General features: G+C 38.9%; 4 protein-coding genes across 12 annotated transcripts in view; all 4 read left to right on the forward strand.

Moving 5' to 3' along the window:
• GRK4 (G protein-coupled receptor kinase 4) overlaps window positions 1-20,978 on the forward strand; it is a 39,191-nt gene extending 18,213 nt beyond the window's left edge. Inside the window, exons 6-16 of one of the 2 annotated variants that reach the window (XR_004060679.1) lie at window positions 492-584; window positions 1,928-1,991; window positions 2,720-2,860; window positions 5,146-5,336; window positions 7,790-7,827; window positions 10,395-10,484; window positions 11,032-11,240; window positions 12,039-12,184; window positions 12,774-12,911; window positions 15,073-15,195; window positions 16,622-20,978. Coding sequence is in view for 1 of the 2 variants with exons in the window: in XM_030947272.1 (XP_030803132.1) it covers window positions 492-584; window positions 1,928-1,991; window positions 2,720-2,860; window positions 5,146-5,336; window positions 7,790-7,827; window positions 10,395-10,484; window positions 11,032-11,240; window positions 12,039-12,176; window positions 12,774-12,911; window positions 15,073-15,195; window positions 16,622-16,675 (1,279 nt within the window). In the remaining variant the exon portion in view is untranslated. The remainder of the gene's footprint in view (window positions 1-491; window positions 585-1,927; window positions 1,992-2,719; window positions 2,861-5,145; window positions 5,337-7,789; window positions 7,828-10,394; window positions 10,485-11,031; window positions 11,241-12,038; window positions 12,185-12,773; window positions 12,912-15,072; window positions 15,196-16,621) is intronic. The other variant, XM_030947272.1, reaches the window with a different exon arrangement.
• Window positions 20,979-23,451: 2,473 nt separating this feature from the next.
• On the forward strand, window positions 23,452-102,009 carry HTT (huntingtin). Of its 4 annotated transcripts, none has more exons than XM_030946836.1 (67): window positions 23,452-23,782; window positions 29,527-29,610; window positions 30,013-30,133; window positions 33,673-33,732; window positions 35,672-35,751; window positions 36,147-36,285; window positions 36,507-36,648; window positions 38,050-38,228; window positions 38,602-38,806; window positions 39,702-39,749; window positions 43,037-43,117; window positions 43,475-43,839; window positions 45,622-45,745; window positions 46,021-46,139; window positions 47,045-47,156; window positions 47,695-47,835; window positions 48,490-48,648; window positions 48,733-48,830; window positions 50,280-50,419; window positions 51,249-51,312; window positions 51,709-51,809; window positions 53,348-53,494; window positions 54,529-54,649; window positions 54,890-54,966; window positions 57,171-57,322; window positions 57,714-57,916; window positions 58,772-58,898; window positions 59,570-59,697; window positions 60,371-60,481; window positions 61,040-61,117; window positions 62,201-62,424; window positions 62,932-63,010; window positions 63,144-63,305; window positions 64,207-64,262; window positions 65,070-65,218; window positions 65,843-65,979; window positions 67,950-68,066; window positions 69,456-69,578; window positions 70,131-70,369; window positions 71,676-71,818; window positions 74,663-74,870; window positions 76,366-76,507; window positions 77,752-77,931; window positions 79,340-79,516; window positions 80,374-80,450; window positions 81,674-81,812; window positions 83,356-83,478; window positions 84,314-84,527; window positions 84,726-84,871; window positions 85,320-85,497; window positions 85,774-85,866; window positions 86,286-86,473; window positions 87,115-87,241; window positions 88,076-88,176; window positions 89,984-90,138; window positions 90,508-90,647; window positions 90,816-90,898; window positions 91,160-91,290; window positions 91,489-91,618; window positions 92,377-92,532; window positions 95,112-95,302; window positions 95,744-95,858; window positions 96,086-96,299; window positions 96,444-96,549; window positions 97,902-98,064; window positions 98,700-98,860; window positions 99,837-102,009. In XM_030946836.1, exons 1-67 carry the CDS (start codon window positions 23,682-23,684, stop codon window positions 100,048-100,050), a joined length of 9,288 nt encoding a protein of 3,095 aa, XP_030802696.1. In that variant the 5' UTR covers window positions 23,452-23,681; the 3' UTR covers window positions 100,051-102,009. The 4 variants fall into 4 exon arrangements, with proteins under 4 accessions (XP_030802696.1, XP_030802697.1, XP_030802698.1 ...); XM_030946837.1 differs by having other exon boundaries at window positions 43,520-43,839; window positions 99,837-100,050; XM_030946838.1 differs by lacking the exon at window positions 39,702-39,749 and having other exon boundaries at window positions 99,837-100,050.
• Window positions 102,010-105,437: 3,428 nt separating this feature from the next.
• MSANTD1 (Myb/SANT DNA binding domain containing 1) lies at window positions 105,438-162,469 on the forward strand. 3 transcript variants are annotated; one of them, XM_030947652.1, is made up of 6 exons: window positions 119,571-119,666; window position 119,840; window positions 128,476-128,568; window positions 142,452-142,716; window positions 152,478-152,762; window positions 161,429-162,469. In XM_030947652.1, the coding sequence occupies exons 1-6, from the start codon at window positions 119,571-119,573 to the stop codon at window positions 161,667-161,669; spliced, it is 981 nt and encodes a 326-aa protein (XP_030803512.1). In that variant the 3' UTR covers window positions 161,670-162,469. The 3 variants fall into 3 exon arrangements, with proteins under 3 accessions (XP_030803510.1, XP_030803511.1, XP_030803512.1); XM_030947650.1 differs by lacking the exons at window positions 119,571-119,666; window position 119,840; window positions 128,476-128,568 and adding an exon at window positions 105,438-105,517; XM_030947651.1 differs by lacking the exons at window positions 119,571-119,666; window position 119,840; window positions 128,476-128,568 and adding an exon at window positions 117,156-117,170.
• Window positions 162,470-174,928: 12,459 nt separating this feature from the next.
• RGS12 (regulator of G protein signaling 12) lies at window positions 174,929-260,704 on the forward strand. Of its 3 annotated transcripts, XM_030946821.1 has the most exons (18): window positions 174,929-175,091; window positions 180,824-182,770; window positions 197,134-197,253; window positions 217,442-217,463; window positions 225,818-225,987; window positions 229,058-229,150; window positions 230,290-230,433; window positions 233,938-234,117; window positions 235,363-235,516; window positions 236,725-236,801; window positions 238,484-238,684; window positions 239,501-239,574; window positions 241,784-241,910; window positions 242,851-242,947; window positions 244,439-244,503; window positions 245,026-245,179; window positions 247,770-248,387; window positions 260,060-260,704. In XM_030946821.1, the coding sequence occupies exons 2-18, from the start codon at window positions 180,914-180,916 to the stop codon at window positions 260,419-260,421; spliced, it is 4,515 nt and encodes a 1,504-aa protein (XP_030802681.1). In that variant the 5' UTR covers window positions 174,929-175,091; window positions 180,824-180,913; the 3' UTR covers window positions 260,422-260,704. The 3 variants fall into 3 exon arrangements, with proteins under 3 accessions (XP_030802681.1, XP_030802682.1, XP_030802683.1); XM_030946822.1 differs by lacking the exon at window positions 260,060-260,704 and having other exon boundaries at window positions 246,259-248,524; XM_030946823.1 differs by lacking the exons at window positions 174,929-175,091; window positions 180,824-182,770; window positions 197,134-197,253 and adding an exon at window positions 206,757-206,906.
• Window positions 260,705-275,529: the final 14,825 nt, after the last annotated feature.

Below are 275,529 nucleotides of genomic sequence, written 5' to 3' on the forward strand. Positions count from 1 at the left end.
GACTTGTTTCCCTCCCCACCTCTATCTTGGTGTGGTTCTTTTAAGGTACTTGGTGTTCAAGGTTTGGATATGGCATTTAGTACTTCACTAGAAAAAAAAATTATTTACCAGTCTTCAAAGAATGCATGAAACCTTGCAGATACTTTCAGAGTTCATATTTGCAGGCTCATACATGCAAAAAAAGCTGCTGAGAAGCTGATGTTTAGGTGGGTTTGAAGACAATGAAAATGCAGAGGTCAAAGTGTCTAGTTCCTGTAAGTAGCAGTAGTTTGGCCTTCACAAGTGTTTTGACAGGAACAGTTTTCTGTAACAAGTACTCACTTTGTGAGACATTTAGGTCAAAACCATTGTAGAGCACACTGGTGATGTTTTTCTGCCTACAGCTTCATTGATATGTTTAAAGATATGTCTGTAGATTGATAGCACCTCTTGCTTCAATAACCTTTTTCAGAGTAAGATGGATTTTATTCTTTTGTTTATTTTCCTGCTAGAATTGTCCATGAATACCTAAGCAAAACACCTTTTGAAGCTTACCAGGAGAGTGTGTATTTTTCCCGTTTCTTACAGTGGAAATGGCTGGAAAAGTAAGTTTATTTATAATGTTTGCATTATAATTTAGCTTTGCTTTGTAGCAAATTTTGATTTTATGCTGGAAATACTGTACAGCTGTATGCTAAATGAGACGGCCTGTTTAAGAAATTATGATCTGAAAAACAAGATGTAAAGGATGATGTTGATGGACAGTAGGAGAACCAATACTCCAATGGAACTGTCTGTAGCCTTTAAGTGATAAATTAAGTCTTTAAGTGGTATTAGGTAAACACAAATTCAGAAGTATTTGGCTGTCAAATGTGCAGTGGAATACCAGTCTTTCTTGGGAATACTATCATCCTTTCGTTTCAAACTTGGTCTAATTAGTGGTTAATAAACGGATGAATCTAGTCTTACCCACTGGTAATTGGATTAGTACTAGGTTTTTTAGGGTGGTACAGATACAGATCTAGTAATTACAAGATAGCAATATTTACATATTATATATGTATCAGAATGTAGTACATTCAAATCAATACTGAGTGTCCAGACTCTTTCAGAAGGTTGAAATTCTTAAAAATTGATTCAAATTCAGCCCCCTGGGTATTGCGATCACAAATTCAAACTTTAAGGTGCTCGAGCACTGATTTTATTGTAAATTCCAATTTTCCAATGTCTTTATTTTACTGAATTGTTTGCAAAACCCAGTAAGAGAATTAGGGAAGTCACTCAGATTTTCTACTAAATGAACCTCCTCTATGGTCCTGAGAACAAAGCTGCAGTAACAGTGAGTGCTCATTTAAAGCAAACACAGGAAAACCCAGTACCTTGTAATAGCCCTGCTCTGACACATTTAGGAGAGTTTTAGCATAGAGGGATCAACAGCTCTACTGCCTCCAGTTATCTGTTCCTCCTCCTCTGCATCAATACCCTAACAAATTGGCTCTTGAACTGCTCTTGCATACCACAACTTTTCTTTAGTAAAAACAAAGTGAAATCAGCAATGGTTTACCTTTTAAATGCCACATTGTAAGCTTGATGCCACTGAAATGCAGTCTGCGTGTCAGCGAGTCAATAAAGGGAGGCGGCAGGAGGTGAAAATGGCCTGTGCTGGGAGCACTTCGGGCTCTGAGGCAGCAAAGGGCCGACCTGGGCAGCTTTCCTTCCTGCTATTGGCAGTGCCTGGTGACCAGATGAGGGAGCCCACGTTTCTTAGCAGAGCACCCCTTTCGTTTGAAATTCAGCTCATTATAGTACTTCTACATGAGGTTAAGGCAACATCTGTTCAGAAATATGTCAGAACAGAAAGGAGAAAATGAAGACAGACCTTGGGGTGGGGAGGGATTGCTAACATTTGTAATTCCTGTTGCAGTAATTGTTTCTTTCTGTTAATCAGGCAACCAGTAACCAAACACACATTTAGGCATTACCGAGTCCTAGGCAAAGGTGGATTTGGAGAGGTGAGTACAGAAGTATCTTTCTGCAAGGCAGTTCTTAAGGAGTCAAAGAAAAAGGGGAGTGTGTTTAACTCTTGTCTCTATCAATCTACATTTGACACATCACCTGGCAAGCTGTTGTCAATACAAACTGTTTTAACGTGTTAAAGCATTGTAGGTCATGCACAAAGCTGCAGAAAACTTGTAGTGACTGACAACAGTCACTTCTACTTAGAAATTTCATTTGGAAATAAGAATTTAGTTGCAATTTGCTAATTATGTAGAATATTAATGAACCTAATTTAAAATCTATAGATTTTAATAATTCTCTTTATAATTTATTGAACTGCCTCCGTACATATTTTAACCAGAGCCCTATATGGAAGGAGAGTGCAACTAAATTACCATTATCCTGTTTGACTGTGATGTGAATATTTGTCCTTAACACATCCTAGGACACTTAGCACTGTTACTGTAGTCACTTGTTTCACTAACACAGGCTCCACAGTTTTGCTAAACTATTCAACCCCCAAAGAAATGTACTTGCCTCTGTATAATCACTTTTTCTACTTCTGTTACAGTTTTTGTGAACCTTTAAAGTTTCATGAGCAAAGGTTCTGTATTGATACTTACAGACCATAATTTTCTGACAGCATTAAAGAGTTTGAAAAGAAAATGAAATTTAATTTTCTTTAAAATAAAAATTCTAAAAAGCCTCCAGCATCTCTGACACATTATCCTTCTTTTTGTAGGTGTGTGCCTGTCAAGTACGGGCAACAGGAAAAATGTATGCTTGCAAAAAGCTAGAAAAAAAGAGAATAAAGAAGAGGAAAGGAGAATCAATGGCTCTAAATGAAAAAAGGATTCTAGAAAAAGTGAATAGTAGGTTTGTAGTAAGTATCTACTTACTTTCTATTTTCAGAAATTTATCTCGTTTTGTTTGCTTCTTCTTTGTCTCTTCCAGGAGCTTGTGGGCACAAAACTCTTTTTAAAATTGATTTAAGGAGTGCATGAGAGGAATGACCAATACAATAAGAAATATGTTTTGTGTGTGATTGGGAATAGTTCTGTGCACAAGGATTATTTTTGGTCCACCTGTTTTATTTCTGACAGCCAGAACATTAGGCAGTGTTTCAGCATGCTGATGCCACTGAATCTTTGTTCTCTGCTTAGTAGTTGAGTTTTTATATCGTGAGGTATTGTCATAGCATTTGTTACTCCATTGCTGATATATTTTAAGATAAACATGACATTTTAATTGTGTATTGATTCAGGTTATATTGCTTTGTTGTGTACCAAGGCTTAAAGCAGTATCTTGGATGTGAAACAAGTAACTTTTTAATGGAACTTCCATGTAATGGAAGTCTTAGTTTCAGTACCTAAATATCATTTGTAAATGATGTAAATTATGCTCTGTTAGTAGCTCTAATTACTAAGCAGTGTAAGAAGTTAAAATGTTCAAAGATACACCAAGTAAAACTTTCCCCAGGTAATGTTTACTTTTTAATTGAAATGTCATTTAAATGTTAATTTCAAATACATTTTGCTTTGGTTTGAAATCCTTTTACTTATAAATTTTGTATTGCTGTTCAGAGGATTTTATAGTACCTGTTTTAGAGGATAGTGAAAGTTATTTATAAATATATGTGTATAAAATATGTTTTTATTTTCTGATAAGTTTCATGTATTAAAAAAGCCACTGTAGAATACTGCCAGCTACAAGAAAAATGAAGAAGTTGCTGGCCAGACACATTAATATTTTAAACTATTGTAAATTATGGTTTTGTATAAATATGCTAATGTTATTTTTGCATAAGGCTCCTGGGCTTAAATTGATTGAAACTGAATTCAGAGAGTATCTGAATTTACCCATAAATTATTAAAACAGTGAAAGTTCTATTTTGGAGTAACATTTTTTTCTGTATATGTAAACACTGTAAATCAATAATTGATCCAAGTTGAATTTGAAATTGCTTTATAAAATTGAGCATGAGTTATTTTCCTCTTGCTATCCAATGGTGGTTTTTATGCAACAGAGAAGATCTAGGTCTAACATTTGCAGTAATACTGGTTTTAAAGTGGACAGGTAAGTTGTCATGTCTCTGTCACAAGTACAGTCATAAATAGCTGGACATATAGTTAAAACCACCAAATGGAAAGCTATGCCTTGAGTAGCTGATTTGAGTAGCTGATTTCTGTATTTATTTAGTTTTATTATTTAGTATTGTATTTACACTTCTGAAGGAACAGTTTGGATCTATTACTGCATTAAAACAATTATTTACTTCTACTGCATTTAAATACATTTTTTGAGTTAAAAAAACCCCACCCTACTGATTTTTTTTACCTAGCTAGTTTACCTACTGTAAGCTAAGTATTTGTTTGAATTCCATTGCTCTTAGTACAAGTTAGGTAGTTTTGAAGATCCTACCAGATGATCATCTGCATAACATAACTTTTTCTATTGAAAATGAATTTGTAACTTAAGCAGTTAAATTTTGTGGTATATTACATTGTGTTAAGTGGGGAGGGTTTTTTTAATTCACAAGTCTACTTTAAAACTTTAAATGCACTTAAAAACCTTTTACCTAAAACCTGAAAAAAAAAAGTGGTGCTTTATCCTTGCCTATCAACATTTCAAGTACAGTGAGAAGAAAGATTGTAAGGAGTTATACTGAGTCATTACTGTTGGCAAGTTCTAAATGAGGGAAATATGCAGTTACCTGGGGGGGAGGCAGGGGTAGGAATAGAAACTACACATTTGATTTAAAATAATTTGAGTTCCTCTAGGGCAGTTTTGAGTCTTGTAGTTCAGGAAGATGGTTTGGCAGTGCATAATTCATGGATATTAATAAAATAAGGAATATGCTATCTGGACAAAGAGTAATACAGGTACCATGCAGCTGAGGGGCATCATCAATAACTTTATTTTCTGGGCATCTAAACAGATTTGCCACTAAGCTTTTGTGTTGTGTGTATGGTTTGTGTACACAGACAAATTAGTCTGAATTCCTTTGTGTCTTCCAGTACTCTGCAAGAGTGATTTTCCACTTGTGTGTTTCGTTCTTTTTGCTTTGAAAAAGGATTCATAAGTTGATTGTATTGGAAAAAAGATCTGTGAATTGTTCTGGGGTTTATGAATGATTAATGGTTGTGTTCTCACTCTGCCCATTTTTAGGTTAGTTTATCCTATACATATGAGACAAAAGATGCCCTGTGTTTAGTGTTAACCATAATGAATGGAGGGGATCTGAAGTTTCACATATATAACATGGGAAATCCTGGCTTTGATGAAGAAAGGGCTATTTTCTATGCTGCAGAACTGTGCTGTGGTCTGGAGGATTTGCAAAGGGAGAGAATTGTTTACAGGTGAGTGTCATCTACACTTACTTGTACTTTTCCATGTCTCTTCAGCATTGAACACATTAATTGTTTCCTACTAAAACACGTTTCTATTTTAATTTTGTAGGAAAAGAATAAAAAAAAAATTAGTTATCCTTTTCATGGCATATCCCTAGGAATATATCTCTTATGTCCTCTTGCTGTTGATTTAGGTCTTGATGCTTGATATATTTTAAAACAGTATAAAGTTTATTCAAGGTTTGTTTGTAAAATAAAATGAAACTATGATTTACAAAGCAAATTAATTTATAATTTTAATACATAAGATTTAGGACTATGGCATTGTATTCCTGCCCACACTAAAACAGTTCACAGAGGGCTCTAGAAGTCCCTGGCTGCATTGCATGTTACACTCACAAGGGTAACAGGATAGTCATAGCCCATGTGAAAAGCTCCTTCTTCTGTTTTAGTTTCAGATTCCTACAATAAAATTATTATTGCCTTTGAATTAATGAAACTATCAGAAGCTTTATGCATTTCAATTGAGATTGTATTAATGTAATGCTCTGTTTTGTATTTGTACATCCATCATTTAACCCCTGGTATGCATTAATGTTACAGAAGAAGCAAAGCAAACTTAGTGGTGGACCAAGAATGCTTTTTTTATACTTCTGCTGTATAACACTAAGTGTCACACACACAGACACACAGAGTGGGAAGTGGCAGAACCAGAGTGATTCAGCCTTATGCTGGTGGTTGGATGTGGTTCCCTAGGGAATTTGGCCAATCTTGCAATATTACACACTGTGTTTTGGCATACACATAGGAGGGAAGCAGGGGTGAGACATTTCATCAGCTACAAGTAGGTCATTTTACATTGTTCAAATGAAAACAAAATGAATTGTTTAAAATACAAAATAACAACAACAAAAAAAACCCCAAACAAAACAAAAGACCCCAAACCACAACCCTGTGTTTAGGCCTAACTTGTTAGCTGTTTGCCCACAAGACAACCTTCAAACACTTATGTCAAATCCTAGTGTTCTTCAGTTTTTTTACCTCTGATCTCTCCTGGTTTCTCTGCTGTTGTAATCTTATATTTAATGTCCATTTATTAACGTTATGGGGATTGTCGAGACTTAAAACCATGAGAAGCAGAGCATCTTTATGACTTTTGTATACAGTTAATCTCATAAGATAATGAAACATATTATAGAACATTAATGAATCAATATTTGGGGGGGAAAACCCTACTTAGATTTCCTGGTGAACAGTTTTCTCTCATTTAGAATGTCAACTCTAGAGTCATTCTTCCTAAAATTTTTTCTTTTATGTTATTCAGACTCTTCTTCTTGTCACAACTGTATGTATGTATGTATAGATACATATTGTTTTTAAGAATCTATTCCAATAACTGATTCTTTAGCCAACTACTGGGTTTTATGTGTCTATTTTTGGCTTATTTTTATGGTGGAATAAATCTAAGATACTATCTCAGTCCACATGCTTACTCATACCACAAATACACACATATAAAAAACCATAAAAAATTAACAATATCTATTGTAACAATCTATAGTGCACTATTATAAATAATAATGTACATTATACAGTTTATACAATTTTCGTGCATATATATATGTATGTATATCCTCAGGAGAATCTCCTAGGGGATAAATCCTAGAAAAACTTCTGATTCAGCTTGAATGACTCCCCAAATTTTCCTTGAGCAGAGAAAAATTCAAACATTCCATTCAATATTTTCTTTTGTTCTCAAAGTAAAAATGCACAAGATGCAAAATTGCAATGCTGAATTTATTGCCCTTGTAGTATTTCCTGAGTCTTGCTATCATTTAATTGTTAAAAAATGTTGTTTGTGAAACTTTGATGTTTACAGAAAAGTAATAGGAAACTTCTAGAAAGTTATTGCAAAGAATCTTAACTAGATGAAGTGTCTAGGAAGCTTTAGAAGTTGCATGACCAAGTTAAAGAAATTGAGTTTGGATGAATGATATTAAGCCTGTGCTTAGTCTTGGGATTATTACTCTTTGTTGATATTCTGATGCTCTGGGGTGAAATATAGCAAGGGGTCAACATCAAACTGCAGCAAACACTTGTATTTTACCACTGGGGAGTTGTAAAGCTGATACTCCTCAGGAGAAATGTTTTTCACTTATGAGCACAAATTTGGGTGTAAATACTGGTTCTTTATATCAGGATTTTAATGCTGTGTTGCCTTTGTTAATGCACATTAAATAGTTATGTTAATATCAATTAAAGAGGATTAAGGAGTTCAGGGACAGTGGATCTAGTTCTCTGGTTAAGCTATTTGTATTATAGGCCATCAACTTCACAGCTTTTTTTGTTTATAGGTAGAACTGGAAAAATTGCTTCAGTCAAAACCAAGAAGTCTTCTGTTGCACTTGAGGGCTAATAGTTTTGTCTGTGTTTAATTCACATTTCTGTTGTTTAATTTGTAGAGACTTGAAGCCTGAGAATATACTTCTTGATGACTGTGGTAAGTAAAAATTAAAATTCATTTTGAAATCAGGAATTATACCTATAATACCAAGCCAGAAATGTAAGGGATTTCTTCATAATAAAAGAGACCTCATTGATGAATCTTAATTTAGCAAAGAAAATATTGCCTTACTTTTTACAAAACAGGGGAAAACTCTGGGAGTGACCATGATTATGTATGAAGGGTCAATTTTCTACCTTCAAATGGTTACTTTTTCTCTTTTGCTCCTCATTTTCCCCTCCTCTTGATTTAATATCACTAAAATTTTTATATGGATTTGTTTTGTTTGTCTTTTCTTCAATTATGGAAACATGATTTGTTAGATGGGGGGGGGGGGGCAGAATTTCACTTAGTAAATCAGAATGTTTAGTCAGTGGAAGAAATCTGAAGCATTTCTGTGTTAACTTTTTGACTAAAAGAGGTCTGATGGTCCCTGATGGTGGCTGGAAGGAATCAAGGAAGTACAAACAATATGAAGAAATGTTTGTAGTCTTTTGTTTGTCAAAAGACAAATTAATTCTCTTTAATGACTTTGTATGCAAGTCATTACCAGAATCTTTTGAATTGACTGTGGAACATGTGCAGGAATTCTCTTCTAAGCTGTGGATTAATATTACAAGTTTGTTCTTGTAACTGCTGAGCATTTTAGTTGAGGAAAAACGGTTTTTGAAGTCATTAGCACACTATTTTTTTTTTAAAGTCAGCATGTTCTGACTGATAAATTTCAAAACGATGATGCTTGAGAGAAGTCATTTTCCAAGAGCTAAAGCTTTGCTAGACATCAAATGCATTCTTTAATTTTTCTCTCCAGCAATGTCTTAGAAAAGCTGAAGGCTTCTTTGAGGAAAAATGTAGCCTTGCAGGACTGCACTAGAATGCTTCCTCTCTGCCAGGGATATTTTGATCTAGTTCCAGAGAGCACAGGAGACTAATTAGAAAATCGCTTCAGGAGCTCAGATCTTGCTTGAAAGAGGAGTTCATCAGATGTCAGGGAATATAAGAGCACCTGAATGTATTTAAAATAGCATTTGCTGCTCCAGAGCATTACCTTATTTCCAACCAGCATATAAAATGGAACTTGACTTCCTCCTCTCCGTCTCTCTCTCCTGATTATCTAACACATGTACATAAGAAATGAATATGCTGTTAATATTGATGCTGTAGAGCTTTTTGAATGCCACAGCATATGTGCACAAAGGTTAATTGGGCATTGGAGTGGGCTACCCAGAGAGGTGATGCAGTGTCCACTCTTGGAGGCTTTCTAAATAAGTATTTTAAAAGCCTGGGACACCTTGGGCTGCCTGCTTGCTCAGAAGGTTTTGCTAGAGGCCTTCTGAAATCCTTCCAGCCTGAATCATTGTGTGAGTCTCTGGTGTTCCTGTAAACAACAGTATCCCTGTCCTTATAACCAGTATTAGCAATAAGTGTGAGTTTTGATCTTTTTTTTTTCCTTTTTGCAACGAATCTTTCTACAAAATTGTTTTAGAATTGAATTGAAAATGTAATTGTCGTTTCTTCTGTCTAGACTTTTACATTTTTATTGAGAAAGTACCTTATGTGTTTTTACATTAAAATGTCAATACAATTCTTGCCTTGAAACGTCTTGAATGTGCTTGAAACAGTTCATGAATCTATCCAACAAAGAATGGGAATGTCCATGGGAATGTAAGGGAGAGTGGGGTGGATTTATTCCCATTGCCCTGCTTGGACTGGTTCCCCTCTGAGCAGTGCATGACAAACCAGTCTATTGCCAGATGATTTCTGTTAGAGGTACAGCTCTAAAGGCCATGTGTGATAGGGGAAGGTCATCAGCTTGAGACATTTGTCTGATAAAGTGCAATAGAAGCTGTTTTCCACTTAGGAGTGATTCACGAGAAGAGGAAATCCCAGAACTGAACTGACATGTTACAATATAAATAATTCTGAGTGGGTTATTGACTGGGCTGCTCTTGGTTTGGGGTGGGAGTGGGGATAGCAATTCCAAGTACTCGTGTTTGGCATTATTGGGGTACTTCATTACAGGAGAACAAGCTCTCTCAGTACAGGCTACAGTTTTCTCACATTTGGAAGAAATTAAGTTAATTTTGAAGTTTTACTAAGGAGTCAGAAAGCTAAGGGCTTGTGGTGGGTATGCAGAATGGAAAACCTCAAGTGTCTGATGCATAGATGCAGAATCTGAAATGAGCATTTCTGTTTGTCCAAGAACAGTAGCCTGTGCCAAAGCTAGATTCTGCATAGATGCAGAATCTGAAATGAGCATTTCTATTTGTCCAAGAACAGTAGCCTGTGCCAAAGCTAGGAATTAGAGTGCTTAAGAGCAAATTATTTTTGTATGACCTTCAGAAAATCAGTTATATCTGTGCCTCTCTTTCTGCACAGTTTTAAGGAGGAGCTGGATAAAACACTCTTTTCAAGTTAAGTTAAATAAACTTAGGGCTATATGAATAGTTTGGTACTTTGCAGTGAGGTTTTTTTATGAGGTGTGCAATAGAATTTTTTTGTTTTAAAAGTGATAGTACTTCATTAATTAGCTGACTATGTATAATTTATTTTAACATAAATAGGACACATCAGGATTTCAGATCTTGGATTAGCTGTGCAGATTCCAGAAGGTGAAACTGTCCGAGGACGTGTTGGGACTGTTGGTTACATGGGTATGTAAAGCATCCTTTGCTAGTTACATTTTACCAGAAAATTTGCTTCTGTGAATTTGAGAACTGTATTGGACCTGGATTAGTTACTAGACATGTTATGGGAAGAAGAAAGGTTATAATATGCATTTGTAGATGTTACTTAATTATAAGCCTACTGATAAACTTGAAAGCTTAACTGAAAATTCCAGCTTTAGGCAGAACTTTAAGAAAGCACCTAATTTTTTTCTGAGACTGAAAGAGATTTATGGTCACAGGTAAACAGAGAAATTCCTGTGACAATACATTTCTTTCCATGCTTTGGAAAACTTCATTCTCAGGGTTTTTTTCATTCTCTGAAGAATACTGGTTTTAAGTATTAAAGAAATTAAGTTTTTCTCTTGAATATAGAGTTTTCACTGTAGAAATTAAAGTTTCTTCAAAGTACAGAGGAGTCAAATAAACATGTCTGCACAGGGCCCAAAGAGAGTACCTGAGAGTTTTTCCAATATACACAATTAGTCAATTTAAAGTGAAATGATGTGGGTGTATGTTTGTTTTTGTTTTGTAGCTCCAGAAGTGCTCAAAAATGAGAAGTATACATTCAGCCCAGATTGGTGGGGCCTTGGCTGTTTGATTTATGAGATGATTGAAGGACAGTCTCCGTTCAGGAAGCATAAGGAAAGAGTTAAACGCGATGAGATTGACCGCAGAGTAAAGGAAGACCAGGAAACATACTCAGACAAGTTTTCAGAGGAGGCAAAATCCATCTGCAGGATGGTGGGTGAAGAGACATAGAGGTTTGAAAATTAAATTTCTAATCCTTTTAAAGAGACCAACTACTTTATTTTAAAATCTTGAAAAATTTTCAGAACTGGATTTCCTAAACCTTTCTTTAGTTCACATGAAAGTTTGTGATTGTTCATGAGCTGTTCAGTTATCAAACTTCAAGAATTCAGAACTTTTCTCAAGATGAAGGAAAGCTGCATAAATTGATTATTCATCACATGAATGAAATGGTCTAGTACTGCTTGGACCACTTGTTAATATAGATGGAGTGCAATAGCATGCTCAGCTTGGATACTGCATGGGAACAAGTGGCTGAGTAGTACACCAGTTCCTTCACCTAAAACATTATCTGCAAGACAATTTCTTTTTCTATCTTGCCTCTTCTTAAATTTATACAGAAAGCTTCACAAGTTTTCTGTACTAGTTAATGCAAGATATATGCATTACTTAAGCCCATAGGAAAAAATATAAGTCTGTATTTCCTGAAAGGAAAGCCTACTGCAAAGTCTGTACTGTAAAGTCTTCCCAATATGGCATAAATTAAAATATTTTCATACAAGTTTGGGCATAATCTTCAAATCATGTGCTTTCAGGGGTTCTTTTCTCTGTTAAAAATATTTTGTTCCCAGAATGTTGTTGTTTGGGTTTCCAGTTAATTTTGATACACGATAAATTTAGTTAATAAGAGGCCAAGTAGCAAAATAAACTGATTGAAAAACATTGTATGTAGGTATTTTTTCAGTTGTGGGATTGTATCATGGATCAGCTTTTTTTTCCATGTATCTGCAGTTACTTGCTAAAAATCCCGGAGAACGACTTGGTTGCACTGAAGGAGGAGCTGCTGTTGTAAAGCAGCATCCTATTTTCAAGAACATCAACTTCAAGAGGCTGGAAGCTAACATGTTAGAACCTCCATTCTTGCCAGATGTAAGTAGGTGAGACAGATTTGATTAGTATCTAAAAAGGGAAGAACTGTCATAATTCTGTTAGCAGTCATATGAACTCCAGAGAAGCCTTTAAAGTTAGTTACACTGGTAGGAGAATGCCATTGTGGCTATTGATGATAACTAATTGTTTTGTGGTGTTTCATCTGAGATCACAAAACCATTTACAATAGTGGTGTTTCCCTAGGGAGCTTTGCAGCTGATTTCTTACCCCATAAAAGTCCCCTTCCATTGTTCAGATGCAGAAGAAATGAGGAATAGCTTTGAAGAAAATATTCCAGAGTTGAAAGGAAGGTGACAGAAGATGAGTGAATTATGATAATCATTGAGATCCAGACAAGCTGCCTCTGGCTGTGGTATTTCTTTTCTGTTACTTGCAGGATGCATAGAATTGCTCAGGTGACTTATGAAGAGCATTTTTGTATTTCTGTTCCATAGATTAATGCAATGTGGTGATCAGCAGTGTGAAATGTAAAATTGCAGACATATTGCTCCCTTTTGCTCATCTAGAGAAAATAAAACCAAACTAAAAGTCCCCAGATCCAAAACTTTAATGAAGTAATCTTGTCTTGTACTGCAGCCACGTGCTGTTTATTGTAAAGATGTCCTGGACATTGAGCAGTTCTCCACAGTGAAAGGAGTGAACCTGGATACCACAGATGATGACTTCTATTCCAAATTTGTGACGGGTTGTGTCTCAATCCCTTGGCAAAATGAGGTAATGCACATTTCATAGAAGATTATTTTCTGTAGTACAGCAGTATAGAATACATAATAAAATATATCATTATAATTATTTTCTCTAGGAGATGTAAAGAGATTTCTGCTTTAGACTTCTTTGCTGAGAGGCTTCAAACAATTTTTTTTCTGAAAACATAAGGAACTTGCTAAAAACTGAGATTTATGGTAAATTTGCATAAACAAAGTCTGGCATCTTGACATCATAGGCACAGCTTTCAGAACAGTGTTAGTATCAGCAAGACCACCCTTTCCTTGTTCTTCAGTCCCATGTTTTTCATGGGATAACATGGGACTGAAGAACAAATTGCTGTTCACAGGAGAGGGATGGAATGTTATTCCAAGTGCTCAAAAGCAAATAGGTGCAGTGCAAGCTGTTTGTGCATAGCCTGTGTATCAATAGAGTATCCAAGTGACAGCAATACAGAATTGCAGACTCACCTTTTTCAAGGTTTCAAAACAAACAGTTCAATATCAGTTGAGTCAGACTTTCCCTTAAGAGTTTGTTTTGTGTGCCTAGTGAATGAATAATCTAGTAGTCTGCATAGAGTACTAGAATTTTTCTGCCTCTGCATGCAATTCAAATCCTCTTTACTGTTTCAGCAAGAGCACTCAGTAACAATTACTTAAAATTGTAGTTCTTGTTATGAATGCCTAGTCCCCATTATAATTTATTCGTGACTTTCTGAAATTACTATTGTCTTGAATTCTACTAGTGTCATTTCTCTCCCAGTATGATTGCATTTTATTTAAAGCTTGAACACAAAAGATGACCAATTTCTGAACAATTTGGAGGAAAAAGTACATTCCCCTCTGTTTTCCTTTTGTTTTTTGCATTACATTAAGGATATTTGAAAAGGTGTCATTTGACATAGAGAGTTTTCACTGAGAAACAGTGAGCCTTGAAGAAAGAAGTATTTCCTATACTATGTTGTAATTCTAAACTTCAGAATATGATCTAGTCATTAAAAAATGCACTGCAGCTTAATACCTAACCCTGCAGAGAGGGATCAAGTTGGAAGTAGTTGTGGAATTCTTGTGATGGCAATTCCTTTTCTTCAAGAAAGAACTGCAGATTTCATTTGTGCTTATTTTTCCTTTTAATTCATGTTACTGAGCTTTCCTTCAGATTTTTGCCTCTCAAGACTTTCTCTCACCATTCCATATTTTACCCAATGTCCTGGTTTACAATAAAACAGGCTGCATTTCTTCTTATTCCTCTTTATGCCCTCTCTCCAAGGGATATTCACAGCCTTAAGCTGCGCCAAGGGAAATATAGGTTGGATATTAGGAAAAAATATTTTTACACAAAGAGTGATAAATTACTGGAATAGTCTGCCTGAGGAGGTGGTGGAGTCATCATCCCTGGATGTGCTTAAAAAAAGCCTGGATGTGGCACTGGGTGCCATGGTTTAATTGAGGTGTCAGGGCTGGGTTGGACTCAATGATCTTGACGGTCTCTTCCATCCTGGTGATTCTGTGATTCCTTTGGCTGCTAGCTGCTGTGACAGATGTGTACTGGTGGCACTTAACTGGTAAATGCCAGATGGATTTGGGCATTAGCCCCTCCCCCCCTTCTGACCCTGCCTATTGGTTACATTTTAGCACTCTTCCTGCTGTCCTTTCTGTACCCAGTAATTGTGGTTTTATTTCTTTTGTTTCTGTGTACACAGACAAAGATTATTTCAAAATCCTTTGCTTCTCTCCAGAGACCCATCTTCATTATATCTTTTTTTCCTCCCATGTTGTGTTTATTAATTAAGTTCAGTTCAGGGCATAGAGGTATTTCATTTTTTTTTTGGCTGGCCTGCTCTAAAATGAGCAGAATACCTGAAAGGAAAATGTTTCTGGTTCTAAAACCTTCTCTTAATTGCATCATAAGCATAAGAAAGGCAAGAATGCAAAAAAAGCAAGGGAATACCTGACACCTGTGTGAGAGTGCTCTCATTGCTATTCTTTAGTTGGTTGTGTGCACAAGGAGAGTCAATGTCAGCTTTGTGCTTCCTTTTGGAGACAGTGGTGTAGTTTGGCTGATGAATTTTTAAGTGTTAGGAGTACCCAGCCAGAGTAAATAGGTAATACCTGGAACTTGTTTGAGAGGCTTTTATGGATATTTCATTTATATTTCATATGTTTCAAAGATGATTGAAACAGGATGCTTTGAAGATATCAATGCATATGAAACTGATGGTACTGTGTCACCAGACAGAGAGAAGTCTCCTAAGCCAAAGAGAGGCTTCTTTCACAGACTTTTTAGTGGAGAGGTAAGGGCATTTATTTTCTTTCATTAAATTAACTTCCATTCTTTTTTTTTATTATTATTAATTTGTGATAGGAAAACTAAGTTGCTCACTGCATAGTGAAACTAATGAAATCTGTTTTGTTATGGCTTTGTCCTTCCACCACATTTCAGAAATTATGGCAATCCCTATAACTACAGGAAGCTTTCCTGCCCCAGCATTCTGTCCTCCTCTAGTTACCTGGGTTCTGTTAAAAGCTGTGCTATAGATCTTCCTTTGATAAAGAGGTTAATTTGGGTCTTGCTTCTTATATATTTTACCATTTATTAATGAAACCTGTTTACATGTCTTCAAAGATAATTGAGGCCCTGTGTAGAAACTAGTAATAAGTAAATTTATAAGCAAAAATAAGTATCTATCCAATAAATAAGTAAATAAATAGAAATGTCCCCAAAATAAATGAGAAGCACCACGAAACAAATGTTAAAATATCTTAGGCAGTTCAATGCCTTCACCAAAACAATGACATAGTGGATCTTTACTTAGCTGATAATGCACAGCCTTTTCTTACATGCAGACTTCTACTCTTTAGTAGAAGAATTTCCTGTTCAGAGAATTGAGTATTTACCACCTAAAAGACACATCATGTATTGTAATTGTCTACAGGATGTAAAAAATAGACTATTTGTAAAGGTTTGTAGTTGAAAATGTTATATACAATTCTGCTTGCTCAGTGTGCCTGCACTTAGAGAGGAAATATCTTGAGAAGCTTGAGTATATTCCAATAGTGAACACTTGGGTAGAAATTACTTTTGCTTTCAAGCAGAAATGAAATTTTAAAATTGCTAGATGCATATTGTTAAGTAGCCACAGCAAGGCCATGTATTAAAATTGCATGAAGAAATTTTTTGTCTTTAGCTGGCAATTCACCTTTCTAAAATGGTACAATGCTAATGGAATGTGTAATAGTACTGTCATTTTTAGTTCATCTTTTCAAATACACTTTTCCCCGACTTTGAGTAATGGAATAGAAGGGATGGTTGAGTGTACTAATATTCTCACATAGCTAAAGATAAAGCTTGTGTCTTACTTTTCCAACCAAAAATCAGCAGGATTTGCACTGTCCCAAGATATGGTTCTACGTATTGAGAAGAAGTCCTAAAAAATGAATATGGTTTGACAGTTTTCAGTTGGTTTTGAACTAATAGGATTGCAGTTAATTGTCTTATGAAGTTAAAAGAAGGAAAGAACTTTAATTAAATTTTAACAACTTGAGATTTGGGCTTGAGATTGTGGATTCCTTTGAGTTTCCCAAAGCATTTACTCAGGATGAAATAAAATGTGCTTGAAAAATACCCACCCCTCCCAGCCTTTCTGGGCCCCATAAAACACACAAATGAAAAATAGTATTTATTCTGCAGCTGAGTTGTCTGTTTGTCTTCTCTTGCAGGTCTGCTTTAAGTCTGATTGCAGTGATGATGAGCAGGAGTCCTCCAGACTTTAAATCATTTTATGCTCATCAGAAAGGATGAGCAAGCATTAAATGTTTTATATCTCTGTAGCAAATTGTATTATATATATTTTTTATCTGAGTTCAAGGATTTTTGTACATTTGTACTTCATTTGTTTTAAGATGTATATTTTCACTAAAGCTTAATTGTACAAAAAGCAATGAGTGCCATTTGAGTGAGTGTGTTTCTGTATGTATTTGATTTATCTTGATTATTTTTTTCCCAGTGGAATGAATCTAGAAATACTAAAAGGATTTTAAAGCACAGAGATAGTATCTATGGCATCACTGTAACTTGACTTTGTATGCTCCTGGTAAAATTCTTCTTGATAGCAGTTTTCTTAACGGTAAAATTGATGTACTGATAAATTTAATAATTCTGGTATTATCCAGCAGCATGGCAGTGCTATTACCTAATGTATCTCTCAAGCAACTGCTAAGAGAAAAAAAGGAATTCAATGCACTGTGGCCAGCTATTAGGAATTGCTCTTTATTATCAGGCTCTGTAGAATCTCTTTCTGTATTTCTGTATAAAGAGAACTTTGAACATTTAGCTTAATCCTCAAGCTGAAGTATCCCATTCTTCTCTTTCCTACCCATCTTACACATCCTCTCCACAGAGTTTCTTGGCATGAACCATGCAAGTCGACCTATGCCAAAATTTTATAACTATATTTTGAAAACTTTGTTGTCTTTACTGACAGGATTTCTTTTTACCTGTGGAGACACAGTTTTATTTTATTTTCTGTAAATGAAATTGTATTTAACTCCATGTAGGATGTTGTGGTTTTATAATGGGTTAAAAAACAAAGCATGGGCTCTTCTTACTAATGTCCTCTCTGCTTATGTTGTAATATGCAATGTTCTAGGGTTGACAGTGATCACTGCCACTGGGGGAAGGGCAAGGTAGCATTAAGTCTTGAATTTAATTATGTAAGTATTTTTTATAGCCTTTTAAAACAGAAACATTAAAATATGTTTTTAATGATTGCTTAATACTATGTACAACTGGTATTGAAGTTCGTTATGATTACCTGATGTCCATTAGTAAAACTGACAAAAGCTGCTTGAAAGCTAGGCAAACTTCCATTCTTCTGGACTCACTGTAGGTCAGACCCTATATTTTGTAAACTTCTAGTAAAACTTCATCTGGGTATGAGAGTCAATTTGAAGAACACATTTCATTAAGAGACTCTTCTGTTTTCAAAATTGAGTTAGATACTTGAAATATAATGGAGTTGGAGACATGATTTTAGTTTCATATTTTGTTCTGTATTCTGAAGATTTGTCTCACTCTGTACATGCATTCAGATCTCTGGGGCACCAACTGGACCACACATGTATTGTACACACAGAGCAACTGAACAGCACCCCCACCTCAAAAAGGTCTCTCTTGTGATCTGCAGACCCACTGGAAGAAACTTCAGCTGCTTCTGAGAAACTCACAAGATATATTTGATATTCGAGCCCATCATCAGGTTTCAATTCATGGTATTTGGTCTCTAAAGACAAAGCTTTAGTGGATTAGAATTTGAAAAAATTGGAAAACCAGTGTGTTGCAGAGCCCTACTGGGGCTCATCTGGTGTGTCTCTGAAATTGTTCCTCTTGGCTACTGTGCCACAGAAATGAGGAATGAGCCTATTTTCCTGTGTTTTCAGTGCATTTTTCCTCCAGTCTAAAACAGCACACAAGACAGCAAAATTACTCTTTTAGAGAGTACAAAGGGAGAAATTGGCAGAGAGAGAGAGAGTTTGAATGAATTACTGGAAAATGGTCTGATGTAATAGTGAAGGGATGGGAGGCTTGACAGAAATATCTGAAGTAAGGGTGTTGGCTAGAGCCATTATGTGTGAGACAATGAGCTGGCAGTCAGACCTGACCCTCTTTATTTTGTACCACAGCAATAGAAGAACTCTAAAAAGAGGGGAATGGAATAGGGGAAGCAACAGAAGGGTTTTATAAATACCTACATGGTTGGAGAAGCCATTGTTTCCCTGATTAAGGGGTTTGAATTTTTAAGATCTTAGGCTTGCTGTTCTGAGACAAAGGTGACTGTTTTTAATTTAATGTCTCTGTAGAGTAACTTGAAATTTGGGCAAGAATACCACAGACACAGGGTGAATAATTTTTATGAAGAAAATTAGTTTTAACAGATAAAAAAAAATCTGAAAGTCTATTTATCATGCATTTCAAGTTTTCTTTCTGTACAGGATGGAGAGGAATCTTAACTTAAAAAAATAAAAATCACTTCTCTGTTTTGGAGTGTTGAGGCTTAACATATATTTTCCAGGAATCTGTGAAGAAAGAGGGCTAAATGAAGAGAAAAGAGAAATTGTTCCTAAGAAGTGGTTATTTTCATATCTGCTTCTTTGGAAAAAGGAACTCCTTGTAAAAAAGTGAGAATTTGTTTGTTTTTATGAAGTTTTACTTAGTTTAATTCCAAAAGTTTTTTCTTAAGTTCAGAATAGTACTATTGAATTGTTTTGAGTGAGTACATGTTTGCAGGATTATGACCTAATTCCATTGGATTTGGGGTTTGTTTTTATTTTTTGGCTAGTTGATTGGTTCTTCCCCAATAGGCTCAAGATGGCATTATTGTTCTATAAATTTGTCCCTTTTGGCTAGAAATACAAGCATGTAGTAATGACTGGATCTTATCTGATGTGAATCCCCATGAAAATTAATAAAACCAAGGAACTGGAAGGATCACCAATCAGCATAAGTGTCCTTACACAGTACATGGAGGGGAAATGTTATGCTGTTTAATCTAAGGTGACTACATTGGTGAAAGGCCTTTACTGGAGATAAGCTTGGAGGTGCATCTTGAGAGCAGGGAAGGGGTAAGGAGAGGGGAGAACACCTGAAAACAAATTATCACAATGTGAGAAATTTAATATGAACTTAGCTCTTGATTTTTTTTAGGACATAAGTGGGACAAAGAAGGGGGGAAACAGCAGGTTGTGTTTACTGATTATGTAGCCTTTTACTTCCATGAAACTGTTGGGGTGGGATGGGGGAAGCCAAAATAACTTCTTGTAATTCAGTGTGACTTCACTCTCTAGACCCATGTGTTAGAAGGCTTAATTAGCAGTGAGACCATCCAATGTTCTACTAGTGCAAGATTTGGAAAGACCTATGGAATTCCACGGAGTTATTTGCATGAGATTAACCCTCCTTTCCTGTGGTGTGTGTTTCCAAGCATTTGTGTATGTAAACCTTCGTGTTTGCTTGTGAGTATCTCAAACCTCTCTATTTAGCTCAAAATTCAGAAACTGTGAAACAATGTACCAGTGTCTTATTGGTTTACTTAATGCTTTTCAATGTTGTGACCAGAAGAAAAGAATCTTCATGCCTCAGGGTTGTTTTTTCTATTAAGAAAGCTGTCAGCTTCTCCCTGCCCCCTGAGGTGTGTTCATAACAGAGATGGTGTTGTTTCTGGGTTATAAAAACAACAGAACAGTCTCAGCTGAATAAAGGAGCACTTAATACTAATAGTAAGTAGAAAAAAACCCCTGTGGTATGTCTGTAACAAGAGTGTTATTGACAAACCTTAGCCTTTAACATCTCTTGTCTCTTTTTTTTTTTCCCAAATCATTCTTAAAACAGTAGTCCTAAATGCTTTTGAGTATGAAAGAGAATTATCTCCAAATCAGAATAAAATTGTCTGGTTTATAAATCAGTGATAAAAGCAATTAAAACCAACTAACAATCCATTCTTAGAATGCACTTCAATTTTTTTTCAAACTACACTGATGTAAGAATTTCTTCATTGTCATTTGTATGAACGGAGAATACTTGTTTACAAGTTACTAAAATATGACAACAAAAGTAATACTTTTCTAGGGTTTACACTTTAGCCTTATATAAATTTAACATTGGAGTTATCATCTTCATTTTAGTATAGGTTTTCAGAAAACACTTCTCTTTAGGAAGTGAAATTCGAATTATTGGAAAGCACCTTTAAGCTGAAGTCATATTTACTTTGATTTTAATTACTCACTTGGCTTATTTGGTGATGATGATGTGTTTTCTGTTGAATGAAACATTCTTTTTTATTTCATAATTGCAGTGTAACTTAAATTTTGCACATGACATGTAGGTAACTTTTTTCCATGATTCAGATGTGTCCAAAACACCAGAATTCTTTCCAGGCATAGGAAGCTGACTGTTAAATGTGATGTGTTATTTCCAGCATCTCCAAACCACTGACTGTTCTTCTGTGAGCTGTTTTCCTGGACATTCTAGCATTGTAATTCCTGAAATAAAAGCAAAACACTGCCACATATCTCAACCACATGTATTACTGTCTAATGTGATTTATTTACCATGTCTATCATAGTAGCTGGGATAGAAAAAGAAAAAAAAAAAGAAAATTGTAATTAAAATAAATTTCCAATTTCTTGAAGCAGAAAATGTCTCCTGCATAGTGTAAGCTTTTTACCAATGTAAGATAGTTGAATCCAGGAAAAAATGAAATGCCCTAGTTCTGCTGCACTGGCTCAATTGATACCTTATCTCATGGTCTGGATCTAGATTTCTGCATAAATTTCCATGTGAAAAGACAGAATTATCAGCATGGGCTGTTTTTCATTAGCACATTTATTGTAATTTTATAACATGAGTTGAAGGACAAAGCTCCCAAATGCTCTCCAAAAGGGCTTCATATTAAATGACCTTAAAACGACACAGCCAGGCTGTGACATATTGCAGATTATCTGTGCATATGCCAAACCAGTGGGCCAGCAGTCTCATGGAGTAGAATCAGCTACCTGCTGAATTGTTCATGGAAATGCAGAAATGCTGGCCAAAGTGGGACTTCAGGATAAGGTGAAAAATACTCCTGACATGCTCATCTTAAAAACATTAAATCAAGAGGAAACCTAAGAGACAAGCTAAGAGCATGTTTCTTTTCTTTTTCTCCTGGAGGCTGAGATTAATTAGTTGTCATCTCCTAAATTTCAGATGATAATCTTTTAGGTATGCACTGTTAATTGAAACTTAATTTTTCCTAGAGGTAACATCGACTTTACAAAAACACTTGTTCTCTAATCCTGCCTTGCTTTTTCTTGCCCCTTGCCTGGTTTACACCGCTTTGTTTTACCAGTGACATGATACACGCAAAACCACGGATCAGTTTGGGCCAGGAGAACCTATTGATAAGGTATTCACCAAGGAAAAACCTGATACCATGAGTTACCTTCTAGTTAGCTCTCAGCTAATGAGCCTCTCGGCCGACAGAGCTCAGGCAGGGAGAACAAAGAGCAGCGAGCTTGTGGGCAGGCACTGCCTCGGTGAGTCAGCAGCCCAGGGGGACTGGCACACTGATGGAAAACTTCACAACAGCCTTGCAAGGCCGGGCTTGGTTGGTGTCTTATTTAATCTTTGATAAGAGCTTGTGCTCTTTTTGCTGTGCTTAAATGTATTCAAAGTGTGGAGTGGCACATGGACAGTGTGCAGCATTCCAACTCTGCTGTCATCTTTTATCATGTCTCATTTGCTAAATAAAAAATTAATGATTATCCACATGTTCTACAGAAATGTTTCTGCAACCTTTATTATAAAATAATTGGGAGAAATACTGGTTTTACCTTAAAAGTTCACATTTTGTAGCACTTCTATGGTGAAATAATGTTTTGCTTTAAGTTGAATTGCTTTCAGGACTAAGGATAGGTTTCCTTTCAGAGGACTGTTTCAAATAGTTTGTCTTCTACTAACATGCTAATAAAGTTAACTGGCAGAGAGAGCACTGTTCAAGTGAATATTTGGCAAGAATGTTACCTATGACTTCTGTCGGCCTGAATATTCAGAGACATAAGCTTTGCTTCATTCCTTCATGTCTGCTAACAATAACCAAGTTGAATTACTGGGAATTTGTTTTCTTAGAAGTTTCAAGAGCTGTTATCCATTTTTGTTGCTGGAACCAGTTTAATATGTGTGAGATAAGTTGAATTGCCAGTTCTTATCAGCTGTCATTTAATGTCTGTATTAACAAGTAGATATATTAAAATCAGTAGTTGCGATTGAAAACTTCGCAGTACTGTTGATTTTTTCTAAGTGTTTAGTAATGGAATCAGTGATTTAAATATTCTGTACTGTCTCTTGTATCCTGTATGTTTAATATGTGTGCAAGAAATATCCTCTGATAAAGCAGGTCCTCACTCAGGAGAGGAGCGCTGGAAGGGCAGCACGTACTGCCAAGGGCTGCCAAGTTTTAAGTGTCCTGTTCCTGTAAGAGTCTCCGCAGCCTAAAATAAAACCGGAGCGCCGGCAGCGCCTTTGGCCGCCGCTTGTGCTGCGGGGGCTGGCGCGTTACTCGCTGTGCCCCGTGACGTGCGGCCAGAGAGCGGCTGCTCCCGCCTTGCTGGGGGGGTCCGTGCGGTGCCGCTGAGGACGCGGCTCCCCGCGGGGCAGTGCCAGGGGCTCCCAGGGCCGGCTCTCCGCCCGCGGCATCCCCGACACTGCGCTGCCCGGCCCGGTCCTGTCCGGAGTCGAGCGCTGCCGACAGGGGGCGCCGCACAGCAGCGCACGGCCTCTCCGGCACGCGGCGAGGGGCGGTGCCTCCTTCTGATTGGTCAGAGAGCCTGTCACTCTCGTCGCTGCCCCGCCCCTTTCGCGGCCCGCGTTCCCCTGTGTGTTCCTACGTACAGGCGCGCGTGACGCCAGGCCGGGGGTGCCGTGTGCGCATGCGCGGTCGAGCCCCGAGCCGCGGCACGGCTTCAGGAGGGGCAGTGCAGCCCGGGGGGCGGGGCCCGCACGCGCGGGCCGACGGGACGGATCAAGATGGCGGCGGGGCGGACGGAAGGCGCCCGCGGCCCCGACCGGCGCCCGCCCCATTCATCGCGGCTGTGACGGGCCGGGCCCGTCAGAGCGCCGTCAGAGCGCCGGGAGCGAGCCCGGGGGCAGCCCCAGCGGTAGCGGGACAGCACTCAGACCCGCCAGGCGCCCGTGACAGGGCGGGTCGGAGCGCGGGCCGGTGCCGCCGGCGCGGGCGGAGCGGACATGGCCACCATGGAGAAGCTGACGAAGGCCTTCGAGTCGCTGCGCTCCTTCCAGCAGCAGCAGGGCCCCGCTGCCCTCCCCGAGGAGCCGCTCCAGAGACCGTGAGTGACTCGCGCCCGGGACTCGCGGGCTCCCCACACGCGTGTCCGGCACCCGCCGGGCCCGGTTCTGCTCCGGGTCTGCTCCGGTTCTGGTCCCGCGGACCGCCCCGAGCCGGGCCCGGCGCTGCCCGGTCCCTGGCAGCTGGCGGCTCCCGCAGACACACACACACACACCGCAGTGTCGCGGTGCTCTGTCCGCTCTCTGCCGAAGTTCAGATCTGGAGTAGCTTTTGGGGCGAGTGCGTTTGAAAAGTCACCAGTGCTGGAGATGAACGGCAGGCACAGCAATGCTGAGTGTGTTTCACAGGCTGGTTCTGGGAGGAAAAAACTTTTTTTCACCTAGTACACTGCTGCAAAAAAGACAAAAACTTAAACATAGCTTGAATAAAGCACTACTTTCAGCATTTTCTCTTTTGTAGTGCTTTTTGTGAGACCTTGTTTTTCTGTGCTTGACGCTTTCTGCATGAGTGTCTTTTCTTTGAACTCCCCAGCTGGTTGTGCAGCTTTCTTGAAATGAGGATTCAAGGCTGAGCAAGAGAAATTTCTTCTGCTCTGTTACTCACTTTTCATATCTTTAAGTGCTGATTGTTTTTCAGTCGGATTTCTTCTTTCTTATAAGAGCAGTGCCCTGGAAGTTCACGTTGAAGTTGAAAACAAGTTTTGATATTTGTGAATTGAAAGTTTAAATAGAGTTGAAGTCTGAGCTCTGATGCTTTCAGAAGGAGTTTTTGTGGATGTCTGTTTGTGACAAAGTTCATTTAAAGACTTGTGCTGAGATGTGCTGCACAGAGACCTAAGAGAAGTTCGTTTAAATATTCCTAATATCTTTTTTCTTTCTTAAATGTGAAGGATAAGCGTGTTGGATCCATGAGATATGCGCGTTTCCCATTGGGGGGCTTTACTGGGTGGAGCAGGGCAAGGAGCTGTTCAGTGCCGCGGTGCTGCCCCTTGCGTTTGCACCCTCCACCACCGCCTTTTACCGAGCGCGTGTGAGGGCAGGGAGCCTTTTAGGGGTAAACACATGAGTCACACTAATACTTTTTCTCCCGCTGTTGGAGAGAAGGGAGAAGCAGCAGGGTTGAGGAGCAGGTAACTTCTGACTTGGCAGTTTGCTGTGCTGCTGGCAGAGGAGCAGAGCAGTGGCTCTGGGCTCTTGGCCACCTGCTCCCTCTGCACTTTCTGACACGGTTGCCAACTAAATTATCACGGTTGGTGCTGTTTGTCTCTGGAGAGTGTTGTCTCAAACAATCACAATGCATTTCCACACTTCTGATGCTTAATAGGTGAGAAAACTCATCTTCTTCATCAGCTAGTTGTTCTTAGGCGCCTTACTGGTCTGCAGGGACTAATTGCTCTGTTTTGTGCTTCTTTTTTTTTTTGCTAGTACTTTGTGTGACATGGATGAACATCTATTTCCAGTCTTTCCTAGGTGCTGTTCAAATTTCTGTCTTGAAAGTTACTGGTAAGAGAGGCCATGATATTGCAAGAGAAAATCCTTAGAATCATTTGTCATGCTTGTGATAGTATGCTTGGTTTGGTGGTCTACATTTAGGCATATTCTGCTGTAAACATTAAAAAATCATTGTTGGACTTGTCCTCGTTGACTTTGCTTTGTGTTTAAAAATAGGTTGTTTTCAGAAAGCTGATGGGACTGTATGCCCCCAGGAACTGGACAAATTCAGTGACAGCACTGAGCCTCATAAAAGCCAGTGAAAAGCTATGGTGGCAGCCTCTGCTGAGGCCTCTCAGACTTTTAGTGAAATAGCAGGTGACACATTGAATGTAATTCACAATACTATCTGCGTTTATTTTTTCTTGTTTGTAGTAAACTGGAAAGGAAAATGGTCTCTGTGTTTGGGGTGTTCATCTTTGTTGTGGTTCTCTGTAAATAACACATTAATCTCTTGTAGTTCTGTGTAGTAAGTTCCTACCATCCTACTGAGGACTGTCTCCTCCTATGAAATGTTTTAAGATCAGAGAGATTGGGGTAGAGAAGAATTAATTGTTTACCCAGCAGGTATCTATATCTTTCTTCACTTTATTGTAAGACAATGACTCCAGAACTTTTGATAATACTGATATCCTCTCTTTTTTTTTAATAAAAATCTTAATTAAATCCAAGCTTTTACCAAGAAGATATGACTTTTTTCTGTTTCAAGAGATTTTAATCAGCAATAATCATGTGTTGTGCTCACATGCCTTCCAGTCAGATGTCAGTCTCTGGTCCCCTCTTTCTTATCTCTTGTTGGGTTTTTTTTTTCCTTGTATGTAAACTTAGCTTGAGTTCTCTGTCATATTGCTTCTATACACTTCTGCTTAGACAGCTAATTTTCTTCCTTATATTTTTTCAGCTTTTTCAGCCTCTGACATTTTGTTAGAATTGGATATTTTGTTTTGGATCACAAAGCCCCCACTAACTTAAAAGTTTACTAGTATGGTGTAAAAATTTAGAGTTTGATTTGTGAATCCAAAAGTGGATTCTCTGAATTTTTTGTTGTCAATTTATTCTAATAGTCGCTTACTGTAATTATTTTCAATTTTTTTTACATTTGATTCTAACCATTACCTTTACAGCAAAAGGTACTGTAAAAGCCCAAGGAATATCCTTTTTTCTATACTCTTCAGTTTTTCTGTGTCTTTTATGTTTGACTGAAGCTGTGGTTGTGGATTGGTTTGATCAGTGCTATATGGAGGCTTAGCATTAATTTCTTGTTTTACTGAAGATCACACAAAGTTCATGGGTATTACCTATTGCCCTGCTTGTCAGAAGTGGTTCCTTGATGGTTTTTTTGCATTACCATGTCTAGGGTGTGTAGTAGAGCAGTTCTGCTTAATTTGACAATCCATCACTACAATCCTGCATTCCAACACCTTGTTTCCAGTGTCCTCTATATTTGGACTCAGTTGTTTCTTGATCCACTCATATTTCTATTTGTTATTAAAAGAACAGTTTTAGTTTCTGTTATTTTTGTCAAGATTAATGTCAAGCCATTTGGTTTGGCCCTTTTTTCTTATCACTGGCTCAGCTTTAGAACTTCTGTACTCTTCACATATTCTTAATTTCAAGGTCTAATAAAAATGAGCATCGGAACTGCAACTCCTTGTAGTCAGCTCATCTGGACTCAGGGCAAAATTATCTGGGCTTGCTGGCTTGCTTACATTGCTTGTTAATCTTCCTGGTGTGTAGAAGTACACAGGAGATTAAACTCCTCTGTAAGTGAGATGGAGCTTTGCTGTTGATAACTGCTGCTTCCATATCTCCTGTCTTCTGTTACTCATCAGATGTGTGTGATTAATTCATCAAATGTGTGATGCTGTTGTTGACCCCCTGGATATGCTCATCAGCAGTTTGCCTGTGGACTTCATGATACTTCTGAATAGAGCTTTGTTTGGTTTTTTGAACTAAAAAAAATCATGTGTTTTCTCTCTAGATACTGTTCAGTTACCCTTCTCCCTCTCTAGGCACAGAAAATATGTGCACATACATAATATACATTACGCATTTTCCTTCCATCTTTCATTTCTTTAAATTATCTTTTTGGAAGTTATATTTTCTCTAGCCAGGCCTTTTTAAATTTTGAAGTTACTTATTTCAGCAAGGTGTAGATTATGTGTTAGTGGATCTCTGTGTTAACAGAAATTTGCCCAAGAAATTGATCTCTGCTAGTCTGAGCAGTATTGAACTCAGACACTGCCTGCCTTGCTCAGGGCTGTGTTTTGTGTAGATAATTGAGAACTTTATTCTGGAAGTAGCCTTTGTCAGTAGTATTTTCAATATGTCTTGTATCTGAAGGAGTGAGCTTATGGGCAAGTTCAGATGTGCCTGTTGTATTTTTGGGTTGAATATGTACTGAAAATGGTGCTCATAAGAGATTGGAACTGCTGGGTAAAATTAGCATGAAAGTTGAAATGATTTAATCATTTTCTGAGGTGCCTGCTCACGTCAGTGGTGCTGATGTTGCAAAATCAGTTGGACATCTTGGACAGTATTTGTTTTTTTGTTAGAGATTATCTGAAATGCTGCTGAAGACTGACACTTTTTCAAGATGGAGAGAAAGACATTGTGTATCTTGAGCAAATTCAGGTTGTCTGCTCATATTCTGCCAGTGTCTTAAGTCCAAGAAGAGATCCTCTTGGCTGTTTAGCTTGCCTAAATAAAATGCTGCCAAACTAAGACAGAAAAAATGGCTTTGTTCAGAGCTATTCCTTAAACTTATAAAAGTAGAAAGTATTTCTGGGATGAGATGAGATTTTCTTTGTGAGAAAAATTGAAATCTTGGGAACACAGACTTTTGAACCCCTCACTTCCAGCCTGAGGGAAGAAAAGGGACAGGGATACTGGGATGACTGGGATACTAATAACTTTTTCTTTTGAAGCCTCTACTATTATTTGAGCTGAAGTTCCCAAATAATGCAGTGTAGTTCTTTAAAAACACTTGTCTAACACTGTATTTTGAGTTAGCTGAATTTAATGTGCTTCTTGGCTACTTGCTGTTGGCTCTTGCTCTTGTGTTGCTGCTGTTAATGTAACTGAAGGCTCACTCAAGGTTCACATTGTTTTCCAACTTCTAGTTCAGAAACACTGAACTATTGCTATTTCATGATTTTTGCTATTTTTTACTGAGAGAATGGAATACTAAAAATTGTCAATTTTCATTTGGAAAACAAAAGGGAAGATTCTCTGTGAATGTGAGTGAAAATCTGGTAGTTCTTTATTGTGAAACAGGCTCAGAAGGGGTGCCTTTGGGTGGGTGGTTTTGCTCCAGTATTGCTACTGGTTAATTATTTAAAAGTAACATCTGCTTTCCTAGAAGTGATTCTGTGTCAGTAAAGTTAGGAGCAGGAGAGACTGCAGACTTGAATAAAATTTCCCAGTCAGAGTTGGGAGTCTGTCTCACTCTCTTTTTTCAGTTCCTTCATTGGGGGTGGAGCAGGAAAGAGCTGCTATTCCAAGAGCTTGTATCATGTTGAAGTGAATGTTAAACACATTTTGCAAAGGAGAAGCTTTTCATATTGTGCTCTCTATTGTTTGTAGATACACATTCTTTGTTTCTATGCATTTTGTTCTCATTATTGTGCACTCAGCTTGGCCTTTCCTGGCCTATACCAAGTGTTATTAGGGATGTTATTTTCAGTGGGCAGACTGTGCCTTGGGCTTTGCTGGTTTTGTGATTACCCTTGGAGAAATGTAGTGTGTGGTGGCATTGCTTTGTCATCCTTTGCACTTCAGATGCAAAATTGTCCATTTAATAAAACTCGAAGTTTCAAGACATTGACAGACAAAAAAAGTCTTACGATGATCTAATGTAGGAGGAGGGTCTTTTTAAAAGAGCTATTTTTTGTTCTCATGGCTTATTTTCTCCAACCTTTTTCTTTCTATCACTTTTATTTTTGCTTTGTTCTAGGACTGCCTCATTTTTTCCATCCTTTCCCTTTACTCTTCTTCATTCTTCAGTTTTCATTCAAGCATTTTCTCAGTGAAAGTTTTGGAATTAATGTGATATTCCCTGTTAAATGATTAATTATTTTCTAAGTTTATATTTCTCCTTTGCTTGCGTGCCCATGTGCTCTTAGCAGAAGCTGCAGATGAAGTCCTGGGTCTGCAGGTAGTTGGTGTACAGCTGTTTATGGAGTGCAAATGTATCTTTTTCTTGAGTAATGATTAGACACTACTTTAGCAAGTGTTTGAATGGTCACTTTTGAACTCTTGTCTCACATACATTATCATTGTGTTCTTCCTGTAGAAAGAAAGAACTTGCAGCTACCAAGAAAGATCGAGTGAATCACTGTCTAACAATATGTGAAAACATAGTTGCTCAGTCATTAAGGTAAGGCAATGTCTTTCATTTATTGATTATTTATTAATGTCTTTAATTCATTAGGATGAATAACAACTTTAGAGTGTTAGTTGTTGGGAGGATTCCTTATAATTGCTTCTATTTAGAACTGAAATGGTATGGGGTTTTTTTTAACCAACTCAAAATTTAAGAAGGACTTTTGTTTACCTGTTGGTGGAGTGGGCACTTTCCTTCTACTGCAGACAGAAAAACTTAGGCACAGAGGTCAAATACCTTACCAGGTTATGTAGGAAAGAGTTGGGAAATTATATCTCCTCCTCTTGCATATGTGGGTATAATATATATATAGTTGGATTATAAAATGCTTTCAAAACATCATTGGTGTTCATTTTCATGGTACATCTTGTAATTTTCTAATGTTTGTTTATTTAGGAATTCCCCAGAATTTCAGAAGCTGCTGGGCATTGCTATGGAGCTCTTTCTCCTCTGCAGTGAGGATGCAGAATCTGATGTCCGGATGGTTGCAGATGAATGCCTTAATAAAGTTATTAAAGTAAGAGCTTTTACTGTCACATTTTGTCTCTTCTTGATGCAGTGTCCTGTCTGAATTCCCAGTGATGTTCTTTTAGTTACTTTTCTTACTGTTGATAATATCTCATAATGTAAGAGGCTAAGTAAGCTTCTGTACTAAATTCTGTATGTGCTCTTTCTCTCTTAGGAGAGGTTTCTATGCCCAGATCAACATATTTAACTTGTCTTATGTAATTCATTGCTCTGATCTATTCTTGTCTTCAATTGTTCATTCACTTTGTTCTCTTCAAGTTAACCAAAACAGGAATGTGGGCTTTTCTGAAATCATCCTGTGTGGGAGGAATTCTCCTATTATTGTTCTGTAAACATAGACACTTAGCATGAGGAAAGGTAAAAATATTGTTTAGAAGCTGATTGAAAGGTAGTGTGGTTTGCTGAGACTTGGAGGAGGAGATTTCAGGCAGAAATTAGAATAAATATAGTATTCTGGAGATTGTTTGTTCCCCTGCTGTGATCCAGAATGAAGAGCTTGTTAGAGAGCGGCAGATGGGCATGCACAGGAGGTCATGCAAGGTCTAAATCTTGATTCAAAGTATCTTAGAATTAACCTTATGAGTAATTTGTAGAAGCTGCTGCTTCAAGAAGGGCCTTGTGTTCACTTCCCTTTTTTTGGGTTTGTTTTTTTTCTGAAATACTTGATCTTTAAGACACTGTTATGTACCTGCATAAATAATCTAGTTGATGCAAAATTTAAGTGCTTTAAAAATATGCAAATAATAATTTTCTTTCATATGAAGGGGTGTGTAGAAGCAAGAAAACTAAACATTGATATCTGAATGAATTAAGTTTTGGGGATTGAGCTTGTGGCTGGAAGTTGTATGGAGAAGCTTACAGATTGTGTAGTGTGTTCCATAATGATAGGGAATGAGGAAGTGTGAGTTCCTTGCTTTTTTGTTTGGCCCAATAGCCCTTTGCTCTTTTCACTCTGATTTGAATGTTTTTCTGTTGGAGGGAGTGCACTCTGTGAAATGCGTACATTATTATTTAACTCAATTTGCTTTAAAAGCTGCTCTGAAACAGTCCTAAAGAATATAAGCTTATTTCCTACTTTCCATGAAACACTTATGTAGGCTTGGTATAAAATTTACCTCATAAATTCTCTAATCTATTTAATATTGTTGCTTTCTGGCATGTTTCAGGGTAACTTGAAAAACCTATTTTTTCCAAATGTTTGTAAGGTAGTTTGTTTTGTTTTCAAGATTAAAGTGGTTTAAAATGCTGGCATCTTCTGTCAGTCATGAAGCTTGGCGGTTGGTCTCAGCTCTGAAGTGGTAACAGTTGTGATATTCCACACACATGGATGTATCAGGCTGTTTTGGAAGCTTGGTGTTCCTTGTATTCTGTTTCTGTGCTTTATGTTGTGTGGAAGCAATTTAGCAACTTGGGCAGACACTTGTGTATAAATGCAGAAACAAAAAGATGTCCAGTTCTATTTTTGGTTGTGCAAGTGCCAGTGATGCTTGTGGTAAGTAGAACAGAGCTGTTGAGCCCCTAAGCTTGCATTTTAGTCCAAGTTCGGCCATTTCTTAGTATCTCAGACATTTTTAGAGGCTAATTCTTTTGCTAGTTAGCAAAAGATACTTTGTAGCTTCTCTTGAAATAAAAGACTATAGATATAAGCATTACTTGTGTAACTATGTGTCTGTCTGGAGTTTGTGCTCATTACTGTAACTAGAAAATGAACTCTTCTGTGCAGACAAGGCTGAGCACATACTTTAAGATAAACACTCTGTAAGTCATCTTCAGTTTTCACTTCACCTACCTGTCAGAACCTCAAAGACAGCGTAAATGGCTCAAAATTTAAATAACTGTGGTGATACATGTAAGAGAAAAAACACCAGGTTGGGACTTTGCAGGTTTCTGTGGGTAAGGTCAAGCTGTCTTGTCTGTAAAGCTGATGCATGATGTTGTAGTACTCTCTGTGCTAATGATACTGGTGGGACTGTTCACACAGATTGCAGTACAATTGGCCTCAGTAATTGGAATTTATTCTTGTAGCAGTTTAGAGCTTACTATGCTTTTTTCCCAGTGATGACATTATAGATTCTAGTTTGCTAAAAATATAGCTGTACACTAACAAAAAGAGTTCCTATAGTTGGATCTGTTGTAAGGATAACTTAGCCTCAAAGCAAAATAATAGCTGGGGCTTTTTTGTATTGCTTGTTATCCTCATATATATATATATATATATAGGGGCAGTGAATTTCTCATAAAAATGAAGTTTTGTGAAGTAAATCCCACCTGCTGTCATCCTGGCACCTTCAGTCTATAGTTGGGGTGCTTATGTTAATATAAAGATGCAACCCAGGTAAGATTTTTCTGGGGAAGGCAATGCCATTGTATTGTAACAGGTGTGATTGGGGTGAATGGAGTTTTGGAGCATACAGTTTTAGCTGGGGAGATGAGGCTCTGGAGGAGCCACAGGCACTCCACTCACTGTGCTGAAGCAGTTGTGGCTTCTAGCTCAGTGGGTGCCATCAGATTTTGTAGTCATGATGAGTAATCCTGTGAAGATAGGAGTTTAATGGTTGGTGGCCAGGAAGGCAGTTAGAAAATTAGAAATGGAGGAATTATTGGGCAAGGAATAAAAAATTAAATACTCCACAACATAGCGCTGCATGAATTCACAATGTAGGCACTTTCAGATTGTATGAGGGTCTCATCTCATCAGAGGAAGAGCTGATGGAAATATTCCTAAATTGTAGTATACACTAGGGAAAAACGTGGAGGAGGAAGGGTAACCATATATATATATACAAATTGTTCTCTATGAAAATATTATATTTTCATATCTTCTTATTCTCTTCACTTTGAAGGTAGAGAATGATCAAGTTGGGGTGAACAGAAAATTACTACTTCTCTGTGCTTGCTTTCATTTCATGTACACTGGATTTTAGCCAGGCTGCAGGTTTGAACTCTGTTGCTGTATGCTTGATTGGATCCTGGGATGTGACACTTCTGGTATGCAGAGCTCCTTGTGGTGTGTGTACTAACTGGATGCAGGAAATTGGCTGATTCGTGAAACAAAGGGTTTTCAGGGGCTGCTGAAGGTAATGGTACAAATACAGGTTCAGTTTGAGAAATAGTAGGAGCCTGCTTGACAGTGGGGGAGTGTAGCAGGGAGTGCTTTTTTGCTGCTTGTGAATGCTATTCTTGTGGTTTAATGTTCTGTTCATGAGTAGCTGTTTCTGGTGATTGCCAGAAAGCACAAGAGGTAAGCTCTGCTTGTAGGCTGATCCCATATGGCCTTTTGCAGGTAGAGTCAGTAAAACAGTCAATATTTACTGCAAATAACTGTTAGAGTTTGTGGAGTTTGTCCACATTTGTGTGAAGGATAAATGTCTCTCTTCTCAATATTTATCACTTCCTTAGTTATACATCAAATATAGGGACCATTAGATAGTTCTGTGCCTGTTTGAAGCTGTTTTACTGCAAATGTAACATTTTTCCTCTAAAACGCCTCCCTCTGATACACTATGTTCTCAATGCATTTTATTGCAGGCTTTGATGGATTCCAATCTTCCCAGGTTACAGTTAGAGCTCTATAAAGAGATTAAAAAGGTGAGTGATCTTTCGTTCATGTTCTTTCTTCTAAAAATGTATTTAGTCTATGTTCTAGTATATTGGAATGTACCATTAGTGTAAATTAGTAGTTTGTCGTTTAAGATCAAGGTCAAATCATCATTTTTAGAAGGATTTGTGACTGTTTTAAAGTATTATTCTACTAAATTCCTCACTGCTGTCCCCATTGTTTGGATTTAACCACTCCTGAAAGTTTATCTGGCAGAAAATGTATGAGCATTCGGTTTGAATGGCACTTTGAGTTAGCCTTAGTGACTCCCCACCCAAAGGAATAATTCATGATGTTTGCTCCACTGACTAAGCTGGAAAGAATAACTCAAACCAAAAGGGTGATGGAAAGTAGATGGAGGACAGTGGCATTCTTAATTGACACAACCTCATGGAGAATTAAGGTTTGAAGTAACCTGCTACAACTACTTTATGAATGTATGATATGTGCTTACAGTTTCTTACAGAGGCATAGGGAAAAATACTGAAGCATCTCTAGGTATCAAAAGCTACAAATCAATTATGTCCACAGGAAGAAATTTAGTAATAGCCTTTTTGAAGTTTGTGACTGCAGAAGAGAAATGCCATGTTTAGAACAGTATCACTGAAATTGTGTCTCTTGCATCTGTAAGCATGTGGTCAGGCTTGTATAGACAGAAAATAGAGGTGTTACTTGTCAGACTGTAATAATACTGTTTTTTTTTTTTTGTTTTGGTGGGAATAATAGAGCTCTAGAAGATAAATCACAAAACCAGTGTGCATAGCTTTTCTTGTGTTAGATGTAGGGCCATGTGTGGATATCTTACTGTATTGCTGTACCTTAATGTCATGCAATATTTTTGAGGGTGTGGAAATGGACATTACCTAATTAACAGAAAACAACCAACATACAAATTGCTCCAAAGTTTCTGCACATTTATAACTGGGTGTAGGAGGAAGTATTTTGTTGTTCAGTTGGCATGTACTTCTTGTAAGGTGCTCTTGGATTCATGACAGGTGAGAGAGAGGTAGCATATGCAACAGGAGCACCCAGCAGACTGAATTTTGTTTGTGCATCAGGATCACTTCAGAAACCATGCCAGAATCTGTTGTTTGGCTGTGAACCTGAGAAATGCATGTTTTGTAATTCAGATGCAAGTATTTTTTACTTGTCATGCTAACAAGGCTGCAAGCCTTTGATATACCAGCTGAAGAAAGCAATAAAGAAATGACAGTTTTTAAACTTCTCAGCTTTGTCTTCAGGGGACTCAATTTAAGAAGCATTTTGGTTGGGTGTGAACTACATTAGGTAGACACCCTACTAGGCACCTTGACTTCCACAGTTTTCTATATTTCCAACAACACTAAGGAATTGTGCTGCATCCCTAGACACTAATGTAAGGGCATTCTGGTTCAAGTCAGGTGCACAATGGAAGGTGTCAGTCCAGGCAAATAGATACTAAACTTCAGCAGTCAATCCATTATGAAGTGCTACAGATCAATATATTGATTTTTCCTTTGGTGCACTCGGAAGCTGAATGTTGTTTATTTGCATATCTACTCTGCTGTCAATTTTGTGCTGTATTTATATCTCCGCAAGTGTTACAGTGATTTTCAGACTCTCATCAGTGTTTCTTTGTTGGCTGATGCCTTTCTCTGTGGTATTTTAAGCAGATTTCAGCAGAGCAGAGAACTCAGACACTTCCTTTTCTTTTGTGGTGTTCCTTATTATTCATTTTAGATTACTCAGAAAACTCCTAATGCCAGCTAGAAAAATGAAGGCAGTCATAGAACTGACTTGACTTCCTTTTGGCTAAAGGAAATTTATGATTTCCAGACACCTTATATTTTTATCTGTTTAAGTAAAATATACACTATTGTATGTTATAGGCAGTTTTTTGTAGGAAATGGTTTTGCATGATGAAATGTGATAGTTATATACTCTGTCTAGAATGGTGCTTCAAGAAGTCTGCGTGCTGCACTCTGGAGATTTGCTGAGCTTGCCCATCTAGTTCGGCCTCAGAAGTGCAGGTAAACACATTCTAATAATGAACTTTCCAAAGAACCTTTAAAGAAATACAGATGCTAACAACATATTACTGTTTGGAAGTTTAAAGTATGTAATTAGGAGGTTGGAGGAATTGCTATCACCTTTTTCTCTCTGAATTTATTTCATCAGTGTGTTTTTTTAATGGAGTTTTAGTTCTATGCTCTACATTACTGTAGGGGGGGGGAACTTGTAAAGATAATGACTTATATTTTTTAAGTGTATTCTTCTCTTGCATTCAGAAGATTCTTCTTTTTTCCTATGTTCTGTATTTTTGTATGGTTTAGTAATACCACAGAACTGGAGTATGAATTAAAAATATTTAGAAGGGTTCAATAGTTCTGCTCTCAAATCAGTTTTTCTCCTGTGCCATACTTAGGCCATACCTGGTGAACCTTTTGCCCTGTCTGACACGGATCAGTAAGAGACCCGAGGAATCGGTGCAGGAGACGCTGGCTGCAGCAATACCCAAAATCATGGCAGCCTTTGGCAATTTTGCAAATGACAATGAGATTAAGGTACCTTTCTTTACCCTATTAGTGCTCCCTGTTAAATCCCAAAGCAGGGTGAGTTATCAGCATTACCATCCCATGGTACAGAAAGCTGTGTTACAGCTGCATGCCTGATGTTGCCTTTGCTTGATGTGCATGAGGTAGTGCTTTGAATAAATGAAAAATACATTTGCTGGCTTCTTAGTTCACTTCTGATAAAAAATTAAGTAAGATGTCCTTGTTTTTAGGTTTTGTTGAAGGCTTTCATAGCTAATCTTAAATCCAGTTCCCCCACTATCCGTCGAACAGCAGCAGGATCAGCAGTGAGCATCTGCCAACATTCACGAAGAACACAGTATTTTTATGCCTGGTTATTGAATGTGCTTTTAGGTAAGATTCAGGGCAAAAAAATTAATTTGTTTTATGTGTAAGTAACATTACATGTAAGAATATGTATCACTTTGCATACGTGAAAGGTTTTCAGGTAAAGCAAGGATACTTTGAAAATTGCCGATACTTTCTCTATCTGGTGCTAAATTAGAGGAAGATACTTCTAAAGCTATTTGTCTCTCTCTGTGCTGCAGTGCTAGTAAGTAATATTAAAAAGAAGTAGCTGAGGCTTGGGAAACAAGTAGCTTGCTGGAAAATGAGGTCTAAGAGTTCTGGGTGAACTTCAGGAGTCTGAAGACTTGCATGGTCCATCAGCTTGGTTTCTAATGCAGCAGGTCTGAGGTGGAGCGTACCCTGCTGTGCTCTGGACCATGATCACATACCCTGTGGCCTTTCTTAGAGGACCACCACATTGATTCTGTTACAACTTAGAGCAGAAATTGAAGATTTTTTTAATTTAAAGTGCACAATTTTGTATCAGGTATTGCTTCCTTATTTCTTCAGCTGGGAAGTTTGCATGGTCTTCTGGTTGTTTTGCAAGTCATGGCAAGAGGCATCTCTGGCTTTCAGTGGAAACTTGCCTCAGTTTTGTCTTTGACAAGGGGTTCTTTACTATGTAGACTGCCTTGCAAAAGGAGAGTTGAGGAAGACCAGCAGATACATAAGGTGTTATCATGTTAGCCTTGCTGCTTTCAAGAAGTGTGAAAAATTCAACAGCTACATTGTGACTTTCCTCCCTCTAAAGTGATGTGTGATAATGTCCTTGGCAATGATGTAGAATGCAAACAGAAACATGAATGGGAGCTCCAAGAATTGATTCTGAATTTTTTATCTTCCCTGGATAGAAGGTTGTGTTTTCTTCCATAACTTACATTAATTTGTAGTATGCTTTGGGGTTGGTTGTGATTAGCAGGTAGGTATACAGAAGAAAGTTCCCAAAACAGGGCAAAATGCAAGTATCTTCCATTAGGATAGTAGTGCATCTGTGAGTAAGGGAATTACACTTGGGTGCAAGCTGTCAAGTGGAGAGAGGAAGCAGGTGAGAGGAGCAAGAGAGTCTAGATCATTTCATGACAGCATCAGCTATTACAAAAAAAACCAAAACAACTTATGTTTTTATGGAGTAAAAAGAGGTGGGAAGCAGGGAAGGTGAGACAGGGTCCTCTGATCATTCTCCCATGCTGTGTAATTGATTGTCAGTAGTAAAAAATACATATTTTCAAATGTTTCTACATTTGGAAAACACTCTTAAATTGCTGCTAGGTTTTGGTTGCTCTGTTTTGTTGTTCTGATTTTTTTGGTTTTTTTTTAAAGAAACTTATATGGACTACATGAAATAACTTACTGACAGTGGCTAGTTTCAACACAAATATTATTTGGCCACTTTGTTTCAACCCTCAGGCTTGTTGGTTCCTGTAGAAGATGATCGTCCTACTCTTTTAATTTTGGGTGTTTTACTGACACTGAGGTATCTCATACCTTTATTGCAACAACAAGTAAAGGATACCAGCCTGAAAGGCAGTTTTGGTGTAACAAGGAAAGAAACAGAGATTTCACCTTCACCAGAACAACTTATACAGGTAAAATATGAATAATAACCCTTATTAGTACCTGAAGTGTACTAATTGGGAGGGAGATAAATAAGTAGTGATCGAAATAAATAGATCAGTCTGATACTGAACACTCTGACTTCTCAAATTCCTGTTTATCTTGATAAATGATAGTTGGTCCAGGAGTGGAATTATTGATAAGTAATGACCAGACTTCTACCAAAAAGGCATTTAAGTGGCTACAATTGGTTGACATTTCCCCTTTGGAAGATTGTGTGAAGATCATCTATACCAAACATCAGTTATTCTTAATTCATTGCTGAAATTTGATGTTGCATGGGATAAGACCCATAATATGTTCTGTCTTCATAGAGACTTACTGCAGTACTCTGCTGGCTTTCAGGTTTATGAACTGACTCTGCACTATACCCAGCATCAGGACCATAATGTTGTGACTGGAGCTTTAGAATTGCTGCAGCAGCTCTTCAGAACTCCCCCCCCTGAACTGCTCCATGCCCTGACTGCCTGTGGGGGCATTGCTCAGGTCAGTGTATCCAAAGATGAACCTGCCAGCAGGAGCCGCAGCGGGAGCATTGTGGAACTTATAGGTGAGCTCTGCTTTTGGGAGTTGGAGTAAAAGGAAATGAACATACATCATCAGCTCTAGTTCTCAGTGTTAGCAAAAGCATGAGGGTTAAATGAAATGTATGAAGCTATGCATGGCATTCTTTTTTCCCCAGGCACAACTGAAGTTCTTTCCCTCCTTATTTTTAGTGGGTATACATTCATTGATTAATGCAAAACTTCAGAGGGTTTTTTTTTTTTACAGTTTGTGTTGATAATTTTTTTTGCTACACAAAGCAAGTTGAATATGCTGACTTTTTTTTACCTTACAACATGAATGTTCTTACCAATCATCTGACAACTGTGATTCATAAAGCAGATCTAATCAGAGTTCATATTAACTGAGAGCTCCTTTCTGAATACCAAAACCAGCATGAAATTAAAGCATGACTTAAGCTTATCCTTAACTATTAAAATCAGCTATCAGCTTTCTTATCTGTGGAGTGCATGTTCTTGAAATTCTCTTTAACTGCTACATACCTGTTTCAAAAGAATCAGTCTCTGATTGGGTTTTTGTAAGTCTGTGTTGAACTATTGGGTCAGCCAATATTGCTGCTTCTGGAAGGTAAATTATTAGCTGGAAGCAGTCATAGCAGGGAAATTTAGAACACATTTTTGAAAGCAAACTACACACAAGTGGCACAGAATATTAAAATTAATTCGGTGTCAAATGGTCAAAAAACCTTGGACTTCAAAAGCAACAAGTTTGCTATTTCTTCTTGGCTTTGGTTTTTGTTTTGGTTTTGTGGGTTTTTTGTTTTGCTTTGTTGGTTTTTTTTGTTTTGTTTTGTTTTGTTTTCCACTTGTGGCTATTAGAATTCCTTCATGATTTCATTAGCTCTGTCTTTGCCCTGATGTGTTACTTTCTGTGATTTGCAGCTGGAGGGGGGTCTTCATGCAGCCCTGTTCTTGCAAGAAAGCATAAAGGTGATTATTTTTGAAAACCAATCTTTAATTACATTCCTTCCTGATTTTTTTGGGGTTGTTCTTTTCCCCCTCCCCACTTCATTGTCTTGCTGAACTTGGGTCTTCATTCACAATTGCCTGTGTTATCAGCTGAGCTTAATCATTGTAAGTAGTGAAAAGACTGATGCAATTTCTGATATTGCAATCAAGATATTCTAAAATAATTTAAAGCAGTATAATTTTATTTTACTGTAGTTCACTCTCAAAGTTATGTTGATGATTATGATGCAGTTTTAACTTCTTAAGAGCACGGAAAAATAATCTCTCTGAACAGGGCATTCTTCTTTTTCATGGTAATACTTAACCAATAATGTAACTTGCTAAACAGTGAGCTTTCCTGGTTTTGTTAGGCCTGGTTTTTTCTCTGCAATTCACTAATGCATGTGTATGTTTGCATGCTTTAATATGATGGTTTATTATTTCTTTTTCTGCTCTTGATGATTATACATTTTTGTCTTGCCTGTGTAGATTTTCTCTCTTCAATAGATTGTTCATTTAACAGGATTTTAAAGAATACAGTTTGCCCTGAAGTATTCTTTTCCCAGTTTGTGCATGAAAGTACTTAATATTTAGTTGTATGTTTACACTTTGATTTAAACCAGTCATATAACTATGACAGACTCGGTCTAGGTACAACTGTGTAACACTTTCATCACCTGAATTAGGTGAGCAAAATGTTGCTACTGCAGTGAAACTGTGTGAGTGTAGTGTAGTCACTGCAAGCATTAGTAAGCAAGAGGTATGCAATGCTGAAGAGAAAAACTTCAAGGAAAAGTAGTTTGAAACTAAGTGAGATTATATAAAGTTGAAGCACCATTACAGCTTATACTTTTTCCAAATATGTCCTTCAATCTTCATGTGCAAGTAATCTCATTAACCACTCTTTAACCACTACTTTACAGTTTGGTATACTCTTATAGCATACAGATAGGTTATTTAAGCTTTCTTAAATAACCTTATCTGTATGCTTTAAAAGTATGCCAAACTGTGAAGTAGTGGTTAAAACTGAATGAAATAGTGCTTACAGATGCAGTTATCATTTCTAGTTTAGAAAGGTCATATTGAAAGAATGGATGTCTGAAAGTAGCTATTGCTGCAGCATCCAAAGGTGAGACAGAATGCAACAAATCAGAATAACTACACATATCACCTGTAAATAAAAAATATTACATTGTCCTTTAGGATCTTTGTCTTGTTGGTAGTATTCAGTGTAACTTTGAAGTATTCATAATAAATTCAATTAAAGAACTTATTAAAATACTAATCTTTCACTTGGTGAGAAAACGTGTACGAGTCATCAGTTTTCATCCCTTTTCAGGATTATGGTATGAAGATTTTGTGGCCTGAGCAATGGCATAAACAATTTGAAAAAATCCCTTCACAGTTTTGTGCTTTGTACAGGTTTATTTTCAAATTGTGAATTGTTCATTTCCTGTTGCTCTCCATTGTAGAAAGGAGGGAAAATCCAAGCCTATTCCCACTTCCTCCTTGAAGTCATTTTGCAGTCATACAGAGTAGTGGGCAATGGATGGGACTTCTCAAGCTGTAATGCTCCTTTGTGTGTAGGGGTGTGAAGTGAGGCTGATCTACAGAATTCTCTGTTTCACATCTTTACAATCTTGCTGCATCAGATCAACTTCAGTTCTGAGCAGCTGGGCTGCGCTGGTTCGTTTGTGTTTCAACTTTAGAAGATGATTTGCTAAAAAGGCTGAAGATTCCTTTTGAAATCAAAGCCTATGTTTTGAAAGCAACTTAACTGGATTTTTTTCTTATCAATAGAGGAAAAGTATCCTGCTGTGTGTGTTATATTCCATTTAATACATTTAAGCATACAAAACCTAATGTGTCTAATGACTGTTTTTCAGTGTTCTTATTCTTTCACTTACTTTTAGAGGTGGGCAGCCATGGAAAGCAGAAGAACATCCTGGTTTGTTTCAGTGAAATGGATGTAATGTGCAAAATAATAGAGAAGAATATATTATATTTTGTGCTTTTTGTTGGGAACTCCTAGCAGGATTTTACTCATTTGTCCATATGAGTGTGTAGTTCTCAATTACTGTCATTTTACGTAGAAGGTATATGGAAATGCCATGTTTACTTTTCTGCCTTACTTATAGTTTTGAGTATCATAAATCATGCTTTTCAGAGGAAGGTAATTCTACAGTGGTACTGCTATGTATGAAAGCAGTGGAGAAAAAGAAAGTAATACAAAAACCCAAAAATACAAAAGTGTATTAATGCTTTTTTTAACCCCCATTAACTTGAATAAGGTACAGAGGTATTCACCCAGAGTTTTCCAAACATTAGTTTCTTGCATTATGAATCTACAGTGCAGCTTGGTAGTCTGAGCAAAATGGTCCTTCTCCCAGCACTTGCTGTGAATCTCTGTCTCAGCAAGGGACCTGCAACATGTGGAAGGATGGGCTTAGCAGCTCCCTCTGCACTCCATGTGCTGTCCCAGGGACAGATTTGCAGTGCAGTTGTGTCCTTGGTTGCTTTCCAGGCAGCGTGCATCTGCGGGTATCTTTCTCTTTCCACTGCCTGTAATTTAAGTAGATAATGCTCTGTGAGTAAGAGAACTCAGTGGTGGTTGGGTTATGTTAGAAGTGGTTCTCAAGTTTCTTATGGCAAAAGCATCTCTGAAGATTTTTTGCCTTAGTAATCCTTGGCTCTCTGTGGTTGTCCATGATTCATTACCCTGTCCCACCTGTGTTGTCTTGTGCTTCTGGTCTGCACTGCTCTTCCCCCTGGGCTTTTTCTGTACTGTTATCTTTGAAGTTCCAAGCAGCCTTTGATAATTTTTGTAGCCTTAAGGAGGAAGAGATTATTTATTCTATTACTTGTGGTGCATTAATGCCTTTTAGAGTTGAGGGCAGACATCCCGATGCTAGATATCCAGTCCTCAGGAATAGCACATACTTGATGAAATTAGTGGGATCCTAAATGTAGTCCACAAAAGTAAACTAGAAGTAATAAGGTTGTAGGTCATTTCCTGAATGGTTGCACTGGTAAATAAAATTGCTTTACTCTGTTTTCTTGTCGCGGCTGCCTGTTTCTTTCTTGATGAATCAGTGAGGGACTGGATGTGGACTTTATTCATTCCTTTCATCTGTTACCCATCATAGCTATGAAAAATAATTTGGATGAACTTTTTAAAAAATAGATTTCACATCTGACTTCAGCTGCTCAACATTTCAAACTGACTATAATTTATGAAAACTAAAGGTTTTTCTTATATCACTTCTCAGGTAAAGTACTTCTTGGTGAAGAAGAAGGCTTGGATGATGATTCTGAAACCCGATCTGATGTCAGCTCTGCATCATTTGCAGGTACCTGCCTTTCTCTTTAGCAGTGCAGTCAGCAAATACATTCTGTTATTGTTCTATGCAAAATGTGTAAGTGATATGTTAGGGTGGTGAGGAAATGTATGGGTATTCAAAAGACATGGTAAACAAAAACCATAAATACTGTGGAGTGTAAAACTTAAAGAAATTGAGTGCATTCTTTTTTTTAAAGAGATGGGGTGGAATCTTTATAAGATGCCTGTTTTCCTACCTATAGTTTAACTGTTTCATTACACACTTTCCTTAGCCTAGTTTAAGATGTGGTTTAGCCTGTGTTTTCATGTCAAGAGTGAAACACAAATTCAAGCACTGGACTGACTGATAAATGCCTGTGTTTTGCAGCTTCTGTGAAGGGTGAGATAACCAGTGAGCTGGCTTCTTCATCAGGAGTGTCAACAGCTGGGTCAGTGGGGAGCTCAGCTGCGGATGCCACGGGCCATGACATCATCACGGAGCAGCCGCGCTCGCAGCACACGCTGCAGTCAGAGCCCGTGGAGCTGCCCAGCTGTGACCTGACAAGCGCAGCTGCTGAAGGGGAGGAGGAGGAAATGCTCAGTCGGAGCTCCAGCCAGATCAGTGCTGTCCAGTCAGATGCCACTATGGATTTGAATGATGGCACACAGGCTTCCTCACCAATTAGTGATAGCTCTCAGACCACTACAGAAGGTCCAGATTCTGCTGTAACCCCTTCAGACAGCTCTGAAATTGTAAGTGTGCAGCGGGCAGAGGGGGGATCTCCTTCTACTGAGGGGCCCGACATATCTCAGAGCTCTTCCATGGAGGGCCCAGACTTGGATTCGTCTCCTTACTCGTCTTCTACTTTTCAATCCTCAGCTAGTAACAGTGGAAAGGTCAGCAGCTCACACCTCTATTGGAGAGCTTGACCTCCTTTTAACACTTTCACTTCAGCAGTAATGAAAAGCTACAAAGCTGTAATCAGTGTGTTCTCTGGGTAGGTCATGTGAAGGCATTACAGATGTCTCTCACTGAAAGAATGGCAATATCAAAGTCTTGACATAAATATAACCTCTTAGAAGTATATCCTTAATTTTGTATAGATATATTAACAATTGTTTTGGTGCAGGAGGGTTAATGGAAGTGTTAAAGGGTGAACAGTTTATTTGGAATGTTAAAGGAATATTTTTGGAGCATGGTGCTTCACACTGCCTTCTGCCTGTGCTTTTACACTTGGCAGCACAACTCATCTTTTTTTTTTTTTTTCATTTTTATTCCATCTTAAGGATTCCTCCTATAATGGGCAAACGCTGCATGATTTATAAATGTAGCAGTTACATATCTAATAAACACCTGAAATGTGCATACAGGATATCTATTTTAAGACATTTGTCTCTCTTGGGCAAGTGTATTGTGAGGTTGTAATAAAAACAGCAAAAATACAATTACTGGGAGCCAGAGGAGAAAATTCAAAAGGGGGAAAATTTAGAACAAGTTAAGATTTTTTCAAACATCATCAGACGTTTGGCTCTCATTTTTTTATAGTAATGTGGAAGACTAATAGTCTCTTAGCACTACAAAAAGTAGTAAATTTATAATCATGCAAAGAAAATACTTCTGCAAGTGTGAGGATTCAAGAACCAAAGGAGTGATGATAATTACTCTCTGGATTAAATGAAGGCAGTGCAGAGGCCAAAGTGAGCAGGCATTTATTGACAAGATGTGTTTATTGGCACAGTGTGTTTATGCAAATTCTTGTCAGTTGGCATACTCTTTACAAGCAGTAATTATGTGTAAAATTATCCTTTCATAATTGAGACTAAGTGGTTGTCCAAGTTACTGACACACAAGCTTTTTAATGAACAACTTCCAGGTGCTTTTAAAGACAGGAAGTAACTGAAGAAGTGTCCTGTTTTCTGATAAAATTAGTGAAATTGGTTTTTTTACTTTTCTGTCATTGATTGTTGTGATTAATTTTTATGGTTATTTTTTCATATACCTACTGCCTATTTATTGCCTTGGTTCCAAGGGTCAAACTCTCTTCCAGATGAGACCATCTTAGTAGTCTCTGGTTTTGAATGAAGAAATTGAAATACTTCAAAAATTCTTTGTCCTTTCTTGTCCTACACAGTGTGTTCTCGGTTTGACTTCACATATCCAGGACAAGTGAGGTTATGGGGGAGTTTAACTGTGAGGTGTTGGTTGTGATTTGTAACTGCTGAGAGAGAGACCTTTGTGATGAGGGAGCAAGGGGAGCTGCAGGGGAGCAATGAACTGAGTGTTTTACTTGGTTCCTGTTGGTAGCCAAGTTCATAGCTCAGCTGAGAGACTCTCAGATGGAACTATGGCCTCCAATAGCCCCAGAGCTGCAGGAGGAGGGGAAGTGCTTTGGGGCTTACATGCAGCTGGACACTAATATTTATCAAGCTCATATTTGCTTTCAGACTATTTGTAGATTATTAACACTGCATGATTCAAATGTAATGCTCTGTGTAAAGATAAATTATTTTAAGTCCTGTCCTTGCACTGTGTAGGTTTTGGAGGGTGCTGAAGGACAGTATTCTGGAATGCAGATTGGGCAGCTGCAGGATGAGGAAGATGAAGCTGCAAATATTCTCCAAGATGATTCGTCAGAGTCCTTCAGAAATTCTTCTCTTGGTATGTTGATAAATACAGGGGTGGGCCACACTGGTGACACCATTAGCCAGGTGTTCAGGTGCATCTGCACTTGAGGGGAGTGAAGACTTATTTAATGGATATGAAAAACAAACAACTAGATGGATATGTGAAATAAGGAATATATTTCAACATTTGTGATCAATCACTTGTTTTGATCACTGCTAATTTGTTTTTCATGTTTGTGTAATTAGTTTAATTAAAGTGCTTTTAGTTTGCATCTGAAATGATATTTCATGAATTGCCTTTTTCTAAAGCTCTTCAACAGTCTCACCTGCTGAAGACCATGAGCCATAGCAGGCAGCCCTCTGATAGCAGCGTGGATCGATTTACATCCAAAGAGGATGCAACAGATGCTGGTGATCACGAGAACAAGGTGAGAAGTAATCACAGTGGTCAGTTTTAAAGTTCAAAACAATGACATTTAAAAACAAAATTAAATGACAGTTATGATGAAGTAAATTCTAGTGGTAAATGTGGGAAGCATGTATATGTGATGTACCTTGTTATAGGTCAAAGTAACTCAGGTTGCATAGGGAATCTGAGTTACAGCCTGAATTTCATTTAACAAAAAGTGAATACATAAGTGTTGATATCTTAAATGCAATCACCAGCAAAGCCATACCAGAACACCCTGCTGAGAGCACAAACCCTTTTTGTCTGTGCATTAGTAGGCTACACTGATACTTTCTTACTTGAAATATCTTTGTGCTCATTGCTACCTGTGTAGGTAACTTCATGATCTCCTCGGAGGTTAGTCTTTGAGCCTGGTGCCATTCTAACTGCAAATTACTGACTTCCTCTTTACATTTTTGACTTTATCTTTGGACCTTGTTCTGAGCTGGGATGAAAGTTTCATTTGTGGCAGGCAGAATTAGATCAGCTTGGACTATTGGGGAATTATAAATGTGAAACTACAGAAAACAACTTAGAAATAATATGCTTTTCTTACAAAGTTTCCGAAGTTTGATGGCAACAAGTGGTTTAGCGTGCTCTTCACATGCAGACAGTGAGTCTAGATAGTTTAGAAAAATCTACAATAAAATATTTTTGTAATAAAATTGAACCAGTTCTGATACAAGGTAGAAGCTTCTCCAAAGCAGTGCACTTTGAGGCCTTTTTTTGAATATATATTAAACTGCATATGAATATTTTATATTCGTTTTGTATTAAACCTTTAGACATTTGAGGATGTGCAGTATTTCTAAATCTTGTGCTATTATTTTTTTCAATTGAAGATTAATTATTCTCTGTATAAATGTTGTGATTTGTCTTCAATAGCCCTCCAGGGTAAAGGGGGACATTGGGCACTACACTGACAGAGACTGTGCTCCTTTGGTGCACTGCGTCAGGCTGCTGTCGGCCTCCTTCCTGCTCACTGGGGACAAAGGAGGTATGCTTGTCTTGAGCTTCATTGGTTCTTTGAGTCTCTTAATGTACAAAGTTGGAAATGTGGTCACTTTGCTCTGTCTTGGTTTTGATGCCACCTGACTGGAAATATTGGATATTTTTGTATGGCAGTCCCTAAGCACCACATCTGCGTTTTTTTAAAATACATCCAGGGATGGAGACTTAACCACATTCCTGTCGTGGTATATGACTGACTTAAGGTGTTTGTTTGTTTTTCCCTTTTCTAAACTCTTACTTGCCCACATGCCTATGTAATGTATTGTTTTTTGAAGGAGGTGAGCTGTAAGTATGTTATGGCTGTATTTGAATATTTCAAATATATTTCAAATGCTGTTCATTTGAGAAAAGCCAACAGCCTGTATATCACTGCTGCCTCTGACAAACTGCAACTGCTTGCTTTGCCTTCATATTTTTGTACAGGCTAAACTATTTTATTTTATATAGTGTTACTAATTAAATTTTAGACAATTCAGCAACCTTTAAATACCTTCCTTTTAATAATTTTTGTTTCTTCCCTGCAGCTTTAGTTCCTGATAGAGATGTGAGAGTCAGTGTAAAAGCCTTGGCAGTAAGTTGTGTTGGAGCAGCTGTTGCACTTCACCCTGAGTCTTTCTTCAGCAAACTGTATAAAACACCTCTGGAGGCAATGGGAGAAGAGTATGGTATGTTGCAGTTCACATGTCCCATTTTAATAGTGTGTTTGGGTTTTCAAATAAGTGAGGCAGCATCTACGCTGAAAACTCCAATCTTGGCTTGGTATTTGTGGACAAATATTGCACAAATGGGAATGAATGTGCTGTGCATGTGATGAGGTATATTTTTTGTAGCAAGATTTAAGTTTCAGTGGATGAGCTTGTAGAGCTTCTGACAAGTTGAAGCTGTTTTAAAACAATGAGTATGTAGAGGGGTTTTGTTTATTTTACAAATTTTTTTTCCAATTTAATTTAGTCCCTCTTAGAGATGGTTTCTAAGCCATTAGGTTAATTTTTTACAAATGAATCACAGAGACCTGGGCTGTGCAGCTGATTTGATACATGGACCAAAATGCTGCTTCTGTTTCCCTGGAGCATTTTGTATACAGTTGAAATAAATCACTAGTGTTTTTATATAGGTGATGATTGGTCTGAATGGTGTGATTGATCTGTAGATTGCATGCACAGAAGGAAAACTCAGAAGGGGAGAACTATGGTGGGCATGTTTTGGATGCGCTGATGTTGATTTTCAATAGTTGAGACCTCCACTGTAACATTTTTATGAATCAATAAAGTCTAATACTAGTATTTTTAAAATAAAGTAGTTGTAACTTATTTTCTTAGAGGAGCAATATGTGTCAGATGTTCTGAACTACATTGACCATGGGGATCCCCAGATTAGAGGAGCTACTGCCATTCTCTGTGGAACAATTGTCAACTCCATTCTAATTAAATCTCGCTTTGATGTGGAAAAATGGCTAATAAATGTCAGAAGCTCAACAGGTAACTATTTTATGGATATCTTTTTGTCTTTAATGTAACATGGCAATGTTTCATTGCTCAAAATTGTTTTTTTTCCTTTTTTAGGAAATCTCTTTTCCTTGATAGACTGCATACCTCTGTTACAGAAAACATTGAAAGATGAGTCCTCTGTTACATGCAAACTGGCATGTACAGCTGTGAGGGTAAGCAGTAGGAATTTATTTGCACCACACAGATCACAGGGTTGTGATTCATTACTGAGATGCTGCTATGTGCAGATGTCTAAACATCCAGCATAAAATGATTTCTTCTTGAAGAACTTTATTGGCACTGAAAATAATTATGTGGTTAGATCATTGTAATCTAATAATTTGTTTCTCAGGAGAAATGTATTGGTATGAGCTTTAATGTTGCATTGACCAACAGAAGGGTGAGTGCATTGGATAGAAAGGCTTTCTAGGCTAAACAGGGGAGTGTGAACATGTAACACCTGGTTCTAGCCTGTATTTGGAGAATAAAAATTAAATGTGAGAAATGACAAGTAAAATAGTGATTATTTTATGAAATAATAATTTTGTAAAAGTGGGAAAGTGTCAGGAAAGCAAGCGGTTCAAATTGGGTGAAAGATCCCTTGGGCAATTGTTAAAACAGAGATGACAGCTGAATTGGTGCGTGGAATTTAGAAGATATGAATTTTATTTCTCGAATAAAATGTGTGGAAGGTGTTTGGTGAAAAAGCAGAGGGATGAAGGAGTGAGCTTTCTTTGAGAGTTTTTCCAATAAAGTAGAATACAGACAAATCAGAGTCTTAAGGACCTGTGAGGCAAAGCATCAATCTTAGTAAAATGTGGATAGTTTGTGTATGGGAATTATGGTTTTATATGCAAAGAGGGGGGGCTTGTGATACAGCTGAGGGAAGGAAATCCATGGGTAAATGAGGCTGTCTTCTTAACCTTCTGTTCAGCAATCTTCATGTTTGTGTGTAGTGATTTCATGTGTGACTACACTTGTCATAATGGCTTTTTAGAAGACTACCAAAATTGTTCCGTTCAGGCAACTTAATACTAGTCAACTTTGGCTCTTGCTTTTTCTCAGTATATAAGGTGATCAGACTTTACACATTTTGGCAGAAATGTTCTAAGCCTTTTTGCTTTTTATTCCTCAAACAAGAAAGTACATTTTGTGTAGTTAAATAAGACATGGAAGTGTGGAGTTCTATAACTTTTTCTAAAGGTCACACATTGTGCCTATAGTTGAACATTCAAATATGGACGTATGACTTTTTCCAAGACTTTGGAAACCAGAACCAGGTGTCCAAAAGTACCCTGTGGAAATTAGGAGACTATTTTTGAACAGATGAGAATATAATGCTTGTGGTGTTTAGCTCTGTGAGTCCTCCTTTAGAGGATTGCCCTCTGATCTGTGTGGCCTGCATTCCTCTCCAGAGGTTTATTTCAGCAGCAGGTTTTAGCAGTTCACATGGAGATGGTTTTCTGGCCTTGCAGGGTACCTAGCTCTGGTGCTTATCCTACCTCTTATGAAATAATTTTTTCTAGTATTCTAAAGAAAACAGGTGTTTTTTCGATGACTTTCATTCTGCTTTTCAGAGAACCTCTTCTGTAATATAACTGAAAATTGTTTTTTCTTCTCAGCATTGCATCATGAGCTTATGCAGTAGCAGTTACAGTGAGCTAGGTTTGCAATTGATTGTTGACCTCCTTGCTCTGAAGAACAGCTCATATTGGCTTGTAAGGACAGAACTTCTGGAAACACTTGCAGAGGTAGATTTTCGGTGAGTGTTCCTATTTTTCCATGGGTGTAGTAACTGAAGTGCAGGGAAATAGAGAAAACTGTAACTGTAATGGCACAATTTCTTCTGAAGCATTAATGAGTTTCATAAAACTAATTCAGATCAGTCAATCCTATATGAATTCCTTTGTCAAGTTACCACTGACTGCACAACCAAGCCCAGTCCTAGTAACACTGTATTGAGGTTTATTGTTCATTAGTCTGTTGTATCAAGTCTTCCGTAAATGTGTGATCAGAGAGGGACCACATCATTTGGAGTCTAACTTAGTTTTTCCATCCAGTTTTGTGTGTTTTTAAAGAGAAATTCCCTGACAGGTACTCTGTTGTCAGCTCTCTGTAGTCACTCAGCTTCTTTTAATACGGAAATAAATGTGACTTTTTCTTTTTCTTGCATTCTCTCATCCTGTATTGATTCTTCCAAGCTGAAAGACAGAAGATGTTTATATGAAAATTCTTCAAGTTATCCTTAGTCATACAAAAGTGGACTCTTTGTGAATAGTGATGTTTGGAATGTGTTACTATCTTTTCAAAATAGTCTGATGATTCTGTGCATGGGGAAAAATACAATTAAAATCATGGTCTTTAAATAATGTTTTTTTTTTAATGGAAGGACTGTATTTCTTCAGTTATACTAGCCAGATAGTAGGTTAGCAAATAACTTACCTTTTCTAAAGCTTGCAAAAAGTGTTTACTACTTATATTTTCCTTATAGTGTTTTTTTAAAAAAATAAACAAAAAGAACCCTCAGAGCAGTGAAGGGAGAAGTAACATACAATGTTAACTAATGTACTCTAAATTCTATTTTGTCATAGGCTAGTCAACTTCTTGGAAGGAAAGACTGAGAGCTTGCACAGAGGTATTCATCATTATACTGGTGTAAGTAAATTATTTAATCAGTGTATTGTGTTTCTGGATTAAGGTACCAGTGCAGTGTCATCACTTTGTTTTTAAATTTTGTCAACACTGATGGCTGTTGTATTTTTTGTGCAAATAGATTCATGTTCTAAAACTTCCTACAATTGGAATATACTTACTATGGAGATTCAAATATCTTCATTTTCTCTGGTGTGGTTTTGTGTTTTGTGGCTTGTTCTTTTTTAACTTAAAAAATTGACATTTGTGTAGTTAGAGAATGTGGTTGACGATGTTAAGGTAAAGATGGTCTTGCAGGCTTGTATGACAGAAGAAATCTCACCTGTTAACTCTCCTTTAACAATACGGTCAAATAATGAAAATAGTGAACTTTATTTACTGTGCTGATTAATTTTCTAGCTATTAAAGCTTCAGGAGAGAGTACTTGAAAATGTTGTAATAAGTCTGCTTGGAGATGAAGATCCAAGAGTGAGACATGTGGCTGCAGCTTCATTAATGAGGTACATGTGACATTTTCATTTATAGGAGAAGAAAAAGTAGTTTAGGAAGATATTTGCATATTGATGTGTACCTATAACTAAAATAATCACTTGGTGTTTTTAATGTACTTACATATATATATATATAAATGTGCACGTATATATATTTATTCAAAAGAGAGATGGGAAACGCATCTTTATGGTACCTGGAACATGCATCATTCTGACTGATGAGGAAATTGTACTTTGCTTTCTATTACCAATCCAATTACATTAAATTACATTCTGAGGGTATTACATTGTGTTACATTCTGAGGGTCACTATCAGTTTCAACTTCTTCAGAATATTTTTCTTCATGCTGAAGTGGTTTGTTCAGTATCCTGGCAGTGGCTGATTGACTTAAAATGTTACAGTTCTACAGATTTATCCCAACACCCAGCTGCTGTAGTTTTCACATGGTCATACACAGTGGATCTTAAAACTTTTGTGCTCACTGATCACAGTGCAGCAGCTAATTTTGTTTGCAAAGCAGATATTTGCTGTAGCCTACTACAGTTATAGTTGCTGTACAGATAAATGCAACAAAGGGTAAGGATTAGTTGGTACTTTATTTACTGGAATTCAAAGACTTAAATTTTATGTTTAAAGAAGGTGGGAGCATGTAATACTGAATTCCAGGTGTATTTTATTATCAGACGAGTTTCTTTCCTAGTTTTTTTCATACTGTTAATTGCTGTCCATTCCTAATAACAAATAGGGGACAACGAAACTTTAAAAGTTCTGACATTTAAAAGTGTTTATATTGCCAAAGGAGCTCAGCAGAGGAGTCATGAACTGTTGCACCATAGAGCTTTTGGCTTTTATTAAGGGACTTGATTCTGAAATGGAGTTATTTTATTAACTGAGTGGTAACAAGTTGAAGTTTTTTCTATCTTCGTGCTGACTTAGTGATAGGAGTTAAGATTGGAAAAGACTTAACCTGCCCAAGGAAGTTACTACAAGCTTGTAGAAACCCCTTGAAACATCCAATAAGGACATTCATTGGGAGTACCCTCACTGAGATTATAAAAACGTGTAAAATAACTTTTCATTTTACATAAGTTGAAAATACTGTTCAAGAAGACTGGATCTGATTTTGTTTCGGTGTTGCTGCATAGAAATCAGATGGTAAAAAATTATTTTTTTCAGTAAAAATGAGTTCTCAGTTGATACAGATACTCATGGGGAAAATATCTGGGGAGATCAGGGAACAGCAAGAGAGAAGTAATCTTTGTGTTTGTTGTGATATGTATGGGGAGGTATCTCCAGAAAAGACTTTTTTTTAATTACTGTATGTCTGGAGCAGTTGCTTTGTCCTGGCTTGAGCTCCTTGATTATAATGAAGAGCAGTTATATAAAGACAAATTCAGCTTAATGAATTTAGGTAATAGCTATTTACAATTTGATATGTGTAATTAACATATATAGCTTGCTGAACTGTATATTAAATGTATTTAAACTGGGTGTTAAATCATATCTGAATAATAATTTTTCTTTTTGATGCTTAATTTTCTTTCAGGCTTGTTCCAAAGCTGTTTTATAACTGTGATCAAGGACAGGCTGACCCAGTGGTGGCAGTGGCACGAGACCAAAGCAGTGTCTACCTGAAACTCCTCATGCATGAGACACAGCCCCCATCTCACTTTGCAGTGAGCACTATCACCAGGTGTGTTTCCTGCCCGGCCTTGCTTCCAAAGGAATGGAGACCCAAATTTCACTTTGCAAGGTCTAGGACTGTAGCTAAATCCTGCAAATCCATGTGCTTATTGATTCTTTTTCTAGTCTGTAGGAGCACCTGTAGTAGGTTTAAGCTCTACAGAAACTGACCCATGTTCAAAGAATATGCTGTGAGTTACTGGTGAGTGCTCACACACTGAGAGTCCTTGTTTTGAGATAGTTTCTTCTCTCCATCCTGAAGTCACCCTACTTGCCAATTAAATTATAAAACCAGCTCCAGCTTTTCAAGCTAATTGTATGTATGTTACTGTTCTTCAGGTGTATTGATCCAGGTTTATAAATCCACATCCTGTTTAATGATTGTAGTTGCAGAACGCTGTACTGCCTTTATAATTTAAAAATAAATTCTAGTTTTGATAGTGTGATCTTCTTGTATTTTTGCTGCCAGCTGTACTTTTTCTGTCTTATAGACAGCATGAGTTGTATATATTTGGAGGGGTTGTTGGATTCTAGCAGTTTGTCATAAAAATTTTTAATACTATACTTTTTGGTATATGGTCTTGATCTTGTCACTTAAGAGATATGCTATAGCATGGGAGCAATAGGACTTTGTGGATCCAGTGTTATTCTGGATAGAAAATAGAGTTTCTACAGCAATAATCCAAACTTTGTGAGCATGCAAAAATGTTGATTCCGTTTGAGCAACAGCAAAGACAACGGCCAAGTTAAATTGGTGGTAATTTCTCAAGTGTCTAGTTAGATATTGATAGTTGATCTACTATTTCTATTTGCTAACAAAGAGGTTTATTTGTAAATTAAATAGCATTTACTAATACAACCCCAAAAATACAACAATATAAGATGATATTTAGACTGTTCTCTGGTTTTGTGTGTTACAAGCAGTCTGTGAAATACATAATAGTAATTTAAGCTTAAATATTTAAGTAATAAAATTAATAATTTTTGATTGGGATGGAGGTTTTTAAGTACACGTTTTAGTGAGTATGAATGTTTTTATTTCAGAGCATACAGAGGTTACAACATGCTGCAAAGTCCAACAGATGTCACTATGGAAAACAACCTTTCAAGGGTTATAGCAGCAATTTCCCATGCCCTGACAATATCCACTACAAGAGCACTTACGGTGAGTTTTTGTACATATGAGTTGTACATATGAGTTTCTTTGAGTTTTCTTGCTATGGTGGCTGACTTTCTCCTATTTGACATGCTTGCCTTTTTTATGATCTCCCGACTGTATTTGTATTTGAGGCTTTTGTACTGTGAAAATGGCAGTAGCAATAGATTTAATTCTTACTCTTAAGATACTGTGTTGCTAACTCTTCCTGTGGTGAGACTAATTTGATTCTTGGTGTCTGCATTTCAGTTTGGCTGCTGTGAAGCTTTGTGTCTTCTCTCCACAACATTTCCAGTCTGCACCTGGAGTGTGGGATGGCACTGTGGGTATGTTCCCTCTTTTGTTAATCGAGCTTCTGGAAGTCACATTCATGAAAAAGAAGTGGATTTACTTAGGCATTGAAGTCCTGGTTTATCTTAGCAGTTCTTTAAGAACTTTGTACAGAATACAGAAGATTATAACTTCATGTTGTCAGGGTATTGAGTGCCAGCATTTGTCATCCCTGGAACTACAGTGTCTGTCACAGGGATTGGCTGCAGCAACTCTTATAGAAAGATAGATATAGTCAGCATCTATGAAATGTGATATAGGAGAAAATATTTCATGCTTAAGAACTTTTGAAAGGATGTTTATCTTTGGGATATTATATTTTGTAGAAGCTCTTTAAAATTTGAACATTGAAATTTTCATCTTGGGTTCTTGTCTATGGTGGGTCAAGGAAGTTGGTTCATCTTGGCTTCTGTAATAATGTCAGATGTATTTAAATTGTTCTTATTTGACACACTGAGTGGGAACAGCAAATTGGGTATCTATAATACTTAAGTGTTAATATAGGTAATGCATGATAGGCCCAAATTACTTACATTTTGAAGAGTTTCTTCAGGATGAAAATGTACAGCTGGCAGCCTAAAAGCTTTGATTTTTGCCTCTCATTATTAGTGCTGTGCCATGGGAGCAGTAAAAGTAGCTACTGGAGATGTGCACCTGGAGACCTGTTGGGTTTTTAAATAGATCTAATATAATTTGTGTTGATTTTCTTTGCTGCTGTCATTGTGTCTCTTACTCTGGTTGGGAAATTTTATCTTATTTTAAAACCAAAACCCAAACACAAAAAACCCATCTGATCGTCCCTCAGATGCTTTCCTTGTCAGCAGGCCCTTGCTTCCCTTGCTGGCCCTTAATGTGGCATGCTCTGTATATGTAGTATAAAAAGTGTGGTCCAGTGGTAACAAATGAAGTAATTCAGGATGTGAGCAGTACTTAGCTGGAAAATAAAATCAATATATCTTCTACCTAGCTTAAAAATGTTGTTTTAAAGATGCATGTAATATTTATAAATGATCCAATGGCATAGCCTTTGCCCTTTCCTCTCATTCCTTCTTCACAAATTTTTGGCCAGTGTTTATATGAATTTGGACTTTGATTTTATTTTTGTGGAGTGATACGGATATTCCTTGTTCTGGATAATAAGAATATAATAACATGGATAGTAACATGAGAATTTTGCCAAAAATTCCTTCCTATCTTAAGTGTTGCTGTTCTTATGATTAAGAAGTTACTGGAACTGCTACATTCTAACTCTGTACAGCTCAACATGGATTAAGTAATGGATTTCTGACTGGATGTAAAATAAATAACAGTTGCCTGTGAAAATACTTTACAAAAACCAAAGGAAGGCCTGTGAAAATACTTCACAAAAAACAAACCAAAGGAATTACCTCTGGAGCTTTATCAAAATAATAGCATTCTTAGTGTCAGTTTAATTTTCTGAAATTCCTGTTGTTGTGTTAGACCAGAGTAACTATATTAGAAGATTTTAATTATTTTGAATTAAAAAATATTTTGAAAGATTCCCAGATTCCCTTTATTTAGAGCTTATATAAGGTCTTTTCCTGAAAGAGACTGAAGTATTTAGGTCTTACAGCTTTGAAGTGATGTGTGTAATTCAGAGTATTCTGCCAAACATCTTCTGGTGATCTCTGCCTGCCCTTTCTTAAACTTGACTTCCATGGGAAAATCTGATTTTATAATTATTGTCAAGAAAAATACAGAATGCAGCAGAAAATGGCCATAGTGAATAGTGTTCACTCAAAAAATATTGAGGATTTGATGGAATGCAATTGTTTAATTAATTTCTTGTCACTTAAAAGCACTATCTTGTTACATTGCAATACTACAGCTAATGTCTCCTGTCCTTACCTTGCATATGCACAAGACTTAACTGAAGATAGTGTAGGACTGTAGTGGGTAGCAAAAAAATACAGAATTCTTCAGTTTATCAGTAGATGTCACTATAGCCTTGATATTTGCTATTAAAAGGAAGGTAATGGCTCTTAAAGAAACCAGAGTATTGTCAAGTCTCTGCTGCAAATTGCTTTCTGAAGTTGTCCTTGATTGTTAAACGTGTATTTCTGTAGCACGGATTTAATTTCATTAGATTAGCCATCTGCTTGACTGTTGGATTTCTCAGGACTTTTAATTTGCCGAAAGGGGGATAAAAAGTCATGACATTCCAAAATTAAACTTGCAGTGTTTCTCAACCAAGTTCTTCAGATGAAGCTCAGAAGGGCTGCACCATTGGTATGGCTGGCTTGGTCCTGTCTCTCCTTTCATCAGCTTGGTTCCCACTGGACCTCTCAGCACATCAGGATGCTTTGATTTTGACTGGGAACTTGCTTGCAGGTAAGGCAGGACAAGAAAAGTAGAATTGTCCTAATATTTTTACCATTAGGATTAGAAGGGCTATATCTCACTCTATTCTGATTGTATGCCATGAAAAACTTGCAAGATTAAGCAGAAGAGATAAAGAAGGAACTTGCACCCAGGAAGTTTGACAAGAAACTGCCTCTTTGTAGCTAAGTTGCAAATTTCCTCCAGTTGCCAAAGGGCATGCTTAGTACCAGCTGGGTACAAAGAACTCAGATTTTGTTGGTTTTGTTTTAAACTGTGCAGCTACTCCTGGCTTTGAAATTCTGATTGAACCTCTGTTCATGTAGAGACAATAACTGTAGCTGCCTTCAAAATTCTCTGGTGCTTAATTCCAAGTTTTGTCTGCTCTTTCCTGAAATTGCAGCAAGTGCTCCCAAGTGCTTAAAGAATCCCTGGAGTGCTGAAGAAGATGCAAACCAAGGTGCTGCAAAGCAGGAGGAGCCCTGGCCAGCTCTGTCAGATCGAGCTTTGGTCACTTTAGTAGAACAGCTCTTCTCTCATCTGCTGAAGGTCATTAATATTTGTGCACATGTGATGGATGATGTTGCTCCTGGTCCAGCAGTAAAGGTATATATTAAAAATAAAAAAATAAAATTATGTGGCTTAAATACTGTTGTGCTACAGACCTCTTCACATTTTAGACTTGATACAGGTAAGTATCTAATTCCTTGATAATGACTCCACTCTGTGTAGTAAAACAAGTACCACGAAAAAAATACATATTTTTCTTCACATAACAAGTTATTCTTTAGTTCTGCAGTCCTTAAAATGTTACCCGAAATTTTGAGTCTTTTATTCCTGCTGACTTCACTTGAAACATTAATTCAGTGAGGAGTAGTGAAGTATTGGATTGCATACTCTGGGAAATGTGTTGACTTTTAGGTTGGTTGGCTGGTTGTAATGCACTGAGCTCCTCTTGGGGCTAAAAATAAGTTTTATCTTCTGAATATCCTGTGAAATATTTTGACTTTTAAACAGCTTACATGAGGTACTTCCAGGTTTGGGAATTTTTGAGATTTTTTTGAGGCATATGCATTTAGAGACTGTTTTGGAAATTGTAAGACAGTATTGTTAAGATCAGTAATTTCTTCATATTTTAAAAATGTTTGAATACAATTTTGACACTCCTTTATCTGGAATCAAAAGGAAATGTAGTCATTGAGGTCTAATTTCATCTCGTTGGCTTGTGCTGAAGCTGAAAATTTAATCTCACTGGCCTAGGCTGAAGTTGAAAATAAAGTGGAGAATATATTAAACTATTTCCTTTTCACACAGGAAATTCATGTCCTGAACCTGAGACATTTCAATTTAACTGACAGTCAAATGAAGGGGAGTTTAAACAAAAGAAGAATATGCTTGTATTTTTGTAGAAGAAAACCCGATTTGTGCTTACAAAACTAATAAAAGTTCTTTTAATTCTAGGCAGCATTACCTTCTCTCACAAACCCACCTTCTCTTAGTCCGATTCGGAGAAAGGGGAAGGAGAGGGAGTCTGTGGAACAGGCATCTGTGCCCATGAGCCCTAAGAAGAGTGGTGAAGCAAGTCCAGGTAAGCACATCACTTCAGTTAACCCTTCCATCTGCCTGCCCCACACTATGTGGTTGTGGCAGAGAGAAGAGATAAAACTGAGTAACTTTTCTGGAGTTTCAGTTCAAAAGGCTGACAGGGACTGCATTGGTGGGAAGGCAGCTGTGGGTGGGGGCTTCTTTACTGTTTTAATTTTTATTAACTGTAAGTTGAAAATTAACTGTACTTTTCAGAACCAAAGCACTGCTGAATCATTTTCCTCAGTTTTTGTGAATCTACTCAGCTATTGACTAAAATAATTTTTGCACATACGTTACTTAAAAGAAATTTGAAAATTGCTTTCCAGCTTTTGGCAGGAGTTACATTGCTTTTGGGAATGAGATTATGAATCTTGAAACCTTTTCTTTCCTTAGTAATGAATGAAAGAAACACTTGTTAATTCTGTTTTGTAAATTGTACATGCACTTCAGTATTAAGCCCTCTGGGTTAATTTCTCTCTCCACAGCAGGCTGGATTGTTGGAATGCTGTTCATTTTGCAGTTGTGCACAGATTGTTTCTGCAGTTTGCAATATACATGTGGATTGAAAAAAACATGCTGTTTAATAATGCAGATGTAGTAAATTATATTGTGTGCATGTCATGAGCAGTCTAGAAAAGGCATATTGTGCTAAACTATGATATTCTTTTTAAGCTTCTAGGCAAACTGATGCTACAGGACCTGTTCCAACAAGTAAATCATCTTCAGTAGGAAGCTTTTATCATCTTCCATCATACCTGAAGTTATATGATGTCTTGAAAGCAACCCATGCTAATTATAAGGTACTGCATGATATTGTTTGACTGGACTGCAATGGGGTTGGATAATCACTTTATTTCTTTCAAATAGGCTCTGCCTCTCTCAGCTCACTTGTTTACAGGTGTAAACAGTTTATATACACAAAAAAATAATTTAAAGAAAATCACAACTACCACAAATAAAAACAAAAACTGGCCAAACAGCAGCCCATGATAGGCACTGTCACCCTGTTGTTTCTCTGCTGTCATTATTGCTGGTACCAAATGATTCTTTGCTGGTTTGGCAATCCCAAATAAATCCCCATGTCTGTTCTCTCTGCACTTTATCCCAGGATGGGGAAGCTTTTTCCTCATTAGTTCAGGTGACAGAAGATGCATTCCCTAGAGAGTTGGTCTTCTGATATGTACTTCAAGGACTGTGTTCTTATTACACCTGCTGTGTTTATCAGAAATGCATCATCCAGCTCCATGGCTTGTCAGTGCCCTAGGCCTTCCTCAAGCAAGAAGATCCCTTTTTCTTTCATAGTCAGAATGGAGTCCTGCCTTTCCAGCAATGCATAAAGCAGTCTAAGCTGTCAGTTATGTTGATTGATATACACTGAAATTTTATACAAAAGATCATTTTGTGTTAATACCCACTTCTTCCAGTAATTTGTGTCTCCTTGTCAAGTAACGTGGTTTTATTTTCTGGGAACAGGTTACTTTGGATCTCCAGAACACAAATGAGAAGTTTGGATGTTTCTTGCGGTCTGCCTTAGATGTTCTCTCTCAAATCTTGGAACTTGCTACTCTTCAGGACATTGGAAAGGTACAAGATTGGTTTCTTTTATATTTTATAGTTAACTTGTCCAGTATCTATGGTCCTTACTGGGAGAAAGCACATATCACTGGTTTCAAAATTGCTAATATTCCAAAGGGCTGTAGTCCTAGAAGTGTTGTGCTTCCACAAAGTTGAATAAAGGGTTAAAGCAGATTCTCCAGGTTAAATTGCTGCTGTTGAAAACTGCAATAAGTTTTTGCTTTTTAAATTTCACTTGGGGATTTTTCTTTCCAGCCAAATGGTTTGCCTTCAGTCATTCCCTATATTCGTATCTAAATATACAAAATGTCAGAAGATCTATTGCCCTCCTTCCTCTCCTGTGTTTTGCTATTTTTTTCTCCTTAACTGTGGTGTTAGAAATTATAGTATTTTAAGATTAGGAAGAAAATGTTGAATTCTTATTTCTTTCTTTAATTCCTTGATTTCTCTTAAATTAATGTAGTTTTACTTAGTACAAAAATCTGTGTTACTGACTAGTTTTCACTGTAATGTTTTATATAATGAAAAAACCATCAATTTAATGCATTTGTTTTTCTGATTTTCTAGTGTGTAGAAGAAATTTTGGGATATCTAAAATCATGTTTCAACAGAGAGCCAACAATGGCAACAGTGTGTGTACAGCAGGTAAGAAGTTATTTTTTTAGGTGTTGTGTGAGTGTTAATCCTGATGTCCTTTGGCTGTCAATTGGATGCTAAGAATGGCCATGCTTGTAAGGGAAGTGGTATGTAGAAACATTGGCCCAGGTGGAGCAAAGAGAGCTAATTTTCTTTCATTTTCACTGCTTGCTCTGTAATTTGATATTAGTTCCCTCTTGAACTGCTTCCAGTTCACAGAACTATTTTAGCTGATGTTCAGAAAACAAGCTTGTTTTCTACCTTACCAAAAGTGTTCTTTAGCCAGTTAACTGTATTAAAAAACCCTAGAAAGCAAAGAACTGACTACCTTGTGATGGATTTCTTACAGGCTTCCAATTAAATATTTAGGTTTAAGTCCTCAAAGGTTAATAACAGTGAGAGACAAGTCAAGGGTTTTTTTTCCTGAAATGTTAACTGTTGGAATTCAGGACATCCCTCTGACTATCCTGGATTGCCATGACCCCTGCCAGGGGGCTCAGAGATCCTGGCACAGAGCCCAAGACACCTGTGATTTTGATTATGACCCATGGAGCAAGTTACCAACCTTATATGAGGATCTGCAAGCCACAGAAGTATAAGTAGAATAATAATCAGTTTGTCACAGGGTGAAAAATAGATTGTTTTGGGGTTTTTAGAATGGGGGCTCAGGGGGCAAGATGGAGGAATCTGGGTGTCCAGCCTTTCTCCTTCTTCTTGGCCTCCATCTTCTGCTGTGGTGTTGGCACTTTTGGATTGGTTTAGAGTAGAAGCTCACTGTCTTAACATAGGTGACAGGTATTGGAAAGTAATTGTAAATACTGTACACATAGTTTTTAGTATAAGAAGATAACACCGCCTGGGGGCAGGCAGAGTGCCTCTGACTGTCCTGCTGAGGGGACCTTGGCAAGTCAGGAGAAAGAATTTTATAGATCACAGACAATAAACAACCTTGAGACTGAGAAATGAAGAGCTCTGACTCCTTCGACTGCTGGGCTGGGAAAAGAGACTTTCTAACACATCTCAGGGTCACTCTGACCAGCTAAAGCACCAAGAGTTAACTTTTCTTCTTTTCCTTCCAATTTTCTTCTCTAGTTATTGAAAACATTGTTTGGGACAAATCTGGCTTCTCAGTACGATGGCTCGTCTTCCAATCCCAGCAAAGCTCAAGGCAAAGCTCAGCGCTTGGGTTCCTCCAACCTGAGGCCTGGCCTCTACCACTATTGCTTCATGGCACCCTACACACACTTCACACAGGCCCTTGCTGATGCCAGTCTGAGGAACATGGTGCAGGCTGAGCAGGAGCATGATGCTTCAGGGTAATTCCTTCCCTTACATCATAATGTTCACTTGAACTAGAGTCTGTTCTTAGTGGTTTCCATAAATGTGAGTATCATCACTGTGCTGTGTAACTTGAAAATAAAGAATTAAGCAGAGGAACTTGCCTTGGTGAGCACATTCTGAATGCAGTTATCACTAACGTGTTTTCCAAAGCAAAGTTAGGTCATTAAAATGGATATCATTGAAGTTTTTTAAAAGTATAATAATTTTAAATGCTTATATTCAAAAGTATATTATTAATTTTTAAATACAACAAATAGTGCGTTAAAGGAAAGGCAGAAGGATAACTAAACAAAGACTAGAAAATCTTTCTCTGAAGTGTATTGTAGGTTGTCTCTGCCCTTTGTTTTTACTAAATTTCTTGAAGCAGTCAAGTAGATTAAGAGAAGTTGGTATTGGCACAGTAAAATGCATCTAAGGACAGTATGTTTTTTGTATTTTTTTTAATGTGTGTGGGGTTTTTTGTTTGTTTTTTTTTGTAACAGATGGTTTGATGTGCTGCAGAAAGTTTCTACACAGCTGAAAACTAGCATTTCCAGTGCAGCAAAACATCGTGCTGATAAGGTACTTGTATCTGTGTTCTCCTGAAAGAGCTGTACCTTAGATTTAAAACAATTTTCCTCCTTTCAAAACTAATTTGGCTTTGTATCAGAGATGTGTTCAGATGTTAGATTACTTTAAAATCTCTCTATTACAGAATGCTATTCACAATCACATTCGTTTATTTGAACCCCTTGTCATAAAAGCATTGAAACAATACACAACAACAACGTCGGTACAGCTGCAGAGACAGGTTCTAGACTTGCTTGCTCAACTGGTTCAGCTGCGAGTTAACTACTGTCTTCTGGATTCAGATCAGGTTGGTACCTCACCACATTTGCAAATTGTCATACATATCTCACCAACAGGCTCAATTAACATCTGCAGCAAAAATATTTCCAGCAGTCTGTTCATTGTACTAAAAGTGAAGACTTACAGGAGCATGAGACTCAATTTCCCAGCCCTCAGCCACAAAATAGCTTCAGACTTCTGGGGTTTTTTTGCATGTAAATGACTTTTTGGGTTCTGCAACAGCTATTTAAGGACTGCTTGTGAGATGGACTTTCGGAATAAAATGATGAGGACAATACAGTCAGTTTTATTAAATAAAACTTCATTTACAAATGGAAATACCTTCTTCCATACTGAGTATGGACTTCCTTATCGCTGTAATGAGTATCGTGGCTGTCAACTGTTGTTTGATGTTAATGGCAGTGAGGGGAGCTAGTGGCAAATACAGTAGTCTGTGTAGTTGTCCATAGAAGCAGGGAATTTGTTAACATAAAATTTAAGTGGTTTACTTAGAAGTGTTTTTTTACTACAGCGATTTTCAGTTTTATAAATGAATGTGACTTGCAATGCTTAAGTTTTCTGTAAGTTCCTAAAGAGATAATTCTTTTAAATGCATAAGTACTTTCGATTTTATCTCGGTTTAGATTTTTGGCTGATTCTTAACTTCTTGACTGTAATACCTCAAATACTGTATTTCATGAGTGAAAGATGAAGTTATACTTAAAAATATACAGACTACAGGTTAAACGTGGCATAAGTTCATGCAAGATGTAATTAAGTTTCAGCAGGTTTCTCCATCTTCTGTAACTGCAGAGGAAACATTTCATAACGTGGTGCAAATGATTTTCAGTGCCTGTCTATAACTGTCAAAATGGTTTCAAATGCAAATTAATGTCTCTGTTCTGATGCACGCTTTATTCTCTCTTTAGGTGTTTATTGGATTTGTGCTAAAGCAGTTTGAATACATTGAAGTAGGACAGTTCAGGTATGGAATTGGCAAACAGCCTTTGAACAATGAGGGTTTGCAACTGTCTTGTTCTGAAAGCCAGATTAGTGATGTATTACAAGTAGGGATTAGATTTGCTGGTTATTTCTGCCTTATGAGAAAGGGAGCGTTCTCTTCTGGGCAATGTGCTGGTTTGTTTTCTGGCTCCAGTGCTAACTCTTCCAGATATTTTAGGTTCCATGTGACTGAAAAAGTCAGGAAGCAAAATGGAAAATAATAATAATAATAGTAATAATCTACAACTGTGTTGTTTTGTTTCTCCATTTTGGTATTGTAAACTCAGTCCTTTGGGCCCCCCTGCCAAAGCTGTGCTTCCAGAAATCAGCATTTCATTGCTAGATGCAATTGCTTACAGGAGAGCTACTTTTTCCTACTGTGGATTCAGAGTGAATCCATATGTACTCTGGTCACCTGGTACACACTGTATAGGACCTAATAGGTCATAAGGAAGCCAGTGAAATTTTTACTGTCAGTTATTTCTGTTTTTTCTCACACTTGAGTTTTAATGAAGAGAGAAGTTGTTCTTTTTCTCTATGGGTCTTCTACAGAAATAATCTAATGTGCATTAGGCAATATGTTATAATATTAGTAACAGTAATGGTCAAAGATTCAAAGAAATCCCTGGGGAAAAATCCCATTGTACAGAACAGGGCACAAAAATTACAGAAGTACTGTATGAAAGCAGCATAACATATTCTGCAAAAAAACCTTGACTGTAAAAAGGTTTTATTGAACAAAGCTGTGCAATTCAAGCTTGACACTTGCATTTTTTTGTTTTGTTTTCAGGGAGTCTGAAGCAATTATTCCTAATATCTTCTTTTTCCTGGTGTTGCTGTCTTATGAGCGATATCATTCCAAACAAATAATTGGAATTCCCAAGATCATTCAGTTGTGTGATGGTATCATGGCCAGTGGGAGGAAAGCTGTTACACATGGTAATTTAAAAAAAAATTTAAAAAATGAAAGAAAGAAAAAAGGCATCAACACTTTTATTGATAATAGTTCAGCAATAAATCCAGTGTTGTCTAGTAAACTATAGAAAACTGTTATCATACTGAATGTTCCAGAAGACACTAACTTTTAAGACATGAAATACTTCTCACTTAATTTCTTCAGGAAATGTATTATATCACACTAACACTGCTGCCCCACATTTTGCATTGTTCATAATAACAACAGAGCTTTTATTTGAAACTTTATTCAGTAATAAGTTCACAACTTAGCAGTGTGTGCAAGGCTTTCGATTTCCATTTTCTGTCCACTTCCCTTTCCTTCTACTTTCAGCCTTTAATAGAAGCTTCTTTCTCATACTTTCCAGTGATTCTGCAGAGAAATACTTTATAAAAATCTTTTTTTTTAGCTTTGTAAGAATGGGAAAATGTGTCTATAATTTAAATTTTCTAAAAGATGTAAAAAAATTTCCATCATTATGCATGATAAATAAGGAGTTTTACCCATACCTGAAAACACACAAACTTTTAGTAACTGAACTGTTAGTTCAAGAAATCACTGTTCAGGAGTGATTTGTGTCATACTAAAATAAATACTTCTCATTTCAGCAATACCAGCTCTGCAACCCATTGTTCATGATCTCTTTGTGTTAAGAGGAACAAATAAAGCTGATGCTGGAAAAGAGCTGGAAACTCAGAAGGAGGTTGTAGTGTCAATGCTGCTGAGACTTATCCAGTACCATCAGGTAGGAGAGGAGGATGAGGATCCCTCTTTATGGTCTGTGAAAGGGTAACATTGCTGTGACTGCTAAAAGTGCTTCAGGCAATATTAATGATTTTCTGTACAAAACTGGAATAGCTGGACTCTGTGTGGCATCTTTCCTTATAGAGAGAGTATGCAAAGATTTTTTTAAGGATATGGGAAAGGTTCTGCACTACAAATTAGTATTTCAGGTCAAGTAACATATCTGTAGAATTTCCCAGTCAAGCCTAGAAAACAAAAAACTAAAAAGCTCCAGTTAGGATCATGATCTTGGCTGTGTTGCAGGCAGAATAAACAGAAGGTTGGGGGAAGAGAAGAAACTTAAAAGAATGGGAGTAAAATGGAGAAGGAGACAAGTTTAAAATTAGGAAAGCTGCTGCATGGAGATGATTTAGGTACTGCTGTGCTATAACAATATCTTAAATAACACTTGAGCAAGGTAATGACACTGGTAATTAGGTATTTATTATAACTTACTACTTTGACCCAGACTTGGAAAACATGTTTCTGCTTTGTAGGAGTGTAACAATGACTTTTGTCAATACACTTTGTTTTAAAGAAAAACATAAAAGTAATTTTGAGAGAAGTGTCATGATCAACATGGGTTCTTACTGCTTATTCAGGTGCTTAACAAACCTAATGTGCCTTTCTTTCATAATGTGAAAATGCAGTTCTAGTGTATGCTAATGTAAGCACTGTATTTTCTGAAAAAAGTCAGTACATCTTGTCAAAATAATTTGTTAGAACTGAGTGTTCAGATTGAGGTAATTTTGTGTATCCACATTTTCTTTTGAATTTGTAGTTTTATAATCATAAAATGACTAATATAACTGTATGAAATGACACTCTGTAGACACATGATGTGAAATAGTGAATAACTTTGTTATATAAGGTACTGCAATTGCTGGCAGATCCCCTTCTGACACACTTAACCTATTAAAGACCACCCATGCACTGCTCTTCCCACACCATCCCATTTGCAGTTCTTATTCTACTCTGTTCTGCTGGTGCAATATGTATAAACCAACCCTGGCCTGTTCTGTTGTTCCCTGGCTGTGGCTGCGATGGTCTGCACTGGTTTCCCTGGACATTTGAGAGGTTCCCAGAGCTGCAGCCTTCAACTTTTTTCTGTTGCAACTGGAGCTGCTATCCATGGAGCTCCAGAGTTAAGTTTTTCAGCCTGGAATTGCTCCTATCTCCTCTCCTGAGAAAATCTTTTGAGAAGAAGGTCACCTGGGAATCTCCCTCTCCCTAATCTGAACTACCTGAATTTGCTTTAAGTGCTCTAACTTGTTTCCTGAAACAGATTCTTTTGTCCCCCTTCCCAGTCTATATATTAACATTTTTGCTTGCTGTGTCTCTTGTCTGCCTGTTCTTCAAAGTGTGATCTTTATAACCCCCAAATCTATAACACATCCAGTTACCAGAAGTGCTCCTTGCTTGGTGTGCTCCATTATGTTGTCTCTTAAAATTTTTTATATGAAAATGACATATCTCAGGTGGATGAGCCACATAAACTGTCTGTTTTGTTTCCTTGACCAAATTTAAATTTTATTGAAGCTAGAGTCAAGACAGAGTATACATGTGGAAAATTGCTCTCTTTCTTCCTCCCCTTTTTGTTGAATAAGTGGTGTGGTATTTAGATTTATGATTCTTTTTCCAGTTGTTTGAGTAGTCTTTTGACAAATACCATTTTAAAAAGTACAAAGCCATTTTTTTCCCTACTTTATAAAAATAACTGGAAAATTCTTTAAAAACCACCACTAAAAAACTCGTTACTAAAACAGGCCTTTAACCTGAAAATGGGGTTTTAAAAATGTGCAGTTCTCTCATGTGGGGTTTTTCTCTTTTGTCTTTTTGGTAGGTGGTTGAAATGAATATTCTTTCCTACTATGATATTATTGGAATGTTTTCTGTTAGTGTTTACTTACTTTTTTTTCCATTTTTCCTTAGGTGCTAGAAATGTTCATCTTGGTATTGCAACAGTGTCATAAAGAAAATGAAGACAAATGGAAGAGATTGTCTCGGCAAATAGCTGACATCATTCTCCCAATGCTTGCAAAACAACAGGTGATTTTGTCATTGTTTTAATTCTACAAACACCTTAAATAATTGCTCTAATGTATGTATCAATAGTGGCTTTGAGTATTTGATTTTTTCCTTTTGTTATATGAAGACAAGTTTTGTTGAAATTGTGGTTGCCTTATGTGGGAAAAATAACTGCTGCAAGGTTAACTGAAGTCTTTGAAGTGATGAAGTTCATATTTAAATGCATGAAGTATATGCAGTATGGTCATGACTGTCTCCAGAGGAAGGTCATTCTGTTTCTCTTAGGTACATGATTATATCAGAACACTTACTAAAGGGTGTGAAGATGGCCCCATGTTCATACAATGTCAGAATTACTTTTGTCGTGGCTACAGTGGGTCTAATTGCAGACCAGATTACTCAAAGCCCCATCCAACCTGGCCTTGAGCACTTCCAGGAATGGGACAGCCATCCCTTCAAGGGCAACCTATTCCAGTGCCCCACCACCTTCACAGTAAAGAATTTCTTCCTAATATAAATCCACCCACCCTCTTTCAGTATAAAACCATTCCCCCTTGTCCTGTCACTACCTGCCTGTGCACAAAGTCCCTTTCCAGTTCTCTTGTAGCCCCTTTAGGTACTGGAGGGGCCTTCTCCAGACTGAACAACCCTAGCTCTCCCAGCTTGTCTGCATAGCAGAGGTGCTCTAGCCCCAGATACTCTTTGCCCCATGATGGCAGTTCCCCAGTCCAGGGAGGAGATCTCATGTCTGGGGAGAGTGGGCAGGATCAGGCAACAGTTTTAGAGAGAGCTGAAATGCTGACAAAGTGAAATTGCTGTTGTTTTGTGTGACTGCACATGAACATCTTCAAAATTATTTAAGCAGGATAGGGTCATCTAGATGCTTAAATATAAGCAGTCCTTTGCTTTTTGCAGTTCATTGCTTTATAATTTATCTAGAAAACTGTTCAAGTAAGCTGTCCTGCCACTGTAGCTGTTCACTTTTCTGATGATTAGGTTTCTTTTCTCCTAGTTACCTGCCTAAGTTTAATCATGACCAGCATTGCAGTCTATAAATAAAACTGGTAGGATGTGCAGTGAGGAGAAAAGTCTCTAAATTTTATGACAAGTCAGTCCTTTGGTCTCATTCTCTGGATAAGGCCTATTTCTCCGAATGAAATATATGTGGTATACACATTGGATTTCATATGACAGATTTTTGTCCATGTTTATAAAACTCGTGTCTAGGAAGGCCTGCAATGAAACTTAAAATTTATCTTTTATAGCTTTTGGTTGCTCTGAATTTTGTACTGTAAAGAACAGCTTTATTACAGGTTGTTACAAAAATGTTTAAAACAAAGAGTGTAAATTTTGTGTTGAAATTACCTTTAGTGGACAGTTAGAAATTAGTTTTATGTTTTTCTTTCACAGATGCATATAGACTCTCATGATGCTTTGGGAGTATTGAACACTTTGTTTGAAATTTTGGCCCCTTCATCCCTTCGCCCTGTGGACATGCTTTTAAGGAGTATGTTTGTTACTCCTAAAACAATGGTAAGTTACTGTTTTCAGAAAAGAGAAATCTTTTCAGAAAAGAGAAATCTTTTCTGGTATCTTTCATGCAAAACAAAAGAGAATGTGTTTCTCTTTAATAATTTGCTAAATGATGTTAAAGTACCAGCAGCAGAATTTGGGAACAAATTGTCTAGAACTAATGTGATTTACCAGCTGAGAGCACTTTGATACAGGAATGTTCTGCTTCTGAATGTCCTTCATTTTGTATGTTGAGGATCAGGAATGTAAAGGAAGGTACTGTTACAATGAAATAGAATACAATTTAATAGGTAAATTACATTTTTCTTATACAAGTATTAGTAATACTTCTATAGCTGAGAGATTGTTTACCAGTGAATATGAGCTTGACAGTTACCACAGAAATAGCATTTTGTAAGATCTGAACTTAAAATTTATTTCTGGTTTGCTCCATTCTTAAAAGGGTCTGATTTTTTACAAGTTAATGAAAATGCTAGTTTTTTAATGCCTTTCTGTGTTGTGTCATTTAACTTCAAAAGTATTCAATCTTCTGTATTTCTGTGTTTGTGTTAGGCATCAGTGAGCACTGTCCAGCTGTGGATTTCTGGAATTTTAGCTATCCTTAGAGTTCTGATTTCACAGTCAACAGAAGACATCGTTCTATCCCGTATACAAGAGCTTTCCTTCTCACCATATTTGATTTCATGTCAAGCAATCAACAGACTGAGATGTGGAGAAAATAACACATCCACACCAGAGGATCGCACTGAGGTCAAACAGGTGAAATACCCACCTGAAGAGACATTTTCCAGGTACATTGTCTTTTGAGAAACCTGGGGTAAGGTAAAGAGGTCTGAGAAATCACAAGTACATTGGACAGTATTAACACGTACAGAACTTCTGTCTAAGTGGAATCAAGTCTGTTAATAAGTTGACATGGGACAAGTGTGTGTGGAGGAAGGAATATTGAGATGGACAGAGATGGAGAAGTTGAGCAGATTTTAGAACTTGGAATTGTTTTGGTGCCTCTTCTCAGGCCAAGTGAAGGACCTGATAAAATGAGTGAATCCTGGATTTAGGAAAATCAGGTCCAGAAAGCTCACTGCTTTCCTTCCTTTCTGTGTGGGTGCTGAATGATATAACGTCCCTTTAAGTGGAAGCCCAGGTTCGGTATTAGAAACTTGGCAGCAGTGGGATTCAAGTCTACTGAGTTAGTTCTGCTCTTTCTTGCTTTTTTTTTAAGACCCAGCTTTGTTTAGTTGGCTTCCCATGTTGATGTCCTTGGATGGTAACAAACTTCAGGCAGAAGAAGCATGGAGAGATGGCAGCAGTATTATGTTGACATAATGTTTGTCATTAAGCCATTATGTTTTAATGTGCTGGAAAGTATTAGAAATAGCTGTTTGTTTAAGAAAATAATAACATTTTACTCAAGTAGGGAGCTTCAGATAGGAATAGAATGCTGTTTCATGTCATTCAGCTCACTCTGAGGGTTGTGGATAGAGGGAAGAGGGTCTTCTGGACACCCATACTGTGACCCTATGTCCAACAGCAGTGATCTGAGTAGTGGAGTCATGGTTATGGCCAGGAGCAAGGATGGCTTTCCTCAAATGCCTTCTTTTGGTGCTTCTTTTGACACCACACATTGTTCCAGCTGGAGGTTTGATAAAGAACCTGTGTAGTAGAATGTGGATAGATGAGGTGAGGTAAACAGGTGAATTACTGTGACTTGCTGAATTACCCCTACTCAGCTGAGCTGTGGTCACTGTCACAGATTGGTTTTAGTTTGATTTAGCTCAATTGCTTTTAGCAAATCACTATAAAGACACCACAGCATTCTGAATGTTTGCTTTGTAAGTGAATTGGGCCAATGCTACTGTGACTGTAGCTGATGAGAGACAATCTGGATTTAATATGTAATTATTGACATGCTTGTGATCATATAGCATCCTATTTTAGGTTAACCTGTTCTGTAGCATTTCATTTAATATGTTATTTAGGATGGATGGACAAGAGCTTTGTATTTTATTTTTCAAACCAAAGTCTCATAGGCTAACCTCATCTTTTTCTGAAAGATTGATAATTTTTTCTATTGATTGTATATGTGTTTCTTTCAAGATTCTTGCTACAACTGGTTGGCATTCTACTGGAAGATATTGTCACCAAGCAATTAAAAGTGGACATGAATGAGCAACAACATACTTTCTACTGCCAGGAGCTGGGCACACTGCTTATGTGCTTAATACATATCTTCAAATCAGGTAATACTTGAAATGTTGCCCAGGTCATAGCATGCAGTGCTAGGGTGGTTTTTAAGTTCCAAGACGACTCATAAATGCATTGAACTACTGAGAAGGAATATGTAAGTGCTGAAGATGTTATATCTTACTCCACACAGAGAACTTACTAAACATGGTGCTTATACATGCAGGGCACATTTTGCACATTCCTTCTGTCTTTGTGGAACAAAATGTAAGTAGTGACTCTTCGTATCTCTCCTTTGAACTGTCTAAAATTTTTCAGTCCAGAAAACACAAAGCAGTCCAAATTTGTGGCTGTATTTCTCGTGTTTTGTCTCAGTTGGGAGGTTGGTTGGTATGTCTGGCTTAAAATACTGAGTCACTGACCACTAGCTCAGACTCATGACAAGGAAGGTTACTGGCTTTTGCCATAATTAATAAAAATATATAAAACAAACAAGCAAAAAAAAATCCAACAAACCAAACAAAAAATTAACCAACCAAAACCAAAAAACCACCCCAGAAAACCAGGAAAGGTGGCACTTTTCCAGCTAGCCAGTCTTGAGTTCCTTTCTTCAGGTTTGGAAATTTTCCCTTGGGTTTCTTTTGCTGGATACCCAATGCCTACCCCTTTGGTACTTCCTTAGTCCCTAGCTTGATTCCTTAGTCCTATTTTCTGAATAGCAGTACTATTGTGACTTTCTTTTTTCTTTATTCTTTCTTTGCTCTGACTGCCCTTTTTGCCTTATGATTTTTGGTTTGCAGCTGAAATGCAACCTTGTTTTACTCTTACTTGTCTGCAATTTAAAAGGTCTTGACACAAGTCCCTGGTTCTTCATAGGCTTCCTTGGGGACATGGGACAAGGAACTCTGTGTTCTGTTGCCTTGGTCTGTAAAATGGGAGTTCTCCAAACTGAGGTTCTTGGTACAAAGACTCCAGGAGCGTGTGTGAAGAAACACAAAATTAATCTTTGCTTTAGGTGTGCTTTAGGGCCCAGAACTCTGGACATACAGAGTGACAGTTCTCTTCCCATGTGTCTGTTACAGTAATAATTTTAATATGTTTTTATACTATTCTATTATATAAATTACGTAATTATAATAGTATATATTTTAATTCTATATTAATTTATGTTTAGGAGAAATATTTGAATCAAATATTTTACAAATAACTTACACCAGGGTGTTTTGGCATAAAGTGATTAAATGGTGTCAAGCTGGGAGCAATGAAGTCAGAAAGTGAAGCTGGTGATTGAAACTGGGGCAGTGGGTTCTTCCACAGTGGGAGCTGGGGATAGTTGAAAGGAAGGCTCAGCTAGTTCTGCTGCTGTGACTGGCTTCCAGGCTGCTCTGGGAATCTTGCCAGGAATTATGTAGAAATTTTCATGCAAAATTAAATATTAAAATACTCATGCAGAACACTGGGATATGTGGATTAGATGATCTCTAGAAATTAATTTAATGTAAAACTACAAATAGCTTCAAGTATGTTACTACCACTAGTAGCAGTATGGTGTAACAGGGTAAAAGAAAAGTTGTTCAGACATCTGAGCTGTATTTTCATGTCATAACACATTTATTTAGATTGAGGATTAACTAACTGCCTGAATTTGTAATGCTTTTCTTTTGTTCAGTTAGAACCTCCATAATTATTTTCTCTTTAAGTTATATTCTCCTAGCTATGGGTGTAGCTTACAGCAATTTGTGTGTGGAAACACAGGCTGTATTCTGTAATGTCTAACCACTGTTCTACTTGGATGTTTTGTCTTCTCACCCATTGCAGTTTTTTCAAAATGTGAGCATTGCTGACTCCTGTGTTTCCAGCTGTAGGAAGCTACTAGGTTATAAGTGAACATTCTCAATCTGTTCCTTTGAAGTTAGAAATAAAAAGCATGAACAAAGTAAAAGATGAGCATGCAATGGCTTTTATGACTGTGGGAAGTCACTAGATGGTGTAGTTTCTGCAAATGCAGGGAGCTGGAATGGGGCTAGCACTGCTATGCTAATAAGTGGAACCAGAGATTTGAGACTCAGCTATTTTTCCCATTCTTTGCTATTTACATTGTGTGTTTGTCACTCCTGGGGGCAGCTTAAATTGGTCCACATGACTGTGGAATTTACAGCTTCATTCTTCTGTATGTCTGGCAAGGAAAGCGAGTAACACTGCAGATTTCCTTCATTATTCTGATTAGCTCTTGGTTCCTAACTGACTCTGAAGAAACTTTTTTTTTTTCCCCTGATCTTCTCATAGAAACTCAGTCTTGTACCTTTAGACAACTTTCCTTGTTTTCCCACGATTTTCTAATTTCTTTTTTCCCAAACTTTGTTTTGGCATACAAACACAGAATCAGCCATTCAGAAAGCAAAATTTTGCTGAGTGTTCCATTTTTCAGGGTAATGGGAGAAATACCTACTTTAGAAGTTGGATAATTGAATGAAAGAGAATAAATTTAGTTTCAACTAAATGTGTTTGGAAAGCCATCCTCTGAAGTAGGATACTCATAGGTGTTCTTCCTTAACACGCAGAGTAGTAGTTACCTCATGGTTCTTAAGTAGAACATCTGTATTTTAATTTACAAACAAACTAACCCTGCTCCACAGGTGACAGTTTTAAGTTTAATGAAGGTTTTAATGTATCAGATTAATGAGAATTGCCATGAGACCTATCTAAACATTATTTATTGAATATGAGAGCTGGCAGTTTCTGGTTTACACACTGCCCTTTGGCAAACTTTATCACTTACCTTAAATTTGTAAAACTGCTTAGAATTTACCTTTCTTGCAGGAATTCTACCCTGAATAATTTTAAAACTTCAGAATTCAGACTAGAGCTTTGTTACTCTAACATGGTTTTATTGTTTTCAGGGATGTTTAGAAGAATCACAGCTGCAGCCACCAGACTTTTTACAGGAGATGGATCTGATGGTAGTTTCTACACACTTGAAAGTCTGAGTGACCTTGTTCAGTCCATGATTCCCACTCATCCTTCTTTAGTTCTCCTCTGGTGTCACATTTTGCTTCTTGTCAATTATACCAACTACAACTGGTGGTCAGAAGTGCATCAAACCCCAAAGTAAGTTTTGGTTTTGTTCCCTAGTAGTGTGTTTCATATAATTATATTTTCTGAAATGATATTAAAACAATCCAGCTGCTTTCTGCCAAGCCTGTCATTGAATGGTGCTGCTTGGATTATGAAATACAGTTCTGCATTTACTTCATGTGTGTACATATTGTCTGTTCTGATATTGGTGTGACTTCCAAACTAAAGAAATGTGTCCTGCACTCACTTGCTCCTCAGAAGAACTTCCAGGTAATCTCTCCACTTCTAAGGCAAGAAAACTTCATCTTTGTACTACTTTTTATTGAAGCTATGGAAATCACTATAGCAAAATATTCAATGTTTCCTGTTTGTATGGAGAACTCATATTTCACTTTCTAGACAATAACCAGCCGGTGGAGATGATGGACGCTGTTGTGTTTGTGATAATACAATATGAACATATAACTGTAGCTACAGGATTATCTGTTCTCAGTGGGTCTGTTGCTAAATGCTGTCAAAACATGGTATTAGCACCCTGCTGATTCATTAGCATTGAGCACTGTAATAACCTCACTTAACACTGGTTGTCTGAAATTTGGAGATTGGTTCTAAAATGGGTATTCTCTTGGTCTGAAGTTAGTTTATCCCACCTGTCAGGCATTGGAATGATTTGTCCTTGGTGGATAAGGAAGGAACCTCCTGTGAGGGTGGATATTCCTCTGTGTTAACTGTAGAGGGAGGTGAACAAGTGACTTGAGGGACATTTCTGGTGCTTGTGCAGTGAGTGTTGGGCAGTCTCATCTTGCTCTACAACTGAAGTGCATCAATACTTTCACAAATGTGAGATTCTTGCTTCAGTTCAACCTTATGTATTGAAAATATATTATTCTAATTTGTGGAAACATGGAATTACCAGGATTATGAGCAAAGCAGGCAACTACTCAGGCATTGGGAAAGGCTGTTTAGGGAAGGGTGGAATCACCATCCCTGGAAGTGCTGAAAAGGTGTGTGCATGTGGCACTTCAGCATATGGCTTAGTGGTGAGCCATGATGTGGTGCTAAGCTAAAGGTTGGATTTGATGATCATACAAGCAACTTAATGATTCTATGAGCTAAAATAGCAGTAAGTTTTTTTTTTCTTTACCAGTATCATCTTTTTTCTGGATTGGTCATCACCTTTAATCTGACACTAGACTAAGTGCTCAAGAACACTGGTTTGATTTGAGAAGAAAATACAGTGTTAGGTTCTATTATCCTACCAGAGATGCAACAGCCCATGTTTTTCTTTTAAATAGTTTATTTGGTTCTTTAGATTGCCTGAAAAAGTAATAAGCAATGCTGCAGTTGTTAAAAAATAAAGAACTGATGGAAAGCAAAGTGTCTGCTTCAAGGAAGTGTAATGTTTGAATGACATTTACAGGGAAAGATGTGTCATGTAACAGCATTGGTAGGATACTCCAAGCACTTTGTTCATGTTTCAGTAGCCATACTAAGAAAATAATAACAACATAGGATGTACTTTTTGCAGGAGACACAGCCTTTCTACTACAAAATTGCTGAGCCCTCATATATCTGGAGACAGTGATGAATCCGACCTGGAATCCAAGCGTGGCATGTGCAATCGTGAGATAGTGAGAAGAGGAGCACTCATTCTCTTCTGTGACTATGTTGTAAGTTTTGAATTATGACTTTTATAACTACAGTTTTGAGTTATTTAAGGATGCTGACAGTCATTTATTACTGATATGTGTTAACTGAAAAGTGAAGTGTGTTAAGTGAAAAATGAAGATCTGTGAAACTAGTAATTTTATTTTCAGATGGTGCTTCTGTAAGCCTAATATGACCTCATTTGGCATTGTTTTCTGTTCTGAACTGAGAGTTCTCTTGACTTGTAAAGTTTATCTGGTGGGCAATAGAATTACCTTCTGAGTATCACACCCCTTACTTGGGAGGTGCTTGGAGCACACTAAGTAGTTCCAGACTTGCCAACATCAGTAGCAGTGCAGTGTCCAGGAGATAACAAATTTGCATCTCTGCACCATAAGAAAAGAGGTTTTACATTAACATTTTAACTTCCATTTTGGTTCTCCAGTAAAGCCAATTTCTGTGGCTTTGGCCTTTTGCTGCCTCACTATTAGAGTTTTAGTTCACTGGGAACTTCTGAAGTGAATTTTCAGTAGTAGGAGGTATTGCGCTTGGCTTTGCACCTCAGATCAGTTTTGAGGTAAGGAAACTGCGTTCCTTTCAGGTTCAACTGAACAGAAAACTTTGTTTAGGAAGCCCTTCAAGTACTAATGGACAGTCACTAGAGTCAGATTAGAGGTCATCCAAGGTAAAACCCTCCAAAACCTCTTTACTGAGGTACTGTACAGGCTCTCAGCATTGCCTGGGTAACGCTACAGATAGTTTCATGTTGCATTCCACTGCTTGTTGATATACACAAGCCTTTAGAGATTTGACATCAATTATTGATAGATCTCTTTGGATTTGCTTTCCAATAATTCTTTATTTTGTGTTAAAGGCCAGCAGTAGTAAGAAATATTTAAGAAGCCTAAATGAAAATCACATTTTGAAAAACAATTCTGTGTGTATGTTTATTTCAAATCCATTTCATTAAAAGCAGCATCTTTGAATCAACCTTCTCAATTTACTTGTTTCTAACCTGTTTTTTAGGGTTTTTAGAAAAATAAGCTGTATGTTCATGGTAAATACCTTAATTTGCAACAAGAGCAAAACATTTGGAAAATATATCATGTAAAAATAATGATGGTGGTAATATGATATAGACACTCTATGCCATTATTTCAAAATAGCTACCAGAATTATATATGAGAAACTTCATGTTGTGTCATGTTTAGTAATTAAAATCTGAATTTTAATTTCTGCAATAAAATTTTAATTTTTTCCCCTTCAGTGTCAAAACCTACATGATTCAGAGCACCTGACTTGGCTTATTGTGAATCATGTTCAAGACTTGATTAATCTGTCCCATGAGCCTCCAGTACAAGATTTTATCAGTGCTGTTCACAGGAATTCAGCAGCCAGTGGTCTCTTCATCCAGGCCATTCAGTCACGCTGTGAGAATCTTGCAGCCGTAAGTTTAACTTTTTGACTTCTTGTAAAGAATAAAGTCACTTCATGTCAGCATAAGTTTAACTGATAAGTATGCGAAGTTTGACATTTCTGGGTCATTTATCAACTTGTAATTTTATTTTTAAAGTCACTTACTTAAAAATGCAAGCAGCAAACCTTATATTAGCAACTTCAGCATTAGATGTGTTCCAGTCCATCAAATCTATGAATTCAGATGGAGATGGTTAATCTGCTTTTCTTCCTTAATGGATATTTTCCCACATAATCAATATCTGATGGGTAAATTAAAGCTGTAACTTTCAACTTTGACTTCAGTGCTTTAGTAGTATAAATAGCAAACTATAGAGGCAGGAGTAGGAACCAGTCCCTGTTTATAGGCCCTGGCAATATGAAAATGATTTGTGAGCCCATGCCTTCCCCATTGATCTGTTCTGAAAATTGTAGCCACTTGGTGAGGGAAAATCACCAAGAAATTCAGGGTATTATTTCTGTTGATTATTTTAGTTTTCAAATTAAAAGGAGTGGATGATGTTTTGTAGGGATATAAGGTTGTATGCATCTCTCTTAATCATTTGCTGGACTTTCTCTAGAGATAATTGTGATTAATGGGATAATAATCTAGAGATAATTGTGCCACCTGCACCCTGAGTAGCTTAGTGCTGTTTCCTATCTCTTTCCATTGTCTCTGTGCAAATCTAGGGCAGCTTTAACGTTATGTGATATTCGCCTGGGCTTCACTAGCTGAGAATTAGCAGGATGAACTAAACTGAATATGTTTTAATGGAAGATGTAGTCACTGTGTGAAATGCTTGTTGTTATCAGGAAAGACAGTAAAATGAAAATAGCTGGTATTAACAGACTGCTCTAAACCAAGACTGGTTTCATGAGTCAACCTAGTTTGTCTCTGTGTTTCTCCCTTTAGAATATTAATGCTGAATTGGTACTCATATTTAAAAAAAACAAAAGAAATTTAAAAAATTATTTGCACACCCTTTTGATCCTGAGTTGCTACTGCTGTTTCTTAACATATGCTCAGAAAACTCCCCAAGGATTGTCTGGATTTCTGTACTGTCACGTGTCTTGACTATGCACATGTTCCTGCCTTCTTCCAGAAAGAGATTAATCTTCTCACTCTGTTTGAAGCTTTTTGCAATTTCACTTAAATCTGTAGCTTTTTTTCCCCTAAAAGTTTTGCTCCCTATGCTTTACTTACTCATGTAAGAGTGAGCTTTTACAGTTGCACATCAAACAACTTATTGTTCATATTAATTAAATGACCCAGTAACTCACACAGAGACGATTATATTGATCAGGTATATTTTTCCAAGTGTCTTTCCCTTTAAGATCTTTGTATTCCAAATTGATCGTAATTTCTTCGTCTGTTTTTCTGTTCCATGCTGAACATGAAGCCCACAACCCTGAAGAAGACTTTGCAGTGCTTGGAGGGAATCCACCTGAGCCAGTCGGGGGCAGTGCTGACGCTGTACGTGGACAAGCTGCTGTGCACTCCCTTCCGCGTGCTGGCGCGCATGGTGGACACCCTGGCCTGCCGCCGCGTGGAGATGCTGCTGGCAGCAACTCTGCAGGTACACAGCAATCCCTGCCTGGGAGGCACTTTGGGTGCTACCAGGCTTGTCAAGAGCAATGGTGTAAAGCACATCAAAATATGATTAAGTGATTTCATTTGACAAAGTTTTTTATTTTGTATACAGATAGATGAATTGTTGGAACCCAGGGCATTCCTCTGACTGTCCTGGATGGCTTGAGACCCTGGCAGGGGGCTCAGGCACCTTGGCACAGAATCAAAAACACCTGTGCCTTTGATTTTAACCCATGGAAAAAATTACCAACTTTGTGTGAAGATTTACAAGCCACATGAGTTCGAGTAGAATAACAGTTAATTTATCACAGGGTGAAAAAGTAGAATTTTGGAGATTTAGAATGGGGGTTCAAGAGGCAAGATGGAGGAATCTGGGTGTGTCCTGTCCTTCTTCTTCTTGTCCTCCCATCTTCTGCTGTGATACTTTTGGATTGGTTTAGAGTAGAGACAGACTGTCTAACATAGGTGATAGGTATTGAGAAATTATTGTAAATAAAGTACATGTAATTTTTAGTATTGATAGCTAACACCACCCAAGGGCAGGCAGTGTGCCACAAACTGATCTGCCAGACAGATCTCAGCAGGTCAGAGAAGGAATGTTAAAGATTAGAGAAAATAAACAACCTTGGAAAGCAGAGCCGAGGAATCTCGACTTCTTTGGTCACGAGGCTGGGAAAGAAGAGACTTTCTAATGCTTTGGGAGCCATTTCGATAGCAGAAACCTGAGAATGAATGTTTACTTTATCTTTTTGTCTGCATGTAACTTTGTTGATCTGGTAAAAGTATTTTTGGGGATTTTACATATATCTGTCCTGTAAAAATCTTGTGATTTTTTTCATATAGAACAGCATTGCTCAGTTACCAGTTGAAGAACTGGATAGAATTCAGGAGTACCTTCAAAACAGCGGATTAGCAGCAAGGTAAAAAATACCAACAATATCATTAAAATGTCAAACTAAGTTATGTTCTAATACAAATTGTGTTAACTCTGTTTTCCCACATTTTGGCTTTTTTCCTAGAGGTCAGATAGTGGATTGTTTTTGGGAGTAAATGGGATTAAAGCCTCTCAAAAGATGCTGGCATGTTCTGGCCCAAGGTGCAGTTGTGCTGGCTGAGTTGAATTTGCAGTAAGAACTACTTAAGAACTGAAACAAGCTCTAGAGGCTTCAAATTCTCTTTCCTGCATCCCACTCAGCATTTAACTTTTGAGAGATAGCAGCTGCAAGTTAATTTCTTGACAAAATCTGTTTTACTAAAGCCAACTTTATTTTCCTCAAACTTGCAAAATATTGTCAGTTCAAGCTAAGTGGGCTTGGGGGTTTTTTTAGTTAGGTTTTTTTTTTTCTCCCAGACAACTGTGTTAAAATTTTTAACTGTTTAGTCTTCTGGCTGTTTAAACTGCTGGTATAAAAAGGAGCAAATTACTAATTTTTTAAGACATTTCTATTTGATGTTGGAAAGATCCTTATTTACTCCTCTTGTCATTGCTGTTTGAGGTTAGTATCTGTTGACTGAAATAAGTAGGAGAAAGAACCTAAAATGTGAGACTGCAGTAGATCAATAGTAAAGTGCCTACCTACATAGGTAATGTTCAATTTAATTAAAAAAAAATTTAAAAAATTACTTTGTAGAAGTTCTTGATGGCAGTGGTGAAATTAAAAATAAAAAAAAACACAAAAAAAAACTGTACAAAAAAAATTTCTGACACTAATATAAATCCAGAAACTGGAGTTTTTAGTACAGTGAGGGATCATTTTTTTTTAATAGAAGTGTAGTTTTAGTGGATTATTTGTTAGCATCTGTTAAAATGTATTTTCTTGTAGTCAAATAATCGGTACACTGACTCTTCTTACTCATTAAAAGATGTGTTGGATAAAGAAAGCTGTATTTTAAGCTTAGGTATATCACTAATTTTAATGCTAAATTAAATTTAAATCTTTATTTGTTGGTGGTGCTGAGTTAATTTTGGCCTCTGATACCTGAAGAAAGTTCGTATCATATGACTGCATGTATCTAACAAAAAACTGAGGACCCTAGTGCTTTTCTGTCCTGGCATTGGAATTGAGTCACTGGATGTCTTTCTATTTTTAAATTATTTACAAAGCTGTGATAGCCCTCTGCTGATGTGTTCTTCTGTTTTCAGACACCAAAGACTCTACTCACTCCTGGATAGGTTTCGTCTCATGGTAGCTCCAGACACAACCAGTCCTTCACCTCTGGTCACCTCACACCCATTGGATGGAGAAGATCAACCACCTTTAGAGAATGTAGTTCTAGACAAAGTAAGATTATGATTAGAAAGAGTCACTAGAAGTGCCTTGGCTATAAACAAGCTTTATTCTTTACAAAATATTTAAATGCAGCTTATTTTTACTGTGCAGTTAATGCTCTCAGGATTGTCATATGGTATCTCAAATATAGATCAGTGATTAATTTCATGTGTGTTGGCTGATTGTTGAATTTAGGATGGATGATTAGCACAAACATAGATGTTTGTTATATTGACAGTGCTGTGAAAAATTTACCAAGTTTGGTTTCTTTGCTTAGCTTTAATGGGAAGATTTATATACAGTTCAATAGAGACAGATAAATAATCTTGTTTTCTTGATGTGTTTTACTACAGTTATTAGTTTTATTCATTTGCTGAAAGTTGTTGGCTGTCTCTGGGAAGTTAAACATTCCTTGTTCGGATTTTCCTTCTCAGCTTTAAATTACTTTCAGAGAACAATCAAGAATACTGAACTGTTTCTGTCTTTCATGAACTTAGACGTGTTTATTTCCAAGTGAAGTGGAAGGCTAAGAGCAAGTCTTGGGGCCTTCTGTGTCTTCCTTTTGTCTAGGTTGTCCCATGGTACAAATAATTTCTCCTTTTCATCCCTCCATGTTCTATAGTGATACACAGTAATAGGAAACTTATGTAACTGAGATGGCAAAAGTTGAGATGAGTCTGAGCAGTTGGGATGAGTCTGAGCAGTCATTGGCTTAGGGGAGATGTTGAGACCTACTTGGACAGCAGGAGAAAATGCTGTGCCCAGAAACCATTTACCCATTGCTTTGTCTTCAAATTACCCCAAAAATCTCCTTTGTCTGTCACTGTAAATTCTAAACAAAAGTAGTTTTTGTGTGCTTCCCCTACAACTTCTGCATGGTTCACAGAATCATAGAATATCTTACATTGGAAGGGACTCCAATGTAAGGATCAAGGAGTCCAACTGCCCCTACTTCTCACAGGGCTACATAAAAATAAATCCTATCACTAATAGCATTGTCCTGATGCTCCTTGAACTCTGACAGGTTTAGTTGTGTTCTAATTAATTAATGTCGGCAAATTTATTTGAATATCTTTTAAAAAGTATTATTTTATTTATTTATTATATTTAGATTTATTATTTTTATTTACTATACTTATATTATTTGAAGAGTTTTCTTCCTTGGTTATAGTATTGATTTTTCTCTAATTACTGCTATATTTGTGTAACTACTGAGTATTCCATGCTTTTTTTTTAGATAGTCTGCTCAGGTTTAGCATCCTAATACAACTACCTGCACTATATATTAATTTTTCCTCATTTCCTGTCCAGACTTTATGGAAGTAGACAACTTGTCACTGAACATCCATTGGTCCAGTTTAAGATGTTCCATTTCCATTCACTAGTTGTTTGTTTTGCCTTGCTTTTTAATTTAAGTGGTTTTTTTTTGTAATTAATGTAGCTTATGAATGTCTTAGACATTCAATGCTAATGAGCAGTTCTCCCTCTGCTCCCATATACTGTGGTGTTTTCTGAAACCAAGTATGTAATAAATTTCCATTTTTGATCATTGAAGGACTGGTACGTGTCCCTAGTGCGGTCACAGTGTTACATCAGGTCTGACTCAGCACTTCTGGAAGGAGCAGAGCTGGTAAATAGGATTCCTCAGCCTGACCTGAACTCCTTCATGACCAGCAAGGTAACTTGGTCAGAGGAAGAGGATGAGATTAGTTCAAGTGTTCCTATTGGTAGTATTAATAGATTACATTCTGAAGTGTTTAGATTCTTAAATGTAAACATTTCAAATTTGTACAATACTGACAATATATACTGATAATACTAATTCACTTAATTTTAGAAACTAAAATAGTAGATATTTGTGTAAAACAGTGGATATCTGTCTAGCAATGTTGCTAATAGTAACTTACTAGTAGTACAGGTTGAGTAGATAGAGTGAAAGCACAGGTTTAGTTATGTATTGCAATCAGAAAAATCCAATTTTACAGTTTTACATAATCTTGATTTAGCATACAGTCTTTTCTAAGACCAGCTGTTTCTGTAACCTCTTCAATATCTGCGCTGGATGACTTGGAGTAAGCCAGTAACAGGCCACAGTAAACCTGGCGTAAAGGACAACTTGTATCTAAGAATGTCTTTTGTTCAAATTATCACCATGATATTTGCTGTTGGTATGCAGAAATAATAGAAAGAAGGCTGTTTCTAAAAAGATACTTGATTTATTTGTTTGAAAACTTATTACTTGAAGATTCTTTGTATATTTGTCATCCTTAAGCTTTATTTACACATTGTCCTGAAAATTTGGAATAAGCATATTGATTTTTCTTTCCAATATGGTACTGGTTGGAATTGAAATTTTGAGCCAATGTGGGCTAAACCATATTGTTACACCACAGTAGAGCAGAGGTGCTAATAATAAGTTAGTTAATCAATAAACTGTAAATTTGCCACTCATTAGTATGTAAGAAGATACTCAGTTTCACTTCAAATTCTTTTTATTTCCTCTTTGATTTCAGGAATTCAACCTAAGCTTGTTAGCACCTTGTTTAAGCCTTGGCATGAATGAGATCTCAAGGGAGCAGAAGAGCAGCCTCTTTGAAACAGCTCGGAGGGTAACTCTGGACCACGTGTCTTCTGCTGTACAAAACCTTCCAGCCAACCACCAGGTTTTTCAGCCACTATTGCCAACTGAGCCATCAGCCTACTGGAAAAAACTAAGCGACATCTTTGGTAATAGAAATAATGATCTTTTAAAGTTTATTCTCTCCTCTGCAAAGATGCTTTACAGATGTCTTATGAATACATGAACTTACTATTAAAAAAAAATCAAGATACCTGGCATAAAAGTGCTTATGAAATAGTTCTGAAAAACATTTATTGAATGGAAAAAATTCAAACTGCTAGATTTCATCCAGTCTTATTTTATAGGAGATGAGGTGATGTATCAGTCTATGATGACACTTTGTCGTGCACTGGCTCAGTATTTGTTGTTACTCTCAAAACTACCAGCTGGTCTCCGTGTTCCTCCTGAAAAAGAGGGTGATATCCTGAAATTCGTAGTGATGTCAGTAGAGGTAAGAAACTACACCATAATTAAAGATGTGATGAAATGTTGGGAGAAGGAACAACTCTATCTTAAACTGATCACCACAGAGTAATTTTTGATTGGGCCAATTCTTTTGTCTTAACTGTAGAAATTTCTCTTAGTGTTTTTTTTTCGTGTTTGACCTTTGCTAGTAAATCAGATCTGGGTTGTGGGACAAGGACAGCTTTATACAAGGAGAGGTTGACTGACTGATGGACTGATGCTGGCATTTGGGAGAATGGGTCCTGCACTAATTTTTGGGACGCTTAGTAAACAGTATATAAATGTCGTAATTTTCTTGTACTTAAAATAAATAGTGTTTTCTTGGAGAAAAAACCAATATTATTTGCTACTAATACTTTACATTTTGCTGAGTTAAAAAAAAGTCACCCTTGGTTAGAAATTGCTGTTAATGGATAACTTCTCTTTTTGTACAGGCACTATCATGGCATTTAGTGCATGACCAGATTCCATTAAGTGTAGATCTTCAAGCTGGTCTGGATTGTTGCTGTCTGACACTACAGCAGCCTAGTCTCTGGAATTTGCTGTCTTCTGCAGCTCATGTGACATATGCTTGCTCCTTGATTAATTGCATTAGATTCATCATAGAAGCAGGTGAGTGCAGTTTAATCAGCTAGGAGAAAAGTTTTGTTAATAGATTCTAGTCATCATTGATCAGATGCTGTGTGTCTGGAATATTTCCTTTGAGTCCTTATTAATAATTGACACATCTAGTTTTTACTACTTTTCCATTTAAAATTTTAGTGTTTACTTTTGAACTTGGCAAATGCCTTGGATATGTCAAACATTTGACTACTACGTGGTATTGATTAAAAAATGGAATATGAAATAGGTAGTAGCTCTATCATTCAAATACTTTCTCCAATTCAGTTGCTGTGGAACCTGGTAATCAACTTCTGAGTCCTGAAAGAAAGAATACTTCAAAACCTTTAAGTGAGGGGGAAAGTGATTCAAATGTACAGAGTAAGTAAACATTGAATTTTGCTTCTACCCTGAACTTTCACTGAAGAAATATTTTTGGTACACTTTCCATTACTACTATTTTTAACAATGAAAATTCATCTGAGACCTTATTTGTATTTGGTAACTGTCTATTAAAAATGGGTTGCCATGTTTTACAGGTGTAGTTGTTTTTTCTTGAAAGTTATACATTAATGCAGATTTTTCTTTTGGGGGTTTCTGTTAGCTGCGCAGTATGCTACAGACTGAGCTTTTTAAAGTGTGGGATTTAAATTTTAAAAATTTCTTTGTGTTCTTATTGTGGTTTTGTCCTTTTTAATTAACATACTCTTTTGTTAAGAATTTTTTGTGTTTCTGTCTTTTTAAATTATTTGTCTTTTGAGTGGATTTGTAAAGCTGAATTTCTTTCTCTCCCAACAAAGAAACAAAACACATTATTGCAGCATGTGAAATGATAGCTGAGATGGTGGAATGCTTGCAGACTGTCTTGTCACTGGGGCACAAAAGAAACAGCAGCATCCCTGCATTTCTCACTCCTGTCCTCAAGAACATCATCATCAGTTTAGCAAGGCTGCCTCTAGTGAACAGCTACACCAGAGTACCTCCCTTGGTATGTTTATTATGCTTTGCTTTCGGGACTTTAAAAGTTGTTGAAAAACTTTGAAAACCAAACATGGTGCTGCATCTGAAGTTCTACACCAGTAGGACTTCAACCTTCAGCTGGTTTGATCAATCAGTTTTTCTTTTTGAACACTGAGTAACAAACAACACGTGCAAGGCCACTTCTCTGTTTTTCAGCGCTCTGTTTTTGAGGGGATGTAAAAACATAAGTTTTTTCATTGAAAATTTTTTGCTCTCTCTCTCATGTATCAGTGTACTTTTTCAGGTATCGATAGTATGTGAACTGTCTTCCACTGTCTTCCTTAAATTCTGTTTCAGCATCATTTCTGCACAATTTCTAAACTGAAATACTTACAGGAATTTACTTGCTTCTGTATGTAAACTTGGACCATAAAACCGGATAATTTACAGTGGGAACTATGATAGAAAAAGCCCTAAAATAAGAAACGTGGTATACATTGTAGATAAGTTTTGTTAGATTTTCCATCTTCCTTTGAGTATTTTTCTGTTTGGAGAACTACTTTAATTTACTAATGTCTTGTTGTCTTTCAGTAGAGCCTGTATATTTAGAGCTGTAATATAAATACTATCTCTGGTTTGAATAATCAAACTTTCATTATACTTCTTTAGGTCTGGAAATTAGGCTGGTCGCCAAAGCCTTCAGGTGACTTTGGTACAGTTTTTCCTGAAATCCCAGTAGAATTTCTTCAAGAAAAGGAAATCTTTAAGGAGTTCATCTATCGCATTAATACACTTGGTATGTACAAAATTAAATGAATACACTTGGCTCTTATTGGGCATTTACCTGTGTTTTGAAATTACTGAATTACTGTATCTGAAACCATTTGCTTATGTGGAAGACAGATAATATTTCAGAGCAGGTTAGTAATTGTGTACATTTTGTTCAATGAATAGAATAAATTGTAGAATTAAAGCTGAAAGTTATTCCACCTCAGGTAGATTTCAGTGTGCTCTTGCAGAATGACCATTTGTTTTCTGGAGCATATGCTTGATGGTATGTTTGAGAATATTTTGCTCCTCCCCCACTTTTTTCTATTAATGCACAGTATAAAGTCCTGTAGTGAGTTATCTCTGTAACCTGCCTTCAGCTCAGACATCAGAAGTTGAGTTGGACTAGAAGATCTTGAAAAAGTCCTTCCTACCAAACCATTCTATGAGTGTCTTAGCACAGTGTTTCCAGTCCTCTCCATCTTCTTGGAGCTGAAGGAGAGAAACTGCAATGTTGTTCTCTGGCATTCCCATCCACACCTAGTAGATCACAGAATCGCAGAATAAGCTGAATTTTAAGGGACCCACAAGGATCATTGAGTCCCAGCTCCTGGCCCTGCACAGCACCATCCCCAAGAGTCACACCATAGGCCTGAGAGTATTGTCCAAACACTTATTAAAATCTGTCAGGCTTGGTGCTGTGACCACTTCCCTGGGAAGTCTGTTCCATTACAAAAACCACCAAAATTAATATGAAGTGGTATGAAACTAAACCAGTGGAAACAATGTACCTTTTTTTAGTGCTGTTCCTTGTTTAGCTTTGTATTGAGACATCAGTGGCTATCTCTGAGTGTTTCCATAGGGTGGATCAGCCGTACTCAGTTTGAAGAGACTTGGGCAACTTTGCTTGGTGTGCTTGTAACTCAGCCCATTGTAATAGACCAGGAGGAGAACCAGCAAGAGGTAATGTATTCGTTGTATTTTTAAAGGAAATTTTACTTAAACCAAGAAAAGTGTTTCTATTAATAAAACTGTAAAGCAGAAAAGAAGTGACTAACACTAAAGAATTTTTTCTATTTTGTATTTCCTTTTTCTCATACCCTGGTGAGATCAGACAAATCCATCTTCTGGCTTAGAGCCTCTGCAAGCATGCAAATAGCGAGGAAAAAAATTAATGAAGCTGTTTCAACTCTTTATTAGTACATTACTCAACACAGTTTTTGGGGGGTTTTTGTAAGATTCTTGACTTGAAGTTAATTGACCTGAAGATGCATGTTCATATGTCTTGCTCCCACTTGTAGACTGTACATTGGATATCTGGGCTTCTAGCTTAGGTAAATATTCAAGATTCAGTGGGGATCACAGCTGAAGAAATTTAGAGCAGAATTTGTGTCTAATTTATATACCAAAATTATGCATTTATATACCAATTCCTATACTAAGTATTTCTGTCTAAAGAGCAGCAACAAAACTGGGGCTGGGGCTGAGGGAGCTGAGGGTGTTTAGTCTCAGGAAGAGGAGGCTCAGGGGGATCCTTATCACTCTCCACAACTACCTGAAAGGAGGATGTAGCCAGGTGGGGATTGGTCTTGTCTGCCATCTCTCAGCTGAACTCCTTAAGATGCAGCAGGGAGGTTCAGATTGGATATTAGGAAAAGAATTTGCACTGAAAGAGGGATTAGGCATTGGAATAAGTTTCCCAGGGAGGTGATGGAGTCACTGTCTTTGTAAGTGTTCAGTAGGGATGTGGCACTTAGGGACATGGTCTAAGGGTGATTATGGTGGTACTGGATTAATTATTGTACTGGGTGGTCTCTGAAGGTCTCTTTCAACTTTCATGATTCTGTGAAAAGTCAATATAAGAGTGAACTTGGCTATCATGAAAGAGATTTTCCCTCTTCAACTGTCTTAACCTGCTAGCAACTAGCAGGTTCTAGTTCTTTGACCTGAAAGGATATTTTCCTAGGCTTGTTCATGGTCCTGATGGTAGGTGCAGAGCCTAAAGCAGTTTGAAGAATTTAGAGGACAAACTGTGGATCCTGAGTAGCAGACAAAGGGTTTTGCTTCCCTTGCATCCTAAGTGTCTGACTGGAAAAAGGAATAGGGAATCATCATCCCTCTTCCCTGGGTTAGCATTTTCTGTTAGTTACGCAGGCTTGGACACCTTGACTTAGCTGCTTTCTGCATAATGGCCATGGTGGGTCAGACTTAGGGCAATCTAGCTATTGGTTGTTCCTTATTTGTCATGTAGAGAGCATTTGTGGAACAAGAATAATATTGCTCCCTTGCTTTCCAAGACAGACCAGTACATTCAAAATTGCAAATATTTTAAGCGCTGTTGTAAATTCCAGTATGCTAATATTTTCTGAAATAAAAATAAAATTTTTTGAAAGTTGAACATTGGTTACCATCTTCCAAAGAGGATCAGATGCATTTGTGGTCTGATATTTTGTTTCAACAAGTAACTAATGGGTAGCTGCAAAGAAAGAGGCTAAAAACATTTTAAAAAGTTCTGAAATGGACACCTTGAGGTTTTAATGCTGTTAGGACAAGAGAAGGGTGCATGCAGAGTGATGAGAAGGAAGGATGTGCTGCTGCTGCCTTCAGTGCTTTTTGTGCATTGTTTATGTCACATAAATTTCTGGATGGGAAAAAGAGCAGGTGTCAGGCTTATTAATGATAATTTAGTGAAACCTGACAAACTGATACTCAGAGCTTTTGGGATTTATTTTTTTTTAATAATTCAAATTACAATGAGTTCATTTTACAGGAAGATACAGAGAGGACCCAGATCAATGTTCTGGCAGTGCAAGCCATAACCTCCCTGGTGCTGAGTGCAATGACCATTCCTGTTGCAGGCAATCCAGCAGTCAGCTGCTTGGAGCAGCAGCCCCGCAACAAAGCTTTAAAAGCTCTGGACACAAGGTATTTGTTTTCACTTGTTTTCAAATGCATAAAACTTGTGGTTAATACATAATGATGACAGTTGCTTAGTCTAGTTGTAGGAAAAATATGTGTAGATTGTATTTTCTAAGTAAGAGTATATATGGATGGATCTATTTACATACAAGTTGCATGGATTTAGCATTGTGAACCTGCTGACTTAAAAGATTATCTGAAAAAGATAACATCTTAATAAAATCTAGTAAACAGTGGGCAGAACATATTTTTCAGCATTTTCATTTCCCTGATACTGAAAATAAGCATAGACACACAACATTACAGTGTGAGCCAGACTTGCACAAAACTGTTAAAGGAAAAATCTGCTAAAATTGATTTCTCTTGGGCTTTTAGGTTTGGGAGGAAGCTAAGTGTTATCAGGGGAATTGTTGAACAGGAAATCCAGGCAATGGTGTCTAAGAGAGATAATATTGCTACTCATCACTTATACCAAGCTTGGGACCCTGTTCCATCACTTTCTCCTGCTACTACAGGTAAATGCTTGTTTGTGGGGGAGAAGGGGGGAGTGAATTTCTTTCACATTTAAAATGTGGAAAAGGTATTCTCAGAAAAATTTGAAATCCAGTTTGTGGGAAATGAAGCCATTTTCACATGTACTTTATTATGTACTTTTAAAAAATTCATCCTGTGTTTCATTGCAGGTGCTCTTATCAGCCATGAAAAACTCTTACTGCAGATCAATACTGAACGAGAAATAGGAGATATGGATTATAAATTGGGACAGGTTTGTTTAAAGCTCAACTTTAAACTTGAATTTTATTACATTTCTTCCAGTTCTGAAAAATTATTTAAGAAGCATTACTTGACATCAAATAGAAACTAACTAAACTAAGTGTCGTAACTGGGTGTCTCATCAGCTAGAAGGCTTTGTGTTGCCTGTCATTTAAATAAAAGTATGTTTGGCTTCTAAGATTCTTCTAGGCTGACTATTGGGGTGTTAAATGCACTTCTTTGCTATTTGTTTTTCTCTTGTGTGTGTTGTAAGGTCTCTATACACTCCATATGGTTAGGAAATAATATCACTCCACTAAGAGAAGAAGAGTGGGGTGAGGATGAAGAAGATGAGAACGATGTACCTGCTCCTTCCTCACCACCTACCTCTCCTATCAACACCAGGTATCTTTTTTTTTTCCAACTTTTCACTTTTGAGTCATAGATAAGGTTTTATTTCTTCATTGAGTTCAATAAGCTGGGTTTATAAATTGGGTGCTGTTAAATAACTGTATTATTTCAAATTGGGTGCTGTTAAATAACTGCATTATTTAGCAAGGTTTAAGAATAGCTATTTTAAGAGTTGTTTACTGTTCCTTGCAGGAAACACCGGGCTGGTGTGGATATCCATTCTTGTTCTCAGTTCTTGCTTGAGCTGTACAGTCAGTGGATATTGCCATCCAACCCCAGCAAGAGAACACCAGTGATTCTGATCAGTGAAGTGGTGCGATCAGTAAGTCTCAGTTGTTATTCAGAGTCATAACTGAGCATGTGTTACAAGTAGCATTTATAAAGCATCTTTTAATATATGGAACACACAGAATTTTCTTGGCAGTGCTATTCTGTGGGCAGCACAGAAATACAGCTTGGGCAAGTACAGCATTAGACTGATTTAAGCTATATAAGCATCAGAATTTTGTATTCTGCTGCTACATTACAAATACTTTATTGCTACTTAATGGCAGTTTATATTTTACTTGACTACTTGCTAAAGCAAGATTTTCTTATCCTATCCCTTTGTGAGAAAATGGAGATGGAACAAAAATGTATTTGAGAATTAAGTTGATTATTAAGCGTAGAAGCAAAACTAAAGAACACAGGTGTGGAATGTGTCTTGACAGCCATTTTTCACTATCATTCTTATGACTTAAAATGAAACTAGCCTTGCAAGAGAAGTATGTGTTGTATGTTTTGGGATGGTTTAGTACATTGTAAATAGCAATGTTCATGTCTCAGAGTTACTTACTGTAGTGGCTTTGATTTTGTAAACTTTTTGGTAAAAAGGACTTCTTGGAGGTCATTATTATCTGAGATGAATGGTGGAATTAATTCTGGACAACAATAGTAATAGTTATTTCAGACCATTGAGTAAATGTTTACACATTTAATAGATCAATTGAAGAATCTTTTGCCCACAATTTTAAGGGGGACTCAATTTTTAGCTGTCTGCTAGTAGGAATTTTTTAATATTCCATGTTAATTTCCTTACAGCTTCTGGCAGTGTCAGACTTATTTACAGAAAGGAATCAGTTTGAGATGATGTACACAACACTGACAGAGTTGAGAAAGGTGCATCCATCAGAAGATGAGATTCTTGTGCAGTATTTGATACCAGCTACTTGTAAAGCTGCTGCTGTTCTTGGAATGGTAAGAAATTCTCAGAAAGTTTATTGCAAATTCATGAGTGTTTAGGTTAACTCAGCTTCTGCTGCAAAACCTGGTATACTTTTTAAGGGGGGTTTGTCTCTAAGAATATCCTTTAGCTGATCTGCATGGCTGTAAGAGTAATAGGATATGTATTCTGGGCTTTCAGAGTTTGCAAACATTATCTCCAATTGCCCTGTATTCCAACAGAAAGGTTGCTTGATTTGATATTTTTCTGAGGTTTGAGCATAATTTAATGTGCTTTTTGGTTTGTTGTATTGAGTTCAGTGTTGCCTCTGCCCTGGACTCTTAATTTGTTACATTTCAGGCCAGAAATAAGGACTTGCAGAACAGCTTTTGCTAGATGTGTGTTGCTGGGGAATGGCTGTAATCTCATGGGAAGCTGGGACAGTGCATGTGATGAAACTATAGTCCCAGATAGTCAGGCATCCCTTTTCTCTCCCTCACTCTTCCCTCCACTGCATCACTCTGTCTTGAAATGTATAGACCAGAAGTACCTTTCAGTGAACATTTCAGAGGAAAAAAAATTACAAATCATTTTGGAAGGAGTTAGCACTTCTAGAAACTCTGAGACTAATATAAAGCTATATGGGTAATAGTGGTAACAGAAATTCTGAAAGGCTTTTAGGGTGGGGCTTTCAGTAGCTATTGCAGCAGCCACTCTGCAAGGGAAGGCTGGGAACATGATGGCAAACATACAGAAACAGTTTTAGAGATCAGCTTATTTTGACTAGGCTGTCATTTCCCACTCAGTGAGCTAATAACACCTTCTCACAAGCAAACAGCTGAATATAACAGCTTGGTGGGACTTAAAAAACAAGAAGCTGATTCCATCAGGAGTTGCTTGTTTTTCTGTGCTCAGCTATGTAGAAAATCTGCTTAAAAAGAGCAGCTAGAGAGCAGACATTGTCTCAAACTGGCCTCTATCTTAGATAATTCATGAGTAAAGGGACAAGGTAAAGCAAGTAATTTCTACTAATTACTTAGATAGTAAGAAGAAGACTTTCCAAAACTGAAATTCAAAATCAATTCTGTACATTCCAGTAAGTTCTGGTATTTGGTAACAGGGAGTGAAGTATCTGCTTGACCTGTGAATACTGAACATAAAGTTGTGGAATCATTTAGGTTGGAAAAGACCCTTGAGATCATTGAGTTGAACCATTCACCAAACTAAACCATTTCCCTAAGAATGGAGCCTAAGGAGGCTCAGGGGGGACCTTAGGAGTCTTCAAGTTCTTGAAAGATTATAGCAAAGTATGGGTCAGTCTCTTCTCTCAGGTGACAGGACAAGAGGAGATGGCTTCAGGTTGTGCCAGAGGAGGTTTGGGTTGGCTGTTAGGAAGAATTTCTTCACTGGAAGGGTGGTTAAGCATTGGAGCAGGCTGCCCAGAGAAGTGGCAGAGTCTCCACCCCTGCAGATGTTCCAGAAATGACTGGACATGGCACTCAGTGCTGTGGTTTACTTGATGGTGGTGCTCAGTCAAAGGTTGGACTCCATGATCTTGGAGGTTTTTTCCAACCTTAATGATTCTGTGAAATACAGGGTGACAGTCACTGCCCTGGTCCTGCTGGCCACAGCACTGTTGATCCAGGTCAGCTGCCATTGGCCTTCTTGGCCACCTGGGCACACGTGGCTCATGTTCAGCCACTCTCCTCACCCAGCACCCCCAGGTCCTTTTCCACGGGGCCCTTCCCAGCCACTCTGCCCCAGCTGTGGCACTGCAGGGGTTGTTGTGACCCAGGGGCAGGACCCAGCACTTGGCCTTTTTGAACCTCAGACCCTTGGCCTTGTCCCAGTGATCCAGCCTGTCCAGATCCCTTTGCAGAGTCTCCCTCACTTCCAGCAGATCAGCATCCTGCCCAGCTGAAAGTACACTTAATTCCCTCATCCAGATTACAGAATTGGTGGAGGGAAAGATGTGTAGCTCTGAGTACCAGTGGTCTCAGAGAATAATAAATGAATGGTCTTCCCAGGGAGGTGGTAGAATCACCATCTCTGGATGTCTTTAAAAAAGACTGGACATGGCACTTGGTGCTATAGTCTAGTTGAGGTGTTAGGGCTTATGTTGGACTCGATCTTAGAGGTCTCTTTCAACCTCATTATTCTGTGATTCTGTGAATGGAATGATGTGCTATGAGTTTAGTAGACAGATAATAGATGGCAGAGGATAGTTGTCTGGTGCCAGTCTGTTTCAGATGGAAGCATCCTTTGTGCTTACTTGGAAGGCCACAAAATTTCAATTGTTCAAGTCCTATATTCTTAATAGGAAGTACTATTTACTGAACTAATCCTTATCTTATTTGGGGTTTTTTGATTTTAAATCGTGACATAACTTTGTACAAATAAAACAAAGTAGCATCAATTTCCTAATTAATCTGCAACTCATCTCTTATCTGATTGTATTAGTCTTGTGACATTTATTCAAAGTACTTTAAGCCAGGCTCTGGTTTGTTCCCTATTTTCTGCTCTTTAATTTGTTCCAAGTATTTCTGAATGACAGGACTTGCCAGTATTTAAACCAGTGTTGATTTCTAATGAGTGCTCTTGTTGGGTGTATCAGGATAAAGCTGTGGCTGAACCAGTGAGTCGACTGCTGGAATCAACCCTGAGGAGCACCCACATGCCAAGTCGCATTGGAGCTCTGCATGGAATTCTTTACATCCTTGAGTGTGACTTGCTGGATGAGACAGCAAAGCAGCTCATTCCAATTATCAGCGAGTATCTGCTCTCCAATTTGAGAGGAGTAGCACAGTAAGACTCTTCTCCCTTTCCTCCTGGCTCCAAACTGTTGCATGTTTATGTCTGAACAAAAAGGCTCTCTGTTGTTGGCAGCTGCCAGTAGATTTTAGAGCAGGCTGTTGTATCAAGCAGGTTTTAGCATTTTCATTGAAAATATCATCCAATTTTAGGTTTAATTTACAGAGTGAAATGGTATTTGAGGATGAGAAAACTGTTTGATAGTACAGGCTTTCATGTCTTTGGTAAACTTGTGTTACTTAAACCTCATTTTTCTGTCCTTTTCATGATAAGCAATGTTCTCTTACGGCACCTCAGCAATACTTCCTGTGATTTTAAAAAGGGTTTAGTTTTCATGTTCAAAAATACTTTGAATTTCTAGAAATTGTTTATAGTGTCTCTGTTTGTGACCTAAACAACTTTGGTGTGACCACTAGTGTTTTTGCTCATTTGCAGTTGTGTGAATATCCATAACCAAGAGCACATTTTGGTCATGTGTGCAGCTGCTTTCTATTTGATTGAGAATTACCCACTTGATGTAGGGCCTGAATTCTCTGCAGGAATTATACAGGTATGTTGTGATGCCTCCAGTGAGGGGTGGTTCTTGTAACCTGAGACCACCACATGAGCTGTCTTTAACACTAAACTTGGACACTGAGGTGTAGGTATGCTTTTGGGTTTAATCAGTTTTTGTTATTACCTGATGCCATTCATGCTGTTGTGGTGTGGTGCTTGAAGATGACCTAAATACACCTCAAAACCAAGTAGTTGGTTTTTTTTTTTTTTGCTTTATTTCAGATGTGTGGAGTCATGGTGTCTGGAAGTGATGAATCAACACCATCCATTATTTATCACTGTGTCCTGAGAGGATTGGAACGACTCCTCCTTTCAGAGCAGCTTTCCAGGCTGGACAGTGAGTCCCTGGTTAAGCTGAGTGTTGACAGGGTGAATGTGCAGAGCCCCCACAGAGCAATGGCAGCCCTGGGATTGATGCTGACTTGTATGTACACAGGTATTCACTTTTTTTATACTTCTCATGTGCTGGGAGACTGGCTTGCTAACAGTGCTAATTTTCTTAATTTATTTTTGTTACCAAGAGTAAAAGAAGTGTATTTTAACATCCACAATGAACTTATAACAAATTATTTTGGTTTAGGAAAGGAAAAAATCAGCCCCAGCCGTATCCCAGATGCAAATCCTGGTGCTCCTGACAGTGAATCTGTGATTGTTGCTATGGAACGAGTATCTGTCCTTTTTGATAGGTAAGAGAACAAAATGTGTAAATCAGGCTCTGGGAGGGAAAGGATTGTGTTTGCCACTGCTTGGTCACTTCTCTATTTGACAGTTCTTAAAATTAATTAATGATGTTTCTCTACTTACTGTTGCTTAAAAGTTACACTCCTGGTATACACAGTAACACTGATGGAATTGCTGAAGGCAGCACAAATGTGCAGGAATGTAAATGAAAACCAGACATGTCCAAACTGATACTGTGTGTTCCACAAACCATAATACTTCATAAATGTATTTCCAGCTCCCTTCAGGTCAAACTCTTAAGTACTTTTCAGGATGTCTTCTACATAATCAAGGATATAAATCCAGTTTACAGGAAATAATCTTTCTAACCACCCTAAAGAGTTTAAAACTTTTCCCCCCCTTTCCCTCCTCACAAGAGTTGCTCTTTCTGAGGCTGTTAAGTAATTGCAATGGAAGGATACAGTAAAACTTCTGTATTCACATGGAACTCATTAATGGGAACATTTCAAAACCCCTGTTTTGATCTGACAATCTCAAGCTGTCTTAAGTGAGTATAGCATGTTAGATTTTGTGTAGTAGTTTGTGGGTAATGGTTTACATTTTTTAAAGTGTTCAGTGGTTTTTCCATAAAACTGGAGGAGGGTTTCACTTCTGTACTTGGTGAGAACAGAACTAGAGCAGTGCTTGAGTGTTTTTGAATATATCACTCTGAAGAGCTAGCAAAACAAATGTGACTACTACAAGCAAAAAATAACTTTTGCAGGGAAGAATCACATGATGGTAACTTGATACATCAACAGATGCTGCCTTTATTAGAAAGACTTTCCAATTAGTGTTATTTAAACAAAGTTGTCTGTAGGTTGGAGTATCTTTTCCCCACTTTACACAACAATAGAGCTTGCTTTTCTCATTGGATATGTTGGTCATTCTGAGCTTGAATAAAAAATGCCAAGATGTTATGAATGAAAACTAGTGTTCTGCTTATAAGTGGTCTTTTCTCTGGTAACTAGGAGTGATCTCCCTGTCCTTTTTTGTTCTTGTTTAGTTTTTTCAGCATTCCTGTTGGTAAGTCTCATCTCTGATATAATTCCAGACCTTCAAAAAACATGATTATTCAAAACAGAAAAGGGGAGAGTGTGGGGTAAGGACACACCTGTAACAGCTTTTGACAGCTTTGATAGACCTCTGTGGGTAGTCTGTTATTAAGATTACATAAAGATTTGGATTCATCAGTGCTGAGAACTTGCCTACTCAGAGATGAAAGTAAAATGTTCTTTCCATTGCCAATTAAATTGGAAAAGAACAAGATATGTGTTGACATTCAATCATAATGTATTTAATTTTTTATTATTTTCAGGATCAGGAAGGGATTTCCCTTTGAAGCTCGAGTAGTGGCTCGGATTCTTCCACAGTTCCTTGATGATTTTTTCCCCCCACAAGATGTAATGAACAAAGTCATTGGGGAATTTCTGTCCAATCAGCAGCCATACCCACAATTCATGGCAACAGTAGTTTATAAGGTAGTATTGATACATTTATTTTTCTTAAATGTTTCAGAAAATTTCTGAATAATTGACAGCTCAGCTGAAGGGCCATATACCACTTGTTAATTAGATCTAAAAAACCTGCCATGATTGAGCTGTCCTGCTGTGAGCTTTGCCTTCCAGGCATCATTGAGGGCTAGAATTGCCATGTCACCTAGAGGCCAAAGCTCACAGCAGGACAGTCCAGTCACTGATAATGAGAAATAAAAGAAAGTTAGTGGTTGTGATCCTGGTGCTCAGATTCTAGATCTGAGAGAGCCATCACCTTGTGAGCCTAACAGGCAAGCCCCTGTGGCTTCAGCTGGGCCTCTGGGCTTTTGGCTCTTCAGCACCTGCTGGACTTGTGCATCCCTGGAGAGTGCATGTGCACAGCACACGTGATCTATAAAAACAGAGGCACCACACAAGTTGCATATTTCTATGTGATTGCTTCAGTTTGGCACATTTGCCACAAGTCCAGTTCACTAATTCATTAGACTCAGAGCTGTCTCCAGAAATCCAGTTTGTGACCCTCTGAGCTTTATAGCCAGAGAGAACCTTTACAAGAGAAACTGAACTTTCTCCCATATCCACCCACCCTGTCTTTTATTCCTGTGTACAATATTTTGCAGGTGTTCCAGACACTGCATAGCACTGGACAATCCTCCATGGTCCGTGACTGGGTGATGCTCTCCCTCTCTAATTTCACACAAAGAACACCTGTGGCAATGGCAATGTGGAGTCTTTCCTGTTTTTTTGTCAGTGCTTCCACCAGTCAATGGATTTCAGCAATGTATCCTAAAAAGATGGAATGTGTGCCATTTCTGGGTAATTACAGTGTAAAGCCTTGAAGGATAAGAGTACAAGTGTAAGACACAAAAAAGGCAGTTTTAATGCAGATAGTAATGGTGCATATTGCTTTGTACTGTTGGTACCTCAGGTTTGTAGGGAAAAAAGAGAACACCTAAACAGATTATGAGAACAAAGTTATCTAAAACTACTGCTTTAAGATCAGTTCCTTTTGGCTATGCAAGATGATTGGGAAAGTCCTCACTTTGAAGGACTTTTTAAAAGCTTCATCAAGATAGTATTGCTGTGACCTTTAAAAGCTTTGCTCTGTGTTCCTTCTGCAAGATAAAATATACTGAAGAAAATGTAAGAAACCAACAAACTCAAAATCAAGAGAATTATCCTCTACATCCAAACTGTATTTTGCAGTTATCACCCTGGCTGTGCACTGCAGTAATAGTGGGCTTTGGCAATGGAATTGCATTGGTCAAATAAATTGGAACAGACTTATTCCAATTTATCTATATATCTATCTTTATATATATATGTGTGTGTGTGTGGTATTAGTGCTGGATTTATTTAAAAACAAATAAACAAACCCTTGAAACAAACAGAAAAATAACTAGTGCATCTTGTGTGCAGACAAAAAAATGGCCATTTGTCATGTTTGGGACATCCTAATGAGTCCCAACCTCAGCAGTGCTCTTTGGCTCTCAGCAGTTGCTGATTGCATCGTTTGCTCCAATGGATAAAGAAGACTACTGCCAGCTTGAAGTTAATTTCTGAGGATAAGAAATTGTGTGATGTTAAGGAAGAAATAGGATTTATGTAGTAGCAGTTAATTGTCAGATGACAGCATTTTGCACTTGAACGTTGTTGGTGAACTTAAGAATAAGCTGTTTTAATGGAGAACAGTGTTTAAACTGCTAAACCAAAAGAGAGTCAATGTCTGTCATAAATGACCTTAACTTGTATTTCAGTCTTCCACATATTATTAGCAGAATGGGGAAATCAGAGCAGGTGGATGTTAACATCTTCTGTTTGGTGGCCATAGACTTCTACCGACACCAGATCGATGAGGAGCTGGATCGGAGAGCCTTCCAGTCGGTGTTTGAGGTGGTGGCATCTCCAGGAACCCCATACCACCGCCTCCTGACCTGTTTGCAAAATGTCCACAAGGTCACAGCATGCTGAACAACCTGATGTGTAGTGGAAATGCATGACTAGTGTTGGAATATGAGTTATGAGGAATGCAAGATGAAGAAAATACCTGGGGGTTGCATTTGTGATAAATTCGGACCTGTCAGTTTTCCTTCCAGCATGCATGGACAAGTGCTCTGCAGCACTGGAAATCACCTGAGAAGTCAAGTGTAGTTGTTGTTGACACCAAACACCTCTAAGTGGAATGAAGTATGTCAGTGTTTTTCAAGTGATGGTGGGGACTAAGGAAGCCACACATCCAAGCTGTAAAATATGAGCTAGTACCACATGCAAGGTATTTGATATTCCTCTTCTTCCCAATATGCAGCTGAAGCCACTGTGGTGCAGCAGTAAAGCACTGACAGACTGTTATTGCAACGTGCAGTCATTAGCCAACTTCATAGTTTTATGTACCTGTATATACTGTTGTGTAGTACAGAATAGAATTTGTTTCCTAATGTCTCTCCCAAACAAGGAAAAGAGAAAATGGCTTTTATGATTTACACTTCCAGCATGTAATTTCTCTCTCTGGATTTTCTGATATCCAGTGGTGTATGTGTTGGTGATACCAGAGATATAGTGCACATACGTAACCACACGTTTTTCTTTTTTCTTCTCAGGATTTCAAATTTGAGTACAGTATATCAGTGAAAGAAATTTTAACTTAAATATTTCTATATTATGTACAGTATGTAAAATTGTAAGATGTGTAGTGCATGAGCTGTGCTGTAATTGGAGATGAACAAAAGCCATGCTACTGAATGTCTTGACATCTGTATTGTCCTCGTTTTTTTCCTCATTCTTGAATTCATGTTCCTTTTGGAAATCCATCTTAATGTACAGATTACATCTTGTTTTGCATCTCACTTTTTCTTAAAGTGCTTTAAAACTGGAATATGTTGATTAATTTGTCTTGAGAAACTGTACTAAGGAGGCATTCTTGTGATCCACTTTACTGTAGCTTCTTTGTAATTCCTTAATTTTGCGGCATAATGGTAAAAAAGAGGACTAGTTACTCTGGATCAAACTTTAGATACTTAAGAAACTGCTCTTATTTGCTGCACAGCATTTTAAGAGACAAAATGGTGCAAGCTCCCCAGTAGTCAACAACCATTTGACCTCTCCTAACTGAGACCATGGAGTCATCTGGACCACTCTCATGTGAACAAATATGTGGTAGCAGTAAAGAATCAGAAGGCTGCTGTGGTCTACTTTGGGACTGGCTAAAGTGTTAGATTACACAACCTCTTTTATTACCTGTTGTATCCATAATGCTTTAGACACAAACACAAATATCCATGAATTTCAGGACACTGCACAGGGCCAGATTTAGCTTTTACTCACCATCCAGGGAATGCCATTGATTCCTAAGCTTTACATGAGGAAATCTAGCACAGCATTTGTCTTTAGTTGTATTTAAGTCTTTCATTATAGAGAAATAATACCTTGGTTCTCAGTCAGATCCTACATTCAACCTCTCTTCATTTTCTTATCACACCTTTTGGTGACACTTGGAAAAATGAGATAGTGTTGTCAGGAGGAGCATGTACTGTATGTATTTCTGTATATAATGTATATGTTGAAATTATACACATGTGACAACATTTAATGTATACAGATGTGTATATTTGTATTTATTAAACCCATGTATTTAAACTAATTCCAATCTAGACCAAAAATTGTTGCTTCTGCCCTTAAATTGATTACAAAGGAATTGTCCACTGGTGTCGCTTCCTTTTAGAAACTGATAGAGGAAATTGATAGTATGGGCAGTAGAAACAACTGTAGATGTTGCTGTATTTAGCTCTCTACAGGTCTTATTATCTAGAGCAATTATTTCTGTCCTAAGTTGGGTTACTCTTCTTCCTTGGGCCACAGCACTGTGGTGATTTTTAAAAGAAAAACTGAACAGGGTTTCAGAAAAAGGTTTAATAAAATAGATACTGTTTGAAAGTTTTTGAGTTATATTGGAAATTATCTTAATTCTGATAAAAGTCTTAATTCCAGGCAGTGAGATATAATGCCCTGTGTTTGCATTAAGGGGTAGTATAGATCACTCTTCCCTTTTGTAATCACCAATAATCGTTTTGTACTGTAAACCCACACACCAGTCAGTTTTTGTATGATATATAGTTTAAGTGAAGATATTTTTGTAAGCTATTTTCCAGAATTTAAAATAGATTTTAATATATTTTTTAAGCATCAGGTTAGTCAAATTCTCACCATATAACAGTATATGTTGTGTTATGAAACTGTTAAATTCTTCATAATTTTAAGCTCCTCATGATTAACACAGACCAGCTGATTACTTTACCTTGGGATCACAGGAGCTAGACCCTTTCTGAAACTTTCCAAACCAGCTTGGGACTTGCTATAGAATCTTTCAAGCCAGTGAAGAAATACATTGAATTAAGCAGTCAGCACAGCTGGGTGAAAAACATGAGATGTGACAGACTCCCATTCCTCAAATGCCTCTTGCCAGCCTTAGAGCAAGTATATGCATTACCTGTTCCAAGACAAGCTCTAGAGCTGATGCAGTCACTTCTAACCTCACACAGATTCACTGGTAATAACTTCATCTGTTTTAACCTCTCTTGGAGATTGTTGTAGTGTCTGTACCTCCTGTGATGTGTCCCAAGTGTCTAAAGAAGGGCACCTCCTCTTAGGAAGTTCTCTGTGACCTGAAGGAGTTGGAGCTTAAGGGTTTTCCTAGTGTGGGAGCACACTGCAGTAGAGCTTCAGTTCAGACATTTCACTGCAGCACACTTTCCTCTCTTCTTCCTGGACATTCTTTCCACACCCTCATTTATTTGGGAATGAAATCATACTCAAAATCACTTCTGTCTGCTTTTAGTGACACGAGCCATGAGGTGTGCCATAGAGATAGTAACAGCAGAACAGTGGCCATTAAGGGATTCTGATGTTGCATTTCAAGGAAATAAAAATACTGCTTGTCCTTTGAGACTGACTCTATGCAAGATTTTATTTCACAGAGTGTTTTTAACTTGCTGTAAACAGAAAGCTAATTCTGAAAATCAGGCTGTTCATATTTTCATTGAGATCAGGGTAGAAATATGTTTGGTCTTTAGACATACATTTGTTGTCCTGGCTAAACAAAGCAGACAGCATCTTTAATGTGCTTTGCAGTAAAAGTAGCTTCTTAGCAGCCTTTCAAGATGAGAGGTGTGGCATGACTGGGAGCATACTTGAGACAGATTATTATTTAAAACTTCAGTTACCAATCAGTTGTCAAAGAAACTGCATTACTAAATCTATAATGTGGCCCTCCCCTAAGAACACTGTATGCCAGCCAACTTGTTACAAATAGCTTTTGGACCGGCTACCCACTGACCCATTAAATAAAGTTTGCTTTGTGTTTCATTTCAGCCTGCCCCCTCCCTTGTGCTGAGTGCAAGAGTGAGGAGTTCTTATTCATGGGATTCAAAGTATTTTCTTTACTTTTTATGTTGTTTTCCAGTTGCAATTGAATGTGAGTTTATTTAAATCTTCTCTAAAGTGTCTACTCAGATGTCATTTCTTGCCTGAAGCACCTAGCAAATGACTGTGTGTTACTTTTGCTTTGGTAGGAATGCCTTCTTAGCACCAAGACATTGCTTGTTTTTTTTAACACCAGCAGCATTCTGAAAGCACTGAGTAATGACTGGACAGATTCTGGTCAAATGAAGGGAGGAACAAGTGGAATCTTTTGGGTTAAAAGTAATTTGTTGAAATCTAGTAGCTTTGCCTTAAGAGCATTCTGTCTTGCCATTCTCCTTTTTCAGTGGCTGTTAACTGTATAGCACATAGGGAGGTTGTGTCAAAAGCACTGCAAAGACAGTTCTCCAACAGCAGCAGACCTGGTTTGTCTTAGGATTTTGTGGAGCTGTCAGGGCTGGGCATTTATGCTTCCATAATATAAGAAATTTTAGGGTGTAATGAGCAATAAGTAATAGCAATAAGCAGTTTAATTAATTAAATTCAGTCATTCAGGATCTTACCCGGTGGTTGAAAGGAACGGGGAGAAGATGGGGAACTAATTGAGTACATTCATTGTGTAAATCAGACTTTTTCCATGTACAATCCCAACTAATCTTTCTGCTAAAGGTAGAAATCAGCTGAGGGACAATGGTAGGTGCTTTGCTCTTAAAACAGTTTTGGTTATAAGGACACAATTGCTGAAAGTTGCAAGAGGGCAAAATAGTTGGCTAGTTTTTAAGTAGTTTAAGTGTTTTAAAGTGAAAACAAGCTGCTGTAAAAACTAGAGTAAGCAATGTAGCAAAATTTGGGGGAAATTAATGATGTTAATCTAACCTAATACAGAGATTTTGGGTGAACTCATTGTGCATGCTACCTAAGTATCCATTTAAAAATCTTGAGAATCCCACAGTCATACCCAGGAGAGCTTCTATGGTGTATCTTGATAAAGTTTTTAGCTGCATTCAGGTAACTGGATATAAATGCTGCAGAGCATTTGTGAAGCATGTGCTGCTTTAGTCATGTGCATTTTGTGTGGGCTTATCATTCTCATCAGTCCGTGTGTACACACCACTGAGTTGGATAAACTTGACAAGGATAACGCACCCTGTGGTGGGATAGAGTTTGAGGGCAATGATGAGCAAAAGCTTGGAGCCCCAACCTGAAAAGCAATTGTACTCAAAGGAAAAGAAAAGCTTATAATTTTAGATGTATGTTTAAGTTTAAAAAAAAATGCTGAAAATACTGCACATTGAAACTAAAAGAGAAAATAAAATGCAACTATTACTGTAAGTGATTTTTCTCTGGTTATTTAAAAAGAAGGGCTTGATGCATTTTACTAGAGTTTTTCCCTAGTATCTCTTCTTTCCAGCAACTATCAAATACTGAGTATTATTAAGATATGCAAGAATACTTGAACTTTCTGCAAATGTAGCTATGCTGCACAATCACAGTGCTGTTTGCAATTAACCAAGAGCTATCACGGCTGAGCTTTTAATTGTATCTAACAGTCATGCTTGCCAAAACTTCTCTGGGATTCTAGATGAGATCAGAAAAGGCAAAATTCAAGTGTACAGCTGTATTTGTGAATGAGAGTGTATTTATCCACAGCAGTCGTGGGGAGGGATAATGTTACACAGGAGAAGAAATGGTTTAACTTGCTGAAGCTTGGTTTCCCAGCTGTTGGGCTTGCATCTTAAAAGAAATTTCTGGGTGGTCCTGCTGCTGAACACTGGAGGATCTCTTGCAGTACTCAACGGCTCACAGACATCTTGTTTTGATTAACTTTGCAGCACTTGGCTGTTCCCTGGAAACTGGCATAAAGTTTGAAGTAGTAGCTTAATGTAGAAAGCACGTGCTGGTTTTGTCCTGAGTCAAAGTAACTTCTTTTACATCTTGTTGTTCCCTGTCGGCGTTGGTGGCGGCTGATCGGCCGCTGTGTCACCTTTGGTGCAGCTGTGGAGCTGAGGGACAGAGCTGTGCTGTGGTAAGTGCCTTTGTCTGCAGAGCTGGACACTTGTTGGAGTCATATAGTCTTCATCTTTTTGTCACTCAGAGAAGAAAAAACATTTAATTTCTGGAGATATTACCCCTAAAGATGAATTGCCAGGCACAGGCAGATGAAGCATTGCACTTAGCGGACTAACACTTTTTAATTTCCTAGAACTTTTTTGCTTTCCCCGCTACCTTTCCTGCCCTGTACAGGTATTGTGCTTTCTCCCCTGCTTTTTAGGCAGTGCAGCTGTAAAGAGTATTGCAGGCATCATTTGGGAATTGGCAGGGCTCCACCCCAGTTACAAGACAAAAGGCTTTGATTGCCTGTAGAATTGAACATAATTATACCATAAGTTTTGCATAACTGTTTGAAGAGATGAAAAGATGTGTAACTTGTAGGTTTGTTAAAAACTTGGAAGTAGGAGCATGAAAAGGTTCATACAGTTTATATAGAATGTTATCTTCGGAGTGAGCCAAGCCTTCTGCTCTTCTATTGCAGCCATAATTGCACATTAATTTTGTTTCTGATCTTTCCCATGGTGTACACATCCAAATATGGCAGAGCAGTCCCTTACCCCAGGTGCTATTTTCTTATCCTTCAAGTTGCAAACGTCATGGGTAGATTTTGATCAAGTGCAACGTTATTGTTTTACCTCATTATTTACATTTTGGAGTTCTTTCAGCCAGGCTGCAGTGTTTGGGCTCCAAGCTAAATGCATCCCTGAGGGCTGAGTTTGACCATGCACCAGATGCCCACAGAGCTGTGAGCCAGATTAAGTCAGGCCATTTAAATACAAGGTTTTTGCTAATCTAGCTCATGTTGAATTCTATGCACTCTAAAACTTCAAGTCAGTGTTGAAATAACATCTCCAAATTAGAATCTTAGTCTTTTCCACCCCTTTCTTCCCCTGAGGAAGAGGCACTAAATGTTTTTTCATCCCTGTCTTGCTGTTAAATGGCTCTAGGATTGAAGCATCTGTCTTGTCCAATGGAAAGGCAAGTGTAAAGCTTGCTCACTTAACTTTTCTTGGTGTGTCTTGTTAATGTTGACATTTCAAATATCATCTTTGGCATTTGGTTTAACATCTATGAAAATAACACAATTCATTGTTTAACTGTTATTTCAGGCAAGTTTGGGCAGATACTCTTAATTACACTTTGTTCATAGTAATTTTTCTTTGCCTTCTTAACTGCCTCTAACTACCACTGTTTTAAATGAACACTGGATGCTGCAGATCTGGGAGGTATTTTTAAGTGCTTTCCAGGCTTCTGATCCTTCCATCTCTTGGTAATGTGGCTTAAGCTCATTCCTCCTCCTCCTGTCTTCTTTCTTCTCTCTGCCTTGGCTGCCGGAGTAAATATTTCACCTGTTGAATGCTTTAAAATAAAAGCTGTATGTCATCAATAGATTGGTATGTGACTAACAGGATAAGGCTGAGTGATCCAAAGTACCTGGAGTTTATTAATTAATTGGGAGTCCCTAAGAAGTGAATCTTTGGAAGGGGACCAAATAAACCTGCAACTTTTTTGCTACCTAATGTAGCAATCTAAGAATATTTAGATGTTTACCTTCATCAGTACCAAAATCAAATGCTTTCACAAATGTTTCAATCTGTACTTTTGCTGCTTTACTGCTTTTGTGGTTGTCTTGGGGATGGTTCTCTCTGTGCTTACTGAAGCAACATATTTATATACTGCAGTTATTTAAATGTGAGCTTGTGGATAACACCTGTTCCCATTGCAGTGTGATCTGATGATATTACCCAAAAAAAGTGAGAAATGTGATCTGGCAGCTGGGACACTTGCAGGCAGCACTAACAGTAACAGTGAAAGGACCTGCTGCTTCAGAAAACATTATCTGGGACCAAGGCACATTCTCAGTGGTAAACAGAGGCTTGTGTTATGCTGACAGGTTAATTTTCCAACTCTCCCGCTGGCCTGCTGTGGGGTTTGAGAGTATTCCTGTGTGGGAAAGATACAGCAAACCTGGTCTGATTCGAGTTGAGTTGTCTCAAATGACAGGATTAAGCAAATCTATTTCTCTTAGACCCATAAAAATCCAAACTGCACATTGTACCTTTGAAAATCATGATGAGTCCAGGGCTGATGATGGAGCATTGTAAGAAGTCACGTTGAGTTATCGTGTTACACTTGAAAAGATTGCTGCCCCGTGGGTACTGGGGAAAGTGTGAGGTGCTCAGTTTGTTGCAGTGAGACTTAGAGTGCCCAAAGTTCTTTTGTGCTTTTGCTGATGGGTTAAATATCGTCAGAGTGGTTATTAATTATTAACTTAGTGAGGTCTGCCTCTCCTTTGTCTGTGCTGCTTTTGTTCTCAGTTTGACTGCATTAACTCTGGATGAAATATAAATGCTGGTCCCAAACGAACAATGATTAAACTGTATTATTCTCTGTAGCTTAATTACATGAAAAAAAAAATCAGGACAGGAGATCAAATTTATTATTTCATGTGTACTCAGTCATGTTTTATTGGCTATAAAATCTCATGTAGACAGGATAACTTTAGAAGTTGACTAGCATAAACAAGAATTTAGCCCTAAATTACATATTTTGAAGAGATTTTCAAAGCCTGTCATGAGATGGGCATTCATTCAGAAGAAAATAATTAGAAGTTAACTTTTTAGCAGGGCCCAAAAAGGGATAGTGATGAGGGTTGTCTGACATATGTTTATTCCCTTGTGCTTTTCTGCTCTAAAGCTCCAGGATGTGATGCAAGAAGAAGGGATAGGATTTGTGCAGCAGCCTGGTGTGTGCTTTTTGTGAGTAAAGGACCTTTTGTCTGCTGAGGGCCAGTTATGGACAGGGAAAAGTATCCATGTTTGTTTAAAAAAAAATTCCCAACCACCCACAGTTGCATGGTTCATTGCTGCCTGTTGCAGGTTGTTACTTTTTCTCTGTGAAAATATATGATATATCATCACTGGCTAGATCATATACTATATATCAAAGTCCAGGCAGTTTGTGGACCTTGAAGAGATCTCCTTGGAGACCAAACAACTGTGATGCACCCAAGGACAGAGAAACATTTATGACACTTTTAAGGACATTGCAGGACAGAGCCAGGATGGATCCTCCTGGGAAAGAGAGGCTTCATGTAATGTGATTGCAAAATTCAGTCCAGGGACCAAAGGATGGCAGGAAACAGCATCTTCTCATTCCTCACCTTCAATGGGTTTCTTCACTTCACCATATTATGCCTGAAAATGTAGAAGGTTCCTGTTATTGAAGGTGTGAGAGCACTTCTTATGTTGCTCCCAGCTTTTGTGTTGCGCTTTCTCTTGCACTCTGGGTGTTTATAGAGCAGCAAGGGAAAGAAACTCGTTTTCAGTAAGCTGTGATAGTAAGTTTATTGAGTTAGGAGTGGGTCTTGGGTCTGCAAAGAGACAGGAGCATTTGTTGTAAAGTTGTTTATTGCATGAATTCATCAGCCTTGAAGGCAAAGAGTTCAGCGTATTAAAGTCTGTGCTAAAAGCTTTTGGCATAGAGTCCTGATGTTCCCAGCAGCAGAAGCTACTGCCACCGTTTTTGCACCCCAGTATTGGGGGATTTTATTCATAAATCATCCAATCAGCTAAAACTACAATTCTAAAACCTTTTCCTACACCCCTCTGAGCTTAATTCTAATGTGTGAAAGTAGTGTCAGTTCTTACACAAAGTTTACCCAGGTAGTTCTATCTGTTCTCACAAATAGTTCTATCCATCTAGAAATGCAAGCAATGTTCTGCTGTGTTTTCATTATGTCTGGAGCTAAGTTATTTCTGTGAAAGATATCACTACTGAACTTTAAACTAGGCTTTAGGGCTTTTTATTAGCTAACACAGTGTCTTAAGGCACTTAAGATATATTTCTATTTACTTAAAACTAAAACTTACACTCTTACTTTAATATATTATATTATTGTTTTATATTAATATATTATATTATTAGTATGTGCTTTAATATATTGCAGTTTCTCTAAAGGTTCCAGTTCAATCCCTGCATTCCTTTCTCTCTCTGAGGGACTCAGAGAGGCTTTTATTCATGCATTCCAACATAAGTTGAAAGAAGGTTGCAGAACTTGAAACTGCTTCTTAGTAGTGTTCTTTTTCTTTCGACTTAGACCTTGAGTATTCCTTTATATTTGATTATGAAAAGAATAAATACTTAATTTTTTCTTTGAACTACAATTTTCCCTGTAAATTACTATTCCAGAGTCAGCCAGAACTGTCTTTCTTCTTTTTATACAGGTGCCTTTCATCCACTTGAGGAAAGCAAATATGCTGGGGTTTTTTTCTCCTGAAAATCAAAAATACTAAAAGTTTTTCTCCTTTTTCTAGTTACAGTTGCATCTCCTTGTATTGCTGCATTTTTCTCTAGTGAGAATCTGATGATTTGAATTTTCACAGGTAATATTCTTGCCGTATTTGGTTTCTTGATCACATTCCAGAGTGTTTCTTCTTTGAAAAGGTGTTTCTTTTAAGTTACACAATTTTGATGTGCCACTGCTCATTGGAACATTAAGGTTTATCAGGCACATGTAGTGGTGTTCGTGGGGTCCCAGGACAAGGGAAGAGATGAGAATCTTGACTCCATGTTTCAGAAGGCTGATTTATTATTTTATTATATATATTATAAGAAAATGATATATTAAAACTATACTAAAAGAGTAGAGAAAGGATTTCATCAGAAGGCTTGAAAGGAAAGGAATGGAATGATAATAAAATCTTGTGACTGACCAGAGAGTCTGAGACAGCTGGACTGTGATTGGCCATTAATTAAAAACAACCAACATGGACCAATCAAAGATGCACCTGTTGCATTCCACAGCAGCAGACAGTCATTGTTTACATTTTGTTCTGAGGCCTCTCAGCTTCTCAGGAGAAAAATCCTGGCAAAGGGATTTTTCAGAAAATATCATGGTGACATGCACTGTTTTCCCAGATCCTCCTGCTGGGGGACAGAAGTGATGCTTGTTTCCAGTCCTAGGAACCTCCTCTGATGGCCACAGCCTGTGTGACATCAGCCAGGTTCCTCAGCCCCATGGGTGCATCCCACACCATCCTGTGCTTGCCTCTCTTGTCTAAATGTTCCCCAATTTCATTCTCCCCGCTGAGGGTGAGCCTTTGTGGCTCCAGACCTTCCCATGGGTGGAACTGGGATTCCTGAATCCTCCACCAAATTTGGTGCTCCTGGACATGAGCTTTGGTTTTCCTTTTCCTTTCAAAAACATGCTTTTATTGTGCTTTTAGTACTGAAGAAGAATGCTGAAGCCAGGCTTTTCTCCCCAGCCCAGCAGAGTGCAGGCACAGCCCCCAGCCCACGGGCCCCCATCCCTGCAGGTCTGCTCCACGCTGGGGCTCCTGCCAGCTGCCTGTGAGGGACAGCCTGCCGGGGACTGTTGGTGACAGATTAAAACCTGAATTCACAGCCAGGTGCTGAAGTGGCCTCTTCCTGAGGTAAAGGCTTTTGTAGCTTTTCCAGTTCACTTTGAGCACTCCTGCCTTTCCCGCTCGCACGGTTTAGCTTTGACTTTCTTCTCCTTGTCTGTCACTAGAGAGTAATTGCCCCTTTCATAGGGACCTTGCTTTAACCTTGAACAGCAGTTCCCGTGGCACCTGATGTGCATTATGAACTATATATACTGATGAAAGAGTGAGGTGCAGTCCTAATGTCTTCCTTGATGTTTTTTTTTAAATCTGTTTCAAGGAGCCCTTTCAGATGGGACATAAAAGCTCCCCCATTATTATAAAATTCCTTATGAAATATTTTTGTTTTGAAAAAAGACATTTAGAATAGTAGGGTAAAAGCATAGTCTTATCAGGCTGAAGCTGCAACATCCAAGCTGTTTCCAGTTGCTCTTATCTGTGCTTTCATCTGGTTCTAAACATGAAATGGGCATTTCATTATTAAATGCATACAGAGCCTTTCATTCTGGGGAATACTCCTGTACACACTTCAGTGGGGATTTTTGCAGTATGTGGTAACTTACAAGCAAAAGGTAAATGTTTTTATGACAATACTCTGACAGGGAGTGCTGCAACAGGGTTCTGTGCTGAAGAGGGAGAACTTTCCTTTCTGGACATGGTTGAGGAGACTCACCAAATCACAGGAAGGGACCACAGTGGGGTATCTGGTCCCACCTGCCTGCTGAAGCAGGGTCATCCCAGAGCACATGGCATGGTTTTGTGTGCAGATGGTTCTTGAATATCTCCACAGACCCCACACCCCCTCTGTGCAGTCTGTTCCAGTGCTCAGAACAGTGAAGAAGTTTTTCCTCATATTCAGGTGGAGCTTCCTGTGCATCAGTTTCTGCCCATTGCCTCCTGTCCTGCTGCTGGCACCCCTGAGCAGAGCCTGATCCACCCTCTTGACACCTCCCTGCAGACCCTGGCAGACACTGATGGGGTCCCCTCAGTCTGAGGCTGATCAGGCTCAGCTCCCTCAGCCTCTCCTTACAAGACAGACTCTCCAGAGCCTTCATCATCTTTGTCACCGGACCCACTCCAGGGTCTCCATGTCTCTCTCGTCCTTAGGAGCCCAGAACTGGACCCAGCACTCCAGATGTGTCCCACCAGGGCTGTGCAGAGGGGCAGGATCCCCTCCCCTTACCTGCTGGCACTGCTCCTCCTGACTCACTCCAGGACTCCATTGGCCTCCTCAGCCACAAGGACACACTGCTGGCCCACGGACACCTTGTGTCCACCAGGCCCCCCAGGCCCTTCTCTGCAGAGCTGCCCTCCAGCAGGTCAGCCCCCAGCCTGGGCTGTTCCATGGGCTTGTTCCTCCCCAGGAGCAGCACCCTGCATTTGCCCTTGCTGAACTTCTGAAGGTTCCTCTCTGCCCATCTCTCCAGCCCATTGAGGTCCTTCTGAAGGACTGCACAGCTCCCTGGGGAACTGGCCACTCCTCCCAGCTTTGTGTTGGCAGGAAACTTGCAGAGGAGGCATCTGTTCCTTCATCCAGGTCATTGATAAACAAGTTAAACAACACAGGGGCCAGTATAGCACCCTGGGGGACACCACTGGTGACAGGTCTCCAGCTGGACCCTGTGCCACTGATCCTGACCCTCTGGGGTCTGCCACTCAGCCAGTTCTCAATGCACCTCACTGCCCACAGCTCCTGAGTTTGCCTGTGAGGATGTTGTGAAGTCAATGCAGACAAAATCCATTGCTCTCCCCTCAGCCATCCAGGCAGTTGTTCCTTTGTAGGAGGCAGTCAGGTGGTCAAGGCTGATTTTCCTTTAGTGAATCCATGCTGGCTGCTGATCACCACCTTGTCTCCCATGTGGATACACGGCCTGGGCTCAGAGGAGTAAAACAGAGTTGTTGTTCTGGAGCAGGTACCTTTTTGTGCTTGCACCCAGTGACAAATGTGAGCTGTTGTATCTATCTGTGCAGACAAGCAGAAATTCAGAATTGCTTTGTGAGTGGAGGGCACAGTGAAGGCTCCTAGGCTTTCTGCCTCAGCTGGACTTGTAGGAAAAGAAATGGGTGCAGAAACTGAGCTTTATTCAGCTTACAAGAGTAAAGCTGCAGAACTGCCAGACATGCAGAAAAAGGAAAAGCAAGAAAAAGAGTAGATGTGTTGTTAAGGGTAATGAGCAATGCACATTCTCTAGCAGGATTAGGATGGGAACAGGAATAGACTTGCCAAGCTAAGGGAAAATCCTATTTTTGAAAAATGAAGGGAAAAAATCCTTTAATGAGTTTTGATAGGAAAATTGACAAGTATTAACAAGAATCAGGAAAAGCAGCAGTTAAATGGCCAAGCTATGCAGGATGTTCACAAATCTTCAAGATGAACTCAGCAGTGATTAAGGGGAATAAAAATTTGAGCAAAAATGCTGGAGAGTACTTGAACTTGATGTTAGCTCACTAATGTCTGTGATTCTACTTTGTAGAAGTATAAACTGGGCAGATGTGAGCCCAGAGATCCCTGCAGTTCTGCCCTTCTTACAGAATCAGGGCCAGATGAGAAGTCCCAGTGAGGAGCAGGGTGTGTTGGTTCTGCCCCAGCACTGCACTGATGCAGTTGTTTGATAGATCATGGGTACAATAAACTTTCTTCTGCCCAGAATATCACACATGGATTCTCCTGCACATCTCCCACAGCCTGCAGGACCTATGGGGAACCTCTGGGAAGGAAGGGATGCAAGCAGAGGAAATCTGTGAGGTAGCTCAGAGACATAATGGAAAGTGCTTTGAGTAGTGCTCCTGTGTTTGTGCAAAGGCAAGATACAAAGACATCAAGGAGGTAAAATGCAATAACATGAATAAAGTTAGAGAAGAGACACAAGTGGTGGCTTGGAGAATCAGACTGTACAGGTAGGAGAAGTGCAAAGCAGCAGAAGTGATCAGTGGAGAGCACAGCAGTGCCAGGGAAAGGGAAAAGGAAATACTCAGGGAAAGCAGCACTGCTGCCATCAGCACAGAGGGCAGGGATGCAGAGATGGACAGGTGGGGTCCAGGGACTGCCTCTGCCTGTGTGACAGAAGAGAAACTTGCAGGAAGCTGAGTGAAAATCAAGTGAGAGTGTGACTGTTGTGTGGTAAGGACAGAATAAATGGCATACAGGGAGTTTTGGAATTGCAGCATGCTGGGATTACAGGTCATGCCAAAAATACAGCACTGCTTAACACATGTGAAAGTAGAAACCTACCTATGTTAAACCTTGGCCAAATTGTTTTAGCAACACATAGCCAGACAAAACAGATACTAGATTCATAGAATAGTGAAAGCAGCATAATTAATTCAGTAGTTTCTCTAGGCTGAAAGTTCCTTTAGTCACCTCCTGCGTGATGCAATAGCTGCACCTGATTAGCAAAAAATAAATGTGGAGGGAAGGAAGCAGCACAGGAAAACAGACACAGCCCCTGCCTTTGGAGGGCACAGGGGTGAAGGCAGCAGCAGAGAATGGGGTTTTATGCAAGTTCTCCAGGGAAGGCAGGGCTTTCCCATGAAAAGCCTTCTTGACCTGAGGCCAAAGACTTCAACAAAGAAGAGACTTCTGCTCCTGATACTACCTTTTTTTCTCTCTCTTTTCTTCCCTGAAGAAAAAGAGGACTGGTGAGTGATCTAAGATTAAAGGTGCAGTGTTGCAATTTTGGGGCATTATGTCAGTTGTGAGAGATCAGACTGTGAATTAGGGGGAAAAAAAAAAGTCAATTCAGAGGCATTACTAGAAACCCCTTTATTAGAAAACCCAGACATAATCTTTGATAAACCCATGAATATTTGCCAAGCAACAGAAATTCCCCAGTGCATATGAAAGCTTAAGAGACAGCAGGCAGTGCTCTGAGCATGATGAAAAATTAAAACCATTACAAGAGAGAGACCTGGGGTAGTATGTCCTGCAGAGCTAAAACACTGATCCCCAGGGAGCTGCAATGCAAGCCAAGCAGCAGCCCAGTTCTGGGGGAGAAAAAGAGGTAAAATCTGCCACAGATTGTGTAGTTTTGCTGCAGGTGTACAGCGTGGGCCAGCAGAGGAGGGCTGGCAGGGAGGGCTTCTTGGCAGGGGGAGCTGATGCTGCTGCAGCAGGAGATCATCAGCCTGAAAGGAAAATTGGGCTCTTGTGGAGTTGGATGCTGTGTGCAAGCCAGTGTGAAGTTAGCAATACTGAAAGGGATTCACAGTCAGGAGAAAGGAAATAGATGAAATTCAGGGTTAAAGCTGCACATTTATCCCTGCAGAGGGAAGATTGCAACAAGCACACCTAACAAATGGGGAAAGTTACAGTTTGCTTGCTAGGATGTTAAACGACTGTGCCACCCTCCTGAATCCATGGGGGAGAATTATTGCTGTGTTTGGGGAGTCTGAGGAGCAAGGAAATTGCTTAGCAAGGTAGCATAAAGTTACCAGAGAACTCAGTTTTTAGCCCTGATTCTGAGAAAAGGATCAGTCTTAGCTAAACTCACCTTTTAGTGGTCAGTTTATGGGTAACTACTTTTTACTGTCAGCTCAGGCACTGGAATTACTGTCCAGCACTCCTTGGAGACACACACCCTGCGGATGAAGCTGTGTCTGAGAGCAGTGTCCCAGCCTCCCACTGCAGGCACTGGGATGGGCACAAAGGGCAGACAGATGCCAACAAGGCTATGGCCAAACCCAAGCTCTGCCCACCTGTCCCTGCAGCTGTACCTGCTTGCTGTCAGCAGTACAAACCCTAGGAACACCCAGAGCCTCACCCTGGTTTGCTTCCAAGCTGGGCTGCAGCCCTGGGAAGGCTCCTTTCACATTCTTTCACACAGGGGAAATCCACCAGAAGCCCTGGGTGATGAGGGGTGGAGAGGACAGCAGCTGCCTTTCATCGTGTGCTGTGCTGGCTGGATTGTGGCCAGGCAGTTTGTTAGCACTGCCTGCAGGTACCACCATCCCTACCCTCAGTTACCCACCAGTAAATCTTCTCTGAAGCATTAATATGAGTTACTTAAATCTTTTCTGCTGCTTTTATTTAGCCTGGTTTGGGTTGCCAAGCAGCTTATTACACTTTGCACCAAACCCAGAGCAGCTGTGCAAGGTGACCCCAGGCTGTGCATCCAGCTCTGGGATGGCAGGCACCAGCCATTGGTGAGTTTGGAAAGGGTTTTGAAATGGGTTTTGTGAAACCCTCCACCATGTCCTGGTCACTGTGGGCTGCTCCTGCTGAGCCCACCCTCTGGCTGGGGCTGGGATGGTCTCCAGCCAGCTGCAGCGTGGTCAAGCCCAGAGCTGCATCCCTCTGGTGTGGGGGGAATTCTGCCTCTAGCTTCAGCCAGCATTTCCAAATCCTGTTAAACCTGAATAACCACAATCCAGGACTCTTGCTTCAAATACACTGAGTGAAAATGAGGGCTCCCAAAGCTCTAGTGAAGCAAATTTGTCTCTTCAGGATACTGCTCATGCACCAGGATTTTTTTTCCTTTATGAAAGAAATGGATGTATGGATTATAGTTGACAGTGTTAGTGTCTACTCTTAATTTTTATTGTTTCACACTGACTACTGCAGATACTTAAAGGTTTGTGTGAAGGGTGCATTTACAGCTATTCACTCCCAGGACTCTCACAGGGAGATTTCAGTATGCAAAGTTCCCTACCCTCCCATATTCCAACAGCCAGTGACTGCCAGGTCCCATCTGCATTAAAAGTCACATTTGTTTTAAGTTAAGCTTTGAAATTGTTAGTTAAACTAAAGTTAAACTTTAAAATCTACTTAATTACACTGGTGTAAAACCGTTTGTGGATGCTCCTCTGTGCTTTAATTGAAATCTGACTCGCAGTGTTCTTTTGGAAAAGCTGAATCTGTTTAAGAGTACCCACATGAGTTTGCAATTGGTTTCAATAAATAGAATTAAACCCAGGTTTTGCTTAAATTGCTGCAAGTTTTAGTGCAAACAGGGCCTCTGCAAAACTGAAAATCCCCCAGTTATTCTGGAGCATTTCTCTCCTCTGTGAGACTGAATGTTTTCATGAGCGCACTGTGGAGGTTCTCCAGTATCCAACCTTTTCCTGAAACAAGCAGCCTACTTTGAGTTTAGCAGCCTCTCCCTTGCCCCTGACTGGCTCTTGTGCTTCCAATCAGGCTCAGAGGAAACATTTAAACACTCAGCCCCTTTGCTCAGCCTCCCTGGCTGTGCTCAGAGCAGGAATCAGCCATGCAACTCAGCCCAGGTAAGGCCACACTTCACCATCCCCATTGCAGCCACGTTACATTTAACAGGTTTTTCCCCTCTAAGTGCCCTGATTTACTCTTTGTCCCCTCACTGCACAAAGAGAGGGGGATACTAAACCCCTCCTGTGCCCCAGGAAGGCAAAGGCATGGCGAGAGCAACTTGCACACAGCTGCAGCTTCACCTGGTGCACTCCCAGCTGTCCTGGAGGAGAGCTGAGGCTGGGGTGGGACAGGCTGGGGATGGGATAGGAAAGCTGCCAGGTGCTCTTGAGCCAGCCCAGGTCCTTATCCCACTCTGCACAAGGCTGGTGAGGATACTTTGGGCATGTGGCAGCTCCCCTGCTCACCCTCTGTGCAGCTGGGTGCTGTTTCCACCAGCTCTGTGTGATGCAGGGGCAGGGCTGCCACCCACGGATGAGGATGAGCAGAACCTTTGAAAATCCAGGGGAGCACCTCCTAAAAACCTCCTCTCCTCCATTTCCACATGCTGTTAAATTACCCTGATGCCTCAGTGTAATCTTCTGGCTGCCCATGAATTACTCAACGCGGCATGCTGGATCCTTAGCTGCAGGACAGTTTTTCCAGTTGTTTGTTTTGAAAGCTCTTAAGAGCAATATACTATCAGCTGAGGTTTCTAATTAACTCTGAATAGCTAGTCTGCTGCCACTCAAGTATAATTCTCATTAGCATCTCAGCTAACAAGCTTCAGTGTTTGCCCTCCTAATTAGCTTCTAGTTAGAAGTCTTTCCCTGTGCTAAGATGCACTGTTGTTAATTGCAGTTCCAATTGCTTTTACAGCAAACTCCTGAGAGGCTGCTCAGGCTCTGGTTTGTGCAGCCTGATAGGGATCAGTGTCTGGGATACTCACAGGCACAGGTTCTGTGCTCTCCTCTAGGTGTGTGCAGGGAGAAGGGGGGACAGAGCCACAGCTTTTTGAAGGAATGAGGAAGTATTTTGCCTTTTAAACAGGTGGTAGAACTCGAAATTAGTCTGCTTAAAGCAGAGTGCATCTTTCACAGCTAATACTGTATAAATGGCTTTCCAGGGCTTTTTTCCCCCCTGCAGCTGTCCATACAATGGCAAAATTTCTGTGCCCTGGCTTTCTAAGGTTCCTGAGTGCCCCACAAAATGCCCTATTGCTGCTGCCCTCAAAAGCTAGTGGATTTGTGTGCTGCCCAGACACAGAGTTTGTCAGGTTGGCTATTCCTTCTGGGATGGTATTTCTGTGGAATGCTCTCAGCACGGTTTAATGTATGCCTGCGAGGCGGGTTAACCCCTTAGTCCCCACTCACAGTTGTGTCAGTGGGCTGGGGCTGTGCACCACTTAGAGCTGTGCCCTGCAGAGCAGGAACTGGGCTCAGGGGAGCAGGACAGGGCAGGGGATCCCACTGGGGCATGCAGAGGAGAAAGGTGAGTCTTGAGTTGCACAGAGCACCTGAAGCTCTCAAGTGCTTGTTCTGTGGAAGAAAATCCGTTCTGTGCCTTTTCTAATCACACATTTACTTCTCAAAGAGGGGAAAATATTGCTCAGCTTGGGGAGATTTACTGGTGGGCTGTTCACTGCAGACATGCCCAGAGCCCACCTGTTACCACCCCCTACACTGAAACCCACTTTTTGCTGAGCCTTCTGAAATGGGTTTAACACATCCCATGCATCCTGCTGCACTGAAACCAAATACTGAATTTTACCATGGGGTGCCTGGACCCTTCTGCCTTGGTAACTTTTTCCTTCTCTTTTTCAGAACTGAGGGGTAAGGTTTCAGTGTTACCAAGACAAAGTCAGAAGGTTAGGGTGAGTCCTTGTCTTGGCAGAATGACTGCAATCCTGTGATACTTTATCATGCTGACACTGGAGGGTCTAGAGAACCCTTGCATGCAAGCAGAGTCCCCCTGAAGCAACATGCAGGTGTAAGGATGTGCCTCATCAGTCCAAATATGGTATCCAATTATCTTCTAGAAGGAGAGAAACTCTGGTAATTAATGTGCTTATGGTTCATAACTTCTTAAAAAATTTAATTTAAGTATGGACTACTCACACTAATAGCAATAGATTTAATTAGCCATAGGTCTTTCAAATCTGCTTTAGAAAAACATGTGAGAGCTTTAGATGGACCTGAGGTAAGTGGGCAAGTTGAAAGGGTGGGAGTGTGTGTACACAATGTTGCACATCTGGTGCTGTTCATATCAGGGGTAATATTCTGGTGCCAAATGATTCATTATATTTTTTTCAGCTGTAAAAAAAAAAATTCAGAATTTAAAACACAGTCCTTGATGAGAAGATGAATTTCTTGATTTGACTTCCTATATCCAATTAATGTGTTGGAAAATGGGAGTAATGATGGTGAGCAAATCTCAGTGTTTGAATCTATTTCAGTTATGTATCAAAGAGGCATATTTAAATGAGCTGCTTAACCTCTGTTATCCGTAAAACTGGATTCCAAATCACAAATATGTCATTTACTGTGCTGTACTTTAGTTACAGATGGCACCATAAAGTGAAGCACATGATATGATAGAAGTTTTTTTAGAAGCTTTAAAGTAAAACTTGAGATTGGATTTAGGGAAAAAAAAGAAATATTTCCAATGAGGGATCTGTAGAGTAAGTAATAAATACAGATGAAGACAAGGGATTGATCAAAGGTAGCAGAAAGAAGATTTCAGAACAAAGGGTTATTTTGGTAAGGCAGAGAAAGGCATAAAGCATTAAAGTGAAAGTTTCTAGATGTACCATCTATGTCCAGCTACTGAGGGGCTTTACTTTCAGGGGAAAAACCCCCAAACCAATCACAAGTGCTCTTTCAGATCAAAATTGTGCAGATGCTACCACCATGTTAGGGTGAGCTGTCAGACATGGATTTGTATGTCCTGCGTATTTTATCCATTTGTGATAATAATGTAATTCCTTCTTGTAGTAATGTCCACTTTGTGAGGACTTTAATGCTCTTAATTTCTGTGAGAAAAACCACCAGAGACCATGACAGCCTGGGCTGTATCAGATACTGCCCTTGCAAATTACTGAACAGATAAAGCCAAGTGTGGAAGGCATCTCATGATCTCTATCCTCTTTTACATGGCCTGCCCTAAGTATTTTTGTCAGCAAACCAGTTTGTAGTGCTGGCTTATTGCCAGATTTGTCACATAAACTGTTTTTCTTGATGTGATTATAAGCTAAATTGGTGTCATGATCTTTTTTCTTAAGGCAAGCCATAAATTAAATTGCGGGCTAGAAAAATGGTGACAAAGTACCATTTATGCTGACAGCATAGAAAGAATAATGTTGAAACAACTCATAAACACACTGATTGAGTAGGTCCCTCTACCTTGACTCCATTTGGTTCAGAAAATGTTCGTGAGGTTGTTTGAGTCTGGAAATGGAAAGGATCTCATAATCCTAATAGTTCTTTCTTCTAGCAAGGCTGATCCAGACTATTCCTTACAGCAGAACAGCCTTTCTGCATAGATCGTTAGAGAGGGCATCCCCTTCATTATTTATACTACACATACCAGGTGTGCTGATTATGAAACTTCCCTTGAGGCTCCAGAAGGAAATGAAATCCTAATAAATGCATGAGATAGTGGAACAATGCTAGAATCTCCTGGATGAAGATCAGTCATCCATGTCAGTGATCCTCCTTACAGTGGTTTTTAGGAAGCATTACAAAAGCTAATCTTCTTAGGCTTGTCATCCAAACTATCCTGGAGGTGTGAAGAAACTGCCCTTCCAGGGAACTTCAGTTCTCTGGTAGGAAACAAAGGAAAAAATGGCTGGAGGAATAAATTTCTTGTCTTGGGGAGGTGTGGAGGTGGCAGTGTTGATGCTGGTGTTGACTGTGTTTGAAATTGGTATCATTGCGCAGTGATGACTGAAACGTGGCCATGAAACTGTCTGGAAAATTCTCCATCAAAATGCTGCTGAGGAAATGTGAGGCCTCTGTTTTGGAAATATGGGCTGCCCTTGCCTTGGCAAGTGGGGCAATTTAATTTGGAGAAAAGACTGGTGTTTGTTTGAGATGCTTCTTATCCAGAGAGGTCAGTGGAGTGCAAAGGAAGAAAGGGCCTTGCTCTGCAGAGGTGAATGGAGAAATACCAAAGACACTGAACTGAGGATCAGAAAAGGAGAGAGACCTTGATGTTAGAGACACCAGGGAAAGCAATGCAGGGGTGTGAAACAACATAAAATTGTTCTATGATTCTGTGATTTAATGTAATGGGGAAAGGACAATGCTGATTTTAACCCAGAGCAATGGGCACAACAAACTCAGTCCTCTTGTCCCTGTGCCAACAATACAATCTTTAAGAGGTGGAATAGGTAAATATATGAATGATTATATGAATTTTGCTGTTCAAAGGAGCAGCTAGAAGGGTAAGATACTTGCAGAGAACAGGCAGCTGGTGAGAAAACTTTATAATATGAGCTCAAAGAAGTGAGTATCCTCTTCCATCAAAAGGATTGAGGAGGGCTCTGAAAAGCTGGTGGTGTTCAGTTGAAGAGCAGAATGATGCTAGGAGTGCAAAGACATCTTTCAGAAAGTGGAGGTTGTGTTTGAACAGAGAAAATAGAAAAGAGCATACAGGCAAGTTAAATAAGGCAAGTTAAACAAGGCAGGTGAAATCAGTTTTGAGGAGCAACTTGCAAAACTCATAGAAACAATGAGAAAACCCCTTCAAACACATGAAGGGCAGGGAGCCTGTCCATCAGCAGGCTTGATAGGCAATTGCAGGGTAATAAGAACACTCGAAGTACACAGGGCTGTTACAGCAAGGCTAAATAAACCTTTGCTTTGCTGTTCATTATAAAACATCTCAGGGAACTCTCTTTTCTGGAAAACTTTGGTATTTGGAAGCATTTAAAAGTGTGTTTTAAACTGAAGTGTCAGCAGAACAGGTTTAGAACAATTGGATAAATGCGTAATACTTTTGATAAAAATAGGTGGTAGCCATGGTAGCCACCCAAGAGTCCCAAATGTGGAGTTTTTAAATTAATGGTTTCCTTTGAAATGAACTAAATAACTGATGTGGCAAGTGAAGGTGGCAAATGCAACTGATGTTTAAAGGGCTGGCTACACTGGTAAATTGAGCCTGCCCTGGTTGATTTCCATTTTATTTATGGAAAATAAAATGAAGACCTGTAAATATGACATATTGAGTCAATGTAAAAATGAATTTTGTAGAAGGAAGCTGTCGTATTTCTGTGTATTTTGCAGCCCAGCAGCCCTTGTGCAGAGATGATTCAGCTCATAAGGCACAGCTGAACTTCAAGGTCCCTTAGCAATTGTCATCAAACCCCCTAAACCGTCAAGCTATAAAAGGAAATGTGTTCCTGGAGTTTTGAACTGGTCATGGTTCTAATTAGGTAAAGGCAAAACAGAGGGTGGGGATTGAGTCATCGTTTTTCAAATTGCAGGACATCACCAGGTGGTGATGAATCTCTGCTGGTTTCTCTATTGTTAAATTACCTACTAAAGCTCTAGGGAAAAAAGGAGAATGGACAAACTCACCAGTAAGAAATTTTCAAGGTAGGTTAAAATTAAAACTGGCTGTGAATATTCTCCATTTTCTCACCTAACCCAGACATCTGCATAGTAATGCAGAAAGGGAAAAGAAGCGTACACAGGCATCCACAGAGATGTCACCACTCAGGAAAATATCTTGTTGTCATTGTGAGTAGTTCTTGGAATGTATCAGCTCAATCCTTAGGAGTGATCAGGATGGTAAATGGGATGTAAAAGACTTTAAATAGACCTAAAATAAAACCAAAAAAGGTTTGTGTGCAAATCCACAATGTATCCAAGTGTTGCACAGTGTGATAACTGTGTCTGGAATAGAGGAGAAGTAGAAATAAGACATATGAAAGCTGCAAGAATGGTCATAGGCACACAGGGTTTCTCTGCCAAGAGATTTAAACACAGGTTGGAAAGGACCCCTGTGATCACTTGTGTCCAGACTCTCCTCCTGCTGGCACCATGGCACTCAGATTTTTCATGTGTTTCATGTGTTTCTCAAATGCTGCCAGAGAACTGTCTGGTCCCTGAATGCAAAAAGCTTGTTCAGCTCTGCCTACATGTCAGGAGACAGCTGTCCTACTCTTGTTACACCACCTATTGTGCCTTCCCCCCTTGTTCAGCGGTGTCACTCATCCTGAAAACTGAGCTAGATTCTAAAACAATTTTTTTTGGGTTACATCTGAATTATCTATCATATCCACTGAAAACCTGCCCAATTTTCCCTTCCCTCTCTCTTTTATGTTTGTGAAAATCCTTTTTCATATTTATTTTGACATCAGGGAAAGGAAATGTTTAAATTTTGGCATCTGTGGGACATATGGGGAGAGGTAAGCATGTAAAGTGTCTGATGTCTCTGCTGTTTCCCATAGCCCTCATTAAAGGAAGGAAGGTACAGAGGAATTTTTTGCTCATAATCTTCAGAGAGATGGCTGAGACAATCATTGAGAGAGAAGAGTTCATGGTTGTTTCTGTCGCAGAATAGTCAGGTTGACAAAATCCCCCATATAGCCATAGTTAAAGGAATTCTTCCCTTTTGTTATATCAGTTTTCCTTACTTTATCTGAGAAACAATTCCATACCAGTGACTCCCCTTTTTTTCTCATACTAAAAATCAAGTCTGTGCAATAATGAATCAGTCACAAGAAGAGCACTATCTCATTGTAGCCAGATACAATTTTAATTGAGGATGTCTGTTTAAGTGGGCCAAAATTTTTTATATAATCCACATAGGAAAAAAAAATTCCTTCATTTTCATTGCTTGATGCATGTTGTTTTCTTGGTTGTAAAGTTCTTGAACACATCACAAATCAGTGGAAGATGCATTCAGTGACCCACATAACCATTTTAGATCTATACTATTATAATACATCCTAGAGACTGTTCTGAGAGTCAGGGGATCTACTGGGAGGGCTCTGGGCACTCTGGCTGTATCAGAAGAGAAAAGGTGAGCTGCTGCCCTGGTCTATGGAAAAGACATTTGCAATTCTGGTGCTGCTTCTTGTTTGAAGCACGCAGGTTTATCTTGGTTAGTGCCAGGCCCAGAAAAGGCATCCATTTGAATCAAATCAAGTAATATTTAAAATTTGATACATTTGTTTCAGAGGCCAGACCAGTCTCCTGATGAACCACCCTTTCTGTCTAGGGACATAGCTTGAATCCGAGTAGAAGCTGTCCTTTTAGCATTCATTGGGAGTTTCTGCTTCTTAGGGCTACTGAGTGCTGTACCAACACCCAATCTCTAACTTACGTGGAGCATCTTTTGTGTCTGACCTAGACAGAAGTGTGAACTAGAGGGGATATTTTTTCAGATTTTGGCTGTATTTTGCAACCACAGAAGCAACTGTGTCATTGATGAAGCTCTGCAGTGAATGTCCTTCTCACTGGAACATCTGCCCAGGAGCTGGGCTGAAGGGCTGGGAGGTGTTGTAGGCTGGCAGGAAGGACAGGCTGCTGAGGAAGGACAGGCTGCTGAGGGCTCTAGAAGAGCTCCACAGTGCTGTGTGGGAGCTTTGGATTTTCCTCACGTGATTTTTGCTTCTTTCCACATTTTGGGAGAATGATGGTGGTCAGTCTGAGAAAACAAACGCTGCCAAATTGTGGGGAGTTAAATCAACACTGAGCTCCAGTGCCAGGCAGGAAAATTCTCAACTGAGATGTGAAAGAGGAGGGATGCAGGGCAATGGGAGCTTGCTTGCCTCTGAAAAAAGGGTGGTGGTGGTGCCAGCCTTGGGTTTGGGCGGCAGCTCATGCTGGCAAGAGTGGCTCAGTGGGCACAGAGGCTTTTCTCACAGCAGGATTCAGAGGAAGGTGATGGTGTGTGCAGCAGGGTTTTCTGCAGCCTGGATTCTCTTTCTTTGTGGTGCAGAACACACACTGACAGATAATACAGCAACTGCTGTGGATATCAGGCAAGCTCTCATCTGCACCTTGGTGTTCTGTGGGGAAAAAAAAAGCCTGAGCTCAAATATCCCCTGTGAGGTGGGGATCCATCCTGTGAAATGCACGTGGGAAATCCCTCCCAACAGGCAGAGGGTACAGCTCATTCAAGTTGAGCATATCTAGAGACAGTACTAGTTACAAAAGCACAACCCAACCCTGATTTAGGGCCAGTAAAACTGCACTCTGTATTGGCATGTGGTGTAATTAATTTTTGGATGCTTGATTAAATAATGTGATGGTGCAAGGAGGACTGGCTGGCATTGCTCTCTAAAAGAAAAAAGCAATATTAAACTTTGTGAAGCTCCCACACCACTGCAAATGCTGAAAAAAATAACTGTAGCAAGCCACTGGCGACACAGCAGGGAGGAATTTCTTCTGTAGCCACCAGGTGCTTGGCTGGATGGATCATAAGCTGTGTCTGTGTCCTTATGTTCAGACTTAGCAAAATGCAGGATTCCCTCTTCTTTTTCCTTAGAACGAAAATTCAAAAAAAAAAAGGACTCCCAAAGAATTTAATCTCTGTGCAACTGTGTACTTTGTGCTAACACAAGTGTCCCCAGCACTTTGTGATGCTCTAGATACAGGATATGAAATTCCAGCAGCAGGAGTGCTCAGAGCTGCGGGGGGCCAGTGAGGAGGTTGTGTTCCTTGGCACAGATTTTTTAATTATCACCTTGCTAAGGTGAGTGGGAAATTCTGTCTAAAAATCATCAGCGTGGAATGACAGAGAGTTTTACCTCTCACTTTCTTAGTCTGTGGGAGGAAGTTTAGGGCACTTGCTGTTCACTTTTTATGCTGCTGGATAAACTAATGACTGTGTCACCAAGATGAGTCTGAAATCTAAATCAAAGTCTTGTGTCAGATTTTATTTCTGAATGGGCCTGAAACAAATTCTGGAGGTCTTGTACACATCTACCTACAAAATTATCTTGCTAAATATCTAAAATGAATTGTAAATATTTCCATTATCTCAGCCTATTAATCTATCCCTATTTAGAGGGATACCTCCTCTGTTTTGTCAAAAAGTATAACTTTTTGACCTCATTCCTCCTATTTTTAGGGTTAGTCTGTTTCTGTGAGATTAAAATGTGTTTATTTTCTCAAAATACTTATTTGTAACTTCCAAATAGTGCTGCCTGCCCTTCTCTTCTTTCAAATGTGTATCTAAAGAATTTGAAGAAAATCAGGCTCACACTATTTAAAAACACACATGTAGACTTGCTCTTTAATTAAAGCCTTTTTCCTAACAATAAAATGTAGAGCTAGCTGATACTTTATTGTGTTGAGTTGTGATAAAAACACATTGGCTAACAATGTGTTTTTAACAACTACTCTCAAAATTCCTTTAAGAAATGCCTTTAGTCAAACTTCTGCTGCTAAGCTCTTTTAGTTTGAGGATGAAGAAGGTGCAAGAAGGTAACTAGGCACTCAGTCATTGGGAAAACTTAGAAAACTTTCTATAGCCTATTGTACTCCAGAGGGTTTTATGATCTGCTTAGCAGTCAAGGAGCCCAGACTCTCTTTAACCTCAGCTTAAACAAATGCTTAAAAATTCAAGGTAAAAGCACTTTGGTGGTGATAAGAGAGATATCAGTCTGACATTTTAGCCTAAAGTGAGGTGAGGACTTCAAATGGTGGGAGCAGATGTTGTTTGCGGATCTAGTTCCCTCCACAGTCCTTTCCTTGGTGTTTGGAGGCTCCTGGAGACCCTTTTCCCACCTGTATCCCCATGAATCCCCTTTTCCCACCTGTATCCCCATGAATCCCCTTTTCCCACCTGTATCCCCATGCCAGCTCTCACGCTGTGTCCCATGAGCAGCTCCCACACTCTGCAAGTTCCAAACCCGGCCAGGTGAGTCAAACCTGCCCCTGCTGCTCAGGTCTGAGCTCACAGCCCTGCACTTGCTGCTTAAGATACAAATGATTGGTGTGGTGGTTTTCATATAATAACTTAATGGTTTTAATATTCATCTCAGAAGTGGTCGAACTTGGGTTTGGGTCCTCCTTCTCCCAAGGGATATTCAAATCCACCTGTCCCTTCCCAGGCTGTAGGCAACCTCTCAGCCCTTCCTATTGAAGTTGTGCCATGGTGCAGAGAAGGATTCACAGACCCAGAGAGGAGAAGCAAGTGGGGGCCTGACTGTTTCCTACCTGAGGGAGGTGGGGAGCAGGTATCTGGCAGCATTCCCAAGGCTGCTTACTATATAATTTGCATTAAAACATCTCTGGATAAAAATCAAAACCAGCCCTGGAGGCAGAGTCCAAACCCAGTGCCTCTATCCACAGGGAGAGGTTGCAACCACCTTGCCCTGGCAGCGAGTGCTGTTTTGGTGCCACCCCAGCCACACCCTCTTGCCCCAGCCACATCTTTAAATGGAACTCGAGTGGCTGCTCCCTCACACGGACCCCAGAGCCAGCTGAGGAGAGCTGGCTGTGCCCAGGACTCCCCAGACCCAAGGGGGCTTCACAGGCATCAGTGCTGAGAGGTTCAGGTTGGCCACAATGTCTGGATCTCAGCACGGAGGAAAGGAAACTTGAGGTACCCAAAAACCTTCTTTTGGTGAAAAAGTTGGTTCCTGTGGACTGTTGGGTTGGAGGAGGGGAGAAGTCATGGCTCATTTAGCTCTGCATTTTAGATTTGGAATGTCCTGTTGTGATATTCTTCAGGTCCCTGTGTGGCTTTGAGGACCTTGCCTGAAGTGAATTGAGGGTGTTTCATTGTGAGATGTGACTGAAGGACGTGCAAGGTTAACTTCAGCTCTGGACTGTCCAGTTCTCTTTTGAAAATTACTTCAGTTTCACAGTTATTTAGAAGCTTTAGAATTTTCCGCCTTTGCTTGTCTCTTTGTGTAAAATAGCAACTACAGTACCTTCAGGACCCACCATATGTTAAAGAAAGATTTGTGATCCTCTGAAGGACAGCAGGCTGAGCATTGAGTGTTAACTTGCTAATGGAGAAGTTGGGCAGATGAGAAAAGTCGGGGAAAATTAAATCTGCTGGTGCCCTGGGTGAGACTGGAACGACTTTTAAAGAGATCTTTGGTTGGCAGTGGTGAGATGGGCAGGTGAGAGTGTCTGTCATATTCTTTAGGCTTCAAATGAGCAGCTTTCAGGACACAGGTATGAGTTTGTTGAAGGCTTATGGGCTGATTCAGGTTACTTAGGTTGGACTGGGGAATGGGGACGGCCTCTGTTGGTGCAGTTTGAAAGGCTAGATTTTGAAAACTAAACCAAACCCGCTTCTCTAGACCTTTTCAAGACAGCCCTGGCAGAGTGCGGGTGACCCTCTGGGTTGGTAGGAAATGTCCCCTCAGTCCCCTCCCCACATGGAGCCTTGTCCTGCCAAACTCTCTCTCCCCAGATGTGAAGCTCTGCTCTGGGTCTGTGATCTGCTGTGAGGAGTCCTGCAGTGACTTTAAGGCTCATGGAGGATCTTCTGTTCCTAGGACAGCAGGTACTGAAGCTTTTCTCCCACACCATAAAATTCTTACAGTTACAAAAGGGCAGGTTTGTGGGTTGAGCCTGTGCTTTCCTTCTGCTCCTCTGAAAAGCTGGGGAAGGGAATGGAGCCAAGTGGGTCAGGGCTGGAACTTGTGAGTGCTTGAAGGTGTTGTGCTGTCTTCTCTTCAGCCAGAGGAGGTCGAGTTGGTCACTGTTTCAGTCCCTTGTGGGGAGCCACTTTACAGGTTGGTACCTCCTGGGCAGAGGAGCCCCTGATGTGACGCCTGCTCTCTGTGATCACTGACCTGAGTTTTCCCAGGGTTTACCTGGCAAGGCTTTGTCCTTGAACCATTTGATTCCTTCTGATGGAAGGAAGGCTCTGGGGGTGCTCTGGGGATGGACCATTTCAGAGATTTTAGCCAGTAGGCTGAAGGGGCGTATTTTAAAATGTGTTGACCTTTTTCTTCATGGTTTTATGAGTCCAGCAACTTTTTGTGCCTCATGGGGGACAGGCCTTCTTGCAGGTCCATACTGGACTTATTATTTCCCCAAGCTTTTACCTGCAGAATTCCCTGATGAGAATATTGCTTTAAAGACAGGCAAAGTAATTTCTTTTTTTGGTGATGCTTATGTAACACTACAGGACACAGAAAAACAACTTGTGGCATCCAAGCATGGTTTTGATTTTTAGTAGTCTTGGTTTTGTCCTGAGATGGTGCAGTCTCTAAGAATATGCAATGCATTTCTGAGTTTTTGGAGGGAAAATACAATGCTTTTCCACTTTGTGAGGTTTAATGTGCCTGTAGAGACCTTTCCCTGGGCTCTGTGGTGAGGCCACGGCCTGGTCTTGCTTCAGCTGCTCTTTCTTCTCCTTTTCCAAGACTTGCATAGGAATAGTTACTGTTAGAAAGCAACCAGGTAAAATAATGAGCATGTGTATTATATATAAGTATGAAAACTGCATGTATTTATATGTGTGTGTGTAAATAAATAGCAACACAGATGTTTGCTCTCTGTCAAGTTCAAATGAAAACCTTATTCACAAGATTCGCTTACATTTTTACTGTGGTTTCAAACTGAATTGAGCAATTGGGAATGAAAGAGAGTTGATTTTTTTACCATTTCTGAGTGCACTGCAATCATATTATGTTAATAATCTAAACCAAAGCTGATCTTGCTTTCTCTCATTGTAGCACTTTGAAAGTATTGAGAGGCATCTAAATTGTCTTTAAAATGAGAATGATTCCAGAAACTTTGGCTGATTCCAGAAACTCACACTGCCTGTAGTATTTTAAAGGCTTAGATGGGAACTTGTAAACAACATAGGGAGGCAGAGTAGAATATAGCACAAAAATGTTTCTAAAACATTTACAGTAATGAGATGAATACAATACTCTCAAAATAATCCTGATAGTTCTGGTGACCAGTATTCAAGGCTTTCTTCTGCTTTCACAGTAGAAGAGGCTTCAAAATGTATATTTTTTCAAACCAAACACTAGGTAGTGTAAGTCTGATCCTGCTTTTGGGCCTATAAATTTTATTACTGAGTGAAGTGTCTGGTTCTGCCATTCCAAGGGGTGTTTTCTTTTGCTTCAAAACAAAAAAAAAAAAAGCTTTTTGGACCTTTCTTTCAGCTTTCATGTCTGGATAAATGACTCCTTTAACTCTGCAAGGCACTGCAGAAAAAGCACATTAATTTTTTCATCTGGGGGTCTGCCATGCCCCAGTGGTTATGGCTTTTACCCCGAGGCTGGAGGAAGGCTGGATGTCAATTGTTGTTATCTGATAGCTGTGTACAATACCCAGAGAGGCGCTGGCTGGATCAGAGGTCAGGGATGAAGCTACAGATCTGTTGATGGAAGAATTTGGCTATTGTGGAAGCAGGTTAAAGCAGGGATCAACAGAAGCTACAGTGGCTGGTAATTGGTGGCTGCTTGTGGTATTCTCCAGATTTCAGGCAGAGAAGATCAGAGAATTCCACAGGAATATTTTGTGTAACATCAAGCAGCTCTTGTCAGACTTGCTCTTTTGTTTTCAGGAAGGCAGGATGTTATTTTAGAAAACACCTTTTGTCGTTTTGCTAGGCTGGTTTTTACAGCCAAAGAAATGGATAAAGGTTGGTCTTGTCTCATTTATAGAGAATATCTGAAGCCCTCATTTCTCACATGTGTGTTGGGCTGTCCACTCACTCCAGCTTGTGTGCTCAGTGGCCCTGCCAGATCAGCACTTCACTTAAGTTCTCCTTAATGGATTCGCAAAAAGTGATAAAACACTCCAGAAGAGGCCTCAAGGAATGATTAGGTTAATCTTCAATTAGTTCCTGCTGAGACTTGATGAGAAATCATTTGACAGAGTAGGCATGAGCTTTAATATAATCTGCCTGTCCAGTTATCATGAAGTGCAGTGTGCAGAAAGGAAAGAAGCTGCAAATGGAGAAAACCATGAGATGAGCTCTGAATGTTTTAGACTGCTGCCTGTGATGCATTTTTTGTCTGCTTGAATGGCTTCAGGCCCTGGGATGTTGCTACTGGGCAGTAAAGTCAGAGCGGGGAATATTTTCATCTGTACAGCTGGTGAGATGCTGACAAGAGGCAGTTGTACTTTTTCTGCCCTTGCTTGGCAAGGTTTGTGGATCAGGCTGTTGAGCTCTTTTAAAACCACAGCAAAAGAGGAGCTAAAGCCAGTCCAAGTAGTTTTTACCATAAGGGGAGTGAGGTGGGTGGAGAAGAGGGCTGACTTTTAAAGTCTTTTGGAGTTGGCCAATTGCTTCTAATAGCGGTTGCACAAAAATGCCTCTCCTGGGAAACACTGTGTCCTCCTGTTTGCACAGAGAATGGAAAACATTGGCCCCTAAAAGAGAATGAGACACTGTGCTGTGAACTGGTTTGATTTTCTGTAAATTGTTTAGTCTTATTTCTCTGCAATCAGATGGTGGTTCCTTGTTTCTTTGTTTAGGTCCCTTGTCCTACACTCATTAAAGCTGCATTTTATAACAAAAGCATCTCAGCCTTCTGAGCCATTGAAGACTTGCTAAGAAGATGGGGATCCTTCTGGCTGCGCAGAAATCTGTCAAGTGAATGTTCAGGGATGAAACAAAATTAGAATTCCCTGGTGCCATTCACATCTGCCACAGACTCCCTTCAGACAGCTTGTCTGTACTTGCATCTTCACGCTGTGTGTCTCCTGCATCTGGGTGGTTTTAGGTTCCATACACTTCAGGTCTGCACTTCCCCCTCAAACATCCCAGCTAGGTTTCTTATTTAAGCTGTATATTTAAGCTGGTCCCCTATGAAGCTCAGCTGGAAATGGGTTCAGCTCTCCAGTGCTGAAAATCTGGTCTGTAGCTCTTCAGTTTTGTTACTCTTCAGAAAAATCTTTGCTGACTTACTGAAGGCAGTTTTTCTGCCAAAACGAAGTAATTTGAGTGCTTGCTAATTTGCCACAGGTGAACTGAGGCCAGTTAATCCATAATTTAAATTAATCCTTTTGATTGCATAATTGACTCAGCTGAGAAATGGATGATGGCAGGTACACTGTCACTCCTTTTGGTGTAGTCTTAGCTTTGATTGCATCCAAATCTGTAGCAGGGGAAGTTCAGATTGGACATTAGAAAGGCATTTTTCACTGGGAGGGTGGTCAGTCACTGAACAGGCTGTGGGAAGGTGGCCATGGCACTAAGCCTGGCTGAGTTCAAGGAGTGTCTAAATGATGCTCTTGGTTATATGGTTCATTTTTTCGTAGTTCTGTGAATTGCAGGGAGTTGAAGATCCTAATGGATCCTTTCCCAGTTGAGATAGTCAATGATTATGTGAATAACCACACTGCATGGGGTATTTATAGCCAAGCAAATGATGCTGTTTTCCCTGCACAGACCTGTACTTGGGGCACATCCTCTGGGCCACAACACTGAATGCCACCTTGAATGAAAAGCACCAGGCAGGATTTTAAAACCACTGGTGGTACTGGACAGCTGGTCTAGAATCTGGAGAAGTTTGCATCCAAATGTGGTTTGTGGGTGTGCATTAGTTCAGGAGAACTTATGAAAGGAGGCAGCTGGGCTTCCTCAGGCTGGCCAGAATGCTCCTGTGCCAGCTGGGAAATGTGTCCTTGGGCTGATGAGTTTGCTGGCAGCACTGCACTGCAGCCACAAGAGGAAGCAAGGACACACTCCTTGGTTTAGTTTTAGCCAGAACAATGGATCAGAGTGGCATGCTAAGGCTGGAGTATAAACTGAACCCTGGTGGATGGAGGGTGACTGGAGCAGAGTAGTGTGTGATAAACAGCAGGGAGCCAATGTGAGGGGAAAACAGCTGGGAGAAGGTGGGAGTCAATGAAGAACATAACAGCAATTGCAGTGCAGGCTTACGGTGAAGGCAGCGAAGGGAGATGTTGGGTCCTGGCTGGAGGGGCACACTTGGAGGTGAGAGGGGTGGATGATTCCTCCTGGCTGTCCCTGGGATGACCAGGGAACAAGACTGGACCAAGAGGGATTGATGCCTTAAGATTAGCTTTCATATTTTCCAGAATCTGTACTGCATTAGTATATAACTCTGAACTTCATATAAAGTGTAAGCAAGTTCTCCTCACAGTTTAGTCAGACAAAACAATCCTTTTCTAGCCCAAGAACCAAGGACACCATTGCAGCTTCAGGCCCAAAAGTACAAACAGTGAAGTGAGGAGAGCAATCTGGGAGGATGGCGCTTCACAACCTGGATCCGTAATTGGACAATTAACCCCAACATGTAAACGGACCAAAACTTATAAAAGTGTGAAAACTCATGAGCCAGGGTCCATCTTGGGTGTAGCCTCAGCTAGGCTCTTGTACTGCCCAAGGTGTATCCTTTGAAGGCCTTTTAATAAATACCTGTTTTATTCCTTTAACACTGTGTAGCCTCTGTTCTAGATAGCCTCTGAAGGCATCACAGGACCCTGAATACTGCAAACCCGTATGTTAAAAGAGGCCATGTTGCAATGCATGTTGCACATGCATATTGCAATAAACCTTTCTACATTGAGATGGGTTCTCCTCCTGCCTAGCATGAGACCTGAGAGTTGATGCTTAAGTTCCCAATCCTATCTTTGTCTTGGAGATGCTGCCCAGTGTTGTGGTAGCTGAAGAATTTGTTTGGATCATGTGCACAAAGGCAAAAGTCATCCTTTTGGGGCAAGGATTTGCAAACACAGACCACAGAGGGCTTCATGGGTCCCATCAGTAGCTCTCAGGGAAAATTAACTGCTCTGAAAGAGTTTGAGCATGGCATTGGGAATAAAGTGTAGTTCACTCAGAAGATGTATATGCTTCCAGTGTCAGGACATGGATGCTGTGGGATGGGTGATGTTGCTCTCAGCCCATCCCAGAAATGGCACCTACCTCTTTTATGGTCTCAGCTTCCATCAGAAACCACTGAAGTAGATATGCTTGTTTTCTATCACAGCATGAGGGTGCTGGCGAATTTGATTTTATTTATGGTTTTGGCAGCTCTCAGGTGGAACAGGCTTTAAGAATACTTTTAAGAGTACTGCCTGAACTTTGTAGGTTGCAACACTTTTCTTGAATTTCCATTCCTGAGGCTGCTTTGCAGTAATACCCAAACCACCATTTACATTTTAGTATTTAAATCTTTTATGAACTGATATGAAAATCTCCAGTGCCCTAAATATTTTATCTGAAATATTTTTTTTTTAAAATCTTTAAATTTTCCTCTGAGGGGCTCAAGAGCTGAGTGAACCTTTTTAGGAGAAAGGGCTGCAGCTTGGGGGTAGGCTGGGGTCCCCAAGCAGAAATGCAAGATAGGCAGGAGCTTTTCTGACTTTTTCCATTTGGCAGATGTCTTTGGATTTTAATGCTTTTTGTTTTGAAAACCTGTGGGTAATTAAACTGCAGAGCAGCAGGAGCTGATCCCATGGTGCGAGGTGTTCCCGGGAGCTCACCTGGAGCGTGGCTGTGGCCTGAGGGCAGCGGTGACAAGGGGCTGCTCCGGCCTTCCCACGTCCATTGCCAGCCCTGGCAGGGAGTCAGGGCCAGACAGTGAGGGGATGCACACAGCTGGAGGTGGATGCAGCCGGCTGCCAAGCCAGTAGCAGGCTGTGAGCAGCGAGGCCGGGCTTCTGGCAGCGAATTGCCAGCAACTTGCACTGAGGCTCCTCTGAGCTTGCTTGGAGAAGGGCCCACACGCTATTCTTCGGGAAGAGCAGCGAGCTGGAAGCCGCTTGTGGAAGGCAGCAGTGCCGCTCGCTCCAAACCCACCGGGCCGGAGCCCCTAAGCTGGAGCCCCGCGCTCCCGAACCCGCCGGGCCGGAGCTCCCGAACCCCCTGGGCTGGAGCCCCGCGCTCCCGAACCCGCCGGGCCGGAGCCCCGCGCTCCCGGCACTCGGCTCCCTCTGCCCGGACCGGGGCTGCCCCCTCGCTGGAGGATCGATCATCGATCACCTCCTCCCAGCCTGTATGTGAATATCACTGCCCCCCGCGCTGCAGCGAGCACGGGGTGACCCCGGCCGCGCTCGTTCGGTCCCGCCGGGGCACGGCGGTGCAGTCTGTGTGCAGCAGCCGCCGAGGGAACAGCTGCCTCATCGCCGTGTTCGTGACACGGCTTTTTCCTCCTGCCCTGCTGAGTCATGGGAAACGCACTCGGCACAAGGCACGCTTGTGCACAACAGGGATTATTTTTCTTCTTTTGTGATATATCTCAAATCCAAACTGGATTAACTCACAGTTTATGTCTAAAGCGAAGTGTTTAGGGCAGGTTCTCAGAGGAATTTGCTTCTCGAAGAGCAATATTTGCATAGCACTGTAGCAGCAGTTTTTAATGAATTAGACATTTTTCAGCATGTAATTTGCTCAAATGTGCTAAAAACCAAACCAGGCAGGAGGACTTATTGACTAACCCCAGTAAGTAAGCAGGGCCAAAATAATTTTTTTCAAGTGGGATTTGGGAAACCATTCATTGGGAACTGAGCGATTTTCTTTGTAATATGATTTGTTGCTTGCTTGCCAGAAAAGGAGTATGTCTGATACTACATTCTGCAGAGTTGTTCCATATGCTAAGGACCTGCAAATTATTTTGTAAGAGTAAGGAAATCTAGGAAATTCTCTGTTTGTTATAAATTGGGAGTATGACACATGTAGAACTGATGTACTTTATTTTCAATATTATATTACTAAATTTTTAATAATTTGGCCTGTCTTTTCCTGTATGCTTGAAAATTTAGGAACATGTGTTACTCAAAGTCCATCTAGTTTGGCATCCTGCCTGCATAATTTTGTAAGTGCCAGACGTTTGGGCAGTGATTACTTGTACCTTCTGGACATAAGAGATTTTTTTCTCCCTCTTCAATGTGCTTAACTAGGGTCTGTAACACAAGTGTCTGTGTTTCTGCTAAACTTTAAAAAAAAGTAATTAAAAAAATCTCAGTATTGTAATTTTTAATCTAGTTACTATGAACATACCAGTCTGTACCTGGTTTCTCCAAACAGTGAATTCTCTAGGTTTCCTGCAGTCCCTTCTTCTAAAGCCCCATGTAATTCCAGTTCTCCCCTTTGCCTGCTAATGCTTCCTGATCTGACCACAAAAACTGCTGAAGCCTCATTTCCCAGCTTGTCTGCATTCACCCCGCTGTCTCTCGCCATCCTCTCTCCAACTGAATGTCGGTGCAAAGCTGGCTTCCATGGTTACTACTAAAATAGGCAAAGGAGATATTTTTGGTCAGAATCTGCCAGTTCAGCAAGATCAAAATGCTTTTGGGAAATGTTCTGAATGCAGTGCAATTTAAGCAGGACGTTTCTTGCAAAATGAAATAAAAAAACCACTCCAGATTCCTGCAGCTCACCTGCACCTTCCCAGAGCACAGTCCTGGTGGGCTGCCCAGTGCCCTGCTCCACCATCAGGGAGACCTGTCACTCAGACAGCCCTGTGGCAGGGCTTTTGGGTGGAAACCTGTGTTTTTCTTGGTTTTGTTCTAAGTGTTGTCAAAATCTTCTCTGCCCCGCGTCAGCCACGTCAGCCTTCCCTTCAGCCAGCCTCCTGCACAGCACCCATTTCTGTTGTCAGAATTCTGTGCAGGTGTTATTTATTTTAGATGTACATAAAAGCTATCCAGCCATGCAATGGCCTTTGCTCAGTGATGTGTTGCTGTGACTTGTCCCTTCTGGTCTCTCCTGTTTGTTTCCCTTGTGGCATGTCCTAATTAAGTTGCACAGGCCCTCTGAGGAAAGGGATTGCCCTTTTTTATGTATCTCGAGACAGCTACTGTTTTTCCTCAGCCTGAATAATTCTTTTTATTCTGTATTTGTAATAGATCCTCCTGCAGTTTGGATACCTCTGGGCTTCCTTTGCAAATGCTACTGTATTGTTAAAATTCCCTCACAGACAGTAGGATTCACGAGCTGTGTCTGTGCTCCACAACATTGATCTGATGGCTCTGTGTTCACAGCCCTGTGGCTTTCTGTCACTTCTGAGCCTTTACAAACCCAAATGACCCCATCACCCAAGGAGACTGCAGACTGCACAGTGCAGGGACCTTGCTGCAGTTCCTAAACCAGGCACCACTGCCTGCAGGGTGCTTCCCTACCTCTGGGTGAGCTCCTTGTTCCCAGCTCCTCCTGAGCACAGCAGCTTCATTGTTGGTTTCATAGAAGAGAAAAAAAGGCAACTTCTCCTCCTGATCATCTGTCCCAGCCTATCTTCTCTGGCCAAGCTTTTCACAAGCACTGGAAGAATATTTCCTCTCCCACAGAGTATTTCTTCTCTCACAGAGGATCACAGTGTCACAGAGGATCCTGAGTTGGAAGGGATCCACAAGGATGCACCCCAGGACATGGATGTCCCTCCTGTCTGCCAGGGCACTGCTGACTCATACTCAGCTTTTGCCATTGACCAGGACTCCCAGGTCCTCTTTCACAGCTGCTGCTCTCCACTGCCTCATTCCCCAGTCTGTCTGTACTGGCATTGCATTTAATCATCTTTGCAAATTGCAGTAGGCAGCAGTCAGAGATACTAAACCCATAATTCTCTGTAAGACTTTAGAGAGTGGGCCTTTTAGCCCCGTGGATAGCAAAATGTGGGGCAGGAGGCAGCCTCCCAACACATGCAGCCTTTTTGCACTTACAAAATAGTATCCCCCTGCAACACAAATTCCAAATGCTTTTAGACAAACATGTACACAGTGCTGCACCCTTTTAAGCAGTTATCAGGGTGTGTGTGCACTGAAATTCCCAGAGAATGCTCTACAGTTGCTACCCAGTTCCAAGATGTGTTATTACCCACATGTGTTAAGCTCCTGGTAGGTCAGACCACAGGATTGCAGAGACCAGTAACCAGCCTGTGCTTTGGACAACCTTGCTTTTAACAGCTTGTCCCAAACACAAAGGGTGAAAGCAGCTTTGGTTGATTAGTGGGTTTTGTTTGTTTGTTTTTTTTAGTTTTATTTTTTAAAATAAAAAAAATTTAATGTCTTTTTTTAAATAGTCTACTGAGGTACCCATGTGTTGTAGAGTTGGACCTGTGTCTTTGAGGGGTGGTGCTCCTTCAGCAGGAAACTCCTTCTCCTGGTTGTCACTGGTGTTTGCTGCCAATTGGCATCAAGACTCTCCTGAACCAAAGTTAATGTTCTTCCATTTCTAAAAATCCCTATAGGCAGTAACCTGTGTGTCAGCATCCCTGTAGACAGCTCCCGTGGGGATTTCAGACACAGAAGCACATTTAGGAGAAGTTGGAGAAATCCCTTGTGTCCTTAGTGGAATAAATTCTGATTTGCACAGAAGTTTCTGCCCCGACTTCTACCACAGTCCCCATCAGCAGGACTGGACATGCTCTGCTGTAATCAGGGGGTAATGGCTCAGTTTGTGGGCTGGGCTCTGGTGCTTGAGTGACTGGAGCCGTTATTCCCCTGCAGGCACAGGGGAAAACACCATTCCCTAAAAGTTGGCTGAAGGAAGTTTTATTTGGCATGCATTAGCCCACCCTTGCAAAGCTGAAGGCTGTGTACACAGTCAGTTAGCAGAGATCACCTGAGGTTTAGTCAACAGATATGTAAGGATTAATGGAGTTGTCTAAACTCTGTGAGAGCAGCATTTATAGGGGAACTTCATTAGATCCACAGCTGCAAATTATAAACCCTTCTACCCTGTTAGAGGTTTATCTTTAGAGATCACCATGAAAGGTGGAGCAGCTGTGAGAGCTATTATTCAAGCTGATGTATAATGACTGCAAAAAAGGTAGGGTGTTTAGACAGATGATAGGAAGAACAGATTTGCAAGAAGATCTTTAAATTCATGTTCTGAGCCGGTGTGCATTGAAAGGAAAAGCACAAGTGAGATACTCCAGCACAGTGAGGTGTTCACAAGAATGTCTTCTGAACTTGTCACTGCCCATCAGAGGAGGGACCAGGGTGAGCAGGAGAGTAGAGAACAATTTTCCTCTACAGAGGGAAGTCATGTACAAAGGTGTACTCAGTAGCTCAGTTTTGTATATCAGTGGTTTCCAAGACTTTAATATCCTTATTTTATTCATGAGAACAGTTGCTTGCATGGTGCTTGGTGCCAGCTTGGTCCTTGATTTGGAGGAAGCTGGTGCTGGAGGACTCTGGCCCATCAGGTGTTAGAGGGGAGAGCAGGAGGGATGTCAGTGCCTTCAGTCTGGCAGAGCTGCAGCTTGCCATGTCAGCAGCTATTCTGGGTTTGGTGACCAGCCAGTCTTTGAGGTAGATGACAATTCTCGATTGGCCTCTAACTGGAGAGGGGCAAGAAGCAGCCAAATGCTAATAGAGCTTCTCCTGCCAGTGCCCTCCTCCTGGGCAGGGACTGCTCTTGCTGACACAGAGCTGCTCTTGCCCTGAAAGGTTTGCTGGTCCTGTCTTAGGGCTCAGGGACCAGGACAGGGGCTTAATGATGCCTAGGGACTGCACAGATCTGCAGAACAGCAGCAGAGGCACAGCCTGGAGAGGTGTATTTTCCCTCCCCTGGCTCTGGCAAGACTGCAGGAATTATTTGGGGATTTAAAAACTCCTCTTGCTTTCAGACCCATGTAGGAAAACAGTCACTTTGTCAACCACTTGGCACATGGGCTTTGGCAAGGCAGAGGAGGCAATGTGGGGTGTCCATAATTATTATCAACGATTTTTTAAAGGAGGAGGGGGTAGAACCTGGATCCTTGAAACTCAGATCCCCTTCAGGTGCTGAGAGGAGGGGAATAAGGGAGGTATTATTGGAAAGCATTTCTTTTATTTAACAGATGTTAAACAGCACTATACCACTATATCAATCTGTCAAGTACACTAATAGGAAACAGCATCTAGAAAAGTTGAGATGTGAATTTCACAGGGGAACAATTGCCCCCCTTCTGCAGGATCCTGGGGTCTGGGGGCCAGCACAGAGCACAAGGAGCAGCCACACATATGCCAGGCACATGTGGAGGGAGAGGGGAAGGAAAACTTGTGGACTATGACGGAAAAAACTTGGTACAGCTGGAAAGGTTTTCACCCACCCTGTCCTCGTTGTTGTACTTGAAACTGGATTAAAAATATCCTTAAAGCAGAGACCACACAAATCTTTGGGTTTTGACAAGTTGTGTGTGTGTCATGCTATGGGTTTCCATGGTGTTAATCGGCATTTTCACAACATAGGTGGTTTAAAGTCTGAGGGAGAAAAACAAACCTCTAATGGATGATTAAAGGTTGAACAGCAAGCCTGGCTTTACATTAATGTGTGTTAGCTCCAATCAGACCCAAAGCCGTGGTGTTTTCCTCTTGGACTCTGCACTGCTTCCTTAAACTTGTCCTGGTGATGCCCAGCAGTGGCTGTGACCACAGGCAGCCGAGGTTGGTTCGGTTTTATTAAAAGAGCTGCCTGAAGCTCAAGGTTAAGTGACAGGAATTTCAAAACAAAACAATAAATTAATAAAATGAATGTGTCATCAGCTGATCCTCTTCTGACCACCATCTGTCCCCTGATCATGTGACGTCTCCCAGCTGGCCACCCAAGAGACAAACCATGCAAGATCATCATCACAACATATGCTGCTATTTACACATTTTTAAAGGTAATAGTTGCTAGGCTGTCATATTAGTAGTTAAAAGCAGTTATTTGGAAGCTAGGGGGATTTTTTCTATATTTCTCTCCTTTTCATTTTTTCCCTTAGGAAGGCAGTGACTCAGCAGGTATATTTCTGACAGAGACATGTTCAGGGTTGGATCAGTGGAAGTTCCTGTGTAAAGTACATGTAATTCTACCCCCTCACAGCCCCACCTTGTTCTGTGGTATGCTGTTGTGCCTTTTGTAATATGCAGTAGAATAAATAAAATAGAAAGAAGGCAATGGTCCCGCAAATGTCACTAGTGTACCTTTTAGGAACATTATGTACTCTCTTTGCCATCTCCAGGATGCAAACCAAGCTCTGCATTTTTTAACTATTGTTAAGATCAAGGATGTGGTTATGAGAAGACTTACAATTTATAGGATACTTAAGCATTAAGGATTGAGGCACGGAACATTTCCTGGGGATTAACGACTGACTGGGTGAGCCTCGGGCCATTAACCCCTGCCTGCCATTAATCTTCAGGAAATGCCCTGCAGTGAGGTCGTTATTGCTGTTATATGCTGAAACACAAAAATAATAATAAGAAAGGTCCGTGCATTATTTATTTATATTTTACATAACACAATTCTATTGGGGGTGTAGGAAATGAACGTCTTTCTATTTAGCTGGTGGTAAGCTGGAATTAATGCAGTTCCTGCATCTCACTCTCTTGTGGAAGGTTATTGTCAGACTGCAGGAGTGTAAGTGGGGCAGGATTTGGCCCACTGCTTGTATTGCAGTGTTTAATACAATGAATATGCCCTGCTTCTCTGATATTACTGCTGGCACAATTTAGCCCTATATAAAAACCAGCTCAAAATGCTTGTTTTACAGCAAAGCAATTTATTCACAGTTCTAAGCATCTCACAGCCTTTTTTTAACTCGTTGAATAATCCTTTTAGGTTGCCCATAAAGCAGGTGAAATGCTTCTGCTGCAGTCCTAAGGCAGAACACAGGCTGCATAAATAGCATCTAAATTACTAGGAATACAAAATACACATACAGTAATACATACCTACAAAGGCAAATTCATACTGACAGGACTGCAGTGTGTGCTTATCAGCAGCAAAACATCTCGGGGAAAAAAAAGTGGCTTTATATTGAAATTTTGTATATATTTCTCTCTATATAAACACTTAAATACTATTTTTTGCATGTTCTAAAGCCCAGATGCAGGCTCCTTTTTAATGAGTCTGCCTGCTTAAACATTTATTAGCTTAGAGATGTATAGTTTTCATAAAGCTGGCTGATTCTTTTTGCAGAATATCTGTGCAAAAAAAAAAGCTTTTTTTTGTGTACATGGCCTCAGTCCTTGCAACCTCCTAGAGAGTCTGTCAAGGCACAACTTAAAAGCTCGTTCAGGCGACCATGACCCCCTGCTAGCAGATTGTCTGCCTAAAAGGTAAGGGAAAGCTAAAAAAGAAGTAGAAACTTAAAAGTAGCTTCTCAAAGGCTGCATAGATCTTTTTTTTTTTTGTTAAACCTAAAGTGTTTAAAAGCTTTAATATTGATGGCCTGTCAACTTTGTCCTGATTCTTTGGCTTTCAGTTAAAAGGTTTTTGTTGTTGTAGCTTATGCAGTTGCTCTGTTGCTATGGAAACGTGACATCAAAATGACGTTTCTCTGTTTAAAAGCTTTTAACTAAATTCCTGCCTGTCAGATGTAGGCCCCATTTTGTGCACTCAAGCTTCAAGCTGTTGCAAAAAGGTTTCATATGTTCTGTTGTCATTCAAATTCTTTATCCACATATGCATGTCTTGCACTACAAAAAACCTAAACTAAAAACTCAATCTATATTAAGTGTCCTCTTTTAAAACCCTTTTAGGTCAGTCAGCAATGGCTGCAGCAGAAATTCCCAGTTACATTGTCTCCTCTCAGACTGAGAAACACAGGAGGGCCAGGAACTGGACTGATGCAGAAATGAGAGGTTTAATGCTGGTTTGGGAAGAATTTTTTGATGAGCTGAAACAAACTAAAAGGAATGCCAAAGTTTATGAGAAAATGGCTAACAAACTCTTTGAAATGACTGGAGAAATTCGCCACGGAGAGGAAATAAAGATAAAAATTACAAATATGACATTCCAGTACAGGTAAGCTTCAGTTCATTCTTATTATTTTAAGAGATTTTAGCAGGGACGGCGCAGTGATTTTTGCCTTTCAGAAAGAAGTCTCCTGGAGGAAATCTGTCGATAAAAGATTAAAGATTGTTCATATTGCTTTTAAAATTCTCTCTTGCCAATGCTGTTACGTCATTGTTAATTTGTCCCCCCCATTTCATGTCAAACTCTGGGACAACTTTGTTGCTTTAAAATTAGCTGGCACTGTTATGATGCAGAGGGATGGAAATGTATTTAATGGGGAAAAGAGATTTTTTTTTTTTTTTTGGTCTTTACTGAGGGGACTGATTGTGTTAGCTTAGCTTGGCAGCCAATTCCTTGCAGTGAAACTCCTGCAGTTTCAAGTGGCCACTGAGGATCGGAATTGCAAGGCAAAGTTAAAAAAAAAAGAAGAAAACTAGAACAGAATAATGTTTGGGGGGGCTGATGCTCCTCGATTTTGGTCTTGTGAGTTGAAGGGTTACACTTCACGGGGCCAAGAATAATTGAATGTCTTATTACTGAGTGACACACATTGCTATAATTATAAGCAGCAGCAGTGAAAGAACTATTATATCTGCAGAGAGAATCAATGTGCACCGTCAATACTGCTCCAAAGGAGTTGGGGGGAGGGCGGAGGTGTCTATGAGGGGATGATAAAGAACAGGCAAGCAGTCAGTAGGGGAAGTTGGCTTCAGAAAACGTGAGGCATTTGTGGATTTGTTGTTTGCAGGAAGAAAAATAATTAGAACTTAACAGAAATAATTCCTTTTTTTTCTCTTCTTCTTTTTTTTTTAAAATTCTTATCTCTGTGAAGCACAAACTGCCTCGTACTGGAAATCCTCAGTGGTGATTTGAGCTAGGTGCTTGTAATGCAAGAAAATCAAATATGTGACGCTTTTATTTAATCTCTCCTCAAAGCTCATATTAATAATAAAAAAGGTTATTACAGCAGGCAACCATGTTAAAACTGCTTGCTTTTCTGTAAGGCACCCTTACTGTATTTAATGCAGAGACTGCTCATCAAATAGAAAACTAGGGAAAATCCTGTAAACCCCTTAACTTTGAATGTCCTTCTACATTTCTATGATCCACAAGCATAATGTTTAACATCATTTGCCATAATATTAAACCTGATGTTTTGTGGCAAATCCTAACGTCTCCAAAATGTTTTACCAACCCTGCTGTAATCCCTCCAGTTTCCTTCACCCAGACTGTCGATGAGAAAGCTGGAAGTAAGATAAATTTTTGTCCAGCATCACCCAGCAATTCCCACTCAGATGCAGATTTGGGAGTTGCAGGCTAGCAGGCTTTTGCTTAGTCTGCTGAATCTGCAGTCCTCCCTGCTGGGAATTGCATCTCGGCACTGAGATTTCACAGGTGTCTGTAGCAGCAACACTGCACGATAGTTAAGTGCTGTAATTGCCAAGTGGAATAGGTTATTTCTGTCAGCCTTTGTTCTAAATTTACAGTGTTGTCATCCATCAGAGAGTCTCATTTTTTTCCTAATTAATGTTTTTACTTTAAAGTTGCACTGGGGGAAGGGAAGAAATAAAATCACTCGCATGCATGCAGTGTGTGTGTGAGAGAAACCACACTTCTAAGAAATATCCTTCTATTTCTGTGAACTTCTAAGATTGCGTCTGTTGCATGTTGTCAATCTGCTTTTCTATTTTACAGTGCATGGCAGCTCCCTGCTTATTGATTGAGATGCTAATTTAGGAGAGTTAAAAACTGCCTTGTGCTGTCACAGAGCTGTTTCATTTTGTGCTCTGGAATATAAAACGCATCTTCTTATTTTTTGTTCACATGCCTGTGTGCTTTGCTGTCAAGGTGAAGTGGTATGGAGAACAGGGGCAAGCAGAAGCTGTTACTCGCAATTTCTAGTTTTCTGGGTACTTTTTGGTGGTGTGTGAGGATGGGGAAGGTTTTGGTGAAACTGTAAATGATGTGAGTGGCCACCGACTGCTGGCTTTGCTGTGAGGCAGCCGAGTTTTAGGACACTTGAGGAAGATGCTTTTCATCACTGCATTTCTGAGCATCATTGCTGCCCTGTGGCACAAACTGGAGAGGAAGATCCTGAGAGTGGGATAATGCTGTATTTTGAGATAATACTTTGTAAAGATTACATTGGGTTGGTGAGTGTGACATGGGAGAACGTAGCACCAGTAGCAGGAGTGAGGAGGGGTGTTCTGCACCTCGGAGCTTATTTCTGCACCCACTTCAGGATCCTGTACTTCTTTAGGCGACTCTCAACGGTGCTGCAGAGGTGGAGTGGCCTCTACTCTTCCTTTAACAGAAATAAACTGCATTAATTATTTAATCAGATCATTACCTAAGTGACACTTATTTACCTAAGTGTCACAATTTCATAAAGGAACATAAAACCCCTGTCCTACAAATTACTACCCATACGTATACGGATGAATACATATGTGTGTACTTTTTCCATAAAAGGAAAAAGCAGTACCCGAATATTTCTACTAGTCTTTTTAACCAAGTTCAGTTTTAAAAGTGCTGTCACTGGTGTGGCTTATCCTGGGACATCTGTTGAAACAGATATTGATGATCTGAATCATACAGGGTTCTGAAAGAGAAAGCAGTGAACATGTTTATAATGGTGCTCTCCAGTTTGAGAATCCCATGGCATTCTAAGAGGCTGTTCAGTAAATACTGTTTTCTTTATTCTGCTTAGCACAAGCCATTCATTGAGTAGAAGTTGTCCAAGTCAGGCAAACATATGCATAAGTAGGGCATTTGTAGGAGTGTTTCTTGGCCAATAATTATTGCAGTTTCTGCAGCAAGTGCAGCCTGCATGGGTGTGTACAGTGGCGAGGGCTCAGAAGGGCTCCCACCCCAGGGATTCACCCTGGGTCTGGGTGTGTTTGGATCCCATGTGGGATCTTGTGCTGCCAGGTAAAGTTACCTCAGGTGTAGCTCAGTGTGCATGAGTGTCTCTCACATAAGCAATTTTAGGGCATTCATATCCCATTCCTCCATATCTGAGGTGAAAACATTTTCGGGTGTTAAAATGCCAAACAGAAATCTATTTTATCTCATTATTTCCTCCTTGAATTCTTGTGTTTATTTCTGCCTGCCCTATATTTCAGCAAGGTGACAAGAGAATGAGAAGATGTTTGGAGAACAGTTAGTCTGAGCTGTGGAAAGCTTTCTTTATTAAGAGAAGAGTAAAAAAAAAGTTTGTGAACGCTAAAGGAATTTCAGACATGCATACAACTATGCACTATTTTTCAGAATGTAAAGCAGATTTTTTTTGCCATAATACAAGAAGTTATTTATAAGAACTGCAAGGCAAGAAATGCAAAACTAGTTGAAGTCATATAAATCTGTATTGCACTGCATAATTAGCACGTGGAACTATTGCCACTGAAAATCATTGACACCAAGAGAGCAGCAGGTTGTTTTAATATTATTATTATTTTTACTAAAGATTAGATTTATTAAATAAAAAACCAGATGTTGTTTGTCTTCCAATTAGGTAGAGTTATGAAAGACAGTTGGTTTCAGGATATTACTGGCTGTTGATGGAAAAATAATCATGTGTTTTTATGGGTGAATGTGCCCTCAAAAGCTGTCTGTCAAAATCATTCTTGAAGTATTCAGCACTGACCTCTGTCAGAAGAGAGTGAGACAATGGACTGAGCTGGCAGTGATTCCTGTATTCCTCTGCATTACTGTAGTCCAAGTGCATTTGGAGGAAACTAATCAGGGAAAAATATACCGTGACCTGAAGTAATTCTTACTGGAGTCTCAGTGCATTAAGGGACCATTTCATCCACCGTGGAAATTGACTGGGTGGAAAATTCTGCACAACACCATAGGTGGAAGGAAAATTCTTTCTGCAGGTGTATTTGAGTAAAGTTCTGCTTTTAGGGATTGCTGTAAAATCTGAAATATCTGCTGTGGATAGACAGCCACCAGGTTTTTAATGTTCTGCTTCAAAGATACCTGTGTGGTGAGCTGCATGAACCTCCCCATTTATCCATCCTAGAAGGAAGGGCTGAGTCAAGCTTCCTGGAATTCAAAGTTAATCTTTCACATGTGCTGGTCATCAAAAGTTTTCCTGAGATTTGTGTGCCAGCTCTTGAGGTTTAGCATCCCTTCGAGTCTGTGCCCAGTTCTTTGTGTTGTGCAGCCTTCTAGGGGCTATCAGCTCATGTGAACCTGTAATTATTCCTTCTAAAAGAAAGCACTGTCCTGTCACTGCTAATGTGCTGATCTCACTGTGCCACAGTGCCCTGTGACTGCTGTTCTCATATTGCCACTGACACAATACTTATAAAAAGGAAGCACAGCTTGCACAGTGGTGCACAGTTTTGACTGATTCCTTCTGATGTTTAAAAATAAGAACTGTGTGAATGCAAATTTATTATTTTCAAAAACATCACCCTCCCCAAAGCCTAGAAACAGGATGCAGCTGTTGCTCTTTGATTTGAATTGCAGTCAATTAATGTTAATGATTGGTAAATTTGAATCAGTCTCATGATTTGAATGAAAGAGTAGTCTAATTTTTTATTTTCATGTGTACATGATAGCAATTAAACATTTTTGCTTGTGTAATCCATTGCTATACTCTATGACATTATGCAACTGGAAAATTTGACCTCTGTTACAGCAAATGATAAAATATGAGTGCAGCCAAATTACTGCAAAAAGTTGAATACTTTACTATCTTTGTCTTTAATTTCAATAATTTATGGCAGATGCACAACTTAGCATTGTACTTTCATCATCCTTCTTTTCCTCACCATTGATTGGTTCACAAACAGTTGCTATTTATTATTTATTTTGAAAGCTTTTCCTAGAAACCCCAGGAGATGGATCTTGTATCCATTCCTTAAGGCAAGTAGTAATATCAAATGCTGCAATAATAATAAAAAAGCAATCCTGCTTTGAGCAAAGTCTAAAAAAATGAAGCAAGTTATAGATTGCTTGCTTTTTGCTGACTAAATAATGATGATTTTCAAAAAAACCAAAACCTCCTTAGAATATAATATTGTGATAGTTTTTTTTAGAAGGTGGATTAGTAGGCACAGAGAATAAAGTCTGAAAAAAGGTCAATGGCAGCACAAATGACTCAACAGTTGTCTCAGTCTATTCAGTGGAGCATTTTGGCAGTGGGATCTCAAAGTCCATTAATTTATTCACTTCTCTGGAATAAGACAAGCAATCACCTTTCAAATTAACTCAGTTGGCATGCTTTGGGTATTTGTCCACTGGAAATCTGACTTTGATCCCTGAGTTTTTGGAGAGAGTTCTCAGTTGCCTCTGCTCCCAGCTGGATTTTAATAGAGCCTCATGAAACAGCAACAGGTCCAGATAAACTCAGTGTGAATTTATTTTGCAAGCTCTGCTGACTTTCTCGCTTACCTCTGTTTCTTACCTCATTTTTCCTGCATGGCTGCTCCCTCAGGCAGTGATGTGCCCAATTGCAAAGTGTTAATGTTTGGCTCATCTTGCTCTCTCATTTCTGGATTATTGCATTCCAGCCTTCCTATTGTCCTGTTTCTTTTAACATCCCCATGTTTCATTAAAACAAACAAAACCCCAATTCTGTCTCTGGGAAGCAGCTAAGGTTGCTGTGATGAGTTATGCTAATGACTGAGGGTAGTAAATTAATCTCTTCTTTAGACTCCAGTTTTTCAAGGGTTACATTTATCTCAATGCAGGCAGAAAGCTCTCAGCTGACTAACTAGGTTTTCTGGACTTTTGGCAGTTGTAGAAAAAAAATTTAAAAGTCAGTAAATCCTGGAATTCTAATATTAGTATTATGAAGGTAGCTATTTGGTTTGTTTTTACCAGAAAGCTAAACCATCAACACTATTGCAGTCAATATTCTCCCTATTTACCTCCACCTGCAGCATTTCTACTTCTCTTCCAGGGGATTGACACTCCCTTTTGCCTTATCTTCTCATCTCTTTCCCTGTTTCATCCTTTTCTTCTGTGTGTTTGAGCCAGACTCCATACAGGTAGATGATTGCTGTTGGTGCTGCTTTTAAGCTAACACAGTTCTCTTGTCTACCTCCTGGTAGAGATCCCTTTTATTTAGCTCAGAGCTATGGTAAGCAGTCAGAAGTAGAATTAGTACCCATTCAATGCATTGAGAGCCAGAGAAATACCTGCATTTATATAGCTGCAACTCTACAGCTCTGTGAGCAGACAATAAACAACAGCTTTTCCTTCCGAATTGTCATAGTTCTGTAAGAAAAGGGGGTTTGGGTACACAGCTGAGCTCAAACAACAACAGAAAGGTACCAACCTACTCAGGCAAAATGTCTACTCCTGGAAACTTTCCATGGAATCATAGAATGGTTCAGGTTGGAAGGGACCTTTAAAGACCATCTCTTTCCAACCCCTCCCATGGACACCTTCCCTAAACCAGATTGCTCAAAGCCCCATCCAAACTGGCCTTGAACACTGCCAGGATGCAGCATCCACAGCTTCCTGGGGCATCCTGTTTCAGTGGCTCACCACTCTGATTAAAATTTCTTCTTATATCTAGTCTGAATCTACAATAAGGTCTTCCCAGAGCCTTCTCTTCCCCAGGCTCAACAATCCTGACTCCCTCAGCCTGTCTCTGTGGCAGAGCTGCTCTGAGTATTTTTGTAGCCCTCCAGGTGGGGTCTCAGGAGAGCAGGGGGGCAGAATCCTTTCCCTCAGCCTGCTGGCCATGCTGCTTTTGCTGCAGCCCAGGATCATGCTTGGCTTTGTGGGCTTCCAGCACATTGCTCATGTCCAGCCTCTCATTGACCTGCGCCCCCAACTCCTTCCCTGTGGGACTGCCCTCAATCTCTTCATCCCCTAGGCTGTAGTTGTACCTGGGTTGCCCCCAAAATCCCCACAGGGTGATTTAATGGAAGCAGATGCCATTAATGAGGCTGTTGGTGTCTGTATTTCAGCCTTCACTGCCCACGTCCCAGTTGGGTGTGCCTGCAGCAGAGTTATCTGAAATACAGCAGTAGGAAAGGACTGAGTCAGGAATCATCTCTGAGACTTTGTGAAGGTTGAGGGAGGTCTCTAGGGACCAGAAAAAGGCTGTTGAATCTTCAGAAAGGCAGGAACAGGTATTAAGAGTTCTTCCCTTCAACTCCTTAGGAGATCATTGAGCAAGAAGTTTTGGAAGCGATTTCCAGTCATGGAAAGGAGAAAGTGGTGACTGGTGGTGACTGGGAATTACCAGCACTGAATCACATCTGATTGATCTGCTTGCTTTCTTTTTTAAAGGACTGTATCTATGGATGAGGGGAGAGCAAAGCACTGTCTAGCTCACAGTACAAGCCCTTTTGACACAGTCTCCAAGAGCATCCTCGTATCCAAGCTGGGATGTTACACTGCAGGGGAAGGACTACCAGCTGGCTGGAAAACTCCGGATCTCTGGGCACAGAGTAGCTGTTAATGGTTTATATTCTGCCTAGAGACTCATTCCCAATGAAGGACTGCAGGTGTTTTGTACTGGGACAGTGCCCTGTTTAAAATCAGCAATCCAAAGGTGAAGGTGGAGTTCACTGATTTGCAGACGATGCCAAACTGGGGCTGCAGTCTGCACCTGTGAGGGCAGGACTGGCGCTCAGAGGGACCTGGGCAGGTCGAGGAATGGGCTGACAGGGACCCTATCAAACTCAACAAGGACAAATGCAAAGTCCTCCTGGGATGGCCAAATGCTGAAACAGGAGGGGATGACCTGGTGGGGCAGCAGCTCTGCTGATGGGGACCTGGGTGACACTGGGCTCAGTACAAGCCTGTTCCCAGAGTATCAGCTCTAAGCTTGTCCTGCCCTTTCTGACACAATGCTTTGCAGTCCTAAAAGCTCAAACCATGTCCCACAAAGTGTTAATGCAGCTGCTGGACTTGGCAGTGGCCTGGCTGAGATGTGGTCACCCCTGGCTGTTGCCACGTCTCCCCTGGGGATGACCACAGTGAATGCACTCCGTCATTGCAATTCAGTTTTAAACCTCATAGCTTGAACACATTGAGAGTTTCAACACAGGCAAACAAATATGGCATGTAGGCTTGGCTACTAGCTTGAAGTGGCATAATTGATCTGTTTTTCATGCAAATAGCCTCAACAATTGAACTAAAAATAATCAATATTAATTGATGGTTGTTGTCAGGCCTGTGTTTAGCTGTTTTCTCTCTGTGCTGGATGGGTGTGCATGTATTTGTAGGCTGTGCTCGATATTCTCTGACTATGAAATCGCAGCAGTAGGTTGTGAAATATGTATGAAATTAAAATTTTGGATGCATAGAGGGCATAAAAGTATGGATGGCTGTGAGGCTCTGCTTTGCAGGACTATGATGTGCATTTCTAAATAGCTGGAAAAGCTCATCAGACATTGCAAGGACAAGGAGAAAAGAATCCTTAAATGGCTTTAAAATCTAAGCAAATCTTACTGCCTTCTTTTCTCACTAGTGGATTTCCCCTTACTCTAGGCTGACAGCATTTTAAAAGGAAGAACTTTTAAGTTCTCACTTTTAAGTTTGGCACCATTGTTTTCATGTTTACATTATTTAATTCTACCCCTTGCAAGACTGGTGTGGGCAGGATGTATTCTGAGAAGGAAAAACCTGAAAGGCTTTAAGAAAAAAAGGGTGAGCCAGGTGTGGTGTCCAGGAATAGTGGTTTTTTTGTTGTTTTTTGTTTTTTTTCCCTGCAAATGCAAACCTCTAGCTGTGAGAATAAAATTTGGTTCAGGTTTTTGTTAATTTGAATGAAATCTGGTTTATGAAAATGGGGCGTTTTTCATTGGTCTTGCCTTTCCTGTTGTGTTCCCTTCCTGCATTTTGATGTAGAGTAACAAGATCCGAACTGGGAGAGGCAAATGAAAAGAAAGTTTGGGACTCTAGTTGGGCTGTGGAATTTCTTTGAGATCTATACTACATCTATAATCCTCAGTTTTATATTTCTCAGTAAAAGAAAATAAAATAACACTGGGTAACTACTGGGATAGCAGTGAACTTGTCTGAAGACTGAATAATAAATCTCATAAGATACACATGAAAGGGTCATGGTTGATAGTCCACTGCAATGTAATGTTTTTGTGCATACTGTTTCTAATGCATTATTAACTGTTTTAGGTTTTTTTTGATTGAGGTTTTTTTTTTGTTTTGTTTTGGTTTTTTTGCTTTTTTTGGTAAATTAATGAAACTCTGTACTTTTCCCTACCATGATCTTTATTCTGTAACAAATGAACAGATGTCTGTATCTCATGGTTGTTACAAGGATATTTACCAAGGCCTTTCAGGGCTTTTAAGCCATATTAGAAAAAGGATATGCATTATATTTATAGCCACTTGTATTCATTATAGAAAATAAATATTCATTCTTCAAAGCATGAAAGCACACGGCTGCCCTCAGTTCTGTAAAGGCTGTGGTGTGTTGCTTAGTCCAGTTGTCAGGGATTGCTGTCAGATTGGTTAGTTGGATATTCTATAAGGGAAAGAAAATTATTCAACCACCAACACAGTCCTGTTTCCACTAGAAGTTGTAATGTTCTTTATCTGTATTGAATTTCATTTGGGGGTTACATGCAACTTTTTATAACAGGTCAAACCTAGGAAAAGAACCTGAAAGGCTTCACTGGAAGTTAAAGAAGAAAAGTGTCTAATTTTATTCTCATTAAAAGCATTCAGTTTGACTCCTAAATGTGACCAGAACAAATGTTTTGAGATAGATCTGTAAGAAAAGTACTTTTTGTAGGAAAACAAGCTTTAATGTTGTGTGCCTTTTCTTACAGGAAATTAAAATGCATGACTGACAGTGAAACTGTGGCACCTGACTGGCCTTACTACAAAACCATTGATAGGATCTTATCCAAAGTGACAGACCACAGCGATGTGAAAATGCATGAAAATCAGCAGCCAGGTCCTTCTACATCGCAGACAGAGGCCTCGCAGTCTCCATCAGCCAAGTCTACACCCCTGTACTTGCCATATAACCAGTTTACATATGAAGGAAGGGAAGAATGCTTTGAAGATGAACATTCAGAGAGCTCATCAAGCTTGCTTTCTTACAAGCTGAGGTAGCATCTATTTTCCCCTCTTTTTAGGATTTTGCAGAATGAACCGAATTTGCTGTGTAAAGGGAACACCCTCACACATTTTTCTCTAACAGCTCTCGTATTTTTTCTGTAAATCACAAATAATCACAAATGAGATCTGTTCCCCAATCTCAGTCACTTTGCTGAATTAGGGCATTTTCTTTATTCCTTTATGAAAGACTGGGAGGGAGTAGGAGAACTGGGCAAAAAGTTGTATATTATTGCCAAAACTCAGCATGCATGTCACGGCTCACATCAGGGAGAGCGTTCATAAAAGGAGTACAGGCATGTTCAAGAGAGTCCTGCGGTGCAATCAGAGATATAACATACTGCTTTGATGATTTTTGGCTTGCTCTAGTTCTGCTTTTGATATGACTATGAAATTTCTCTGGCTTCAGTTGTTATTAAAATGGTGAAAAGATGCAAAATAAATATTTCTGTGGACACTGAAAAGCTGCTCATGCAGTTTGAAAGCACATAGCATCATTTTAAATACAATTGAGAATGCAATTTTTTTCAAAGTAAATGCTAGTTTGAGATGCAAACATGTGATTCCTTTTTTTTTTTTTTTTTGGATATGATTGGAGTTCCCTGGAAGGCAGCATTTTAACAAAAGGCAGAGTTGTACTCTTGATATGAATTTCAGACTTTACTGGTCTCATTTTTCATCCAGAGTGGTGTGAAATAAGAGCTGATTACAGTTTTCTGGCAGGAAAAAAGTTGATCCTAGAGATCCTTATCATGAGTGTGTGAGGCTTTAACTGTAACAGTAAAATTACCTGTCAGTCATGCATCTGTAAAGATGTTGAACTGGAAGAAGAACCAACTGAGCAAGTTCGAATTATTGTTTCCAGACCCACTCTTGGGTGAATAAAACTAAGTTAGATTCACTCAATCATTCAAGCAGATAGTCCTTGAATAACTGATTATTTTAAAAACTTTTTTTTGGCAATGAATATTTACTAGGGTGTATAACTTTTGAGCTATAGCAACCTTTTTGTTCACAAGCAATTTTTTTTCATCCTAGTCTATTGTAAGTAGTTGATATTCCTGATACTTGACTTGCTTGACTTTAGGATTTGCAAACTCCACAGTCACATTTCAGATGCAATAACTTTATTCCCAATTGGATTTACAATAACATTGTTTAATATTTAATTAGAAGGTCACATTTCCACAAATGTTGTGTCGTTTATTCACTCGACTACTTGATAACATCAGGCTTTTTAAAAATATTGGATGTTAAGTTTTTTCAGCCTAGGGAGAACTCCAGGACAACACAGATTTTGTACCATAAGAGAGGACAGAGGTCACCACACCAGGCTTCACTACAGAACATAGACATTCCTCACAGAGATCACGTTAATCAACCCCAAACCCAATTCTGTTGTGCCCACAGTTTGCAGGTGGACTCTCATGTAGGTGCTTTCATTTTCAGCTAAAATGGAAGTCACCAAAATCAGTCACTAAATTATAAGCTCTGGAAAAATTAGGCTATGATGCATTTTAGCCAGCTTCAGGTTCACTGGTTTGTTTATTTATTTGTAACTTTATCCAAGGAAATACCCTAACCTGCTCTAGTAAAAAATATTTTAACTTTTCTTGGCTAAATTTAGAAATTGCATCTCATTTAAATCTAGCCCCTGGTGGCACGGGCTGGTTTTCAGCTGGCTGCAAGTCTGGGGCAGGCAATGCCACTCAGACCCTGAAATACTGCTGTTGCCTGCTAGGAGTGGCTGTACTGGATGGCTCAGGGTGGTCTGGGAGCTGCAGGGAAGGGCAGGGCAGCTCTCAGGGTGGCAGGACCTCCAAAACTTTTAGAAATACAGCCATGGTCTCACAGTCTCCACTGTGAAAATGGACCAAAATGAAAGAATTTTGTGCAATAGAATATTGTGCACATCTCTTAACAGCAAGATAGTTACACAGTGACAAGTTAAAATAGTTCCCCTGTTTTAAAAGAAAAGGAGAAGTTGAGCAGTAGATGCCACATGAGAGATCAGCGTAATATTCCAGGTGAGCATCGTGATTGGATTAAACATTAGAAACCACTTGTGATAATGGGGCTCATGTCTGGAAGGAAAAAAAGTGTTATTCCAGTAGTCCTAGGGGGTTTGAAAAGCTTGTCCAGCTTTGACCTGTTTAATTTAGGCAGATGAATGAGAGCTGAGTAGGGAACCCTTTCTTGGCCAGAAGAAAATACAATGCTTGCTAGTGATACCACATGGGCTAAAATCACTTAGAGCTGCCATGTTAGACAAGGAAGTTAATTATTTTACTAATGGAAAATTATGAACTGAGGAAGCAATTTATAGCTTAAGCAATTAGTGTCTCATCCTGTATTTGAAAAACACTTTGAAATAGCCAACAAGAGAGAAAAGAAGTAGCATAAAAAATTTGGGTCTATCTTGGCTATTTTATCAACGCCTTTGCCTCTGAACAGCAGACAATTGATCCAACAGATTCAAAAAAAGAACAAAAGACAATTCTGGGAATTGAAATAAAAAAAATGTTTTAGGTCCTCAATTTCCCTATTTTGAAAAAACACAGACTCATGTCTATATGAAAATACAGATGTGTTTTGCAGCTGTATATTTTACAACTTACATTACAGGATTTTTTCTTCAGTAATAAAAATCCTTCTGTTATGGCAACAATTGATAGAGAAAAAAGTTTCAAACAGTAGTTCTTTCTAAATAACTTTTAAACGTCTGAAAACTTTTCTGTTATTCCTTTAAATTCTCCAACACAGCTTTAGAGTGTCAGCTTTGTGTTTTTCACAGTATCTTTGAACATAGCAGGAGTCTACTTGGCTATATAAATTATAGCTTAAAAAAAACTCAATTGAATGTTTAGCTTTCATGATAGCAAAAAATGTCAAGTTTTATACTTCAATCAGTACATACATATTGTCAAGGTAAAAATAGTTGAAACTGGTTTTCTTTGCATTCTGTTTGAAAAACTTTGAGTTCAAGACCTTCTTACAAAACCCAAATTTTGCTGGTTAGTGATAATACAATTAATGTGAGGTAAAATTAACTTGAATTTTTGTTTCAAGTGTGTAGATGAGGAAAACATTTGGAATCCCTTTAAAGGGGTGCCTGTAATTGCTTAGTATTGTTCTAACACTGCTCTGACATTGTTATACCGTACAAAACATCTGACAATAATAGAATTATTCTATTATGGTCATAAAATATAATGCAATATGGTGGAGTCTTGTATTGCAGCTTAAACTTTTAAAATCCAAATTCCTGACACCACTATAAATGACTTTTTATCTAATTGAAAACAGTGTTTTTTCACCCTGAGGATTAATTTATGGTCTTTGTTTTCATAGTAAAATAATGACAGAACGTATTTATACAGGCTGTGAATGTAGTTGACTTCATGTGTTCTGCCATTTCTATTGTATTGAAAATGGGAGTGAAAGAGTTGCTTTCATAGATTAAAAGACCATAATAAAACCACTGTGCTATTTAGTCTGACTTCTTGTTAGATACCACTTGAATTTGGTAATTTTTTATGTGAAGCCCAGAAATGTTAAGGAGAGGGTTCTTCCCTCAGCAGGGCACTTCTGCATTCAGGAGCCCCCTGTCTCTGGTGTCCTCCACTTCTTTGTTTCTATGATTTGTTTCACTCTGGGAAATACTAAATGTCTGGTCTAGACCTGATAAACTCAGAAGATGGAGAATTCACTCTTCCCTTCTTTCTAGGGATAAGCAAACCCTTGTTTAAACCAGTGCCCTGTTTCTAATGTGAATTTAGTGACTGAAACTTTCAGATGTTACTTCTGCTTACCTTTCTTTTCAGTATATTGGAGAACCTTTCAGTATTTTTTTCTTTTTGACAAGGTGGTTGTGTGCCATGATTGTACTGTCTGGTATTTTTTAATTTTTAAATGTAGATGAATTAATTTGCTACAGGAAGTTTACACAGGAAGAAAAAGTAAGAATTGGTAACAATAACTAGCCAAGATATGAATTAAAAGAAGTGCATTAAAACTTGGTGATGATGCTAATTTGGGAAACAACATATTTGGCAAAGACTTTACTATTTCTAAAATTATGCTATGGCTATTTAAATCTGAATGGGTATCATCCTACAAAGAAGTTTGAGCTTTAGGCTATGTGCATTAGGTAGTGCATCTTAACTCATTATGCAGACTTGTTATCCTAGCAAGGTGCTTTGCCCAGGCTCCAAGCCATTTGTGGTTCTTTTCTGTGCTTTACTTCAAGGATGAGTCTCATTAATCCCTGGATGCATTTGAATGATTGAATGAGCCTAGTTTACCAGAAGATCCAGGCTGCCTCATCCTCAGTCCTTATGCTCTGAATATCTTATATAATCTCTATATTAATATTGATTATATCCAGACCATTGTTAATTCTTTTACTAAAGACATGGATTATGGAGGTCTGCTCAGATCTATATGGAGTTGAAAACCCCAAACCAGTGAGAAACAGGTTTTAGGTGTTAAAAGCCATAAGTTCCAAGAACTGATGGTACTGCAGACCTGTTTGCCATGAAGTAGTCAGAAATGAGGAATTATTAGGGTTTTGTGAAGATAATACATTTTGATAAATAGAGAACTCTTAGTATTCAACTCCTGCTTCATTAATTATTCACACATGTCCCTGAAACAAGCTGTATTGGATAAATGTAAGCAATCAATCAAGGAAATTTTAATTGAACAATGAATTAAATTGGTATTAGGTAGGCAGACAGCAAATGCATTTAAGATTTGCCTAATATCTGATTGTATCTAGAGGTTTTGCATTGTTCCCCCTCATAGCCATTACACACAGTCATTTCTGCTCAGTCTCCTAGGTGAGATGGAACAATTTCTTTCCCTTGGTTTGCTTCCTTGGAACCCTGCCTGTCTGTTTTAGAGCATAGCAGGGAAATAGCTTTGTGAGGCTCTGTTTGGAATATGGTCCCAGTGCCAGAGCCCTTCCACACTTGGTTCATGTGGTCAGAGGAATTACCAATGCCAGTCTCTTGTATACTCTACCATAGGCACTGGAAGCCCAGCAGAAGAGTACCAGCAGATTGTATTTGAAGTCCTTACTTCTCTAGACCCCTCTTTCCCCAGATTTCCCTCAAAATCTACCTTCAGAGACTAGGCTTGGCAAAGAGGGAGGTGCTCCTTCAGCAGCTTGTGGATGCTGTCAGGATCTGCTGCACCCTTGTTGTCACAGAGGTGTTGGCTGCACAGGCACACACCATGGAGAACAGGCATCAGGAACTGATTGATGCCACAGCCATCATCAGTAGATCCTTATTCTTGTGCCCGTGCACTGGCAAAGGAGACATGTTCCTAGCTAGAACTCTTTGAGGATACTAGTGCTGCTTGGGTTACTTGGTGCTGAACCCATATTCCTGCTTCTCTCTTGAATTTGTTATAAAAAATTACTGACAGAGAGGGATCTCTGACATGCTGCCCAGGACACCTAGAACTTCTCAAGAAAGATGGCTCAGAATCTGAGGAAACACTTCAGTATTCAAATAACTCATCACTGCATGGGCATCACTGGACATTTGACATTGTTTCATGTTCCAGGTGCTCTTTGCTTGCAAATTAGATTCTTTAGAGCCTTCTTTTGTAGAGCCCTTCTCAAGAGCTCCCTTTCAGCAGCAATTCTGCAAGAGGAGGGGATTTTATGTGCCAGTTCCTTACTGTGAACTTGTGAGTGACAACAGAACCCTTTCAGTATCAGTCAGGGGAGAGAAAAGGAGATTGGGACCATCATCAAAGCTTGGGCTTTCTGAAATTTTCTGAAATAAGTATTTTTTTCAATGAAGGCTAATTATAAAGTTGTGTTTGTTACTGTAAACAAATGTAGGGAGTGCTTGGGAGACCTTGAAGAATCCTTGGGTCATTGCTTTTGGGAGCACTTCTCTGTGCTAAAACACAGTTCTGAACTAGCACTCTTCAGTGAGTATTTTTTGGTTATTAGCAGACTGCAGATACTGCTGACACAGTAAAAATTTGCTGCTCCTTTCTCTCTGGAGCTGTGCAAGGCACTTACTGTCTTGGATGTATGGTTTCATGTCTTACAGTTCTTTGATGGATTTAACTGAAAAACAGAAAAAATCCTTTACAGACTCTAGGAAAACACTTCAAAGATTCTTTTCTCCTAAAAATAAGGCTTATTTTAGATCTTTCAATCTAAATCACTCCATCATGGTTTTTCATGGTTTGGGTTTTTTATCTTTTTCTTGTCTCAGTTGAAATTAAAGCCCAAATGGTGGCTACTGTTACCAAGAAAGTCGCACAATGCTCAGTGCATCTCAGTACCATTGACAAGCTCAGATTTTCTCTCTCATTCCTTGTTAAGGACCATTCTCACCAGTGCTTATGTTGACAACACACAAGCCCTCTTGTGGAGTGAGTTCGTATTGGTTTCAAGACAAGAAGTTTTACCACAGCTACTTTCTAACACTGTATGGGGAAGAGAACAGAGATTCATCAAGTTTCCAACATTTAAATCCTCTGTGAAGACAAGTTTAAATTCAAAAGATGACTTTGACTAAAATAATATCACCATTTCAGAAAGTTTCTTGCTCTGCCTATCAGAAAGCAAGCATTCTTTGTGAATGTGACTGCAGTGATGGGAACCTTGGAATAACAGATTCAGTGCTGTCCTTAGACAACAGATCTGCTGTGCATATTTTCCACTTGCTTGACCTCTTTGAGAACCACATTTGAAGTAATTCTGGCCCTTAGAGTTAAGGGAGACAAACAGAATTTAGTGTTATCCAAGACCCATTCTCAGAGGATGGTGAGACTGATAATTTCAGTGGCCTGCAGCAAGCTTGACCCACGGTTTGAGCAGACCCACAGTTTGAGCAGAGCAGCATGTATTTATTTTATTCACATTTATTTGATGCCCTAAATCAAATATGCTATATAGAACCTGCAAAGCTGAGATTTTTTGTATACCTTCCAAAGTAGATAGTATCTCACCCTTTTTGGGTCACTGCACTCTTAAATGTCAAGGGGCTTGTGTCTTTTTCTTATATTTGCATTAAGCCTTTCAGGTGCTAAGGATTGTTTATCTCTCCTGTTGACAGATCTGAATGTCACAGTGGCTGCTGCACAAAGCCTGTCAAGTAGGATAAGAACGTGAATCAAATTATGATACAAATCTGCCACAGCTGAGTGACCTCACCCCCACTACCCTTCTTCACATTAACAAAAACACATTTTTCAAGAGTTCAAGTTATCCTTATTCAAGGATGTCTTAAAATCTGCAGCATGTTGACATGGCATTCTAGTCACAACTGTATTATCTCATTATTGCATTTCACCTAGAAAGGATACTGCATTTGGCAGAACATGACTGAGATTGCTGTTTGTGTCAAGGGATTTCAAGACACATCATTAGATATCTTTGATGTTGGGGACTCCAGTCTGGGGTTATAAAAAGTGTAAATGAAGACATGGTCTGTCACTTAAAGTTAGGAAAGGAGTTATCCAGCTTTAACTGGAGGTTTCTCAGATGTGTACACTTACACATATACCTTTCTTCCTCTTTCACAGTTTAGCATGGCTCCTTCTTAGGCTGCAGGTTAAGAGACACAGATCTATGTGTGTGTGCTCTCACTTGTATGCCACATGGGCTGGTTTTCACTGTGTGGCTCTGTCACCCCAAGTTAGAGCAGCCATGTGACCTTTACACCTTGAGAGCACGGTCTTTACTGCCATGTTTGTCTCTTTTCCAAAACAGAAACCCAGCATGATAAAGCATAGAGGAAATTCTTAAAATGTCCCCCAAATTCCACAGGGCAGCTCTGCATATTTCACATGAGGATGTCCATTGCCCTTCTCTGGACACACTCCAGCCCCTCAATGTTTTTCTTGTCATGAGGGGCCCAAAAAGGGACACAGGACTGGAGGTGTGGCCTCACCAGTGCTGAGTACAGGGTGGCAGTCACTGCCCTGGCCATGCTGGCCACACCACTGCTGATCCAGGCCAGGTGCCATTGGCCTTCTTGGCCACCTGGGCACACCTGGCTCGTGGTCAGCCACTGTCAACCAGAACCCCCAGGTATTTTGCTGGCTTTTCAGGCTTTTATGTTGTTTGTAATGTTTTGTGGTGGAATATAAAAAAAAAGAGGGTCAGTGCCACTGCTGTGTCTTGGCACAAGAGCAAATTCTGAGACTCATATTCTGGAGCAGGACCAGCCGTACTGATGCAATGCTGCAAGATACTACCACATGTAACCATGCAGCACTTTTGCTGGATTGGAATGGTTATTGCAGCTTTAAAATTGGAGTCTCAATGGCCACATAAGCCAAATGTCTCTGCCAGTGCAATGTATAAATTCAATGTGTAAGACATGTCAAGATTAAAAAAAAAAAACAACCTGGTATTCTCCAGGGAAATTTCTTATTAAAAAACAACGAGATGTAAAATATCTTTTTTTTTTCTTTTTCTTTTTTTTTTTTACAATCTGTAACACTATGCAATAACACATTAAATACTTATGATTTGGCACAAACTTGAGAGGGAATTTATTGGAGAGCACAGGGGTTTAAAAATATGACTAGATTGTAGCTTGGCCAAGAATATGCTATCAAATTTTGGGTTCTTTCTTTTTATAAATATGAATCTAATTTCTAACAAATATTCACATTTCAGAGCTGAAGAAAGACCAGTTAAGAAAAGAAAAATGCAAAACTGCAGTTTCCAAAAGAAGAAGCTAAAATTAATGGAAGCCATGTTGGAAGAACAAAAGAAGTTGAGTAGAGCTATGGAAGAAACCTGTAGAGAAGTGCGCAGGATCCTGGATCAGCAGAACATCATTCAAGTTCAAAGCTTACAGTTACAGGAGAGAATGATGAATCTACTGGAGAAAATGATCTCCAAGTCTAATGTGTAGTTTCCTTTGTGAATGCCTCTGAGATTACTATTGCTATGATAGATAACCATTTATTGCACACCATACGTGTGTCTGTTGCCCTATTCCCAGGTTTTCCATGGAAATTAAAACCCTAGTGTAATCCTAGTTCAGCAAAGAAAACATAATGCAGGGTGAGAGCTATCCAGTATGATAAAATTAGTGCAATATATGCCTAAGTTGAATTATTTTTATACAGAAAGGTTAAGGGATAAATAGCTTGGGGAACTGAAGTACTATTTATGCCTAAGTCAGGTATTGTTTTGCAAACAGTGGTGCTGTATATTGCTTCACATCAAGGACTGCAGCTTAATCTGTTTTAGGAGAATGAAATAGTGCATTTCTAAACATGATTATTGCACCTTGACTTTGCTAATGATTAAACCCTGTTTTGAAACATATGCCTGATTGTATAAGTGACCTATCGTTCTTGTGAAGAGCTAGTTGGGATCATGAGATACATAATTTTAAACTCCATGCCTGATATGAACAGTATTCTAAAGTATGAGGGTAAAAATAGTCTATTCAAATACAATTTTTGATATAAAAACAAGCACCCCAAACCACCTTCCTATATACTGAAAACTAAAATGTAGAGAAGATACTTGAAGTTGCTTTTGATATTAAACATTTAAATTTTTTTCATTATTAACTGGAATCTGTTGACTTAACAAACAACCAGCAATGAAAACTTTCATTTATTCTCTATCACAAAAGTATTGTACTGTGTGTATATACATATATATAATATCTATCAAATGAAATAAAGAAAAAGAAGAAACTTACTGCTTATTGCTGGGCAGATAGTGTGCTTTGGGACAGCAAAGGGTACTGGGAATGATAAGCACAGTGAGAGGTTCACAGTCACTGATGGCAGGGTGAAAATCCGCGGGGATGCACCACACGAGGGAGCCGCAGGCACGGAGGATGGTACCCCGGGAGCTGAGATGCAGCACCAGATCGGGATGGCTCCTCCATGAAACGTGACATTTAAATAATCTTTCACTTAAATTCCAAAATTGGCCGGCAGAATTTCCTATATGCCTTTTCCTTTGGTGTTTTCCTTAAAAAACCCCGTATTTCTGTTTGTTTTACTTTATAGGAGAGAGCAAAGGTTACATTCCAATATAAAAACTAAGGAATTGGTACAAGGAACTCAGGCCATTTTCCATTCTCACTATTGGATAATGTCCTCTCTTAAAACTTTGTCTTTGAAGGTGTTTGCATTCTCTTATATAATTTAATGTGGTGTTGCCTAAAGGTGAGCTAAAATATTTTAAATCCCTGACACAACAAATTAATCCCTAATTATGCTTGCTGAACAGGATGAAGGTTATACTCACCAAGCAAATTAATATTATGTGGAAATATTTCTTAGAAAGACCTCCAGGTATGAAGATTAAAAGTTATTAAACATCTAAATGTGGCCCATTCCTACTGATTTTAATTAATGATAACAGGATAAGGCAAATGTAGTAGAAGACTGAACTTGGAGAAAATGGTGGCTGCTGAAATTTAAACAAAGTAACTGTTTCTCACCCCACCTTTACTACAGTGATTGCATGATTGGAAAAATGCCAACTTTCTTTTCTGATTCTGCAAAGATAGTTTTACACCTTTCAAATGTAGATCTGTCACCCATTCAGGTAGGTTACATGTTCAGTGCCTCCTGACACTTTAACTTGTTTACAGCAAGATATAAAGAAATTCTCCCCTGACTCCACAGGAATTAATAGTATTTACTCTTAGTATCTACTTAAATCATAAAGCAATTAAATCCAATTAATGAGCAGTAACAATGGCAGCACAGCTGAACCTTGTACTGTAGAGTACCCCCCTCCTTCCCTGTTATTACAGCTCCAGATCTGTAGGAACACAAGAATGGAGAAAATCTGATTCCTTGCCTGCTACCACAAGGAACCATATCATATAATCCTTTTTGTAAATGTGTGAACCTGTTTCTTAAAATGAATTAGGTGTTTTGTCCCCAGAATTATATGAAGACCTGCATTACAGACAGGTAAATGCAGTTTATAAAATTGCTTCTAGGATTATTCCTGATTAATTTATACAATTTTTTTCTTGTATCAATGCTGATTTTGTTGCTTTATATAGCATTTACTCTTGAGAGCTAGAGGTCATGCCCCATGCAATTCTTCTTCTGATGGATAATACTCTTTTATAAGGTAGGATTTTAATGACTGTTTTGCTAATTTTGCTCTTTTGAGTTCATCCATTTTAAAGGTGAGTGCTCAGAATGACACACAGCATTCCAGATGAGACTCCAAACATTGTCTTACATAACTGCTTTAAAGGAAATGGTGTTTTCTGGTGGTTCTGAGGGATTTTTTTTCTATATAAAACATCACTTTTAGTAGTTATGTTTAGAAGTTCAAGTTTTAAATCATCATCTCTTTAACAAAAGACTTTTTTTCCATCCATGCAGATCACCTGTGTTCTAGCCCTGCTTTTGCCTAGAGAGTGAACACAGCAAAGCTTTAGACAAATATTACAAGTTTCATGTATGACAGAACTTTTCTAATGCTTTTTTGACAAGTTGAAAATTCCCCACCTAGCCATAGTTTCCTTTTGCTGCTGTTCCTTTTGTTTCTGTAGAGACTGGAGGTTTACTTGAAAAAATAGGTTGAATGTCTTTTGAGGGGATTTCTTTTTTTGTTTAAGGTAGTCACAGCCTCTTCATCTGTATGGGACAGTTAGCTGCAGGTACAGATATTTGAATGTTTGTGATATTCAGACAAATTATAACTTGAAAGACCTGCCTAGAATTAAAATTCTTGGTAGAATTCCTGGTTTTGCAAAACAGAGACAGACACTGCTGCTGTGTCTGTATGAGTAGGGAGCTGAGTATAATAAGTATTCATGGGGAGCACATGAGGAGTTACCCAATTTTATAATTTTAACTATGACATTAAAGGAACTCCCTCATGGGTTCCAGGAGTGTGATCAACAAAGAAAATGTAGCATAGGAAAACAAATTTCTTATTTTCAGGGCAGAAATGGGGTCAACTCAGTTTGATATCACTTTCACCAAATGAAATGCTTGTATTACATGTACACACACAGATGGTGCAAATGGAAAAAATTAAATAGGGGAGGAAATACACTGCCTGGAGGCAGGTGACTTTGTAAGTGATGTGACAATAAAGAAAAGGAACCTGAGGAGGCAGATGAGAAAATGAGACACTGAGAAACATGCAAGCAATTGAGAAGCAGATTTTGATGAAAGATTGGAAAAAATATGTTGGAAAAAAGGGCAATGTAAATGCCTCCAAAAAAGTCCAGTAATGACAGGGATGAGGGAACATAACACTTTAGAAAGTGAAAATGAAAGAAAAAACATAAAGCTGAAGGAGAAAACTTTGAGTATGAGTATGAAAAGCTAATGCTAGTGAAATTCTGTATATTTTGAATAGAGAGCCCCTAGAGGTAACTTAAACAAGTTACAAACAGTGTAGAGCCAGGAGTGACAGTTTTTCCCACCAGAGAAAAATAAAGCTCTGAACAAACATGTGGAGTAAAAGATATTTTTCACAGAGGAGAGAGATTAAGTAATTTGTAGGAGGATCCTGTAATAATTAAGCAACATTTTCTCATGCTGGTATTAACAATTTGCTGGGTAAAAATGTTTATAAATTTTTAAAATTTATTTTTACTTTTTGACTTCAAACTGGAGAAGCATTTTAAGACTTCAGTTTACTTCAGGCCCTGCCAAGTTTAACAGTTATCCACCAGATCAGACCAGGAGATAAATTTATGGATGGGGAATGGCTTTTATCATATTCTCGATAAACTGCTCTCTCTTGCAAAGAAAAAAAACAGAACAAAATGATGTATACAGGATTTTTTTTCCCACAGACTTAGCCTGCCCAAATCAGTGTAGGCAAATAGTTTACAACTCTCTAGACTTACCCCAAGTTGACAGCCTGGTTCTGTGAACACTGAATGGGACTAAAATGGTTCTAAAGTCAATGGGACTACCCAAATGAATAAATATAATGAAATCTTTATGTATATGTTTGCAAGATCAGTTTCTATGCTGATAATGTAATGTGAAAGACAAATTTAAAAAAGAAATTTAGGAACATTTGGTGGTGTTATGTCAGCAAGTAAATACTAACCATCTGGTCTCTAGATTGCTAATCTATTTCCCCTGATTTTATGGTAGCATGCTTCCTGTGTCTGCAAGCTTGAGACTACATCATTAAACTTTTGTGTTGATCTTTTTTAGTGTTTTAACAGAAACATTTGAAATACTTTGCCATTTTGGGTGCGAAATTTTCTTCCTATGCATATTTTTTCTGCCTGGAAATTTTTCATTCGGTTACAGCTTATTTTAAGGTATTTATTGAACAACATTTCTAATAAGGATGAATAATTTCAGGTATGTTTTTTAAAAAGCAGACCAGTCATCCACAGTGAATGACATCCAGTTATGTAGGGATGACTAATTACTGCTGGTAATTAGGCTGTAAGATCTCAGTTTGATCCTAGTATCACATAGTACCAGGTTGAAGGGACCCTGTCCAGCCTTACCTGGCTTTCTTTGCTGCAGCAGCAGCACCCTGGTCACTCACACTGAGCTTGCTGTCTACCAGGACCCTCAGGTCCCTCACCACAGAGCTGGTACCCATCAGCCAGATCCCCACCTGTGCTGCACTCCTGGATTGTATTTTCCCAGGTGCAAATTCTTGTCCTTGTGCAACTTGTGCACCAAGGAAAATACAGGTTGGATATTAGGAAAAAACTTTTTCACTGAAAGAGTCATAAAGTTCTGGAATGATCTGCCTGGGGAGGTGGTGGAGTCGCCATCCCTAAATGTGCTTAAAAAGACTGGATGTGGCACTCGGTGCCATGGTTTAGTTGAGGTATTAGGGCATGGGTTGGACTTGATGATCTTTAAGGTCTCTTCCAACCTTGTGATTCTGTGAATTCTGTGAACTTCATAAAGTTCTTGGCAGCCCACTCTTCCAGCCTATCCAGGTCTTTCTGCAGGGTGGCTCTCCCTCCCAAAGTGTCCACTTTCCCCCTCAGCTTGGTATTATCAGCAAAGTTCATCAGGATACACTTGATTCCATCGAGATCACTTATGAAGATATTAAACAGACAATATTGATCCCTGGAGGACCCCACTTGTCACAGGCTGCCAGTTTGAAAAGGAGTTATTTATTTACCACCATCCTCTGGCTGTGTCTGGCTAGCCAGTTCCCCATCCACTTCATGGACCAGTCCAGTTCCTAATGCATCTGGTACTTTAGGAGGAGTCTCTGGGAAAACATTGAAAGCCTTGGAGACAATGTCCATTGCTCACCCCACATCAGCTGAGCAGAGCATTGTGTTGTCAGAAGGTGATCGGGTTTGTCAAGCATGACTTGCCTTTGGTGAATCCCTGCTGGCTTTTCCCAATCATGTGCTTCATTTGACTTGTGAGAGCCCCCAGGAAAATTTCTTCCCTAACTTTCCCAGGGAATGGAGTAAAACTGACAGGCCTGCAATTTCCTGGATCCTCCCTTAAGTCCTTGTAGAAGGGGTGACATTAGATTTCTTCCAGTCTTCTAGGATGCCCCCTGATATCCACACCTTCTCCAAGATTATGGAAAGCGTCCTTGGAATGACATCAAACAGCTCTGTTAAAACCCTTAGATATGTAACACCAGGACCCATCAATTTTTAGGGGTCAGGCTCCTGTGCTAGTTCACAGACAAGCTTTTCTTTCACTGACAGTGTCTGTTGATGTTCCTATAGACCTGGATTTTTGATCCTGGGACCTGTGTCCTAAGGTGAAGACAGAGGTGAAAAATGTGTTGGGAATCTCTGCCTTTTCAGCACTATGGGTGACCAGTTCACCTCTGCTGCTGAACAGTGGGCCAGTATTTCCTTTTCTTTGTTGTTCATGTACCTGAAGAACCCTTTCTTGTGTTTTTGACCTCTGGCCAATTTCAACTGAGCTGAGCTTTTGCTTTTCTAACTGCATCTGCCCACCCTGGCAATGCCCTTGTAGTTCTCCATGGGTTTTCCATTTCTGGTACGCTTCTCTTCTGGTTTTGAGCAGACCCAAAAGCTCACATTTAAGCCAAGGGAGTCTCTTCCACCTACTTTCCTTACCCTTAGAGAGCATGAACTGGTTTTGTGCTTCCAGGAGTGTCCTTGAAAAATTGACAGCACTCACAAGTTCCTTCATCTTCCATGTAAGCTTCCCAGGGAATCTGTCCCAGCTGAGCTCAGAGCTAAATTTCTTTACTGCATGTTGTTACCTTAGGGGTAAGCTCTGGGTTGCTATGCATTGCAAGAAAAAAAATGAATTGGTGCATACCATTTAAAGGTATAAAATTTCCAACAGACTAAAATGTTGAGAAGCACTTATCACAGCTTGAGGAAAGCTTGTTTCACTGAGGGAAGCTATAGGAATATCAATTTTCTACAAACTGCAAAGTAAACATATTTTAAAAATTAATTAAAATTACTTTAAAAACTCTCCAGGATCCTCATTCTTCTCCCTAGAGGTTTAACTATAATTTATCTTTAATTCAATATGAACAGATCAAATGCAATCTCTTTTATGAATGCATAAAACCTTGCCCACGTGAACTTATGTTAACTATAATGCTATGCTTTCTTTAAACTTATATGAATAAGATTTTCTCTTTCCTTTTCATTTAACTTAACTTACAACTTCACTAAATGAAATATACCAGTGTTAAATCTTTAACAAAACTAACTGTCCACATAGGGTTCAAGTCTACAGCTCATCTATTCAATGATTTAAGCATATTTAGAGCTCATTCACATTGGTTAACATTCAGCAAAAAATGAGATTGAATTTCACCACAGTTGAAATGGCCTAATACAGATTATACCAGAAATTATGTACTTGTTTTGTGTCTCCTTGCTGCCAAGAAGTTCTTGTGATTTGGTTTGTGCATTCTCATGAGAACAATCCATGGCCTTATTTTAGGAAGCTGGTTAAAAAAGGCATACTGTATGTTGGAGAACTTTATTCTTAAGCAGACTTTCCTTCTGTAAGATTGTCTGTATGTGTTCATTCATGCAATGAACTCCATGCAACATCCCACAGGCACTGTGGTTTACTTGCAGAAGGGCACCAGCACCTTCAGCAGACAGCCTTGTGCTGAGACGCCAGGAACCAGCTGCAGCTGTGCCTCTGAATCTCTTAGCTGGAGAGACAGCAAATTCATCTTGTCTCACCCACTCCAAATGAAAAGGAAATACTTTTGATATGTAAGGTATGTGGTTTAAGTCCACTATTAAGAAAAATGTATCTTATGAAAAAAAGCATAGACTAATTTTCTGTTTCAGATGAAATTAGGATGTTATGATAGGCAATAACTTGGGGGATGCCAGTTATCAAGGAAAGAATGTGAAAGTGCTTATGAAAGACCAGCCATAATCACCAGGACTTCACCAGGGACTGCCTAGGTTGCCTGCTTCATGCAAGTCACCACGGATGTTGTATACTTAAGAAGGTGAAAAAGGAAGTAGGCTGCCACAGGTTGAAATAAATAATCCATCAACATTCAACTCTTACCATGGAACTGAAATTTTAATAGGAGGCAAGACCTTAACCTAGTTCTGAGAGGAACTTAAGAAGTGATGGTGAAGGTACTCAGAAGAATTCCACACATGCTGTCAGGGCCAAATGACCCTTAACAAATGAACTTTCATTTCAGAAGGTCATTTAGAATAATGCAAGTCTCTTCTTAGATGAAACCAAAGTTTTGGTGGAGCACAAAAATTATCTTCTTTTAGGTAAGTATATATCAGTGCATTTTTATGAGTTTTAATTGCTGAAGTTATACTAATAATCATGATGGTTTTTACCTGGAATGAGCAAGTATCTTCTAATTTCATTTAAAAGCCATTCTGAATCTAGTTATGAGGTGGGGGAAGATGAAGTCAGTCTGAGCTAAAGCAGATTTGAGAGCCAGGGCAGAATCCTGTCATTCTGTGTTATTAGGAATGGCTGCTGTTTGTACCAAAACCACCTTGGTGTCACTGCAGCCATGCCATGCTTTGTCAGCTGAACTTCAGGAGAAGAGATAACCACAAGCAGAGCTGTGTCTCCGGCAGGTATCATACAGACAGACTGAACCTGGTCCAAAAGGGCTTTCTGTCCTTTCCAAACTTTGGAGGTAAAAAGCTTAGATGAGGAAATGGAAAAATGCTTGGACTTGACTTTGCCACATACTGACTAGAGCAAGGTAAAATGATTCTTGGGTTAACTGCTGAGAGTAGAGGATCCCTCCTCCTCACTTTAATGCTACATAGTTTGTTCTATAGCCAGGGTCTTTTATCAGAGGAATTGTATTGAATAGGAAAGTTGATTTCTCTATTACTCATGTCACCTCTGCAGTGCCTCAGGCTCTTATTTTCCCTCAGTTTCTTTTCCTGTACATATGTCAATATGGAGAACTCTCAGCATGCTTTTCCTGAGGTTTAAGGATATGAGGGGCATTTTTAGACTGGCAGCTGTACCTCATCACTTGGGACATGTGTTTAGTGATACCTCAGCCAGCAGAGTCCTGATGTGCCACCCTTGCATGGCGCATGAACCTGCGAGTCACACTGGAAATGGCTCCAAAGAGGAAAAAAGAGGGAAACAGGAGCAGAACACTGCAGGATATCATGCATGATCCCAATTCAACTTGCTGTTGAATTTTTTTTAGATGCAAGGATAGAGCTTGCTTCCTCTGTGAGTATTGCAGAATAAGACAATAATGACTTTTTTTCCATGGTACTTGGAGCCATGAGGAATAACTCCCTGAGATATCCCTTTCCCTTACAGAACTAAAAATACACACTAGTTCTTCAGAACATGTGAATCCAGCTGGATCATAGACATTTTTAAGCCCAATGGAACTGAAGACAGCTTACATGAGCTCAATAGGACAAGAGACACAGCTTTAATGGAGCCACAAAGCCCAGGTTAATTAGTCAGGCAATTTTGAATTAGAAAATTAAAGCTTCAAGGCTTAAAGAACAAATAAACAAACAAAACCAACAATCCCCTGAGAGAAAAAAAAAGGAAAGAAATACCCCAGATTTTTGTTGCATGTGTTTTAACAATATTAGAAAGTGTCCATGACACAATATGAAATAAAAAATTACTCATTTAGACTCATCAAGGCATTTATCAGGAACTGAGGGATTTTGGGTATAAATTCTTTGCCCACAAGAAATAGTGGTGTAGAAGTTTCTGTGCTTTCACTGATAACAAGGCCAAATTCAATTCTTGGGTTTCCATTTCTTGACAGAAGTGCATTAAGTATGCTTGTGTCCTTGAATTAGATATTTTAGCAGATGTTTTGGTTCTATATATTAGAGTTGTTCATCAGCACTGATGATTTAACATGACATCACCTTTATCAACATGTAGCTATACTTAAGGAAAAAAAATTGACATCAGTGAGCACTACTCTGTGCTTTCAGTTTTTGACTACAGCAAAATGTTTCATTTGAACTCTCTTAGTGAATTTGGGAAAATAAATACAGCACATTCTATTGGAGGGGAATTAATTTTCTTAGGATATTAAAAAATTATCTTGTGGTGCTTTCCAAAGGTACAGTCTGGACCATGGCTTGGCTGTGCCTGTTTTCACACACAAAAAATTGTTCCAGACAGTTTACCATTTGAACCTTCAATTTGGCAAATGGCACCATTCACATATTTAAATGCACAAAAGAACCTTTCCACACAAAATCTATTTAACAATATTTTAATGTTTAATTAAGTATTATAGTAGATAAGGACAAAATTACAAGGACCAATCCTTTTAACTTAAGCAGGATTTGGGAGGACATGTCCTCTATTGGTCAGTCAAGATTCAACAGGATCAGTATCCATCCCCCTTTATTTCTACTATTTCACAGCTCCTTGTAAGGGTTTTTGTACATCAGCATGCATAGGTGGGAAACACCATCATCCAAACCAAAATGCCATGAGGAATAACTGAATTTATACAAAATGCATTTATACAAAAATATTTTCTTCCATTTCCCACTGCCAGGAGTGTCTCATACCTGGTAGAAAACTATGTTCAAAATAAAGGGAAAAGTATTTCTAGATATTAGATAATATAGAATTATTTATATAAATTATTTCTATAATTTCTAATTATTAGATAAACCAAGGTAGATCCTGATGGCTGTGTGTTCATAGAGTCCTCAATGTACAAAACATGATCTTTGCTTTTGGAATTATAAATAAGTTCTTTAACAATGATTTTGCTCCCAGCTATGTATTAACTGGCCAAGCTAACTACACTGTATATGACACATAGCCTTTCCTGCTGTTCAGAACAAAATCAAGCTAGGAAAGTTGGAATCATGTTTGTAAACTGAACAAGCATTTGACACTGATAATCATGTAAGATTTTATTATTTTAAACAGGTTGAAAACATTAAATGATAGAAGTGATATTTATGTGAGGCTTTTCCTGTATGTCTAAAAACCTTTTTGGAACGACCAACGCTTCCATTCCTTTAACTAAGGTAATTAAACAATGGTAATTAAAACCAGAGACTTTGTGTCAGATGCTGGACTATGTTTATTTTCTGACTTCTCATTGCTGTTTGTGACAGCAATGATCACAGTCCATTACTGGATACATTGTGAACCTCTCCACATGAAGCCTGACAGGCTGTTTGGTGACAGCCACCCCCGGTGTGATTGAGATGTCTGTATGCCCAACATTAAGCTACTTAGCTTCATAAGCCAAAGCTTTTCCAGCCCCAAAGCCACAAATCCTTATCACTTTGTTTCACACTCTTTCTTCCTTTATTGTCTCCAACAGTGGTGAAAACAGTAAGTTACAGCTGAGACCTTGTGTGGATTTTTGAGGGGCCATTAATAGCCTTGTTCCAGATTATAACACAAAGTCTTAATCACCATTTCCAAAAGCACTAAATTCATTCTGGATGAGTTGGATTTTTCTGACTGCAAGGAGGGTGTGTGAGCACACCTGTGGGCATGTCAGCCCTCAGCTCTCACTCCTTCCTTCCTGAGTATGACTGAAATAGGAAATTTCTGCTGTAGTACAAAATAGCCTTCTGTGAAGCTAGACTAATGACATGCTCCTGTGCTATTATAAAGTGCAAGCAATTCTGTTGATTGTCACAAATACAACAGGTTCAGGTATTTGGAAGGGGTAATCTGACACTGCCATGAGGTAATTAGTTTAGAGTCAGCAGATGCTGATGGTCCTTTTTAGCATCTCTCCTCTTCAAAGCAAAATAAAACATAATTCCTGTGTATCAACTCCATGAAGATGCAGTGGGAGACCTGCAGTTACCTCTGTGGGATACTTACAATCCCACTTGTCACTTTCAAAGAGATTTTCTTCAGTTTCTTCAGCTGTTTACAAGGTCAGACTGAAATACATTGATCAATTTTCCATTCTATAGGCAAGGAGGTTGTGCAAGCGAGTCCTACATCTGTTGGGGTAACACAGCAACAGAAGCAGTGGCTAAAGAAATAAAGTCTTGACAACCTCCTGTGGCAGCTGGAAATAACTGGGCTGTTAAGGGATGGCAACCCAAACCAATACCTTTGATTTGTGGAATGCAATTCTCTACCTGTGACATCTTCCCAGACAAAAGGACAAAGAATTATAGCTTCTTTGGGCAAACTTAAATCACTGGAGTATTTTTTAAAATTACTGTACCTCACCTGAAAGAATCAACTGTGATGTTTAAAATTAACCACTCAATTTTCTTCCTTGAGTTTTGAATTTTTAGCCTCCCTAAGGACTTAATAAGTACTTTTATGAGACACAGTACATCTGAAGAAGTTTGGAAATATGTTACACTGATCTGCCATGATATGATATCTTCTGTGAGGATAAGAAAAAGACATAATGCTTATTTTATTTGGTTATTTTTTCTTTTCAGAAGCTTTTCCCATAAAACTGGATAAGAGAGATAACAAAACTGGGATCGAGGTTGACCTGAAATGTCTCAGATTGGTAGAAACCTCCTTGGGATGGACTGACAAAGAAAAAAACCAGCAGAATGAGAAGGTGAAGGCCAGAGTAGAGGAGCAGGATCCTCTGTTTTTCCAAAGAGCTTTTTCCTTTGCCCTGTGTTTTTGTTTTTCCTGAAGACTCTGGTATCCTGTAAGCATTTCAGCTCAGGATGGAATTATTAAGAAACAATTTCCTAGCCTGGATAAGAATTAGACAAACGACTGAAGTTAAAGCATTAAGCCACGGCATTACAATTTAGATGTTATCTTACAGAGATGACAGGAACAGTGAGTTGTGGGATAGACATGCTGCTCTGGAGACTGGGAAAAAACTCCAAAAAACCCCAGAAAAAGGTAAGAATTCTCCTTCAACTTGTGCCTGGTAGGTTCAGTGTCAGGTTTCCTGTGCGTAGAGAAATAAAATTAAATACCCCACATACAAAGGATTTCTAGAAGTACACGTTAACAATTAAAGATGACATTCTTCTCCTAAGATCACAAAATCCTTCCAGGTTCTGTAGGAGAGTCAAAGAGATTTGGTTAATTCTTCCTTTTTTTTTGACTCTTGCATTCCTTACGAATTTCTTGACCGGTGTTAACACTTCCCCCCCTCCCCCTTCCTATTTCTCCTATTTGAAGTAAGAGAAGTGTTGCCCTTTTGAAGTGAAGAGCTGCCCCCGGTGTATTTTGAGCACCTGCTGCCTGTGCCCAGCTCCACCGGGCGGTGAAGCTGCCCCTTGGCCCACACCTTTGTCCTTTCGGTGTCAATAACCCCTCAGTGCCCCGCTCCGCCTCAGGCTCCCGGTGCCGCCAGTGCCCGCCGCTCCCTCACCCCGCGCTCCGTCTCGCTTTATTCCCGACCTTCAAAGGCGCGGCACACCTGTCTGAGGCGGCTCCCAGCCCCACCTGCGCTCCGAGCCGCGGGCTGTCGGTCCCTCCCCTCACATGGTCCGGAGGCTGGGCTGCGCTCCGTGTCCCGGGCCCGCCGTGCCCGCGGTGCGAGCCCGAGCCCGAGCCCGGCTCCCGCTCCCGGCCCCGTTCGAACGGCCGCCGCCAGCCCGCGCCTGCGCACTGCCCGCCCCGCCGGAGCCCAGGGCGAGGCGAGGCTGCTCGGATAGACCAGCGAACTACGCGCCCCGTCATGCCCCGCGCGGCCAGCTCCCCACGGCCGGAGCGAGAGGGCGGCTCGCAAGGCACGCCGGGAGCTGTAGTCCTCTGGCGCGGGGTATTGTCTCTCCCCTTTCTCTGTCCGGGAACCCGACCGCCACCCCGCCGGGCGAGCGCGGTGACTGACAGCGCCGGGCAGCCAGTCGCCGCAGCGCCGTGCGGCCGAGCCCGGCGCCGTCTCCCCGGTGACCGGGACAGCCGCTGCCTCGGCGAAGTAGCCGGAGTCCCGGGGGACAGAGGTGAGTGGGTCCGAGCAGGGCAGCGCCCATCGCCGCCCGCCCGGCACTCCCATCCCCCTCGCCGCCGAGCGCCCGGTCCGGGACCCCGCTGGGATGCGGCGGGAGGAGCGGGGACGGCAGATGGACGGCGGGAGGGGGGACGAGGGGGGAGGGGAGCGCGGCGGCGGGGGCCGAGGGGAGGCAGCCGGGAGCCTTGGCCGCCCCTGTGCGCGCCCCTCGGGCTGCGGCGCTGCCCGCGACCCCCAGAGCGCAGCGCGGAGGGGCCGGCGGGTCCGCTCGCGGGGGGGCCCCGGGCGCTCCGTGCCCTCCCGTCTTTTACCGCTTGATTTTTCAAATCGTCCCTGCGGGCTCAGGTGCCGCTTCTCCCCTCCCCGCAGCTCCACCCCCGCGGGAAGCGGCTGCCCCGGGAGCCGGGCAGTTAATGGGTAACCCCGCGGGGCGCTGCTCCGGACCCGCCGCCCGCTCCGCCGCCCCCCGGGTCCCCCCCCACGGTGCCCGCGGGACGGCTCCGCACCCGCCGAGGGCAGCGCCGGGAGCTTCCCCGGGCAGCGGCAGCGGGGCCGTGCGAGCGGCTGTGCAGAGCCCGCCGGGCCCCTCTGCTGCCCCCAGAGCGCCCCGAGCCCGTCCCGGCTGTGCCCGAGCCCGTCCCCGTGTCCCCGAGCTCTCCCGGCTGTCCCCGAGCCCGTCCCGGCTGTGCCCGAGCTCTCCCGGCTGTCCCCGAGCCCGTCCCGGTGTCCCCGAGCTCTCCCGCCCGGGTGTCGCTGCTGCCGCCCCTAGTGCCGCCCCTCTGCGCGGCGTCCCAACAGTTCTGGAACGAATTTGCAAGAAAAGCAGGGGGGAAAATGCCTAACTGCGAACAAAACCTTTCCACCTTCTTAAATACGGCAGATAAATTAGTCTGAGTTGTAGGCGCATGACTGTCTGTACAATAGCTTTAGGAAACTGTCTTTATTCACGAGTCTTGTCAGACAAAACAGCAAATGTCCTGTTTGTGTTCCTTACACTTCGTACACTGTCTGCAGTGGGAGAAGAGTTTTTATTAACAGCTACTTTTTAGCCTGTTGTTACTAACTACAGTTAGTATTTTTTGAATGATCACACTAGGTACACTTAAAGGAAACATAATGGTCTGTCTTGCCAATTGTGAAATGCTGATGAGATTTTTTTTATTAAAACATTGTCCTGCCCAAGTTCTCAAACAACTGGTAGCTGTCTTTCTACGTGTTGTGCTGTTACATTTCTTGTGTAACTTGTCTATAAACATGTACCACATTTGAATAGTTAGTGGAATTCAAATGTGACAGCTTCATTTGAGCTTTGTAGGGACTTGGCATCAGCTCTGCCTCAACAACTGGCACCCATGCTGAAGAGTCTTTTGCATTACTTCAAGACCTGTGTGAGAGATGAGGGAACAGTATCTCTCCTCTGTGCACTTCCACTTTGCATACTTTATTCTCTTGCAGTCCCACTATGAAAAACAAAATAAAGCCAGACAGAATGAAGCCAGACAATGTCTCTGCACATGAACATGGATCCTGCAGTGCTGAGTACCAGCTCATTTCCAGAGGCTTTTTGGGAGGTAGTGGTGGTCAGTCATGTACTCCTGATCTCCAGGGGCTGCCCCATGCCCTCTGTAACTGCTCAGTTACAGTTTAACATGGGCTGCAGCAGGAGTGTGCCTCCTGTTTCTGTTCTCTTTGTTGCTATGAGATAACAAGAGCAGAAGCCGGAAACAAACCACCTCTCTCCCTTGAAAGTAAGCAAATACATGTTATTTTCTTTGGAGCAGAGGGTTTGAAAATGACATGAAAAGCTAGCGTGGATATGTAACAGTGTTCCATACAGAAATGCAGTGTTTGTGGGATGCAGTACAGTTCAACTGTGACTGGTATTTTTGGTGTTTTATACCCCACAAGTAATTGATTCAAATGGTAGACCAGGATGTATGCTGGCAGAAATCTTGAATGTTTTGTTTTATTTTGCAGTTCTGTGTCAAAGCTGATGTGTATGGACAAATTATGTTATTTCACATACTTGAACAACTCTTAATGCGTACATATTAGTGTTTTTGCCAGAAATGTTCTGTGAAATATTTTGTAGTTATAAAGCTACAAAGCTTTATATCAGTGCAAGTGAATTGGTGTTTTTGCTTCACTGGATATGCTATATGTTTTATAATTTATTACAGGAAAAGAATATTCAGACATGTTTACTTTGGAATTGTGGAAGTTTGTGCCACTTCTGTGCCATATCTCTTCAGCTCCAGGTTTCAAGTCTGCAAAGAAATTAGGAGAAAAGTTAGCAATTAGATAACTTGATAATTTAGTTTTGAACAAGTCTGTTAACAGTTTGAGAATCAACTAATCTCTGCTTAGGGAAAACATTATTTCCATAATTTTATATTTGCCTGTCCTGCCATTATTGCAGTAAAACTTACTTGGAATGCTGAGGGTTCTTGCAGAAGAGATATATTTATAATTTGTCTTGAAGTTTCCTAGATAAATTTAATGAGATGTTATTTGTCCTGGGTGTAATTAGCATAAAAATTGCACAGTAATATTCAGGTGCTGAGGGAGGGAAGAGGTGATCTAGTGAAGTAATACAGTTTTTCTTTGGTTGGTGTTTTTTGTTTTGGATTTTTTAGAGTATAGACACATTAATAACAAAAACCCTTTGATGTTGAATTAGTTCCTAACTTTACATCTACAAAATTCCACAAATATATTAATAGCTGAAAATCTTCATACATCTGGAACATCAGTATTAGAGGAAAGTAACATGTCAGCAGCCTGCTGCTTTGTTTTTATAATTGCCAGGTTTTTGAATGACATTTCATTATCAGTGGTTATCATCTACAATAAATGCTTGATGTGTAAGGGTCATAGGTTAAGAAGGAAAATGGCTAAATTGACTTTTGAACAGAGTTAAAAGGAAAACCTCTCTTAGCAAATGCAGAGTTGTGATGTAAGACAACGTTGGGGTTTGCCTCTTCCCAAGAGCAGACTAACTGCATTTTCATTGTGTGTTTTTTATAGTGGCATTCAGGATATTTTTTATAGATTAGAGAGAGAGCTGTAAATAACCTGTTTTTCTTATCAGCCACTTCAACATTGTATATTGAATCTCGAGTTTTTTAGTAACAACTGTTTTTTATTATATTTTTAAAAGGAGATTATTTATAATCTCATACTCTCTTAATTGTTTCCTTTGCTCTTGGAAGCTAGTAGCACAGTTTTAGGTGCCAGATACTATTGGGCTTTGTGGTGACCAGGTTAACAGCACAGATTCAGGGGATACCCAGGAGTCACATTAGGCTATTCTCCAGACAGCTGAAAACAGAAATATTCACTCTAAGGCAAATTAGAACATGTATGTATTCATGCTCCTAGATAGAAGGTTTTTATTTACTGTTGGACATTTGTTAGTTCTATTTTTTTTTTTTTTGAGAACTATATCTTGAAATATTTAATGATTATTCTCAAAAGGTACTAGACCTAATTACAGATAGCTGAATGCACAGTGACCTCCTGATTCCCAATTTTAGCTCCATCAGGAAAGGGTCAAACAACATTTAAGATATGAGACAGGATGCCAATTGATGGGGCTTTCTTACAGCAATGTAAGAGTTAAGTTTGGTTAAATGTTTGCAAAACACTTCTTATGTTATGATTTCCATTTAAAGGTTAAGTGTGAAGTTTCATTATTTCTTAAAGACAAGGGGTTTTTTTTTGTCTCAAATTATAGGAAATGTATTGTTAATGAAGCTGGATAATTGCTATATTAAAACAATTTGCAAAAATCATTCTACACTGAATAGTCACAGCTGCACCATGGAGACATAAAAACCTGATGTCCCTTTGTTAAAAAATATCCCCCAAAAACTAAACCCCAAAAAGTAAGGCCACCTGGATCTTTTCTGGTATCTTGAAATCTGTCCTATTTTGGGTTTGGAAGGGTTTTGTGGGAATTACATCCTTCAGTTGAGTATCTAGGAGAATATTTGAGAAAGAGCAGTGGTTTCTTAAATTTGATAATCAAGGAGCCCATATGTAGATAAGTAATCAAGACTATTATTCTAAATTGTATTTTAGTTTTGGTTTGTTTCTTAATTGGTAAAACTTCTGAAGTAACTGCCTTGTTTGTTCTAAGCCAGGCAGGAATACTGTGAAAGTAGTGTTCTGTGGATTTAATCACATTCTCAGTGTGGGTTTTTTAATTGTTTCTGTAGCTGAGAGCCATGTCAGTAGGATTTCTTGGTCGTTTTTGGCCATGCAAGTAGTGAGTGGGACACCACTAGTTTATCACTTTAGATATGATAAAGAAATGTGTTGTCTCTGTCTGTAAGTATACTTATATCTTTATGTGAATGTATTTATCTAAAATGTTGCCTGCATTTTGCCCACATATGCAAGATACTTGCTTTCAAGTACCTTATACAGTTTAAATACAGTTTAAATGTTACAATGTGACTGAGTAAAGAATAAGCCTGTGGACCAACTCAGACTAATTATTGTCAGATTAGCTCTCACTTGCTCAGATGGAGTTTATTGCAATTTTATGTAGCTGTAGTCCCATGGGTTTTTCTGTCAGTCATTCTCCAGACCTTGGAAGTGAGGGTTCATATAGTGCAACAAGGGGATAGTTTCAAAAGTTGAACAAGTTGTCATTTCTTTTATTTGTATTTGTCATTTTCATGCATTTGAACCTGCTTAGTGGGGGGAACTTCTCTAAAACAATGGAATTAGCCCAAGTATGTTTAGAACAAGACATCCAGACTTCAGTGCTGACACTAAAATGTAGTGAAATATTCTACTTCTTGCTGTTCATTCAAAGCTGTTATATGTTAATTGCAAAGTCATGTCTAGATTAATACTGGCAGCATATGTCTTTTTCACTCCTTTTTTTTTCTTTTTTTTTGGTATGTTTAAGCTAAACTAAAACACATGAATGTTGGAATGATGGTCTGAAATGCATTTTTACAGTGTTTGCTATCTGACAAATTGTTTTGAGTAGATTAATTGATGGGTGTAACAGTAAATCTGAAATTGAATCCCTTTGGTCTCATACATGACTGAATGCCCACTTGTCATTGCATATGTAAGTGAAATATATGTAAGGAAGTTGAAGTCTGAGATACTTATTTTAAGCTGCCTTTACAGTCAGTAGGAGATACAGGCAACTCTAGGGGTAATTAATCTCTTTTACATGGTACATGTGGTACCTGTTTCTGTACACTGTGTAAAGGGGGTGAGGTATAGCTGAGTAGATGAGCATGAGCTCTCATTTTTGTTTTGCTGGGAAAGGATGTATGAGCCTAAATAAGGATTTTCTCTATGCTGTAAAATGCAGTGGTAGTATAATGGCGCAGTAAGCCAGAAGGAAATTGAATAATAAGCAATGGGGGGGAATTGGGAAAGACATAACATGCTTAGTTATAAAAAACACCGACTGTACATCAAAAGACTTGGATCCTGTTCTTTGCCATTCTGTCATGTTGTCATCTTGGACAGCCACTTTATTTACACTTGCAACTCCTTTCTTATCACTAAAATGAACACCGTGGTACCCGTTCTTTTCAAACTGTTCTGAGTGTTTTGTTAATTCTCTGGCAATACTTTTTGGTAGAGTTCACTAGCTATTTTTTCTCAACAGTAAAAGGAATACTTGGTGCTAAAAAACCTGAAATATGATGAGAATTAAAATGTCCTTCCTTTCTTTCCTTCTTTCTTTAGATCTTCATCAGATGGAGTGATACTCTTGAAACATGACAAAAAACTGGACTAAATAAAAGTTTTCCTATTTTAGGAAAAAAAAAATCCAAAATGTACAGACCAGGAGAGACGGTCAAACGTCGGCTCAACATGCACGCTCCTCCACGGATAAGAAGCGTGGAAGTTGCTCGAGGAAGAGCAGGTTATGGCTTTACCCTTTCTGGACAAGCCCCTTGTGTTCTTAGTTGTGTGATGAAAGGAAGCCCTGCAGATTATGTTGGACTTAAAGCAGGAGATCAGATATTTGCAGTTAATGAAATCAATGTGAAAAAAGCCTCGCATGAAGATGTAGTGAAACTTATAGGGAAATGTTCTGGAGTCCTGCACATGGTCATTGCTGAAGGGATGAGTCATATGGATTCATGTTCAAGCGATGAAGAAGTTGGATTTTATGATGGGAAGGGGTGGCTGAAACCCAAACCTGACTCTAAAGCTCTGGGTATAAACAGAGCAGAGAAAGTTGTCGAAGAAATGCAGTCTGGTGGAATTTTCAACATGATCTTTGAGAATCCTGCTCTTTGTGCTGGTAACTCAGATAATTCTGCACCAAAACAAAGATCATTTCCAGTTTCTGCTGCTATGAAATTTGAAGTTGGCAATGAAAGTGTAAGCAATCCAAACCTACTGTCAAAGGAAGAAATAGCCAAAGTTCTGAATGATGATTCAGTTTTTAGAATTGGACTAGAGAGTGCAGAAGACTTTGGGTTAGATGCAAGCATTTTGAATGTTGCCATGATTGTAGGTTACTTAGGCTCCATTGAACTTCCTTCAACAACTGCAAATTTGGAAACAGAGAGTTTGCAGGCCATTCGTGGGTGCATGAGACGTCTGCGGGCAGAGCAGAAAATCCATTCCCTGGTGATGATGAAGATAATGCATGACTGTATTCAGCTCTGCAGTGACAAGTCAGGTGTTGTGGCAGAATATCCTGCAGAGAAACTGGCATTCAGTGCTGTTTGCCCGGATGATAGACGATTCTTTGGACTAGTTACAATGCAGACAAATGATGATGCAAGCTTGGCTCAGGAAGATGAAGGGGTCCTGAGGACATCTTGCCATGTTTTTATGGTGGATCCTGAATTATTTCATCATAAAATTCACCAGGGAATAGCAAGACGTTTTGGACTGGAATGTACAGCGGATCCAGATACAAATGGCTGTCTGGAGTTTCCAACATCATCTCTCCCTGTCCTGCAGTTTATTTCTGTCCTGTACAGGGATATGGGGGAGCTGATTGAGGGAATGCGTGCGAGGGCTTTCCTCGATGGTGATGCAGATGCTCATCAGAATAATAGTACCAGCAGTAACAGTGACAGTGGGATTGGAAATTTCAACCAAGAAGAAAAGAATAATAGAGTTCTGGTGGTTGATTTAGGGACCAATCCAAGTAAACACATTCCTAGCAGCATATGGGAGAATCCAGTAGGAAGGGGACAAAATCAGCCTGCTTCCCATTGGAATGGCTTCTGTCATGAGCAGGAGGGAAACATCCCTTTAGAGGTAATTCAGAATGATAAGTCCCAAAATGTAAGCAAGCACTTGAGCCCTTCTGCTCGTATTGAAGTTCCATTGGTTTCCTCACGAAATTCAGTACCCCCATCCAAGAAAAACGCTGCAGGCCTGGGCAATCAGAGGTGGCTGCCTGTGCACGTTTTGCAGGAGTGGCAGCATGGCAATGCCAGCGACCAGGAGTCGTACACCGACTCCACAGATGGCTGGTCCAGTGTGAACTGTGGCACCCTTCCCCCCCCAATGAGTAAGATTCCAGCTGACAGATACAGAGTCGATGGCAGCTTTGGTCAGCCACAGCTAAAATCTCACAAAAGTGAATGGTCCAAGAAGATGTTCTGCATTCAGAACAAATTTGGCCCTCCGCACAGTATCAGGAAATCTAAAGAAGATAAAAAGGTAAGAATATGCTGGTGTTGGTTCTTAACAGTATCAAAAACCCCCACACCCAAACCCATCTGCCTATGGTACTTTTACACAGTAGTATTTGCATATTAAAATCTAAAGGTGCATTATATAATTTACAAAATTTCAGGTGAAGAAAATAATACATGCTGCTCTCGTCTGCAGAGGCGTTTCATATTCCTCTTTAATTGAGTGCAGCTCTGGAATTGTACTTCTGCTGGAAGTGTTGTCTGTTAGTGCTTTCTCACTTCTCTTCTTGTCTCTTCATTGTTTCCAAATGTCTCAGTGGCACTGAAATGAAAAGGAGGCATGACATTTTAGCAACTTCAGTTTCTCTTGACCTTCAGCTGCAAAAGAATGGAAAAAGTCTGCATCTTTAGTCTGGTTCCTTTTTGTAGAAAGCTGGCTTGCAAATGTTGTTATTTTAGTGCCATCTATTTTTATAGAGACGTAGTCTAATCATTAGTCAAAAACCTGGATTATACACTGTTAACTGAATAAGACTGTTTTATTACAAACTTCACTCCACCAAACATCTCAATACAAGTAGCATTAAAAACCAACATAAAAAACTGGTAGTGGCAGGTCAAGTCTAACATTCTACCTGCAAGCCTGTAATTCAAATTTTATTCCAAATTACCGTTTCTTCTTGTTTTGTCTACTATTAGACAAAATGAGGAGACTTAAAAAACAAAACAAGGTGTGGGAAGAGTGTTCAGGATGATTACATACCCTTTGTGACACACACATTTTGCTGTTGAGGGAGCTAATCTCAGGGGAGTCTGTTGTTGATAACTGGAATTCTGGTAAAGTGGAGGCCATTGTTCTGATACTGAAAGGATCAGTAGCAGTTTTGTATCTGAAATGTTTGCTGACTCCAGGGAAAGACAGAATCTTATACTCCAAATTAGCCTTCAGGAAGCTTTGTCATTCCAGGCTTAGTGTTCACCTTAACAATACACCAGTGTATAACTATTATATCTACTAGTTTGTTTGTTTTTATTTTCAGCACAAAAAGCATAAAAAAGATTGTATGTGAAAGTTTTGTGTATTGCTTGTATTATTGTTTCAGATGTCCATTATGCTATCCAAATCTGTTGTGAAAAAAAAATCTGTTTTTTTCCTCACCTGATTTTTTTCCTCAGCTTAAAAATATACAACTGCTGATCAAGTGGATGACAGTAGAAGTTTATTGGTTGTTTCATACTGTTAGAAACAAAACCTTTCTGGGGATTAGGTTGCAGAATTTAAGTGCATTTTGGGTTTGGTATGGAAAGAGAAAATATTTTTTATTGCTTTTCCTGGACTGAAAAGCAAGCAACTTTTGTGCACATTCTATTGTATGCTTTTTGTGCTGAAAATAAAAAGAAATAAACTAGTATGTATAATAGTTATACACTAGTGTGTTGTTAAGGTAAACACTGCTACAGGCAGCGATGTTTTCTAGAGCCACAATAAAATTAAATTTCAAGTGTTCTTTAATACAAGGTGATTCACACTTTCAAAAGCCAAACAGAAACACTAAATTTGAAAACACTGCCCACCCAAACCACTTAAGACTCAGTTCTATCTGCTGCCCTGAAGTCTTTGCTGATGGGCCAAGGAAAAGGCCTCTTTATGTGCAGCACCTGGTGCAGGTGCATGGTGGATATTGGTCCCAAGTGCTGCATTGGATGCTGCTGGAATTCCTTCTGGGTCTGTGTAATGAGTTTGTGTCTGCAGTGTCATCCATTACAGTAATGTGGATTAGATATTTTTCAGAAATACTATTTTATGGAAGTCAAGATTATACTAATTAAAATCTCAGAGAAAATTTTACACTTTGAGATGAAAGATGCTCTACATGTGGCTAAAGAGTAATAATATTTCACCTACTGTATCATTCAGATCATCATAAACCAACACTAAGTATGTCAGTCTTCCCTTTTAAGTCTATCTGATAATAAAATAGGCATTCTGTTCTTTGATTAATGACAAATTTGTTTGCAAGACACATTTAAAATGTTCCTACATGGCTTTAGCATTTAATCTCTTCATTAAAGTTACAGACCCTCTTTTGCATTTTAATTTTATTTTTCAGTATTATTGAAGGCTGTTGAAACTGATGAGAAAAGCTCATAAAGATTATTTGGAGTAATTCACAGAGATGAAGCTGTACAATGTTCTCATCTTAAATCTTTCATGTAAATAATCAGAGGATGTCATTATGATCACACTTCTGTACTTCAGGTACTGCAGAAATAGAGAAAATCTGTATTTGCAGTTTCATAAGAGAGAAATTCAGACTTTATTATTTTGTGTGAAGGGATGAGGTAAAACTGCCCATTCCAAACCATTATTCAGGTGGGTTAGCTCCTGTGTTCTAGAAAATTACATGTTCTCAGCTTCCTGTGACCTTTTTAAGTGGTTAGGACTTATTTTACGCAGCTTGGTCAGACTTTATTCCAGTCACAGAATAAAGTGTATAAAGAGGCCACATAGGATTACATTCATATTTTTACAACCTGGTGCTGAGTCTAAGTCTTCATTTGGCAGAACAGTGCTTAAATTGCTTTTGTCTCTTACATCAATACCAAAGGTAAAACATCCTATGGGTGGGAATGTAGAAGCCACTAGAGGGAGAAAAGGTTGCCAGAGGTAGAGATTCTTGTGATGGACTCTGATTCCATATGAAACACTGTCTTCCTTGGAATTTTCATCACACATGAGCTCCTGGATGCAATTCTGCTCTAGCAGAGCTGCTGTGCAGATAAACAGTGATGATCACAGTGTGTAATTCTGAAAAATATGCTGTACTGTACAGTGCTAGTGGGGGGTAAGATGGGCATAAACTGCTTCCAGATTTTATGGCTGCACTTACAAAACATTTGTGGATTGTACAGCACGCAAGAGCAGATGTGAGAAAGTGTAAGTGAACATATCTATTTAAAATTGCACTTTCAGAACAGAGCCTGGGAAGTGCTTCTTGTGAGTAGGAATAGATATGGCATTTCAGACCTCTGTTACAAGCAAGTAAGCACATTTTTTGAGCTTTGTTTTCCCTTTAATGATGATGTTTTCAGCTCACAGACCAGAATTGTGATTAATTTTGTGATAATTGGCAAACCCACTTTTAATTAATTTTCTTTATGCTGCTATAAGGCATTTTAAAATTCAATATAAATGTGAATAGTAGAAAATAGTTTAAAATGCCTAATTTTGTTGTTAGTGGACAGCATGAGGTTTCCTGTTTTCTTTAAAATGCTGTAATTATGAATTATCCCCAGATTACTGAACACACGCTTTCACAATTGCTGTATATTTCATTTTTTTCTAAAACCTTTTTAAAAGGTTTCTGTGCATGGCAAGAGGAGAACTAAACCAGGGAGATTTTGGTTCTAGTCCACCTCTTTTGACTGAGACCTACCAGAAGATATCTCTGGCTCTGTGCCCCTCTTATATTGCTCCCTGTACTGAACTTCACATTTCTGGTGTTTCTTGAAAGTGTCTCATGAACAGATTTCTATTGAAGAAAGGAGACAAGGAGAATTTCTATTGAAGAAATGAGACCATCAATATTCTAATGAGAATTTTTTGGTGGCATCCATGTCTTCTGTAGGTCTCGGATGAAAACAAGCAGGAAGAGGCCTGATGATATTGTTGAAGTTTACTGAAAAGGCAAATCATGGAAGGCAAGGTGTCTTTTAAATTGAGATCAACTGAGGAAGATTTCTGGTGGCAATGAGCTTCTAAGTTGCTCTAAGATTGATGCTGGGTAGGGGTTGGGTATACTCTGGTGAGGTCTGTGAGACCAACATGAGCAGCCTGGTTGTAGTTTCAGTGGGAATGGAATAACTCCTGCTTTTTTGTTTGCAATTCCAGCTGCACTGTCCTGCCTTTGCTGTTGCATTCCTCTTTGCACCTTCTGTAGCATCCCACTAAGTTCCAGTCACTTACCTACTTGCTCCTGTGCATGGTTTTTGGGTGACACAAATGAAAAGCACCATAAGCAATCTGAAAACATCAGGGGATGTTAGAATTGGCAGGGGACTTGAGAAATTGCTGAGCAGGGAAGCATTCCTTTCCCTCTAGACTAAATTAATATAAATATGTTTGATTTTGTTCAACCCTCACTCTCTGTTTTCAGGCTAGTGCCTGGCCAAAAATATGTCTACCCATTACTGTTTTAAATTAAGTTTTACTGGGAAAATACTCCCTTTTCCACTGGAAAGCTTTTTAACAGTCAGTTTAGTATTTGAGTTCTCCCTCCATAAGGACAGAATCCTAGGCATTGACCTCTCACCATTCTCTTTTTAAAAAAAGAAAGTCTGTTTTAATAGTATGGCAGTGAGTATAACATTGAAGATCAAAAGAGGCTTTACAGCCTGAGCCTGATAATTAGCATTTGGGTCCTAGGTTTATTCCAAGTGAATATGACAAATTTTTTGAAATGTAATTAAAAAGCTTAAAATTTTGGGTATTGGCTTTTAGAAATCCTTTACTGTTTTGCACTTGTTATACTTCTGTCTCGATCACATAATTGTTTGTGCCGATGAAAAGTGTGAATTTGTAGTTGGATCCTATTTGTAGATCTTAGAAGAAGACAAAATCGAAAATCTTATTTCATGAGACTCACTGGACAATAGTATTGCAGATGTGTGGGTTTTCTTAAAGTTGATTGATATATATATATATATAAGATATATCAACTGCTTGGTAACCTTCAACATTTCAACTTCTGAAAATATTGTAAAAATGTAGAAGAGAGAAGATAGGCAAGCTGTACTATGGGGTTCACTAAGGCATCTTTCCCTGCTAATCTAGTTCCTGGGCAACTGTTTTTATTCCTCTGTTCTGTTCAGAAGTTTAACTGTAACTACTTTAGAGTTGTCTTTGTTTCCAAAGCAAGTGTTACTGAAAAAGATAGGCTGTCCAAGTTAAAAATGAATTTTTTTTTGGTGGTGAAAATCTGTAATTTGCTTCAGATCCAAGAATTGCAGTTTTTTACTGTTGGTAACTGGTTGGTGAACTAACTGCAAAGCAGATATTTTAGACGCAGAGACAATGTTGGCAAAGCTTTGTGGTTCCCATATTTGTTTTTTTGTTGTATAATTACATGTTTTTTTCTCTTTCCTTTAGAATTCTGTTTGCTCACTAGCTTAAATTGTTCCACCACAGCTGTTTTTAAAGCAGAATTAATGGCAGCTGGATTGCTATTCTTATGCAGTACAATTTAATGTTAACTTTTGGATTTATAGGCTTTGATCTGATTTGAGATCTACCTCTGTGCCTTAAAGAGAACTCAAGAAAAATCCCAAACACCAAGCTAGATCTGAGAATGTGCTAATGAGGCATGTACAGGAAATAGGTTCTCTGCTTTTTGCTTAGAGAAAATGAAAAACCATTAAATATTTTGGAATTCCATGCAGCCTTTTTTTATGAATTGTAATATTCTAAAATGATTTTAAAAATGGTTCTAGGATCTTCAAAGTCTATAAAGAAACCAAAATAATGCTGGCTGTGTTTCTTTGAAAAAGAAATTAGATAAAATCTGGACAGTAAATGTCTGTAGAGCGATGCTGACTTTTATGAAATGTCCTCATTTCATATTTATGTACTAGAAAGAAAATGGCATGTAAAAAAATATTTAGCATAGAATGAATTGAAATAATGAAAAATGGCTTAATATTTATGTTTTAAACATAAAAACTTTGAGATGGGAAATTATTAAGTTATTGTCTGTGCTAAGAAAGATCTGCATTCCTTGCAGTTGAGAAGATTTAGAGGAGAAAAGGAGTTGTAAAATACCAGTCTTTCACTAGACAAGAAATAGGGCCATATAGAATAAAGATCTTTAATTAATAGAAATAAATATGGAATTGCTAAAACTTACGTGAACTTGTACTTTTGGCATTCCTGATATCACTTGACTTTCATATTCTGCAGTTTAATTAGTGTGGAAAGAAACCACCACATAATTGTACTTTCTGTATAGTTTCATTTCATACCTGCTAATATTTATCCTGAGAAATACTATCAGTCTTTCTCTCTACTTTCTCTTAGTGATATCACCAATCCCTTACTTTCCAATCAGAAGTCAGCTTAGTCTTATCCTTTCCAAAAGTTTTTTCATAATTGTAATATAATTGGTTGCTGTAATATTATTTTTGAGATGGGTTACCAGAGTTATAAGCAGTTTTAAAAATGTGTGGACAGACAGTGTATTAATAAGGCTTTTTTTTTTCTTTTATGATGATTTCTGGCCAGAGTTTTGATTGTTACTGATTATTTGGCTATACTGAATTAATGTTCCCAGCTAATGCCTACCTAATGTTCAAGATGATTTGAAACTAGTTGTTAAGTCCTTTTTTGTATTTTTCTTCACATTTTCCCCTAGTGTAGTAAGGTCTTTTTGTGCCTCTGCAATTTCCAGCTACCAACTTCCAACTTAAAGAAGATACTTTCATCTAGTTATACTGAGAAAATGATCTTACTTTTTCATATGCATAAATAACACCAACATTTGTGGGCTTTTTTGTTTTGTTTTACTTTGGTGTTTTTGCTTGAAAAGGGATTAGGATGGTACTGAAGTGTAGATGGGTCAGTGTTTTGTGCCTAATATACTTAGTACAAGAGACAAGCATTAAATTTCATTTACTTGGATGTTCATGTCAGGACAGTCTCTTTTCTGTGTCTTCCTGGAATCCATATAGATCTTATTTGAAATTTTGCAACATTCTTCATTGTATCATGGGCCAAACTGGTATTTAAAATGCCACTGTAATGGTTAGAAGGGAGTGAAATGTGTCATTATCATCTGATCAGTAAAGAAGTATTCTTAAAAGTCTTTAAATCTGTTGATCAGCACTGGTGAATGTAGCATTTGAATTCTTTGTCGTCCTGGTGTACCCCAACCAAAAAAAGGAAAAAAAAAGGGAATTAGGATGTAATTAAAGCCTGCAGAAAAGCTGACACTAAAGTTTGAATGATGATAGACCTTTTGAATCAACCCTCTGTCATCTAACTGGGCTTTGTGAGGTGCTGTCCCTCTGTGATGGTGACACAAGTGCAGGGCAGCCTGAAGGGTGTCCCTTCATTCTGGCTTTGTCCACAGCACCTGGAGCCCTCTGTGTGAGCACAGGCACACCTGGAGCCCTGTGTGTGAGCACAGACACACCTGGAGCCCTCTCTGTGAGCACAGACACACCTGGAGCTCTGTCTGTGAGCACAGACACACCTGGAGCCCTCTGTGTGAGCACAGACACATCTGAGCCCTCTGTGTGAGCACAGACACACCTGGAGCCCTGTGTGTGAGCACAGACACAGCTGGAGCTTTCTCTGTGAGCACAGACACACCTGGAGCTCTGTCTGTGAGCACAGGAACACCTGGAGCCCTCTCTGTGAGCACAGACACACCTGGAGCTCTCTGTGTGAGCACAGACACACCTGGAGCTCTCTGTGTGAGCACAGACACAGCTGGAGCCCTGTGTGTGAGCACAGACACACCTGGAGCCCTCTCTGTGAGCACAGACACACCTGGAGCCCTCTCTGTGAGCACAGACACACCTGGAGCTCTCTGTGTGAGCACAGACACACCTGGAGCTCTCTGTGTGAGCACAGACACAGCTGGAGCTCTCTGTGTGAGCACAGACACACCTGGAGCCCTCTCTGTGAGCACAGACATACCTGGAGCTCTCTGTGTGAGCACAGACACAGCTGGAGCCCTGTGTGTGAGCACAGACACACCTGGAGCCCTGTGCCCACCCCTTGTCCCTTCCTGGGACAGCCCAGGGGAGAGGACCACAGCCAGCTCTGTTCCCAGCTCCCCCCAGATTCCTTTATCTCTTTCAGAACACAAGAAGTCCTTACCCAACATCTCCCATTTTTCAGTCTCTCCTGTTCTCAGCCCCTCCTTTTACAGAACTCTGAGTTTCAGTGTCAGTTTTGGGTGGGGGGCACGTGGTGCTGGCAGATGAGGGGCAAAGGGGGGTCAGGACCTGCTCTGCTCCAGAGGGACACTCAGGGGAGTGGATGCTGAGGGTGGGAATGGACAAGAGAGGAGCACAAAGCCACACAGTCCAGATCAGGATTTCAGACTAATATTGATGGCAGAATAATATTTGCATCAGCTTCTTAATTTTTTTTGTGACCCTTTCACTATTTTTTGTGATTTTGTGTGCATCCCTGTTTCCCATCCCTTTTCAGAAAGGTCTAAATCAGGAGCTTTCTTTCTGAAGTCTTAAACCTGCATTCTTTATAAAGATGAACTGCCAATCCACACTGACCTTTCTGCTGAGGGGCTCAACAGCCAGGATTAAATTTGGTAAATTTTGAGTATCCATAGAAGTTTCAAATTATATGGTCAGTGTATCTGGGCTCCAAACTGTTATGCACTTCACCACACAAAGTCACAGAATCAAACCTAAAAACAGTGGGAGTTTTCAACAGCTTCAAGAGCTGGAAATAGGACAAATTAAAATTTGATGATTTTATAGTTAGTATGATTAAGTTCTGTGACACACAGAACCTACCAAATTCTGTTGAGCTCCTTAAATTGAGGCAAGCAGTTCTGTGTGGCCATTCTAGCATGTGCATGGTCCATTGGTATTCTCTTAGATGGCCGGGACATAGGGTACTGTACTTGTTCCACCTGAACAGAAGGAAAAACATTTTCTATGAAAATTAGTGCACACTGGTAATGATGTTTTTGTCTTGGAGCTCCTAGAACTTTGTTCATCACATTTAATTATTTTCTTATGCTTTTTAAAATAATTTAAACTTTTATAACTATTTCGCTCAAATCTTGTGAGATTCACTTTTGTTGTGAACCAGTTTTGAAAGCATAGTTCTATAAATATAGATGATCAGGCTTGTCAGTGCTTTTTACACATTTTTGATTAGCTTCCCTTCTTATATTTTACCTTTCCTTCTTGCTGCTCTTCCACAGAGCAGGCAAAACCTCTGTCCCATCAGATTTAGTCCCTTTTAGTTTCCTAAACTTAAATTTAGTTTCCTCTCAAGATCACAAACTGTAATGTGTTTTCCATGAAAAGCTGTAAATTTGCTGGAAGCTGGCCTAAAGCCTCACAGCTTTTCTTTCTCCTTTTCTCTCCTTTCTGGATTCCTGCTGCCAGCTCGCTGTATTTTTTTGTTGTCAGGGATGCCAGAACTCCTAACAAAAATTCCCCCTTCCCGAGTCTCTGGTACTCCAATAGCTGCCTGTCTCCTTCCTTGCTAACCCCTTCCTGCACCTCCAGCTTTAGAACTGGTACCAGAGGAGAGGAAATCTATTAGTGATATCCAGGCAATAACTGCAGAGAGGCACAAAGACTGTTTAGCACAAAATGGAAATTTCAGGTTGTTGCATTTGTTGCAAAGTTATAATACTGGATAAGTGCATTTGCTGGGAGATGAAGGAGCACATTACAGCTCGTGCTATAGCTGGCAATTCCTTTAAGCTAATTGAAGATGTTTTCTGAAGGGGTTTGGTTTCTTTGTGGTCTGAATAATTGATCAAGTTTCATCAACTTTCTTCTGTGCACTCAGGCTCCAGGTTACAGCCACATATTGGCTGTCATAGTTTCACGTTGCATTTCTTTGGTAGTTCCAGCTTAAAAGAGTTCCTGTGGTGCTCAGGCCAGAGTTGGCAGTGAATGTCATGAGTTGTGCTGGCATGACTCTCTATGGATCTGCCTTAGGAACAGGATTATTTCATTTTGTAAACTCTAGTGGAGATGAGGGCACAGCCTGCTGCAATTTGTGAGCTTGCAGGAGTGGTCAGAGGTACATGCAAAACCCTTAAGCTGCCAAAAATCTTATATGGAACTGCTGCCTAACTTGTTTATCTGTTAAAAATACTTTTAAGAGCCCATCATTTTTTGTTCTATCTTTAAATAATTAGAATTGTGCAAATCATCTTATATTGGAACCTTTTTATTCTTTCTGTCCTGTTTGCAGTCCCACATGAGTCACATCCTTCTTCACTCCTCTGCCTTCCTCATACATGAAATACAACGTTTTCTGCTTTCTCATTTGTGCTTTTCTTGTAGACCATTCTTGTTCTCAGACAGAAACCATTCTCACTTGGACACTTCACAAAGTGCTGCTGCATCAGTCCTCCCCTGGTGACCTCTTTTCAGTGCTCTCCTTGTCATATTTACACTTGCCATTTCCTGTTTTCCTAAAAAAAAAGGGTAATCTAGTAATTTATTTAAAAAAGAAAAAAAATGACTCAGACCCCATTAATTGTCCTTATTCTCTTATGATTATACATTTTACTGGTATTTCAATCCATTCTAATTTTCACTTTTTTATAAGAGTAGAAAAAGGAATGTACTTTTTTAGAGCATCAGTACTTTAATTCCTTTAATCCTTTGTTGTTTTTCCTCTCCATCTGCCAAATCATAACAGGATAAAGGCTTTTAGAGATATGTTCTTTTATACTTTCACCATGATAGATAGTAGTGGCAGGGTGGCAAGTATTTGCATTGCAAATAGGAGAGGATGTATTGCTGTAGCACATGCTTTTCACTGATCAACTTGTTTTCACAAATTTCTCTGCTTTTTGGTTGGCTTCTGGATTCCTAAAAGTTCTAAGGTGAAGGCACTTAGTAAAATGTCAGGTGAACTTCAGTTTCTAATTCTGTTCTCTGATAGAATTTTTTAGATTTTCTCAACTATTTAGATATTTTTAGAGTTTCACAGATTTAGCAACACTGTTTTTGGAAGAGAATATTTAAGGTAAGATAATAAACAGTTCTAGGGCTTATAGGCAATCTGTATTTAAAAAAAAAACCCAAACAACCCTACAGCCTAATGTTCATGCAGCAAATGTCAGTGTTTTAGCTTGGCAGCTAACAGAGAATGTAGCAGCATATTTTTCACAGAGTGGTTTGGGTTGGAAGGGACCTTAAGTTCATCTTGTTCCAAACCCCCTGCCACAGGCAGGAACACCTTCCACTGGACCAGGCTGCTCCAAGCTGGCCATGTTTTTGGTCATACATGTATTGTTCTGAAATGTTTGTGCATAATTTAGTGGTATTTAATAATATCTGTTTAATAGTGTAACAAAGGCTTTTAGAAGTACAAAGATTTCTTTCTGTCTAACAGACTGCAGAAATGACATTAATATCAGTCATTGCACTAACAATCTCTCTGTGCTCAAATACTGTGGATTTCTTTAGCCATGCTGATTAGTACATTCTAGTTTCAATGGCTGTTTTCTGTTCAAGTCATGGATGCTTTTATTTCCAGCTCTTCATAGTCCCATGAAAAACATTTGCCAAAGTGGGGCTGTTTGCTTAAGATACATGATTCTTTCCTTCTTTGTGTGCATGTGTGTATGCACAGCCATTTTTTAAGTGATTGGAGAAGGAGGTCTGCCTTCATAGTCTGAATGTCTGGAACAGAATCAAGAAAAGATGAAAAGGGAGACTTCCCAGGAAATTAAATACTTGTGAATTGTAGTCTTTTTGGGTTTTTTAGGAATGCCCTCCTTAATTTTCTAGATGATTAATTTGATTTTTCAGAGCAAGGAAGAGTTTTTTGTCAGTTGAAAATATTTTCTTAATTGCAATTGTTATCCAGATGGGTTGGGGAAATGGTTAGCTCAGTGTATTTTTCTATTTTGTAATCATTGCTTAAGCATTGTTTTATTCCCAGGGTCTCTTTTTTCTTAACCTGTTCTTATCTTTACTGATCCACCCAGGGCTCAGCGGTCAGTTTTGCATAACAATATAAAAAACCATAAATAAAAAATTTGATTGGATACTAATTTACTCTCTCTTTTCTAATACCACACAATTTACAAGTTGTTTTTTCTGCTCTCTCTCTCTCTCTTTGTTATGCTTCTGACCACAAATAGGTAAGCAGCATTTATTTCCAAAATGGGACATCTGGTGATAATTGATCTTATCTAGAATCTACTTCTCAGTGGAATCTAATTAGATTTGTCTTTAGGCAGTTGGTTCCTCTTCCTTCAATTTGTAATGTTACTGTTTCAAAAAATTTTTAGTGCATGTTGTCTAGGTGCTTGTCTTAATCTCCCAGCATCACATATGGCAGTCTCTACTATTTAAATAAATACTGGACAATTTACATTCTTTTTTGAGGATGAAATAGAATAAATAGTGAAAATGTATTTGTTATTCTGAAGAGATATGTCTGCTACTGATAGTTTTTTCATTTTTTTACTTTCACACTTTTATTTTCAATGAAAGTTGAAGTTCTCTCAGGGCATCCATTGACTTTTAAGAAACACATCAAAGACCATTAAGCATCCATACTGTGTAACTGTTTCATTAGTTTCAAAGTACCAATTAATGATGCCATTAATTTGCTGAGTTGTTGGTAGTCGGATAGTTTTATCACTAATTCTCGGATTAAAAATGAAAAAAAAAATTAAAAATTACAGAACTAGTGGTGAAATTGAGTAGATGTACTTGTATATTCATGTTGTTCTAACTGAAAAATTCATACAGGAGGAGGAGCCTTGTTGATGTTTTGATCAGCTGTGCAGCAGCAGTAATGGATACAGCTGAATTTAGTCAGAGGTTGAGGTGAAGTTCACTGTGTGGCACAGATTAGGTGTAACCTTTCCATCACACAGGAAAGGCTGGTATGGCTGTAAGGGATGAGGTGTGAACCACCTCAGCAGTACCTGCCTGGATGAACAGATTTTAAAAGTTGCTCAAAAAGATGCTCAAAAAGACAGGAACTGTACTCATTCCACTGTTGCTTGTCAACATTTACAGAGAACAATTTTTCTTCTTTCACATTAATTTGATCATTTAGCAAAAGCCACCTTAGCTTGTTTATACTGCACTTGCAAATGCTCTCTCAAAACCTTGGCAGCTAAGATCCAGCTAATAGATTTCCAGGTTGTTGTGGCAGAACCTGCCCAATTTACTTCTCAGCCAATAAAAAAACCCCAAACCCTTAGCAAATAGAAAATTGGGAGGGAAAGAGATTTCATAGAAAAAGGGATCACTTTTAATACTGAATGAAGTTGAACTCTCAAGCCTGTTGAGGGGATGAACCCTGCTGCATACTTAGGATCCAGATTCCCGGTTTGTCTTGATAATTCTTTGAGCTTGTAAACAGAATCTCTTGAGAGCACTGGTGGTGGCCAGAGCCCAGTTGCTGTAGAACAGTGTTGTCTCCATGGGAATTAGCAAACAGGCAGACATCTCTGAGGCTGTACAATGCTCTGGCTGCTCTTCTCTGCTTTCTATGAGTAGTTGTTGGCATGAGGCTGTGAGGACGTGAAATTTGTGCTTGTTCTGATTAATGTGATGTGTATAGACTTCCCAATGAGTGATCAAAGGGAGACCAAAATATTTCAGAGCTCGGAGCACAGAAACTTGCCCAAAGGAAGAAATGAACACAAATAGAAAATTTAATACATATTACAAATCTGCCAAATGCAGAGCAATTATAAAAGTACTAATAAATATATTTTAAGCTTACTATAATGAAGAAAGATGCTGACATGAAATAGAAGGGAATTTGCTCTGATTTAAAGTCTTTTATTTTCTAAAGCAAAAAAGCATCAGTAGTCAGGGAGGAATTTTCCCCACATTAAATGTTACAGTGAAAGGAATCCAAAATTTCAGGCATATAATCACAAGGTTTTGTAATGTAGTGAGTTTATGTACATCTGCTTAGCACCAGTCACTGACTGTGCCTAATTTTAGGTTCAAGCTTACACTTTGCCATTTGGAATAAACTTGATATGTATATGCTGAGTAGCTTAACAGACATCTGGTAACTTTTTAGGGAGAAAGAGTATGATTATGGACATGAGAGAAAACAGATTTAATTATTGCAGCACCAGTTCTAGTAATGGAACATCCAAGTGAGGGAGTTGCTTTCCTCAGAACAAAAGTCCCTACAATTTTGTACGGTGTGATTTCAAAAGTTGGACTTTGCAGTAGCAAGGCTTTTAAAAAAGAGTAGTGAAAATAAGACTTTTAAAAATTTAGGGAAATGTTTCAAGAAAAGCTGTGTGAGATGATTTTTAGGATGGGAATTTCCTACAGAAAATACACATATTTTGTAATTAAATGTTTTTCAGTTAAGACAGGAAAGAGCCAGGATCATCTTGCATTTATTATTGACATGTATGTTTGCATTTTAGCAACCTAACTGATGACTCATGTTAATACAGTAAATTAATGATGAATGTTTAAGATACTTGACTTGAGACTGGAAAAGTCAACTTTAATGAATTTTAGTATTTTTTTTACTGGGGCATGGCAAATGACCAACTTGTTTTGAAATTTTGGTCCTGTTACATTTCCTTAAAATTCAGATCTCACTATGATCAGCAATGTACTAAAATTAAAGAAATAATTTAATATATATTTTCTGGTTTTTAGGGTGCAAAATTTGGACATTCAGTGGGATTAAATCAGGCTCCTCCTCCACGTTCCTCTGCTCGAAGATCATTTGGAAGATCGAGGCGATTTAGCATTACTCGCTCTCTGGATGACCTCGAGGTAATGAACTTTCACTTCAAATTTAGAAGTTAGTCTTGGAGAACTTATAGTAGATAATGCTGATAATTGCTGAAAGAAAGTTAGTAATGTATTAGTATAGTAAAGTTATTTACTATCATATGACATTTTTGTGAGGGGAATACAGATTTCAGGTATCAGCCTTTTTCGAAATTTCTTTAATAGGCTACATTGTGGCCATTCTTTCTGTGGGAAATTCTGACTTTATTTTTCATATTACAATTGGTCCTGTGTAAATCCACACAATACACTTTTGCTGATCAAAATGTTCATAATGTCTCAGAAATGAATGTATCATAATATATAGAAAAATCAAATGTTCATCATATTCTGGTTTTTGTTCAGCTGATGAATTTTGACAGCAGTTGACAAAAGGGAATTCCTAATCAACTTGGTGGTTTTGGGTCTTTTTAGGTGTAATATTATGCTATTTTACATCTGGTTTAGCATCAGCTGATGTCTGGCTCTCAAAACCATACTGGCTTGGGAGAAAAGAAGGGATGAAAAGCCATCCTGCTGTTCTACTGTAGGAATATAGCTTCATTATATCTTCACTCCTAGTGTGCCTCCTCAGGAAAACCTGAGCCACAGTGATGTGAAGGTGGATGCAGAGATTCTTCCCTCAGCCCTTTACCTTGCTTATTTGGAGGAAGGCTGGTGACTGGAAAAAACAAAAATCTGTGCAGAGCTCTTGGCACAGGAGCCATGCAATGCATACTGCACCACTTCAGCAAGGGTGGGAATGTGGCACACGGAGCCCTCCAAATGGGAAGGAGGTGTTTCAAAAGCATTTGAGATGGGAGGAGGGAAGAAGGAGACACTCTGAGTTTTCTGCTGTGGGAAAATGTAGGAAGAACAGCATTTCACTGACTGAACTAAAGGAGAAGGGAGCTCAGTGCAGTGGATGTTTAGGGAGCAGAATATATGGAGGAGCTTCTGGCATGCTTAGGGAATGCAGGTAGGAGCTGTAATTACTTATTTCTCAGATGTTTTTCTGTTTTTTTGTTTTTCATAGGGGTCTGTATTCTCTGAAGCTTTCAAGTGTCTTACTTTTTTTCTAGTTATAAAAAATACGTAATTTCTTTGCACTCATAACTTTAATACAGTAACTGCATAACTTTAAACACAACAAGAACTTCTGGATAAAGGGGTTTGGGCATCCAGCTACATTTTTCTTAATCAGAAAATTGTGGTTCTTCTAAATTGAAAAAGTTTGCTGTTACCTATATCCAGTTTTGACAGAATTTCTGCTTGCAGGAAGAGTGAATTCTCTCAGAATACCAAAGAATCCAGTGCTAACAATTCACGTGCAACAGGAAAAACATGGTTCTGTCCACAGTCTTACAGATTGAAATTTCATGCATGTTTTTTGCACATCTCATGTTTTAGGTGTTTTAAACATCAAAATAAAATTTAATTTCTGTTGTTGGAGCTGTTTCACATTGTATAAATATTCATTAAAACAGGCACTTGGGACTTTCCATTAATTTCAGAAAGATATGATAGTTACTGGCCTAAAAGATCCCTTTTCCCCTCATTATGTCCTACCTGGTATTAATTAGTGACTGTAAACAAAGTAGCACCAACAGGAGGGGTTGAGTCCATCTGTGTCCCAATGTTCTCATCGTTACTGAATTACTTTGGAAGGGGAAACTTTCATTCTAGGTCACAAGATGAACTGGACAAAGGAATGGTCTGAATTCAAATCTATATTTGGATGAATGCCCTTACTACATGTAGCTGTGTGGGTGTGGACTGTTCTCTGTCCAGCTACTTCTTTTTTCTTTGAAATCTTTTTTTTTGCTCTGCATGCTGTAAAAGAATGATATCCCAGATATCCTAGCCACCAGGAGAAACAGCAATCCAGAGAAGAATTTAAAAAGCTTTGTATGTCAAAATAAAATAATGTTGGCATGTTTTAATTTTGGTTCAAACTTCAACACTGCTGCTTCAGCACTTGTCCCAAGTACTCTTACACTATGTGGGGTAGAACATAATGTTGTTAGTACATGTTTAGTTTATTTCAGGCCGTCTATTTAGGGGCGGTGGAAGAGGAAATAACAATAGCAGGAAATTCTTAGAGACTCCACCTTTGGAATAATGACCATGAGTGTATTGTATAGGCTACTTGCTTGCTTTTGTGTTCTTTTCAGTTGTCTTGGCAGACTGGATAAAGTAATAATCCAAACATGAAATTTGGAAGTTAATATGCTTCTTTGAGCTTGTGGGTTTGATTCCTGCTGGCATCCAAATTAATCTTCTGAATTGAGCAGTGTAAGTGGGTTCCATGGAGTTTCTTTTATGGGCATTTGATGAACACTGTTCATTGCTTACAGGTCTAAAAAGGCTGTATTTGGATTTTTTGGTGAAGTATGAGCAGTGTGTGAAGCAGCAGCTGTCAGTGTTGCTGACTGCTGCCATAAGGTGGCGTGATTTCTTTGAAATTTGTTATTTATTTATTTTTAAAACTATCTGTCAAAGAATACAGCATATTCTCATAGATATTTTAATAAATAAAAACATGATTTCATGAGAAAATGTCACTTTCTCTTTTAACTTGTTAGATTACTTCTGGCTATATGTGCACATACAGAATTCTTGTAAGATTAGAATTAATGGTATAGTTGCCCCTCCTTAAATGTTTTCCTCTTAACTGCAAAAGCTGTATTATACATAGAAAAAACCAGACAAGTTTGTAGGATTAACATCTAGGTGCTGTTTTTGCTGATAGAAACTGTATACAAGATTTTTTTTAAAATGCAGGGATCGAGACGGGACGAGAGTGGAAAATTAATGGTGCATTTGTGCTATAATTGTGGTAGGGAGAATGTCTCACAAAACAGAAAATGCCCAATTTTATTTCTGATCTGTGGAAATTGTGCTTGTTCACAGCAGGTCTGATTATGATTAATTAGTCTTTAAATTGGAACTGAATTCAGAAAACGAGCATGTCTAGTATGTACCCTAGTTATGTTGTTTTCACAAGAAATGTATTTAGAAAATTTTCTTTATTAAATTACAAGAAACCTGTTTTTGTTAATAACAGATTTATCTTTTATCTAGCAATAAATTTTCCTATGTGAATAATTTGTTGTTATGAAGTAGTGTCTATTAAAAAACATGTTAACAATCTGTGATTTGCACCAATTTTACTTTTTACCATATTTGCTGATTCATATTTTCAAGGTGTAACTTAAGCTAAAAGTACCTTATGATTATTTAATATTTGGCTTAATGAGAGGGTGTGATCCTGTCTTTCTTCCCACTTTTCTTTCCTGTAGATAAATGCCACTACTCTCATCCTCTTGCACAATTCTGTTCTGGAAAAGATGTTTATAAATTTATGAACAAGTTAAAGGTGTCTCTGTGAGACTGCAGACAGTAGATCACTACCTATGTAAAAATTTACCTTAAGCACAGTTATTGTAATTCTTCTATTCATCACCAGTTTTGGTAATACTTTCAACTGTAGCCATTCCACTCATCTTTTAATTTTTGTTGACGTCTGTAAAAATGGGGGAACCTTGCAGTATTTTCTTGAAGTCAAAAAATTTAGGTTCCTCTTCACCAAGAGCATTCAAAGCTGTTTTTTCCTGAAAATAATTTTGGTACTTGTACTTTTCATATTTCTCTGTGGTTAAAAATAGGGCAGAGTAGTATAATGAGAGATATTAATCTCTTAGGGAAACAAGTGTCAAATTCTGTAAGTATTGTTAAATAATCATTTAATGCAGAGATACTTTTAAAATTAAAGATGATTTAATTCTTTGAATTCAGTATCAGGACAAGAAAAGATGGCTGTTGCAGCCTTTCTTCTTGTTCTCATCTTGTTTAGGAAAGCTTAAAGCTATATTTTATATTATAAATAACATTTGTTGTATCAAATTTCTAGAGTTTAGTTATGTTTTCAAAGTTGGAATGTATCATGTATTCTTTTTAAAAATCAGTGTGAGGGCTTTTGTTAGAATGTTCCATCTTAATTATAACCATTAATAATGTAGTATTATTAGGTGTTATTATAGATAATAATGCTTGATTTTTTTCTGTTTTGTTAATTCTACTGAATCAACTTCTTTTTTGCATTTCATCTGCTTTTTGAAAGCATACAGCACATCTCTTTGGTATGAGGTTTTATACTAATGGATGACATGTCTCTGCTGGATATTAGCTTTGGCATCTGTGGGTGGCAAAACTCCCCCTAAATGCTCATTTGACTTAATAAGGAGTTTTTAAGTGGGTACCTGTTTTTGTTTGACTGATTTAAACAATCAGACAAAGCTTACACAGGGAGATACTAGCTTATGTTAGACCAACTAGTATACTAGGAAAATTAGACAAGAAGATCTAAACATGCCCCAAACTTTTCCCACCCTCTCATATGATCTAATAAAAAGTATTAACTCCCCCTGCAGAGGTTGCTTAATTAATGTTCTTAGATCATCACCATGGCCACAATGCCACCACTATGGCAAGTATAAGTACATGTTTTAAATCAAGAGGCCTCTTCATTCTCAGCTTTTCACAGTGAATTCAAAATTTGAAAAGAATGTATAGTTTTATCTCAAATTTCATCAATTAGTTAAAAAATATGTTCTACTGTGTATCCACTTTAAGAACTGCATCTTTGGTAATATTTTGTCCAAATTTTTATCTAAGATATAACCAACCAATTGGCAGTTTTGCTGTCAGCTTTCATGAAAGGGGGAGGAAAGGCCAATTGTGAAATAACAGTGCACACATGAAAAAAATCTCAATTCTTGTATGTAAAGGGCAGTATTGTATTTTAGCATGCTGATAATGAGTTCCTAAAGGTTTAATCCAGTCTCATGTGTGGGTACTCTGCAGTCTGAGTGCTAACACTGAGCAGCCCCTGAGGCTGCTGTCTTGGAAGCTTCATGGATCTCTGCCCACAGATGAGGTTCTTGTTTCTCTTTACCCTTTGCACTGCTTTTGGAGCAGTGAGAGGTGTGCTTAGTGATTTCAGACTCCCTCACTAAACTGGCTCAAACCCTCCTGCTGACCATGATGTCTGCCTGTAAATAGTGATGAAATAGCAAGTCAGTCATGGCATTACACACTGATGGTTCTACTTTGAATTACTGATGTGCTCCTGGAGCTGATCAGTGAAACATCCAGTGGTTTGTGCCAGGCATTTTTCTGCTTTGTTCAGTCCCTGTGCTGAGCAGTCCTGGCTGGAGTTGTTCACCTGCTGGGCTGCACAGTGGCCACACAGCTGTGCTGGTCAGCGAAACACAGCCAGGACATGGGGGATTGCACTCTCTGGGCTGCCATGCTGTCCAGCATCACTTGGTTTCACATTTGCTTCTCTAGACTGCTCTATTAAGAATTTCAGACTCTCCAGCCTTCGCCAGAGAATCATCCTCAGGTTTTTCCTTTGGTATGTGGGATCTTATCAGGTAGTTTATTTATATCTCTTTGAAGAAGGAAACATCATGCTAGTAGTATGCATTTTATTTTTCTTCACAGATTGTGCTCTAGCATTACTGTTAGGTTTTTGCTGGTATTTTATACTATACCATAATTTTACATCTATAGACTTTTTCATGGAAAGTTTTTGTGCTCCTGACACTGTTTTGCAGTATCTGACAAAGGTGGGTTGGTCAACAGATCAACACAGTTGTGTGCAACCTCTTTATTGTGAATTTGAGGTACTTATTTCTACATACAATCCAGAATGTTAAACTGTGCTTTTTTATCCCAGATACTCAGAATAATGGGATTTATTTTCTGTTACTTCAATTGGTGAAATGAAAATCCTTCAGTCATGTTACTGTTTACTGTTTTCTCCTGCTTTTGGGTTATTTTCTTTACTTCAGATTCGGGAGAAGTTTGCCATTTAAATTTGCATGTAAGAAGCAGAGTAGTCAGAGAATGTGCTGAGAGCTGGATCTCATCTCTGCTTTTTTTGTGAGGTGCATAAGGGCAGTGCTCATCACAGCAATGCTCACCCCATGCTGTGGTGCTTGAGAAGAAACCGACAGTGTTGCCTAGGATGGATTCCTTAGGGAATTAGGTCCCCATATGTGCAAAGGCAGTTGGGAAAGTATAGAGAAATTTCTCCTTGAGGAGGCAATCAGTAGATTGTCTGACCCTGCCACTCAAGTGCTTGTCACCATCACATTTTCTGAAAAAATCCCTTTGCCCAGGATTTTTCTCCTGGGAAACTGAGAAGCCACAGAGAAAAAGGAAAACAATATTATCTCATTTGCTTCTCCTGTGTTTTGCTGCTTTGGAATGTGGTTGGAGATTGTTTATCCAACATGTGAATTGTGTTGACTTAATGACCAATCACAGTCAGGCTGTGTCAGACTCTGAGGAGAGAGTCACGAGTTTTTCTTTAGTATCTTCTAGCCTTCTGTAGGTATCCTTTCTCTATTCTTTAGTATAGTTTAGTATATATAATATAGATCATAAAATAATAAATTAGCCTTCTAAGAACATGGAATCAGATTCATCATTCCTCCTTTCGATGGGGTCAGAGGAAATACTACACGTGCTGTCCCAGCTTTACTGGCTCCAGGCTTGGCTCTCCAGCACAAGCCCATTTCTCCCACAGAGCCAGAGACACAATATGTGCTTTCAGGTACTAGAGATAGACTTGTATTCTGTATAAATTAAATTTCTTTTAGTAGCCAGTACTGCTATTCTTAAGATGTGTGATTAAAGGGACACAGGTGAATTCACAGACTGTAAATACCTCTGCAGTTTGTGGAACTACAAGGATCAGACAGGATGAGCAAGTTCAAGTAACCACCTGAAGCTACAGAGGGGTTGCATTCCTTAGCTCAGCAGTGTAAGATACTGGGATTTGGCTTGGCTCTGTTGTTTTGGTTCTGGTTTCCTTGAGCAGTGACAGAACTGTCAATGCTCATACAAATGGAGCTCTTGTTAGGTTGACAACCTCTCAGGCGTGTCTTTCTCCCTAACCTAGCATTCTTCAAAAATGTGGCTCGCTCTCTTTGAACTGAAGCTGTTCCCTCTTCTGGGTCTGAGGCATGTGACATTAAGGCAGAATAATGCCACTATTTACTGCACTGATTCTGAAATGCAGGACTATTTGCCGCTTAAGGCTGATTCTTGCTGCAGTTTCTTATATTACATTTGTTGATTCAAGGGCATCTTTTAAGGCTCCTCCCAAGAAGGTGAGCAGTGAGGTGAAGTTACTCCAGGTAATGAGGATGAGAGCAGTCTCTGTAGATGAGACCAGGCTGCTTTTATAAGTCTGAATGACTGGGCAACAAAATGGCAGATGAAAATGTATGCAGATAAATGTAAAGTAAAACAAATGAGGCAAAATAGCTCTAGCTTCATATAACAAATGATATATATGTTTCTCAGCAGACTGTTTCTTCTCAGAAGTGAGGTCTTTGAGTTATAAGGGAGAGTTGCATGTAAACAGCAGCTCAGTACAGTAGCAATGAAGCAAAATCCTGTATTACTGAATATTACAGAAGGAATAGATGATTCCAGTGCATACAACTGTGGTTTGTTTTTCCATACCTGGTCTCTTTATTTTAAAATGTTCTGATATATTAGAAGAAGAAAAGATTTAGAAAAGTGTAAGGAAGAGTGGAAAATCATGAGTGGCATAGGAAAAGTAGTTGGGATTGATTGCTCATCTCCTTCGGGACAAGAAGTTGACACCATTAATTAAAGATAGCTGGAGCCAGGAGCAAAACAAACAGGAGAACACGACTGTTCATGTGGGAGGTGAGCTGGTCTGTGGGATGCCTCACCACTGAGTGCTGTGGATGCAAGAAATTTGCATGTCCTGGAGGGAAAGTGGACAAGTATTTGGAAAAGAGAGCCACTGGGGATTATTAAGGAGACAAGCCACACCAGGTTCAGGAAATCTCTTGAACTAAAAATACCTGGAGTCTGGGAGCATGTCATCAGGGAAATGTCTGATACCTTGCCCTGTGCTGCTCGTTGGTAGGCTTCCGTGTGTGGCCACTACTGGAAACACAATCCTGGGTTTGATAAACTCATGTTCTGAACTGATTGTGTGCAGAGACGTGAGGGTGGACAGTGCCTTTCCCTGCCTGTGGAACTGTGGTGTCCTCTTGGCACAGGAGCTGTGCTGCCTTTCCCTTGCTGTGAGGTTGTTGTGAAGGGCTGCAGTACCTGCTGGCGCTGGTGCCTGCCCTGGGCACTGGGAACATTCCCTGTTTGTGCTGCAGTGCTGTGAGGATGGCTCTAGCCACTGCCCTGCCCAGAACTGCTGCTGCTGCTGCTGCTGCTGAGATTGTCCAGGCAGCTCCAGGAACGAGTGGGAATGAGGAACTGCCTGACTGGTTTGGTGTCTCTCCATCCCTGCCCTCCCTCGCTGCTCTTCCTGTTACCTGGTGTGTCTTTTGACACAATGACAAAATAATGACTAAGGAGGGGTTTTTGCTCTGTGATGACCTGGTTGATGTTTTTAAGGCTTTACTGAGTGCACTGGATTGGTATTTCTAGAGCATAATCACAAAATGCATACAGCACATATTGACAGCATCTGCAAATTGTTTCTGATTTTCACTTACACTTAAACTGCTGGGATTTTGGGTAGGAGTTTGTACCACCTAATTTTCACTGTCCTCATGCATTTATCTGTCCAGTGAAACTACAGAAACAAAAAGGAGTCAGCTAGAACTTTTATTAGAAGCTTTTTATTTACTTACTAGCATTTTTTATTCACTAGTAAATCATTAAAACATTTCACTGGTACTTCTAAAACTCAAAAGTGAAAAGCCCATCCTCAACTTCCCTCTGGACAAAGGAACTGCTGAAGGATGATGTTTAAGGATTATTTTTGGGCAGAAAGGGCATGCATTTTTTTTCTGAAAGTGCACAGATATTGCAGGTCTGTCTGGAGAGTAGGTGTGGTATTGAAAATTACGAGAGTAATGTTTCACTTGGAACATGATCCTCGTAAATGCCAATGCTCTGCTTACTCACAAGAACACAGAGAGTTGTGGTAGGATGAGATAGGTTGCACAATCTGCATACATGTGATTGTAATCACTCCAGGACACGTACCTACATGCCAGAAACTGCAAGAAGTTTGCTGTGAGTCTTACATGTTTTAACAGTATTTTTTAAAAAGTATTTTTAGATTATATTTTAATTATTTTTAGTAGAGATTGGTGGCTCTCTTCATTCAGGTAATATGCTCATCAAAGGGGAATGTATTAAAAAGGGAATACTTTGGATGAGAAAGCGATGTTGACTCAATGCTGAAACAAGTTTGGACAAACCTTTAGGACAGAGTCCTGTAGGCCCTCAGTGAATGTATTTTACATTAGCAGATTCCTCAGCAGGGCTGTTGTCTTTACAGAAGCTTTATTGTTGCACAGGACCTGCCTAAACACCATTTTGAAAGCTGCCTGTTCCTTTTGATGAGAAGATACAGAACCAGTACTGAGGGCGGGGAATGTGCCGGGGAGGGAGGAGAATGGGAGAGGTGTTGATAGGGCAGCAGGCAGAGAAGCCTCATTTTTTTACTGGACTCTGGAAGAAGTAAATCTGTGTTCAGAAAGAGCGTAATAATAAAGTTGAAGGGGCTGTTTGTTAACAATGAGATATTAAACCATTTATACATGGAGAAAACTTTTACTGATAGTCAAGTGTCTGTAAGTATAAAGTTTTGTTTGTCTAAAGCGAGCAGAAAACAGGAATATGGTTTAATGAGTAGCCTTCCAAACTAAGAAATCTTGCAGTGAAATATGATAAATTATGCTTCTCAGGATTCAATGAGGTTTTAAAGAGACAAAGTTCGTAAGTATAAGTATTTAAGTTGACTTTCTTTATAAGCTGTTATAAAATTAAGAGTACACCATTTTTCTAGCCATGTTTAAAGTTCTTTTGCAGCATTGTATTGTTTTTAAAGTGAGTGTAGTAGATAAACTGATATTTCTCTTTTTTTATAAACCTTTCACTTAATTTTTATTATACTTGCACGTGTTTCCGTAAAGCAAAAATGTCTTTATAGATATGTTACCTTGTAATTGTTACAGTGCTTTTTTAAAACTTGTGCAGATAAAGGGATTTTTCTTCTTCCATCTGGAATTTTATCCAATAAAACAGAATCCAGATGGTGTGAGTTATTAGAATAACTGAAAATAAATGAAAGGTATTTATAGAATACAAAATTTCTGAGGTGTAGAGACTTAGATCAGTTTTGGCTTGTTGTTGCTCAGAAAACACTTATTTTCCTAGTAAACATACTAGCTCTGTTATCAAATTTTGACATTATAGTCTTATTCTTTCTATTTATATACATATCAGCATAAAATTGTCTTAAATGCTAAAAGTATGGCAGCAAAATTTTCATATTTTAAAATCAGGAGGGAAATAAATAATTGCAAAGCATGGGTAAAATATTATATGCATTATTTACTTAAAATATAGTAATTTTCATTCTAACTTTTACATTGATTTCCTCAAAATCTATTAATTTTTAGGGGCTACATCAGTAGTAGGAAATTCAGAAGTGACTAAATGTGTTTCAGTGATCTGTCACTTAATCATATCCTCTTTAATATGCAGTTTAAATTTAGTTTACTGTTGGACTTCAAGTTACCTTCCATTTGGATGTGCAAGTGACGCTGTTTCTGCATATTTTTATTATTGGAGAGAATTCAGTTGTCTTAAAATGTTGATCAACAGAAGGGGAAAATAAAACCAGGAATTGTTCACAAACATTTTTGCAAAAGTACAGTTTTTCAATTTTCATTTAGCAGTCATGGAGAATTATTTTTCAAGCTTTAAAATATGGCTCATAGAATTAGATTTTTTTTTTTTTTAGTGTGAATTTCTGGATGGCAAACCTTGAACTTAGTACTTGTGAATGTGCACAGGAGTGTGAGCAGTGTGGCAGACAGCAGAGGGCACTGGAGCAGTGGTTTGCATCATTCCCTTTGCTTTGCAGGATTTACTGTGAGGGAAGTCTCAGTGTCTGACAAGGCAGCTTGTACTTCACTTATTTATACACCAGCAAGTTCCAGCTAGTTTGGATTCAAAATAGTTTTGTTAATATTGCACTGGAATAGGAAGGGCTCTTATTTCAAAATTCATAGAGGGAATCCACAATGTTGTAAAGGAGAGAATCTTTCCTCTGCTCATCAGTAGCACATATGGGGTCTGTTTATTGTTGAGTAGCTGACAAATCATTGACAAAAATATATTTAGACAGATTACAGAAAATTTGGAGAATTGGGGGAAAAAACATTTTATTTTATGGCAGAGTTTTCTTAATTTATGTGTAGCCTTTTTGATGCTTCTGCTTTTTATTTCAGTAACTGGGGATCAGTGAGCTAAATCATATTCTTACAATGTGTCTGTCATGCAAGTAGTTGTTACTTTAATATGACATTAAAAAAAATAAATACTTGATGAGATTTAAGTTTTTTGGTGTTGCATTCTGCCAATGTCTCATTTAGTTTAGGACTCTCTGTGATGAGGAGCTGGTCCAGGGGATTGCCACTCTCTGGTTGCCTGGTGGTTTTTGTGTGTGTTTTCTTCTTTTAGGAGTCAGGGCTATAATAAATCCCATTAATCTTCTGACAAGTTAAAACTTATGCAGGCTCCCTGTCATTCGGTCTTTCTCTTCAGCTTTTTCTGCTCTGAAAACAAATGTACAAAAGCAAATATGAGCAGGAAGTGGAGGGAGGGTAGGAGAGAAAAACAGATCAACCTTATCTGGGGTCGCTCCCCCTTCCCACAGTTTAGCTCTTAAGCAGATGGATGTGGGTTTACAAATGTCGTCTTTGGTGGAGCTGAATAAGGCTTTTAAAGCTGTTGTACCATATTTTAACACTTCCCATTAATAGCTTTGCAAATTAGCACTCCTCCTGCTTTTGACCTTTGACCTCTGAGTTGCCTGCCCAATTTACAAATCTGCTACTCAAAATCACAAGATTTTATATCTGTAGCTGCTGAAATAAGCTGTGAAAATGTAGAGGGATATGAATTTTTTAAAGGGCTTTCAGTGCCACATGACACTTCATAGCCATGATCATTAGCTGCTGCTGCTGCCTAATTGCTAGAGCTTATTTTTCAGCGTTGGTAGAGCTGTTGTATGGAAAAAATGGGGACTTGTAATGCTTAGTTCAGCGAAACAAAATCAACAATTCTTCACGTCTGTTTAAAGGAAGGGATTATTAGGTTTACAGTGCCTAGAATGTGTAAAACATTGCCCATCCACAGTGTTCCCAGCAATGTTCACTGCAGTTGCTCCAGTGAGCTGCTGGTGTTGCAGCTACATCCCACTGTTGCATGTGGGGTCAGTTTTCTCTTATTCCTTCCTATGGGTAACATTCTCACCTGTGAGAGACTATACTTGTACAGTTTTAACCAATGTTAAAATTGTACAAGTACTTCTGGTCTTTCCAGATGATTCCTAGGGGATTTAGGTTGGGTGTTAAGTGTAAGTGCTATTGATAAAAATCATGTTTTGTGTTACCCCAAAGGGGTGTTCACAGGAAAGTTCTTCAAGCCCTTCTGATTGTGATTATTATGCACCTGATTATTTGTAATATTGTTGCTATTTGATTAAAGTATTGACAATGAAAATATATTCTGCATCCCACTTGGTTTAGTGTCAAACAAAATGCAGTATTTAAACAGCTCTGACATTTTTTCTTTATGAAGTTGCACATTTTGAATACTTTTCCACACACAGTAAAACTGTTCTGTGCAAGAACCATAGGGCACTTGCTTCTGAAATCCTAGAATAATGGAGGGTGTAATTTGTAGTTTTTAAAAGACATTTCCTCCTGTCTACCCACCCATTTGTTTCCATTGCATTTGTCATGGTATTAAATGCTTGTAGGAGCATTCCAAACTGCAGTGGTGTGCCTGTTCAAACAAGTAATCAATCAAAAAATTAACTTTCCATCACAGCAATTGGCTTATGTCTCTAAAATTCTAGTTAGAATAGGCTTCATCTGCAAGGGAATTAAATTTCTTCCCTGATCACTCTAAATTAAATTGAGAAGATTAAGTTTTTCTGTTAGCCAAGTCTCTTCATCCTAAGTGCAAAATGAAAAGATGTGCAGGCTTTTACATATTGGATGTAGCAAATCAGTCTCACCATGAAATATTGAGTAAGGGCTCCTCTCTTTTCTCATTTTCTCTCTTTGTAAGTTCCAAATAGCATTTGCCTTTTTCGCAGGGTGGTTTCTGTATTAGGGGCTCAGCCTAGGAACTGCAGGGCTGTGGGGGGTTCCACATGCTGTACTGAACAAGGGAGAAAGTTCCTCTTTCCTAAATGACTACTAGCACGTCCACCTAGGGCTTAAGGACATCCCACTGGCATAAAAATGCCCAATAATCACTCCCGGATTGCCATTCTGGTGTTTATTTTTAGCAGAAAATTGTGTTCTGATTGCTTTAAAAATAACAGCAGTGAATGATTTAGGTACTGTCAGAGTTGTGGACAGCAGCAAACTTCCTGAAATGCTGTACTTTCCATATAGAGTCTCTTGAAGACACCGCTGTCACAGGCAAGTGAATTGCACTTCCCTCTTTCATTGCAAGGAGCCTCTTTTGCTCTCTGTTCCTCAGGCTCTGTGCACAGAACTCTCTTGACATCAGCTGAGCACAGGTTCAGGTCCTGAGGGAGGAAGGGCAGAATAGAAGTTGGTTTCTGCAAGAAGAATTTTGTCTTTAGTGACAAGAGGCTACTCCTAGGTTTAATGAAATGCTCCAAGTCTCCTTGTATTGCAGATTTTTATGTGCAGTTTACAGTATTAAGCACTGAAAAGTTAAGCAGAATGGACTATTTGAGGTCCTATTTTGTTCTGGCATGCATTATGTAAACCTCTGAAAATAGTGATTTACTATGTAAATGTTTCTCTAACTAATGTTAGGGTGATTAACTAGTGTTTTTTTGGAAACTGTCTTAGAAATCTGTTTTATTGAATACAGGACTACCATAGGGTTCAGCATCGTTTTATTTTCCTGGTTTGTTATAGCAAACGTTCTCAAATACAATCAGCATGATTTATATAAAATGATCGAGCTTTTCTGGTGAGAGATAATTGAGATCTAATCTGAATCCCTGACGAACCACAGCTTCCTGCATTGGCCTGTTGCTATTGGTAACATAAAGGGAGTAAAATAGAACTTCATGTGAAATGCCTTTAAACTTTACTGGCATGTACAGGCATGGAACAGCGTTGAATTTTTGAGTTTAATCTTTGAGAAGCCGACGTGTTAAGGAAATGCTTTTTCCATATTAAGTGAAGATGAATTTAGGAAGAGTGCTGCTAGGAAAAATAACTGCTGTTTCTTACGAGGAGCGGGTAAGTGATATGAATTATATTTAGCTAAAGCAAGGCATTGTTGTAGTGAGAAATTAGAATAGGCTATTGTTATTGGCAAGAAATTAGAGAAGACTGGGATCAGCTTCAGAATGCTTTTTGCTTAGCCTTTAAGCTTTTTTACTTTAAAGTATTTGAGTTAAAATTCCTTTGTAAATGCAAACATTGGGTTTTATTCTCAGGGAAAAGTAATATTGTTATACCAACTAGCACTGAGATTTTGGTATGTATTTATGAACTATGCACAATATGTATAAAGCTAAAAACCCAGTATGTTTATAATGTGTGCCTGTTATTTAATTATGTGCAATATATTTTCTATATGCTTTCTGTACCGTTATATCAATATTATATCTTTAGGTAAGACTGTATATATTTTCTATATATCTTTATAAAAATAATTTTAGGGATGGATTTGGCACTTTAGGTGCTGTGTTTATATCTGATAAGATTGGTTTTGTTTGGGGTAAAAAGTTGAACATTTATTTCTTAAAGGAATTCAAAATGTCACATCATTTATTCTTCATGTGTTGTTTTTATAGATTAAAATATTTCCCAAAATTATATGGAATGTATTCAGTAAAGTTATTGTACAGTAGTTGTACAGTATGTTTTTCTTCAGAACTCTTACATACAGAATGCTTTTGTGTTAAGTGTTCCAAATGCAATTTGGTGGTAGAGAATTGAAAAGTGAAATTGTGTAATAGTCCTCCTTTAAGTGGCATTCTGAAGGGGCACTCGAAGAATTCTAAACAATTACATTAATTGCAATAACATTTGAAAGGAGGATAAAAAGCCTGTAATGTTATGCTACTTTTAGGTGAGAAGTACATTTGAGATTATTTATTAGAAGGAAAAACTAGCAATAGTTGATGAGTAATGTGGCTTTATTTTTTATTTAAAATGTTATAATTGTATATACCATATTTTGAGGCACGATTTTCCTCCCCATCCAGAGTCCACTGAAGTTCATGGCATGAACTATGTTGATGCTGTAATATATTTGAAAATACATATATATCATGTAAATCCTGGAGTGATGTGACTGAAGATCTGGGGATCTGCTCATAATTCATGCCTTGGCAAAAGGAGAAGTTGCTTCAGGTGATTTAAGAAGTAGTTTGAACAAAGCTAGATGCAAACAGATGGTCAGCTGAGTGATAGGCTTTCCCTGAGATAAGTGACAGAATGGTTGAAAGTTGGCTCTTTGTACTCAGCCTATAAATCTTCAGAACCCAGCAGATTTCCTAGCATTATCCTCTATACTGAAATCATATGAGAAAATTATTTTAGAAGGTTGGTGGAGCTGGGTATGCTATTCTAACCTGAAAGGCTTATTTACAGGGACTTTATAAAATAGTGTGTGAAGTGATGTTGTACTGGGTAAGTAACATTCTGGCAGCACTCAGAGAATTCTTTGGATGCAGCAAGAAGTCGATTCCTGCATTGGAAGAAAGTGTGCTTTTGAAAGGAGACAGAGAGCTCATTTTTAATCTCTTTTATTCCAAATCTTTCTGGATGCCCAGGAAAAGAATAGATGTTTCTGTTTAGTCTGTGATTCTGTCATTGTTAGAATAGGAGAGAGAAATACATCTTCATTCTCCTTACAGATTTCACCCTCTGTGTCTCAGGAGGAGTGGGAAACAGAGATGTTTCTTGGCTCAGGAAGGCACTCACCCCCACTGTAATGGCACTGATGATTTCATGTTGCTCCATTTTATTGCTAAGGCCTGGCATTTCCCAGTATGTGTCACCCCTCAGTATCCCCCTCTTTCCCTTTGTTCTGCTCCAGTATTTGAGCATGACTTCGACTTGAGTGACAAATCTTGAGGTGGAGAAGAAGGAAATTTTTGTATTGTGTTACCTGGGTAGTTGTACACATGGGTTTATTTGCTCAATTTAAAGTCTGGGCTATAGGTGGGGTATTTTTTGGTTTTCTGCAGGATGTTGTTATGGCAGAATTGGACAGTACCTAGTCACTCCTCTGGGACCTGATCCATGTAAAATGGAACGTGTAAGGTAAAACTAAGTGGAAAGGAGTTTCTGTCGCCTGAAAGATGTCGGCAGACAAACTTCACACAGAGGTGCACACATTTAGCAGGTTACAGGCCATGAAAGCTAAAAGATACAGCCTGTTCCAACCTTATGAACTTTCAGCCTTATGAATTATTCTCCTCTATGCCCTCTCTCCTTTTGTACCTTGTTGTTAGTACAAGGTACTCTGTTGCCTACTTCTGTTCTGGGAAAAAAAATTAGGTACTCACAAAGCAGTGTTCTCCCTGATAATTATTGTAAGCTTAAACTATTTTAGATTTGTTGCTGGCAGATCCTGAACACAACATCAAAAGCTCACAGGCCCTTCTGGTTTTTCCACCTAGCCAAGAGAGATGATGCAAAGGGGAATGTAACATGTTTTCTCTTATTCAGAACTTTATGCTATCAAATATGTGCTGCAGCATTTGCCAGTTTAGAGAGACCTAGAGCATCTTTTATGCTGAATGGTAACTGGGAAGCCACTCTTCAGCTTGCTGGCCCTGCCACTGAGCTTCCCTCTCAAATCACAGAGATCCAGACCCTGCCCTGAAGTCCCTGGAGCAAGTTGCATCCCCCAACTTCGTGGGGTGTGTGAGTGTCTGTGTAACCCAGCTGCTAATCCAGCTAGATGAGCAAGCAGAGTTCCCATGAAGGGATATACTGGAAGGCATTTTAGCTTTCCTAAATTAGATTTATTTTTAAAATTTTAATAATGTGTTGCCATCAGATTCCTGGCATATACCGTGGGCTTCTTCCTAAACCAATTTGGTAACTGGGGTAATTGGAAGGACCAATTTCAGTTCTTATCTGGTTGTGAAAGATTTGATGGCTTCATACAATTAGATTTTATCTCTGGATGATAGCTCATAGGTACATTCACAACATATATGTTCTGGCATTTGGGATAAAATGCTTAAATACTTTAAAAAAAATCCTCACATTAGCCCTAACTGGCACAGACTCATGCCCTGTCCTTCCCCCTCTTTCAGAAATGGGTGCCTACAAGAGTATTTCGATTTTATAGCTTTCTCATACGTATGTTTTTCAATATGTGGTTCTTAACATGTGTGCAGGGTTAAATTTCATCAAATAATCAAACTTTTTATGTGTGGCACATCAAATTTTGTCCTAAAGAGCCTCCAGTGGTGGGAAACGTGAGTGCTGAAGAATGAAAAAAAGCCCCCAACATAAACTGTATTTTTAAAATGAGATCATCATAGTATTTAAAAAAATCTGGTCTTGCAACTTATACCTTTCAAAGACAAATCTAGACAAGTTTCAGCTGAACAGTTTAGAAGAGAAACTTCTTTGTGTGAATGTGGACTGCATGCAATTTCTGACAGGTTTAAACTGAGATTTCTGAGTACTCACAAACGTAGTTTGAACATATTGTGAATTCTTGCACAGTAATTACAAGCTTTAGTTTCTAGGCTTTATTGAATTAGGTGGATTTAGTTACACAGATGAATTGAAAGAAATGTTCTTAAAATATATTTTATTCTGTGATCTATAGAAATAAATGGATAATGCTGGGAACACGATAGGTATATTTAGTGACTCGGTAATGTAAAATATATTCCTCCTATAGGTGCTTTTCTAAAATGTTCTGACATAAAAATTACTAAGGCCTTGCTTGGAGAGATTTTAAGATGCTGATATATGTAATGTAACAAGGCATTTAAAATAAACAAGCAAAACCAACCCGTGGTGTGCTGAAAGTTCACTGCATTAACTTATGCTAAATAGATTGAGATAAAACTCTCAGTGTCCATTCATGATTGAGCTTTTCTATGAAATTGCACCGTTTTCTCTTGAAAATTATGTTTTATAATTGTTAACTTCCCAGTTTTTGACAGAAGTATTATAAATGTTCTTTCTGCTATCATGAAAATCCTAATAATTTTGCTTCATATCTTTCAAAATCATGAAGAATTTTACTTAGTGTTTCAATCTAGGTTAATGAAAGGTAACAAAGTATATGAACATTCCTAAAATATAGATATTTTGAAAGAACTTTGGGTTTTTTTCCGTCTAATATGTAAACTGATACTTTACTTTGAGTCATCATTTTCTTTGTTCTTTTAGAAATGACATTGAAGTTGTTTATTCATTAACTGTACTGTACAGTGATGTGCTAAGAAATTAGAAGCAATCACATTTATAAACCAGATTTCAGTAATGCAAATTAAATTTTCTAAATTACCAACATTAATTAAGTTATGGCTTCTGAATTTATAACATGATCACTAGGCTTATGTGCAAAATAGAAGTAGAAAAGATGTCCTAAGCCCCACTGAAGGATTGTAACCAGAACCATATTTTTGATACCTGAAACAAAGCTATTAAAGGGAGATGCTTGGAGATACTTTTTGTTGTATTATTAATCTTCATAGATCCAGAGGCATTTACGTAGTTATTTTTTCATTTTTTTCAATTTTTTCTTTTAAAATATTTTTTCCATTTTTTCATTTAAAAAATCTTTTTCAAGAGAGGTGTATTTGTGTTTATCTGAGCTAGCACCAGGGGGATGATGTCAATAGAGGTTAGTTTAGACTGTGAAAGTGGCAGAATAGCTCAGATCCTCTCCTGGTGATGGGAATGGTGAAGTCACACCACTTTGTAACAAGCTCTTCAGGGATTGTTAACAGCAGGGTGAGAGCCTGCGGTGAAACAGAGAAAGAAATGAGAAGATATTACTAAAGGTTTTTGTGGATTTTGAAGAAGAGTGGGAATGTTTGTTGCCAAGGCTGAAAAATACAAACTATGGAGAGGTAGCTGTTAGCTTGAATTGTGTTTATATTTGTGCTTTTCTTCTTGTGTGTGTTTCTGACCTCACAGAAGTTTTAGATGCTGTAAGGCATTCTTTCCTGGCATTTTAATGAGCAGTACAAATGAAGAGAGTATTTTTTAACTATTTAGAAGGTTTCCTAAAGGTTTAAGGACACTTTTAATGACCAAGAAAAGATTGGCCAAACTAAAATAAAAATACTTTATATCAGTCATTAAAAAATCAATGCAGACTTAAGTCTAAAAATCATTTGTCCTCCAGACTTCACTCACTGAGTGTCAAGGTTCAAGCATTGGAGTACCTAATTGGGAAATGGTCAGTACTTGGATTTAATGAGGTGTTGGATGCCTTTAGGTCATTTATCATGAAAGTTAGGAAGTTTAGGGTAGATAAGCACATAAACTTCAGCATTTCACTAGAATACTAATTGTTCTTGAAAATCTGATGTACCATAGGTAGAGGTGGTGAGGAGTTCTTACTCATTTCAAGTCAAGTTCTAGCTTTTTGCAAGCACTCTGAACATCCTTTTGTTTCTGTGACAGTTAGAAGTGACTGATGGGAAAGGTTTTTAGAGTCACCTGACTGACAAAACACTGAATTTTCATTTTAATGCTACATATCTCCAAATACTACAGCAAATTAAAAAATTAATTCATATTGTTTTCCAGTCTTTGCAGGTCAGTTTTAGGTATCTTCCTTGTCACAAGTACCAACTGATTGCTCCTCTAAGAAGGACTTTTGGGAGCAGTGTAGTTAGCACAGCAGGAAATGCTTCTTCCAATGAATATTGGTGGGCTGAAATCCCTGAAGTCCGTGGTTGAAAGGGGTGAATTTCATGCTGGGGAGAAAACAGCTGTGAGAAATAACAACTGGCTTCTTTGGATTTTCCTCTCTAATATTATCACTTATTAATAAGATGATAAAAGTAGCTAACACTGCAAATGCTAAATGAATCTCAGAGATTTCTGATACTTGCCATGAAACTTCAGTAACACTCTTCTTTTTTTCTTTTTTATTGCAGTCAGCAACTGTTTCTGATGGAGGTAAGCTGAAGCTTGTTTTTACTTTTATAATGAAAAATAATCAATTTTCCACATTAAGCAACATAATATGCGGTAAATTATGTGCTATGTTACAAGATGTAAGTCCAAGGTGGTGCAGAACTCTGTGGCTGCTTTAGGAACTGTGCCAGTGAAAATATTGCAGGCTTGTGTTCACATACTTTCACTGGTTTATTTGCATAATATTTTTTTTGGGTACATTTGTATACGCACATTTTTATTATAACTAGGTTTCTTCATTCATAATAATAGAGGCAGAGCTGGTAGACTTATGTGTAATTGGATGGGAGATAAAATCTCATTTTCTATTTTATTGTCCTTTACACATACCTTGTTTGCTTTCAAAGAGATGCTGTAGCTTCTAAGTTGTAAGCTGTGTTGGTACATTTGCAGAGGTTGAACTTTGTTAAGTGTGATCCTTTCTGAGAAGGGGGTAAGTAATTTGATATTTGTAAAATCCCAGCATGGAGCTTTTGCATTTCTGGAGTATTCTAAGTAAACTCCTCTTTATTGCATATAAGCTGGTTTGTTTCGATTTTGACATGCCTTTAATGTTTTAAAGGATGTCCACTCTTTGTTAAACATTAGAAGATGATTTCTCTGAAGCTTTGAAGTTAATTGAAACAGTTTAAAAAGGCTTCCTTAATGGAATAAAGGAATTTGTATAGTGGAGGGTATAAAGGAGATGGCTTTTCTCCTTGTCTTCTCTGTCAGGAGTTGGTTCACTTGATCCTGCAGAAAAACTCATGTATTTTTGCATTTGCTGTTCTCTGACAACATTACAAGACAAATTTATTAAACAAAAAGGGCAAAAGGGAACAAGATGTGTTGCCGTAATCAGTGCAGCGAAATTGGAGAAAAATATTTGGAATGCTAAGGATAATTTTTTTATATTACATGCAAATGTAAATGAAAATTAGCAATACTATTTACAAAACTTTTTCATATCCTAATTTCTGATTCATTCAAGACTAAAACTGCACTTCAGAAAAACATTGTTGTTTTGGTCCTTTTGCTGGAGCCATTTTCCAGTGGCTGACTTTGTCAGGTATTCTCCTTCTCTACTGCTGACACGGTCTAATGCTTTACTGTACTTCTGTCTGGATGAGAAGTAGATTCTATGTTGTATCTGTCTTGTCCACAAAGTGATAAAACAACAAACCAGAAAATAATAGTGTTTATTCTGCTTTCTATTTCTTGGCTTCTTCAAAAACGTTGCCTGTGTTTTTCTGGGAAAAATATGGGTTTTTTTCCCCCCACATATTACCTTCTTGATATAAAAATCAAAGCAGACCACAGACTTTCTGATTTTGTATGTAGCCGTTGAGGACCAAAAATCTGATTGATCTTTTTTTAGGTAAAATGTAATGTACTTGCGTCTTGTCTCCTCAAGGGGTCTTGTTCTGTGCTAATGAAAGTTATTTTGTTGCCTATCCAGACTTGGGAATTCCTGGGATAGTACTCATGCAATAATAATTTCAAGATTTTTATCCTTCCAGCTGAAAATTTATTTTAAAAATTCCGCTTATTTTCAGTTCTTCCAATATTATTTGTGTCTTATTCCAAATCTGTAGGTAATTGTTTTCACAATTAATTCTATACAGTTTTTTGAACTCATGAAATCTAAGGGCCATGTAAAGTCACGGAGGTGAAAAAACAGCCAAGAAGTTATGTGCTATTTTCTGCTGAGTTGTGTTCCCTGTTTTTTTAGCTAGTTCAGAATTGAACATGAACTCTCTCTTCGTTGTTAAATGCTACTTAAGAAGGGGTATAATTTGTGCAAAAAATGGTAGTTGAACTATATTGAATAATATTGGAGCAATGCTGAAATACCCAGATAGTGGGTTGGAAAAATAGGAGCCAGAGAGATTGTAACCAGAAGAAGTGAAATTAAATGAATTTCTAATTCATTTTGAGCTGCATTGAGTAAAAAGTTGTGATTCATGTGTGAATTATATTTTCTAGCATTTACTTTCATTGAATATGGCACAGCACAGAAATTTTTTGACTTGTCCTTAATCTCACTAATATAGAAATAGATCCACAGACTTAGACGTTTTAGGGTATGTTTAGTTTAGAGAAATTTTCACTAGTGTAACCATTAGTACAGCACTGCATACTTCCCTTCCTAGACTAAATCTTTGTCATCACAGAATCACAGAATGATTTGGGTTGGAAGGGACTGTAAAGGTCAACTTGTTCCAGCCCTGCTGCCATCCAACCTGGCCTTGACGCTTCCAGGGATGGGACATGTACAGTTTCCCTGAGCAGCCTGTTCCAGTGTTATCGCCACTGTCAGAGTGAAAAATTTCTAATATCTAATCTAAATCTACCCTCCTTCAGTTTAAGTCCATTACCCTTTGTCTGCTCTTGCCAGAAGTCCCTCTCCAGCTCTCTTGTACCCCTTTTAGGTAATGGAAGGTGCTCTAAGGTCTCTCCAGGACCTTCTCTTCTGCTTAGTATTATTAATTAATATTATTATTTGTACATATAGTTAGATACTATAAATACTGTTGTTAAGCTTTGGTTTGGGAAGAAAATTCATGTGTAAAAAGCAATTATGTTGCTTTATATAAATCTCTTCAGTATGGTGGGAGGCACAATAGTTCTTTGTACATTTTCTTTCCAAAGTCAATGAAGATTTATGTCATATGGCTTTTATTGCGTTAGAGCCTGGCCCTGGAAACCATCTACCCCTTTGTGTTTATTTTATATTTTACATCCCAGCTTGTGCAAGGCTGGGAGGTTCTTATTAGCCAAAACTCTGCACTTGGGCATTGTAAGATAGCTGATGTGTAAATTAGTGTTGTTTCCAGATGTGCTGACCAGTGGCAGCTCTTAACTGTAATTGATTTGTGTAATGAATTGCAGACAAGCAGAATGCAAACTGTAATAATGCTTAGATGCAAGATTACTGCTGTAGATCAACTAGTCTGCTCTAGGAGTAGCAGGAACCATTTGATGTTACTACAGTGACCTGCAATTAGCAGGTTTCTGTTATTTCCCACCTCAGAAACTGTCCCTGGCTGCTGACAGTGGGAGTGTGTACACAGCACGCAGGCTGTGCCTGATGTTTTCAGCACTGTGCCATCTGAATTGTCACAGGGATGATCAACAGGCCCCTGCTAATGACTGACTTTGCTATTTATACCTGGAAGGCACTTTAGAAAGGAAAACCCTTAAGGTCAAAGGATCTATAACAGAAGTACCATCATCATTCATCTCCCAGACAGAGGTGGTGAGGTATCTGAGCTAGTGAGAATGTCTGAGTCAGTTCTCACCTGCTGTTCCCTGCAGAGATCAGTTCCACAAAGCTGAAATACTTCAGCCTAACAGATACTATATGCACACATTTTTTCGTAAGATACTACATTGCTGTAGTTTCTGCTTCTTTTTGCTTTTAGTGTTCATCACATGGAAAGAATTTTCATAAGGAAAAGTGTTCCTAAAGACCTTTCTGAAAGGAATCTGATGTTTGCAGTAATAAATAATGTAAAACTGTACTTTAGAAAGTAACTGAAGAAGGTAAGGCAAAAAATTCACAATGAAGTGCAAAATAAAGCAAAACACTGTTTATGCTTTTTGCAGTATAAATACAGATGGATTGTTTCCTCTAACAGGTATATGACTTATTTGTCAGTTCTGCTGGTGGTGCATGCTCACTGTAGCTGTGTTCCACTGTAGCATAAATAATTCAAGTTCCTTTAGCAGCAGTGGCAAAAGGTCTTTCCTTTAAATTATTTATGCAGCATTTTATAATGCCTTGTGTTAAGTATACTATTGCTTCCCTCTGCTTGAAGCAGCGAGGGTAAGGAATCAACTTGTTTAGAATGGTGTTAGAAGCTCCCAGGAGTTGCTGTGGGGAACTTTGTTAGCTTCCCTCATCCCAAAATTGCCGAGGAACAAACAATGTGCTGTGCAGTCAGACTAAGCTGCACCCAATGGGTTCCGGGACGTTGCAGCTGAGCTTGGTATGGATTCAGAAGGATGGCTTTCAGTGAAGGGCTTGAAGTGTTTCATTAAGTGGCACCACAGTGGTTCTTACCAGCTTTATCCAGGTAAAGTATTTAGTGATTATATGATTTGTGTGTTCCTATGATTATGAGGAATGTGCTTAGCTTCTCACGACAAAATAAAAGTATTTGTAGGCTGAAGAATACATACAAATGCATACAAAATAGCCTTCATTTGTTGTATTCAGGCTTATGGCTTTATATTATCTAAACCAAAACTTCTGAAGCTATCCTATCCTGAATACTTTCAAGACTTAGTTGATTAAATGCCTGTATTTTCTTACATAATGCTGTTTTTGTAAAATAAATAAAACCAAGACCCTCCATGGAATGTGTAAACACAAAAAGTGCAAGACATTGTATTTTGAGATTTTTTAGATAGCATTCTGTGTCAGTTAATTATTTCCAAAAGATAATAAATGAAACTGGATGAGTTTGCACTTGAAGTAGTTTTTCCTCAGTAGGTATGGTTGCTATCAAGCAGAACAAAAATAAAATTAGGTCCCTGGGATTTGAAATGTTTGATCAAGGAGCCTCCTTTTACAGGTAATACAAGATAAGTCAGTGCTTCCAGAAGTGATGAAAAAGGTAGGCAGGCATTTGGAAACTTCCCAGCACTGCTGTATTCCATGTTGTCCATGCAGGGCTGGGATTTTTCACATTAAACTCCTCTAGCATCCTGAGATTCCCAACTGCTCCTTTTCTTTTTTAAAATACTTTCAAGGCAGAGGAGGAGGAGTCCCCTTTGCACAGCAGCCCTGTGGTGAGAGCAGATGAGGGTGGGATTCAGGGCTTTGTGTTTCCTCTGATGACCACCACAGAAGGCTCATTAGATGAAATATGTGACTGGGTTGGAAAGTTTCTCCATTCCTGCTTTCCAAGGTGGGCTGCATGTACCTAGGAATGCATGAGCTGTGAGAGTCAGGAAACCTGATGCTGGAGACTTTCATTGCAAACATTCCTCTGCAAGAGGAGTGGAGCAGGAATTATGCCTTATACAGTCTTCATTTAAGTGTGATTTGGATAAATTGAGTATTAATGGTAGAGTTGGGGAGGTGTTTTTCCTTCTATCTGACTTTCTTTTTCTCCAGTTCTCAATGGTGTATCTGCACTAGGCTGTGACTCTTTTAATTGCAGCTGATGATCTGGCTGGTAAAAGAACTAGAATAACCAAGCCTTTTTTGGAAAACAGCCTTTTCTGTATTGTTTTCAGCTTGATGAGTACCACAGCAGAAAGCTCTACAGGTTTGAAAAGCAAACAGACTGCATTTTTTCATTAAGGGAAATCAAAGCTGTGCCAGGGTTAAGTAGAAATTAAAATAGTTCTTTTTGAAAAAGTCTGAATTACCTAAATTAAATCTACCAGAACAGTTTACTGTGAATGAGTAATCCCTTAATGCTATATTAACATATTGCAGGACCTGTGCTAGTAGCTCTTTGGTTGTTGGAAATCGTGTCTTATTTTGGTTCGTTTGTTTTCATGGGATCTCCAGAGTTGGGAGTGTATCAGAGGAGGGAGAACCCGGTGCAGTTTAGAGGAGTGTAGCTCTGAGGAGCTGGAGAGAACAGGCAGCTGGTAGCAATTAAAGGTAGTTAGCAGTTCCCCATGGTGTAAACACTGGAGGCTGTAATTGCAGTTGGGTTTCCCGGCTGCCATGGGGAAATTGAATTCTTGCCATGGGAGGGAGGTGATGCTGACTGGCTGATGATGGCTGTGCCTGCCACTTCCCAATCCCTCCTGACTCCTAAGGCACTGTGACTCCAGCATCCAGAGTTGAGCTCTTGGTGTGGCTGCTCCCTAATTCCTCTCTGTCAGCCAAGGAGGTGTCAGGGGTTTGGTATGTGGGATGAGTTTGCCTTTCTGACTTTGCCTGAAAGGAACAAGGAAATTTTCATCATTCATCACTGGGGATTGAACCCTTCAGGAGTGAGGCAGTATCTGAAACTGTTCCAGATCTATCCAGAAGTGGGTGTCTATTTATATCCTGGATCTGTAAAACAGAACATATCCACCTGTGGAGTTAAAGCACAATACTACAGATAATAAAGTTAGATATCATCCTCTTCAGATTCACATTAACTTCTTTCACAATAGTTTCATTCTGGTGACAGATAGTCTCTAATGAAGTTAACAGTTGACTTGGTTATGCTCTTTCACATGTCTTAAAGGAAAAAGTGAATAAATATTTGTATAAGAAAATTTGGCATTGTTTGCTGAGTGTTTGTAATTAGCCTTGGTTAATATGATTGGGCGAACAAAATTATTTATATACCTGATTTGTTACTAGTGTCCTTAAAGATTATAATTGTTGAAAATACAAAGTTACATTTTGTTTTTCCCTCATCTAATTTTGTATCTTTGTCTTGTTTTATTTTTGTCTTAAAAAATAGCTTTGCTTACAGACACTCAGAGTAGTTAACTGTTACATCTCAGTGAATATTTCTGAGCTAAGAATATGCTTAAAAACAAAGTTTCATAACTCTTAAATTTTTTTTTCTTATCTTTACAACTATCTTTATCACTTTTTCCAATGCTTGTAATTGTTTTTGAATGGTGCATTTTTTCAAAGCTCTTACTTCCAGGGAGGAACAGTAATGTTTTGTAACATGAGTTAGGAAATGCAGAGCGCTTTCAAATACTTCTAACATGAAAGGAGACCTTGGGAGAGCATATAAAGTAGGGTCTTCTTGGTGAAATTACTCATTCCTTTAGTTAGTCTAAGTGATTAACTGAGGAAAATCATAAAAATATCCCCATGAAACACAGTCCATTTCTGTCTGGTTGTGAATTCAGTTTTCTCCAACAGATTGTATTTCTAGTGAGCTGCATACTTGCTTTACCATTTGGCATAAAATTGCTGAATATACCATCTATTTAATTTGAGGGTATTATTTTATCACATCTGTTACTGCAAATTTTTCAAATAATTGAATGTCTGTGATTTTTTCATCCCTTCATCAAAGAATCTCATACGGTGTGGCATCTCTCTGTGTGCAACCTGTCATGCTTGAAGCAGACCAGGCAGCTCAGGCTTTAGTTGTGTCTCCACAATGAATTAAACCTCACATAACTTCTATGAAGTGTGCAGCTGTGAGTTCAGCATTACCAGTTTTCTGTACACTGGAGGTGGAGGGACCATCCTGTAAAAGGGTGTGCAAGAAGTAAATGACGAATCTGTGAATGGAGCCCTGCTGTAAGCAGTTCCCTCTCTTAGAGCAGCCATTTCTTTCCCCTTTCTACTTCTGTGAACAAGTGATCACTTTTACATGTTTTTATGTGCCTATTTTGTTTACTGACATGACAAAGATGATCTAGGGTTAATAATTGAAATTTTTAGCCTGCTACACAAGGGGTTTTTTTTCATGTTTCCCTGAATTTTCTATGGGTTCTTGTTAATTTGTTTCTCAGAATAAAAAAAATCACTTCTGTTTTTTCAAGATCTAAAGGATCTAGTAAATTCTCATCTTGAGATCTCTAGATTTTTCCAGTATGTTGGATGGAGTCTGGAAGGAATCCCTGTTTTTGTCAGAAGCCATAATAAATGGGGGATCTATGGTTTGATGTCTACTTCCTGTGGATGAGGAAGGCATCCCTTACTATCTAATTTCCCTAATGTTCTTTTCCACAATTGACTCCTCTCCTAAATTTTCAGTATTAATGGGAATCTTGTATTTCCATGCAAAATTTCATGGATTGCCTGTCTACCAATTGAAGTGTATGTGAAATTTTGCTGTCTCCTATCACCTATTAGGGTTTTTGCCCACATTCTGGTGAACAGTGGGTTCTTGAAGGTCAACTTTCCTTGGATAATCTTCTGAAGGAGTGCAGTCTATAGTGCAAGAAATGTAAAGAGGAAAATTTGGAACAAGAAAAAATATTTTGTTTTGGGCCTGCCCCTTTTGCTTCTGTCAAGGGACTACTGTTAAGATACTCATTTGATTTTGTTTGCAGTAGAACAGAAGAAATTTGAGAGGTGTTTGGGGTGGGGTTTTTTTTTTTCTATGCAGGTGCTCATACTGAAAATGGAGAGGGATATTTAGAAATCTGCACCACTGCGAGCTTGAGCAGGAGGTGTGATAAATCAAATAAACAATCCTGAAGAGTAAAAGTATAACATATATAATATAATATAATATAATATAATATAATATAATATAATATAATATAATATAATATAATATAATATAATATAATATAATATAATATAATATAATATAATATAATATAATATAATATAATATAATTAATATATATAATAATACTTAACAATAGTATATATATGATAGTACTTTATTGACAGCTGTGATTTCCTTTGTTGGCAGAGCTGAACAGCACTGAGTTGAAGGACTGCGTCAGTGAGAACAGCCTCAGCAGCAATGCCAGCCTCCCCAGCGTGCAGAGCTGCCGGCGCCTGCGCGAGCGGAGGGTTGCCAGCTGGGCCGTGTCCTTTGAGAGGCTTCTGCAGGACTCTGTTGGTGTTAAATATTTTTCGGTGAGTTTTGAGGGACAATGAGAGGTTTTCCAAAATACCTGATACTGCTGTAGTGATTTCCTGTATTCTTTTCTTTTTTTCCTTGGCACTCTCCTTGCACAGGGCAAGAGACAAGAGTTGATTCATGCTCTGTTGTTACCTGAGCGTCTTTCTGAGTTTACACAGGTTCACAGTTGAGTAAAAGTTCATAGTAATATTCAGATTGCCATGCATCTCTGCATAGCTTCCATTTTCATCTGAAACTTCTGCTATATTTGGTGTTGTCTGGGAACTTTTAGAATGCTTCCCCATTTTGTAATATGCTTTTTTTTTTTTTGTATCTGTAGCCTTTGTACAAGAAGAAGAAGTACTTTTGGTAGTTTCCTAAGAATGGGTTGTCATTTATATCTATCTCCTGAAACAGTGGGAGCCACATAGAAGATGTTTTCAATGATAGAGTGGTTTATTTTCCTGTGAAAGGTTTTTAGAAATACATTTTGGAAGTCGTTATGGTAGTTAAGAGCACTGGTTAAAACTGCAACTTGAAGGAGAAATGCTGAGTATTTCCAAAGCATAAATACTTCACAATATATAAATACTGTTCTGCACAGCACGTTTATGAAGTAGTAAATAGCATCATCTCTATTTTGCAAGGAAACTGAGGTACACACTTTTGCTTTGTTGCACTGGGAGTCTGTTGCTGATTCTGAATGTGTTACACAGGGACAGTTTGTGCTGCCCAAGTAATTTTCACATTGAGAATATAAAGAAACGTGTGGTATAGGAAAGGTAAATTATTGAAATCTGCAGTAACTCAGAAAGACTCTTTTGCTTGGTACAAAAGTATTAAGAGATCACAATGGTCAATAAGCAGATTTCCATGCTAACTGGTGGGGGAACCCAAAACTCACATCAACAGTGAACATCTATTTGTGGAAACAGAGAAGAGGAAAGCAAAAGAATACATCCTGGATATTGTGTTGCTTAGTTTAGCAGAGTAGTCTGAGAGTTAATAGCATTTCTGCTTTCATACTGAGACTTCTTGTCAGGCTGGAAAAAAAATTACAGTTCTGATCTGATGCTAGAATCCATCTAAAAAATGGTGTAGTTCATGGGGCTCCTACTGAAAGTTCAGTTGACTTGGTTCTAATTACTTGTAAACCTCTGGTTAACTTGTGTACAATTAGGAAATTGCTGCATTAAATTTTTTAGCTGCTCTGATACTTCAAAACTTACATTATAAATGTAAAAAGTAGCTCATACGCTTTTAATAAATGTTCAGATTAAAATGTTAAAGGTATACTTCATTTCAGCAATCTCAGATATTCTGGAAGTTTTACTTTTCCCCCACATTTTATTCTAATTAGAACTTCTTTTTATAAACATTGCAAAAACACATGTCTTAAAGAAATACCAATTTTAAAAAACAATTAGGGAATGTTGAAGTTTATTGTGTGCATCACCATTTTCTTGAGGCCCAGGAGATGTCCAGAACCATTGCTTAGATCTATTAACCTGGTTGCCATAACACTGTGCAGTTACAGATTGCTGCCAGTGTCCAGGATCATTGAGGCACCAGCATTTAATTGAGGGTTCCACAGCAAGTGTCTTGGTGCATATGGGATCCAGCATCTGCCTTTCCTGAGGACAGCTTTGTCACAGAGCAGGAATTGCTCTCCAAGAAGGAGAGACTTTGCATGTTTTGCAAATAGTCACACTTTGCATAATAGCTGCTGCTTGGAGCAGTCAGCCAGGAGGCGAGAGCTGTTTGCAGGTGCCCCCACATGGGGTTCAGAGCAGCCTCTGCAGCTTCCCAGCCATGGGTGACACCTGCTTGGCTGCCTGGTGTTCCAGCTGGGGCACCCCTCAGCCCTCCTGGAGAAGCTGAGTTGTTGCACAGCTGTGCCCAAACCCTGTGGCCACGAGGAAGCAAGTGGAGATGGACTCTGGGCTCGCAGGGAGTGTGCCAAGGGGGAAGTAGGCAGTTGTGTTCCGGTTCTTGCTCACTCATTTGGTTCTCTTTAAATATGTAATTACATGTAAAATGCAGAAATGTTCCCCTGACTACTCTCAGGATTGTCTTTTATGTGTTTGGTGTCTCAGCTTATGTATCTGAAGAACTTTAAATTCAGAGCTTGCTTGGGCATTTAGATTCCCTGTATTGTAGTTTGTCTCAATTGCTTTCTTACAGCTACTCCCTAAACTCTTATGGTAAATCTGAAAAGCACAAATAAACTTAAGTTTATTTCTGTGGAGATTCTTCTTACACAGCTTTCTGAGGCTGCTTTGGATGATAAGGAAGCTTCACTGATACCCATGTGATGACTGAGTGAAGGTTGTGGTGGATCAAGTTATTTTTTTATGTCTTTATTTTCCCCTGATGGTTAAAATTCTTTTAATATGCTGAGAGAATATTGAATTATACAGATTTGAATATGGGACAGTTTGTAATAGTAGAGTTTTCCAACTGAATCAGTACCAGTGTTCATTTGGACTTTAGGATGCTGTAATATCAAGGTCCTGAGTATTCTGTGTTGCACTGGGAGATACTTTATTTTCCTCTCAGTGGCTGTTTTCCAAAGAGAAACCATGTAAGCATATCAAACACAGTGAACAGTGATAGATTTTTTTTTTATAGTTGTCATATGATACAAAAAGACACTGTAATGACTCCAGGATTGATTATGGGCACTTCTTGATAAACATCTACTCTATCAGTAGAACTGCAATTAAACACAGTTTACAGTGCCACTTTTAAATCTAGTTTATAAACTATTTAAATTTTTATTTAAAGTGTATTCACCAGTTTATGCACTACTTAGCATGACATTTCAAATTTTGTACTTGCAAATGATTTGATTGTAACTTGATGTATTCTTCTAAATGTATACATAAAAAGACAGGAGAAAGCAGGGGAGCACCAGGTATGTATTGGACATATATTGATTTTTACTTTAGAAAAAAACTGGATTGTGAGACTGATTGAAGACTTACTTTTATGCAAACTTTCCAAGCATTATATATATGTTGTTTAAGCTGACTAGTAACTTTTCTCTGAGACATTTATTTATTTGCTTATTTTTTCCCCTAGGAATTTCTACGGAAAGAATTTAGTGAAGAAAATATTTTATTTTGGCAGGCCTGTGAATATTTTAACCATGTACCTGCACATGATAAAAAAGAGGTAAGTTAATTTAGTATTGCAGTACCTTGTGTTGCTTCTTCAAAAATTATTACTTCTTCAAGATTATTGAAATTAATGGAGCTGTGCTTGGTCTGTGTACTGTGACATCACTAAAATAGGGTGGGATGAGCTAAGTTTAAGATGTTGGATATGTTTAAACTGTAGCAAAGTGCAGAGGTAGCTCTGTAAGAATGAGGTGAGGTATCCTGGATGTTGCAAGTGGCCAGCAGTGATAGCCCAGTGCATGGAGGTGCAGAGCAAGTTAATTGACCATGTCAGGCAGAGGCCTCTTACACTCTTTGAGCTAAACTGCCTCCGCCAACCAAGATGGTGTTTCTAAATAACTTAATTATCTGCTGCTCAGAGGGCAGGGCTCTCATGTTTGTTCACAAATTATGAGAATCTCCTTCTCATCCTTTTGAGGGAATCCTACATCGGCCAGGCAGTTTGGGTGAATTTTGAACTCTGTACAGGTTGGCAACACTTCTGTCTACACCACAGCCAAACCTAGTCAGGTTTATGTGGTGGAAACAGTTTCACCTTCCAAGTCCCTCTTACCTCTTTTGTCTACTAATGGGGTTTTTTTCTTCTACTTTCTTCTGTCTTCAAATAAAGTATTTTCTGAACACCACCCTTAAGGGCTGTGGGCTCAGCTTGGTGGGTTTTTCATTATTTTCATGATGTGGGTGTTTCAAATAAACAAGTTAAAAATGAGTGGTTTTGACTGTAAATATTCATATATATACTTACCTTTTTCTCACTTCTAGAAATTTAATCTTAGAGGATGTATTTAAATAGTAACTGTTATGTAAAAGATCTAAAAATCTAAAAAAATCTACTCTCCTTTTAAAAAAATACTTGCTGTGCTTCACTGCTTGATTATTTTAATTTTTATGTGGAGGACAACTTTTACTGTTCAAGTGAAAGAAATATTCAGAAATATTTGATGAATATTTATAATCATAAAGAAAAAACCCTATTTATGTGCTTAAAACTCGCAAAAGCTGATATATGAAAAATACATATATAAAAGATTCAGGAGTGGCTGTCTATTTTTGGGTGGAATGTATCAGTGTAAGAAATGCCTAACTAAAATTATGATTTTAAAACCAACTACATTTAGCCTTTCTTTTCTGTAGCTTTCTTACAGGGCTCGGGAGATCTTCAGTAAGTTCTTGTGTAGCAAAGCTACAACCCCAGTTAATATTGACAGCCAGGCACAGCTGGCAGATGATATTCTCAATTCTCCTCATCCAGATATGTTCAAGGAACAGCAACTTCAGGTAACCATAGTAACCATGAATGCTCTATGTTTATGTCTGTTATCTTTTCCTTTATAATCTATAAAAATAGTTTTACATGGTGTGTATTTTAGACTCTGTTAGAAGAATAGAAAAAAGGCTGCTTGGCTGTTTTTCTGTTATGTGGAGAGATTTCACTTAACTAAAAAATAATCTGAAAAGTACTATTATTGAAATGAGGGTTTAGTGCAAGTAAATAATTCCATGTGTTGCAGCACCATTGCATGGAGTGTTTGCATATGGCTGCTTTTCTTTTCTTTAGTGGAGAGTTGAGTCCAGAAATAGTGTCTAGTTTTGGTTTTTAAAATGTTGTATTAAGGGAGTTCTTCTCTTAGGCTTTAGTGCTACTGTCAGGCAGAGATGTTAGAACTGTTGGAGTCTGAAGACCTCTGAAGTGGATGTATTTTAAATAATTATTGATAATAAGAGCAGTTATGCAACAACTTTACATTTCCTGTGTGATACACTTTACATTTCCTGTAGAATTTAAGTTTCTAGGGTTTTTTTCCTAAGTCATCTCTTTGGTAACTCTTCCACTCTATCAGTTTATTAGTAGAAGTGGTTTTGATATCATAATTTTGGAATCAAGGCCGTGGCTTTAGTGAACCAGGTCACAGTCTTGGGGCACAATCTCAGACCACGTGCTTTTGGGCAATCTGAGCAGCAGGGCACAGTGTCATCCTCCTGCAGAGTGGGGATAGAAAGGTAGGTCTGACTGCTGGTCTGGCAGCTCCCAGCTTTACAGCTACTCCTTCTGCAGCTCCCAAGCCGGAGCCTTCTGTGGGAATTACCAGTCACCACATTCCCAGACATTTTTGCATGCATTTGTCATCCTGGTGTTGTGGAGACTGTGCCTGAATTCCTCCTTATCCTCTCCCATTTTTTTTGGTGGAGTATAGGGTGTCCTGGTGAGTCAGGTGAGAGGGTTGATGCAGGTTTTGTCCCTTTGAAAATGCTGTATCCTTGGTAGGAGGGCTCATAATGAGGGAGAAAATGCTCATGAGAAGTCCAGCTGTGGGTCCAGTCCCAGCCATGTGGCCTCTCTGTACCTGACCTCTTCTCTCAAATTGTCAGTGCCTCAGTGAGACCCCTCAGTCAGACCCAGTCCTTTCATTGAGAAATGAAGTGAGGCAGGATGAGAGTTCCTTCTCTGCAGGACATGGCCTTGGAGCCTGGCTGAGGTGCTGTGGTGTGCTGCCTGGCTGAGGGCAGGGCTGGGCAATCAGCTGCTTGGTGGCCCTTCATTCCTTGGTTTCAGGGAGTGGTTCTGCAGGCCAGTTTGTGGTCTTGGTGGATGGCACCATGTGATAACACACAGCTGTGGGTTGTGTTACTGCAACACACCCACAAAGTTCAGCTCATGGTGGTGACACAACCTTAAGAAAGTGAAAGCTCTGCATTTGTGGTCTTTCACAAGAGTTTTTAGATTTGAGCACTGACCACAGAGTGGGTGCTGCTCTGTGGTGGTTGTTGGATGAGTGTGGTGCTGGGGAATGGGGAGTGTTGCTGTAAGGCTGCAGAGGAGTGGCAGAAGTGTGTGGGAAAGTGCCTTGGAAACACTTTCAGGCCATCCTCTTTCAAGCACTGCCTCTTGGGAATACCCCTGGAAGTTGCTTTCTGTCCATGTCCTGACAAATTTGTCCATGATCTTGTTGTTAGAGGTTGTAATGGCAATGTGGATGCAGCTAAAGTACCTAGTTAGGTTGTTGTTCCTTTTTGTAAATTGAATAAGAACAAGCATTTTCCGTGTTTCTGGGTGGAGGTCAGTGCAGGTCGCTTGAACATACTAAAATAAGAATAACATAGAGTGTACTTCATGAAGAGTTGATAATGGATGTAAGTTTTTCTACTCTTGTTTATCTGAAAATTTCAAGTTATGCTTTTAAAATATATGTTTCTCATTTGTAAGAACAAGAACTAACATCTGCTAGCCTTTTTCTAATAAGCAGAAATCATTAAGATATGTAAATATGATAATAATTCTAAATATAGGAAATCACGGATGTAGTGTGAGCTAGAAACATGGGGCAGATGATAATTAGCTCAAGGTAAATTAGTTACCCTCTCATGACTCTGTCCAGCAAAGTTAGAAGGTTGTAGTTTTTTTGCTGTATTAAGTATGTTTAGTTTGCAGACTGTCAAAGCCAGCATATACAAAAGTATTTTTCTGTAGTTTACCATGTGGAAAACATATAAAAGTGCATTAAAAGGCAGCACCTAAGGAGGAATGGGAATATACAGAGGGGAAAGTCAAAAACGTGGAAGTTGGCATTGTTTGGGTTAGGTTTCTGTGACTCTGCGGGATCAAGTTCTCTCTGCTCTGTCTTGCTGTTTACCAGATAGGTTCTGGGCTAAAGCCCGTTGAGAAGGGTGTGTCTGCACAGTCTGAAGCCTGGTTTTCAGCTGCAAATGGGCCACTCAGTCTCAGTGATGGACTTTCCTTTATATTCTTGGGAATGCCACAACCTGCTCAGGGTGCCTACCTTCCTTTGCTTGTGGGGAATTTGTCATTTCCAAAGAAGTAGCCATTCATACTGTTTTTTTCAGATGAACTGAATCATCTAAAAGTATGGATTCACTTAAAACAGCTGTTTTGCAAAAATGGAACAAAAATTTTAAACATTATTTAGCATTTAAGAAGAACCTCTTTTTCACTTTCATAACTTTAGCTTTGGTTAAATCAGCCTCAGATATTTGTTCCAGGCCTGGTCTAGAGCTGCTTTCTTCCTCTCTGGTTAAAGATCAGTGTTGGTCATTTAATGTAAACTGGTCTCTTTTGAGATCTACAGCACCTTGATTATTGAATTGCCCAGAGATACGGATGGTTTTTTTCCTTATCATTGGTCACATGACTGTAGTTTACTGTTGACACTTGTCATTTCTGGGTTAATGATGTGATGATCTTAGAGTTCTTTTCCAGCCTAAATGATTCTACCACTCTGTGAACATTTTATGTGCTGTGAAGGACTCTCAGCTTCTCCTCATATCAGCAATTAACTCTGTGTGTCTTGTATCATTGTGTATTATTGCATGTTGTAATTATATCATACTTGTGTGTTTTAGAACATAAACTTTTCTTGTTCACAGCTACTTTAAAACATACCTGCATAACTTAATGCTGTCACATACAGTGCTAGTGTAATAACCTTTAAAATGTTTTAAATGGCCAGCTTGCTGCATGCTCCACACAGAATGGCATCAATGCAGTAAAAGAGGATGGTGTTGTCAAGACTCTACAGCATCTCAGCTTGCAGTTTGCACAAATCATAACTTATTTTCTGAACCTGTAATAAGGGAATAGATCAAATCATATTTCACTATAAAATGGGTGCAGTGTATTTAGCCAGGTCTAAACAATGTCATACCTATGCTGTTTACATCCTGATATCCTAAATTTTATGGGAGCTTCCTGTTGCAAAGCAGCTTCATCTTCTTGATGTGCTAATGGAATGTATGTACCCATTATCCATTGTGGTTTAATTTCAGATATTTAACCTGATGAAGTTTGATAGCTATACTCGCTTCCTCAAGTCCCCCCTTTACCAAGAATGCATCTTAGCTGAAGTGGAAGGACGTCCTCTTCCTGATCCTCAGCGTGTTCCCAGCAGCCCCACTTCTAAACACAGCGTCAATTCAGACAAGTCCAACATGTCAACACCAAAAAAGGTGACTTTTGCATTGTTGTTATCTCAAACCTGTGTTTTTAAATAATGATTTTCAAGTTCTTTAGAAAAATCAAAGATAACACATACAATAAAATTAAAATCTGGTTAGAAATGCTGGCAAATACAAATGCAAAATGTTATGTACTCAGGAATATACTTATTTTTTATCCTTGCCATTGAATCAGGTTTCTAGATATTGAATTGCTGAATATAATTTTAACTCTTCATTATTATTTAACTACATGTGTACAAATAAAAAGTAAGGGTTATTTTGTTAATACACCCGTTCAGAAGCTTATTTTGGTTGAAAATGGGAATTAAGATGTGATAATTTAACCTTTGCTGAGAGGAGACATTATATCAGAAGTTTTGGAGAAGGCTTAACCTAAACTAACTCATTTTGGCAGAGGGTAGTTTTTAATTTCTTAGCTCCTACTAAACTAAGATAATTCTGTGTTAAATAAGTACAGTTGCTTAAAAATTAGACCAGTAGTCTTACTGACTGATCCCTTGACATTATTTAGGGTTTATTTTTTCTTCTTGTAGATAATACCACCATGGCATTACATAACTGTATGGGTAAATTATAACTTCTCATTTTTCATGTCAATCACTACAGATTACCCCATCTGCCATTATGTATTCTTATGACTAGGAACCTTTAAAAAGTAGCATTTCAAGGAGTATTCTAATAATCTAACAAGAATACTAGCTTGTTAAAAGCAAGTTTAGTTTAATATCAAACATTCCTGACATTTGTATTCTTCAGCTCTAATAAATACTTGATTATACTTGTAAATGTTAAACAGTACTTTGTCATTGTCTTTGAAAGCTGTTCATGTTCAAGTCTAGCCTAGGAAAAATACCAAAGTGAAATTCAGTGTTTTAAAAGCAAGGCAAATGGCCTTTCCACATTAACTTAGGCATTACTGGTGAGCTGGGGACAGTTCTTTCATATTTGCTGGAGCTCTCGATGGCTCATTTCCAGCTACTGTTTTGTACTCCCTACCAAGCAGCACATTTCCATCACTGTATTTCTTTCTGTTGCCACTGGTGAGGTTTTTTTGGGGTTTTTTTTGATTGCTGCTGAGAGGGATGCTGGCACAGACACCTGTGCGTGGGGTAAAGAAGGCAGCTAACCTGGCCATCACACTCTTGCTTTAGGAAGAAGTGTGGGAAGGTTTGTTTCAGACAATATACTCACACCTGTGATCCAACCAGTGATTTAATTGTGTTTTGGTGATAGCTAAGTGGTAAGTCAAAGTCAGGAAGATCTTTAAATGAAGAGTCAGGAGAGGAGGACACTGAGAAGAAAAAGAGGGGAACATTCTTCTCATGGTCAAGAAGTAAGAGTTTGGGAAAATCACAGAAGAGAAGAGAAAATGGTGATTATCCAAACGGTGAGTATCACATTCTGCTTTGTTTCAAGGTTGTTTCAGCAATAGATATGACTAATCTCACCATGATTAGCTGCTATCTAAGTGCATTCTTAGTGACAGAGGAAAAGAACTGTCAAGTCAGAAGGCCAGAGTGTGGCTGGTATTGCTGCAGTTTTGTGGAAGATGTACAAGTAAATAGATAAAAATATGACAATATTTAACTGACTTCTACAAGACTTTTTTTTAACGTTTTGGAACATTCTGCCTTTCTGTGTACTGGTAATTGCATTTTCAAACTGAGAGCTGCTATTTTTATAGAAAGATAATTTCAAATCTTTACAGAAAAGTCCAGGAGCAGTACAGCAAATAGTGCTGTAGTTACAGCTATTTAAAAATTCCTCCATCTGCGTTATCCTACTTTTCTTTCTTTTATCAGTAACACACAGGTATGTTCACTTTTGAACAGTCACCATCTGTTTTCACCTTCCCTGACTAAAATGAAAAAGGAGAGTCAGAGGTGTGAAAGCCCTTGAAACCTGCTGTTTTGTTACTTAATTGTGTTTGAGAGTTTAAGGAAGAGTTCCCTTATGAAAGCACCTGTATGTGGCCTCTAGTGAAGAGGAAAGTTTTGCAGTAAATTATTCTGTTGAGTTAAAAATGATGAAAAAATTCTAGCAAAGCACCAAATTTGGTCCATATTTGATAATGTAATTTTTGCTTCTGGTAAATGCCCAGACATACAAGATCATATGGATAATTTGGGTTTTCTTAGTATATTCATACGTGAAAAGACAACAGAGGCATTTGCTGTGATCATGGACGTTTCCTTCTGAAAGTGACTAGTAATTGTCTTAGATTTTAGTGTTCTAACACCATACTTGCACTTTAAAAAATATTTATCTCCCTTAAGAACATCTGAAGAGGTAGAATAATTTTTAAGATGAAATATTGGAATCTTGTTAATAAACTAATATTTTAATATTTTTTCTTTTTTTAAATATAAAAACAAGTGGGTTTATTTAGGGGTTACATAACCAAGAAGCACTTGACCAAAAGTTGCTTTGGTTTCCATGCTTCTGTGCACAGTATGAAGATTTGGTGGTTTCTTTCCTTTTAATGAAAAAAGAAAAATTTGTGACCTAACAAGCTAATATTTGAAATAGTTGTCTGTATGAGCACAAATAGTGAAATAGGCCTCTTTACTGATTGCTGATTCTTTGCACAAACAGATTCTTTTCAGTCCAATGGATTGTCCTACAGACGGGAATCACAAGGCTCCATGTCATCCACTGCCAGCCTCGACCTGGTAATGGCTGCATCTTGCTCATGGGCCACTGGGGGAGCAGATGAAACAGTGAATTACTGATTTTCTGAGTGGTGTGATGCAGCTTGTTTGATGTAATGCCTTGGGAAAGGGTTTTCAAGTGATGCAGCTGCAGCACAAGATGTAATATTAGTCAATTTCAGAGTGTTGGAAATGCAAGAGAGGTTGTGTTCTTATATTACTTCTTATGCTGTCCTTGGATATGCTTTGAATCTTGTCTGTCTTAACATCAGGCACCAGTGAACTACAGAATAAAGTTTCCCTTTTAAAGACTATAGCTCTTTAAAATCAGTTTGTTCTACCTGCAAGGATGAGAATCTGTTTTAAACAACCACAAGTTAAAGCTTTTCCTCTTCTTGGCCAATGCAAGTTGTATTAGGTTGATTTTTCTTGTGCCAGTATCAGTCATGCTTCTTCTCTGTTTCCTTTAAAGTGTGTTTTTGTCATTATGACTTAATTTGGTCCTAAAATCCTGAGAAGTTTGTTGTGAACGCTTTGTCATGCTAAGAAATTAACAAGTGAAGACACTGTGATTTCTAACCATCAAGTTCTGCCTTCACAGTGTAAAACTAATGAGGTCCAAAATTAAAACAGTATTAATAAAACATAGATGTAGTACTTTATTTATCTATGTTGATATGCAGGAAGATGCTAAAAAAAGGAAATTTTAGGTTTTTTGTGCTGTTGATGTCCCTCTGATAGTGTAGATTCTGTGTAATTAACCATTAACTAATAACTGTGTAATTTTATCTATGCTAAAAATATTGATCAGGGAAACAAGCATGGTGAAGTCGTGTTTATTTCTGTTGCAGAAAAGTCTTGTCTTAAAAAATAGAAAATGCAAAGGCTCCCTAAAGCAACAACCCCTCATTTCTCTCTCACTCCCACTTGATTTAAGTCAGAAAGTTACTGTGATTTGAATGAGAAGCACCAAGTTAAAGAAAAGAGAAAAAGCATGATGAGTACCCTAAAAGGCTGTCAAAACCAGTATTTTTTAGTGTCCTTTTAAATTATAAGTGAGTTTTTTGTTAAATTTTCAAAAATACTTCTGATATTTAGTGGTAGTGTTACTATTTTACTGTTACTTTAGAATAAAGGTTAGTGCCTAGCCCGTAGCATTGTAGTTCTAATTCCCTTTAATGAATACAATTAATGGTCATGAAGCAAATAATTTAAAAATTTTAATTTCTCTGTGGTGTATTTGTGCATAGAATTCGTATTATGTTGAAAGAAGAGGAAATTTTGTGAGGAAAGATTGAGGAACCTGATGTTTAAAGGCATTCCTCCTCACTTAAATGTTGATTCATAGGGTGCCAATGGTAATTTTTACATCAGCAGGACATTATTGAGCACAGACATTTAACTATTTGGATGCTTAATGAGATTTAATTTACTTTTATAGTTTTTACTTACAAGTTCTTTAGTAAATCCTGTAACTGTTTTACACACTTGCTGTGTAAAACTTTATCTGTTCTTGAAATAAATTTAGATTCGTGATTTAGATTTATGATCTTTATCTAAATTTTTTCCCCCCAGGATTTAAATTTATCTAAAGCATGATAGAAACTATGGTTGTTGGCTTGGTTCAATCTGTGTGGGCTCTAAAAGTTTATACCCAGTCCTCATTTTCCCATTGGGCACTGACCTTTCTTTTTCCTTTCAAGTCTGAAACCTCAAGATTGCCTGCATTTGTGCCAGATAAAGACAAATCCCCCAAGTACTGCTGTGTGAACCTTCCGGATGGCTCATCCAGCAAAATGGCTGTGAAGTCAGGGTTCTCCATCAAGGAGGTGCTCTCTGGGGTCTGTGAGAAACATGGCATCAACATAGCTGCAGTGGACCTGTTCCTAGTTGGAGGTGATAAGGTACTGCGTACTCCTGGGCTTTTTTGGAAGCATTTTCCTCCCCGTTTTACAAATAAGGAATTCTGTCCTCTCCATACTGACACATATCTCCTGGTTCTGCCCATAGCTTTACATTGGCAGTGCTGGTTAATTGAAGGAGAATTTAATTACCCACAAAGAAAACAAATGTCTGGTAGTAGATGCTGCTGCGTTAAAGCCCAAAACCACAGTGACATTCAGTTGATCAAAGATGAATGAGATTCATTAATGCTAGAAATGAGGTACAGGTTTTAATATTGAGGAAAATTTCCAAGACAGCAGTCTGTGGGGATGATGCAGTGTGTGTGTGATGGCTCTTAGTCCAACAGAAATATTCTCCAATTCAAAGAGAAGCTGTGGACATGAAGTATTTATTCTCTTAAATTCATGCTTTTGATCTGTGTAGATGATTACAATGACAAAAATCAATGAATGTTCATAGTTATGGGCTTTTTCTTTTAAAGCTTTTAAAGACTGCTAGCTGGCTGTATTTTCTAATGCATTATTCTGTGTTATTTATATAAGTTGAATAATCTAGGTTTGTTTTAAAAACTAAGTTCCTGAATACCTGCTGACTCCAGTGGAAATTGAATTTTGGTCATTGTTTCACACCTAGCTAAAAGAAAAAACACACTTTATTCATGTTCCATATTGTAAAGAGCATTCACTAGAATGAGTGCAGCCTATATTAATAATAGTCTGAGTTACCTTAAAAAAACTTAACAACACAGCTGCTCTTTTTTACATAGTTTAAAATTAATTTGCTCTCTGTTCTTTTATCCCTGATGTGTTCTGCAGCCCCTGGTGTTGCACCAGGACAGCAGCATCCTGGAGTCTCGGGACCTGCGCTTGGAAAAACGCACTTTATTTAGGTAAGAGTCAAAAATAAAGCCTTCCTCTGGCCTTTCCCTCCCTGTTTCCCATTTTGCTTTTTGTAAGTGCAGTAAAGGAGATGTTGCCAGTTCCCTGTGCAGTGAAACAGGAGGCTCTGCAGCTGCAGGAGGGGGCTTTCTGGATTGCTCTTAGGATACCACTGGGATTTTGATGCCAGTGTTCCAGTTTAGGGACATTTAAATATTATTGTGATGTCAAAATGCTCAAGCTGAGACCTCTGAAAGCTTTGGACAGATCTTTAGTCCAGAGGGACCTTCCACATCATAAAGACATGTTTAGTAGGTTGGAGTAGCACAAGAAAGATAGAGAAATTGAACTGTGAGTCTCCTAGCCTTAAAATTAAATGGATATATTTATTGATGACATGTTGCCATTCAGTTATATCTGTATATATATGCCCACCTGGAAAATTACTGTAAGACTAATTGTATAAATAGAATTCCTCTGATGAACCCTGAATCTTAAACAAGTCTACTAAATTATTAAGTATAGATATAATATAATGCAGTACATGATATATTTAGTTTTATGTAATATATTTGGTAGCGTGTATTTTTTTCAAAATAACATTTGTAATTTTTTCCAAAATTAATCCAAACTAATGCTATGAAAACTCCTGAAATATTTATTTCAGGAAAAAGTATTGAAGTAAAATATAATACATTACTGACCTGGACTTTTGAAGTGAATGAAGTTTAGTTGGTGAGGCATTCCTTATTTTGGCTCTGTATTACTTTTCCTTAGGAAGCTGGGCTAGTTTCTATTTAAAGGTACTTCAGGTTAATAAATACTGCACAGCATATTCAACTTTTAGATTGAGATTGAGCAGTCTTTTATTAGGTGTGAGCTTGTTGAGTCTCCAAGTTAAAAAGGAACTTTAAGTAGGCAGTACCATATGTTATTTGTGTGTTAATTAAAATGTAGAAATGTTCTACATTATTCCATTCTCTGGGCAGATACTATGTAAGCAAATCTAGTCAAATATTTGGAACATTTTCAGACAAAGGAAAAATACTGTGTGGGTATACTTAGTTACCTCAGTGTTTGCCACTTTTGTATCAATTACCAGCTAATGATTAAAATGGATCATTTCAATTTAGTAACTGTTGAATTCAAAGAAAATATGAAACACAAAGTTTCAGTTATTCTGGCTTCTTGTGGAAAAGTCAACATGATTTAACATCTTGTGTTTAATTTTTGTGAGGTAAAACGTGAGTTTCATATTTAATTGTGACTGAAAAAATTACTGATAATAATAATATCTGATGATGATGTACATTTCTTCTGATTGTTTTGTTAGTCATAAGCTTGTCCTTGATTTCATACTATAGTACCATTGCAATCAAATGAGGCTTGTGGAGGATTCAGGGCATAGATGAAGAGCATTTAAAAAAAAAAGCCAAAACCAAACCAAACCTAGACACAGCTCTGTGCAGGGAAATAGATGCTAATGAAAGTTGTTTGGATTTAATTTTGTAAAAAAAAAAGTATTTAATTATTCTTTTACTGTTTTAATAATGCAAAATTATAAAATAGGCTCTGAAAAGAGCTGTCTTTAGCCTGTAAATTCTAAGTTAATTAGTTTTTCAGCTTTGGTATATAAGTTTCTCTTATACCAATATTTCATCATATGGTGGCACCAATCCTAAAGAAGTAGCATCATCTGGAATTCCACTGTGTTTGTTAGTCTGTTTAAAAATTAAAATACTTGTCCAAATCCATTTTGTGTAATTGCATAACAAGTTGTGAGTCTGTCTTGTGGAACTGAGAAGAAATATTTTTCTTGCATCCAAGTCTATAGTTGAGGCATGGAGTCACTTTGAAAGGACTCCTGGACCAAACTGGTCAGAGAAATCTCCCTGTAAATATGGAAGTGCTGTGGAATGCTTTTCCTGGATCTGAAATAGACTGGCTCAGGCCTTCACTCAGCTCTGGCAAGTGAAACAGTACAATTTTTATTTGTGTTAAATAGAAGTAATAATAAATTAAATATAATAATAAAGAAATAAAAAAAATAATAATAGATTCTTTGTCACTTCAGTTTAGCATACATTCATGCTACTGCAGTTCCAGCTAGCTACTAGCTGTAAATTGGTACAACTTTGCTGTAGATTGGATTTGACATACTTCTGTTCACTTTATTTACTGGAATATTTCACACTTGCTGTTACAATTGCTGTGTTTCAGGCTGGATCTTGTTCCTATCAACCGGTCAGTTGGTCTGAAGGCAAAACCCACCAAACCAGTAACAGAGGTTCTAAGGCCTGTTGTTGCAAAATATGGTTTAAATCTTAATGAACTTGTGGCAAGACTAGTAAGTATTCTTTGATGTAATTCAAGCAGCAATATTTTCTGTCTGGAGAAAATCATATGATAGTCCCTGGAATGATTCCTCTCCTGAGGATTAGGCATTTAAATATCTACAGCTACATTTTGAGATAAAATGCATTGTAATTATAACCATTATGCTTAGTAGTAGTTACCTCAAATATTTAGTCTACATCTGTTTTATATTCTCTTCAGGATAAACCCAACATCCAAAATAAGCAAGCCTGAACTTTGCTTCTTCCAGAGCTCAACTCCCATTATTAGCCAGGGAAAGTTGGTTGGATTAAAGCTTTTTTTCCATTGTCCTGGGAATTGTGAAAGTTGCCACAAATCCCCTTGCAGAAATATTTTGTTAAAGCAGACTGATTTAACTTCTCTACTACTGAACTCTTGGCTAGCATGTTCTCCTTTCTATTGTGCTGGAATACCTAGCAATGCAGAGTTAATTTTGTGGTATTTCTAGTATATATGCTGTCTTAGCTGAACCAGTCCAAGTTTTTAAGATAACTGAAAAGCATGTTTGTATAAAGGTAACTTCATTTATTGAAATTACAAAATTAATGAAATACAATCAATTTAGAATAAAAAATAATCTAAAGTGTCCTCTGAAAAACATGACTTGCTAAGCATACACACTAATGGTGCTAGAGTATTTAAGCACACTTACAAATTGGATGATTTTATTTTCTCCCTGTATCTTTTTTTCCTAAATACCATTCTTCTCACAGAATAGGGTTACACTCATTGAAATCAAGGTAGTTTTACACCTCTGGAATAAACATTTTTAGAATGTTAGAAGGATAGATTGAATCTACTCTGAAGCATAAAAATGCTTTGCTTGTTTTCTTTCAAAAACGTCAGACTGCATAAATTTGTTCTGAAAACAGCTTTTTCTCTATTACATACAAACTGTGATCCGACTTTAGAGTGGTGAGCAGGAACCCCTTGATCTTGGTGTCCCTATATCTAATCTGGATGGCCAGCGGGTTGTTCTAGATGAAAAAGAGCCATCAAAGGGTAGAGGTAAGTTTGTAGAGAAGCTTTTTTTTGTGGTTCCAAATCAGTTTTACAAACCCTGACTATGGTTAGTTTTTCCTGTTGCTGTGAAGGTGAGGTAAATGTGATTAAATTTATATCTATCACATATAGCATATAGTCTTTTTAACTAAAAAGCAGTGCAGTTTCTGAAGATTGAAGATTAATTTTATCTGTGATAGCAGGTACTTTTGCTGTAAGAAATTTTGCAGTAATAATATTTGAATTTTTTGTTTGCACTGAGCCACAGATCCACACACAAACTTAGGAACATAGCACCCAGTAATAAAAATGAGAATCAAGTGCCAAATATCTTCTGTGCATTTGGCAATTATTCAGTAAGGAACATTCTGTGTAAGGAAAGCAGATGCAGTTTGTACAGCAGCTGCATATGCTGCTATCATAATATCCTTCATAAGCATGAGAAAGTACCAGAGCCTACTTCTGCAGTTTCAAGTGATGATTTTTGAAAATAACACCAAAAAGGATAAAAACTCATGACCCTAGGCAACATAATTGGAAAAATAAAAATTTACTGGCTAAACAGTTGACAATCTCTTGGCACAATTAACACTCTAGATTAATGTAAGCAGCCTTATGAGTAAAGATTTGGTTTCATTAGGAGGCCTTTTTAGAGATATTGAACACTTATTTTCAAAAACTGAATTAGATATGGTTAAATTAAATAGACTTAGAGCAGAGATCCTCTTTGAGGAAGAACTGGGATTATAAAGATGGAGGTATTTATTGAGGAGAATCAGATTTGTCATTTTCCTAACCAACAGAACCAATTGTTATTTTAAAAAACAGTTTCAGTCTAAATACTTTCACACATAATTAGTTGAAGGATTACAAGTAAAGCCTAAATCCAGTGTGCTGCCAGCATCTATAAAAGCCTAAATCATAGAGGATCATTCTGGCAGTGGTTCTGTGGCAATGTACCAGTGAAAGAGGGCTATGATTCTGTGTTACTAAATTTGCTGTAGGCAGTTTTAATTTGATGGAGGCTTTTGGTTACTTAGAAGATGGCAAGGGGGATACAGCAGCGTCTATAAAATAATTGATGCGTGAAACAGGATGGAAAAGATTTAACATGGCCTTTCAATGGTCTTTTCTGTTGATTTTCTTTTTCTTTTTTTAAATTATAATGTTGCAAATTGCAAGCAGGATCATCAGATTTTACCATTATTTGATCTAAAGCAACTGAAAATTTAGTACGTAAGTGAAACTACAGAATCTTTTAACTTTAAAAATAGTGCCATTGTGAGGAAAATCTGAAGATGGGAGGCAGATTCTGCTAGGTTTTTACTGAAAAGTATCAGGGTTATCAATTGTGCTCACTCTTTATTTTCTGAGTACTCATTTTAGTGATTTTAAAGCAAAAATCTGTTGTGTCCATCCTTGTCCCTTAAGTCTTGCTTCTCTAGGGAATTATAAATCGGTAGTTACAGAAGATATATTTATGTTCAATGTTTACAGAGAAACAAAGAGGAGTATTAGTAAAACAGACTGCAACTGTATCTTCAAGAAGTCAAGGATCTACTGTAAGTCTTCTGCAACGATTTTTCTCCATTAGATCATCTTCTGTTTCCTTCTAGAATTCTGTATCAAAGGCTGCATTCACACATGATTTTGAATCGGCCAAATTCTGTAACTAGATTGAATATAGCTGTTATCTGTCTGATAGTTTTCCAGGGTCAACAGCATTTATTTGTGAAGAGCTTTGTCTTCATGATGAATCAGTTAACTCTTTCACTGTGTTGTGTTTGTTGTTTTGTGTCTCATTGGCTTATCTATGTTTGAAAACAATTGAGCTACTCTGTAGTTCAAAGGCCATTTCTGTCATGTGAATTCTTCAGAGTAAACAATATTATATTTATTTCTATATTTTTTGGGAACTGCTATGGCAAATGTTCTTTGCCATAATCAAGACTAAACTAAAGCATTCGTTGTGGTGTTAGAGAAATGTGTTTCCAAAATAACTTTCCTCATTCCTTTAGGCCATATTATGTATACAATGATAGAGCCTGAATGTAAGTAGTACCTTAATTTTCCTTCTAATGCAGGGAGAGGGAAGAACTCTAGGAAAGTCTAATTCTATCAAAATGAAAGGCGAAAATGGAAAAAATGCTAGGGAAGTCCGGCTGTCAAAGAGAGAAGACTCTATTGCAAAGATTGGGAAAAAAAAAAGTCACAAAATAAATTTGGATGAAGCAGAGGGTATGTGAACTTTATAGCTTACATATTAACATAAGTAGTCTTAGAAAAAATTTTGTGTCTGTGTAGGTACCACGTGTTTAATACTGTGTTGTGAAAATCATAGTCATGACCATTATATTTTTGTTTGGTGTGTTTGAATTGTCAAGTTTTCATAAGTTGAAATTTTAAGAGTACCTAAACACTGATGTAGGTGTCCAGTGGGATTTTCAAAAGTGAGGAGTACCTAATTCCTGTAAAATAAAAGGGGATTAGTTGCTCCACTGCAGTTGAACATCCCATTTGATGGTTTGTAAGCTGTGTAGAAGCTTGGCTTTCTGTTCACCTCTAAATAAGTGTTTGACAGGCACTGCACAGTAGTGTAGACCCAAATGTACTCAGGTAAGAATTTTTGTAAGTTTTCTGCTGAACTCTGTAACAGCCAGGGCAGGGCAGTCAGATTGTGGAGGAGATGTGATGGGCAACAGAAAAATTTGCATTCAGCAAAAGGTGTTTAGAAGTAGAAATAAGCAAAGAGGTTATTGGTAATCTTGCATTTCTTGAGTCCTATTTTTACCTTTTTTACATCTTAATAGTTCTGGTGATATCATTGGAAAAAATCTCAGGAGAGAACTTGCTTTCTTATAGAAAGATGTCCATGGGCAAAAGAGAAATAAAAATTATGTAGCACTAGAAATTTTGGCATAACACCCTGTGCCCTAGGACGTGAACTGAAGTGATTACCTGTCTGTCAGCCCTACACGCTCCTCCCTACTTTTCCCATGTAGAAAAACAAACCTCAAAGGACATATTTGACCCACAGATTAAAATTTACTGCTGAAGTTACTCCATATGCATATCCAAAACCTGGTTATGCACATTTATACAGCAAATGAATGTTTACCTTTGAATGTTCATCTGTGAATAAATATCCACTGACTAGAACTGAAAAAAAAATGCTATGGCTAAAACTTCTACTGCAAAATATGTTTTTTTCATATAAGTGTTATTACAAAATATTAGTGCATTTTAAATTATTTTCTGTTGCTTACTCTTTTGTTAACTTGTTTTCCACGTTTTAATACTTTCATTTTTTTTCCTAGGACTGAGTAAAACATTAACATAATTTGAAAACTTCAGAATTCGAGGCTTTCACATTTTATTTTGAGTTTTGTGATATTTGTCAAAGTTTGGAAAATGCATACCAAATGTTGTAGACTGTTTTTTAATGCAAAAACAAACAACTGTTCTATGAACTTTGAAATTTCAGAAACATTTTTGTATGACACATCTTAGAAATGTTGCATGTTTTAATATGCCTACTGCCATTTTGCAAAACTTTGGCAATAAGAAGCATTTTGAAGCTTCCATCTTGGCTACATTCAGATTTTACAGCATTTGAAAAAGCATGTTAAAAAGTCATTTTTATGAATACATTGCAAAGCCTGCCAAGTATGAGTAGAGGATTTAGGAATAAGGTCATACAAGTGCAAGTGTACGACTCCATATTATGCTAAGTTAAAACTGATACTAATGTTCTGTTGCTTTATTCCTTAATGGCTTTTGCTTCAAACAGTGTTTATAAGCTGGGTTGGATCTGTTGATTTTATTTAAGCTGTTGGAGATGGCCTTTTTAAGCATCTTTTAATATTCTGTAGTTAAAGTGCTTTCTTCTTGAAAAATTAGGACATGCAGAGACCCTATATTAAGAATTACATATTTTTATATGTCTATGTTTTGTACCAAAGAGTTTGTTTATTGTTGCAATGCTTCTTTTTTGAGGAGTGGTATAATTCTTGGCTTACAATTGATAAGTTTCTTGTTGCCAAGTTTTGAAACTTTTTAGAACAGTGTTGATCTGTTATGAGTATTATTTATAGAAACATATTAAACCATTGGATATCATTAGGGACATGATCAGAAAATCACTTCTAATTGTGTTAAAGCCTGTTTAAAAAGCTGCCCCATCGCTTTTGGTAATGGCTCCTTGGATGGTTACTGACTATCTGTAAGGTACTGATTCATTGCAGCACCAAGTAAAATGGGGTTACTTACATCATCATCTGATCATTCCCTGTGATGATAACATCCTGGTTTAAAACTACACCATGAATTGAATTGAAACTGTGATAAAATATAATTACTCTGAGAGAAAGTCAATATAACGAGGAAGTTTGCAACATTCTGAATCTTTGAATGTTCAAATGGCATGCTATTTTTGAGTTAAGATGGGTAAAACCCATCCAGAATATAAAAACGTGCACCCATTGTCTGTAAGACTAGAGCCTTGTTTTGTATAAAGAATTAAAAAATCCTGCATGTGTGTACAGATTTATTAACTGCGTAAAATTGAAGATGTGTCCAAGGCTCAGTGAATTGCAGCTGTTCTAAACTGCAAAACTCTTACAATAGCAATGCTGATGGTCTTAATTATAGTGATGCTAGTGAACATTGCTGCAATTGAAAAAGTTCCTAATTAACATGGGATCTTATTTCAAGGCAGCATTGAAAGAATTGAAGATCTTCATGGAAAATAAATGTGCTGAAAATGTACATTTTAATAGCATTGCACTTTCTGACAAAAACTTGTCAATTTTGGGTTTTTCCCCAATAGAATTTTTTGAACTCATATCCAAAGCACAAAGTAACAGAGCAGATGACCAACGTGGACTGCTAAGGAAAGAAGACCTTATTCTTCCTGACTTTCTTCGTTTACCACCCACTGGACCAGAACCATCCTCATCTACACCCGCAGGTCCTAGAGTCCTCAGCAAGCGAGTTTCAAAAAGTGATGGCAGTGATGGATGTACTTCACCCAGTGGAAAACAGGAGTCCCTGCAAAACTCTAATGAAAATTCAGTAAAGAAAGTGGGTTACTCAGAAAACAAACATAAGTCTGCTTTGGCAGCGCTCCACAGCCAGAAGACTTTCAGTGTTCCTTTCAGCCCTCCGTTGTCTCCGATTCCGCACGCCCAGGAGAACAACGCTGCGGTGTGGAAAAGGCAGTCCAGAGAGCTGCAGGCTGAAGGCATTCAGATGGTAGATGATGAGAATGTGGCAGACTTGACTCTTGTGGCTGAAGGAGATATTAGCAGCCCTAACAGCACTTTGCTACCACCGCCACCACCAACACCACTGTCAGACATCAGTAAACTCACGGAAGCCAACTATCCGCCCCCAACTCCTTTTGGAGGTAATCAGGAAAAATCTGGATTTCAAAGATCCAATTCAGGTATTTCTAGATTTTAATAGTCTTTCCTTTTGTGTAAAACTACTTTTCCTTGGCACTGTTAATCAGTATTTGGCACCCATTAAAACAGCAAAGAAAATTCTCTCTGCACCTTATTTTTTTTTTTTTAACCAAAAAAAGTAGGAAAAAAGATTTTAATTGCCTTAGTCTGTTCTAACTGTAATACTTCTGGTTGCCTTTAACAAAGTACTTTTGTTTGGATTTGGCATGTAACCATAAATGGCCACATGCAGACAAACCTTTGAAATACATCCGCATGCTATAATTATCTCATTCACCCTCAGAGTACAAAACAGGATATCAGCATTTTGAGCTGCATAGCACTGTTGTGTTCCAGATTTTCTGATCCATTTCTCATAATGAGATACATGATTAGGGTTTGGAAGTTTAAGTACTTTAACAAAACCCCTAATTATTGAAAATTGCAGTATTGTTTATGATTAAAATTTTAAATGGATAAGCCTCAGCTTAGGATATATTTCACTAATACGTTTGATATTTGTGACAAAAAATAAAAATGTTATTTTTTTTAACCCATACTTTGCTACACAGAGAAATAGATTGCATCTATCCCACGTTCTCCCAGAATATTCACATATCAAATAGCTTTCTAATAGATAATTTTAAAGAAAATATGTAACTTTTTTAGGATGTAAGTTTCATGGTCTAGCAATATCACAGAGCAATATTAGCCCAAGGCTGAAGTATGGAATTTCTTTATACACATGGACTCTACTAATAATTGCTATTACCAGAAACAGGATTTTGAAGACAATGGGTGTCGTGACATTGACATTTACAGTCATTGTACTGTGCATTCTAATGTAAAATATAAGAAGAGGTATCTGTGTGCTACATTTATTTTTGATGTTTCACAAACATATGGTGCCATATTTGTATGATCACATTTCTTTGTGATGTGGGAATATACATTTTAATTATTTATCTTTTTACACAGAGTATTTGATACTGTTCTTTATCTGTATGGTTGATGAATTGTAAATACTTCTTTGGTTGTTGGATGCTATTAAATGGCAATGCAAATTATTTCATCCTCTTGGCATTTTAAAAGCCAATTCCTTTATTAGTAGTATCTGAGAAATGTTCTATTAGCGCTACCACTTAATTTCTGAAACTGAGTATTAGACGGACTTGTAACCAGTGCCTATGAATAACAGAACCACAAAATGTACTTCAGACATATTGATGTATATATGCATAGATTTGTGTTGGTGTCTTTCTGATAATATGTCGAGTGTACAACATAGGTATCAATTTGCATATTTTTTAGTGAGAACTGTTAAAAAAAAACCATTTGCACTTAAAAAAAACTTCATGAATTTACAATATTTTAATGCATGCCATAAGTTTCTGTGTAACCACTGAGCTGTAGCTTTCCCTTTTCCCACTTTCTACTTTTTACTTTGTAGAAATCTTTGTGTAGTTTTCACATGTATTTTGTATCCTTGTTCTCTCAGGAGTAATAAATTCTAGCTCTAGTTACGCAAACTGGTTTTAAGCTTTCATTTTATTCATTATTTTAAAAATTCTTTCAGTCCTGGATTAAGAATTCTGATTGAAATTACCTTCTTATGACAAACAGATAAACAGATATGAACTAGCAATTACCATGAGACAGAGCTGACAAACATTACATTTATTAATAATTTAGACATCCAAGGGCAAATGCTGTCTTGAGATGCTGATGGGTCACATGTGAAATCCATAGCATTGGCATGTGCTCCAGAAGGCAGATAAGACAGGAGATTTCTTTGGAATTAGTCATAACAGGAACTCCTGAAAGGAGAATTTCTTCTGTCTTTGGGTTCTTGGGCTAAAATTTATATTCATTACTTTCCTTCTTGTTTTAAACTAAAGCAACTCTTCCCTGGTCTTTAAGAAGTGAGCTGGAGATCTCGGCTCGTTTGATGTGGAGTAACCAAAGTAACCACCTCTTTATTTGGTAGACTTGGGTGAGAAATAAGGGGTTGGTTGGGTGCTGGAGACCACACTACTCTTTTCACTCTTTGAGATGGGTCCTACATAACAGCACTGTGAAGCCTAATTAAAAAAGAATAATTTGGCAGAGAGGCGTGTCGTGCTGTTAACTAGGTCTCATTGTGTTCTGGGGAATGAAAATCCAGTTTTTCCAAAAGTCACTGTGTTCTCACATATTTGTGGGCCTCCAAGAAAGAAAATAAAGCAGTTGAAAGTCCTGTAGCAGTTCCCCTTCTAAAATTATTCAGACTTTTTCACAACAAAAAAGTAATACCTTCCATATTTAATTTAATTTTTTAAAAATGGATTTTAATTAGCATGAATTTCAACTAGTGTTCTATACTTTCAGTGGTGATTGTGCCTTATTATTTTGTCATAGTCACCCATGAGTAAGTAATCAAACTAATTTTGCAAAACTGAAAATCTAAATTTCTTTTAGCTTTCTGACAAACCAGATTTTTTTTAGGAATAAAAAAATTTCTAAAAAATATATAAAACACCTTCCTTTTTTTGCTACAATCTTACTGCACATATTAGCTGTATTCTACACTCCTCTCACACACTACTATTTAATGGGAACTGTATTCTATAAAAGAGCAGTGATTTTATGGAAAAAATATGGGGTGAATCAAAACTTTTCTATTTTCATGATTGGAGTTTGCATGGAAAGGCTGTTTGATGATGTACATAATTGTAATAAAGACTTCTGGAAACTCTCTTCAGTCAAGAATTGAAATCTCAAAGGACTAAATCATTAATAATGGTTGCTTTTTTAAGTGCTTTAATGGTTGTTCATTCATAACCCCCATCAATGGAAATTGCATTTCTGATTGGTTTATTCAATTAAAATGTTGGGATATAAAGACAAATAATGACTACATAATTTGCAGAGGTCTCTAGTCTTGGTTCCAAATTGGCCTAAAGACAAATGATGTGTGTGCTTACCCTGCACATTTTGGGCTTATAAATGCTGGGAAGAGGACTGTGAGGAGTGAAGGGTCCCTCATGTTCTGCAAAGGGCAATTTGCTGCTGTAGCAAAGCCAGGCCAATGTCCATCCCTCTAATGGGTAACACTTGGGGTAGTTTTCACTTCATGATCTAGAAAGGAAAATATGAACAATGGAAGGCGGCAAAATAAGGTTTGCATCACTCTGGGCTATTGAGAACACATTTTCAAACTCAGTTCTTAGCTTTCTGAAATAAGTGAAATGGTTTTATACTGTATTAATACTTAGCTATGAAGTAAATAGCAAATCAGTTAGCAACATAAGAATCATTATTGATTCTAGTTGCGTTACTCATCAAGAGAAAATGTCTTTATTTTGAATAAGCCTGCTAGTTCTGGCAAATTTCCCACTTTAAAAATCAGAGGTTTCTGGAATCTGAAGACATTTTTTCATGTCTCTGCATATAATGGTGGTCCCATCTGTGGAAGAAATAATTATTGTGTGATGTGATTGGCTTGAAGTGATGCATTCATTTTTGAAAGTGTTAAAATGCCGATTTTATCTCCTTGGCTTTTGTTTTGTTTTGTTTTTTTTTAAATTGCCTGGTATAGTCTGGGTACTTTGATTGTTGTCCAGTTTTTCCCAAGAGGCTGGGCACATGTGTTACCCATGGGGAAAGGCAGCCTCCCAAACCTGTAGTCTCCTCAAAGCTGTGAGTATTAAGCCACAGGCCTTGCACTGGATTGTTTATTCGGCAATATTCCACTGGTCTGAGTTGTTCATGATGGTTTTGCCTCTGCTACAAAGTAGGTGGGCATTTTGTCATGGTAGCAACTGGGCTGTTTCAGTAAACACCATTTCAACCTGAGATAGGACAATTTGCAGCAATCCAGATTGAAGTGCACAGACTGTAGATTTGAGTCCAACAAATTGAACTTCCTTCTCTTAAAAAAATCCCTGTTGTTTTTGGGGCTTTTTTTTCACCTAGGGTGAGAATTTTTCTCAAAATGACACTAGAGTTACGGTCAGTGGAATTGTCTACCAAATACAAAGGTTTTTTTTTTAAGGAGATGTATGGACTGCATCCAGCAGTGCAATTGAAAAGTTTATTGAAAACTACCTTTTAGCATATGATGTCAGTGGTTAATATAGAGAGCCAGCTAGGGGAAATAAAAGCATGGTGAACTCTCTGTAATTATGCTTCAGTAGAATGTCTGTGGGAGTTAAAGAATTAATTTAGACAGTCTAAAGTTATATAGCTTTTTTTTAAGAAACCGCTTTTTTTTCTGAAGTAGATTTGTACCCTCAAAATAAACTTGCTTACTTTCTTATTGGAAAGAAATCTTTCAGAAATGGAATAATTAGTACCAGCGCTAGGATGTTTTTGTTGTGAAAGATAAATTATGCAGAAATAAAATGCAGGATAGTCTCTCAGAGTCTGGTATAGGCTATTGTTCCCAAAGGCCAAAAAAAAAAATCCCCAACTGATCTTTTTTTTATTATTCAGAAAAATGATGCAGTACCCCACAGCTGAAGAATAGAGATCAAATAATTAGAGCAGAGATCAGTGGTATTTCTGTGACTTTTGCTTTTTTGGCTACTAAATTTTTCAATTCTAATGGTAATGAATTCCAAGTGGAAAAAAGTTTGTGGTAGTTAAGGAGATTAAGAGGACATTAGGAGCAATCACATATCTATCTTCAAAATTTGAAAATAAACCTTTTTTTTGGTAATAAATGATACAATATTTTATCTAACTAATATTTTATATAATCTCTTAATTCATGAGGCGTATTTTAGAGACAGTGCAGTGGTGTTCCCTATGTAAATCAAGATAACCACATGAATGAAAACATAAATAAAAATTCAACAAAAGGAGGTGATTATGACATAAAAGATGTAAGAATAATGTAAATCATTATTTTTAACAAAGGCTGTTTTCATGCGGTAACTTATATCCTTTACTGGTTCCGTGTAAATATATAGAAGGTAATTGGATTCTGGATCAATATAAAGAAGTAACCATGAGAATCCAGAAATACTAAGGATGTGTTAAGCCTCTTTTAATCAGAGCATGATTAAATGGGAGAACACATGTAGTGCATTATTGTGGTCCACAACAAACAGGAGTAGGAGAGTTTAGAGTAGACAAATGGGAAGCAACGAAGACCTTGGGGGATGATTATTTGAAATGTAAACTTATTTTGATCAAGCAACAGGATAAACATTTTAGAAAGAATTGCAAATTTTATCACTGATTGGATGAAATGTTAGAAAAATGACAGCTGCCCTTTGTACCAAATGCACATGGGCTAAACCGAGATCTATTCAACCCATGGCAGCATTTGGATGATGAAATGAACTTTGCTGAATTGTTGGTGAAATGTAGCCGGTAGCCCAGTGAAACCACATTTTAGACTCTCATAATTGAAAAATAACCTAATGAATGGCAGATTAAATTAAAATAGATTCAAGTAATTCAATCCACTATCTCCCAACACAGGAGTCTGCAATAATTACATCTGCTGTTACTGACCACTGATGGAAAACCAAAATGAAGGTTAACAATAAATGCTGGAAGATCACACTGAGAGCTGAGTATGTGTAGGCTCCTGCAGAGTTGTTTTATCATATCTACTGCTTGGAAAGTAGTCAAAAATTGTTTCAGGTTTAGCAGTGGAGAAATGAAAAGTTTGAGCAAATTGGACGGTGTTATTGAGGGCACACGTCTGCCTGGATCAAAATTCAGAACTTTTAGTTCAATTTATTTGTGGAGTGCTCCTGGATTTTAAATGATGTTGTGTGCAGTTCCCTTCAGCTGCTATTGTAGCTGTGCACATGAAGAGTCCCTGCCTTCTGCAAACACAGGTTGCAGTGCTCCCTCTTTTGCATCTCTATGCCACTGGTGAGCTCCCTCTTCCATGTGATATTCCAAATTTGTGTTTCTGGATAATGTTTGGTGCTTTCTTCTTGTGAATGCTTTGGAGATGAGTGCAATGAAAGGATTTCCATCTGCCCATTTCTAAACTTAATGCTGCAAATGTACTCACAAAATAGCCAGGAAAAAAGTAGATAAACTGGTAATGTAGAATATTGCTGCTTTGTAGCACAACCCATTTCCTGGCTCGATGCCTTCATTTTACTGAGTCAGATTTCAAGGCACTGAGCATATGCTGCAGTTGCTGTTTCATCATGCAAGTGAAATTCAGCATATAAAGTCAAATTCCCTTTGAAAAGATTTAGCATAAACTGTAGGTAGGAATCTTTTATTAAGTCTGCTTTCTCCTTGGTGCTGTATCAATTAAGAGATAAAAAGAAGGAAACTGCCAAAGAAAATTTAACCTCTGGTATTCTAAAACTTTGATGTAAAGTATCCTTTTCCCTTCAGAAGCATAAATCACTACAAACTTTTTAAAAAAGAAAAAAGATTCCTGCAGTAGTAACAGTATGTCAGCCAGTGTGGAAGTCATTCATCCACCACTTAAAAGAATCCATGTGTGGGAGGGCTAATATGTACAAGTAGCATTTCCTAACAGTTTAGGACAGAAAGGGATAAGTGTCTTTCTGAGAGTGAAACTGCCAGATTACGTCCATGTTGAGGAGAAATTATTTATATTGATTTATTTCCAGGACCCTGAAACAGAAGTGACTATCTATTCACCCACTGCAGAAGTGGCCATCAAAGGGCTCCTTTTTTCAGTGTCATGTAAGAAAATGCTCTCTCAGGCAGTGTGGTCCCACCTTGGCACAGGCTCCATGGAGTCAGAGGCTGGAGCAGTGTCTGCCCAGGCTCCTGTGTCACAGCACACCCAGAGCCTTGCTGCCTGGGAGGCTGATTACATCTGGGGATGGAACATGTCTGTAAACCACCAGTCCCAGGAACTGCCCCTGAAAACTTCAGGCTTCTTTTCACGAGTTATATTCTAAGTTTTATGAAATACTTCAAACAGATTTTTATCTGCTGTAAGTCAGTACAAAATCATTAATCTGGAGCTCATTCCCTTTAACTGAGATCAGATCCTCTCTGACATTAGAAGTCAAATGCCTGGGATCAATGGTATGAAAATCGGCAGGATATTCTTGTTATCTTTCAGTAGAACTTAGAGCCATCTAAATAGTTAATGATTTTGACAAGAGCAGTAGGATTTTAGCAAAGGTAGAATGATGAGTGACATGAAAGAGATTTTATTAAAAATCATAATTAAATTTAGCACATTGAAAATAAATTAATTTCTTGATTATGGTATAGAAACAATATAATTGCAAGGTGTTGTGAGCGGGGCTTTAAATCTCCAAGCATCTGCATTAGACTTAGGGTTATATGATCCTCTCATCTACATTTGGCTGTTAATGCTCCTCCTGAAATTTCCAGGTTTTTTGTGACCTCATCTCTGTGTGGAATTTGGCCACATGCTCCCTTATTCCTAAAATACCTGGAAGACAATGTCTTGTGATCTTTTGCTTAGATCTTAAAGTTTGAGGATTATTTAATACAGAAGAAGAAGATTTCCCTTTGTCTTTCTCTATAAAGATAGTTCTCCATAATGATAATATAAAATTTAGAGTCCTTGAGAATAATACACAAAATCCAAATATCACAAAAAGAGAAATATTGGTAACAAAAATGAGGCGATCAGCCAAAACAGTGCCTGATTATAGTCACCTTTGGAAAAATGCAGGTGGGTGCAGTTAAGCCTTCTAAGCAGTCATTTGGCTGTGGGTCTGTAACACAGCAGATCTCTGGTTTAAGGACAAAAGATGACCTACATCTTCCCATCTTTAAACCAGCTGGAACATTTCAACGGGATCAGATGCACAAGAAAATTTCCCAAGAGCTGTGTGGAATGCTTAGCAAGGGAGGAGATTACCAATAGGTGTGAATGTGGAATTCCAGCCTGGAAATTCACCTATGTGACTGCTGCCATAAGCAGTGTCTTCCTTTCTCTACTGTAGTTAGGTAGGACATCTGAGAGATTAGATCTGGGGAAATGTAATCACATTCCTGACATGCTTCATACATGGCAAAGCATCTGCAGAGTTCTCCATGGAGGTATTCATCACTTCAGTCAAGAACATGTGAAGAGAAATTTTCCCTGTGAAGGCCCTCTGCACCTTAGATGGTGCCCTGCCCAGCTGAGTGTCTTCTGGCATCTGTTACTCCAAAAGAAAACATGAGAAGGAGACCAGTGTAAGAGTGTTACAAATTTCATTAAAACCTCAGTACAAAGCTCCACTAAGTCCATGCCAGTCTTGAGTCTACTTAAAAACTTGTGTTATACATTTATACACAAGCTGGTTTGGCAAATCTCACATACTATTTGAGTTAAACAGCCTTGCTCCATAAAAGCTTTTTCTTAAAAAAATGAAGAAAAATTTACATTGAAATATTTTTTCTGTGTAGTGCTACTCTTGAAATCATCTTCCTATTTGTTGAAGATGAGCTAAGGTATTTTCTACTCAGACAGGAAAAGTGAAATCATCTTCACAGTATCCTCCCTTAGTAATTCCACATTCTTTTGAACTGGTATTTTAGACAAGATGTTCTCTTTTACTGCCCTACCTCTAGTAGTAATTTATTTGATGCTGCAGAGAGATTGCTCCTAAAAAGGGCATTAATAGAAAAATATGTCTATAATGTGGATGTGTTCTTGTTCAGATGAGCTTATGTCTTGTGAAGCCTGAGAGCAAACATTGACCTTATTTCTGCTGTGTTCCTGCTGGGCAGCTTGCACACCCAGTTGCTTTGTGTGCTGACTCAGTGACACCATAATTCCAAGACTTAATGGCATTTCTTATATTTAACTGTAGAAGGGCTTAGCACCCAAATAAATTCAGCAATACTTGCACCTTCCATAGTGTTCCTCAGCAGCAGTTTCCAGCTCTTTCATCTCTTGTGCCCTGCTAATGCAGGCTGTGTCTTTTGACTGTGGAAACTGTTTCAACCTAGTCCAAGTCAACAGATGTGAGACCTTCCGCCCCAGTCAAAGATGTTCCTTTGCATGGCATTTCATAGGAGGATGTATTCTGAGTGCTAGGACAGCTGGGTGACTCATGCTCTGTCAATGCCTTGTATTTGTGGTAATTTGTCATTAGTAGGCATTTCAGCAATTTGTAGCCCTTTTAAAGCAACTTGAAAGGAGAGTCACAGGTATTCCTCAAAGGGTGTAGAATAGCAGATTAAAGAGATCAAGAGAACAATTCAGTACACTCATGTTAAGATAAACGTTCCAGAGCAGAAGAATAGCATTGTGCAGCCCAGCCAGGCAGGCAGCAGTTAAAATTAAGGCAATGTTCAGTTTCAGTAGGGAGATTTAAACACAAAGTCTAATACAGTCCCATTAAATGTTAGCTGCAATTTAGTAGGTTGAAGTCATGCTGGGCTAGCAGGGCTGGGAGCTTTCTGCCTCTCTGCTCAGCTGATTTGTTTGGAGTTTGATCTAATTCCTCTGAAAACACAGCAAGCATTACCGATGCAAAATACCCACATTATTTATGTGGGGCTTCACTGTAGCTAAAACACTAAGCATTGCACTACTGAGGATTTTAACTTATTTTTCTTAAATAGAAAGCTTTAAGCCTCAAGAAGACCCTGGAGTGATTTGATTGAAAGTGTGTGAAAGTGCTTTTTTTGTCTTTTTCATTTGCATTTCCTCCATTCCCCATATCAAAAAGTTCTTGATTACGGTGATTATACATGGAAATTTATTTTCCTTGCATAAAACTGTACCAATCACTTAATGGAATAAACACAAATCAAATATTTGAAAGACAGCTATGGGATTTAACCACACCAGTCTCATGGGATTTGTGTGGCTAAACATGCTGGTCCGGCACTTGGATGTACTGTGGCACAAAATGTTGAGAATGTCAGATAAGATAGTATCTTTTAAAAGATCGATAAGAAGATATATGGAAAAAGGGAATTAAATATGAAATTGGAGTCCCTACTCAGGCCTGCTTTTGTGCCTTGAAAGTTTCTCTTTTTTTTCTTGGCTCTCAGTTTGATCTAATGAAAGGAGTTCTCTGTCTCTGAAAATGTTGCCCCTCTTTATATCATTATGGGGAGAACCTCAGTTCCAGAAACCATGTTGCTAACTGTGGTGTGAATCCTGAAATCAACTCCTCATCCTTCCCTTCTTGCTGCTGTTGGCACAGGCAAATCAGCTTCTGTACATTTCCTTTGAGAAGCTCCTTGTACTTTGTAGGGTTACACCTAACACAAAACTGGCTTTTGGGAGCTCAAGGGTTTGAACTACAGCTGTCTTGGGACAAGTGATGACTTTGTGTGAACAGGCCTGAATCCTGGCAACTGTGATTTTTGATGTAAGTCAGGTGTTTCTTGAGTGTTTAAAGCCCTCAGACCTCAGAGGCTTCTTCCTTCAGAAGGACCTCAATGGGCTGGAGAGATGGGCAGAGAGGAACCTTCAGAAGTTCAGCAAGGGCAAATGCAGGGTGCTGCTCCTGGGGAGGAACAAGCCCATGGAACAGCCCAGGCTGGGGGCTGACCTGCTGGAGGGCAGCTCTGCAGAGAAGGGCCTGGGGGGCCTGGTGGACACAAGGTGTCCGTGGGCCAGCAGTGTGTCCTTGTGGCTGAGAAGGCCAATGGAGTCCTGGAGTGAGTCAGGAGGAGCAGTGCCAGCAGGTAAGGGGAAGGGATCCTGCCCCTCTGCACAGCCCTGGTGGGACACATCTGGAGTGCTGGGTCCAGTTCTGGGCTCTTCAGGACAAGGAACTCCTAGAGCAGGTCCAGCAAAGAACCACTAAGTTGGTCAAAGGTCTGGAGGATCTCTCTTAGGAGGAAAAAATCAGGGAGCTGAGCCTGTTCAGCTTTGAGAAGAAACACCTGAGAGGAGAACTCAGCAATGTTTGTAAATATCTGCAGGGATGGTGACAGAGGATGGAGTCAGGCTCTGCTCAATGGTGCTGAGCTACAGAACATGAGGAAATGGGCAGAAATTGATGCACAGGAAGTTCCACCTGGATATGAGGAAAAACTTCACAGTTCTGAGCACTGGAACAGACTGCACAGAGGGGGTGTGGGGTCTCCCTCACTGGAAATACTCCAGAACCATCTGGGCACAATCCTGGGCCATGTGCTCTGGGATGACTCTGCTTCAGCAGGCAGGTGGGACCAGATGCCCCACTGGGTTCCTTCCAACCTGAACTGTCCTGTGATTCTGCAAAGTTGTTTCTTTTATTCTTGTCCTATGGCCCATAACTGCTCTGTTGCAGTTCAGGACAGTGACCAGCTTCAAATAATCCCTTACTAGTCTGCTAGAGAATTAAGCCCTAGCCAAGTAAAAATACCATCTCAGCAGGGTCTTGAAGACCAGTTCAACTGAAGGAACATCTCCCATACTGCCCCAGTGGAAGGTCTATATTCTCCTCCACCTTTGGGTTTGCTGCTGTGAGAATTTTTTTATTCTAGAGGTGTACAAAATTATACTAAGTAGTTATTTTTAATATTTTTATCTTTTTAAAAACTCTGAAAAGTGCTACATTATGGCAGATACATATTAGTAGTTCACATTTATCTTTGAGATCCAGTGTTTAGTTAAATTTCCATCAGTAAGTCTCTTTGGTGGATAAACATCCCAGCTGAGTACCCTTGGGGCCTCAGAGAAGGCTGCAATATTGAAAACTGCTAAAACCAGAAGATACATAATTCTCTTGCTTTCTGTTTTTTTTGTTTTTAATTCTTCTGTTAGGTGCAAACAGAAAGAAAAACGATTCACAAGGGACTTCAGGAAACTCCTATGAGCAGACCTCTCACAAAGCCAAGGCCAGCAGAAGCTTTAATCCTCCTGGTGTGAGAGGGAACCCTGGAATGGAGCTCCCTGTGAACAGGATAATTGATGTGGATGGGGTCAAACTGGAGGACTCTGGGACACGTTCCTGTGATGATTCTGAAGGGAACCTCAGCTTTGAAGGTTACATCTCTGAACTGAGATCTTGCCAAGGGAGGATGAGGACTGGAGTTTACAGGACGTCAGACCTTCCCTCTCTGATAGCTGTAAAGAGTGAGAAGAATAAGGCCATTGAGAATCAGTACAAAGCTACTTTTGTCTAAATCTCTGCTTTTAATTAAATTTTCCAGTATTTTGCTTGGCATCAGCAACAATGGAGATATGTATTAGAGACATGTTTCTGCAAGATGTAAGTGGTTTTCAATATCCACTTGCCTTCAAAGAGCTGGCTAGAGATCATCACTTCTGATATGAGTTGGAAGTCCTAGAATGAAAAAATAGTATTCCAATGAAAGTATTGAGCTATTTGGTTTTGCTTTTTTTCCATTTCTGTATTATTTTCCCTGGGATGATTTCATTGAACAGTGCAATTAAAATAATGATTTCAACCGCTGCCCTTCTTGTCTTTATTCAAGACAAACTTACTTTAAATTCCCCGATCCAAACGTTTTATTTAAGATAATTTCAGTTTAATCTTCTAATGGTATTCCCTGTGTTTTAGTAGATTTTTGAAATGTAAGTAAAATCAGTTACTGCTGTAAAAAAGATTAGGATATTTTCTTAATGTCTTCCTGTCTGTCTCATAACATTTGGGAAGAGGTCCAGATGGAATTCAGTCTTGTCTAATGCATTGCCTGGTTGTATGCAATAAGACATTGTTATACAAGCAGCAAGAAGCAAACAACAACAACAACAAACCAACAAAAAACAAAACAAACAAACAAAAAAACCAAACCAAAACAAAAAAAAAAGAGAAAAACCCCACCCCATCCAACAACAACCAAGAAAACCAAAATAAACCGAAATTGTGAATTTCCTGTGCTGGGACCAGAGATATTTATCTAATTACACAGTGCTGTGATGCTCATTGGGTCCCTCCTCACCACTGCTCTCAGTGCCTTTTACCTTTGGGGAAAGGCAATTTGGTTATTGCTCTTTCAATTAGGGTTCAATGCCTCTCCTTCTGGTTGTTCATTTTAGTTTCAGTTACTTTTCTAGCCTTAGGTGGAGTTCTGAGAAGGAAAAGATATTTAGGACTGCTGAACATGTCGGTTTTGCCACCTGTTCCTTTTCCTCTATTACCCTTTCTTCAGGAGAGACTATAAGCCTGGACATGCAAAAGAATGCACGAAGAATTGAGAGTGTTGGAAATCTGCTCATCATATTGAGTGGATATAGAGAGACTTCTGGGGGCTCACTGGTTTGAAATTATTGTGAGAATTAAAAAGTCATGCTGCATATCTCCTGGACTGCAGATCCATACAGGTTTAAAGCATCAAGGTAAATATTGATTAATTCCTCTTTCTCTGCTCCTAAAGCACACTAAGAATAATAAATTTCCTGAATAGTTGAGTGTAGGGGGATACAGTATGGGTAAGTAAAGGTGGTATAGAATGTAATCTTATCCCCTAAAGAATTGCAGCTGAACCAATTACTAAGGATTAGGAGCAGGTCTGAGTTTAACAGGCCACAGCTGCAGCCAATAAGAAGAGTGTTATAAAAGAGTGGATTGGTGGGACCTGGAGTCAGCTGCCTACTGCAAGGACAAGGAAGAGTCAGTGCCTAGAGGAGTTGCCCACAAGAAACATCAAGGAGGTATGGAACTCCAGCAATGTGGAACCCTTGCAATGTAATGACAATAGAACTCTTGCAATGTATGACAACAGTTGAGTGTACTGGATGCTGTCACTCAGTTTCTTAAACTCAAATGTGTGAGGTGAGAAAGAAGGTATGTATGATTTTGTAATAATAGATTAAGGTTCCTGAAGCTTAATGTTTATGTGTTACATTAAATACTCCAGTAAGATTAAGGGATACAACACCCGTTATCTTTAATACTTAATTTTTTTCTACTGGTAAGTGATTTTGCCTTTGGTATTGAGGAAAAATCCTTGTTGATATTAGACTCAACTCCGTGTGGGCCCAAATGAAGGTACATGCTGTGAAAATAGCTGTACTTTTTAAAACTTTCAAGCTTTAAACTAATTTTAGAGTCATGATAAAATCGTGGTGGTATAATGCTGTTAGAGATTTGGGAAACACAGCAGGCAGTACACAGCCCAGTGATGTGAAAATACTTCAATATTTATGTATTTTTAAAGAGTTTATTTATTTTTTTTTCCCTAATAGTATTTTGCTAATAGTTGTCCTTGAGCAGATATTTCATTGCACGGATAAATGGCCATAATTTTTTTCCTATCTTCTGGAAAATTCATAGTTTTGTTCTAATCAAAACTAAAACTACAGCAGTCAAACTCAAGAGAGGGCTTTTTTGACCTGGGTTATGCTTTGCACGGCTTTTGTGTCTTGGAAAATAAAATCCTAGCATCTGACAGATAAAAACTTGAAAATCAAACTCAGTCATTACAGTCCTTATTAATCTCTGATCAATATATTAGATGAACCAAGGCTGCTTATCTTAAATTGTGCAAGGGCACTCAAGTGACTGGGAGTGAGCAATGCAGAATTCTTCATCTGGAAAAAGAGACAGCTGAGGGGAGATGCAAGAACAGCTGAAAAACCTTGAGTGCCATGGAGAGGGGCGTTGACTTTCACACTCCTTTCTAATGTAAGGATTAGGGGCCATCAGATGAAAGTAAGAGAAGCCAGGTGTAAATCAAAGAGCTCTTTCTCCACCCTCTCCTGTTTTCTATCCCCGAGCTGCTGTGCTCAGAAAAACAAGCAAATGGAAGTTCATAAATTCTGAGTGCAACAAAATGGATTTTATTGTATCAAGGATTCAAATGGAATTTGACAGCATGGGAGTCGAGTTGTGTGCAGGGAAATGGAGGATGTGGAAGAATGGAATTTTCTTTAACATAGAGAAATGCCTTGGCGTAATGCCTGGAAATCCTGTAAACAAAGGGACATGGGAAAAGCTGTTTCTCCCCGTGCTACACTGTCATGCCAGTCAATAACAGATTGTTTAAAAGAATGACTTCTTAGCTAGAACTAATAGAAATTAATTCCATAGACCTAGAAGTCATTAATAATATTAGCTTTCCTTTCAATAACTGGCAGAATATAAAAGCTAAACCAGCTGGAATCAGGAGTTAATAAAAAGGAATGTGGGCAGCCTGTCTCTGGCTGATGGTTTCCAATATTTTACTAGGGATGTGGTCTAGTTTTTATTACTGTGTGACTTCAGCATTATAATATGATTTGAAGTTGCCTCCTCATACTGTGATGTACACTACTAATCAAATCTACTTACAGTTAAAAATCAGCCTAATTGAAGCCCTGCTTGGTAACTTGATCCTTTATCTTGCCAGCTTGTTCCTGAAGATAATTGAATTCTAGCTGGCTTTATTTCCCTTCTAGTTTTCCTTTTTTTTTTTCTGTGTGGAAGCTCCACTGGTGCAGAGTTACTCTTTTCTCTTCCTAATCCTATGAGGATAAATAAAAAGGGCCTTTCCATCCTTTTAGGTGAAAGAGGAAGGTCTACTGACCTGTGTCAGTACTCAAACCTGAAACTGTAACAACCAGCAATGTAAGAAAACTCCAATCCCAACACTCAGAAAATCCTGCAGCATTCCAAATCTTATTTAATGTAGCAGTTGTCTTATATTTCACTTGTTGTCATGGTATCTGATTTTCAATTGTAGTTGTTTCAGCCTCCTTGGTTCCACAAGTCACAGTTTTGTTGTGGTTTAATTTTAAAGGCTTTGTGAAGAATAGAAAATATAAATCCAGGCAAACTTGCAACGAGACTTCCCCCATAGGATTACTGTAGTTTTGTGCCTTGTCAACAAGTTTGTGATATAACACACATGCAAAATAAATCACTGCACAGTTTAGCTCTGGGGAGCTGTGTGACAAAGAACCAAGGGGTTATGAAGATGCAAAAAGGCTTTGCAAAGAGACTTTGCAAGAGCTTTACTGCTCTGTGGGAAGGAGCCAGTACCTGGCTGTATTGTCCTTTCTCATGCCCCTGGAAGTCTTCTGGGGCTATTTAATGTCCTTCAAAGATGCTGTGTCCTTCTGGCACTACTTCTCTGCCTGCAAGTTTTGGTTTCCTTGTGCCTTTGCTGTAGCCTGGACTGAATTATTCTTGCTTCTGATGCTGGAATTTAATGTTCTTAACAGAAAACTTCTAGAAGATGTGGCTCAGCTGGCAGCCTCCTTGTCTCATTGTAGCAGAGATAACCAGGACTTGTGAGCATATTTTTATTTTTTGGAAGTAGCTTGATTTTTGCCACAAAACTGAAATCCTTGCCAGTAGCTGTCTCAGCAGCAACACTGCTGCTCACCCCAACACAGATTCAACAGCAAATACTGCAAATACTGTCATTTAAAATGGTCTCTCCCAAGGTACTTGGTAGCTGAGAGACAGGGAGAGTGTGTGAGGTAGTGTGATGCAAACACCTGGAGGCATCTTTTCACAATTTCTCAGAGATTTTGAAAAGTTTCCAAAGGCTCAGTTAGACAAAGGCTCAGTTAGACAGCAGCAGGTCCTTATCCAGGGGTGTGAGAAGCCAAAACAGGTCTCAGGCACCTCCCAGCTCCCAACCATGGCTAGGTGACTTGTGTTTAGAAATGCCCCTATTTTCTGCATCAACAGGCAGATTTCCAAGCTTTGTGGGATTGTAGCAAACCTGTGTGACAACAGAGTTGCTCTGTGGGCAGTGTGGGTGTTTACCCTGCAGCAAAACAAGTGGCACATCCAGGTGCTTCTCTCTGTGCTCTTGGAATAGCATCCCAAGTTTAGCATTGTGGAGCGACGGAGAATTGTGACATTTGTGACCCCTAATCCAATGCCAGTTAAAATACAGGAAAAGGTTTCATTGATCTTGCCAAAATACTTCCTTTCTGTAGACCAACTATCACTTTTAGTCAGGCTACTATTGATTTTTTCAGAAGAAAAAAATTGTTGGGAAGTGCTGGATGATCACATCTGCAATTCTTGCCTGCATTACTGAAAATATTAGCAAATCCAAGATGTTGCACATGAACCAACTTTCTGAACTGCTTGTGTGAAAGATAAGAAATTTGTTTATCTTTTCTGTCCCAATTGATAAATCTGTTGTACAGTCTAAAATGCTGCTGTACAGAATTTTATTTTTATCCTTATTTTATTTGTGGTTTTGTCTTTAAATATCTATATGATCAGTTTCTAATATGAAAATGCACATTGGTTTTCTTCCTCATCCCTTATCTCCCCAAAGTATTAAGAAATCCTGTACTGCACAATAATGTTTATAGAATCTTAAGTGTGTCAAGCTCATTAAAATGGTAATTGTGTATGTAGTAAGTAAATAATTTATACCACTAGAGCTGATAATGTTTAATGGATATTTAATTTCAATGTAGGGAAAAGATGTGAAAAATATTTTTTCAGTTAGTCTGTGACCTGCTGCCATTTAGATATTGCAGTTTAAATGGAAGTACGAGACCACATAAAACTCACATGCATTTTATTAGATTCTGCAAAGATATCTTCTTAACCCTAGCCTACATAAAGAAATTCCTTTAAAAGAGGATCATTAAGAATTCTTGCCAAATATTTATATACCTTAAAAATAGCTCATCCTCTGGAATTTAATAATAGTAGGGTATGTTTTTAGCCTTTAATTATTTCCTTTTGCTCTATTCTAGCAACACAAAGGGATTGCAAGCCTGAATAGCCAAATGTTTTCCAGGTACAGTGTAATCCTCCTCTGGCTTCTTGTCTGCATAGTCTTGGTGTTGTCTGGCTTTGTGTGGTGATCTGAGGGGACCAGTGCATCAGAACTGCTCTTGCTAACACTGCTAAAATATACAGATGCTCTATCTGCCAGAGAGAGAGATGGATGGAAGGAAGGAAGGAAGAAAAGGAGGTTACAGGGGTTCAATGCCTGTGTAAAGTAAGCTGTATCAATGACACAAGGGTGCTTCAATCCTTCAGTGGTTCCCTTCTCATCCACATCCCTCTCTGTGCTTGGAACAATCTGTGCCAGAGCAAGAGGAATGCAGAAGTTTAAGTACCAATAATGGAAAATAATGACTGATGGGAGTGGGATGAAACCTCTCTTCCAGGTCCATGCTAACACTGTATTGCTGTCTGTGATAATCTCATCCCAGTTTCCAGGTAAATGTGAATCCCACCCCTGCAGGTGCCCAGGGCTGCAAATGGAGCATTTCCATGGGTGCCCAGAGCCTGTAGCAAGTGTCAGGGTGGGTGCTGGAAGGGCATTCACCCACCTCCCTGAGAAGGTCCTGGAGTCCAAGTTTGGGAAATGTATTCTTAAATACCTTGTGTCTGCCTTGCCAGGGGACACCAACCTGTTCCTCATTTACGTTCTTTGCTTGCAAAGATTTGCTCACAATCTCAAAATAGTCTAGAAATCAGTTATTGCGCAGTTTCACACCTCAGTTCCAGAGCAGGCTGATAAACAAATGAAAGGCCAGCTAGAAGTTCATCTGAATAAAGCTAATCCTTCTTGGAGTGGCACATTCCTAAGCTGGGGCACAAAAATCAAATTAATGCTTCTCCCAATTCCTGAAAGATGTAACTGATATCTTCCTTAATGATTCGAGTATTTTCTGGAAAGATGAAACCATGTGATGAGGAGAAATTTAATTACTATTACTTTAATTACTGTTCTCCCTCATTTATAGATTTGCTCATGCATCCTTTTCAGTAGCTATTTGCCATTATTTACCAATATACCAAGACCATGCACCTCACCACCAACAGCTACATAACCTCAACCTCTTCCATAATTTAAAAATTCCCAGAGGCAGTGCTGTGTGCAGGATGAAGCAATGCCTGGCTGAGATCAGCCCTCTGTATGCAGAGCAGTTAGCTGAAACTTGTTTGCAACAGGAGATAATCTGTGGTGGTGGGAGCATATCTCTGATCTTGACCTTGCTCACTGGAGTGTTGACTGAAGTTTGTGTGTTAGAAAATCCAGAGCCACACATGCTGCAATTTCATTCCCTGGTGAGATTGTGAAGGGAGGCAGATGTTCATCTCCTGTGGGATGGTGAAGCTCTGCTGGTCTTGCACAGCTTCCATCTCCTGGAAAAAGCTGCTTCTCCCATTGCATCTTGCCTGTTTGTTTCATGCTCTTGTGAGAAAGGACTAATGCAGATGTGTGAGATTCTGCTGCCATTCACTGCAATGACATCAGCTTGTACCATTAAAACACCCACTCTGCGATGTCATAAGAGGTAATTTTGCTTGCTTGACACTCTGTAGTCAACAGGATTTGGCCTCCTGTTTGCAAAAGAAAGTCCAGTTTAATTCAAAGTACACTTAGCAGAGCTGATATGAAAGACATGATTTCTCTTTTAGGGGAATCCAGTTGGGATCTTGCCTAACTTTTGGTGTCTACTCCAAAGCTGCCTTTTTATCCTAAACACAGGTGTTACTTTATGTATTTGTTAGGGATGTAATTAATACTGTCTGGGGATAGAAAGAATTGTTTGTTTAATACCTTCCACGTATGTAAAGAATGATTTGTTTCATCCTTGAGCTGAACCATGCTTTTGCACAGGTGACTCATACCTTAAATTTAACACTTCTATATTTTCAAGGTCTCCACTGCCTAATCTGTGAGCCTTGATACCTGCCTCAGATGTAAATGCATATTCAGGAGGCCCCTGAAGCTAGGTGGGGTGACTCTCATCTGCCAGTTCCTCCTGATCTCTGAACAATGTAAGTCAATGACAGCTCAGATTGTTTCTGCAGCAATTACACAGAGCAGCAATTACATTTCTGTAGCAATTACAAGGAGTGGCACTGGAAGTACAGGAAAATGAGGGGGGGGAAGAGAGAGAAGGAAATACAGCAGGGATATTGACCATGTTGTGAAATCTTCAGCCTAAGCCTGTTCTCGAGCCTGTGGGTTGTACACAGTCACTTCTGAAGTCAGGATTTGTGCAGTGGGGAGAGGGCTGCTCTTCTTTCTGGGGCATCTCTGCCTGGCTTCCCTTTAGGAGTGCAGGAAAAATGGCCCTGGAGTTTTGCCAGGGACAGAATCTCTATTGATTTGGTGAAAAAAGTGTGCATCAGTGGCCAGCAGGATGAGACCATGGACTGGCAAGAGCAGAGGGAGATAACAGAGGCATCAGTAGTGGGGGTTTTTGTATGCAGAGAGAGGGCAGCCCTGCTAGGGAACACTGTGTCCCTGCTTCCAGGAGGCAGCTTTATCTCTCTGCCTACCTGATACATCACCAGCTCTCCCAAATATACCCCAGGGCACGGGACTGAGCTCCAAGGGTCCTTTTCCTGCACAGGGACAAGACCTTGGCATCAGGGAGAGTGAAGGGAGAAGCTTGAAGAGTCTCTTACGGATTTGCTTCTAGATTTGGGATGCAAAAACCCCAGGGAAAGCTGAGACAAACACTGTGCTAGATCAGCAAATCTAGGATGAGTATCCTTACAATGATATTGAAAAATGCAGCGTCCAAGGAGCCCTGCTGGCCCTGGGCAGCTGCCTCAGGGACCCTGCACAGGGCACAGGTTTAGCAGAGGGCACCTCTTTGTTTGGCTTCCCCTGGTCACCGTGGCCAAAAGGCTGATCAGCTGGTGTCAGGGGGCTCTTCAGCCCTTGCACAGGAGCTGCTTGCAGAGCAGAGCAAACATCTGGTTTATACGCACACCAACACACACACACACACATATATATATACATACACACATCAAAAGCATACAGAAAATGTAGCTATATCTATATATACATATATAGGTATACAGGTTTGCATACAGGGTACTTTTAGGCCTGCAATCAGAATAATTGGAGCATTATTTGTGAACTTTGCTCTCCATCCTACCATAGGAGATCACCCCAAAGTCAAGGCAGGCTGTGGGGCTGGCATCCTTCCCACGAGGTTGTCCCTTCCTTGTTAGTGCTCTTTCCCCTTCCAAAGGGAAGACTTCAGCTGCTTTCAGCTGCACAAGTGGAGCCACTTCCCTCACACATGCCTGACTTTAGACCATTTTAAAGTATGCCATGGGGGCGTCTAATATGCTAATGAAGAAAGTGGGTGGAATTGCAGGAATTTGAGCACAGCTAAAAATGTAAGTGCCTAACAATTGCAAATCAGCCTGTGCTCAAGTTACCTAAATGTGTTGGCATCGGTGGAAGGTGGGTGCCTCCACACCTCTTCTTGTCAGTTTGCAGTGAGTACACAGCTAAAAAAAACCCCACACGCCTCTGTATATAGGCCTACTGTTTCAGCCAGGGTTATCAGCAAAGGTTTATACTAAAGTCCTTGAGAAATACAGTTACCTGCTTTCCACCCTTCTTTGTACAGTGGGAGGAAGAGTCTCTGCATGCAAACACACCCTAGGCTGGCTGCAGGCACGGTATTTTAGATAAATCATGACATCTGGCTGTAACAGAACTAAGTGTTGTCCTGAAATGGACTTCTAAAACCTTGTTTAGAGTTGGGTTTGGGATGTATAAATTAAGGTTCTGCATATTGTGGATTGTAGCAGAGCCTTAAATCACTCACAGATTTGTGTGATTAGGAGTGTAAAAGCACAGCTTGGTTTTGTTTCTGCAGCTGAAGCCCAGCTCTTCCATTGCTATATCAATATAATTTGTTTTTTCATAGCAGAACTAAATTTTTTTTTTGGCTGCATCAAAAAAACATCCATAAGCACAGCTGCAGGTAAAGGCCTTAAAAAGATGTACCTGCAATATAGAGATGCAACTGCAGGGGCTGTATCTGGCCAAAACTGAGATTTCACAGAGAAGTGCACATTACAAAAATGGCCCAGGGGGCTGGGCTGTGCATGGTGCTGTGCCTGCTCCTGTGGGATGCAGGCAATGAGGACATGGAGGCTGTGTAGCACTGGACTGGGGAGGAGGTGAATACAACACCCTTTGGAGAGGGACTCAAGGTCTGATCCTTTCAGCTGAGGGGTGGCACAGCCCTGCGTGCAGGCCCAGAGATGTGGCAAGAGAAGGTGCTGGTGTAGAGCAAGATCAAAGAGGTCGTGGCTGAGGGGCAGCAGTGTCAGATAAACACCAGGGTGTGAGGTTTAAACAGAAACATGCCAAGGCCAGCTGGAGGAACCACGTGGAGAACATCTAGGAGCAGATCCATCTCCATGTGGAGATGTGATGGAAAGGTGGAGGCCTGCAGAGCTGCCAGAGGAGGTCCCATGAAGGCAGTGGCAGCAGGAACACCCAATAACAGCCTGAGCCCATCCTGTGCACATAGGGATGGCATTCCCTGTGCTGTCCTCTCTCTGAGGTGTTGGTGGCTGCTGGCAAAGGTCGTGGGCCGGGATGGGACATCACAGCCAACGTGTCAGAGGGGAGGAGAGTGAGGAGTGACAGAGATGAAAGAAATAACATGATAGATCTGAGCACTGCTTCAGTCCCTGGAGAGAAGAGAAAGGAAATCAGTGCAGAAAACCCCAGAGCTGTGAGCTGGTGGGTGAGGGAAGCCAGGAGAGCTGCTAGAGATTCTGGGGGAGCGTGGGAGGTGAGAGGAGTGAGGAGGAGTAAACATTTGGCTGAAGACATATATTTCAGTCCCAGGATTATCTGCTAAGTGCTGCAGCACCCAACCCATGCTTGCTGGGTCCCAGCTGCTCAGCAGCAGCTCTCTGGCAGCTGTGCTTTTCACAGCCTTGTAAAAGAGTTTGTTTGGCAGAGATTATCCCCAGTTTGGGGACAGCAAATTCTGGTGCAGAAGAGGACAGACTGGGACTCCAGTTCTTCCTGAGAGCCAAAACCATGTCATTTTTTTCCCCTTGGGTTTCTGAAGCTCCCAGGGAAACGAGGGATGACACACAGAGATGTTCATGGTCACAATGTAGCTGGATTTTGCCCTGTTTAAGGCCCATAAAAATAACTCAACTGTCTGGTTTGATTTCTTTTTCCTTGCTGAAATAAGCAAACAACAAAATGATTTCAGCTTTCTGTCTTTGCTTTAGCAAAAGAAACACAATGGCTTTTCTCAAGGCACCACTCCAGAAGACATAAGGGAAGGTGGAGGCTCTCTTGTCACCCAGTGGTGAAGGTGCTGGTTTTGGGTGTGAGTGACAAGATTGAGGCTGCACCATTTGCTGAGACAGGTGTGACCTGTGCCCTGCTGTGCTGGGACAGCTGAGGAGTTTGAAGGAGAGAAGAGGGAGGGTTCCTCATGCACTCAGTGCTGCTGTGCTGCCTTATTTATTTAAAAAAAAGTCACTGTGCTTTTAGCCCATGAGTGTTGGCCTCAGTTCTGGTGATTTGAATATTCACTAATTATCAGAGACTCAAACTCTATTATTATGAGTTTTGGTAATGGTTCCCAGGATGATGAGAATTATATCAAGCAGCAGAGATGAAGGAAATCCCATCTGGCAGGGACAACAAGGTCTCTAGTGTGGTTTGCAGGTCCCCCAGAGGAAAAAGGTAGGGAGTTGGTTGGGTTTGTTCATCAGTCTCATGTTAGCACTGAGTCCCTTGTTAGTACACCAGGAACAGAATTGCCACATGTCATTGCTTGCATCCTACACATTCCTGAAAGATAAATCAAAAGTTGTATTTTTAATGCCAGAAATAGTTCTAATTACTTCCTCTTCACATGTACTCATCAGGTTGTACAAAGGTCCTGGACAGAGCACACTTGCAGAGGCTTTAGATCCTGCACCAGCTCCCTGTGCCCACAGTGCTCCTGCAAGCGTCCCCTTAGCTGGGAAGCTGGGTCTGGGCTTTGTAGCAATAATATCAACTAAAGCCATGAAATCAGATCATCTCAGGGGACAACACTACCCCATTAGTTTGGGGTACTTTTCACCATGAAAAGCTTAGAAATTTGCAAAAATACAGGGAATCAGTAATGAGAAAAGTTTGTTGATTTTTTTTTTCAGTTTTGCGGTAGCTGAGTGGAAATTTTCTCAGAAATGTTTACAATGGTCAGAAAACGATGTAAAAATGGAGAACAGATGAATGTGCAGTCACCAGACAGCCCTCTCACTACCTTGGTAGCTGGTACAGAGGAATGAATGCAAATGGATGTGTGTGTGTCTAGGCTTGTCTTTTCCACTTATGTCTAGTCAACTAATTGATTAAAAAATCCTCTGCAATTTTATTATTTCATATTGATGGCTGACTCAGTTAATTTATGTTTTGCAGATATTTAATGACTTAGGGTAGTTGTTAATATTGTTTCATTATTATTAAGTAGTTCAAAGGCTGGGCTCAGTCTGAGCTTTTATTAATTATTTTAAAATTTAAAGTAATAAAAAACATTGCAGTGTGGGAAATAAGGAAAAGGCAGCATTATCAGTATCTGTTATACAGCCACAGCAAGTGTTGTATCTCTTTCTCCTCATTTATTGTGTGTTTATTTGCCTTCTCTTTTTCCCATGATGTCAATATAAAGAGGAAAATGACTGCTGAAATGAATGGATTTCAGCCTTTGATACAGAAGGATTACAGTCTGCAAACATGAAAAAGAACTCCTAGTTTTATTTTGAAACTTTTCATTGTCTTTAGTAGTAGCAGAATATGGCTTCAAATACATTTGGGTTCTGTGTTCTGCAGGAAATGTTCAAAATTATGTGCAGCAAAATTAAGAATCAGAATGCACCTTTCTTAAAAGGAAAACAGAATTTTCTTTGAAAACAAGAGCCAGACTCTAGCTGGAATTTCACTGATGGAATGAGTTGCAATGCTCCAGGCCTTAGGGCTGCCAAATATTCTATCACTCCAAAGCCAGGTTTTCCTATCGCTCATTTGTACAGATTTTCTCTCTCTTATTTATACTTATGTATATTTATGCAGACATATATTTATTTCCCTTTAGTATTTTACAGAGCCTCATTTGAGATGGGGTCTAGATGAAGTCTAAAACCGAATGTCAGGGAATTTATCTTCAATTCTATATGGATTGTTTCTATAACTTTGTTATTTTTCTCATTGTTGTTAAGTTATTAGCTCCATAGACACCTGATTCTTATTTCCCTGTGTACAAAGTTTCCATCACCAGGCTGGAAATAGTGAGTCACAGATGAATAGACTTGAGAAGGTGGTGGAGAGCAGCTCTGCAGGCTCATCAGCCTTACCCATGGGATGATGCTTTTGGCACAGATGATACTCTTTGCACCTGTGAACTCCCAAAGGCCCAGAGCCCTGTGCAGTTTATAAGAATTCAGTATCAAAACTGAGTCTAGTTTTCTGACTAGTTTCCTGCCAATATGATAAAATGTTTCTCAAAAAATAACCCCAAACATTTTAACAATTCTACAAAATGCTTGAAAGAGGCCGACAGAGTTTCTTCTGTTTATAAATAGCTGAAAGATTCACTGATCATTTAACATAATTTACCAAAAAACCACACCTCAAATCCTGCCTTTTTGCTATGGCTGTCAGACCTGTTCAGACACCTCTGTCCTGAACAAAGGCAGGCAGCGTACATGGAGCATCTGGGGATTTTAATGATTCAGATCCATCTGAACCCTAAAATCACTCCAAGTTCAGACCTTACTCAGGCATAATTCCCATTTTATGGTGGGGCTTCTCTGGCAGTTGTTGCAACTCCTGGCTTTGATGACTTCTCCTTTTACTTTGTGCCAGCCCCATCCTATCAGCTGAAGTGGCTCCTGATGTTGGTGTTTATTCCTTTTGTCATGTTAAGGAATCAATTTGAACTAAAAGCTTGGAGTTGTGACTCTCCAGAAGGACACACTGCAGCTCTTGGTGGAGATCTACAACATGAACTGTAACAACTGGGAGCAGACAACACCAACAATAGATTGCATTCTTGCTTTTCTTCTCTGTTACTTTTAGGCATGGAAAAATGCTTCCCTACAACACACGCCGGTCACCACAGAAACACAGTGTTTCTGGTCCTGGAAGTGGATGATTTTTATTCTGGAAATGGGTGGAAGAGGGTATTTCCACAGCCTTAAAGAAGTATCTTCCTTCTCTCCTCACTCCCCTGCTCCTCCCTTTCTGCAAAACTTTTGGGAACTTATTTTCCCCCCTTTCTTTGCAAAATTTCAGTAACCTTGATGGTAAACAGATGTCTACGAGCCATTGAATAGGCATGATTGATTTGAAACCTGATGGCCAGACTGAAGAATGAGGAGAGGAAGTGGAAATCTATGTTTCAGCTTTGCTAGGTGTTCTCAGGCAGATCAGACTGTCTGTACATCCTATTTCCAGGTTTGAAATGAGTGAAAATAAGACAGATCTATTCTGAAGCTTTATTTACTTCAAGTCTTTAGCAACAAGCAATGCACAGAGGCAAAGATTTTTGTTCTGCTTGTTTGCTGGATTTTGGGAAGGAAATTCTAACTTTTCCTGCTTCCTGCTGTTCCAAGCCTTGCTCACAGTAGCAAAGTTTATTCCATAAACCTATATAGGCCTAGTTGAACTAACAGGAGCTATTACTGTGATGAAAGGCAGAGCAGTGTGTAAATTCCCTGCACCATGATAAACCATCATGTCAAAACTGTGCAGGGATAGCTCTGCTTCACCACTGGGCCCTACTGTTGTGGCTTTGTTGGGTCAAAAAAATTAAAAATAATCATATCTCTTCCATAGCTGTGCTGGTGAAACTTCAAAGGGCAGCACACAACTTAAGCAAGGACTATGGTATTCTTTCTGTTGTTGTGGCTCTGGGGATTTTGGGTGTGAGGAGGTGTGGTCCCTCATTGACAGGACATGGCAAAAGCCTCGAGCACAGACACTGTTGTACCAGCCAAACCTGTGGATTTTGGTTGTGGGGCAAGGTGGGGCTGAAATAGACTGCTCTGGTGAAATCTCAGTTTTAGCAATACCCTCTGCATCTGTAGGAGAAATGATTCTGCAGTGCAGCTATCTCAGACAGGCACTTACAAAACAGAGATGGCTTTGCTCAGCTGGTGGCAGAAGGGAGCTTTTTGGTACACAAAATGTGTTATCAGAGTAATGTGTATTTTCTTTCTTTTAACTTTCCCAGTCTGTTGCTGGATGGCTGCTGTTACAAGTCACAGCTGGGCAGGTAACCATCTGTTAATGAGTAATCCTTGGTACTGGCATTGATCTGGTCCATATTTTGCAATGTGATGCCATCTCCTGAGTGGGCTTGCTTGGAGCTCCTTGCTGTTGCTATATCGTGCTTTTAATCAGCTCCTCAAGAGAAAGAAGGGAAACATCCAGATGATAAATCAGCTCTAGTTATGACATTGGATCAGCTTCTCTGGAGTTGTCCTTCAGTGCTTGCTGATTACACCAGGGACCATCTCCAAGGGTCAGGCACTTTGTAGACTCTTCACTCCTGGTGGTTAGGGAGAGTCT

This window comes from Camarhynchus parvulus, chromosome 4 (assembly GCF_901933205.1).
Source record: "Camarhynchus parvulus chromosome 4, STF_HiC, whole genome shotgun sequence".
Lineage (NCBI taxonomy): Eukaryota > Metazoa > Chordata > Aves > Passeriformes > Thraupidae > Camarhynchus > Camarhynchus parvulus.

What these genes read in the sequence shown, in the direction of transcription:
- MSANTD1 (XM_030947652.1), top strand. Translation starts at nt 119,571, where the DNA reads ATGAGCTGCTTAACCTCTGTTATCCGTAAAACTGGATTCCAAATCACA. An exon ending in TTCTGTTCCTAGGACAGCAG is followed by an intron (nt 128,569 to 142,451) that starts GTACTGAAGCTT and finishes AAACCCTTTTAG; the next exon opens with GTCAGTCAGCAATGGCTGCA. An exon ending in TTGCTTTCTTACAAGCTGAG is followed by an intron (nt 152,763 to 161,428) that starts GTAGCATCTATT and finishes TTCACATTTCAG; the next exon opens with AGCTGAAGAAAGACCAGTTA.
- RGS12 (XM_030946821.1), top strand. Translation starts at nt 180,914, where the DNA reads ATGTACAGACCAGGAGAGACGGTCAAACGTCGGCTCAACATGCACGCT. An exon ending in CCACTGCCAGCCTCGACCTG is followed by an intron (nt 236,802 to 238,483) that starts GTAATGGCTGCA and finishes TTTCCTTTCAAG; the next exon opens with TCTGAAACCTCAAGATTGCC. An exon ending in AAATTTGGATGAAGCAGAGG is followed by an intron (nt 245,180 to 247,769) that starts GTATGTGAACTT and finishes TTTCCCCAATAG; the next exon opens with AATTTTTTGAACTCATATCC.
- HTT (XM_030946836.1), top strand. Translation starts at nt 23,682, where the DNA reads ATGGCCACCATGGAGAAGCTGACGAAGGCCTTCGAGTCGCTGCGCTCC. An exon ending in CTCCTGGTCCAGCAGTAAAG is followed by an intron (nt 57,917 to 58,771) that starts GTATATATTAAA and finishes TTTTAATTCTAG; the next exon opens with GCAGCATTACCTTCTCTCAC. An exon ending in AAAACTAAGCGACATCTTTG is followed by an intron (nt 84,528 to 84,725) that starts GTAATAGAAATA and finishes CTTATTTTATAG; the next exon opens with GAGATGAGGTGATGTATCAG.